This window comes from Engystomops pustulosus, chromosome 6 (assembly GCF_040894005.1).
Source record: "Engystomops pustulosus chromosome 6, aEngPut4.maternal, whole genome shotgun sequence".
Lineage (NCBI taxonomy): Eukaryota > Metazoa > Chordata > Amphibia > Anura > Leptodactylidae > Engystomops > Engystomops pustulosus.
This window is the reverse complement of record NC_092416.1, coordinates 46409564-46697921: the sequence shown is the minus strand read 5'-3', so window position 1 is coordinate 46697921 and position 288358 is coordinate 46409564. Positions and strand designations below refer to the sequence as shown.

At 43.1% G+C, this 288358-nt stretch overlaps 2 protein-coding genes across 9 annotated transcripts; both read left to right on the top strand.

Moving 5' to 3' along the window:
• The first annotated feature begins 7972 nt into the window (after positions 1-7972).
• ENO1 (enolase 1) lies at positions 7973-22798 on the top strand. 3 transcript variants are annotated; one of them, XM_072155932.1, is made up of 12 exons: positions 7973-8128; positions 11719-11807; positions 12429-12524; positions 14189-14247; positions 16481-16550; positions 17693-17826; positions 18787-19009; positions 20764-20961; positions 21063-21264; positions 21462-21570; positions 21650-21708; positions 22336-22798. In XM_072155932.1, the coding sequence occupies exons 2-12, from the start codon at positions 11723-11725 to the stop codon at positions 22403-22405; spliced, it is 1305 nt and encodes a 434-aa protein (XP_072012033.1). In that variant the 5' UTR covers positions 7973-8128; positions 11719-11722; the 3' UTR covers positions 22406-22798. The 3 variants fall into 3 exon arrangements, with proteins under 3 accessions (XP_072012033.1, XP_072012034.1, XP_072012032.1); XM_072155933.1 differs by having other exon boundaries at positions 7999-8128; positions 11716-11807; XM_072155931.1 differs by lacking the exons at positions 7973-8128; positions 14189-14247 and adding an exon at positions 13937-13995 and having other exon boundaries at positions 11716-11807.
• Positions 22799-46245: 23447 nt separating this feature from the next.
• On the top strand, positions 46246-249339 carry RERE (arginine-glutamic acid dipeptide repeats). 6 transcript variants are annotated; one of them, XM_072155926.1, is made up of 24 exons: positions 46246-46624; positions 99028-99083; positions 135745-136202; positions 157049-157119; positions 196154-196259; positions 198413-198509; positions 203744-203848; positions 217268-217316; positions 218255-218379; positions 218625-218724; positions 224986-225084; positions 225939-226019; positions 232098-232260; positions 233544-233636; positions 233725-233924; positions 234078-234239; positions 234404-234517; positions 234634-236003; positions 236698-236920; positions 237013-237730; positions 240427-240498; positions 246117-246263; positions 246701-246881; positions 247013-249339. In XM_072155926.1, the coding sequence occupies exons 3-24, from the start codon at positions 135890-135892 to the stop codon at positions 247044-247046; spliced, it is 4623 nt and encodes a 1540-aa protein (XP_072012027.1). In that variant the 5' UTR covers positions 46246-46624; positions 99028-99083; positions 135745-135889; the 3' UTR covers positions 247047-249339. The 6 variants fall into 6 exon arrangements, with proteins under 6 accessions (XP_072012027.1, XP_072012030.1, XP_072012025.1 ...); XM_072155924.1 differs by lacking the exon at positions 99028-99083 and having other exon boundaries at positions 46247-46624; XM_072155925.1 differs by lacking the exons at positions 46246-46624; positions 99028-99083 and adding an exon at positions 107519-107826.
• Positions 249340-288358: the final 39019 nt, after the last annotated feature.

The following is a 288358-nucleotide window of genomic DNA, read 5'->3' as shown; positions in this document are numbered from 1 at the left end:
TTACTCAAACTTTGCTCATGCTGTGCCTGTAAAAGGAATCAGTCAGCAGTTTTGACCCAGCAAATTTTACAAACAGTAATAGAGAGAAGCCCTGGAGAGCTATTTAACCCTTTCCCATCATAGCCCTTTTCCATTTTTCATTTTGGGTCTTCTAAATGCCATGACTTTTTTATTTTTCCCTTTACAGAACCAAATGACAGTTTGATTTCTGTAGGACAAATTGTATTTCCCACTGAAAGTATTCATATTTAGTGTAATATTCTATTATTACTATTCTAAATGGTGCAATCATAGTTGTGCCATTTTCTTATGGGCTTAGATTTTTTGAGGCACATTTACTTACCCGGTCCGGGGAGTTCACCGAAAGTACAATGTCTGACAATAATGCACTGTGCTGCGATTCACTATGATCGTGCACCCGATATCCTGCAGGTGTCCTTTCCCCGCTCAGGTCCGCCGGAGTTCATCTTCTTCTTCCTGGTGCATGTAAATGCGTTGTTTTACGACACAATTTGAAAGTTTAAAGGAAACCTACCACTTGTAGTGGCAGGTTTCCGATGGCAATACCGGGCACCAGCTCAGGGTGAGCTGGTGCCGGAGCTTATTTTAGTTAGTGTTTTAAACCGCGGTATCGCGGTTTAAAACACTTTTTAAACTTTATAGCCGGCGCAGGCAGGTACGCGCTCGGCGCTTACCGTGCGCGCGGCTACATAGGAAGTGAATGAGAGCCGCGTGCATGGTAAGCGCCGAGCGCGTACCTGCCTGCGCTGGCTATAAAGTTTAAAAAGTGTTTTAAACCGCGATACAGCGGTTTAAAACACTAACTAAAATAAGCTCTGGCACCAGCTCACCCTGAGCTGGTGCCCGGTATTGCCATCGGAAACCTGCCACTACAAGTGGTAGGTTTCCTTTAATCCCTCGCTCAGTCAGAATCAGTCGGATCTTCCGACGGTCCGCCCCACAATTTGTGTCGCATGAAAGGCAGAGCAGCTGCCACACACTCCCAGCGTAGACCCCTGTTAAATGCCTGTCCAAGCAACGCAGATCCCAAAAACGGTGCAAAGTCCGACGAAAGTGCAGCATGCGACCCTTAGTAAATAACTCCCTATGTCTTTCACTGAGTGGCCCATATTACACATTCATTTTATTTATTGGGCCAGTACCATCACACTGATACCAATTTTTCTACTTTTGTTAATACCTTTAAAAAAAAGCAAAATAACATTCTTCATATCGTCATTTATATTGTAAATGCAAATTTTCACTGTCCTGCTGCTACTAACAACACACACACACACAAAGGTATGGTTACACAGATATCCAGGACCAATACCTGGATTCACATCACGTTTTTTAGATACACTAAACGTATTAGTCGGAAAAGCACTCGATCTATACGCTTAGCATAAACATTGACAAATAGTAGCAGACGGAAGCAATACACGTTACCACTGTCTGCCACTATACATCCTGTCCGTCAAAAAATGCAGGATGGAAAGACCTAGCAAGCTACGTCTTTTCATCCTCTGCAGCCTCCAGCTGAGCGACATATGCGCATACATCGCTCGTCACAAGGGAGGACCCAGTTATGTCACTATCCTTATTAGGACAGTGACATTACTGGGGGAATACCCTGTTCATCGGTAGCAACCAATCGCTGGCGGCTGCCAATGTAAACTCCTCCCCCAGCATTCAGGGGGGTCCCCTGGCTACGTACCTCACTGTATAGGCATACAGTGGAATACGTCTGTGCCATACATTGTTAGAACACGTCGGAATAATCCTGATGTGTTCTGATGTGTTCTTTCAACGTAACATGGTCAAAACTGCAAAGACTCCCTTTGCCCTGCAAAATTTTGAAATTTAATAATGTATCTGTCAATAAGCCTGATATTAGCGTACAGCATACAAAGGCTTTCACTAAAGTCATTGCTTACACCTACATTACATACACCTATTTAGAATGTCTGGACATCTAATTAGGCCTCCTATGATGCAGAGAAACTATATTCTATTCCAGTTACACTTTTTAATAAATTCCGGTGAAAGTTCAATTTTATCTATTGAACTGCAGAAGATGCCTCCTATTATGCCCATCAAAACATATTGAATATGAGCAATAATAACTTTAAATATTACTGATGATTTACTGCCTTAAAACCTGTTTTTCCTGTGACTCTTTACTTTGTTACCTTGAAAGGGCCTTTGACTTGTCCTTGGCTTTTTTAAGTTGTCTCGAATTTTCTAAATTTAGCAGAAATTTAAAACAAATTCTTAAACTCCACTGACCTTGTCCTGCTTCTGGAGTCCCCTTCCCCTTCCATGGTACCCATGTATTAAAGGGCAGTCTGAGAAGGGCTTTCCAAAGTAAACATATAGGGGCTCATTTACTAAGGGTCCACGGACCGCACTATCGTCGGATATTCCAGCGATTTCCGATTTGCACTGGGGATTTTGGGGCACACGAATGGATTTTGGCGATTCGGCGCCGGGTTTCATGCAACACAAATCGGGGGGCTGGCCGTCGGACAATCCGACTGATTCGGGCTAAGCGCGGGATTTAACATTTAAATTGTGTCGTTGAAGAAGAAGATGAAGTCCGGCGGACCTGATCGGGGAAGCGACACATGCAGGATATCAGGCGCATGCTCGTAGTGAATGGCGACAGCTGTGCATTCTCGTCGGGGGACGCACCTTCAGGATCACGCAGGGATGGTTAAGTAAATCTGCCCCATAATGACCAAACTTTAAACCATAAATACAATTTTAACAAAAAAGCATAAATTAATAGTGTAGATTATGCTAAGTTATACCTTATTGAAAATCTACCATGAAAATCAGACATGATAAACCAGGGACAGTTGATCCAGTCTGTAAAGGGTGTTATCATTAAGGTACTTCATGGAGGATGGGAGGGAGTAGAAATCCATGGAGGCATCCTGTGATTTCATGTTATCAGATACATACAGAAGGTAGATGTTGCAAATAGAAAGGAGTAAAGAGACCTTAGATGACATCACTTGTCACATGACAAGTGCTGAATGCTGAGAAGAGGCATGGGGCATGGCGAGGAGTAGATGGGAAGGGCTGGCTGAGCAGGACACTCTCCCTCTGATGCCAGGTAATATAACATACTGTTGATTTATGGGTAAGAGAAATTATTTTTAGATAAAATAAGGTGACAGGTTCCCTTTAAAGAAAAATGTTCCTCACCCCGTTTTCCCCTGACTTTCTTCCTGTTTTTAGCAGTGTTGAAGAATCAGTTTTACTTCACAGATTTTTACAAAAAGCTCACGGATGAGAAGCTGAAAATGTTTATAAGAAATAAATCTTTACAGACAGTTTCCAGATAGACTTAGGCATCCCTGAATCATCAAAGGAAATGTTCCTTAGGTATGGAAAGAGTACACCATCCTCATCTATCTTCTGTGTACAAACTGTACAAGGCTTTCAGATACAATACACTCTACAGGAGAAGAAAGGAACAAAAAACTCACGTAGAAGCTGCTCCCCTCCGCAGCGGCGATGTATGCCTGCCGTACTACGGTACGGCGGGCATACATCGTGTGCATGTAGCTTGAGACATGACAACCGATATGATATGAGAATGTGACAAAGCAACACCTAAGATCTGCTAAAGAATGGACTGAGCTATAAGCAGAAAGCACCAGCCATTGTGTACAGACCATGCAGGCCTACTTCCATCTTACTCGAATTGTAGCTATTCTTGCAGTAAATCTACACAAGTAGATACACAACAGATGCTGACAGTCTCACTTCACTGTATAGTGGCTGTAAGGCTACTTTCATACAAACATATGCTTTTGCGCACTGGTCAGAGGAGTGGTGAGCGCACCTCACAACTCCCCTCTCCATAGTGAGAAGTGGCCGTATGTGGAGAGAAAGATAGAGAAAGCCCTATCTTTTACCCTGGTACAGTGGGCAGTATGTCCATTTAAATGGATGGACGTACTGGGGCAGATTTACTTACCCGGTCCATTCGCGATCCAGCGGCCCGTTCTCTGCGGTGGATTCGGGCCTCCCAGCGGTTCACTAAGGCAGTTCCTCCGACGTCCACCAGGTGTCGCTGCTGCGCTGAAGTCCGCCGAGGTCCGCCGGAGTTCACGGTCCTATTCCTGGTGAAGGTAAGTGCGTGCTAAGCAACCCTTTTTTTAAAAAAAAATGCGGCGGTTTCTCCGAATTTGTCGGGTTTTCGTTCGGCCACGCCCCCCGATTTCCGTCGCGTGTATGCCGCCGCCGATGCGCCACAATCCGATCGTGTGCGCAAAAAACCCGGGGCAATTCAGGAAAAATCGTCGCAAATCAGAAATATTCGGGTAAGATGTCGGGAAAACGTGAATCAGGCCCTTAGTAAATGACCCCCATTGCCTACTGAAATGTATGTGGTCGTATGTTACACGTACCGTACCATTTCGATACGGGTAGCATACAACTTACAATAAGCCCACAAGTAAATACATAATGTATATGGCACCTAAAAACCTGTTATTTTATGCAAATGAGCTTATTGTTGTACCAGGGGTGGAGCTGCCGCTGCTGGTGCACCTACGGGTGTTCCATCATTACGCTGTAACGCCATTTGCACAATGATTAAAGGGCTTTTTCACAGGATAGGACCTAACTTGATGTTCGGTGGGGGTTTCAGTGATGAGACCCTCACAGATCACGAAAACCCCTCGTCGCTCCATGAGAGTAATGGAGCAGATGGCCGCGCATGACGCTCCATATGCTTCAATGGCGCAGACGGCGATCTCGTCATCCCCATAGAGATTAATGGAGCAGAATGTCATGTGCGGCAGTCTGCTCCATTACTCTCATGAAGCGACGAGGGGTACGAAGGAGGTACATGGGACCTCTCATTTTCGTGATCTGTGGGGGTCTTATCACTGAGACCCCCACGATCATCAAGTTAGGCCCTTATCTGTGTGTCTCACGTTGACTGCAGCTGTATAGAGAAGGCTCACAGGCTAATGAGCCCTCTCAATACAAGGTGTTTGCTGCATATTGCACCGATCGCAGGTATTGACTCTTCAATGGCAGCCTGCAAAATGGCGCAGTGGCGCTGAAATATTGGCTTAGATCGTTCCTCCCCCATCACATCATCAGGGAGCGGCGATCTGTTACCATGAAAGCCTCAGGTTATACAAAGACCCGTGGTAGTCTCAATTTACCCTATCCATTCCAATGTGCATTTTTTTCCAAATTTTTAAAGCAATACTTTTTATTCAGGTGAATATGGAATGGCAACTGCTCTTTCTCCAGCGGATGTACCTGCCTTCTCGTTCTCCACTAGCGCCATAGTACCAAGTCTTCTACTTCCTTATACGATTGCAATCTGTGCCTGATGAAGGTCTGATGTATGTAGACTGAAATGTTGCATTTATTGCTTGGATTGCCATTCCATATTCACCTGAATAAATGTATTGCTTTGAGAATTTATCTGCTCTGACCTATCTGCCCTGACCTAAACCCACTGGTGCATCTCTGGAGAAACCTGAAAATGGCATCCACCAACCTTCACCATCCAACCTGAAGGAACCGGTGAGGATCTACAAGGAAGATGTCTCACTCTCCACAATTAAAGGGAACCTGTCATCAGAAATTGGCCTCATAAACCACTAGCAGTATGTTGTAACGCAGCTGAGCAGCTTTTAGATAATGTTTCTTTCATGGCCTATTGTGGTGGCATCATCCAAAAAAATCAACTTTGAAGTGAGATGTAAATTGGTTTTATGAAGTCAAGGAGACGGAGAGTTTAACACTGCCTGCCTTAAAGTGCTCCCTTCACTGTAATTATTGCATCCAGGGACATCATTGATCAGATCTCCTGAAGTCCAGCAAATGATGTTAATCACATGGGAGGAGATGTTCAGAGGCAGAGCTTGACTTCAATGTTAAACTCACCACCTCCCTGACATTATATATTTACTGTATATACTCGAGTATAAGCCGACCCGAGTATAAGCCGAGACCCCTAATTTTACCACCAAAACCTGGGAAAAACTATTGACTCGAGTATAAGCCGAGGGTGGGAAATGCATTGGTCACAGCCCCCCCCCCAGTATATAGCCAGCAAGCCCCCAGTAGTATATAGTCAGCCAGCCACCAGTAGTATATAGTCAGCCAGCCACCAGTAGTATACAGCCTGCCAGCTCCCAGCAGTATACAGCCTGCCAGCTCCCAGCAGTATACAGCCTGCCAGCCCCCAGTAGTCTACAGCCTGCTAGCCCCCAGCAGTATACAGCCTGCCAGCACCTAGTAGTATACAGCCAGCCAGCCCCTAGTAGTATACAGCCAGCCAGCCCCTAGTAGTATACAGTCAGCCTGCCCCCAGTAGTATACAGCCAGCCCCCAGCAGTATACAGCCTGACAGACCCCATGTAGTATACAGCCTGCCAGCCCCCATGTAGTATACAGCCTGCCAGCCCCCAGCAGTATAGAGCCTGCCAGCCCCTAGTAGTATACAGCCTGCCAGCCCCTAGTAGTATACAGCCAGCCTGCCTCTAGTAGTATACAGCCAGCCTGCCCCTAGTAGTATACAGCCTGCCAGCCCCCATGTAGTATACAGCCTGCCAGCCCCCAGTAGTATACAGCCAGCCCCTAGTAGCCGCGGGTAAGAAAGAAGACGGGACGCGCCGACATCTGGGACATCGGGAGCCGCACCAACATCTGAGGGTGAGTATATGAGTATATTTTTTTTAAGTGGGTTATTTTTTTAAGTGGGTTTTGTAATAGACTCGTGTGTGCTGAAAAACTCGGCTTATACACGAGTATATACAGTAACTTACATGTGACTTAAAAGTTGATTTTCTGGATGATGCCACCAAGCTGGGGCCATGAAAGAAACATGATCTAGAAGCTGTCCAACTTCTAGACAACCTCCTGGTAGTGGTTTATTAGGCCAATTTGTGACGACAGGTTCGCTTTAAAGGTCTGCCATGGGGTCTCAAGAATTCTAAGTCTGCTCTAGGGGTCTCCACTATTATACATCTACTCCAGGGGAGGGGGACTCCAGTATTATAGGTCTGCTCTGGTGGTCTCTACTATTATATGTCTCCTCTAGGGGTCTCCAGTGTTAGCCTCTACTTTAGGGTCTCCACAATTATAAATCTGTTTTAATGGGTCCCCACTATTATATGTCTGCCCTGGGGGTCCCCAGTATTATAGGTCTGCCCGGTAGGTCTCTTGTATTATACCTTTGCTCTAGGGTAGGGGGTATTATTATTGTCTGGTTTGAGCACTGTATTTGTAGTCTGCTCTGGGGTCTGTATTAGTTATTGTACAAATGCAGTATTAGTTTTCTTGGGGGCATTTGTGCTGTACTGTAGTTTTCGGTGCATTTAGGGTTCTGGTTAGTAGTGCAGCCCCTTGAAATTGAGCAGTATGACAATGCAGCCCTCAGAGCGATAAAGGTTGTGCCCTCCCTGCTTTCACGGCTCCATTTTGAAAAACTAATACCTTCTGTTTTTCATTATTTTATACCCATCCATTTTTTATTCCTACTATCCGGTCAATCAAGGTAAGATGTAAAAACGGATACTGCCGGACACCATTCAAATCAATTGAAACCAATGGGAAAAAAAAAATCCTTTATCTATCTGTTTTTAAATGGAAACCGCAAAACGGAAACCAAAGCGCAGATGGGAACTGGCACTATGACTTATGGCAGTAACTGTTTGCAGTGTTCTACAAGGATCAACGTGTAGAATTCTCTGTATTACTTTTCTATTTAAACCATTTTTCATCTTCATCAAATATTTAGACATAAAATGTATTTATTATACGTAACACTCAAGTAATGACTTCAGGGGCACGGCCCAGGTAGTATCCACCTATCGCGTACGTCACTATCCCCCCAGAGCAGCTGTGTCCCCCCGCACGTACAGCGCCGTCCACCTGTGAGTGACACCTTGCCGTCGTCTCCACTTCCTGTCTCTCTCTGCAAGGTCGCACGAGCGTCTCCTGGCCAATCACGTCCTGCTAGGGGAACCCTCAGGGGGGGCTGTGACGGCCGCGGAGGGGGTGTGGCTCTGCAGTATAAAGGCTGGAGCTCTGCCTTAGCTTCTTCTCCTTTCTCTTCTCCGGAAAGCAGAGTACAGCAGCTGAGGTGAGTGCAGGTGCTGCAGTGATACACCCCCAGTATGGGGGAGGATAGAATCCCCCTGATATTAGGATTTGTGGTCTCCTTCTGTCATTATCTGATCATATTCTATTAGCCAAGCTTGTTAGGCCACTAGCCATCTGCAATGGGCTTCATGCTTGCATTTTTGTTGTAAATTTGCATATGATGAAGTAATTAATGTTGCCACTTACAGTATCTTGCATCAATCTGCATAGATTATATAACCCCCATGCACCCTATGGTGATGTCCCCTGGTATCATAGCCTTCCTCTATACTCACAGCCCCTACAGTATATGTATATCCAGGGAATGTGACACTTGTGGATCCTGTACAGTAACCCCATGACAGATGCAGCTCTCAGCTGCCACTTGCTAGAAATAGAAACCTGCATGCATAGGGTGGGATTCAGGCATCTTAGCTTTTACTTAACCCTTCTTGTACTGGCTCCTTCACTGATCAGCTGTGTCTCATGGTAGAGGCCTGTTGCACCATTATATTGGGTGGCCATGACTGTGCGTTTCTATCCAACCCCAAAGGATTTCCTATTCTTATTCAGTTGTTTGAGATCTGTTCTTGCATTTCTTCCTTACAGTAATGGATTTGGCGTTTGTCATCAAAATGGATGCAGTTTTTTTCTTGTATCCTAAGCTTTGTCTGCATTAAAGGGTTAACAGACAGATCAATGGGATCTTTGGTGATAATGAGACTTGTTGCTTGGGTTGTGTGGGTGTGGTATCTGCAGGTTAGATGTGACTGCCATGTACTTAACTGCTTCATAACCTGAGGATATGTCTGGAGTGGATGCTGAACAGCCTTAAAGGGTGCCTATATACTGAACATATATTCATTGCTCAGTAAATGCTGCCCCCCCCCCCTACAATTCTCCCTGATGTCATTCCGTACAGTAAATCCGTCAGGGGGCTAGTCAGGCCTGGATGCCTTCTGCTTGTGAGTAACTGCACGTCTACAAAGAAGCCATTTTCTGTAAATGACTGTTTCTCCCTATTGAATCACCGTCGTTTCCACAGCTAAGACGCCAGGGCCTGCCCCTGCAAGAAAGGAAGTCAGTTTATGACTAATAATCCGTCCCACCTCTATGGAAATGAGAGCACTAGCGTTTCTACATGCTTGCATCAGGATGTGTATCTATGACTTGTACAGTAAAGATGGGGTTAAATGCAAAGCGGCGAACCCTTCATGGATTATCATGGCTGCAGACATCCAATGGTGTCCTGCTAGAAGTGGGTCATTGGTGATCTGACTGCAGAGCAGTGAATGTTGTTTTGCTAGAACCGTGCCCTTCCACCTTGAACCTTTGTACTGTCTGCAAAACAATATGTGACACTAACTGTAACTTGGCTTGCATTCTGCTCACATTGGTAACTTGTTACTTTGTATAGCACCGACATATTTGTCGTACTGTATGCAGCGCTAAATAACCCTGATTTAGCCAAGTTCTAGCAAAATGTTGCAAGTTTTGCCAACAAACGATGGACCCTTTCTCGGTGTCATTCAGGTGCTATGGACCAGTCACTGACATATTAATATATTATAATTTTCTGTCCTTATGAGCAGAACGTACATCTGAACTAATGTGAATTTGACTATAGTTCTAGAATTTACGCCTTTGTACAAAATACATCTTTGCTTCATTTGCACACCTTGTTATTGCACTTGCACTTAGAGCAAAAATCCTTAATTCTGTGTTAAAATCCAATAGAATATAAACTGCACTGTGAGGCTTGCAGCTCTCCTATAAGATGTAGCATTGTTTCGCTGAGCCTTATTAGAAATGAGAAGTGCATTATAATGGGTGACCTCTAGATCTATAGGATGTAGAATGCCCTTGAGAACGCTATGACCCGGCCTGGTTTCTGAGCATGCCCTGATGCTTGGAAGATGCTACGTGATGAGTAATGTGGTAATGAATGGAGGAGGCCGATGTACTTCATCCTCCTTGTGCTCTCATTATATTTCACTGTTCAGGCTTGGCAGCTCATCGAAAAGCCCTAAACTAACCCCCCCCCCTGCATCCACTTGTCAAAGAATCTCCTTTTTTGTGATGAGAACACTAGTCTCTGCTTGTCACAAAGGGTTAACCTGAATTGCAGCATTTCTGACGTTTCCGGAGGAGGCGGAGTGTAGGGACCAGGAAGGCTCATCAAGGACGTAGCTGTGTATGTATAGAAGCTATATGATGTGCGCTGCTTCATTACACAGCTATGAGCAGAGGCTGATGGCTCAGCAGTTGTGGCCCACTGTTCATACAACGGGGTTACATACATAATGGAAGAGAATGGGTTTTCATGACCTTGAGTAAGCATCATATCCTCTTGCGTTTGGGTGTTGCATAATAAATTAACCCTTTAGGTCCTAGTGAGAATGAAACTGGATACATTTGAGACTACAGAACAAGGTTGCACAATTGCTGGTTAATTGTCAAACTTTAATTGGTGCTTTTACATGTACAACAAGTGTGAAAGCCTTAAAGGTTGTCATTAACTTCACTCTCCTGTCTTAAAGGGGTTGGGCCAGCTATTTTAGTTATCCCCTTACACTGGATAACAAGATGATTGGGAAGAGCCCAACTGCTGGGACCTCGATTAATCTGGAGACTGGGAAACTTGTTACTAGTGGATAGTGGCATAATCAGCATACATCCTGATGCTCAATTCGGTTGTATGGTAGTATTGGGAATTCACTGTATGGGAGTGCCATGGATGGGTAAGTACTGTGCTTGGCAATATCCAACACTACCACACAAGTGAATGGAGTTGGAGATGTGTTGCTCCATCAGTTAAATTCTCTAGATCACTGGGGGCCCAGCAGCTAAATGATTACTGATAAAGTTGGATAGTAGATGACTTAAATGGCTATATAGGAGCTGGGTGAAGTTGTAGAAGAGAAACTGCCATTGCTCCTCACTATGGAGGTGCACACAGTGTCCCCCCTGTATAATTTGAGTATGTATCAATAAACAAAAGCTGAAGCTGTTGCCAGTATCCAGGTAAATGCCATGATTGTCTTCTACATGGGACACTAGCTGTCTCAAGCCCTTTAACTGGGGCAGATTAAAATGTTAATGTTTCAAAATCTGGACAGGTCACAGTTCTCCCCTTTGGCAACAAAGTTTCAAATGCCAAAAGGAGACCACCCAACTCAGACTTCCCAAAAAGTCCAATGTTAAACGGTATAGGAAGAATACTGTTTTGTAAAGGGGCAACGGTTTCCTCCGGCCTGTGGTAAGGATGAAGTTGGCTTTGTTGAAAGGGGTTATTTAGTACTGCCAAAAATGGGTGTTTACTAATAGAAACCTCACAAATTTGTATTGCATTCGCATTAACTTGAGGTCAATGATTAACATGCATCCTAAAAGTGCATTTATCTTATTTCATCAGGTTATAGTGCGGCATATATTTAGAAATGTCAGAATTCCTTGGTAATGTTTCCTTAGCAATCTAAAGTATATAAAAAAGAATTTCTTTTTTGTCTCAACCAGTGACAATGTCTTTGTTTATGACTTTGCACCATCAATGGTCTTTTATTCTAACAAATTTACTTTCTTCACAAGCAGCACAATGGCTGTCCTAAAGATCCATGCCAGAGAGATCTTTGACTCTCGTGGAAACCCCACTGTGGAAGTTGACCTGTTTACATCAAAAGGCAAGTTAACAGTTTCCCCTCCAAAAACCCATCCCCCCTCAAGATATAAATCACTTGGTGTACACCCAGACTACAGTGGCATGCATAATGGAGAGCTCAAGGATCAAATTTGTCAATTATTTGCAATTATTTCCAGGCTTCTATGCCTGTTTTCTGGCATTGATGCCCTTAAGTGTCCCCCTTGTTCCTCAGTTGGTGTTAATCACCTGTGAAATTGGCTATTTACCAGATGATCATGTGCTCTGTGGTGGCTGAAGAATGAATTTGCATCCATCTAGTTGGTATAATTGTTGAAATATAAGCAGCCATTGTAACTTGTACCAAAACTTCCAGTAATGTCTGGCTTGTATGTTGGGTACATGCCACCCTGCACTACTCGGGGAATCCATGTCCCTTAACTTACCAGAGTGCTTCAGTGGGTCATTGGCATACAATCTCTGCAGTCCTGCCAGGACAGCTGGATGCAGAATGACAAAGCAACAAAGATGTTCCTTGACAGCATATGACTGTTTACCTGATGTCAGATTTGATCTTGACTTTTCATTGTGAATATCAATTTTTCTTAAATGCTAAGGGCTTTATATGTAAATATTTTAAACATAATTTTATCTTGCTTTGCAGGTCTCTTCCGTGCTGCAGTGCCCAGTGGAGCATCCACCGGTATCTATGAAGCACTTGAGCTCCGTGACAATGACAAAACCCGTTACCTGGGAAAGGGTAGGTCTAGACACTGGCTTGACACTTGCGTTTCCTTCTCTGTAACTTTGACCATTATGGGGCAACTAACCTAAAGACTTTAACTTGTACCCAAGTAAGAAGTGTGCCTCATAAGGTATTCTTCTCCAGCACAAATCAAAACTTGTGCTTCATGTTTCCATGTGCAAGTACAGTACATCAGTGATTCACACATGGTGACTGGTCCCAACAAGACCATGGTACAGAGATTGTGGGTATGGAGACTACATTGGTACTAGGGGTATACTACTCTTATTTTGCCTTGTCAAAGTGGTATATGGCCATTGGTTTATTTTATAGCTTGGTCAATAAAGAAAATTGAGCATGATGAACCAGGGGCAATTGGGGTGCATTCATTTGTTCAGTTTTTCGGTTGCAGTTTTTGATTTCCAAACCAGGAGTGGAGTGAAAAATAGAGGAGCAGCTTCTCACTGATGTTATCACCCATTATGATCCACACCTGCTTTTGGCTTCAAACGGTATCTGAAAAACTGAACGTGTGAATGTTCCCTCAATCTTGGCTTTATATTATATATGGAGGGCTACCACAGTCGGTGTCTGGATCCATCTATATGAATGGCCTTCTCAAATAAACTTGCAAGATTGTCCTTGGAGGGTGTTACCAGGGCCCTTAAGTGCTGCAGATTCACAGGCTGTTACATTGTACAGGAGACTTGCTCCTGTAGTGTAATGCCCTGTGAAATCTGCAACCCTGAGGGGCTTTGGTAACGCCTTCCAGACTATATAATTGGCATAATATGAACATTGATTTTAGGAGACCATCGATAACAAATAAGTTTGGTTTATCATGCTTAATCTTGATGTAGAGTTTAAAGGGGTATTCTCATCTGGGCATTTACAACTAAATTAATCTGCCATATGTAAACATTTCTTCAATTGGATGTTAATTAAAAAAAATGTTCCTGTGTGAAGATAATTTCTCATGAATGTAGTAATGGCTTCCTCGGATACGACCACGTCACACTCTGGCAGCGGTGGCCAGACATGCGCTATGGAGTCCTGCCTGACCTCCTGGATTCAGCAATCATTACCACAGGACGGCTGTAGGATATGCAGTAACTCCGGGATATTTTATATACAAAAACCTTTTGTTTCTTTGTGCACTCAATCTATCAGATGTGGCCGTATCCGAGGAAGCTATCTCGTTTCTAAGGAACAACATAGTTACACTTTGAGAAATTATCTTCACACAGGAACATTTTTTTTAATAACATCCAATTAAAGAAATGTTTATATATGGCAGATAAATGAAACTGAATGTGAGTGCCCAGATGAGAATACCCCTTTAATGAACTTTAACATGTTTACATTTTTAGAAACTTTGCCTACTGTAAATGCACCTTTCATCACCCATCTTTGTCCCTTGCTCTCAGGTGTGGGCAGAGCGGTGAAATATGTAAATGAGTTTCTGGGACCTGCTTTATGCACCCAGGTAATGGGAGCATGTGCCCTGCACTCCTCCCAATGCATGGGGTTTGACTAACTACTTAGAGGGCATTTCTAGAAAGCATCTCCTGTGTTGCACTGGACAGAGCACTGCGTCCTCAGGAGATACTAGTCTAGTAATGTCTGCGGTGCATGCTTGTGTGATCCTTGCAGTGATTGAATGTGCTTGTCCCTTCTAGGTGTGTCTAAAGCCGTTGAGCACATCAATAAAACCATTGCACCAGAACTGGTTAGAAAGGTATGGGTTTTTGTTTAACACACTTCTAACCTCTTGCGCTCTTTAGGGTGCAGTCAAACATTGCATCTAACACATGTGTTTAAAAACTCATTGCACCAGCTGGGGAGAGATTTGCCTAATTAAATGGCTGTTTACAAAATGCAACTCTTAATGTAATGTGAATGCATATGTTAACACTTGTGTTTAACTAGGCAAATCTCTCCAGCTGTTGCAAACATTTGAAACTCGTGCATTAGAATTGACTTGTGACAGCACCCTTCAATTCTTCTACTTTTACAGTCCTTGGTCAGTTTCTCTTTTTTTTTTTTTTTTTTTTCTCTTCTGTGTTGAGTCTTTGTTACAACCAAAAAATATCAACTATATGGAACCCCCCCCCCCTTCCCCATCAAGACATGGAGGGGTAGCGATGGCCCAAAATAGTGGCTGGCTACTGCGGCCTAGGGCATGCTGTGGTCACACTGCTTAGTATTAGGACTGGCAGGTCTCCAGTACGTGGTGTGAGAAATCTAGAGGGAGCCTGATGCAGTGGTTTCTCCCCTGTGGTGTCTGTAGGATGGGTCCCTAGGTTATGTATGGGGAGCCCATGGTGGTAGACGGACATATCCAGGGATCAGACTGAGGCAACATTGTGCAAGTCAACTTGCAGTTCTTTACTAAACAGACAACGGCCAAACACGATAACAGATTCTTCTTTCTATAGTGGTCTGCAGGAAAGGTTCAGGCAGCCTGATAGTAGATGCATGCTGGGCTGGTTCAGGTGGAATGGAGTCCAAGTGGTGGAAGCTGCAATTCTGGGTTTAAGTCTACAGACTTGCCATGAGTGCCAGGCAGTTGGTCTGATGCACAAGAAGTTCCTGGCATGAATGCTGTGGCAGCACTGAAGGTATGCTGCTCACTGTCAGCTGACTAAACTATGAGGTCAGACTACCCCTGGTCAGGTGGTAGCACCTCTCCAATCACTTAACAGCTTGCATAAACAGGCACATCATTTGATAATTACATACACCAGTTAATTGTTTCCTTGCCAGGCAGTAGCTACAGCTGCACTTACACAATACCCAGGTTCTAGAACTTTCCAAGAGGTGATCAATCTCCCCAACAGCTCCTGACCTAGGGAGGCTGCTATTCAAACTACCAGCCTGCCTATGCATTGGCAGGGGTGTTGCATATATGTACTTCAGTCTTAACCAGTGACCATAGATCTGGTACAAAGATAAGGTTCATATAATGAGTTGTGACCTGGAGACAGGTTGGGGGACTCCATACTTGGGCGATCACTGTATATGACCACTAAATACACTGGTGATTGCGTTCTGTAGGTTTTTGATAGTGCCCTATGTCCATATACTTACAATCCCTGTTGCTGTAAGCATAACATGAAAAATTACAACAGGTGTTGGAGATGCTTGTTACTTGATCTTGTGGCTTATTTATTGAGCAGGCATATGCTTGTCTCAAAGTCTAGGACCGTCTAGCTGGCTCCTGAACATGAATACAGTGCAGCCTTGGCTTGGTCTGCAAGCCTTCTGCATTTTACAAAATTAACTTGGTTTAAAAGCAAAATTTCATAATGCAAGCATTACTCTACCTCCAGCTCTCAAAATTCAAGTTCAATAATTTCCTAAGGGAAAACTTGTTTTGATATACAAGCAATTTGGATTACAAGCATGGTCCTGGAACACTTTATCCTCCTAATCCAAGGATCCATTGTATAGAACTTGTATGGAACTGCACATACTCATATTTAAGGGACATTTTATCCATATAAAGCAGGGATAGAAAACAATAACTCTATAAAATGGTGTTACATGGGACTCTAATAGTTCTGTCACGTGTTGCATTCATAATGTACAGGGGACTGGCCTTGTCCCGATCACATATTTATTTCCATGGGAATGCATGTGATCAAGTTATTGATCACATGCATTTTCCTGGAAACGAATATGCGATTGAGCCAAGGCTCGTCCACTGTGCACAAGCTATGAACGCACCACTAGCAGAACATGTGACCACAACCTTTTAGCTTCAATTAAACTACAGTATGGTGTGTTTTTTTTTTTTTTTTTTTTTTTTTTTCTCCGTGTCCTAAAGCATACAAAGCTGACTAACAATAGATTGCAATCTAATAGATTGAGGTGGAAGATATTATGCAAATTTATTAATATATAACTGAATATTCAGGCCATGATCAATTCTATAAGATATTTTATACTAAACTAGTGTTTTCTTACAGAATTTAAGCGTTGTGGAGCAGGAGAAGATTGACAAACTAATGCTTGAGATGGATGGAACTGAGAACAAGTGTAAGTGTATTCTGTAGAAGACATAATTTATGTATCTATATACTTGTGTATAAGCAGAGTTTTTCAGCACAAAAAAGGTGCTGAAAAACTTCACACGACTCGAGAAAATTGAGCTTTTATACTCGCCCTTCTTCAGTCCGATGATCAGCGCTGCTCCTCTTTCTTCGGGCTTCTTAAACAGGCTGCACAGACGCGGCCACGTTATCTGCCAACCGGTGCATACTATGTCTTCAGCAGCCGCATCGTAGTATGTGACGGCCAAACGCATGGCCACTTCTCTGCCGGCTGTTACAGAACACCAAAGAAAGAGGAGCTGCAGGGAAGACAAAAGGGAGGCCATGCTGAGCATCGGGGCCGCCTGAGGGTGAGTATATAAGGTGTTTTTTTTTTTGTTTTTTTTTCTTTTTTTTTTTTTTTTTTTTCCATTTAAGGGTTGGCTGTATACTGAATGGGAGCTGTGACCAAAACATTTCCCACCCTTGGCTTCTACTCGAGTCAATGGATTTTCCCAGTTTTTGGTGGTAAAGTTTAGGGGCCTCGGCTTATACTCGGGTCTATAAAGTAATTTGGGACATGTACAAATAAAATTCATATGGAACAATAGGAGTGGGGGCCCTGCTTTCAAGAGCTTAGTCTAAGCTGTGCTGACTTCTTTCATAAAATATTTACTCATGCATTACTGGCGCTTCTAGCCTGTTATGGATACAGTAATACTATCTGGAAGGAGGGCAAATGTTTAGTTTCCTGTTAAAGGCTCAACAAAGGGCCATTGAAGCACTTGCTCAGTTTCTTGCTCCCTAATTAGAAGGGGGGGGGGTAGAATGTGCCATAATCATGAGAATGTACTTCAATTGAGTTTGTCCTGTCGGCTTTTGAAGTTGGTGGTAGTTCCTAAGCATATAATGAAATGGCACTTCTGAGTCATTTGCCAGCAATTGGATATTAAAGGTCACTGACAAGTGTGTTTGGACCATTGAAATGACAGAAGGTAAAGTTACTATGCAGACAGTCTTGTCAGTCACACTAAATTGAGAAACTCCTAGAAGAGGTCTGGGAAGCATTTACTATTTAGTCTTGTAGATCTTGTAGCCGTTGTGTAGGCTTGGCACATATTAACTGTGATATCAACTGTTCTCTTGTAGCAAAGTTTGGTGCCAATGCCATCCTGGGAGTGTCTCTGGCAGTGTGCAAGGCTGGCGCTGCTGAAAAGGGAGTGCCCCTGTACCGTCACATTGCTGATCTGGCTGGAAACGCTGAAGTCATTCTGCCAGTTCCTGTGAGTTCCAATACAATCCATTTTGGTAACTTGGGAAGCTAAAGAGTACCGTATTTTTCAGCCTATAAGGCGCACCATCAATAATTGCCTGCTAAAATGTCATGTATAAGGCACACCTGATTATAATGATGAATGACCAGTAGATGGCAGATCTGTGCACAGTTCAAGGCACCTGTTGTCTGTAAGTACGGTTCATATATAAGGTGCACTGGTCTAAAAGGCACACCTTTGAGAAAATCAAAGGGTTTGTTTTTTTTTGTGCACCTTATAGTCCGAAAAAATAGTGTGCTAAATATTGTAGTAACACCACTGCAGTCCCACACTGGCTGTGACTAATCTTTGGACATAACCTTTCATGGTCCATGGTGGACACTAATGAAACTGGTGGAGGAGGGGGGGGGGTGGCAAATGAATGGAAGGTTAGTCATTGTGCATACCCTGGACACCCATGCTTGGAGTCTACCTTCTGCTTTAAATGGGTATTCCTATTTCAGCAAATGTTTTGGTATAATGAAAAGTTTTATACAGAAATTATATTGGAAAACTGTATAATTTAGCAGTTTTCTAGATCTCTGCTTGCTGCCATTCTATAGAAAGGTTTGCTTCCAGTGGATAGAACTGACCATGGTTACACATACAAACACACTGCGCCTAGGAGTAGTCAGTAATAATGCACCTGTGACCATGGTCAGACTTCTATCCACTGGAAGCAAACTTTTCTATAAACCTGTCTATAGAATGACAGCAAGCAGTGATCTAGAAAACAGAGGAATTGATACAGAATGTATAATCGGGCAAACATTTGCTGAAATGAGTGCCCCTTTAAACATTGCATTCTGACCCAAAACCTGGGCCAAAATCCTGTGAGTAAATGGCAGAATTGTGCCCTTATTGCAAGTAATATAAAGCTGTTCTCTTGCATGCTTCATACTTGTGGTCTAACGACCTTTCTTTTTACAGGCATTCAATGTGATCAATGGCGGATCTCATGCTGGCAACAAGCTGGCTATGCAAGAGTTTATGATCTTGCCCATTGGTGCCTCTTCCTTTAAGGAGGCCATGCGCATTGGTGCAGAGGTTTACCACAACCTGAAGAATGTGATCAAGGAAAAATATGGAAAGGATGCCACCAATGTTGGAGATGAGGGTGGCTTTGCTCCCAACATTCTTGAGAACAAGGAAGGCAAGTGTCTAAATTTCTATATTAAATAATCCTAACTGGGGCTTAAGAGGCTTATGTTGAAACCATCTGTTTCCACTATTATTTAGAGTTGTCTAGGCTTGGCAAAATATAGATTACTGTCCTTGGGTGAAGGGCTGTAAAAAAAAAAAAATTGGAGGGGGCTGTTCACTGAGCAAATTGATATTTTGTGTATAAGGAAGTTGTACAATTTTTCCAATGGGTCATTATCAAATCTCAGTTTTAGATCTGTTTGCTGCCATTCTAAGTCTTTTGTTTACTTCCAGTGGATAGAAATCTGTCCATAGTTGCACAGCTCATGAACGGACTTCTATTCACTGGAAGCTTTCTATAGGACCACAAGCAGAAGTCTAGGTAACCATGAGGAATTAATTACACAAAATGTACATTAAACTTTTGGTATCAAGTTTCCAATAGTTTGCTGAAAGTGGACAACCCCTTTAAGCTTGTAACTTCTGCTTATTACCACCTGTTGGTGCCATGCCCCTGTCTGCTTAGAGGCAGGCATTCTGTCAAACTATTTCCAGTTGCCTGGTACAGCATTGGGCTATATTCACATGAACAGATGGGGATATATATATCTCCGATGAATGTCTCCCATACATCGCAATGGACTAATGGTGCAGCCCCGTACCCCGGCACTGCTGTGTGCCCGCCGTGCGGCGGGAAACGGCAGTGTGAATGTAGTCTAGGATTGAATCCTTTGCCACATGTGTGGCACAGGCAGGGTGCAGCACAAGACCATGGTAGTAATGCCTGAGCTTGGCATAACTATTCTGTTAGGAGTAAAACAAATAAAGTGGAGGCATCAGATTTTTTTTTTTTTAATGAGACTCCTCCCCAATATAGAAATGCCAAATGTAGGCACAATACTACATGGTTACAGCGTATGTTGAAACCATCTGTTTCTACCACTATTTGGGTTGTCAAGGCTTGGTAAACTCTAGATTAGGGGGTGGGTAGGTGGGGTCCTGAATGGAGGCTTTTTACTATGTAAAAAGAGAAGACCACTTCTGTAGCCATCAGGCCTGCTGAAATCTCCATCAAATGTGAAAACTCGGGCTGCAGTTAATATTTGGAAGAGATTAATTAACTAATGACTAGTTAATATATCTGCAGATGTAACTGTATACAGTGTTTAGACATGCTGTGGGAAGTCTGTAACCTTCTATAATTGGATCCACTCTGCTCTCCAGGCTAGGGGAGGTCATGGAATGTTAAGTGAATGAACAGCTCCCTTGCGGCAGAGCTGATGAGATCACTGGCACATTCATACTAACATTATGTGTAACTACTGACCTGTTTCGGGCCCCTCAATACTACTTCTACTTTACTTTGTTATATTGGGTGTTAAATGTTAATACTTGACTCCATAGGCTCAGGGTCAGCTCCAGGTTACAGTAGGCAACAACCTCAGTGGGCCCCTTTGGTTTCTAAATTTTGAATGAGATTACAGCAAATGTCTCCTGTTCCCTAAAATATTCCCTATATTTTAGGGAACAAGAGACTGTTTTGGCTTCGGAATTTTTGATCTTGCCAAACAGCCTCATGGTTATTTTTATATAAGCCTCCCTAACATCCTATGGATTCAATTGATGCAGCTTCCCCATGCCCCCATGGATTCCTTATGTGGGCCCAAGTATGCCCAGTGCTGGCATTAGCCCTGCATAGGCTTATCCTTTTCATGTGTAAATGTCCTGCTTTGACTTGAATCCAATTTATCTCCCCCCTAACAGCTCTGGAACTTCTGAAGACCGCCATTAATAAGGCTGGATACTCTGATAAGATTGTTATTGGAATGGACGTGGCTGCTTCTGAGTTCTACCGTGATGGAAAGTATGACTTGGACTTCAAGTCCCCAGATGACCCCAGCAGATACATCTCCCCTGACCAGCTAGCTGACCTCTACAAGGGCTTTGTTAAAGACTATCCAGGTGACTTGTAGTGGGCTACTAGTTTTATAAATGATAACAAAAATAGCAAATCAAATGAAGCACAAATTGCAACTCAATTACCAACTTTTTTTTTTTTCCAGTTGTTTCCATTGAAGATCCATTTGACCAGGATGACTGGGCTGCATGGGCAAAGTTCACCGGCAGTGTAGGAATCCAAGTCGTTGGTGATGACTTGACTGTGACCAACCCTAAAAGAATTGAGAAGGCCATTGCCGATAAGGCCTGCAACTGTCTTCTCCTGAAGGTCAACCAGATTGGATCAGTTACAGAATCTCTACAAGCGTAAGTTCTGTTTTTCAGGCTAATAATCTGTAAGAGTGGTCAGGTAGTTTGGGTTAACCACCAGATGTAAAAAAAAAAAAAAATTTTCAGCATGATGTGGTTGTTAGCCCTGCACACAAGTCATTTTTAACATGCATTTGCTGGTTGTTAACTGCATCTAGTCAAACCACATTTCCAAGCGTCTTTGCTTTTTACAGATGTAAACTGGCTCAGACTAATGGCTGGGGAGTAATGGTCAGCCATCGATCTGGAGAGACTGAGGACACCTTCATTGCGGATCTTGTGGTTGGCCTCTGTACTGGACAGGTATAAATTATTTTATCTAATTTTTATTTGTGGGGGTTTTTATTCTCAAAGCTAATACAGAAATGTTTTCTTCCATTAGATCAAAACTGGTGCTCCATGTAGGTCTGAGAGACTTGCAAAATATAACCAACTGCTCAGGTAAGTAGCTTAGTTTTTTCCTAAATCGATAGATGCCACAACTGAGGTGCATTTAACAGTTTGAGGAATTCCACTTGGTCTAAGAGCAACAAGTGCTGGTTGGTTTTACAGTGAACCTGGTAATCGTGGGTAGTGTAGGTCACTCATGGTTTAAGGGCAAAACTTGGAATTGTATAATCCAATAAACTTGGTCAGATCCCTTAGCATCACTTCTGTGATAAAGGCAATGTAGTAAGGTATTTAGAGATTTCAAGGGATTGTATTGACTCTTGAATATATGTAGCAGATGCATGTGGTACATACCTCGATGCTCCCACAAATCCAGGTAGTTTGTTAAATCAAAACTTTTGGTGCTATATATCACATGGGGACCTTTCATACTTAACAAAAGGAAAATTGTCTCCAAGCATTGATCACTAGGATGTCATCCCTTTGGCATTAGAAGCTGGACAGTACTTCACCACTGGCATCCTACTTGTGATCAGGTCTCACTAGCTTTAATTTAACACAGGGTTCACCATTGACAACTAGTTTTAATCAATGTTAGATTTTTATTAGCTGCACTGAGATCCATTTGTATTACTATGGAGTAAGGCATGTTTTTTTTTTTTTTTTTATCTCGTGCAGAATTGAAGAGGAGTTGGGATCCAAGGCTCGTTTTGCAGGCAAGAACTTCAGGAAGCCAGACTGCAACTAAGGAGAGCCTCACAGAGCACTTAACCATCTTTATGTAGTCACTGTACACCTAGGAGTCTGCAGGAGCTGGCTTACACCCTTCACTGCTGTAGAGGCCTGTCTCCCCACAAGCCCCTCTAGCAATGACTGTCTGGTATCCCCCAAGCCTCCTCACAATCCTGCAGTTTCTGACCTTCCAAACCCAGAAGCTTTGCTGCTTATTAGGATAATTCCTCGTCTGTCACTCTCGGTGCCTGCATGTTGTCCATGTTTTTCTATTGTGGCTGTGGTCCTGATCACTTCAACCCTGTTGAAATCGTATGTTGTGTGTTGCAGTCTATCGGGAGGCTAGTTCATGTGCAGAGTCAAGAGATGATGTAGTTTTATGAAGAGCTAATAAACTCTTTTGAAGGTGTCTTTGTCTGTCTTTAATGCATCTACAAATCTCTGTATGGCATCACACATCAAGAATTCACATGGATTCAGTCATATATGATGGGGGGGGGGGCGCTATTATAAGTGCCCAGGCATGGGGCTGAAATGCCCAGCACCAGCCCACTCTGCCACTAGTCCCAGGCTCCTGGTATGGAGGTGGCATCAAAGGGAAATCTACTTACTGGTGGTTCACAAATAATTGTAATTGTTTCTGGGCTTGTTTGCCCAACAAGGTGTAAGCCCCTTAAAAGGGGCTATCCTTGCGTCCATTTGAGGCACCTACCACCTGATCTACCTTAATAGGTAGATCCATGGTGGTAGATTTCCTTGAAGGTTGATGCCACACCACATATTTGGACCATTTAAAGCATGCATCCTTTGTTTACTATGTATTAGGCTGGTTTCACAGCTGCCTACACTTGTAGCGTTTACGAAACTGGTCCAAACCATTCGGACATATGCTTTAGGGTGATGGCACACGTGGCGTTTTGGGCAGTTTTTAAGCACTGCGTCTAACACATGCATTTTTGACCAGTGTCAATGAAGATAATTGGTCAAACCTGTCAAAAACGGATGCGTTTTTGGACGGGCTGCTTAAAAACGGCACAAAAAAAGTGGGCCGCAGCCCGATCGCATCGGCGTTTCAATGGAAACTCCTGCGATCTGGAACAAGCATTAAATTAACAGGTTTGGTTTGTGAATGCAGCCAAAACTGCATGTGTGCCAGCACCCTAAAGCCGGCGGCACATGTGGTGCTTTGAACGCGTTCTTATGCAGTCCGTTTAACACATGCATTTTAAAAACACATCAGGTTTTTCCCAATTATGCTAATTGAGGAAAAATGGACAAAAAAACTAATGTATTTTCAAATAATGCATGTGGTTTTAAAGGACCAATTAAAAAGGGTTCAAGATGCCAAGTGTGCCGCTGGCCTTGAAATGGTCCAAAAATGAGACCTGTGACCAGTGGCGTAACTACCACCGTAGCGGTTGCTACGGGGCCTGTGAGGTTCAGGGTCCCGGGGATGCACGCTCCCTGCAGTGCTTTGCCACGGTCTGGGGTAAGTGGTCTGGGGCTGCAGTGCCGGGTGCCTGCTGGATCGTGCCCATAGGCCCCTCCCTCTCTGCATCTACACATGTCTCCTGAGCCCACCCACCTCTTTCTGGGATCGCCTGCTCATCTCCTTGACCCGCCCAGCCACCTCTCTGACCCGCCCACTGATCTTCCTGACCTGCAGGGCGGGACAGTTGACTCTGCCCCCTTCCCCCGCTTGCGCCCCCCCCCCCCCCCTGCCGCATGAATGCATCTGGACACCCACCTGAACACCCATACGGCCCCCAAACTTCCTAAAACGTAAGTATATACAGATGTATTTATTTGCATGTATATACTGTGAATATGTATATATACTGTGTGTGTATATATATAGTGTGTGTATAGTTGTATGTATATGGGTGCGAGTATACGAGTGTGTATATCAGTGTATAAACATGTCTGTATAGGGGTACCTTCCCAAGAACATATGGGGGACGTATATCTGGCAGCAAATTTGCTGTCGGATATACTTCCCCCATAGGCTTCTATACGCATGGGCTCGGTACGGTGAGCACAAAGAGCACGCTCTCTTTTGCTCAAAACAGTGAGTACTCAATCTATGAACGGCCATGCAGCTCTATTCTCTATGGAGAGGGGAGGGGTGAGCTGCGCTCACTTCTCCTCCTCTCAGCGTGCCCGATGTGTGCCTGCCATATATATCATTTTTTTTTTTTTTTTTTAATGGGAAGGGGGGCCCCATGCAGAAATCTGCTATGGGGCCCAGCCTCACCTAGTTCCTTCCCTGCCTGTGACCTCACCCATATTGTCCTAATTCATAGTACAAGGGAAACCTATATACTGACCTGCAATCAGACACAAGATCTGTCATAAGCCAATGATTACAGATAGTTGCTCACCTTGTGCATAGGTTAAAAATCAGGAATTGTAATAAAAATCATAACATGACAAAATGCACTGACTTATTTAAATATAATCATCCAGATTCTGTTTCAAAATAAGACTGCATGGTGCATTGCAAATGACAAGCAACGCAGAGCAAACAGTGATTAAAGCTAGTGATTGGGAGTGAACACCTGTGTTTTGCATTGTTTACATGCAAAATGTGTCCATTCCCAATTTGGGGTAGTTTCCCTACTGTGGCATTTTAATTTCAAAACTGTCATTTGTGTTATACTTTACATATGACTTCCTTTCATTGGGGAAGAGGTAGCAGTGAACACATTTTGGGTTTGTCTTTAAGCAGTCCGATGTTTAAAAAAAAAAAAAAGATGCGTTAACTCATGTTTTGTTTTTTTTGTTTTTAACATCTGGTTTTGACCCATTTTAGTTAACATACCGGATAAGCCGAGGCCTTTAATTTTACCACAAACCTGGGAAAACCTATTGACTCGAGTATAAGCCGAGGGTGGGAAATGCATTGGTCACGGCCTCACCAGTATATAGCCAGCCAGACCCTGCCCCATAATATATAGCCAGCACCCGCCCCACCCCCACCCCCGTATATAGCCTGCCAGGCCATATCCGCCAGTATATAGCCAGCAGCGGGGGAAGCCGGAAAGGTGAGTTTTGATATATTTTTATTTTCTTTTTTACTCGGGTATAAGCAGAGTTTGGGTTTTCAGCACATTTTTTTTTTTTTTTGTGCTGAAAAACTAGGCTTATACTCGAGTATATATGGTAAGTGGTAAATGGGTCAAACGCATGCGTTTTTAAGGGTGTTTTGCGGTAATTTAATGCAAAACACCGGCGGCTTGTTCCCGGTCAAAGGCATTTCCATAGAAACGCCAATGCAATTGGCCCACCCCGGAGGGTGCGGCTTGGTCTGCGTTTACAAATGCAGCCAAGACGGCACGTCTGCCATCACCCTAAGAAATGTTCATGTTTTGTATGTATTGAGATTAATTTTGTCATATTTAGTCATATTTAGGCCCCTTTCACACAAATGTATGATTTCTCCAGTCCTGTATTTCTGTGCTGTACGAATCCTTATATATGTGACATTTTGCATCCGTATGTGCATGTATGTCACTGTATCCATACCATAGTTGTAGAAAATATGAAGGCTGATTGACAGATGAACGTCCCGTTGTTTCTGGTCTCCCTGGATACTGCACATATAGAGGGCAGCATGTATGTAACCAGTATTTTAAAGGTTCCCATAGACTTCTATGAGGCATAAAGAATGGAACGGGAGAAAATTGTACATGCTCTATATATATTTTTTTTTTTTACATCACTCATGGTACGGTATTATGTACAATACGGTCATGTAATAATGATGATAATCTTTAAATAGCGCCATAATATTCTGTAGCGCTTCAAATCATAGGGGACATATACAAATAAAATACTACATTAGAGTACAAAGTCATCTGATTCAATAGGAGTGAGGGCCCTGGTCGCAAGAGCTTACAGTCTATGAGGATGAGGGAGGACACAGAGGTATAAGAGCTTGTATAATGGTCCAGCCATGTTTTTTTTTTATATATATAAAAGGGAACAGAATAAAATAATTTAATAAGTAGAAATCATCAGCCACCATCTTATATACAGAGTCCAAGGTGAAAGTAACTACAGAGAAGCCTAGAGCTTGGTATGTAAATAGATGGCCATAGTATTGTACATTGAAATGAATGTGGCCATATGCTATTAGTATGCAAACAATACAGTACGGCTGACACGCACGCTTGCAAGAAATGTTACAACCATAGACAATTAAATCATGTTGACATCAATTTCATTCACGTATATACCAGTCCCAAATGATCAATCTATGCGAGTACTATAAACTTATGTTTATCAAATTTAATAGGATTTTTCTTTGCTTTCTATGAGTTTTACCAAGAACGGCGCACACGTGGTGTTTTGAACCCCTTTTTGGGCTGTTTTTAAGCAGTCTGTTAAAAACCGCATGCGTTTTTGAAAAACGCATCTCTTTTAGACCGGTTTTAGCAATTATCTTACTTAAAATGGGTCAAAAACCGATGCGTTTTTAACAGACTGCTTAAAAACCGCCCAAAAATGGGTTCAAAATGGCCTTAAAGTGGAACTAAATTAAGTGTTCCTGTCTGGCAGGTGATAGTCCGTTTCTGTGATCCCCCGTTTTGGGAGTCAAGCTGGTAAGAGCTGGATGAGCAGCCCCTTGATATTGTGAAACTGTCAATGTACAAAGCTGTGTTAATAATCGATAATGCAGCAGAAACACATTGTGGTATACAGTATATGGATACCTGATAGCATATATTGCAGCTTCTGGACCCAAATATCTTCTTTTCTGTCTAATTAACCTTAATTGACATTGCCATTGGTGTCTGTGGAAAGGAGTGTAGTCAGGGTTCCATAAAAACATAAATAAGGTCTCATTCACACAACAGTTTTTGGGGACCATGAGCAAGCTGCAAAAACAAAGCTAATTCACAGTCCCCTGCCTTCATGTGGGCTCCCAGCCCTCTATGCTGACAACCTCCTCCTCCTCTATACAACCCAACCTTGAATCTCCTTTCCAGATTTCTTGGAGAAGTTGAGGAAATTTGGCTTTCTTAGCAACTTTAAAGTCAATCTCTCTAAGTCCGAGGTATTAAATGTTTCCCTTCTTGGAACAGAGTCTTGCCACTTATCCTCCCAGTTCCCCTTTAAATGGAGGAACTCCCACACTCCTGCTATCTAGGCATCCATATCCTTGTGGACCTGTTACTTCTATATGCATTCAATTACAAGCTCCTTATAAAGCGTACTATAGAGACCTGATATCAGAACCATCACCTGTTCTGGTTTGGTCAAATAAATGTTCTCAAAATGGACATATTGCCTTGATTCTTGTGTCTGTACCAGTCTCTCTCCTAATTCGTCCTCCATGTTCTTTTCTCTCAAACCTTCGCTCAGTGTTCCGGCGGAGGTGTTCCAGCCGCATTAGTTTCTCAGTTTTATTCTGTGTTAAATCTAGGGGTGGAGTAGGACTTCTTGACTCCCGATTATTATACAGTGGCCATTCTACAGCGCTTCATTGACTGGACTCATAATGCAGGTTATAAACAATGGGTTCAGTTGGAATTCGACCTGACTCCCCCATTGCTCCGCACCCTACCCTGGGTTCCAGCTGCTTTGCAGCCTTCAGACTTTGTTCACTCACTTTTCTCTCCTTACTTTTTCTTTATATAGGACAGGCTGCCTGCCAAAAACAGTGTTATCAGGATAGGGGCCACATGACCCCGTTGTTCCTTAACCCTGCTTTTCCCCCCTAGGGTGGGCAGTTAGAGGTTTTTATTGGGAAGCCCCCTCAGATGTTAGATTAGGCCAGATTGTAGATTCTGTTCCAGCTCTAGAGACGCTGCGGGCCTCCCATACTGACATCCCTCTCTCCTCATTGCTGGAGTACAGACAGCTATCATCATACGTGTCAGGTGACCCAGTCCATAGCGCCTATGGATCCTAGAGGCTCCTCTCCTAATCTCCATTAAAAAAGGTCTACTCCACACCATTTCTTGACAGAGGCACAAACAATGTTGCTGAGGCATTGGAAAAGTCCCCAGCCGTCTACGGGGTTCAAGTGGATACAGGAACTGCGTTTTATTCACAGAATGGAGGAGATGGTGGCCGATGACTCAGCAGATCCTGGTAAGACCATTACAATTTGGACCCCATGTGAGATTTTTCTGGGATATCGAGGATTACAAGATCTGTTTCTTTAAACTTATTGCGCATGACCTCCTTATCCTGCTCGCCTACAATGTAACATCCATATATATCCCCTATTTACCTTCTGTGTACCCCCCCCCCTTACCCCTTTTTTCCCATTATGTCTCTTGTTCTCTCACCGAATGCATTATTATAATTTCATACTGGTCACCTACTGGTGACCAATCATTATTGCAAGTTGTTCTGTATGTCATTTTGAAGATCTCTTTAACCGTGCGATCATGGATGATCCAGTAACCCAGAGTAACACATTTTCATACTGCTGTTGTGTATACCGGCCATTCTCTTGTTTCTAATAAATGGTGATTGGACATAATTGACATTGAGGTCTATTGTGCACGTATATGACGCGGTGAGGCAAGCGCTTAGGTCTAACGGTGATGGCACACGTGGCGTTTGGAACCCGTTTTTGGGGCTGTTTTTAAGTAGTTCGTTAAACACATGCGTTAAAAAACACATACGTTTTTGAAAAACGCATGCGTTTTGTGAAAACTTATTCGTTTTTGACCAGTTTTAATTAAGATAATTGGTCAAACTTGTAAAAAACTGATGCGTTTTTTAACGGATGCATTTTTTTAACGGACTGCTTAAAAGCGGCCCAAAAACGGGTTCAAAACGCCACGCATGCCACCAGCCTAAATGCATCTGCGTTCAGGAGTAGATCCTCCTCAACCCAGGCTATGTGTGAATGCAGCCTTTATCAGTTTCAAACAAAAAACTTCACAAAAAATACTTGATGGTGTATCTGATGGACTTATAATTTACAGTACAGGCAGTCCCCGGGTTACATACAAGATAGGGTCTGTAGGTTTTTTCTTAAGTTGAATTTGTATGTAAGTCGGAACTGTATATTTTATCAATGTAATCCCAGCCACAACTTTTTTGGTCTCTGTGACAATTGGATTTTAAAAATGTTGGATTGTTTTAAGAACCAGGAATAACAATAAAGCTTCATTACAGACGCCTGTGATAACTGTTATAGCTGTTTATTGTAGCCTAAGGCTAAAGTACAGTAAATTACCAATATCCTGAGGTCCGTTTGTAACTAGGGGTCGTATGTAAGTCGAGTGTTCTTAAGTAGGGGACCGCCTGTACTTGTTCCAAGAATAAATTCAGTTCAGAGCATCTATGGTGGGGAAATAGGGCCAACATAGACAACGTTTTTCTTAATACAAAATGGCCGCCTGAATGATCCCAAAGTCAAGTTGTGACATTATACATGGCAATAATCATCAGGCAAATGATCAAATAAACCAAATAAAATAATATGTAGAGTATTTGCTATTAAGTGTACAAACAGATTGGTCTCCGTCATAAAATTATTATAATTTTCCACATTATGTCTCCTTTTCAAACTAACCTCCTTGCACAGGGATTCTGAATAAATAATCAAAGCCGCAGATGTGTAACTGTGTATTGCACTCCAGATGGAAGCTCCAAGGGTTTAATTGTTCAAATAATGGCTATAGCTGTTCTGATACAGGCATATAGCACAGAGATTCAGCGCCCTCTGGTGTATCATTTAAGTTTTACATTTGATCATGGAATTCTGCTTGTATTGGAAATCCCATGTAAGGATTTGATAAGCATTCAGATTCCACATCTAAATCATGATTTAAAAAAAGAAAACAATACAATTTAATATATCAGCGTTTTATGGCATAGCTAGGGTTAAGGGAACCTAACCAGGCATCTTCTATTTGATAGAAGTGGAAATGTCCATGTCCTTATTGTTATATATATATTCATCAACACTTAAAGAAAATCTTCCCTCAAACCCCATCATGATAAACCAGGGACACTCAGGGCTTTTTCACAGTGGCGTTGTTTTTCACATCTGTGGTTCAGTGATTTCCTCGGATGCCCCACAAAGCCATTGATTTCTATCGGGTGTTTTCGCATTGGCTTGTATTTTTACTGATCCGAAAAAATTATGAAACCAGGTGTGATGTTTTCAAAGCATTGTTAAACCTGTTTTTTTTTTTTTTGCGGACATGGAGACAAAATGGATGCAAAATGGAAGAACAGACGGAGCAGATGCACAACTAAAGCTGAACATTAAAGGGGTTGTCCGCGTTTTTGAAAAAAAGCTAAAAGTGGCCGGGACAGGGCTGCTTAAAAAAAATAAAGCTGTACTTACCTCCCGGTGCCCTCCCGTATCTAGCGCTGCTGTCACTCCGGTCCGGGCGCCATGTAAACAAACATGGCCGCCGGAGCAGCGCTGGATTCAGCTTCCGGCCATCCGTGGCCGGGCACGCCTATCCGTCCCTATACACAGCATTGTGTATGGGGGCCGGAAGGTTGTCGGGTCCGGCCGGAACTGAGTCCAGCGCTGCTCCGGCGGCCATGTTTGTTTACATGGCGCCCGGACCGGAGTGACAGCAGCGCTGGATACTGGAGGGCACCGGGAGGTAAGTACATCTTTATTTTTTTTAAGCAGCCCTGTCCCGGCCACTTTAAGCTTTTTTTTAAAAAAACTCGGACAACCCCTTTAACTCCAATGTGAAAGAGCCCTAACTCATAGATCAAGGCACCGTGACTCTGGTAATCTTCTTGTACTTGTTATCCATGGCCTCTTTCCTTCTAAAATAAATGTTTAAAATTAGACTTAGCATAAGGGGCTCTGCTGGGCGTTTCCAGGGCCTTCAGTGCTGCAGTGTCACAGGCTGTTACAATGAGCAGAAGATGTCTCCCTGCTCTCTCATTCTTCACTCTGCCTGTGTAAACTAGCAGCAGCAGGTAATGCAGGGGAGAGGAGACCTGCTCTGTTCATTGTAACAACCAGTGAGAAGACATCACTAAGGGGCTCTGGAAACACCCTCCAGAGCCCCTTAGACTGACTAGCATAATTTGTCAAGCTTATTTTAGAAGGAAGAAGGACATGGATAACAAGGAAGATTACAACAGTCACAGTACATGGTCCCTGGTTCATGTTGGATTTTGATAGTAGATTTTCTTTCATATGAATTATTTCACTGTAGAAAGAATATTTTATTTTGCATCAGACAAAATAATAAAAGCTAATCAATAAAGTATGTATAAACTACAATACACTACTGTACTCAAAAAGATGGTACTGAAAAATATAACAACCTAAAAAACAAGACCTCTTGAAAAAAACTTAAAAATGTGGTGGGTAGTTTAATAATGATTCTTTATTTATATAGCACACACAGATTACGCAGCGCTGCTCAAAGCTTGTCAAATTGGTCCCTGTCCCCATGGGCCACAATCTAGACAACCTAACAGTATGTTTTTGGAGTGTGGGAGGAAACCGGAGTACCCGGAGGAAACCCACGCAAACACGGAGAGAACATACAAACCCTTTGCAGATGTTGACCTGGGTGGGATTTGAACCCAGGACACCAGTGCTGCAAGGCAGAAGTGCTACCCACTCAACCACCATGCCACCCTATAGTAGTTTAAGCTCAAATAGGTCTCCCCAGGAGCCTTGGATTGGGGAAACCACCCAAACTGTCCATATTATAATCCAATACTGGCTCAAGCCACTTAATTGGCTGTGATAACCCCCAATAAATCCAGGATAGACCTTGGATAGGTTTTCAAGGACTAATATCTGAAAAGAGAATCCTGGTGTCAGTGTGACTCAGTCTGGATAGCTGGCCTGCGACTTCCCAGAGCTGTGATGCCGTGATCATCAATAAAATCATCTGTTTATATCTCATTCCCAATCAAGTCTATGAGGAAGAACGGCATCATATACAGGTGGTCCCCTATTTAAGAACACCCAACTTACAGACGCCTAGTTACAAATGGACCTCTGGATGTTGGTAATCTACTGTACTTTATCCCTAGGCTACAATAATCAGCTGTAACAGTTATCAAATGTGTCTGCATCTAAGCTTATTGGTAATCCTGGTTCTTATGACAAACAAACATTTTTAAAATCCAATTGTCACAGAGACAAAAAAAAATATGTCTGGAGTTACAATTATAAAATATACAGTTCCGACTTCCATACAAATTCAACTTAAGAACAAACCTACAGAACCTATCTTGTACATAACCCAGGGACTGCCTGTACTGTATGACTATGATGCTGTGGGTTCAGTTTCCAGCAGACAACAGTTTGTATACATCTGTCTGAAACTATATTAAGAATTTATACATTTATACAGTTCGGCAAGTGTGTACGGTATTTCATTCTGAACCCTGTATATATTTAAGTTACATTTTATTACAGTAAAATGCACAAATCTGCCACATATAGTTCTATTATAAAATAAGACCTGTAAACAACATCCCAATAAGGTAAAAAATATCAACCACATTTAAAATGGTACAAAAAATTGTTGCCCTCTAGTGGGAAAATTGAATATTGCAGTTGAAAAATAAAATGGCTAAAATGAAATGAAAATTATGAAATCAAAACTATTATTGATCTTTATGTAACACATTCAATGTAACAGTAGGATTTACTTTATATATATAGTTTAATTCTTTTATACAGTTTTATGTTTCATGCAGTGTTGGGTACCTAGGGCACACTTCTACATGGGAATAATGAATGTACATTTTTTTGGCCACAGTCACACAATGAGGCAGATTTACTTACCCGGTCCATTCGCGATCCAGCTGATCGCTGAAGTTTCCCGGAATTCACTGATCTACACCAAGCTGGACCAAGTAAAGGTAAACGCGAGTCCCGCAACACTTTTTTTTTTAAAATGCGGTGGTTTTTCCGAATCCGTCGGGTTTTCGTTTGGCCACGCCCCACGCGTGCATGCCAACGTCGATGCGCCACAATCCGATCGTGTGCGCCAAAATCACGGGGCAATTCATGGAAAATTGTCGCAAATTGGAAATATTCGGGTAACACGTCGGGAAAACGCGAATCGGGCCCTTAATAAATGACCCCCAATGAGTTTGCATTGTGTTTTGTAAGACATTCCAAACATCATTATTATTGATGGTAAAAATGCAGATGTGTTTTTAGTGACGTTTTTCTAAATCCTTGCAATTGGTAAGTAGCAATGTGTTTTGCCAGGGTGATACTCCAGATGTGCTTGAAATGCACTTCAAAATGCAACTCAAGTGTGTGAACAGAGCCTTATTAATAGTAAACTTTGCCCTCCCCTGCTCCCTGTCATATATCATTTACCAATCACATTGTGGTCCCCTTTCATTTCCCCTCAAATTGCTGCCATTCACATGTTGTTGCCCCTCATAATGTAGCCCCCTCATTTTGTGGGCCCTCCATCTTCCCATCATCTTTTGGGGCCCCTTCATTTGCCCCTCATATTGTGATATTCTCATCGTCTGGCTTCCTCTCATCTTCCAGTCCCCTCTCATTTTACCCTCATATTATGTGCCACTTCTCATCTCACCCTCATTTTGTAGGCCTCCCCTCATCTCATAGGCCTGCGCTCATCTCCCAGGACCCTCTCATCCCATCCCCCTCATATTGTGGGCCCCCTCATCTCATTCCCCCCTCATCTGGTGGCCCCCTCACATACCACCCTCATATTGTGGCCCCCTCTGATATTGGGAGCCCCCTCTCATCTTGTGCAGGGATAGTTTTAGACAAAGTGGCACCCGGGGAAAAAGTAAAAGTAGGCCCAAAAAAAAATATTTAATGAACCATCACATTCAGTAAGATTGCTCCTTTAAGCCCTGCACAATAATAGCACTTTGCAGTTCCCACACAGTATGCTGAGGTACTCTTGTAACATGGGGTTTAAGGAGAATTTGATTGGACATATAAGATAGATGATGACATGTGAGTTTACACTACCTTAGGGTAGGGCAAGCCAAGTCAGAAATATACGTAGAAAATATAACCGCACCCCAGTACAGGTATCAGGTGAAATAAGCTGCAACGTTTCAAGAATGAAAAAGGCTACAACCAAAACATCACAGCTTAGAATAAAGTTCACAACTTATTTCTCCTGATATCTGGACTGGAATGCTGCTATTTTTTTCTAGATCGAAAGATAGATATGAGATACCTTATTGGTAGGAGATGGGTAGATAGATAAGAGATAGGCACATAAATAGGGTGCCCCCACCCAGCACCCTACCCCTGATTCCCTGCTATATTCATCCCATTATATTCACAAAATAATTCTTAAAAAAGCGCCCACAATCTGATGAGAAAGAGCTGACAATATTTACTAATAGCTGACATTCTCATCTTCCCCTAATATTGTGTCTCCTCTCATTTACCCCTAATATTGTGGCACCCTCTCATCTACCCATCATATTGTGTCCCCCATTCTCAAATCAATTACTCATCTCTCTCTATTTCCCAGCATCAGTTCTCTACTCTCCTCTTCTTTCTTCTCTGCTATGTGTCGCTGTGATGCCAGCAGGTGTAATCTGAGTCTGGTTTGACTGAGCCGTGCCATGGCTCCTGTTTGACTGTTTAGCTGTTTGACAGGGCGAACATGCTATACTCACCTCTCTCCAGCACCCCAGTTCATCACAGCAACTCCTGTCACCCCTGCCTCTGTTTGTATCCACCAGCTCTGCAGTGACATTAAACCCACAGCCCCATACCCACTAGAGCCTGCAGCTGTAGCAGGAGAGCACTGGCATTGAAGAGAGGTGAGTATAGTGTGTTTAATGCCTGACCCCGAACAACCACTTTAATGTTATAGATCTTACACATTGTGGCAGATGTATTCATCTGAAAAATTTGTATTGATGCTGAAGCTGGGTTTTGGGACACTTCTACAATTAGTATGACAAAGGGGGTTTGGCCCCAGAAAGAAATACAGCTCAAAAGTCTTCCACCATACCTCCCAGCTAGAGAAAGAGGGACAAAAATTACTTCCCCCTTTTATATAAACCACACCCATTACCCCACCCACAAGCATAGTATAATATTGACCTTAATGGCCCCCACATAGTATTATACAACTTCCTTTGGCCAACGCTCCTATGGAACCATATACTACCCCCTAATGCAACTCAACATATTATGCCACCTCTTTAATTTTATCTTTATGTACTCCTGCTTCCTCCCCTGTCTTCTTCACAATGTAGTGCTTCTCTTCCCCTTGTGGCTCTGTCATACACTCCCTCATATTATGGCTTCCACTTCTATGTCCTCATATTGTGGCCTTGTCCTCCATCCTCCTCATAATGTAGCCTCCTGTCGCCCTACCCCCTCGTATTGTGGCCTCCTGTCCTCCAGTCTCCTCATATTGTGGCCTCTGTCCTACCACCTCCTCATACTGCGACACCCTGTCCTCCATCCTCCTCTTACTGTGGCCCCATGTCCTCCATCCTCCTCTTACTGTGGCCCCTCTTCTTATCCTGTAGCTGGTATTAAACAAAAAAAAACCCGTTTCTTACCTTCCTTCATTGCGCTCTTCCTCCCCTTTGCCAGGGCTCTGAATGTGACTTGGGAAAACGTCCTCCATCCCCTCATATTGTGTCTTCCATCCTCCTCATATTGTGGCCCTGTCCGCCTTCCTCCTCATATTGTAGCCTCCAGTCCTCCATCCACCTGATATTGTGGCCTCCTGTTCTCAAAAGCTGAAAGTTGGCAAGCATGATTCATTACCCATCTACAGTGCCAAATCTGTAAGTGCGATCTATGGGGACTCCTGGGAAAAGAGAATGAATACAGGGTAATATAGACATCAAGGGCTGCAGTATATGTCACACTAAAGGCAGGAAATGAGAATTCATATTTGTTCAGATCTGTCACTTCACACCTGGTAATTTTTCTTACCAAGCTGCCATTTCTTCTCTGCACCAGATGCCTCATATTTAGATTTTTCGAGCTATTTATTTGGGAATTGTGTTAGCCTATTGAGGTGTCTGCTGAACAAAGTATTTTTATGTATGTAGTAAGGCGTCAATGCACTTTAAACTGAAATGTCATCTGAATCATTAATGTCTTGGGGATATATCTCCTGCTGAAAAATGTCATTTAGCAATTCTATCAAAGCATCAGTCACATCAAAGGGCAAAGCAGAAAATTGTCTGACTAATATATGCTATAGCAGTATTGTGTGTTTATACAGGGAAACCAGATTCAGATAATAGCTTAATATCAGGATACAGTACACTCCTGAACTTACACCTTCCAAGGACAAAAGAAAGTAAAACAAATCACTGATCAAAATTCACAATGTCTTCTATGCAAAGTAACAAAGTTCTTCTTCCTAGATAGTAGCCTAAAGGGTTTTGACTAATAGACACACGATAAGTGTTTGCTCTCCAGAACCCCCAAAATTTACAAGCACGGTGACTTGCAAATCCCCTGAAGTGTTCCATACAAAAGGAGCACTGGTGTGTATGCTTGACCTGTGCTCTATTAATTTCTATAGGACTGTCCTCCAGAGCTTACCACCAGGCGCAGAGTCTGTTCTGCGTCGCTCTGCACATCAATGGCATCTGTAAGACACTGATACTTCTGACAGGTCCGCATTTGTGGTGGGTGATTGAGGCAGCTGCCCAATTCACCCACATTACAAAGGGCATTCTGCACCTCCCTCAGGGCTTGTTCATCCGCCGCCTGAGGTGGGATCTTCATCCGCCGCCTGAGGTGGGATCTTCATCTGCCGCCTGAGGTGGGATCTTCATCTGCCGCCTGAGGCGGGATCTTCATCCCACCTCATGGCAGGTGCAGCCCTGTTTACAATTGCATTAAAGAAGTTGTTTCATATGTTGGGTTGTTTCTGTATCATTTCCTCATTGTTTTCGGGATCTCTGCTTGCTGTTATTCTATAGAAAGCTTCATTGTTTACTAGCAGTGGACATAAATCGGTCCATGGTTACACCGACGCACGACTCGTTATAACACACAGCTCTGATTACTCTCTGCACTTGTGTGACCATGGACAGATTTCTGTCCACAGGAAGCAAGCAAAGAAGCTTTTTATACAATGACAGCAAGCAAATCCAGTATTAGGAATTGATACATCAAGTATATTGGGAAATTGTATGATTTTTCTTAATACAAACAATAACATTAATTTGCCAAAATGGGAATACCCCTTTAAAGGGACACACCAGATTTTGCCCGATTGAACTACCAGCCCCCTCAGTTGGGGTATGAAATGTCCTTTCAAGATTTCCCTTTCAAGATTTATTATGTAAATCTAGCCTATTTTTGCTATATAAAATATCCTCCAAAGTCATGTGAAAAAAGAGTCATGAGTTAAGTGTAGAGGTAGCAGGGGGTGTGTCAATTCCGATATCCCAATCTTCCGTTCTATAGTACCTAGAAACAATTAGTTAAGCACACAGTTGGAAATATAAGCTGCAAAAATTATCCAGTTCCTAACTATTTCTTGAACTGATTGTATCTTGGTTCTGTAGCTTACAAAACCACTAGCCCGATGTGATCTGAAAGTTGAGATTTTTTATCTTTGAGACCCCAAAACCAAGTTTGACACAAAAACTTGACTCATCTCAGGCAACATATAACATATAACCCATATAAATGGGTGAGATTTCACATAAAAAAGTTCTTTAAAGGACATTTTATACCCTACCTGAGAGGGCTAGTAGTTTATATGGTTAAAAACTGGTGACAGGTTCCCTTTTAAATGTTATCACTTTTTCTCATATGTTTTTATTTGTTCATTGCATATTAATTTTTTTTCTGTACATGGGAACTGCCAAATTGCCTAAGCTTCTCCTCTACTGTGTTAACATCATTTAGGTATATGCCGTACAGCAGCCTTATGCCCATAGGGAGCAACAGGCTGGAGATGGCTAATAGAAATCTATGGAGAGTTTCCTAGGCATGTATTAACATATTGGGGCAGATTTATCAAGCTGTCTAAAAGTCAGAATATTTCTAGTTGCCCATGGCAACCAATCACAGCTCCCCTTTAAATTTGCATGAGCACTGGTAAAATGAAAGCTGAGCTGTGATTGGTTACCATGGGCACCTAGAAATTTTCTGACTTTCAGACAGCTTGATAAATCTGCCCCATTGTGTTTACGCTGTGTTTACAGTGCACTGACAATATATGCTAACTAGTTGTAATTGCAAGGTAATTGCAAACACAAAAGGGGAGATTTATCAGAGCTCAGCTTTCATTTCCCCCACATCTGTTTATAAAATTACAGCTGAGCTCTGATGGGCAACTAGAACAGTTTTACTTAAGACACTTCTGATAAATCTCCCCCAAAGTTTGTATCATGTAAACAGAATTCAATTGCATTTACAATGTGTTAGAAAATGCAGCATGTCAACACAGCCTTTGCTTATGGTAGGTAATTGGGAGTTCCCCATCTGGATACCTCCTCTAGATTGATAAACCAAATAACTATACTAGTTCATGAATTACTTAAAAAATACAGTATATGTTTATAATGTTACATAAGTAAAAGGTGATTAAATCTACATGCCATGTAGTGAGAATCAGTGGGTAAAGCCTGTGGCCCACAAAAGTGGATTATAGTTTAGGCGGTTTGGACGGTAACCTCGGGCCCACCAAATTTTATACTGAGAGGAGTCTTCACCCATTAAATCCTCATATATCTGTTCATACTCTAAATACACATGTACACGAGAGCCATTTCCGTATCTTTGTAGGTCCTCCAGAACCTGCTTCATATGCTTTTGGTATTTCTTGGACTGAACCCTAAAATCACTGCACTAAGCCTAGCATGCCTCATCATTTCTGTGATTCAAGATTGAGTCCAGTAAATCCCACAAAGGCATGGAGTGAGTTTATCAGATCGAATTTGCTTGTGGACAATCGACATAAAGGACATCTACCATCATGTTGTTCCTCAGGACTTCTTTTATTCTAACTCTATACGCCACAATTGTGGCAAAATAGAGTTACAAAAATGATGCTAATCGGTATGGAGCACTCCGGTGACATTGAGCGCCTCGTCTTTTAATTAATTCACTCCCCCCATTTCGATTGCGGTCCAACCTGGACTTGTATCTGAAGTGTGGGGGGGGCAAATAAATTATTACATACGATGCTATATTAGAACTCTAAATTGCCTTGGGAAAAGGAGCTTAACATCTCACTCTCCCAAGAAGATTGTTCCAAAGCTCTATTTCGCACTCACAAATCACCTTCTGTCAAAGCTCAGGAAACCAATTTCAAAATCCTCTCTAGGTGGTACTGGGTCCCGTCCAAGCTCAATAAAATCTATCCCTCCAGTCCCAATGAGTGCTGGAGATGTAAGCTCACTGAAGGTACCATGTCCCATATTTGGTGGCAATGCAAAATTATACAACCTTTCTGGACTCAAGTCTGCGACACAATCTCAAAAATCTTGAACCACACGATTCCCAATGATCCCTCCATACTACTTCTCTCCATCTTCCCAGATCATCTAGACCACAATAAACATAAATTGCTTTCCTTCCTGCTTACAGCAGCACGATCAGTGATTCCAAGACTTTGGAAACTCACCAGAGCTCCATCAATCACGGAGTGGTTCCAAGAAATACTCCACATACAAAAAATGGAAGAGCTTTTGGCGGAAAGCAAAACAACTCACGAAAAATACTTAGAAACCTGGTCCCCGTGGATAGCTTTCCAAAAGACAACAGCATTTCTTTCTCTCCCAGACTAATTAAAATACACCAATAAAAATTGTACTGATAGGTAATATAGATCATCTGGATAACCTCCCCCCACCCGCATCCTTACCCCCCCTTTTCCTGACTCTAGTCCCCTATCCGTTCTTGTTATTATTAAAAAATGTTATAGATTTTATACCTTAAACATTGAAGCTTTGACACATTTCACTGGTACGAATTACCTTATGCGCTCTTCCCGAGCTTGTCATTGCCTACATACTAATGTTTGATAACTAAATTAATGTTACTACTGTTACGAATTCCTTATGTAATGCTATATAACTTTAATTGTTATAAAATGTATGTATATCAATTTTTTCTCTGAATCTTCCTGCAATAAAGAATGATAAACAGAACTCTAAATTGCTTCAATCGCAGCATATAGTTATAATTAAAGAAGTCCTGAGGAACATCTTAGTAGGACACATCTTCCATTAGTAGAACGGATGGTAGATGTCCTTTAAGTGTTGTGGGTTTAAGTAAATCTCAAAGGGTAGACAACAGGTCCGGCAGACCTCACGGCCAGACCAAAATAATTTTTTGTATACAAATAAAACTGAGAGTGTCTATGTTCCAGAAAGGCACTTAGTGTAAAAGTGAAATATTTACAGAATGCATATCTATATAAACAATATATACTGTATATATCTCTATATATACACATTACTATAGAAGTCCCATTTGTCCTCAGTCTATTGTGTATGTAACCTTGCCAAATGCATTATTTCATCTGACCTCAACAATTGCCTCGTATTCAGTAACCATAATCAGTAATGCATTCTTTAACAAGGAAACTATTAAAATCTGCTGTTTTGCGTTGTAAATACTTTCTTGTCCCTTGGTAGAGAACTCATCTTATTATCCATCCGTATCACTTGATACACGCTATAGTTTTACGCGTGGCTCGTGCTTTATTCTGCAGTGAGATTTTGCTCTATGTTCTCTACCTCATTACTGGCCTCTCGGCAGGAGATGCAGCCAAATGGCTTTCCTATTCCCACTTGTCCCATCTTTATTAACCAGCCAGTCAGTCTTAAAACAGCCAATGTAATCTCCAATCAAATGCCTGGCCATCTATAAAACACCTAATAACTTTCTCAAACAAGTGGAGACAGCCAAGAGAAACACCAAGATTACAGCGATGAAGGAAGTCAAGGGCAATACATGGCGCGCTTTATATATGTTTATATTTTCTTTTGAAGGAGCAGAGGAAGATGTGGGGAAATGTCACATGATTCTGGTATACATCTGAAATCTTGAAATTCACAAATATTTTTACTCTTATTCCCGTACCCCTAATATATATATATATATGGGTCCTTAGGTACGAAAGACAAACATTTACACGTAGAACCAATACAAATCTGTTATTGTTGATGTTTGCCCGAGAAAAATATGGTTTGTGACTCTCCCATACTATTGGGGAAATATATATATGAATGAACCTGGGGGTATCTAACATAACAAAACATTGGTTAAAGGTTTATTTCTGTACTCCAATACTAAGTATTGGCTTAGAAGGCACCTTAAAATATTTTGGTTGGAAGACACCCAAAAGTCGAGTGCAGAAGGAACCTGGGCAACATGTTTATCCATAATGCATACAATGCAACTTTGTGTGCCCCTGGATACCATGGGGGCTCCGACATACTGGTCTGATAACCAGCTGCCCCTTGGTGTGATGTGGCACTGCTTTGTCCCTTTCTCCTCCGTCTCCATTAGTGTTGGCTTTTGCCCCTCCAACTAAAGCTAAAATCTCAACTGCAAGCTGGTAGGGACATAAGTAGACCGATAGAGGAGAGGGAGAAAAACATCATACTATGAGGCTCCCTGCATCTCCATCGAGCCTCCGCTGCTGTGGCGAGAAGAGGACAGCAGCCACGATGTGATGATCTCATCACACCTGCCGGCTGCAGTCCTATACGGAGCAGCAACGACAGGAGTCATCACATTGTGCCAGCTGCGACCGCTGAAGGAGGATAGATAAATACCTACTTATAATACAACCTATAATACAACCACAAGGAGGGTGTGACATAATGTAAGGATTGGGCCAAGGAAAAAGAGAGGGACACATTTTGAGGAATAGGAGGGGTTCACATTATAAAAGACCACATTATTAGGAGGGGGGCACAATATAAGGAGAAGGTGTGATGTGGTGCTGTCCAAGCTCTCCTCCACCTCCCTTAATCTTGGTTCTTGTCCATCCATCCAGCTAGTTTAGTTTTGTTTATTTGGTTGAAAAAAGACACATGTCCATAAAGTTCAACCAAGGAAGGCTTCAGGCTCATTTGCATACAGTGCTTCATCCTGGTGGTAGATGTCCTTTAAATTTACCTCTAAATATTGTTTCCCTCCTGTATAGACATTCACCTGGATCTGCAAAAGGTACCATGAGGTAAGATACAATGCATATACAATGTACACGTCGCTCCTTAAATGAGTAGAAACTCCTTTTTTGTGCACAACTAGGGAACCACCCCTTTAAATAATATGTATCTACTTTGAATAAAGTGATATATTTTTTTTCATATATTTTTTATTGAATTTTAGAAAGACAAGAAATTATATACAAATAACGTAGGCTGGATAGTAATCCCAGACACAAGATACTTTTTATTAGATTTTTTTCTCCAAGTTTCAGACAATCTAATACAGTTTTGTGTGATGTTTCGGTCATAAAAGAACTCCAACAGACACAGATTGCCTGCGGACTGGGGTGAAATGGGATAAGGAGGGAGTAAAGAAGTCACGTTGCAGTATATAACTGCTGTAGATGGGACGCTCTCATCTTCCTAATAACACATTGTAGAGTTATATTTACTATAAGTAGTACCTAACAAATGCAACTCAAGGCAAGTTAGGGATATAAGGCTTTCAAGTGCAATTTTTGTAAAAAAAAAAAAAGTTCTCGCCACAATGATATTATATCATGGAAGTAGGGCATTTAAGTTGATTTCCTCATCTATTGAAACAAGCCAACACCCGCGGTAGGTATACTTCACAAATATGTTATGTTGCCTTAAGCATCACTTACAGCTGACAAAGATGTCTCAAGTTGTTAACAAGTCGAATAACTGTCATCAAAGGAATGGCATCTACGGTAAGTCTTCTCAAAGGGCGGCCTACAGTTAAAGTTCTGGGGTACAAAGTTTCGAGACTTTACAATGCTGACCAGATGGTCCCATAGGTTTTCAACGGGAGTCATGTCTGGAGAAAGTTCAAGCCACCTTATTTGAGGTCCCCAAGTTTCCAGCAGCCATTCCCTAATGATGCAACCATGAAGTACAGTCACGTTGTTGTTCATTAAGATGAAATAAGGCCAGTGTTGTTCATATAGACGCCAAATGACTGGATAAATGAGGTAATTCACTTAGTACGGACTTGTCACTGTACCATTCACTAAATGTAGGGCAGTTCTGTATATACTTGACACACCTGCCACCCAGGAACACCACCAGGTGACAACAGTGATTCATGCAAAGCACTCTCATTGGCCACAATAATTTTTGCTGATGTATACCTACTGTGCCACCAGATCACCATTGCAGTGGCAAAGACCTTGTGTACACTCGCAGCCAAAGCCGGAATGCTTGTGATGCCATCACATCTGTGGCCAATCTGCAACAGCAATGATGTACTGCTCTGGCAACATCATTGGACTGGAGATGTCTCAGACAAGTATTTTAAGTAACTTACAATAGTCCAAAAGTTATATACAGTGTCATATGTAGAGTCATATGCCAGAAAGCAGGCATAGAAGCCCTGAAATAAACACAAATGCTAGCGATCCGCCGGCACTTGTAATGCCATCCCCAAGGGTTGGGCATTCCTCCTATGTGCTGCAGCAAGCGAACTTTCAAAGGTGTAAGTTTGCATGCTGAAGAATATTTCTACCACAGGTAGGACCGGGCACAGAATTAAATGATGCACAGACAATCTCTGAATACTTAACAAGGCTGCACAAGTATCGTGGTATGATAGAAAAAAAAAAGTCTTATAATGTCTTATCTGTGAGTACATTGTTGCTGCAGTCCTTGCACAGAATGTGAGTAAGTCATAGACAGAACCAATATGCTAGTTTAGGGCCATTCACATGAACATAATGGGGACCGCTATGTGGCCGCACCATTTGCAACTGGATACCGGTACCCATTGACACCCATGGCGTCCAGTCACGGTGTTCACCCCTCCTCCTTTCCGAAACAGCTGTATGTCAACTTTGTCTTTCCTGATCAGTTACAGTGAATAACCACAAGTCTATCACACGTCTATGAGGGAGAGATGATTTCCTTTACAGCAAGGTTAGAATAATGGTAAGGTACAGATTACCAAACCACAAGTGAGACTCTCAGGAAACTCAGTGGAATCTACCAGGAAATTGCAAATGCATCTTAAAAAGATTGTCATTGTTTGAATCAAGTTTTTGTTTTACAAAATTAAAGTCAAAATTAGCGATTTTATCTGTGTGTTTATTACATTTTCATTTTCGCAAAATATAAACGTCAAATCCTGCATTTTTCTACATTCCTACCAACCATCCTGCACTCAGCGGGACAATCATGATTTTCTGGATCTGTCCCAGAGCATCAGCTCTCCAAGTATCCTTTGGAAGCTAACAGAGCTGATTACAGGGAGTCGGCAACTAACTGCAATATCAATGTTTCTCTGCCAAAATAAAAAACACACTCACCTTTCCACGTTCCTTTGCAGCAGCTCCTTTTTGCTTCTGCTGAATGTAGCACAGTTGGCAGGTGATGACATCATGTAACGATGTCACCTCTTCCTCCTGCCGGCTTCACTGCTACATGCAGCAAAAGCAGTGGAGAGAGGAGGTGCAGGAGGTGAACAGGAAACGGTGAATGTGTTTTTTATTTAAATGAGGCAAATAAGATGGGTAGCTTCTAGGGAGGGGGGCATTATAACAGGGGGAGCTGTTGGGGGAGTCATAATAACAAGGGGAGTTGCTCGATGGGGGCAGAGGCTTACAATACCCGAGGAAGCTGCTAGGTTGGCACAATAACAGGGGTAGCTGCTAGTGGGGGGCATAATAACAGGGGGAGATGTTGGTGTAGGCACAATAAGAGGGAGCCCCTGGTGCTGGAAGTTACAATTACAAGGGGAGCAAAAGAAGAGGGGGAGCTGCTGGGGGTGAGAGGGGGGGGGGGCACAATAAGAGGGGCTACAATGTGAGAGAGAGACGGAGGGTACTAAGGGTGAAATAATACTGTGTGGCAGAGCAAAAGGCGTGGCTCAGGCAATAAAAATTTCCATGTCGTGCATACCGTGCAACATCTTTTGTTCCTCTTTCTCTCTGAATAAAGGTGGGGGGTATGTAGTTCTATGCCAGGTCAATTCCTGGCCCAGGGTCTAGGTAGTATGCAGGCATGGGGCAGGAGCACCCCACTCTGTCGCTGGATACTCCCCCTTCATGTGGAGGTGGCTTATGGGGGGAAATAGGTGCAATTTCTGTCTGTTATTAAGCAATTCCCTCTATTTCAGGGCTTGTATGCCAGGGATTTTCTGATAAATCCTTCACATTACAGGGCTCATTCACCAATTTTTTTTTGGGTGGACCCATAGACTTCCCAAACGTGGGAAAATTATACACGCTTCATTTTTTTCCTGCATTGTTTTGATGGAAAACAGCGACTAGAGACAATAATGGGTCAGTATCTATGGATAGCACCTGGAAACAATACATGTGTGAATGAGGCCTAACAGAGGTATATAACACCTTCCCCTGAACTGGTGCTTCCCATGTAAGTGCATAGTATATTCATTGAAGAAACTTCAGTCCTAGGACGCTGTGAGCCCCATATTATCAGCAATGCTTTATTTATCTTTCTATATACTTTGGTTTTTTACAAATCTTATTTCCCTGACTTATATTTACACAACTAAATCTGATCTAATCTGGCGATGCGGGAAGAATACAGTAAATAAGTAACATACATAGTCCTCCCCACAAACAACGTGAGATAACAAAAACCTTCCTTGCATACAATGCACGTATAGAACTACATCTCCCGGCAGGCATGGCGCGGTGACGTCACAAAAGACCCGGATGCCAAGTTCGCTCGGTCTCTCGCCCTTGCTTTGCCTCTTTTTTTTTTTTTTTTTGTTATCACTTTATTTGACTCCGTCATTGGATAACGTCACATCCGACGCTGGGTTGGGCGGGGTCACGAGCGGCGCATCACCCAATGAGGCGGTGCTCTGCTCAGGGAGGGCGGGGTTAGAGGCGGTTGGTGTGAGAGGAGGAGTCAGTTGGTGGAGAGTCACACACAGAGTCAGTCCCAGGCACCGGGAGAAGCCGGCCCTCTCCATCCATCACAGCTCCACTACTACCCTGGCGGCTATGAGCACTGTGATACCGCTGTAGGCCGCAGGATACTAACCTGTTCCCTCCTAGAGCCGCAGCACTGTCCTGGCAGGCCGCTCCTCTCCTCCGCCTGCTCCCTTCTTCTCTGCGGGGTCCTCACCAATCTTTATTGATGGTGTAGAGCATCTGGGAAGGTAAGTGTCCGACCCCCCTTCAGGGTGAGGGAGTGAATGGGAGGGAAGGACCCCCCACCCCCTCCCTGGCAGACACCTAGAGGCCAGAGCTGGTATAGCAGCAGTGTGATCTCCTGTCTGCTGTGTGGATTGCCTCTAATTGCTCATTATTCCCTATTGTCCTCCTGGCACGCAGGCCTGGGGTGCCCCCCTGCCAGCAGGTTTATGTGGAATCATGGCCATCGGACAACTATATCGGAATCTAACCGGAAGATCTGGTGGGACTTTAATCCTGATGTCGATAAAACTTTACTGTTACTGTTGATCTGATTCATAATAAACACTTGTACTGTCAACGCTGACATCAGCATTGCTCTTAGCCAATCAGAGGAGTCGATTGGGTTCAAAATGGATTCCCTAATGTGCGTGGTCCTTACACTTTTATTAAGGAATCGATTATGGTGTTACTTTAATTCTGTTGTGTCCAGGCCTGCTGGGCACTGGGCTCTATGAAAGTCTTAGTTTTTTTTTAGTTGAATGGTTTGATATTTACTTCCTACTGTACTAGAACCAAGGAGGGAGGTGCCTTCCGTACACTTTAATGTCTGCTCTTTAAGGACCTTCTAAGGTCCCTTGTATATGTGTTGTAAGCCAGATTTGAGGATTGATGGTCCCCTCATTATCATCTCTACAGGACGTTATTGAACTTGGTGGGTGGCTCAGGGCTAATACTGCCCGTATTGTGATCCGCGACTGCAGTTGGGTTGTCACTGTTGCATGGGACTATCATAGATCATGGCTTTTGTGTGTGTGACTTGATATACAGGTTACCGTTTTTTCATATATTGATGTTATATGTACCTCTATAAGGTCCTTGTATCAAGAAACGGTGGCTGAGTGAGTAGCACTTCTGCCTTGCAGCACTGGAGTCCTGGGTTCGAATCCCACCCAGGTCAACATCTGCAAAGAGTTTGTATGTTCTCTCCGTGTTTGCGTGGGTTTCCTTCGGGTACTCCGGTTTCCTCCCACACTCCAAAACATACTGTTAGGATGTTTTAGATTGTGAGCCCCATTGGGGACAGGGACCAATTTGACATGCTTTGTGCAGTGCGGCGTAATCTATGTGCGCTATATAAATAAAAGAATTATTATTATTATTAAAAGACGTGGCTGCTGCTGTCAGATTTGCTTGTTACAAGCTTGTGTTATCTTGTGGTTAAAGGAACACTCTAGTCACAGCTGAATTATACTTGATGGGAGGAGCATGACTCTAGGAATACAATGAGTCACGCTCCTCCTCCCTTCAGACCCAGCAGGAACTGTCACCATTGCAGATTACTTTATTAACTCTACATTAACCTCTCCATTTGTGTGGGAGGTAACTTAGATATGCGGGTGACCTCGTGAATGAATGTTGTTGTGTTGTGGCACATGATATGACTGTCACCAAGCACCCAAAAAACCAAGCCAAATCTTCCGGATTTCTGCTTGCCAGTTTCTTACAACTTTGCCATTATGGAGTGTGATTTGTATGCGTCTGGTCCATTTGGGTCACACTGTGTTTAAAAGGAGAGTAGGAGAAATCCTGTAGTAATTTATTTATGAGGCATTGTGTTACCTGTCAAGAGTCTCACGTTTCAGCTTTCGGTTTGGCGGTTTGTGTTTTCACCAGGTTTAGGTGTCAGGATTTTTGTTCCAATGGAAGCTCAGGACTTTCCAGAACTGTGTTTATGGATTTGTACACAGGGATCTGGAGCTGAAGATGACCTTGTAGCTTACAGGAGCAGGGTACCACATGGTGGTCAGTGATGATTGTGCCAGATTCTACTGATTTATGTGAATCTCGTCATTGATGTGCCATACAAGATACAATTCTAGCCATTGGTGGATATTTTTAGGATAGTCTGTGTCCAGGATCTGATGGGTGAAACCTCTACTGAAAGTTAAAGTAGTGACGGGACACTTTGTCTTGTTAACTTTCTTCACAAGGTCCTTTGGTTGTCCCTCAGATTGAGTATAAGTTGTTCATTGCGGACTCTCTGGCTAAATTTACAGGATCGGGCCTATTCTAACCAACTTTGACTACATACAGAATGTTACTGACTTCATGGTGAATATTCCAGCAATTGTCTGTCATGTCATAAGATGTTGATTTCTGAGCTTCTTATACTTTTATGTTCAGCACATGTCTTGGTGCTTATTTGGGGACAGACGGTCTCTCCAGAACATCCTGTTAAGGTAAACTGTATGTTGGCTGGTAGAACTGTGGATAGGGGATAACATTTACACGTGAGACAACCCCTTTAAATCCATATACATTCAAGGGATGCGTCAATGTTCACAAAACAGACTAAAATAGAACCTGTTCCTTTGGATTTTTTTTCACCCGCATGAAACGCATGGAAGTCTTAATATACAGTTTTGCTGTCCATGATGAAGACAGACAGCCGATGTGTGTGTTATGTGAATAGGCGTAATAAAAACGATGCGTTAAACAACATAGTATTACTGGCATTTTCAGTGTTAAATGCTGTCAAAAGTATATGTAGGAGAACACAATGGTCATCCTGTGCCCTTATATTTGGGTGCACTTCATGCCCACTTCTCAATGGAGGGAAGTCGGACCAATGGTAATGTAAGTGTCCTGAGAATCCCTGTCTTTTTATCCCTGTCACGTCTCGTTACATAACACCATGTCATTATTTTCTTAGAATATGATTCTTGGCGTTGAGTCACTTACTAATATTTATAAATGCACATAAAAGGATTATGTACTCAGTGGTAAAATGGCAAAGACTTGTCCAGGAAATATCCTATATTTTGCAGTATTACGGTGCTGGCTGGTAGTCTATGGAGAGGGGTGAGAAGCATTTGCCCCTCCTGTCTCTTGCACCAAGCTGGATGCTCATCTGGGCTGCGGACCGGGGGAGCATCCGTTTGTGTGCATGGGCCGCAGCATGGGGGTACGGTCCCGTGCATGGTTATGCTGCAGAGGGCTAGGGCTACTCAGTACCTCGTGATACTTTATCAGTAAGGCTATATGCCCCCAAACTGGCTGTGGGGTAGCTGTTGTTACATTGGCCCTAAATATTTCAATGGGCTCATTAACATGGGGGATGGTTTCCAAGATCCATTGTGTATGAGTCTATGGACCGAACCACAGATTATGGAACAGGCCCTATTCCTGAGAGCAAACTTCATACGCAATGACGCACAGGGCCCATTGTTAGCAGTAATGTTCATATGCAGGTAACCCGAGATATAAAACTGGTGAGATTGCCTAGTCCATAAATCCCAGGCCGTGTGGTGGGTTGATTTCATGGACTGAACACAGTCGGGAACGAGACTCCTAGTTATACAAGTTGTATAACAAGTTATAGTTGTACAAATCTTTCTATTACACCTTTCTCTGTATGGTCCATATCTGGTTTTGGCTTCCAAGTACTGATGCAGAATATGTGTAAGGGTATATTCAGACATCCAGAAGTCCTGTGAGCTGCAAGATGGGAGAGGAGGGGTGAGCTGAGCGGCCATGCACAAATCAGGGCAGGTATAGGACCTACTCTATCTTTTGCGGTTTGGCAGTGTTCACCGTGCGATGTCGGTGCACAATGAATGTCTATGGCAGCCAAGAGCTCACAGCTGATAATTTCGAACGTCTCGGTGTACCCAAAAAGTGGCCTTATTATGGTTGCATTGTGCGCCTGTTATGACCGTCAGTAGAGATCCATACTGCCTTCTTCATGACCACAGTCACTGATACTAACTGGTATCGTGACATGAATGGTCGTAATGTTATACGGCCTGGAGTTGCTTTATAGTCCTAGCCTTTTGTTCCGTGTGAACTGAGTCTTAGTGATGTGAACCTCTGGTACCGTGCTGGGACACACATGACTTGCTTTACTTTTCTCCTAACAGCGAAAACCTGTAGTATACAGCAGAACGTTTCTCATAAGTGTGATGTATGGACACACTGTTATGTGACTCTCAGCTGTCTGTGTGTTTTCCAGGCCCCTGCAGACTATTTCACCTACCACATTATGTGTAAAACAATAGCTCGGGCCCAGAGGCTTCTTGGCTAATTACAAGTGTTTATTCAGGATGATGACAATACTTATTAGGAGCGAATGTGGAAATGTCAGCTGTGATGGTGACGCAGCCTGCAAGATGGGAGCGTATAGCAAGCAGGCCCTTTTATGAATGGGAGGGGCAGAGGTCACTTGCCGGCCATGGATTTCCTGTTTTCTATATGTAGGATGTTGTTATGGGGCGAGACCTCTGGGTCACGGTGATTTTCTTTGTGCCCATTTATACATTTCCTGGTGTGATTTTAGCTTTGATTTCTGTATATACATCTCATCCTAGAAGCATATAGGTTACCATATCTTTAGCTTATGTCCCTGTGTATTATTATTATTATTATTATTATTATTATTATGTGCATTTTTGTGCCTAATACTGTTAAGTCTGTAGGGAAATAGCTATGTAAACCTTCTATGTGCTGATATATACATATAAAGTTTTTAGCTTATTGCAGTCAGTGCCTTTAGTGATGGAGGGGTGGGAGTCTGACTCCTTGTAACCCCTCTGTAGCCTGTTAATAGTTTCCATAGCTTTGTACCCCACCACTCTTTACATTTTATTAGCTGCTCTGCTAGTACCAAGTGTACAGACCAATGGTATATGATGAAAAAGTGTCAGGGTTTTACAAAGGCCATTTAAATTGCTGATCAGTGGTAGCAGGAAATATTGCAACTTGTCTGATCTAATATTGAGCGTCGGCCTTCAGTATTGTAACACTGGAAAACCCCTTTTAAGTGAACCTGTCACCACATTTTTCACAAATACAGCTAGTGACAGGTTCCTATGGAGTCCTATTAACTAACTGATACCCCTCTTTTAGCTTAAAATTGTTTCCTTTTACATTCCCATAAACCCAAACTTAAAACCCTGCCTGATATCCAGGTATATCTATAGTAAGTTGGGCTGAATCCAGCAGGACCTCCCCATGCTTTCTCAGCACTCTGCAAGTAATGTCGTGTCACCAGGATGACATCTTCTCAGGTCCTTTTCCGTTACAATTTCCTTTTTTTTATCCCATGTATTATCTGATCACATGAAACCACAGCAGCTTCCATTGAGGCATGAACATGAAGAGGTATAGAAGTCATGGAGACATGCTATGATTTCATGTGATCAGTTATATGAATGAGGTACAGTTTGCTATTGTTAGGAAGCTAAAGGACCTTAGATGATGTCACCCTGGTCACATGACATTATTGCTGAATCCTGAGAAGGCACGGGGAGGAGCTCCTGGATTCAGCCCCTTGACTCGCTATAGATATCCTTGGATAGCAGGCAAGATTATAAATAACATCTTCTGGGGATGAGAGGGAAACATATTTTTTAGCTAGTTTTAGTTAATAGGACTCTAGGAACCTGTCACTAGGGGTATATGTGAAAAATATGGCAACAGGTTTTCTTTACAGGAAATCAACCACGTAGATAACTAAACTAATACCCCAGCTCCTCTGCACCTTCATCCTGTCACTATACGTCGTTAAGATTTACACGCCGGGATCACCTGAAAAACAAACTTATAATTAGTAACAATTAGCTGCTAATTATAGCTGGGAGCATGGGAGAGGGCAGTGATGTCACACAAGAGGTGTGAATTTATGCTTCTTGCTGACGTCATCTTTCTGTCACACCATGGGAGAGGGAGGTGCGGGGACGTGCATAATTAGTTGCCTGGAGCATCGGACATCTTGTCCCCGAGCTCCCTGCTGCTAATTATAAGTTTGTTTTTTAGGTGATCCCGGTGTGTGTCAAGCTTGGTGATGGACAGCGTCAGGATCAAAGCTAAATGCACACGAGCACTGTTCTAGCCGTCTGCTATCCTTTTTTTTTTTTTTTTAAATATAATTAGCTGGTGACGCATTCATTTAAATAGCCACATTGACATGGTTTTTACTTTGGAGGCAGCGGAAAGCTCAGAGCTGGTGCTTACCTTGCCAATGTTTGCAGCTCAGCCTTCCCATAGAAGTCTATAAGAACATGAGGGAGTCATCCATGTGCCGCCCATATTTGCTGATGGAACACAATCCTGTGGCCTTTCGAGAGAACGGTGAAGTAATTTGCCAGTTTTTTGGGGGGTTTTTTTGCAAATAGGCAAAACCTTGTGTAATGCCTGGATGACTCGGGGACCATTTTTGTGGACATATGTTCCTGTTTCCGATCACAAGTGTTCCAAAACGCAATTCAAGCGCCACATGTAAATTTGACCTTATTTTAGATGCCCGGACTCTGTGTGTTGGCTACATTTTCTGCAGTGTCTATGACTGTCTGAACTAAATGCTCCGCGTAATGGTGAGTGCATGAGTGTGAGTGTGACTGCACCTTGGCACTGACGTACGCTTGGTGTTTGCTAAAGGTGTGTCTGGTCTAGACATTAATATATGAGCTAGACAACCTGAGTTGTAGAATGATGTATCTTAAAAGGGCCACTTACACTAAGCTTTAACATAGTAAGTATAACACCCCATAGGGTATCCTATATTATACTTATCCTATTAGATTTTGCTGGAAAATACGGCTCCAATAACCCTTTGGCAGCAGGACTCCCTCCTATGACGTCCTGTGTCCTGCTGGCTACCGGTGAAAAGCACGGACTATGCGTTCATTACTGTCTGCGTGCCTCCTCTCTCATAGCTCCTCCCATATCAGTGATTGGAGGTGCGTGCGCAAAACCTCCTTCATCCACTGGAAGCCAGCAGGACACGGGACATCAAAGGAAGTTCTGTCCTGCAGTCATGTGACCTTTGGTTTCCTGTAAACTTTAACAGGATAAGTATAATATGGGTAATATGAGCAAAAGATATATAAATATATTAAGATATACAAATATTTACTTATTTTCTTTAGAAGAGACACAACAGAAGAGTATTTAGGACTGGGGTACTTTCCTCTGCTCCCCTACATGCTACAAGTAGTATTTATTGTAGCCATTTTCCAAGATGCATATTAGTTTTCTGTTTTCACCTCCAGATTTCTCCTTTCTTTCTTTATATGGTAGATATTTGCCATTGATTTTTCTCTCTTGCCTGGTTTGACTCGCTGACTATGTCGGGGGTAGGATTAGATCCACATGGGGGCCGGATGCGGCCTGCGGGCAATGAGTTGACGGCTATGCTTTATATCACCGCTGATGGATTTTAATATGTGGATTCAGATGAAGTATCTGCCGCATTCACATCTCCATGAAGGCTTAAACCGGCCAAGTAATAGGATCTCCTGCACTGATCACATTAACAAAGCCACCTTCATGTCTGCTGCAACCCGGCCATTTCCTAAGCTTGTAACCAACATGATGCGTTCCAGTGTGAGCAGATGCTCGTGTCTGGGTGACGGCTGTGTTTGCACTGCAAATAATATTTGGATTCATCATCTCCTACAGGTAATAGCAGGTTTTATTCATCGGACAGGAGACGTGCAGAATACACAAACAAGCCATGCCTGACAGGGATTCATTTACACCTTCATGTGCTGCCCTTGGCTGTTTTGTCAGGCTAATTGTTCTCATTTCTTTATGGGGTTTTGTTAATGTGTTACAGTCGGTGACATCACATTATAGCTTGACGGGGAAAGCTCCTAGTATATACATACTGCTTTATGACGTGTCCACCATAGGCTCCCATACTGTTGGGTTAAAGGGAACCCGGCAACCCCTCCTACCAATCCCCCCGCCCAAGGTGAACTTTTTATCTTACTTTGACATGCATCGGCCATGGACTCCCATATTGCATAGTGGCTAACGGAGGCCAAAAGAGTAACCCAAAAGAAACCAAAGGAGAATAAAGGTAATCGGTCAACCCCTTCTAGTCCTCCAAACTGATTGGGTTATCTGAAATACAGCTTTGCTGCCAACCAAATGTGTCTTGGGCTCCTGGCACTGTTACAAGCATCTCCTTCACTTTATGGAGTCGGCAGAGTGTTCCTTTTTGGACTCCCTGCTTAGTCAATCTACCCCTGTTTGCAAAGCCCCCTTTATCTTTGGCTGACAAGTTTTGACAGTGTGCCGAAACCCCAAATATTGTGCATGTGCAGTGATTAATTCTCTATGCGTCAATTTTAATCTTCACGTATGCATGCAGGTGTTTCCTTTGAGCATCACGGTACATTGCACTCCGGTTCTGGGCAAGGGCTCCACAGCACTGCACTTTTCTGGTAGAATGGAAAAGACGATTGCTACAATTTGGACCACCACTGCACTTGTACATGTTGAACAGATGGCTTAGCACATTTGTTAAATGAAGCCTCGGACAGTAAGTCTGTGAACATTGCGCATGCGCAGGGTTTAGTACAGAGTGAGTGGATTCCGAAGGAGCTGACAGGTTCCCTTTAAGAGAATGTTCTTGTGATTGGAATGTATCCCAGCTCACGGACCCCCAACGAACAGCGTGGTAATATAGTCTATCATGTTTTCTCATTGTTGTTTTGTAGTCTTTCACTTTTAGGTGTCATTTTTCCTCCTGGCGCATTGTTTTCCCTTGAGCTCCAGTATAGCGAAGTCTTGATAAATTACATTACATTCATTTGTCGCTCGACGGTCAACAACGGCGACTTCCGGAACAAGCTATAAGAAAGGTAGTGACGGAAAAGGAACACTTGTATCTGTTAACTGGTAAGACTGACTAAACAGCGACTGTCGGACTGGTCAGAATTCAGCAAAACATGGAAGAAGGGCGGTATTATATTATGATGTGACAGCAAAGTGTCGTAGCTGCTGATTCTGCAGTCTGCGGACAAATGTTTCCGAATATATATACGTCTGGCAGGAGGACAAGCAACAAGACATCAGCGCTTAGAACCTCGGACTTTTTGGAAATATACACGATTAAAGAAAAAGCGCATTAACAATCGGATGCAAATTTTCAGCCATTATTCACCGGACGGCAATGTGCTGTCTTTTTATTCTTGGATGACCATAATTTCATTGACGCTATTTCATCTCCGTGAATAGAAGGAACCTATGGACAGAGCCACACTGTCAATATAGCATCTGTTTTACATGAAGGGCGACCATACATGAGATTTCTGCAGTGCTCCACACTGCGGGGCTTGTTCTGTGCTCTACTAGATATCATTCCATCATAGGAGAACTGAACTATCGAGATGGGCCTGAATGAGCCTCTCATAGGGCACACGTTCTGAATCAAGCCCATCTATATTTACCTCGATCTATTCCGTCTGTCTTTGGAGTAGACAAATGGCTTGCATTAAAATTATTGCCTATTAGTTTGGCGCATGTGTGGTGTTACGGCTTTACGTGGTGCAGATACCGCTACGACTATGCTACTTTTCATCAAACTTCTATAGCTTTACCATCAGTTTGTACAGTAGTCAAAGCAGCATTAGTTGCTGGTGTTATATGGCCTTCTAGACATTGACTGCGAACACGTTGAGAATGGGGACGCACAGAACGCCACTGCGTCCCGCTGCCTAAAACGCCCCATACAGGATTCAAATCCTTTGCAGTTTTTTGAGCTGAACCCAAAAAGTGGATCCAGCGGGATGAACTATAAGCCCTAACTTTTTTGTTTTGTTTCACAGGATAAGGGCTCATTCCAACATTTTTTTCTGCTGGCTACCTGTAGCCTAAAGCATATTAACTCTTTAGTGTGTATGTGCCCATTCACATGTCTGTCTGTTTTTCCCCTTTTCCCCCCTTAAAATAAATTATCAGGGCTTGTAGGCCTTTTTTCTGGTGTACAAGCCCTGAAAAAAATTACTAGCAAATCACCTTCATGCTATTTCCACGGCAATTAGGTGTGGAGGGGCATGATGGGAGGCGCGGCCAGTGGCAGATTTACCCCACAAGCTATAGCCTGGGAACACTCAGACCTGAAAATGTACAGGCTATAGCACAATTCTATGCCAGGTCCTGCCTGTACACTGGCGCAGCCACCCGCTATATACATCAGTGATGATAAATGTGGTTCACAAAATAACAGCGTTACATGGATGACTTCTGTATCTCAGACTATGCGGAACCAGGTTTTTTTTTTTGCAAACCAGATGAAAACAAATGGCTGCAAGTACAATATTGATGCAAATCAGACTGAAAAGGGATTTCTTTTTCTGTAAACACATCTTTTGTAAATGAGCCCTTAAAATGCAGCAAAATTGCACCAGAAATTTTTATGATGCACAAAATTAGGCCTTAGTTTTATTTGGCTATCTAGCCCTTCTGTCAAAGACTTGCTACTGCGTAGGAGACCACTCTTGAAGGAAATCTACCACCAGGATGAAGGATTGTAAACCAAGCATACTTACATGCTCGTGTATGCTCCCTCTTTGGCAGGATCCGCTCTTCCAGCTACTTAAGCCCTTGTTTTTACAAAAAAAGCTTAAAATTATGACAAGGAACCTAAGGGGCTCTGGGCAGAATTAATAGCCATGGAGCCTGGAGCCACACACACTACTATGTCTGTGTGCTTGGTGTACAATCCTTCATCCTGGTGGTAGATTTCCTTTAAAGGTGACCTATTGCTATTGGAGATTGGAATTGTTTTGCAACAGATGGAGAGTCACAGATTGGAATGATAGATTATAGATATTAGATTAGATTATGGTGAGGTTTAGTCGACCTTTGCTTCCATATCATATCATTGCAAACATCGGTACAAGCTTTAAAGGCGTTGTCCTGTCATAGCAAGTGAGGCTTTATTCACAGGATAGGTGGGTGTCTCGGTGATGGGACCCCCACGGATCAAGAAAACGGGGTCTTATGTACTCCCTTCGCACCCTGAGATGACCGGAGCAGCCGAGGCTCTGGTTGTGATGGGGACACATTGGACCCCTGTTCTTGTGTTCTGTCGGGGTCCCGTCACTGACGCCCCCACCAATCAGCAAATTCCTTTGGGTAGGGCCTAACGTGGAATAACGGGACTAACCCTTTAGTGAAGTAAATGAAATGGTACGTAAATAGTTAACCCTTCTCCGATTTTTAAGAAAAGGACAGGGTTGGGCACTTTTATAAGCTGGTTAATGGATGCACATGATCCCAAACACTACGTTATTAGATCATGCGGGTGCCTGATGTAACCGGGCCTCTTCTGATGGCTACATTCATGTTCTGATAACACGTAACCTGATTAGTTATTATACCTATTAGTTCTATGACCTGATTTGCAGCGTCTGCAGCCCATGTATATGCATAGACTCCCTTTCATGTGTTATACAGTCTATTAGAATAATTTAGCAGTGTTCGGTGTTGATGTCTCTGCCCTCTGTACTAGTTATATGTAGACCCTGCTTTCCCAGTTATTGATTTTTCTGTATCGATGTCCTTTCTCTGACAGCCATGTTTATAGGTTAATGCTTCACTGTCATCCCCCGCATCATCATTATCTGTATATAATATCCTTGAAATGTGATTATATCTCCTGTCCCTGGCTCCCACACAACTAGATGGGTCAATGTCTTGTTAAGGACAAACGGGTGCTACTACTCCTTTTAAATGCCTTTTATTTATCAGTCCGTACATTGCGATGAGATGGAGGGAAGAGAAATTGGTTTTTACCTCTTTTTGCAAACACTTGTCACTTCTTCTAGTTAATGCTTGAGTATTTTGAAATGAGTGAAACGCCTCCCTGAATGTGTATGGATTCGAACCTTACACTTGCAAACAGTAAGTAGCAACAAGAGTTGGTACTTGCCGAATGCAAGGCTTTAGGTGTAAAAAAAAAAATGTGTTAAATGAAATCTACCATCAAAGCCTATCATGATAAACCAGGGACACTTACTCCTAGATCCAAGCACCGTGACTATGGTAATCTTCTCACATTTGTTATCCATGGCCTCCATGCTTCTAAAATCAAAATTTAAAATTGTGCTAATGCGTTTGAAGTGCTATGGGGGCTGTTAAAGAGCCCCTCTGTGCTGTAGCTGTTACACTGTGCATTAGAAGGTCTCATCCCCTCCCCTTTCCCGCTCCCTCTCTCGGCTGTAATATCAAAGGGGCTCACGTGTCTGTATCTATGAGTAAGTGTACCTGGTTTATCATGATGGATTTTAAAGGGAACCGTCACCACTATTTTCATAAATACAGGTAGTGATGGGTTCCTATAGAGCTCTAGTAGCTATCTGACACCCTGCTTTTAGATAAAAGTAGTTCCGCTCAGATCCCCATAAAATCAGAGTTATAATCTTGCCTGGTATCTATGCATCTTTGGTGCGAGTTGAGGGGCGTGGCATAATGTCATGTCACCAGGGTGACCTCATCAAAGGTCCTTAAGCTACTTAACCCCTTAACGCTCTGCGCCGTAGCTCTACGGCGCAGAGGTATAAGGGATGTATGAAGAGGGCTCACGGGCTGAGTCCTCTTCATACAGAGGTGGGGGTTTTTGCATTTTGCACAAAACCCCCACCGCTAATAACCGCGGTCGGTTGCTTGCACCGATCGCGGCTATTAACCCTGTAAACGCCGCCCGCAAAGTCGCGGGCGGCGTTTAAAAGACGGCGGCGCGCGGGCGCCGCCATCTTTTTTTTGATCGCCACGCCCCCGAACGTCATCGGGGGGCGGCGATCGGTTACCATGGTAGCCTCGGGTCTTCTTTTGACACGAGGCTACATGGTTTATGCAGGTTCGTTACAATGAGCCAGTGGCTCATTGTAATGTATGACCTGCAAAAATGCCATATATTGCAATACTGTAGTATTGCAGTATATGGTAGGAGCGATCTGACCATCTAGGGTTAATGTACCCTAGATGGTCTAAAAAATAGTGAAAAAAAAAAGTTTAAAAAATAAAAAAAATTTATAAAATATTAAAAGTTCAAATCACCCCCCTTTCCCTAGAACGGATATAAAACATAACAAACAGTAAAAATCACAGACATATTAGGTATCGCCGCGTCCCAAAATGCCCGATCTATCAAAATATAAAAACGGTTACGGCCGGCGGTGACCTCCGAGGCGGGAAATGGCGCCCAAATGTCCGAAATGCGACTTTTACACCTTTTTACATAACATAAAAAATTAAATAAAAAATTATCAAAATGTCGCACAGACCTCAAAATGGTAGCAATGAAAACGTCGCCTCATTTCGCAAAAAATGACCCCTCACACATTTCCGTGCGCCAAAGTATGAAAAAGTTATTAGCGTCAGAAGATGGCAAAAAATGTTTTTTCTTTTTTGTACACATTCGTTTAATTTTTGAAAATGTATTAAAACACAATAAAACCTATATAAATTTGGTATCACCGCGATCGCACCGAACCAAAGAATAAAGTAGGCATGTTATTTGGAGCGAAGAGTGAAAGTCGTAAAAACTGAGCCCACAAGAACGTGACGCATGTGCGTTTTTTTTTCAATTTTTCCACATTTGGAATTTTTTTTTCAGCTTCGCAGTACACGGCATGTTAAAATAAATAACATTACGGGAAAGTAAAATTTGTTACGCACAAAATAAGCCCTCACACAGGTCTGTACACGGAAAAATGAAAAAGTTATGGATTTTTGAAGTTGGAGAGCGAGAAATTAGCCGAAAACCCCTCCGTCCTTAAGGGGTTAATATTAGAAAACTGTACCCCATGTACACATCTGACCACATAAAACAATCACAGCAGCTTCCATGAACTCCTACTCCTCTTCATGCATTGTGTGGACGCAGCCTTTCATACTCCCCTACAAACTAAATTGAGGATAACTTGTGGTTTAGTATGGTCTATCTGCTGACCCTTCCACTGATAATTAGAGTGGGGGTCCCTTGTACCCACAGGGCTGTATTTGGTTAGTACCACAGAGAGAACAAAGCACAGACGTATGCACAACTTATATCTTTGTGTTTGGCTAGACCCCCACTGATTGGCAAGTCTTATCTTTTATCCTATAGATGGTGTTCCAGACATTTAGACCAATCAGAGGTTTTGTGATCAGAAATCTATCCATGTTTGCTGTATCTTGGGCCATTGTGCAATTCCTTGCATAATAGATAAAGATGTCTTTTTACCCGGTTATTAAAGGACATCTACCACCAGGATGAAGGAATGTAAACCAGGCGCACTGACATAATGGTGTGCGTCCACATTAGCATGATCCACTCTTATTTTAGTTTATTATAAGGCTTTCAAAATTATGCAAATGACCCTGGGGGGAGGGTCCAGACCATATTAACTTCTATAGAGCCTGGAGCCCCTTAGGCTATTTTGCATGATTTTAAAAACTTTTTTTGTAAAAATCAGGACATAATAAGCTAAAAGAAGAGCAGATCCTGTCTGAGGGGGCACATACCATGCATGTAAGTGGCTTGGTTTACAATCCATCATCCTGGTGGTAGATGTCCTTTAAAGGCTGAATGCTCCTTACCCTGCATATACCAATTCAAGCACATATGTGTTATGAGGTAGTAAGAAACATTGTGCTGGATACCTGTGCCATTGTGAGCAGGATCAGGCATGATGGAATTCACCATGTTGTGTCACGTGTTTTTAGCCCTTTTTGAATTCTGCTTATTAAAGGAAATCTACCATTTGATGTTCATGCATTGTGAACCCAGCATATCTGGGTATGCTGTAGCTACACTGATGCAGGAACATATCTTGTTTAATCCATGAATTGAGTGGTTTATTAAAAAAACAAGTATAAAATTATAATAATGAGGCTCTGTCGGTCCTGTGGATGTCCGGGCGCTTTCCTCTTACCCTAGTTATGCAATGCTTCACAGAATGATGTAATCCCTGTGTTGTGCCTGACAGGCAGAAGTAATCAATCGCTGCACCATCATTCAGCTCAGGTTGTCCTGTCTGGACAGTTCAGGAAGCTCCATGTAATGTGTTTATGAACTGCAGCCAGCATGTAACCCAGCTTTCCCAAGGTCCTGAATTTTATAATAGTTTTTTGAGGAAAACCACTCAAATTAGGGATTAAACAAGATATGTTTCTGCATCAGTGTCGCTACAGCATTGTTAAGATATGTTTGGTTCACAATACATAAAGACAAATGGTAGATTTCCTTTAAATAGACCTGTGGCGGATCCCAACCACCTTGTGACTTTGGGGTCACAGATGGTTTATGTATTTGCCTAGCTGTGCTTGGCAGAACAATGTTTATAGTACGGGGCTGCAGAACTGGTTTATTTTATAATCTCACGACAAGCAGGTTTCCTCCGAACTCCATGTTTATCTTTGGTTTTATGAACTTGTAAAAGTCTTAAAGTTGTCTTTGAGTATGATTTCATCAATGTTTAGTTCATGGTAATGTGCTGGTGTTGTGTGACGGGAGGGAGAGAAGTCTATGTAAATGCCAAGGTTATTTATTTAAAGTCACTCATAGATCGGAGAATAAGAAACGTTAGGACGGACCAGATACCTGTATGTCTTTAAAATCCACTTGCATGCTTGGCTTAAACTGCATGTGTGAACCCAGCTGTCAGTGTCGTACCGTGTCTAATCCCTTGTACATACAGTAGGTGCATGTTTTTGGTCTTGTGTGTATGGGGACCGATGATGTCACCTGAAAAATCGGATGCTATGTATCAGAAGCAGGGAATCGCTACTGTACAGTCGTATACAGCTGTGTGGGGTAATGCACAACCTGCTCTAAGTGCAATACTGTTTAAAGTATTTGAGGTTATTAAATGGGACCGTACAACATATGTTAAAAAGTAGAGTATGTCCTAGTCAGAAGCTTTTTCCAAGAAATGCCGGCATATGATGAAAGCCCGGTGTCACCGGATGCTTCACAAGTCCTTGACCTATTGTCGTATTTGGTGGAAGGCTGCACCACCGATTGTTCATGTCCACTTGGCCACTCCCCTTCTATTTGTATCCATGCCCGCTTGTGGAGGTGGCATAAACGGGAAATCATCGCAACGCCTGGTAGTTCGCTGTGCATTGTGATTATTTCGGGGCTTGTACGTCAGAAATTGGGGTACAATCCCTGATAATCGGCCTTCATAGACTTTAGATTATGAGGTTCTAAGAAAAACTCTGCGGCTGTGAAAAAACGAAGAAAGGTCTGTTTTTCACTGTTGAGATTTGTGCAGGTAGCCTAACTATTCCCACTGTCAAATCTGATTGCCTGGTTTGACGGTAGCAATTTCTGGTCTGATCACCCCCAGTGGACAGCATTTTGGTCTGGTCTCTGAAAAGACCCCCCTTCTCTATTTTCTCTCTACTACATCTACTGTGTGCTGTATAGTCCTTGTTAAATGCAACTGCTGTGACATACTGCCCCTTGTGGCAATAAGCACAAACAGCAGCTAAGCAATCACAACAAAGAAGTATAAAGCATGCAGTATATGGCCTTGTCTATTTTGACTGTAGGTTTGTGAATCCAGATTCTAGGTTTTGAACCCCCCCTGGTGTAAAGAATTTTACAGTAAAAGGAATTCTTTACCGACTCTCTGAGACGAAAGCTGAGAGTCTTTGTGTGGCATTCGTGAGTGTGCTGAATGAGATTCCAATTCAAGGTATGTCAGACACTAGAAGAAGACGGATGCTATTGGATCAAGATTCTGGATGCATATCTGTAGCACAAAGGATAACCTTGTAAACAGCCCCGGGGATTCCACCGATTATTCTTTGTAAGAATGTGAACACATTTCGGAATGTTGGATTTGGATTTCTTGTGTTTTTTTTAATGCACTTCCTGAGCTTTCTAAATAATATGTACTGGGCTCTGACAGTGCGGAGCAATCATTCCGCATTTTCCTGTTGGCTCTGGTCCTCTGGAAGGATGGAGGCTCATTAACCGTGTCAGGGCTTGTATGTGATTGAGATGGCAGAGCTCCTGTTCTACCTGATTCTTCTCCGCACACAAGAACACTTGAGCTTTGCCAGAAATGCTTATCTTCCATGGGACTTATTGAGCAGCGGCTAATTATGCTGCACGGAGACTATCTGGAATAAAGGGATGCATCCATATTAACATGCAGATTGCTTCTCCTAAGGAGCAAAAAAAAAAACTCTCAATATTTTTAAGGTGATAACCTTAAGATTAATTATATTTGTAAATGAAGATTCTAAACACAAGGAGTTAATTGTGTCGTCTCCCAAGGCCGGAAGATTTCCTGCTTTATAGCTTGCGGGCATATCACCGAGGGCAAATCTGTTTCCATTAAGGAGACAGACGCTCCTGTATAACTTCTGGATAATCCAAGCTTTGTGAATGAGGTGGATTTCATGGATTGAGTGAATAATTCATGTAAGGCAGAGGGTATACAGTATACAGTGAATGCTCATTATAGCATCAGTGTCATCAATGCCCTTTATAAGCCTATTACTCTCCCTACTATTCACACTCAACAGCTATACCTCCCAGTCTTCACACCCTCCTCACATGTCTTCAAAAGGTGTATGGTGATGTATGATAACAAAGGATCAGGGGTGTTGAATGCTGGCATGCCTGGTCCTGCTTTGTATGAAACCCCCATCCCGAATTAAATGTTCTGCTATTTCCTTCTAATAATGCAGACTTTGGTGGGTGTGTGTGTTTCTGGCCATTGTCTGGCTGGCCATGGGTTGCTGGGTCTCTGGCTGGCCATGGGTTGCTGGGTCTCTGGCTGGCCATGGGTTGCTGGGTTGGCAGTCTGGCCGTGGGTGGGGTGGGTTGGTAGTCTGGCTGGCCGTGGGTGGGGTGGGTTGGTAGTCTGGCTGGCCGTGGGTGGGGTGGGTTGGTAGTCTGGCTGGCCGTGGGTGGGGTGGGGTGGTAGTCTGGCTGTACACATTTGATCATGCATCAACCCACTGATTTTATTTGAGCAGGCTAAACATATGTATGCAGTCACCCTAACTTATCCCTGGAAGAAGGATGATAATTCAGCTCCCCCTTCATTTTAGCCTTTGGAGATGAGCATCTGCCATAGGTTCCTATGTGGTAGAGCCTGTCCCCTATTCTCTCATTCAGAACACATTCTTTCTAGTCTGAGCCAGGAGTGCATGTGTATGGTGGTAGCTGGAGGTTTAGCTGTTGAATGAGTAAGGACTTGGTCATCCGTGTTCTAATGTTTTTTTGCCAGCTTTGGTAATAAAGGCACTGTTTATATTGTTTGCTAGGAACATATGTCTAATGTTTACTCATTTGTAGGATTTGTTTGTAGTCTGTGGCCATGGAGACAGACTGGTCCCCATGAAAGCTGCAAACTTGAGCAGAAAATTGGACCGAAGCTGCAGCGCTATTTTTTTTCATCTCCAGAAACGGTAGTGGTGGAGACAGACACTGAAGCCGCTTTCCCACTAGTGTTTCATGTACGGAACTCGCACTACTCTCTGACCCATTGTCCCACATTTTATTAAAGCATTCACGCCTGTTTTCCGTCTGACATTCACTAGAGAGAACGTGCAAACTACTTGCACTTTACAAAGTGTCTGCGCCAGTTTTGTGTAGCGGCTGCACTGTGTCCGACAAAACAGAAAAAATGTGCGTGTTGGTTCTTAGTCTGAGTTTCAGCCACATTTATTACTGTCTGCACCACAGTTCTGCATGCACAAAATTCACAAAAAACGGTGCACACTTCCCGAGCAGATCAGGGGGGCGCCAGATTAAAGGGATTGGCCACTTGTCTATCAATCTGTTCCATAAGACATGTCTCTACATGTATATGTATAAGTGTCTTTGCCTCCTGTGAGAGTTCCAGCTTTGTTCTCCACACATTGCACTTTGCATCTCAACGCAACTTCCTTTTTCTCACGCCTTCAGTCCGTTCGTAATGGCGGCCTCCAGTGTGTCTTTTTTCTCTCCGTCCATCTCACTGACATACATAGGCAGCACGATGAATCCTCATCTTCTGCTAAAAGTCTTTTCTATTTACCAGTGTAGGATCTTTGTTTACATGTCTATGCAGAGTGTCTGCACACAGCAATAAAGGAAGCATCAGGGATGACAAATGAATTGGTGAGCATTCAGGGAATATTGTTAAGGCAGAAAAGGTACTTGGACAACTTATGTAAAAGAGTGGCCCACCCCTTTAAGGAAGACCCTGCACCAGGTTTGATGACAATTTAGTTAATAACGAATGTCCAAACGCAGGTGTGAACTGGGCCTATCCGGAATCTCTCCTTTTCAGTTTAGCACGGTGTATCCGCTTGTTACATTGGAGGAGGTATCACTGTACCTGGATGACAGACCAAAATTGTCATCACTTCTTCTATCCCTGTTTTAATATCTGCTACTAGTTACATGACTTGTCGCTTATGGCAAAGTTATAATGAACATTCAGAGCAATAACCTTGACCCTTTCACTCAGTGGTGGTCGCGTTTTTACTCTCTGTTAGGAATCCTTGCTTACAGCTACCGTCTATTGTGCCGATAGAAAATGGACGCAAATTGACAGCTAGAACAGTTTCCAAGAGTTCCCTCCAATTGACAACGGGCTGAAATCTACCCTAGGCGCTAATAAGCTGATATGTTAACACTTGCTGTTCCGCTGGAAAGACTGCGTTGTCATCTACGCGGCAGCCCGAAACTGTGAAGAATGAGTTAATAGCCGAGGCTCCCGATGCAGTGTACTCCTGGTCCTCTGTGGCGCTGTGCTAAATTGGGCCTGTTTAGGATTAACTGAAATATATTGCAGCAGGAATAATGAATGCAGTGGATGGTTTTCTGCTGTTATCAAAATCCATTAACACGTTTTTCTGTGCTTGAGCGCCTTTCATTGTTCATTTTTATGGTTCACGCTGTAGCAGTTTTAAGAAATAATATCCACTCTGCTGATGCAACGGTTTCGGAGCACTCAAAAAGAAAACAATGAAGATGCTCCACCAGAAGATTTTGGCTTTTTTCCACTTTGTTTTTATCACCGTTGGCATATGGACATGTAATTTGGTGTTCCTAGATGGAAAAGGGGGCGGTGTGACATCACAAAACATCTGCTTTTATCCAATGGCTGTGCCTGGGTTCAGATGCTGTGGATGGGTATTGCAGTGTAGCCCTATTACTGTAGCAAGTGCGGCCCATGGGCAAGTTGTTTCCATTTGATGCCTCCCACATTCCCAGAGTGATCTCTACTTCCCAGTTGCTTTTATCACAAGAAATTTTCTACTCGGCAAATCCACATCAGGTCACGAGAGACTGGAAAGTGTAGACAGGCAGTTGACCCTGATCTGTATCCACGCCACTCTGCAAATCGCACCACCAAGACGGGGAACTGGGAATCATCGGAGAGGGGGCTCAGCATTATGTATTCGTTGTCAGTAGGCCCCTGTGATAATATCCACTGTAACGAGGAAAAAATCAGTTGTGGTTGAGGCATTTAATGAGGTTATGGCACCGTGCGCTCCTCAATACTAAAGGGACTATATCAGTAAGGTTTATTGAAGAGCGCACAGGACGTGCTCCCCATCTGTAATCCGCAGCGTGTCGCACTCCTGCTCCCATGCTCTGATCTCAAGGATCTCTGCTTCAGGCTCTTGTAATTGTTGACACATGACGTGTCCGTTGAAGAGGAATGCTGACATGGAATACTTCCTTCTAGGGCCAGAGGTGCTACCAAAACTGAACTGCGACTACAGCACATGGGAGATTACTCATAGAAAATGCCAGGGACAAGTAGCCGACCTTGACACATATTGTCCCTGCTCTCCATTTCTAATGCATTCATTTAAAGGAAATTGATTTCATGCATTATGAACCAAACATACCTTGAGAATATATTATAACAATTATAACATTCAGGACCCTGGGAAAGCTCGGTGCTGCTGGATGCCATACAAAAGCCATACATTACATGTGGAGCTTACTGAACTGTCCAGACAGGACTAATCAACCTCAGCTGAATCACTCATACACATCAGCAGGCCGATGGTGCAGCGATTTATTACTTCTGCCTGTCAGACACGACAGTGAATACATCATTCTCTAGTGCAGTACATAACTAATGTAAGCACAGAGCCTCACTATCTTGAATGTTTTTTTTTTTTTCTGCAAAACCACTCAGCTCAGAGAATAAACAAGACATGTTTCTGCATCAGTGTAGCTACAGCATTCTCAAGGTATGTTGCATGAAATCAAATGGTAGGTTTCCTTTAAAGGATATCCATCAGCTATAGTGACCTCTCATTTTAGTAACCTTTTATGAGAGAACCTTTCTGGAACATTCTAGAGGGGTTCTTTGTTATTCCTCAGCAATTTATGAATACATCAACAACAGGGCTTTGCTATTCAATGTGTCAGGTAGGTGTGGCCCAGCACAATCTGATTTGGATAGCTAGTATCAACCAGATGAGCAATGTATTCCTTAGATTTTGTGTTGCCCTGTTTAAATCATTTAAAGGGTTTTTCTGGAGAGAGAAAAAAAAATGCAGCAGTATTTTCGTATAGGTTTTACTACCCTTCCTCCCTTGTTCTTAATTGCAATAAACCTACCGTGTTCCTGGGACTTTAAATTTTATTGTATTGTATTTTTATTTATTTTCTCATTACAACAAAATATATTTTATTGTACTGATGCACCAGTTGTCTTACCCTTCTAAGATTGGGGCTGGTTTCCCGCTTATGTACAAAGGAGATCCAGCCCCTGAGTCACAGCAGGCTGCCCTGCACGTTCATGTAGCCCGTGACTGAGGGGGTTGGATCCCCTCGGTACAGAAACACGAATCTACCCACCGCTCACTTAATGTAAGCTCTGTAAAGTCGAAGGACAGCCATTCCGGATTCTAGGAACAGGCTTTGTTTTTTACAATATGAAGCTTTTTTTATTTTAGTTTGAATTCTGGAAAACTAGTGACGTTTCACTGCTGCCTAAGCTGTGGGTCATAACCTTAGGGCTGTGTACAGTGCATGTATGTAGAGCTGACTACACTGACTACACCTCATACACACATCACATGGACATTAGGCAGGGGGATTCATTTTCACTCGAAAATCTGTGAAACAATGTAAGCATTTGGAAGTGTACATTCAATCTGCAACATCTGGTCCTTTGACCTCTTGTAATGAAGTGAGGAGAAACCTTAGATTTTTTTATTGATGTGTTTTTTTATATAGGAGGAAGTGTTCAGAACCTCAGGATCCAGATACTAGAAGTTAAACCATGATTTTTTTTTTTTTTTTTTTTTTACAATTTTTTTAAAAATAAAGAACATGTGTGTAATTTAGATTTAACCTGGATGAAGGGTGGCCGGGGACCTTTGTTACTTTCCCTATATTCAACCTGTTAGATCTCAATAGCCAAATATCTAAAAGGACTTTTATATGTCTGATGTCTATTTTGGTTAATACACTTTTTTCCCTAAAAATGCTACAGTTCTAGAGATGGGTGTGGCTCTCCCCTATTATGTATTTCTGACCTCTCCTGTGCATACATAGGAATAGTATTATTTGTGATGTCTTTGTATATAGCCCTGCCTTCTGGGTGGCACAGCGAGGCATTGTTTCTATGCGTCCATGTAATACGCATTGTTGCTGCGTCTGCTGCAGTGGTTTTGTATTCTTATAAATATGTAATAAATATATAATATATATTCTGTAAATTATTTAGTGTAGTGTAATTTTCTCTAAAAGATTGATTAAGGCTAATGGATGAGACATTGAAATGGGACTGAATGCAGCTAGGGGAAGGTTCTGGTAAGGAATTGTAATTGACTACTTTTACCTGTTAATCCAAGTCCTAGCGGAGTAAGGGTGTGGTCGCACGTCGCATTTACTGCATGCGTTTAAAAACGCATCGCTACAGCTGAAGGGAGATTTGCCTAATTAAACAGCTGTTAACGCATGCGTTTACAAAACACAAGTGTTAACACATTGTTAAGGCATGTGTTAACATCTCTGTTAACACATGTGATTGTTAACACATTGTTAACATAGATGTTAATGCATGTGTTAACACATGCGGTTGTTAACAATGTGTTAACACTTGTGTTTTGTAAACGCCTGCGTTAACAGCTGTTTAATTAGGCAAATCTCCCTTCAGCTGTAGCAATGCAGTTTTAAACGCATGCAGTAAACGCGACGTGTGACCGCACCCTAAGGCTACACTCACACGAATGTATGCGGCCCGTCTGGCATACGTCCGCCGCGATGGGCCATTGCAATGCATGGCACACGGCGCTGTAACGTGGAGAAAGGTAGGACATGTCCTATCTTTTCTCCGTGTACGGAGCAGTTTGGTGCCGCATGTGTGCTTCATTGCAATCAAACATAACTATTTCACCCTGTGATGCCTCAAGTAAGTGATGGTCAATATTTGGGACACTGATCAATACTTGACCGATGACCATAGAAAAGGGCTGCTGATGACCATAGAAAAGACTGCCTGAGCCCAAAACTCGGATTAGGTCCTATTCCTGCTTGTCTTTGCGAGTGGTTGGCTCACAAGGATGAGATATGGAAACCACAAATGAATTTGTTGAAACAAGGATAGGACGTCAGTGCATGTGCATGAGCATTCAGTCGCTCCTAGTTTTTGCAACACATCGGTTCTTGTTCACTAATTGGGAGTCAAAATGCTGCCATATCCTGGAAGTGGATCTGAGTATAATGAACCCTGACCCAGAAATGGATCAACCTTGAAGCACCATTCTAGGACAGTTGATTGGTCAAATTGTTTGTTTGCGTATTAGCAGATTTAGAGAAACTGATTTATATACATTAAAAAAAAATTTTTATTTTGAGTTTTCCGATGGTCTATGCACCATAAATTTCCGGTATTACTCCAGCAGCACCTCTGCGGGCACAAGCTGCCTGTTTCTTGAGCCATTCTCTGTATTTCAGGATTTAGTGCCACCCGGCGCGGCTGTCAGCTGTTTAGCGGTGCAGCGTATGTTCAAGTCATATGTGAAAGTTGTTGAGGGGTTGTAAAATGAAGGTTCGATTTGCAGTAGCGGCGCGGCGTATGAATGTTTCTCCTCTGAGACGGTGGGAAATCAGAGGGCAAGGAAATAGCAGGCAGGTAACAGAATCTGGCAGCTCTATCAAGCCTCTAACAGCACGAACAAGACTATTTCTGTAATATCAGCTCTGCGGCTTCCTGTGAACCGTCGTGGAGGATATTTACACTAAATGTTTTCCTGTGGTATCTGTAGCCTCGGCCCCCCTCCTCGATTCCATATCTCACGCTGGCGGTTTAAACGCTCGCATCTTTCTAGGTGGTGGGAATGTGTCACTCTCGTAAATAGACCGCTCATTGCCACATATTATCAAGACGCCTCGCTGATCTTTCAGCCATACAACATAGATCTAACCGTTTAGTAGCCAAAAACGTGATAATAACATTTGCTTTGTGGCCGAGGGGGGTAACATTTTGATTATTCCCACCTCCTATGTCAATCTGTATATCGCGGTAGGTAGATTTACAATTTTTAATTAATTTTTTAAAATTTGAGTGGCATTCCATGACTTGCGGCATCATCACCATGTGCTGATTATGGTAGAAATGAATGTCCGAGCCGCAAACATGGCCAGGTATAGGATCTTCTCTATAATTTGCAGTCCGGGTAGGGGGCTCATAGAAGGGGTTGTGGAAACCTTGGCCACGTAGGAGCCCATAAAATACACAGGACTGGTGCTGGCCATTGAAACAACTGATCTGCACGCAAACATTGCTTTGGATCCTTGTGCTGTTGGCTTCATAGCGATGAGAAAGGGATTGTAATTTTTTGCCCTTGGTCAATTAGAAAACCTCTTCAGTGTCCTTCCCATTTGTGCTAATGCAATGTTCTCCAGTAGATAAGGAGACGCGGGTCTCGATTCTCAAAGCCTACAATTCGCTGGGGTCACGGCTGTAATAATCAACCAGTCAAGTGACTATGATTCATTCAGCCTGACCCGCTGCACACAGCGGCTGTGTGCCATGCACTTTACCCTCACAAGTGTATTTTCCTTGGCACTTGTACGACTTTCTCGTGATGGAGATTTCTAATAACGGAGAAATGCTGATGATTTACATCAAGTTTTAATATAATTAAGTAGCAAGGACCAAGAAAGAAGGCATTTCCAATGCTCACATTTATCATATCCAGCAGTAGACCGTGCCAGGGCGGCTTTCTGATGAGACACAAGATGCCCGCTTACTCTTATGGTTCTCTGGAGAGTAGTACATTAACCAAAAAAAAATCTGCAGGTATCCAGAATATCCAGTATCTTCCATTATTCATCTGCACCTGCCTCCCTATGCAAGTGTTTGTTTTCGGGAGGTAGAAGGTTATTGATGGCGATGCTGTCTTAGTCCTTTTTTTTTAGGTTAAGTATTCATAAAGCAACATAATTGTCTTTCTTTATGCTCGCCGTTACATCAGTTTGATCTCTAGCGACGGCTCATTATTCCTCGGCACGGCCCATACTGCCGCCTTCATAATAATATTTGCCGTTAATGGCGTCATTGGGCAGTAATATGTTTAACCTCTTTGTTGCAAGTCGAAGCGGGAACATCTGTGTGATGGAGAGATATTCTGAGGTTGATACCATCTCTCATCTCTGCCCCGCCACAGGATACATCGCTTTCATATACACATTCTGATAGAATTTAGTGTTATGCTTTCCTCCGTCTCTATGGGATATGTTAATCTTATGAGAAGACAATTGTCGCCTTATTTATTTTTTTTGTTTTTACGAAAACTAATAACGCGTTGTATATTTCAGAGAAATGGCGCCCCTAGTGGATGTTTAAAATGAATCCATCTTTTTGAATGCAGTGTTTTGGGGGAAATTCTCTAGTTGTTAATATTATAGTCCATAATATAAAATCTTTACTGCTTCTGGATCTCTTAGGGCATGTGCACATTAACGTTGGGTTTGACCTATAAAACCATGGCGAGCATAGATCCCCCATATATTTCGTTAGGCGCATGCACACAGTGTACGTGTATGAGCCGGGCAGTCTTTTCTTTCATTTGGACCTCACACATCGATGAGAGATGGGGCAGGGGTCCAATGTTTGCACATGTTCTACAGACAATGCACTATGAGTGGGAATTACTGCTTGTCACTCCACATATACTTGTTATAGCACAATTCTACACAGAAACTGATCCGGGCTCAAGAACTGGCTTAGGTGATAGCAAATGTGACGGTCTGATGCGACCCACTTCACGCCCACTTGGAATTAAAACTTTTTCAATGCCTTTATAAGCCATGAACCCCCCCCCCCCCATGTTGCCTATAATAAATTTGCTAGTGTGAAAAGAGTTTTCAAGGGTTTATCTGGGACTGTATCTTTTTAGGTTTTTTTTAGTAGGCTATAATAACCATGGTGCTTATGCCTGCTGCTTCAGTCCGGTGGAGCACCTCATGACACTGCTGATGCCAGTGATTTGCTGCTGTGGTCATGTGACATCACATATAGCCTATGTGAACAGAGACTGGCAGTGATGGGAGGGGACAAGAGTTATAGGTATGAGCTCTTCTTGGTTAAAACGGCTCCATCTAAGAATCTAAAAATGAATAATCCCGGAGAACCTCAGAGGTCAGCCATGTTATATAATTATTTCTTGAATATAATTGAATGGTATTGTCCATGGACCATGTACTTGCTGGATAACATACCTGCCTGTGTTTGGATCTATCCCGCCCTATAGAGGGGAGATGGAACAGACGGACCAATGCTGGATCTTGGTCTCCTGGCTCTGGGTTTGCTTGTGATCTTATTGACAGATGGGCGTATATTTCTGCACCATCACTCATGGGTAGTATCTACACCTCACCCGCAGGAGCTCTGAGTGCCCTTTGTAATGGCGTAACCATCTTCAGAAGTGAGAGCTCTGCAGGCTGTAATTAAATCCAAGGGAATTAGAAAGGGGAGCAAATGTTTCAGCACGTTGCTGGCTTTTTATGGAGAAGAATGTTTCCAGCTCGCTCACCATCTGGACAGTATATGCCGTGTCGTCCTTGTTTGTTAGATTGTTACAGGGGGATAAATATTCTGTGTTTCCTGCTGCTTGGAGGAGACGCACACTTTTTTTTTTTTTTTTTTTTTTCCTCCTATGGTTCCAGCTTTTTATACTACAATAAGGTGTTCACGTACATCAACTACTGATCCGAACTCCAGTCCGAACCGTGCCAAACCATTGTGCTATGTTTACACTGAAGAGGTTATTTTTGGGTTTATTGCTCGCTTGAGATGAGTCACATGTTCCTCCTTTGTACTCAAGTTAGATTTTTGATTACTACCTTGACTACTCGTGCAGCTACTGACCACAGAGGCAGTAAGCCCAGAGGACATGCTCATTCTCTGTGAGACCACATATAAACAATGGCTTTTTATGTTTCCTCTCTTACAAATGTCTGCACTTCCTTCTGAATGTAATATTTTGCATGGTGACTTGACCATATTCGGTGAAGAGGAGTAGAAGAACAGTTTGCCATGGACCTGAATTGTTCCTTTTTGTAATTAAACATCATGTATTACATTTGATCATACAGTCCTATCTGCAGGAGGAGCTGAGTAGTTTTTATAACGTGTCACTATTGTAAGCAGCATGTTATAGAGCAGGAGGATCTGAGCCGATTATACATAGTGTCCTATCTTCAAGCAGCATGTGTAGAGTAGGAGGATTTGAGCAGAGATGTATATCATGTCTTTATCTCAAGCAGCATGTTATAGAGCAGGAGCAGCTCAGCGTATTATACATTGTGTCCTTACTGCAGGCTTTATGTTATGGAGAAGTAACTAAGCATTTTGTACATAGTGACCTATATGCACACAGAATGTTATAGAGCAGGAGGAGCTGAGCAGATGGAACACGATGTTGCAATCTGCTTTACTCCTCCTACTCCATAACATGCTGCTTGCAGATAGGACACTATGTGCAATCTGCAGGCAGCATGTTTCAGTAAGTGGTATGATACTGGTGAACAAAATGGTCATATAGGCCAAATTTGGAAACAAGGTTATTTACAAATGCAAATAATTTTTGTTCATTTCCTTTCCGGGTTCCTCTAGTTGGCACATTAATGTATTTCGCTGTTGAAGAACACGTCTGATATATTTCACAGCTAAAGAACATAATGACGTTTCTATAACTCTTCTGCATCCTGTGATTTCTTGCAACAAATTCCCGGCTCATTCAGATTGCAGTATAATCAATGATATCAATCTGAGAGAGGAAGGGATTTATTCTGCGTCTTCACATCGGATAAAGGAATTTATTCACGCTTCATCTTTACCTTCCAGCATCCAATAGTCTGTGCGGTTGGTGGAGATGATTGATGGGAGGAATTTCAGAGGATGACAACATTTCTTCTTAGACACATTGAATACAAAGAGGATAGGATTGCAGCTTATTTTTTTTTTCATATATATACATGTAGGCATTTCTTACATACTAGTAGGTCTTGGCCTTTACTTAAAGGGGTTGGCCTAATTTTTTTTGGTGTGTGTGTAAGTGTGTGTGTGTGTGTGTGTGTGTAAGTGTGAGGGGCTGGATGTTTACCACTATACATCTATTAAAGGTTATACACAACTTTCTTGATATGCAGTGAAGCCTCCGCCAGACATTCCTGTCCATATAATGGCCACGAATAGAGGGTCATGTGATCTCTGTCTGTCCATGAACCTTCTCCGTGCCAGGACCTTATGATAGTATTCATGAATCTCAAGGTCAGGACAGCCGTGCACCCGTTACAGCAGTAGTTGCGTGTACATGGATGCTGACGTTATGTCACCACTGAGCCCCTTGTAAGGCTTTAGGCAGCTATAATTGTGGTCATAATGGGAAATTGATGAGTATTGCTGCTGATGAACAACCTATACGCTCCAGAGCGACAATGTGTCTTAAGTTTTATGTCCATTGTTAATGCAGGTAAAACCGAAAATGTATGGCAAGGAAAGGGAGAAATTCCAGCAAATGGAGCTCATTAAACTCGGACATAAATTATATCTGTTTTTATTGCGGATTTAATTCAAAGATTACATTAAGACAATCTCCTACGGAACAAGCCGTATTTTTTCCGGAATGTTATTTAAGCGGTAAGAGCGGCTTTGATCATCTTATTCTTTTGAGTGCCACAATTATGAACTCGTCATCTCCCTCTTTCCCGCCTGCGTTGTATGGCGCAAGACATCTTGTGAAAGAGGGGGCTAACTCGCTTACGTCTCGCGTCACTTTACCAGAACAGCTAATTATTTGCTGACCTGTAGACACAAGGTAAATGGGAGATGACATGACCGTAGTCAGCACGAACATCAATCTGGCTGAGCTGATGTAATGAGGTCACTTACTGAGGAATTTGCCAAGATTTAGAGGTGACGGAATATATTTCACACTGTTTATTTGCAAATGCCTTAGTACATAGTATCAGTCCACTTAGGACACATAGGCACAGTGCTGCCAGGTACTGTTACCCTATTATTAACTGGATCAATATATGAATTGATATTCTAGATTACTATTGAAATAAATTGTTAGAAATGGTTTTAATAAATGAATAGACACAAAAAGTTGGCCTTTAAAGGGGTATTCTCATGTGGGCATTGACATTTAAATTAATTCATCTCCTATAAAGATACATTTTTTCAATTTCTATGTTATTAATAATAATGTACCCGTGTGAACATAATTTCCCACACATTTAGTCATATGGTACCTTATAAACAAGATTGTCCTCCTTGGATATGACCACCGCTGCTTTGGTGCTTGCACAAAAGTAGCAAATTGTTTTTGCACATGAAATGGCCAGGAGTTGCTTCATGTTCCACAGCCGTCTTGTGGTAACAAACGCTAAATCAAGGTGGTCGGGCTGAGCTTAAGAGCGCATATATCAACTCACTGTACAAATGCCATAGTATAAAACAGCATGTCCGGACTCTAGTGCCCATAAAATGATTACAGCTTATCCAGTCTTCTTGTTTTGTGGTTCATTGACTTCCAAATAAGTTACAGCCCCCTCCCCCACCCCTCAGCTGTGGCGCCCATACCTTGGTTGTATGTGCATGGAGTTTTGCGTTTTGGCTATGCTCTATATTTTTGCATGTCCTTTGTAAATCAAGTTGGCATCTGTGCTCCTCGTGTTCTTGTGTTGTAGAGTATTAAACAAATGACGGCACAGGCACCTATCCAGGCGAAATTAATTTTCTGATCTAAAGTCTTTTGGGAATTAACGGTTTATGCATGAAAAACGCTTTCTGCGAAACCTTTGTAAATCTTTCAGTGCAGTTTTTTTTTTTTTCCTGCTGTCAGACATTTGTAAATCCCCATCGTCCTCCTCCTGCTTCTCAATAATGGCTACTTCAACTGCATTAATCTACAAAGAGGGATCTGGGAAAAAATAAGATTTTATAGGGGTTATCCAGCAGAGAGAGATTATTTTTCAAACGTGTTCATATCGGGTTAAAACAGCGAATATTTACTACACTGATTTCCCAAGCATTTCTATTAACTGGGTCCATGCTGGTCTCTGCTCCTGTTTCTGTCCTGACACAGGAAATGGAGACTCACTGCCTGACTTGGATCATTGTGATGTTAAAACTTGATTAAAGGGTCTTAAAGGCGTTAAAACGACATCCACAGCATTGGGACTTTCTTGCTGATCAGTTGGGGTCTTGGTAATGGTCTCCACTGATCAAAAGAACTGGGAACCACCTGTTGCAACCCCCCCCCCCCCCCAAAAAAAAAAACCCGTCGGTCGCACATGATCGCTGTTACTTCATTTGCTGTCGATGGAGCTGACGGAGATTTCTCGGCTAACTCAGTCAACGACATAGAGATGAATAAAGCAGAGGGGTGCATACGCGTCTGGCTGCTGTACTCATCTGGCGTAGAACAGACCACTGTTTTGTCATCTGTGGGGGTCACATCACTGAGCCCCCCCACCATCAGTAAATAAGTCTTTATACTGTGGATACGGGTTAATGTGTTGTCACTGGGCAACACCTTTAAGGAGTAGAGACTAGTGGGGGGCGGGGCGGGGAGGGACAAAGTGGAATACACTTTGTAGTTTTATTTTAATTCTTTTAGTGTTACACTATGAACATTATCATCGTAAAATTGAGTTGCTGCACTTTAATATGTAATTTTACAACCCGTCATAAAGCAATATTTACCATGAGAAGGGGATGGGTCTACTTTATAGCCGCCTGATTTTTATTTTGGTTCCCGGGCAATGTCCGAGACGGATGACACTGGTCTTGTGCTACTGGCCTGTTGATTTATTTTTGGAGACGTTGACAATATTTGCACAGGCCCCTAGTCCGAAAATAGTCATAAAGCGAGACCTATCCACCTTACCTAGTCCTTATCGTCCTCTAAGACATCAAAAACTAAAATGGTGTCTTTTGTATCGGGCGTCTTTCATGTTCTGCTTCCAGACGACTGCAGTTGCCTGATTTGACTTTCTAATGTAACTGTAATGAATCTTCTGGGAAAGCAATAGCTAGAAAGCGCACAGTCTACAGCTCCATTGTAACTGCTTCCGTAAGACGTTGATGCCGCTGATTAATAAGGGAAGGAGTAACGGGAGGGGGGGATAGTACAAAACTGTCATGTGTTGATGGCAAATAATCTCTGGGGAATTATACAACCACTAAACACCAAAATGTACAGGAAGGTTCAGCTGAAAATATATTTGTAATATGTCTTCCTGGAGCGGAATGCCTTGTAATCCATACATTGTCACATATATATGCAGATACTGAACGCAGAATGTGTTACCTCTTCCCATATGTCAGTAGGATTTATCTGTATTATACCTTTATATTATATTCAAAATACGGAAACCTTTCGACCTTGCTTTTAATCTTTCTATAATAAACCATGTTCCCCCCTCCATTCTATACTATATACATCCTATATTCATCTCTCTGCTAATCGCTGACGTTTATCTGTCAAGTATAGGAGCAAAACGAGAAAAACGAAACCTGTCATATGATGGACCTGCTGTCGCTGCTCTATAGACATCATTATCCGGGATGGATTTTCCATTTATTTGGTGTAGTCCGTCATTTGTCTTGACAAAATGGTGCAATTAATTGTGATTTTGTGTCTGGTGTATTTCGGCAGATTTTGCTGAAATCTGTGTTGTCCTGTTTTTCTGTTGTTCCTACTGTATTAGACAATTTGTGGTTCCCATTTAACATGGGGAATGGTAATACCAAGGTACAGCCAGTCCCCCGGTTACTTACAAGATGGGTTCGCTAGGTTTGTTCTTAAGGTGAGTTTTTATGCAAGTCGGAACTGTATATTTTATAATTGTAACCCCAGAAATAATTTTTTTGCTATTTGGGACAAATGGATTTTGATGTTGGGTTGTGTTGTAGAGTATTATATATTAGTTTCTAAATGCAAGCTGCAGATAAAGATACAATTCCCGTCAATTTTTGTCCAGATCTGTAGCTCACAGAACCGTAAACTTGATGGAATATGAAGGGTGAGATTCTTTTTCTTATTATGACACAAAAACATGTTTCTTAGTGCTATAAAACAGAAGATGGGGGCTTATGAAGCGACACCCCCCTATAGACTCTAAACTTGACTCATCTCAAGTATAAATCTGGTAAAAGTTCTATTTGCCCGACTTTGAGGGAGATTGTGTGTAGGTGAACAGGTAAGATGTTACATTTCATGCCCTACCTTAGGTGACTAGTAGTTTAGTGGGTTGAAACCTAGTGACCTGTTCCCTTTAATGGAAATCTACCATCAATATACAGCATGATAAACCAGAAACAATTACTCATACAGTAATTATGGTAATTGTCTTACATTTGTTATCCATGACCTTCTTCCTTATAAACATCCTTCCTTATAAGCATATTTAAAAATATGCTAATGAGTCAGTAATGCTCAGGGGGTGTCACCAGAGCCCCCTAGTACTGCAGCTCCCTCTGCCTGCTGTAATCTCACACAGTAAGGGGGGGGGGGGGGGCGCTCGTACATTGGGATTTTAGAAGGAAGGAGGCCATGGATAACAAATATAAGAAGTTTGCCACAGTCACGGTGCTGGATCTATAAGTGAGTGTCCTTGTGGTTTACCATTCTTGATTTTGATAGCCGGTGTCTTCTTTCCGCTAATAGTAACAGAAGTATAAGGGATGGTAATGTTCTATACAATGCGATCATTGGTGAACAGAATACCCTCAGTTTTTAGTTTCTATTACACTAGCCTTAAAGAAAACCTGTCATCAGAAATTGACCTAATAAACACTACTAGTATGTTGTCCAGCTTCCAGATCCTGTTTCTATCATGGCCCAGCTTAGTGGCATTATCCAGAAAATCAACTTTAAAGTTAGATGTATGAAGTCAGGGAGGCGGAGAGTTAAACACTGAAGTCAAGCTGACGCTACCTCAGTAGGCCTCCTCCCATGTGATTCACATCATGCCCCTGACTGATCAATGATGTCCCTGGATGCAGGACCATCCTTTACAGTAAAGGGGGCTTTCTAAGGAATAAAAAGCCTGACATCAGTGTTAAACTCTCCTCCTCCATGACTTTATACAACCATTTTACATCTCACATTAAAGTTGATTTTCTTGATGATGCCACCGCACCAGGCCATGAAAGAACCATCATCTAGATGCTCGACTGCTTGACAACATACTGCTAGTGGTTTATTAGGCCAATTTCTGATGACAGGTTCCCTTTAAAGGGGGACTTCTGCCATCCCAACACAGGTGTGAAGGAAGACTTAACCTGTAATATGCTGTTGTGTGTCGTTTAACACGGAGTATAATTGTTTTCTAATGCTGGGGCTTTTGCCTCTTCCCCATGTCGATGTTCTCTTTGTTTGTCCATGTTCTTGGTCATGGAAACGAGTTTCTTGCATTTCCCCGCCATTGTTTTCTTCTCTTCTGCTCCAGCTAGTGTCTTGTGTCTTTTAATGATGTGTGGAACAATATGTCTTGTATGTTCTATTTGTCTCCAGTTGAGAAAAAAGAAATTCCAGTCTATATGAAAATCTTATTAACCTGAGCGCTCTCTATTCTGCTGATGAATAGTGGAGATTAATTTCCGAGTGAAACGGCAAGATGCAGATGTATCATGAATATAAAAGTATTGTTTCAGGAACGATGGAAAAAGCAATGAATTATACATTGTAATATGGAGAGTCTGCTCGTTTCCTGTCTGACCGACATATGAAAGAGGTGGCGCAGCGAGATCTCCTTGTTGCCGTTGAAGAGATGTCAATCAAGTCATCATCATTTCTCCAATGTCATGGAATGCTATGATGGCGGCGACGGCTGCTTTGTGGATTACTTTTCCTTTTGAATTCTGCCTATTGAGCTGATTAAAGAAGCGCTGAGCCTCCACTACAAAGCGTATGATCTGAAAAGAGCTGATAATATCGCCCACAATTAGATCTAACACATTAGCGGGACCAGAGAGATGACAGGTCCTCTTTAAAGACTCAGGACATGTGTCAGAAGTGACCCAAATTTCAGCATGGATCTCGACGCAGTGGAACATTTTTACCTGGATTTTTGACAATGCTCAGAATTTTTTTTTTTAAATCTGTTTTTCTGTAGGAGAGGCAGTAGGCTAATGAATGATAATTGGGCTCAGCCTTGCGAGAATATGATGGTTGTCTGAACGCGTTTTTGTTGCGGAAATGCACAACAGATTTTAATCCTATTAGTGAACACAACATTACGTTTCCCATGATGATCCCATATAATGGACAGTTTCTTAGCTCTGACATACTATGCGCTTTCGACTCTACCATATCTAGTATTATGATGCTCTACCACTGATACGAATGAGGTAGTAAGTGACTTGCTTGCTGGCAACAGTCTCCTCCTCCTTCTCCCTATCCTCTCCATAGACTTCCATGTAGAGCCTGGCTACAGGTACTGATGCTATGAGAGATGAGAGGCTGAGTAAAGTGCTGGAGGAGGGTGCAGCATGCATTTACTGAGATGTTACAAAGTTGTACTTAATTTTATAGATGGGGGTTTTAAATCCTCATGGTGGCGGCAACTCCTATTGATGTTACATAGAATTGTATGGATCACAATTGATCACAGTATAATTTAGAATGTAAATCAAGGGAGCATGGCCTTCTGTTACTTGGATAGTCCCATTCTCCCTTATACCCCTCTTTGTGCATTGCCTCATTGTGTCATTTTCATTAGTGGGTGATTTTGCACTGGCAATGGGCTCAGAAGCGGATAGTTAGTATAATGTCGGCCCCCAATGGATATGTGTCCCTACTTATCGGCAAATGGCTGTTACACGGATAGTGTTTCCTCCAGGGTTTGAAAGAAAAAAAAAAAAAGGGGAAGCCAAATCAGCTCTACAGGTATTCACCTGACTGCTGCTGTCACTTTGTAGCGGCACAGCTCTGTCGCTCTCGGCTCTGATCAGAAGCCTAATGATCTTCTCGGCGCCGCACACATCTCTAATTTAGCCTGGAAGCTTTATATCTGGATCTCTGTAAACAAAGCTGCTACAATAGTATATTATGTTTGATCAGAATACTGCCAAACAGCAGAGCTGGGCTGCAGGAGCGTCTCCCTCCTCCCCCCTCCCCAGTGGACAGCATTTGACAGTTACAGAAGGTGTCTATAAAGCCCCGTCCCCCCCATCTCCAGATTTTCCCAGGGGTAATTGGCTTTGACGGAGTGTGCTGGCTCCAATAATACAGCTCCGTGAGTTTGTGTGAGCTGCATAATGCTATCTAATGCCTGAAGGATTCTCTGCCCATCAATCTGTTCCCAGCTGGGAGCACATTTTTTCCTGCTCCTTCTGTGACAGTTTATTAAAAGAGATACTTGCTACATTTACTATGGTTTTGGTATGTATTCTGCCTCGGCTGTCACAGGTAAATAAAAATGCTCTCCGCTCGTAGGAAGCTTTGCATTAAGGAAACGAACAGCATTTATAATCCAGACAGGTTGCTTTTCATGCATTATGGGGGAGATGAAGCTCCCGTGGTGAAGCTGACAGAAGCTGCTATATGTGCCGCACACGTTTAAAATGGGAAGAGGGGTGGAAAAAAAATCGCCCCGAACGCAAATTGTTCTCACAGTTTATTTATACGGCACCAACAGGCTCTGCCGCCATGAATTATGTAGGTGCTTATTATCCTTAATCTCGTACAGAAAGAACCGTCTTTAAGGAATGATAATATGCGGTGTTCAGGTTGTTTGCACAATAGGACAAGCCCATGTCAATAGGAAAACCCAAGTATTTTTAAGAAGGGATTGTGATGGTAATATGAGACGTCCGACTGGGAACCGATAATGTGCTCCCAGCTTCCTTCCTGGCGTGCACATCCGTCTGTATACAAACACTCCTATCTATCTCTATCTATCTAGCCGTTTATATCGGCACTGCAGATTAGCTCTTATCCAGGAGATGCTTGTCTTTATGGACAGGTTTCTGCTATGGCTTGTATTTTAAGGCCCCATGCACACGACTGTGGCACACAATTGTGGCTTGGCTGTGCTGGCTTTCATGCGACAGAAATGGGGGGGGGGGGGTTTAACTTTCAAATATAGGACATGTTCTATACTTATCGATAATTTATGGCGCAGATGCTCCGCTTGCAGTGGAAAGTGGGGTGTTAGGAGCACTCGCTACCCCTCCATTCTTCAACCGGCCGTGTGTTACACCCAGTATCCAGTCGTGGCAAGCACATGGCTATGTGAATGAGGCCTAAGGCTTCAAGCATAGATATTGCACTAGTAATGTAGTATTGATCCTCGTGGGTGGGACCTAATTTGCATAAACGTTTTTTTTTATAGAGCATTGGATTTGTTGTTGTAATCTAAATCTCCACAAGTGAAAGATACATTGAGACCATACACAGGGATCGTAGTGTGTTTAAGTGAATTAAACCTATTGTCCTATTACAGGGAGACCACAACGTCAGTATCTTGATTGTTGCGCGTTCTCCGCCACCCAAATATCCTGTTGCCGAGTACTTGATACCACTTGGTGTACATATGTGAATATAGGAGCTTCTGATGTTTCTGTGAAATACCGTAAAGTGAGACGGTAAAAGAGGCTGTCAGCGATATGGAGAAATCTTCCCAACAGAAGCGTCATCTTCTACCTCTGAATGTTTTCTTGTGTAAGCTTTAAGGGTTAATTGTATCACTAACAAGTCGGCTTACTACAGGATTAGTGCGACTGCTGAAACAGAGCAAAGCAAACATGAACCGGTTTTCATCAGAAGCGTGGCTAAATGTGACTCGCCCCAAGCCTCAGATATCAGGACTGCTATTTGGACTTGGTCCTGCTTGTGGTAGTAACCATTGCTATGTGTACATCGTTAGTAATGGCTGATGATTTGTCCCATTTGCTCTTTTGACCTGACTAATGGGCTAATGTCTGGATTGCAGGTCAATTTGTTTAGCCATAATGCATCCCAATAGTTGGACAATCAATGGAAAGCTTTGATTCGTATCTGATGCAGTCCTTAAAGAAAGACACCCTACTTGATGTAGTCACAAATAAGGATGTGACCACCTTGAATAAGGACGGTGGCACGGAAGCCTGGTCTCTGTACAAAAGGACTGTTCGCTGGGTTCACAGACCGATCACGGTAGCTCATAGTATGTGCATCATAGTGATATATGATATAAAGGGCACTTACAAGCAGGATGAAGGACTGTATGCAACTGAGCCTGAGGGGCTCCAAGCTCCTTCAACACCTATGAAGCCTGGAGCCCCTCAGGCTCATTTGCATACAGTCCTTTGTCCTGGTGGTAGGTGCCCTTTAAGGAGTCCCTACTTCCTCGCTACAGATGTGCATGTGTCCTACATACAAGCCCTATAGCGGCCTTTCTTAATATAGAGAGCAGTGGTGAGTATGGGCAGGGAAATGCCCCCTCCAAAAGGGTGTGAGGCGTACCCAACTACTTTTTCAACCATATGGTGCTAATGGTCCCGTTCCTTCATTTGCATTTTCTAATTATCCTTAATAATTATGCAGCCCCAATTTTTCTTTAGCAGGATATCAATCGTACGTACGTTTCTCGTTGACACTGATCGCACAAACTCTCCCTTTCTTAAGAAGTAATTCTCTCCCTGCCCATTGATTTGATCCTGACTACTTGCTCCAAAATAACGTTCCCCCATTAATCTCGGAATGTAATCAAATTTCACAAAATCCTATTGTGCCGCCTCCTGTTTTGATTGATTGACCTCATTGTACCAGTTTCGCTGCCAGGAGAAGCAAGAAGGCATTGTCGGGATTGAAACGGCTGCTTAATCCAAGATTATCCACCTTCGTTTGCAAAAATGCAAATGATACGCTTCACACGTTGCCTTGTCATCGCCCCCGATCGATTAGGCAGCCACAACAAGCTTATTTTGTTTGCTTCTGAAATATTGGCAATGGAGGTGGAGGACGCTGAGGAACAAAGACGGAGCTGTGTGGGAGTGGTTCAAGAGAGATATTGATCAGCTTCTCTGGATGTCTTCATATTCTCAAGACCAAAGACTTTAAAAATCATTGCCGTGTCACATTAGCCGAGGCGGTGATTAGCACAAAGGTATCTGACCTTATTTTACAGAAGGTGTGACCTCCTCGAAGAGCGCCAACCACTGTATATTATACCACAACGATGGGTCCTTTGCATTGTAAGCGGCTCATTAGAGGAGCCAAGGAAGCGGGATGACTCAAGGATGGGCAGTAGAAGATGTGATTCTTTTAGATGTATCACTTTATTGCATGTCAACCACTCCTTGGTTAAATACAAGACGCCCAAGTGTATAAACATCTGGCTTCAAAGTGTGGCTTATAAAATCTCTAGTATTTAGAGGGAGCTTGTGAAGAAGTCACAAAGGGAAATTACACACAACCCTCAGTGATTCAGCATCGGCGTTCGGCAAGTGGTGACAGCGACTGTCGTAATACAAGAGTTGGTTGTGGGCCGGGATTTGGTCAAAGGAAAACTATTGGATGTTGCTTTTTAAAGGAGTTGTCTAGAAAATAATTACTTGTCTTACCGATTCCTCGGTCACCGCCACTAAGACTCTTCCTAGGTCTCTACTTCCCGCTCCCTCTTGACACACAACCAATCACTGATCACAACAGTAACATGCCACAGCCCCTGATTGGCTGAATGGTATTACCGTATGTACGTGTCAACCTAGACATGGCAGTAGCAAGCAGGGGATGTCATGTGAGATTGGTGAGAAACAGGATTTTTACATTTTCTTACCAATTTTGCTGTTTTATTTAAAAAGAAAGGAAAAATGTTAATGATTACGTATACATGACAAAAGAGGGAGCTTACCACTGTAAATTTCAGCTCGTAAGCAGGCATAATGGCAATAATAATAATCTTTATATAGCAACATCATTCTATAGCGCTTTACGAAACATAGGGGACATATACAAATGAAAAAGGACATAACAGAGTAGAAACAGTCATATAGAACAATAGGAGTGAGGGCGCTGCTCACAAGAGCTTACAGTCTAATGGGAGGAAGACAAAAGTTGTTTTTCTGTGTGCTTTCCTTTAAAATCTACGGGAATGAGTCCTCTTTGCGGGGTCCATATTCACGGATCAGTTGTAGGTAGTACAATCATGTCATCGTTTACCAACCATGCGGACCTCAAAACCCACGGATATGTGGTTTATAGCCTGAGGACAGCACACAGGAGCTGGTAGCCTATATGTGAGTGGTTGGCCTGTACAACTAATCGAAATCCATGCGTTGTAGAGGGATCCTCCTGGGGGATTAGGAATAGCTATCGACTCTCTCATATCCTCAAACCTATTAAATTATTTTACATTCTCTTAAACCCCTGAAACTTGCAGGTTTAAATTTGAATTTTCTTGGTTTATGATTGTCAAGATTTATTTCAATTATTTTTATTTTTTAATGGCTTAATAATCAATAACGAATAATAATTCCTTTATTTATATAGCTGATCTTGCTTTTCTACTACAGTAAAATTAAAAAAAAAATTCTTTATTTCCCAAGAAGGTTGGAATTTTAGAATAGATTACAATTTTTAGAATGTTAGAATAAAATTTTAGAATAGATTTCTAATTAAAAAATTTAATTTAATTAAAAGATTTAATTAAAAAAAAATAAAATTAACACAGGGATAAAGACTAGTATTAGAAGAAGCATCATTACAGCCCATGTGATTGCGAGCCCTTTGGTCTCTGCTATTGTCTAGATGCGTTGGCTTTGTACGACGCGCCTCTGTCCCTCCCGCCGGTTTCTCATTCCCTTTTATTTTTTCCTCCGTGATGTGAAGCTCCCTGGACCCGCTATCAGCCTGGTATTAATATTGGTTATTGTAGCTGTCTGTAGAGGTCACAGCACAGCTGATCCAATGTGAATGCTGTACAATCTTGTTAGCAAGCACTGCAGCACAGGAAAGAGGATTACATGGGTCCTGTACTCTATCATGTTTTTTTTTTTTTTTTTTCTCGGAGTGATTTATCCTCTGCAACATTTAGTAGCCCTAGAAGCCTTCATTAACCCTTTGCTCTCTCGGAGGCCACCTTAACACTTTGGTTGTGCTTGCATTTGTCTGCATTCGCTTTCCGGTTAATTGCATAAAATGTAGGCTTATTGGGCATCGGCGTGTGTTAATAGACATAGACATCCTTGCATGTGCTTAACAATGTAAGATGGCAGCCAGCTGTGCGGGGATGCAGCGGCGTATTGCACGGCCAGCTCTGTGCATATGTTGTCAGCGCTAATCACTCTCTTGCTGCCGTATTTACATCCAGTCTTGTCGCGGATGAGCACGAAATAGGCCGGATAGTTATTGTCTTCTCTCCGAGCTTGGTTAAACACCCAGGCATATCCATGGAGTCAATATGTGCAGTTGTCAGTATTGCTGTATCATTTCTGTAGACGGCCACTAAACAAAGAGCCCTCAGACGAAAGCCTCGAAATTGAGGCCGACATGTCCGCCACAGCCGATTATGTGCACTGAATATCCATTCTCGCTGTGTAGGTTTGTCAATATGAATTGGGTGATGCGGAGTCGAGCACCTATAGTAAGACTGGAGGTGTCTTCATGTGGTCACTGTCCAGTCTCTATTTTTAAGATAAATTAAATGAAATTGGGCAGGGAATATATAGATGTGTTTGTGTGTATGTATATACATTCATTTTACCGGGCAATATTGTCCACCGTATTGTGAGCGAGACATTAAAAGAAATAGAGCATGTCCTATTTTCTCCAGTATTTTCATTTTGTTTTCCCATAGAAGTCTATGGGAACATTTAAAATATGTGGCACATACGTTATCAATACTCTTGAAAACTCCTTTAATATAGTGTATGTGATCGGTTGGATTACATTTCCTGATCTACATCCTTGAGTATAGCCAAGAGCTTCCTTTACAGTTCTGTTGGTTGTGGTTGTAGTTCATGTACTAGCTACTCAGACACATCTAAAAGCTTAGCAGAGCTAAGGTCATGCTTGGTAGGATAGCCAGGACCTTAGGATTGACAGGTCCCTTAGTATTAGATCCGTGCATTGCTGAAACTCTAAATTTCTGCCAATTCATTTTCTTAAAGGGCTAAAGGGAATTGTCGACTGTAAACAATGAGGAGGCCGCAGCATCGGCCTCAGCCATGGCAATAATTGTGCAGAGAGTTTGACAAATCTAATATGGATGGCCGAAACTAAAGAGAAAAAGTTATAGCCCTGGATAAACCAATCTGGCATGGTTTTTAATGCCCCAAACAATCAACGATGACTGTCTTGAAGCTCTTACAGTACATAGTCCAGGCATAACTTTTGATCAAATCTTAGTTCTGTTTGCACCCAAAAAGTATTGGTATGTTATGTTGTATCTGAAATGCTTCCTCCCTTTCCAGAACTAAACTTAAGTAAATGTTGTGCATGTGCAGCATACGCCTGGAGAAAGCCGATCTCGGATCTTTTCCTAAGGGGTTTCTTCCAGGGGCAGGTTGTGCATGCGCATTGTCCCGAAAGTCATCGGACCGCTAAATCGACTGTGCAGGATCTTATAGTTGACCCTAGTATCTAAGTTATCCCTCATTAACACAATAGGGGATAAGTAGCTCCCAAGAGTTGGGTCCTTACCAATCATGAGAACAAGATTTCCAGCTCTACAGGGGGTCCCATTCTTCACTAGTGGGTGGAGCGGTAGGACTAACTTTATGCCCTCCAAAGCACACATGAGATATGATCGATGGGTAAACCTAGATTATGTATTGTAAGAGCTACAAGATTGGTGGGGGTGGAGATAAAAACACATGAGATTCCCTTTAACACAACGATGACATTATACATACTAATAGTGTCACATGTTTCTTATGTTCTGCTATAATGTATTGCCATCTGTCATGGCCACGAGTTCAGGCTGTAGATGTCTGGCCACCAGTGAGAAGAGCCAGGGCTTTGAAATGTCTTCTCTTCTCTCTGCCACATGTCTGAGAGTCTTGTGAATGGCTGGAGAAGCAGATGAATGTGTTATTTCCCCTCCCCGTATAAAAGGCATTATTTATTCTGTGCACCTCAGGCGCTTCTTGCCTTGACCAGATGAAGGGAGAGCTGACTGGCAAGAAGCTTAATAATGCATTGTGCCACTTTTCTCATAATTTGGGAAATTACAAATGACACCCATTTCTGGAGGACATGAAATATTTCATATGTCCCTCTTTAATTACACATCAGGCGGCATTGTAGCAGCGAGAGTCAGTCTCTGGTGCAGGGAGTCGCATGTATTTTACCACCGGAGAAACTGTTTCTAAATAAAAATTACCAGTATTAACGTGTCGTAAAGGCGTAAAATAAATTGAGGAAACGGCATAGAGATGTAGATCTCTGTACAGAAAACAGATTATTGATAGAAAGTCTATAATTTCCTTGGAAATGTATAATATCCTCTTTGCCCTGCTAACCTCCAAAGCCCCTGTAGCCACAAGACTGTGGTAAGGAGACCCCCTTTGTCATCAGGGATATAGATCATGGAGGTGTAATATCCCTTGAAGTAAATTGTTTATTATTTTTTAAAGCAATGCAGGCAGTCCCCGGGTTACATACAAGATAGGGTCTGTATGTTTGTTCTCAAGTTGAGTTTGTATGTAAGTCGGAACTGTATATTTTATTATTGTAACCCCAGTCCAACTATTTTTGGTCTCTGTGACAATTGGATTTTAAAAATGTTGGGTTGTCATAAGAACCAGGATAAACAATAAATCTTAATTACAGACACCTGTGATAACTGTTATAGATGATTATTGTAGCCTAGGACTAAAGTACAGCAAATTACCAATATCCAGAGGTGCGTTTGTAACTAGGGGTCGTATGTAAGTCAGGTGTTAAATAGGGGACCATCTGTAACGAGAAAAATAGGATAAATCAGAAGAGTGTTGGAATCTCAAAGGTTTGCCACCAGTGCCCCTGGGCCTTGAGTACAGGCAGTCCCTGAGTTACGTACAAGATAGGTTCCATAGCTTTGTTCTTAAGTTGAAAAGTAAAGCATCCGGAGAGCTTCACCAGAGGTCACAGGGTCCATCTTTAACTAGGGGTCGTCTGTAAGTCGGGTGTCCTTAAGCAGGGGAGCGCCTGTATTCAGTTCTTGCTATTTGCGTGCTCTTTAGATCTTTAGTGAGGCAGAGCTATAATCTGACTACAGTTTAGCCACACTGCCTACAGGAGGTATGAGGTAGTCTGAGACACGCCCACTGTCTCATTATTTTCTCAGGCTTCTGTTCTCTACCTCATCTTGCAGCTATGCCTCCTCTGATTGATTTGGCAATGGCTTATGAAGTAAACTAAGTAATATAAAAGTAAACATAAATTTCTGCACAAACTTTGCTGTAACAGAGACAACGGTTTTGGACCACTAGTATGAGTGGTGCCAGTATGGTAACATATCTGGTAAAGGCCTCACTTCACTGCTCAGTCACACGTTTTTGGGAGCATGCGGAGCCAGATGTACTGCCGTGTTACATGGAGCTTTGGGGAAGTATCTGAACAACATTCCACATATTCTGCATCTCTATCTCCCCGGCGCATGCACAGTGCATCTAGTGAAAGCATGAACAGTACACCCTACTTCACCGCACATGCTCTGGATCCTGGGCGACGGCGCTGCATATGTCCTGACCTGCACTGGACATTACTCTCCTATTAGACAAGTAAATTTAGCATTTTGATCTTAAGCCATTAATACCTGTATACAGTAAATGGTATATACGGTGTACCTGAACCAATGACAAAACACTAGGGATAGGTCTTCAGCTCAGATTACATGAATGAGCCCATAGTGGTTCTTTTTCTGTTTTGTAGATTTTTCCATCCTTCTCCAAGCCAAAGCCTTCTGCTTCGTTTGATAGATATACGGTCCAAAGCTTCAGCCTCTCCTTTCTGTTAATCCATGTTTAGAGGACATGAAGAAAAAAAAAGGGAAATATGGAAACGCATTCCAATTTTATTGCTTCGAAGTATGGTTTATGAAAAGATGTTGGGTTTCACATTACGGCTGAAGAACCAAGCATGGAAATAATTGAACGGAGCTGTATATTAATGAGGGTTACATGATGGTGGGTTAATAAGCGTGCCATAAGAGTCACATTCACTTTTATCATAAGCTCCCTTCGTTTTGGTTTTTATTTTATTTATTTTTTTTTTTTAGTAGAAATTAATTTTTTCACATTCAAGGCTATGTAAAGAAGTTGTAGTCTTACAACGAACATGGCGATATTGACCCAAACCCTTTGAGTGGAGCTGTTTTTGGGAAATACTGGAGCTTATTTACTAAGGGTCCCGTGGCTGCATTTTCGTTGGGTTTCCCGATCGCGCCGGTGATTGTGTCCCACGCCATCGTACAATCATATTGTGTCGCAATCGCATCAGCTTTCATGCGACATAAATTATGTTTTATGCTAAACGATGACTGGGCTTGTCCAAGGTTAGAATGTTTTCAGGCATAGCCCCCTTAAAATGGTTTTCCAGGAATTAATGCTGGCCATTGCTCAGAAGAGGGCATCAGTAGTTGATTTGTTGAACAGGTGGACTCTGTATCCCTTTAGTTGCCTGATGGTGTCACTGTGGACGAGGCTCACTTAAAAAGATGGATAATCAATATTAATTACTGGAAAATCCCTTTAAAGGGGTATTCCCACAAAGAACAGATTTTTAAAAATAGTTAGGATAACAAAATAACATTTCTCTAATTCATTTATTCTCATTATCTAATTCTCTAACAGTTACAATTGCAACAGTCTCCGAGTCCTGGTGTTTACACTTTGGGTTGCCCCTGGGTCTGACTGCAAATCTATGGTCGGTTTCTTCTCATGAATAGCTTCTCTTGTCTGCACAATGTAGTGCTCTACCTCCTTCCCCTCCCCCCTGCATTACAGTTCAGACATAGGCACTTCCTGGATCTCTTCTGTCTCCTCTCTTTTTCTATGTGTCAGATGCTAGTAGAATGTTCAGAAGCTAAAAAAAAACTGTAGATAAACCCTTTACCCTGATAATTTAAACACATTGTCAGCACTGAGGAATCATGAAGTGTCTGCTCAGTCGATGCCCACACTTTACATTGACCATTACAGAGTGATAGGAGCTAAAAGAGCAATAAAACGGAGAAAAATTGTCAAGTAAGGGGGTTAAAAAAAACCCCTATCTTTATTGTGTAAACATCACTAGCGGATTACAATTTGAGAACTTGTGTTTAAGCCCTGAAATAATCACAATGCCTAGCGATATTTATTTTTACGACAACTCAATAAAAGTGGGCGTGGCTGTCTGTGAAGTGGGCTGCTCCCTGCGCACTCTCTAGCCAGCGCAGCCTGTCGTCACCCTTACTAATGTATCAGGCGTAGGGATGGCGCTTCCATCATACCATGATACATGCCACCTATTTAGTTAAATGGCCACTTCTTTCTTTCTTTCTTTCTATTTCCACGCACGTCTTGGATCATAGTAGTGCACGGTGCGTTTTCCTGAATCAAATCAAATCAACCAACCGTGAAAAACTTGGGACATGCGCATATCGCCATAGACTATCAATGAGCCTGTCTGTGTGCTATCTAATTCGGACAGCAATCGTATGTGAAAATCGTTGTGGGCAATGGACCTAAGGCTTTAGTTTTTCTTGTTTGAAATTTTTGCTGCAGTTGTTTGAGCCAAATCCAGGAGTGGATAATAATGGATCGCAAAATGCACAGTCTACTGTCTAGTAGTCTGCGATTTTTTTTTTTTTTTCTTTTCCTTTCAGAAGTGGCACCACTCTCGCTCAGTGGCTGTGTTTGGCAGTGCATCTAGAGACTGCAATACAGTATACAGCCTGTGGGTAAGAGTGGCGCTATTTCTGGGGGCAAATTTGTGTTTTTTAAATCCTGGAGATCTTGTTTAGTATCAACAGAGGTTGGTAGCAGGAGGGGGGATAGTTATGCCTATCATGGCCATGTATGTGTGCGCTCATGGAGAGGTGGGTGGGAGCTGATTGATATATAAACACACACAAGGTGACGGTTGATGCATTATCCCTCTTGCTATCCGGAGCGGGTGTATGAAATGAGCGTCTGTATACTTTGCATATCTTCCAAGGTAAACAAAGGCTTGTGTGGGTGACTCTGGCAGCAACGGTTCCTTAACAATAACCATTAAAATGTCATTTCTGGCAGATGTGGTTTGACTCTATAATGGCACGCTTGTCATTCTCCGGAGATCACTCGGTGACAGCGTTTTACTGATGTAATGAAGGTGGCATCAGCCACGGGTTCTTCCTATATTCTTCCTATAACCTGTTCTCACAAGCGCATTTATCCCCTGTGTTTGAGCGGAGCCGATCCATTGACATAGTAAGACCCTCATTACTTACCACACTACAGGGGGAGGCTGGTGTCCGGGTGGATGCAGATATTTGTGTGTTGGTGTAAATGGAATAATTTGGTGTGTATATAATGTGTGAACATAGAAAGCTTACGGCCACAGTAGCAGTATAAGATGTGCATACTGTTTAAACTACTGTAATAAGGGTTAAGGAGTTGTCCGAGAACGTAAAAACCATTGGTGGCCAGAAGGGAGCTGCGATCTCTCCGTGCCCCATGTAAACAAACAGTGGTACATACGCCGCGCTGCCTTCAGCTTCCGGCTGGCCACCCCCTCCCACATTATACAGCGCTGGGAATAGGGACGGTTGGTCCTAGCCTGCCAGAAGCTAAACACTCTGCCATCTCTCAGGTCCATGCCCCCCTGTAAACAAACAGACTGGAGAGTTTGTAGTGTGGAATGCCAGGACGGCCCGCGGAGGTAAAAAAAAAAAAAAAAAAAAAAAAAATTTAACCAGACCGCTCCCGGTCACCAATGGGTTTTTTATGCTCTTGGACAACCCCTTTAAGTAGTGTTTGTTTGCCTATGTCCTGTCTGATAAGATGCCCATAACTTGTCATCTGGTGAATGATCTTTAAACTAAAGCTTCCATATTCAGATTTTAGTCTCTGTTGGCCATAAAAAGAATATTTCAGGAATATTTTGTCACAATGGGTAATCAATATGAGATACTTTAAAAGAGGTTGACCACTTTATCTACCGTTTTTGTAATGTGCGGGGGGGCAGGATATTAGGTAATTTTCCAATCTATATCTATTAATAGTTCTTCTCTGCTTTCTTGATATGTAAAGTGAAGTCTTCTTTCTTTCCCCTCATCGGCCAGACCTGTCCTGACCATAAAATGGCCGCAGATGGAGGGTCATGTGATGTTTAACTGGTGATTGTTCATGGGCAGTTAGAGATTGTTGTATGTGGTGATAGTAGCAACAGGACTATGGAAAGTGATGTTGTAATCCAGCTCTTTTAAAGGCTGGGGACAGGTCTTTGAACCTGAAGAGCTTTCTGCTCTCTGCGCTGTGCTGTCCCACAGCTCTGGTCCTCTGCTCTGCTATGAGTAGTTGTTGTATAAGTGTTTTGGGTGGTTGGTTATAGCTGTCACTCAGAGCAGAGGGGAGGGGCTGGGGGAACAGTTCATTGCAAAGAGCAGTAAGCTCTTCAGGTAGAACGAGCACTTGCAGGAGCTGGAAACCTGAACTGAAAGTCCATATTTCACAGTTTTGCTGCTACACAGGTATAGTTACACAGCTCTCCAGGCCTATACTTGGCACTGTCTGTATTTTATTATGGTCCAAACTGCTGACCGATTCCCTTTAACCATTATCTGTTCTCTCTGGTGGGGGTACTATACAGTTTAGAGAGCACAGACCCAGTAAAGATCCACCCAATGATCTGGAGAAGGGGAGTCTAGATTTTACCATGTGAATTGAGCACCAGCAGCAGCGCTTCTGTATTATGGCAAATCTTCTTTTTTTTTTTTTTTCTTTTATCACTATAGCGTTTAAATTATTTTGCACCGTAGTGTAGATATCCCTGATCCTGGGACCATCTCTGGAATCCGACCTGTGTCTAAGATGTTGGACTGATGAGATCTAGGGATGATGTTCCTTGCAGCGTGTTCCTGCATTGCTTAGTGTAATATAGCTGTAATATAAAATACATGTAGCAGGATATGGAAGTAATTGCACCTTTTTTTTTTTTTTTTTTTTAAAGGTTTTTTTATAATGATTTTTTAAACTGTGACCTGAGTTTCTCAAATAATTCATATCAGTTTTATTACTTTTTGAAAGTTTTTGGACGTTGTCCAAATCAAATGCATTGTTTCAGGTATATACATTACCCCTTATAATTCTTGGGCTGTATTTTTGTATTGCATAGAACTAAGAATATTTGTCCTATCACAGAAATGGGTCCCAGGGGTCAAGACAGGAAAAACATTTGTTTGCAGAGGTACATTTACTGTATTTGGCTAGAAACATAGAGACAATGACGAGATTTACAGCTTGTACAGTACATACAGGCGGCATATGGAGTCCCTGCATCTCCTGTATACAAAGCCTTAGGCACATTGAGCCAATGTTTAACATAACACTACATTGAGGATTTCTCCAAGAAGCAAATTCCTGGAGTCTAGACATCGAATCGCATCGGGAAGGTTATGGTTTGCCAATTTTGGATTTGTACATTAGCAGACACATCCAGGGCTAAAGTGAGTTACAAACAAATCTTTGTTTAACCCACCAATCTATGCATATAGGAAGGATCTGGACCCCTGTTCTTGTGATTCGTGGGAGAATCAATGGTCAGATCTCAATAAACTACGGCCCCCTCAGGTAGGGTAAGAAATGTCTAACATAAAAGGGAATTCTAGAAAGATCTCCTTCAAAGTCATGTAAATTTCAGACTAATTTCAGGTAATACATGACTCTTCTCTGCTATTTTAGAATTGTCACTTCAGCTGTCCCCTCTTTTCAGTTCTATAATACCTAGAGCACTGGTGTTGTTTTAAAGTTAAGATCCTCATTTTATGATTGTGTGATATTTGGGACTCTGTGAGCTACATAATCTTATATACAGGCATAATCTGCAGCTCTCATTTCCAACTATCCAAATATCTCAGTTTCTGTATATCACAGAACCATAAGCCTCATGTGATCTGACAGATGAAATTCTTCTCTTTAATATTACACCAGAACTATGGTTCTAGGCACTAAAGAAAAGAAGCTAGTGGCATCTGAAGTGATGCCACCCCACCACCACTAAAAGTGACTCATCTCAGGCAATAAATGACTCTAATCACCTAATTTGCATATGTATATTGGATGCGGTTTTTTTCTTGTTATAGGTAAATGGTTGAGATTTCACATAAGCGGAAATTCTGGTAAGGGCATTTCATACCCTGCCTGAGGGGGCTAGTTGTTTATTAGGGTAAAAGCTAATTGTAGATGAAAATGTAGCGCAGGATCTATTCTTCTTGACCCTTCGATGATTAGACATTTTGGGTAGGGGATAAATGTTCTTTAAAGACTGTGTGAGCAGCATGTTTACCATATGTTGGTTATACAGTGTAACCAGGAGATGGCGCTCTTTAGTTGCATTGTTCAAAAGCTTTAGCTCTGTAGTAGTAAAGGTTTTCCCTATTTTTGGACCGGCACCATACCGGTTAATAGAGGTTGAAGGCTTCCAGTATCCTGTATCACACACGGTACATCCAAACAAGTGAACGTGCAGCGACTGCTGCCGCCTGAATAATTGTATTGACTCCAGCCCTCCCCTCCCTTCCCTCCTTCTCTTTCCTGCTTTAGAAAATTGATTTTGGATAATGTTATCCCGGTGTGGACGGCATATATCAGTTCAAGGTTTATTTGTCCTGGTGGAAGCCCCGCTCCTGTCAGAGCGATTGTCCTGACCTTCATCACATGATAGGCCGCAGAAACCCTTCTCCCACTTACTCCATCAGCACCTAATAAAAACCCTGGAGTTTCTGGTAATTTAAGGAATCCAAGTTTCAGGACATTAACCCTGCGATGTACGCTGTGTTGACACCTTCTAAGCTTACACATTGGTTCGGGGGAGAGGGGAAAGAAAAAAAACAAAGATCTCCTTAAGGGATTAGTGTTTCACTGACCCTTCTTAATGGTTTATTAATGAACTTGTGGCGCGTACATGAGCATTCTTATTGACGGGCCTCGCTCATGAAAATTCAAGAACCAGTCAATTCCGCCATCTAATATGAGGCGTTTGTGGGTGACGGATTATATGCAAACAAAGGGTTTTATGGAGTCGCTCTGAGATTGGGCGAAAAGTGTATGGATTTTCTCTTAAATGTCTTGATTTTGGTGTAAAGTTCACGATTTTGTGACTGTATTGTGTGATATAAAGTGGCGCAATGCTGCAACGGAGAAGGAGAGAACTGGAAAATGAGCCACCTGTGTAGGGGGAAATACAATTAGGAGCACATTTTAGCTCGTTACATTTTTATATTGTAAGCCATACATGTATTTATACCTTGCTTTTTATAGATATCCATCAGTCTGTCCGGACATCTGACCATGCGTCCTTCGGTTTGTATATTTTACCAAAAAGACGCCTTGTGTTTGAGATGCTGCAGTTGTCTTGTATTTCACATGCCACTAGATGGCGTATTTGGGCAGTAAACTAAATGTGCTATTGCCTTGGCAATTACCCGGAGTGTAATCGCTTATAACAGGCATAAGACACATTATCAAATTAGGAAAGTTAAGAAAGGTAAATACCAGACAGTGATTGTCAAGCTCTTAGAGTTTCATTTGTTTCTAATATAATGAACTGCACATAATGCACTTGGGGTAATAATGCTGCTTATACACTTGACATTGCTTCTCTGAGTGCTTGTGTATGTGTATCTATGTATATTTAGAGAATTTTTGTGGCAGTGTTCTTGTGTATGTCTATATTTTTTTACAATTTGATATCTGTGCCTTCTCTTCTTTTGATACACTCCATTGTATTAAAATTGGTTATAATATCAATATAATATGCAGAAATGAGTAAATGAAAAAGTATTCAAAATGTAGAAGCAATGTATAAAAAAATAAATCCTAACCCTAGAACCGTGTTCACTTGTTCAGCAAGCCAAAAGCAGATGTGGCTCATAATGTTTGAGAACATATAATGGGGAGGTTCACGCATTTTCCATTCTTGGTTTGGGGCTGAAAAACTGCATCAGAAAACCTTTTGCAGGATTTGAAGCATTTCCAATGTTACATCCTTAAAAAATAAAACGTGTTTCACGCGGAGAGCTTAACCTTCGTCATGAAAAATGGTCGGCTCTCCACCGGAAATGTAACATGGGAAATGCACAAATCCTATAAATAGTTATAGGAGAAGATTTACCATGCAAAGGGGTACGACAAGATCCTCTGCCTCCCCCCGGCACCGCCAAATTCATCAAGTGGCTTATGCCTCCTTTTGTATTTGGTGGGGCCCACGGCTTAGCACATATGTCCTACTTTAGATATATGGCACATGCTGCAAACTTTCACTTGTCTGCAGTGAGTGCGCATGAACTCCCCATGCTGGCCCACTAAGCCACTTACCCTATTGCTCCCCCATGCCCTCTTGGCGTGGATCTGCCATAAAGGTGGTAATAATCCTTGTAGACTAGACTCCCTGGCTGGATGAGCTGGTCGTCTTTGCCCATTTCAGATAAATAATCAAATGCCCTTTAGATCTTCAGCAAGTGTGACCACCTCTTAAAAAGCAGAAGTTTGCTTGTCTGGATCATTTAGGCATGTGATAAAGCAACCCCATAGAGGAAAGACCTCAGCATTTATCTTCTAGAAGCAGTTATTGATGCCCATCGTTCTGAGAATGGTTATAAGGCCATTTCCCAAACATTTGAAGTCCATTATTCTTCAGTGAGAAATATTATATCCATGTGGAAAGCATTCGGTATATTTTACTGTGTGTGTGTATATAATTTCTATCCTCTACCAAATGAAGAGAAATCTTTATGTGAAACACATAGCCATGCTACATCCATTTCTAATTTACTGCAGACCTAAATTGTGTGTGAGGTTTTTAACTATTTAGGTTGCTGCCCATTTACTACAGCAGACAAATAACCGGTCACTAATATGGACCTGTGCAGTGGGCAGAGTTTTTCAGATCTCTGTACGTTTCTTCGTGTTGCGCCCTGCTTTTACATAGACATGTGTGATGTGACACAGTTTGAGTTCACTTCAAAAGATGTGGTTATTTTTGAAATCTGTTTCAGACTTCCTGCTTCCGAGGCCGCCCCTCCACTCCGAGAATGGCCATATGGTGTCATGGGTATGTGGATGTGTGCTTGCTTGCGTTGGCTCTTCCTTTCGCACCCTCTTAAGTGACTGACACATCGTGTGCTTTTAATCCCCCCGGACACCTCTGCTCTTTTGTTTTATGCTGCAAGTAAAAGCTTCTCGGCACAGCTATCGCTGGATGTCCTGCTTCCGCTAAGTCTGGAAAAAGAGGAGGGCTTTGGGACCATACCAGAGAGATTGTACAGGAAGCATTTGGCAATAATTTCCCCCGAATCGTAGAGGCTGAAGCCTGCTTTACATTATAATAGTTTAAACATGCCACAACTCGCTCCACCAGGGATCAAATTTTCCATTTGTTCTGTTATTGCCTATAAGTGGAGGAGTTTTAAGGGTCCAGTTGTTCTCATCAATGTTTTTAAGACCTGGACTAGCAGTCAATGACATTTATTCTAGGCCCCCGTGCTGCCATAATTGGTTGTGAGTATCAAATTCTTGAAAAACATGGAATGCAAGAAACAAGGAATTAGTGTCTAGTGTAAGAATAAAACCGCTAGGGATTGGCATTATTTCCCCCTTTACACCTACTCCATGCCAAGTGGGCATGAAGGGGAGTGTGCCTGGTGACAAAGTGAGCTGGGGTGCGGGGTGTTCCTGTCCTACGGCTACGTACTTATGATAGCGCCAGTCTGTTTGGGCCTGCGCAGGTAATAGCTGGCAGGACCTGGTCTAGAATTATATGACCACAAAGTGGCCGCCGGATACACCAAGAGGTTGGATCCCCCTGATTTATCTGGAGGGGGCATCTAGGGCCATAGCCTTTGTCCATACTTCTAATATGTGTTCTGAGATACCAGGTGAGGGCTGCACTAATGGATAGCTTTAGAGGACTCGTACATTTTTATATGGTGAGTTATTGTTTTTCTTGATCAAGTTAACACAGTGTAGGGCCATCCCAAGTATCCAGCGATTACCACATTTTTTCCCACGTGTTTCCTGTGTAGATGGGTCATACACATGCCAATAAAACTGATTTATTTTCTCAGTTTCCTGGCGGTAAATTAGCCGATCATGGCTTCTGGCTCTTAAGCAGTGGCTGACATAATGCTCACTTTGACATGGGAAGACAAAGCGGCCCTTCAGCGGCTATAGATGAAGCTTTTGTCTAGAGTTTATTACATTATCTTTATGGTACTGCGTGCCATATAAAGGCCTGGGACACTGCATGGGTTTTTGCATGGCGCTGCTGTCTGGACAATTACCCAAAGGCTTCACAATGTCTGATATTGTTGTATTGCACAACCCTGTGTGTAACCCGCACTGCAATGACTAAACCAGTGTTCACGTATTTACAACTTCTATTTACTCTAGGCAAAAAAGTGTCAACGCTAAAAGCAAATAACATTACAAGGGATCCGAGTCACCTAAGACTGCCATACAGATCTGTCACCAAGCTTTCCATAGATTGGCTTCAGTTACATTATAATGCAGTTTTATTGAACCAAATGCATCCTAAAAGGTTGTGGCTTAACATGAGTTAATATGTGCCAAAATTCTGTTGCAAAGTAAGCAAACTGAAAGGGAGTATAAACTTGGTATGCAAAATCTAAGGATGCATCAGTTGAACATGGAGTGATTGGTGTTGCACTCCCGATGAATATCTACTGACTTCCTATTCTAGTAGTTTAGGTGCCTAGAAAACCCCTTTATAGGATGAGTTAGGACATTAAACCAACTACAGGTCTTTGTGGACATGTGGATTAGTGTCCTAAATCACCCTGTTAGATCAGTGGCATGGTCCGGAGCTTCTTGTGCCTGTGGGTATGGGGATTGTTCATTTAATTACTGCACAGGCGCGGAGAGCACCAGAGATGGACCCATCTCTATGTAAGAATAAAGGTATGTTTTTGTTTTTTAAAAAGCAGGAATAGAGAAATTAACTAAAGAACAATTTGTGACACTAAACCACCAGTCCATAGAAACCTGTTGTTGGTTTAACGTCCCAAATTGCCCTGACAGGTTCACTTTAAATACAGTGAAACCTCTTTGAGGAGACTGCCCAATTTTGCACAGAACATGGGTTTTGTAAAGGGGGTCATATTCTAATAGGGTGCATTAGCCAAGGAACAAGGCAACCCTGGACCTGGGATCATATTTGTTTCCACGTGCGGGGCAATCTCTTCTTCTTAGCGTTAAAACCTAATACTGCATGAACTCAGCAAGAAGCCTATTATGGTTAATCGGGATGATCTGGAGCTTATGCATATACATAAAGGGGCTGTCTGCTGTGGACTATCTCTTTGTTAGACAGGTGATAAGTTGATCAAAGACGGTCCCACTGCTGGAGGACTTGGCGATATTAAGCATTAAACTCCCCCCTCCGAGCTTGGGATATCCCTCTATTATATTGGAATTCTATTGGTTTGGGGAATGACGCTCTCTCTGTACATTGTGGGTGATCTGATTTAACTTTTTATGTTGGGCAACCTTTTTAAAGGACATCTGTCACAAGATCAAGGATTGTAAACCAAGCACACAGACATACTCATGTGCGGCCCCTCTTGTAGGATCTGCTATTCTTTTAGCTTCTTATGCCCTAGTTTTTAAGAAAAAGGGCTTTTAAAAGTATGCAAATGAGCCACAGGGGCTTCAGGAGTTAATGGAGCCTGGAGCAACACAGGCTCATTTGGATAATTTTTAAAGCTCCTTAAAAACAATTGCATAAGAAGCTAAAAGAATAGCAGATCCTGCCAGAGGGGGCGCACATGAGTATGTCAGTGTGCTTGGTTTACAATCCCTGATCTGGTGATAGATGTCCTTTTAGAATGGAGTGCACAGAATAGATCTTTAGCAAAGCCCCGTACATAAGGCAGTATGGGTTTCAATTATGGGCACTCTAAGAAATGTGTTGAAACAGTCTATTTGTCTGCATGTCTCTGATTTTTCCATAGAGGATCATTGTGTGGGAGACCCACGTCAGTGATTCTAACCTCAACCTATCTTTCTTTATAGAGCATTTAATGTTTCCTTCAAGCAATAGGAATTTGAAATTCTAATCCATCTTCCGAGAACTCCATGTTAGAGAAACCATAAGAGCCTGATGGACGAATCCCTATTCTTTCAAGAAAGGGTGCAGGATAGGAGAACTACTCACCCTGGTTATATTGCTACAGATTATGATATACAGTGTATCCGGTCCCTGCAGACCTCGCTTAAATCAGGGCTGGCAGTGTGGGAAAGCTCAGCAGTAGTTATATGAAGGTCACCAGGGACAAGCTTCTATGAAACCGTCTACATTACAAACCATTATTGTACACTGCACAGGTTACATTATATCCTGAACACTAACCAGGGATGATTTGTAATGTATCTTGTAACATGAACAACTAGTGAGATGTGAATATAGAAAAGCACCTTATCCCTCTGGCATGGATGGATCTGATTCCATATGTTCAGCAGTATAAATCCATCATGACAGGGATCCTTACTCATAGATCCAGGCACCGTGACTGAGCTAATCTTTTTTTATTTGTTGTTCATGGCCTCCTTCTAAAATCAACTTTCAAAATGAGCAAATAAGCCCAAAGGGGTTATCCTAGCCCTTCTTGGATCTGGCTCTACAGAGGTCTCACCATCCCCTTGCTCCCTCTGTACTGAGGTTACAGAAGGAAGTGCTCACTACACACATGCTGAGGAAGCCCGAGGGGGGTTATTGATGTGTTACAGCCAGATCAGAGGGGCTAGGGTAGCCCTTTAGGCTTGTTAGCATAATTTTAAAAGTTGATTTTAGAAGGAAGCCATGTATAACAAATATAAGAAGATTACCACAGTCACGGTGCCTGGATCTATGCGTAAGTATCCCTGGTCTGTCGTGCTTGATATTGATGGGAGATTTCCTTTAAATGGTCACTGACTTTCCTTAGGTTGGTAGAGTACTCACAAGAAATGTATTACGGTATATGTTATCAGAGAAAAGTACTTCTCGCAACTATTACTTTGCTTCTTATCATCCCCCCTCCTTAATTTGTAATCTGCTTTTTATTCTGAATCTCTGCTGAATTCCTTCTTGCTTTTAAGATGGACAGAAAGCCCCTGAGGTATCTGATTAAGTAGGAGCTCTATGCAAGGGGAAAAGGGAGTCGTGTCAGCTTGATCTCTACTCCCAGCTTGAGGTAGATTGCATTATAGAGAGAGAAAAATATTCAGATTGTAAGTCACAAACTGTCCAGTCACAGTGCACTACATTAGATATTGACCAATGTTGCTCACATAGACCTTACAATGTCTTTAGGCTAGCAGGACACATGGACACATGAATCATGGACTGTGCGCTGGCTGGATTTTCTGGACTGACCGTTCTTTGTAGTGATACACGATGCAAGGATTTCATATTCTTGATCTGCATTCCATTAGCACATCCAGTACATTGTGCAGTACCAAGAGGCCCTCATTTCTTGGGTGCTCTGTTATTTTAATGAATTCTCGGACCCCTACAGACTAGTTATTAGTGGGCAAAGGACCCATAATATAAGATGAAGTTCTTTGATCCCGGCAGCCTGGTATACAAGATTCCTATCCTGGCTGACAACTGAAAGACTGTGGTTTATCCGTCTCCTTGATGTAGCGTGGAGCACATTTCCTCTTGTTATAGAGCACTATGATGTCTGCATTATGTATCGCTCATATTATGCTTAGCTGATAATGCAGCACAACTAGCGGCCTCCATTACTACTGCCTTCTGTAGGCTTTATTACACGCTATTAATATGCTTCCATACAGACAAACTCCAGATTACCCAAGTGATATAATTACTGCAATATGTCTGGAGCTGGAGTCACTTTTACAATAGCGGCGCACACAGGTAAGAAATGAATAGGAAGAAATTGATGTTTTATTTAGTGTATGTAACGTGCACCGCATGCTGTTGTCTTTCAGCGGTTTCTAGTATTCAGGACTCATATATACTGTAGTAGGTCTGTCTCCCTGGGATCCTTCAGATTTAAGACAGCTGTGTTTACCAGATGACGTTTAGTGATAAAGTTCAGCTTTTCTGTTGGATGCATCTTATCCTGGATGACGCTGAATTTGTCATTCGATCCTGAAATATATTTCCTCCGGCTACATTTACTTACCATAGGTTTAGGAGATGTGTAGTGCAGTTTTCTTTTTGTGACAGATGTCTTTGTGATTGGTGCATGAAACCTGGCCCTCTGTAGCTTCTTCATTTGGGCCCCAAATCAAGTAATTTCACAACAGGATCCTATGATGCACAGTGGTCCGCTTTGTAGTTCTTACTCCTTATTGTATTTCAGGCCTGTGTTTATGTTGGCAAATGTTCAGAAATTGTCTAGAAAGGAATATATCCTGTGTTGGTAGGTAGACCATTGAGGTTAGCATCTCTAGTGACTAAGGATTTGTAAAGTGCTATCGGATATAATGCTGTGCTATAAATAAAGATGGTTATTATTAAGGAATTGTTGGCTATGGCGATCCTTGCATGGATTTCAATGAGGATTAAATATTGGAGGTTACTGTTCACCTCTCCTGACATGTCTTACGTTTGGGAATAAATTGGCAACTGGGTGTTTACCATTTGGGATTGTGTCCATAAGTACTCTGACCATACCTGCACACAAATGGCTGCAGGCAATGACCCTCAGGGGACCTGCTTTTGAGTTTTGCTACAATTGGGGTGATCTGTTCATGAGTTTTGCGGCCCTCTGGGGACCTGCTCTAAGTTTTGCGGAAACTACACTTGTATGAGTCCATAGAAATTAATTTGTCTTTGTGCACTATCCATTAAATCAACAGATAGCACACAAAGAAATAGCCTGAGGGGGCATTCACACGATGCGTTGCGTCGCATTGTGCGTTGCCATTTTGACGCATTCCACGGGCTTCAGCCTTGGTTACATGCTAAGGTTACATTGCGTTTCCACTTCATCTGCTAAAACGCAATGTAACCTTAGCATGTGATCAAGGCTGAAGCCTGTGGAATGCGTCAAAAATGCATCACACAACGCATCGTGTGAATGCACCCTGATGTGGTACTATCGCTACTGACATAACTTTGTTAAGGGGGCCTGCCCGTGCAATGACTGGTAAAGGAAGACCCTCTTGTCATTGTATTCCTGAATAGTCTGTAGGAACAATAGAGGAAAGGCGTAGCAGAGTATGAGAAAAGACAATGGGGAATATTCATGGAAACAGATATGTCAGGAGAGCAGACAGATCCTCTGTAACACTTTGTGTGCAGCTAGATGAGCTGTGGATGCTTTTTAGCTGCTCTACCTTAGATATCGCCCCCCACTGTGGCTGCTGTGTGAATGACTTAATGTTGTCATGAAATGAGATGTTGTTTCACTTAGCAGCATGTAGCGGCCTGTACAGCACACAGGGCTCTATGTGTAACTGCATCCCTTGTCTCCTCTCATTATCTGTTAGCGGTACTCAACCTGACACGGTTATTTGATAAATGGAGGTCGCTCTGTAGTCTTGTGAGCTGGATCCAGGAAGGACTGGAATTAATAAAAAAAGAAAGCAGGAGCAATCCGTAATATACTCTGGAGTGTGGAGATATGGCCTTGTAAGGGTTCACCATGTCCGGGCTTGAAATACTTGCCATTTAGATCGGTAGCGAAACGTTATACATTATCATGTGAACTATGACTGCAAGGCAGTGGTGGCCCCCGCTTTGTTACCGGTGACATTGTGGATGTTGGCTCCCTGTTTGCTGTGATAAGAACACTTCGCCTGTGGCTTTTGATTTTGTTCTATTGTCACCTGGTGTGATCTGCCGCTCTCTTGTGGTATTTTTCCTGAACAATACAAAGCTGCTGTTTATTAGACTTGGCATCCAGAATCATCAGGGTGGTACTAATGCAAGTGGGAGAAAGGAGCAATGCTCCAGCCACCATTAGGGCATGCTGGGAGTTGTAGTTGCAGGCCGCTTAGGAGTATTTGCCTGGGAAGGCTCTTCAAACCCACACAATGCAGGGGAAGGCTCATGAAATGCTGTGGAAGCCATGAGGAGGCAGCTGGAGCATTTCTCTGTGGTTACACCTTGTCCGCATGGAGCAGTAAAAGATTTCCACTTGGCTGCATTTTCTATTGCCTCCTTGAGAGAGCAGGCGGGAGGAAAGTTTCATTGAGCAAGGATCATATTAAAAAGCTAATGCCATCCGCCTGCAAGGGTTGCACACATTGTACTAGGATGTTGCCATAGGATATGGAGTTTCAGGGGTTTGTGGAAGGCCTTTGTTTAATAAGTCTGGGAAGAACTGCACATTTTATATAAAGGATATGCAAAAAAAAATAATATGCAGTATGGGAAATGGTAAGTGGTGTTAGTTATCTCTGTATCAGGATTGTGGCGAGTTTTGACTCTTCTAGTGTGTCTTACATGTAGCTTTTATTATGTATTTGAGAAATATTTCCATGAATATACCGACCACTCGATCCGCCTTGTGCAGGGATATGATGCTGACACCGTGACCTTGATAAAGCAGAGAGCTGTGTGGTAATGAGATGTCACATCATGGCTGACATACTGAATGGGGTCACATTGTCTGTCTGCTGCGCTGGTCTTATGGCTGGTGTATAGCGTGCTAGGCTCTCCTATGACCCCAGATATGAAGGGAGGTGATGTGACATCCATGAGACAGAATCATAGAGTGACCAGAAATGACCAAGTTTATTTTTTTTAAATGACCTCAAAATGATTTTAAACAGTTTGGAAAAATGTATTATTATTGTGTGACTTTCCAATCCCATGTTCACACTAAGATACAAGAATGTGTGTTCTTGGGCTCCAAACAAGGGATCCGTGGTCCATTTTTGCAATCCAGATGCGAGAAGTGTGTAATCTGTTGACGACCCGTATGTTCGCAAAAACTGTGTCAATTGTTTTTTTTTTTTTTGTTGATCAGCAAAGAAACAGAAGTCTGGTAAATAATGTCACTTCTTGTCTCCTCTTGTAGGGTCTCATGATTGGCCTACCTAAAAACTTATCCTCAAATACGGACCGCACATGGATGGGACCCATGTGGTGCCCATGTTTTTCACGTTCCCATAGACTTCTATGGGGAGGTCCTATATATTTATTTATTTTTTAATAAGAGAGTGTTAACATTCTGTAGACTGGCCATCTTCTTTGAGACGACCACTTTGAACACCCTTTTAGGTGGTCCTGGGTTCACTTATATAGTAGGAGGCCGTTACTATAGAAGTGGATAAGCAGAACATGACAACCAATCCGATTCGGACTCTCATTTCTAATAAGACATTTGGAACATAAAAGCTGCGTCTTAATTGGTCGCCTCGGGCCATTACTGTGTATAGCATTGGGGTGACCCGCAGGGGGCGCAGCAGCAGGTACTGATCACAAGGCAGGAGCCTTCGTCACCCTGTGACCCGGCAGATGCCTCTTTGTATCTGGCAGCCATCAATCAGCAGCAGCAGCAGCAGCAGGAGGAGGGGGCGGGCGGGATCCAGTCCGGGTCTTGCATGTGGTTGGAAGGGGTTGATCTCCGTCCCCTCCCCCGGCTGCCGCCGCCGCTGCTGCTGATGTCTGCTGTACGGAGTCTGGATCAGGCATGTGGAAGTGTCTGCTGAACAGCTGAGGAGGAGGGAGGACGGCCAGCGCCGTGCATGTGGGGACAAGAGGCGGAAGCCCCGGAGCCCTCCGCCATCCCGGGATCTATCCGCCGTGTGCTAGCTCCATCCATGGGGAGCAGCCAGGCCGTGGCCGCAGCTCCAGGAAGACACTCTGATCACAGGCAAGTGGTGAGGAGCCCCCCTCCTGCCATGTCTTGTGCCCTGCACTTGTTGGGGTGAGGAGCCCCCCTCCTGCCATGTCTTGTGTAGTGCTGGAGGGGGGTCCTGTGCCCTGCACTTGTTGGGGTGAGGAGCCCCCCTCCTGCCATGTCTTGTGTAGTGCTGGAGGGGGGTTCTGTGCCCTGCACTTGTTGGGGTGAGGAGCCCCCCTCCTGCTTTGTCTTGTGTAGTGCTGGAGGGGGGGTCCTGTGCCCTGCACTTGTTGGGGTGAGGAGCCCCCTCCTGCCTTGTCTTGTGTAGTGCTGGGGGGGGGGGTCCTGTGCCCTGCACTTGTTGGGGTGAGGAGCCCCCCTCCTGCCATGTCTTGTGTAGTGCTGAAGGGGGGGTCCGGTGCCCTGCACTTGTTGGGGGGGGGGGGATGAGCCCCCCTCCTGCCATGTCTTGTGTAGTGCTGGAGGGGGGTCCTGTGCCCTGCACTTGTTGGGTTGATGAGCCCCCTCCTGCCATGTCTTGTGTAGTGCTGAAGGGGGGGTCCTGTGCCCTGCACTTGTTGGGGGGGGGGGGGGATGAGCCCCCCTCCTGCCATGTCTTGTGTAGTGCTGGAGGGGGGGGGGGTTCTGTGCCCTGCACTTGTTGGGGGATGAGCCCCCCTCCTGCCATGTCTTGTGTAGTGCTGAAGGGGGGGGGGGGGTTCCTGTGCCCTGCACTTGTTGGGGGGGGGGGATGAGCCCCCCTCCTGCCATGTCTTGTGTAGTGCTGGAGGAGGGTCCTGTGCCCTGCACTTGTTGGGGGGGGGGGGGGATGAGCCCCCCTCCTGCCATGTCTTGTGTAGTGCTGGAGGAGGGTCCTGTGCCCTGCACTTGTTGGGGGGGGGGGGATGAGCCCCCCTCCTGCCATGTCTTGTGTAGTGCTGGAGGAGGGTCCTGTGCCCTGCACTTGTTGGGGGGGGGGGTGAGCCCCCCTCCTGCCATGTCTTGTGTAGTGCTGGAGGGGGGATAAGTGCAGCACAGGAGGAGCTGATGCTCTATTGTGTTTAATGGGGGGGTTGGATCTTGAGGTCCTGGGATTTGTGGTTGTTGTCTTGAGGTGCTGGCTACAGACCCCAGATTTCGGTGTCCAAGACGGGTTGTCTAAGAGACTCTCAGGACGTGAGAAAATAAACGCATCAATCACAAGAAATAAAGTTGTCCATCAGATGTGACCCCAACCTGGAGTTAGATATGAGGTTTCTCACCAGTTAATACTAAGGACCTGTGTCTAATCTAAGGTATTTTTGCTTGGGTGACTTCCAGGAGGTACAACCAGCGCTGAGGACCTCCAGGGACTTTTTCATGGATGTAAAGCCCCACTTTGCTTTGTCCCTGTTACTGACGGAAGTCTCCATGATGCTGGAGCGAGGCTTGGAGCCATTAATCAGTGTTGCCTACCTGCTATAAACAGGCCGGCAGGACAGTTAGTAACAATGGGCTGCAGCCAGGAGTGGGGTTTGGAAGCTGTCTGTGCCAGGCCTTGTGGTTTGGACTTGGATCAGGGCTGCCCTGTCCTCTCTTCCCCTCTAGTAAGGGCTGAAGTGCAGGAGTGGATCTTGGAATGCCTTTCATGTATAATTGGAGCGGTCCTGGTGTAATGTTTACCCAAGCCATGTTCTCAGCTGCTGCCACAGACTGGCCTGACCACTTTCTATTTGCTGAGAAAACCAGCTCCGCTCCCCCCCCCTCCCCTCGCCCTGTGGAGCACATGTGGCTTCACTCATTCACAGCACAGTGTAATGTCTGCCTGGCGTTTCAGGCTGGGGGGGGGGGGGGTGTTATTAGAGATCCAGCCTGTCCATATGTATCACATCCGTCCTATCTAGAGAGAAAGAAGTGGGTGCTTGTCATATTATTCACGCTCTCCGCTGCCTGTAGCATAGTTTTTCACCCCTTTTGGTAATGTAACCTTTAACATGAATTAAGGCTGTAAAAAGCGGCAACTTTATCCTTATTCCGAGTGCACTGATGTATGCAGAGTGTTTCCAGATCTCGCACGCCCGCCGCGTTCGCCTATTTTTCAATAATATTTATACTAACCCTATAAAAAGTCAGCGCGTCCACATTCCTGAGGATTCTGTTCCCTGTGATCAGTCCGGCTAGTACAGTGTGTTTTCTACTCCAGTTAAATATTTGGTGGCATGGCCAATAACAATATCTGCCGCGCCAATGCGTATGTAGGATAGCGTGCTGATTTATATGCTCGGCCTATGGTAAAATGTATAAGCCTCTGTTCACATCTCCATTGTCATTACCGGTGTTGTTTTCCATCCATCAACAAAACAGTGGTAGGGATCCGGATCAGGTATATGTCCGAAATCATGGATGACCCCACAGACCCTATTGACCTACAAGAGGTCCTGTTGAGTTATGGTAGGGTCAAAATCTGATATAAAAACTTCAAAAGTACATCGCCGAGTTGCATAATATTCCGCTTTACCTTTGACTCTGAAGCAGAAGAGGTGATATATGTTAGTAGCCACGTGCCAATATTTGACATATTTTTTGCGTGTTATGTGAATATACTTGTCTTTAGACACAAAAGTGTCCGAATCAGGTATAAGACACTGATATTTTTGTTTTGTGCACTTGTACAGCGTAATCTTTTTGTATACAGTCTTGTAGTACAGTGTATTGTAATTGGGAAATACCCTCTTAAGTGGTTTTCCATCCATGTGTGGGTATGTGATCACTAAGATCCGCGAAAGAAAACTTTATTAGATTACCTTGGCCTACCATTTCAAGTTACGCAATCGGATTTGTTTTATGACCTGTGACCTTTATTGCTGCAGTGTATTTCCTTAGTAAACAGAAGCCTTTCCCTTACAGAAGACATTAATAGCACATATAAAGGAGGCATTTAACGTTGACTGTAATGAGAATGTGGACACTGTCCCTTTATTTTCCCCTCATTTTTTTATTATTTTGTCTTGGCCACAGCTTGGCTCCATACTGACCCCCTACTTGTTGGCACTGTCACTATTTCCTGTGCTTCTGATCTGCCCATTATAAGGTCAGAAACCAATGTATTTCATTGAAGTATTTATTACCCGTTATTAAGATGCTCAATATAATATTCAATTAGTAATGGAAGTTTCTCTGGAGCTTGGGAGGATATTTTGGTGAACTAGGTGCTTGAAGCGTCATTTGATTGCACGATTATTCAGACAAGTCTTACATTTTTTGTGTCTTGTGGCAGCTGAAAACGATGGAACAGCTGCTATAACATGTTAATATAATAAATAATTCTTTATATAGAGCACAGAGATTGCCAGATCAGTCCCTGTCCCCAACGGGGATCACAATCTAATCAACCTACCAGTATGTTTTTGGAGTGTGGGAGGAAACCAGAGGACCTGGAGGAAACCCACGCAAACACTAAGAGAATATACCAACTCTTTGCAGATGTTGACCCTGGGACTTGAACCCAGGTCCCCAGCACTTCAAGGCTGTAATGCTAACCACTAAGCCACTGTGCTGCCTTGTTTTTACTACAATTGAATATAAAACGTTGTGTCCTGCTGTGAATGTAATGTGTCTGGTGACTAAATTGCTACAACTAAATTGCCCACGTGTCTAATCATAGTATGGACTGTAAATGATGGTGTCCACATGTAAATATATTACAGCCTCTCGATGATGGCTGCCCTCTAATCCTCTTCTATTATAGCTGTAGCCAGTAGTGCACATACTATCCCAGGTTTCCTTACTTGCACGCTTGACATGTTCCACAGACTTTTACAGCGTGTAATAGTGTATGAATCAATATGTCCTCCACGAGTAAACGCTCTGGTCAATATCATATCCTAAATGATGCCATACAACATGGTAAGGGGCTTGTAGTGGAAAGGGTTTGTGTTCTCTGACGTTCTGAGTAATCCCAGTCGTGTAGATGAAAATAGACCTAGAATACAATGGACGCCTATCATATGCCCAGTACACACTGGGGTAGGGGTGTGAGCCAGCTGCACAGCCTGAATATTACAGACTATAATCCCGCAGCATAAGAAGTCATTCATTTCTGCCTCATTACTAATCTCTGCGGAATTCGCCATCATTCAAGATATTTGGCATGAAAATGGGTTTAAAAAGTTAAATAATTGTTTTCAGTTTTTACCAGATCCTAACCTTTTGGATGGGGGTGTGATGGCGGCCACTTTTCACTATGATTAATTTCATGTTGTGATGTGAGTTTCACCTTTTATTGTATTGAACGTCAAACTGTTTTTCTTTTCAATTCAACGGATAACAGATCTTTGGTTTCTTTTCCCCCGTGTATGAGAAGATTTTTAAAGCCCTAAAACGTATTGCTACACGAGGGGGACTTTTGTGGCCGAGTATGCAAGTAGGGTTATACAGTAGAAAGCGTGTCCTGAGTGGAGAACCTACTTCTTTGATACCTATCAAAGGACTTTTTGTAAGAGGTTGTCAAGATAAGACCTATTTTAATAAATTTTTATGTTTCCTCATAAATTTTTCTTCTCAGAAAGTCAGGTGACAATATGGCTACAGTTCCAGCCGCCGGTCTTATTGCCATTTGTTTTTTTGGTTTAAGGCTAAGGCCTCATGCACACAAATGTGCTCATTTTGCAATCTGCAGGAACGCTATTTGTCATCGGGGATGTTCCTAGGAAATGTAAAAAGACCCCTGTTCTATCTCTTGTGGCCCAGGCACCAGTAGAGAGTACTGTGCTGATGGTTTACAGCCAAAACACTTGGTCGTGTGCATGAGGCCTATATCTGCCTAGTGTTGCATTGGAGGCACACCACATGACTAGGATGGTGCACCTCACGAAGTTCTTTATCTTTTCAATAAACTTTTTTTTGAGGTTGAACAATAAACCGTGAAAATCCATACGAAGACACCCTAAGAAACCATAACTATTAAAAAAAAAAAAAAAAAACAGCTTTTTTTCTTATGTTTTAATTATTGCTTTTAGAGAAATCGCTACAAAAAACACAACAGCCTCCACCCCCTCCTTTTATTTAGCGTGTCCTCACGTCTTCTGTTGCAGATTTGACGGTTACACGGTGTTGACACACTCCGGGCACAAACTAACACACTAATGCTCGCAGTTGACTTTTGATCCGCTGTATCATTGTGTAAACATATTTGTTATGAGCGGCAGCAAATAGTCCTCCCCCTAAACTAATCCCCTCGTAATCCAGCGCTCCAGGATTACTACAGGGAAAATAGTCACCAAAATATTCTTTCTTCCTCCCAGTCTGATGTATTTGGACGGCCCTTTGGCCCGGTCTCTCTGCGCCCCCTTTATTACTTAGCTCATGTAGTGCTATGGGATGATTGGGGGCTTGTGCATTGTGTGAGACGGTCGTCCTCTATTTGACAGAGATGAGACATATGTACAGTGTGAGATGTAATGACAGCTCACTTCAGATGCCTGCCTGTTAGCACGGTGACTCTTGTATCTGAGGGGGAGGCTGCTTTTACTACCATTTCTCTAAAGCATCAGTGCTATTGCTTTTCTTTTCCTCGGAGAATTGCCGCTTTTGAAGTATCTACACATTGTAATGGAGTGTTTCTTGAAATAACCACCTTTGCCTGCCAATTCTTCAAAGACCTCCAATTTTTTTTCCCTATATTTGCTTTCTATACGAATACCTGAAGTAATTTTTTTATCCCCTCCAAACACCACGTCATTTATTTGTAAGCGGGGATGTGTTACATGCCCTGTCGGTAGACATTATCCTGAGGATACTGGGAGTCGTAGTTGAAAGGACCTTTTAAAGGGTATATGGAGAATAAGCAAGAAAAAACATGGTAGGCTTTTTCGACAGCGATCTGTGGTTTGTTTCTGCTGATGCAAATCGGACCCTTTAAAGCAATTGGGACTATGATGTTATGTCACACATGACTTCATTTTTATTTTTTTTATTTAAAGAGTTGTCCGGTCACTGTAAGTTTTCCCCGACCCACAATATAGGGGATAACTTGCTGATCTGTTTAGGTCTTAGTTCCACAGATTGCGAGAACAACGTTTTGTTGTACCCCCAAATGAATAGAGAAGCTAATGGCTAATGCGCTTCCTCTCTAGCCGCCTCAATGGCGCTTACGGAAATAGCAGAGCGCGGTACTCGCCCACACCCATCAGTACCATATAAAGTAAATAGAGCGGGACTGAACATCGGACCTGCTGTTCCATTCATTTGGGGTACATCCGCCGTCCTCGTGATCTGTGGGGGTCCCACTACTGTGGATGCCTTTGCCACAAATATTTTAAATGAGAACAGCCTGGAACACTTAGTAACTACCAATACGTCTGATGAGAACATCGCCAACACGAGGTTTTTTTATCATCTCTGTACAATTTCCTTCCCCCTCCCTTTAAACTGTTCCCAGCCTTGGTTTACTTGCATAATTTGGGGTCTTTCATCATGGAAGGAGCTGCAGGGACAGTAACTATAGACCCCGAGCCGCCAGCCCCGCAGTTTCAATGTATCATAACGGCTTTTAAAACCTAAACCGAAGTGTTTAAAACCTGTATCCTTAATTGGTTTTTCGTCTCGGTGTTCCTGCAAAGAAAATGGGCTTCTGTTACGAGAATATTATATTAACAAGCAGGACAGACGGGGTTATAGCTCTCGCTTCCACATTCAGCCCATCCTAAAAAGGCATGGAAACTTCCCGGGTCGCTCTGACATTGCAGTAATTACATAAACAGGGATATTCTGATTACACCTTAAATCCCATCCATTTTGTAAATGAAGTCTCAAGCGCTGGCTTTATACGCATTAATTACAGGCCTCGTGTTCAGAGCCGCTACGTCGAGGGGGAGACGCGCTTCTTATCGGTCACTGTTCACATGCCGCATCTTAGCAGCTATTTGGACATTTTGGGTATATTGATTTGGCGCTTGTTTTTACCTTTCACTTGACCTGAAGATGAATGTCAGCCATCCAAGTGGTCCTCATAGACAATGCCTGTACTAAACCACACTCTGGACAGAAGGGTATAAAATACAGTGCTGAGCATGTATGTGTATGGGGGGGAGTGAGTCGAGGAGGAATAACAAAACAAGTTCAATGTTATGGACCTTAAACCCCAACTAGGATCTCACCATTTGTACGCTGTGGAATAGCAACCTATGTCTCCTTGATCTGTAGGTTGGTTGGCTGGTATATAGGGCATGGCCAATGTGCCTTTAGTTTAGCTTTGGCACCTACTTTTTTTGTGTTATAGTGCCTCTGGTTTCCCTCTGAGCGGGTCATAGAGCCTTCTTAGCTATAAGTATATACTGCTGTAACAGAAGTCACAGTACAGGCTGGCGGTGTATATTGTGAATCGCTGAAAACGGCACTTTAAGTTGTTCCGGAAATGTCCGTTCATTTGATTTCCAGCAGAAGGAGTACATTGGATTTAGATTTATGATCCCGGATTGTGCACACTGTTCAACATCTTCCTCTCATTCATTATTTATGGTGATAATTTGCAGTGCGGAGAAGGTAGAAACGCTGAGGAGTTCTGTGGCTCTCTTAAAATGTCAGTCAGTGCAGCCTAGATGAACCCGTCATCCTTGACGGATAATGTTTTTTACATTTGCATATGTGCTTTCCTTCTCGGTTCTGTAGAAAGGCAGATCTTTTCTTAACCCGTGGCCATCTTCACTCATAATGATGTGCTGCTGTGAACTGAAGCTGTAGCGGAAATCAAATGACTCCAAACCTAGAGCAGTCAGTTCTTTAAATCGATATTTGGAGCAGAAAAAGTGGGCACGCCTAATAATCTAAAATGGCGTGACTTTCTTATGGGCAAAGTTGAGATGGATAGTTGGATGAACTGGGTAAGAGTTATCCTCACATGACAGGGGAATTGTTGATATGATGTGGTTTGGACTGAAAAGAAAAATGGATGCTCAAGGCCTACGGGATGAGACCTGTCTGGTCCGATCACACAGAATGGCTACTATTGCACACGTTGATAAATGCAGAATTGAATGGGTTAAGAATATGTCAGAACACATGGGACATCACAGATTGTAGTACCCATACAGACCATTGTCCTCCTTGGTTCTCCATTGTTCTTCATTGTCCTCCTTGGTTCTCCATTGTTCTTCATTGTCCTCCTTGGTTCTCCATTGTTCTTCATTGTCCTCCTTGGTTCTCCATTGTCCGCCTTGGTTCTCCATTGTCCGCCTTGGTTCTCCATTGTCCGCCTTGGTTCTCCATTGTCCGCCTTGGTTCTCCATTGTCCGCCACTGTGGGCACCATAACTGGACCATAAAGCAAATAAATGAAAGTGGTCTGATCAATAAAGTTTTCTTGTATCACATGGATGGTCTGGTATATGTGCATCACTTGCAACATTCTATTTCTACTCAAGGGGCGATATCCGCTTTCTCATGGAAAGCCCCTTAAAATGCGAGTGATATCCCCATGGGAGAGTTATACCAGTTGTTGTAAAATATCTGCACTTGAATGTGGTTAATAGACAAAGATCTGGCGGTGATTACAGTCAGATACTGTCTATGGCCACCTCTTGTCCTCTTGTTATGATGTCCTAGCTCTCAGAGCCTATTTCCCTGACAAAGCTCTAAGAAATCTCACTGTCTCCAGAGATCTGCCTTCATTATTACAAACAGTTCCCGCATTATCTTTTATTATCATGGTTCCGTCTTTTATCCCTTTGAGTTGTGCGTTGATGGATTGCGGGAATGTTTTGAAGCCTTTGCTCTGAGTTTTCTAGTCATTGTACAATGCTGCTAGTCAGTCTGTAACAACCACCAATTTTGTGATTAGCGTGCGGATGAAAACCACTCTGAGAAAGTGGTTATGTGACGACTTTCAGATGTCAAAACAGAGTCAGGCATTGACATGTGCATCCTGTCCACGGAGCAGCAACCTTTCACGTATGAATAGTGCTCAGAGCCCGTGGGTCTCGCTTTATGAAATGATACTGTCCTCAACTCCCCTTAAGATTTCTATTTTAATGCCAGCCTGGAGCTAAGATTCCTTCCCTCCCGCTTTGGTATCTTCGGAACGTCTTTTTTTTCCTCCCTCAATGACCTGTAAAACTTAACAAAGTGCCAGGAATAAAGCTTATGGTTAATTGTTATACGGTCATTGCTTTTGTGTGAAATTCATATTTGGTAAATTCACATGCATCTAAATTCTGGTAGTAAGCAAACTTAAAAGAGATCAGTTCCCCAAAATGATAAGTTTAGAGTGTCTAGTCTAGTTGTAAGTATTCATAACTATGTTTCTATTTAAAGGGGTTTTCCCATGAACTAAAGCTAGGCCCTATCCTCGGGGTAGGGCCTTACTTGCTGATCACGAAAACGAGGGGACTATCGTACCACTCATTGCCGTTAGACTAATGGAGCAGACGGCCGCACATGACTGTTCTGCTCCATTAATCTCTATGGCGCTGATGGCGATCGGTGAACGCGGCGCTCGGCAAATTCCATCAGCTCGGTAGAGATTCATGGAGCAGAACGGTCATGTGCGGCCACTCGCTCAATTAGTCTGACGGAGCGACAAGGGGAACGACGGAGGTACGTGGGACCCCATCGGACCCCTCATTTTCATGATCTCCGGGGGGTCTCCTCACTGAGATCCCCACTGATCAGCAAGTTAGGCCCTATTCCGTGGATAGGTCCTAACTTTTGTTTTATGGGAAACCTTCTTTAAAGGGGTTTGGTGGGCAGATCGTCCCCCACTCTTGAACTACAATCTCCATCAGATAGGGTATGAGATGTGTTTTTTTTTTTTTTTAAGAATTCTTATGTAAAATTACACATGTATTTACCTAATATGAAAAATGGTGCTCATATTTATACAATTGGAGAAGAGTCACTTTTTTCTTAAAATGAGTCACGTTTAGGGGCTGCATGGGGCGCATGAATATCCCTATCTTTGGTTTCTTTACCTAGAAACACGCTGGATTCCTATTGAACATAAGAATCACATCTTTCAGATCGCATCCGGTTTTTGTTTCTGTGACCTACAATACCAGCGATCAAGGCAGATAAAGAAATAAGCAGGAACTGGATCTGTACCTGAATGTTACATTTCTAATGTCTTTAACTTCCTGTATCTCCAGATACCCAACAGAAACAATCTGATGTGAACGATGCGGTCCTTATCTTTATTATGATAAATATGAAAAAGCCTGATACTAGATCCTATAGAAAAGAAGATGCGCAGCCTCCAATAGTGATTCTTCTCTGGGGACTTAAGTTGGTAATATTTTACCATGCCCAAGCAGTGATGAACTGGTTGTGCTGATATACTGTCCATAGAGATGCCTGCTCCATCATATGCTACCTACGAAGCGTCTGAGACACCACTTCTCTTTGGGTTGCATTCACAAATTTCCTTCCCTAAATTTCCTTAGTCTCTGGCTGGTTGGAAAAAATGATCCTGTAGTTTACTCTGGAATCTGTTTTACTTGTGGACAACTTCCGTAAGCAGAGAAGTCTTCCATACTACGGTCCTCTGTGGACGCTGGATAAATAGACAATTGATATAGTGAACGCACCCTGCTATTGGCATGCTTCCTATGGTTTAGGCGGAATGTTTGTAGAACGCTTCGACTCCGGTTTTATTCAAAAGCAAAATGTTGTTTTCTGTAGTGTGAACTTTGCCGTGTTCTCTCTTCTAGTTTGTGCCATATTAGGGCTATTTAAGCTGCCACTGGGCACAATACCCACATTGTGAAGTTGCGAGTACATCCTATAAATGTTTTCTTAGGACTTTTTGCTGGGATTTTCCTCCTGAAAAGAAATGAACAAATTGACAGCTGGGCGTTGCCATTTACTTTGTAAGGGGTGGTGTGACCTTGGTAAAAATGATGGGACTACATCAGACTTTGAGTTATTGCACAACCCAATTTTAAGAAAAGATGACTTAGAGTTGTTATATTATAGGAAACTCTATTATTTTAGTTAAAGGGGTATTCCGGGAATATGAACGTCTGCCACAAAAACCCTTGATGATATAAATAAATGAATACAACAATACTCAATGTCATTAGTCACAAAACGGAGCTAAAATAATATGATTTTATGATTTACAAAATTGATGGCCTCTCTAAAGTAGGTGGAGTTATCACTAAGATGGCCACCACTGGAAACTACAAGTTCCATGATCCTTTAGTTCTCAGTAACTCCTCCTCCGTCTTATGCTCTGCTACCAGTGATGATGTAACATGTTTTCTTGCTCTGTTACCATAGTAATGATGTGTAACTGCCATCACCACAACACTGCCCATACTGGATGCACTGCAACCAACCGACTACAGCCAAACATAGTGGTGATCACATGACCTGCCCAGGCAGGTGCAGGACATGTGATGTGGACATGTGACCAGCAGCCATCTTCTGTCCTGCAACGGACCGCGCAGAGGAAATTAACGGACTGATTAAAGGGCCAGTAGCATTTTAATTCTTCATTACAGTGTATGTCATCAGGTTTTTCATCTAAGGGGAGCAAAATTTTAAATAACAACTAATTACACATTAGCTTTTATTTTGAGTGCCCACTTGTATATGAATTATGCTGATTCCTGGAATACCCCTTTAAAGGTGAATGTCAGGAGAAGCAATTTTTGAGTTACATTGCATCTCCAATAACTGAAGTGAGGTAATCCATACCACCCAGGTACCGTCACTATGTAGTTAATCCATGCCACCCAAGCTGCCAGGGGTGATGTGCCATCCTTTTTTGCTTTTTGGTTTCTTTTGGCCCATGAGCTTTTCTCTAAGTGATTGGTTATGTAGCAAAGGCTGGATGTTTACCCAGCGCTGTGCCACTCCACAAAGCTTTGCCGCTCACTAAATCCAATCATTATTTACCAGGTTACGGAAACACAAAAGCCAAATAAAACTTTGCCCTTTGGTAACTGGAGCCTTAGCACCCTGGTGCCTGAAGGCATTTGCATGTGATCAGCAGATAGTAAAGCACTTAGTGGCTTTTCTCTCGCTGCTGGTAGTGTGGCCGTGTAGAAGACTAATTTATACAAATGACTTTCTTTGCAGCTTTGGATGTAACTAGAGCATTATGCTACCAGATTTATTACAGAGGTGCAGTATAGATTGTAAGCAAGGAAAATCAACTTAGTAGAGGGCTATGTACCCATAATACCTTTATCTTGATTGATGGCATAGCTGCCTGTCTTGCCTTTCCTTTGTATTGAAATTCCAGTGTTGCCGTGTACAAGATTAAAGGGAGCCCGTCGGTGAGTTTCTAGTCGTATAAACCACTTCCATCATGTCTGTGACCTGGAAAGATCTCTCGAGGTTTATAATCATCTGTCATTGGGCCGGCATACTCTGAATGACATAGATGTGTTATGAGAAAAATACTGAGATTCAACAATTGTGCGCCCTCTGCTGGTGACATTCACATATGTATTTTATCACTTGTTATAGGAAATAAGTAGTTTCCTGTCCATTCCTCATACTCTTGTCTGTCTTGCTTTTCTCCTTTCCCTGTGAATGCATTCAGCCTGAATGCCCCTATAGAGTGTGAAGAACATGATTGACTTCTCCTCCTCCTCTTCATACTGTTTTATTGTCTCACCCGCTGGAGATAATGGTGGTTACCACCGCATGCCTGTGGTCACATGCGCCTCCAGCTTTATTGGGCATCATTGACCTCTTTACTACGTTATATATAACAATTTCTAGCTGGTATCTGCACGTTAAAAGGGTTGCCCCAAATTGAAGTGTTATGTATTCCATATCCTTACAGCTCAGGCCCTCAGTGATCATAAAGTCCTGATCTTCATAATGAAGGGAACACCATGTCAAGCGTGCCCCTGCCACTCTGTGCCCGTCTATGGGGCTGCTGGAGGTAGCTGATTAGTGCCAGATAATAAATGAAGCTGGCCCAACCTGCTGCTCTATTCATTATAGGGAAGGGACCCCAGAGTCTGCACCTCTGTGGATGGAGAATGACATCTATACCTGTCATGCACAGGTTATGCGGCTAGGCATAACCAGGTTCCAGGCTGGAGTGATATGCCTGAAGAGTCCTGGTGTCCACCTTCTTCTTAAAGGGCCCCTGTCTGACCTGTAGTTAACAGACCTGCAACTAATGTGATAGAGGGTCAAACAGCGACAAGAGACAAACAGATTGGTAAAAAGCTAAAGAAAAAATCCTTATTGTTCTCATTATTAATCATTTAGGATTATGCTCATGCATGGGTTAGGAGTTCAATAGGTGGTCTTCTGGCTCTGTACTCTGGACCCTTCATTCAATTCAAAATTATCAATCTGCTCAATAGGGGCTATGCTCCTGCTCTATACACGTTGCCTTCAAAGACGACACTATGTACAATCTGCTCTGCTTCTCCTGCTCTATAACATGCTGCCTGCAAAGATAACACTATGGACAATCTGCTGCATGCAGATGGGACACTGTACAATGCTGCCTGCATATAGGAAAATGTATAATCTCCTCAGCTCCTCCTGCTCTAAAGCATGCTGCCTGCATATAAAACAATATGTACAATCCACTCAGCTCCTCCTGCTCTATAACATGCTGCCTGCAACGACTACACTATATACAATCTGCTCAGCTCCTCCTGCTTTATAACATTCTGCCTGTAGATAGGACACTGTATTATATGCTCATCTCCTCCTGCTATACAACATGCTGCTTGTATTATCTGCTGAGCTCCACCTGCTATATATTGTGCTGCCTGTAGACAGGACACTGTATTATCTGTTCAGCGCCTCCTGCTCTGTAACATTCTGATGAAAAATCCCATTTCCCTATTACATGATAGGTTTCCTTTCAGTGACCTGTCACCACTTTAATAGATGCAAACACATCCTTCATAATAATAGTTTCCGTGTAACGTCCTGACTCCAGCAGTTGTGTGGCTCTGGCGAGTGAACGCCCATCTTTTGTAAGTCGCCCTTGTCCCAGGCGGCTCCTGGTGGCGGCGAGAGCTGTAGGAATTGACGGATTACTAAACTGCTGTATCCGTTTACACTTTTGAGTGGCGTTTTTAATATCACATCAAAGCAGCGACGCTTGTAGTACAGCTCCAGAGCCAAGTTCATGGGGTCATTCCTTTCATTGGGCTGTGACTCTCAGCTGCCAAGTCCTCCTGGTGCCACACCATGGAAATGGCCGGAGGAGGAGGGGGGAAGGAGAGGAATAAGCAGCAGTCGCTGGGTATTAGGGAGAATATGTCGGCCCACTTTGCCTCATGTAGAGTATAAGGGAAAGATCAAGCCTTTTCTTTCACACGTGAATAAGCAGAGTTAATCTCCTGATTACAGATTTGCTACTGTACAAGGAGAGGAGATTTGGGATGGGGAGGCGCAGAGAGAATAGTTGTTGCAGGGGAAGAAATCTATGTCTGCTGTGTGATTAACTTCCATGAGAGGCGGGTGACTACTTTACCAGGGAGGAAATAGAATCTGGCTGTATAGATCTTATTAGTGTCAATCTGGCAGTGCCCGCATTTACATGGCGCTGACAATGGGCACTATCCTCAGAGTCTGCTCTGTAGCTGTCAGGACTGAGTAATGCCTCGTGTTTGGCCTGTTAATACTGCAGTATGCAGAGCATGTATTATCTTGCTGATTTATTTTTGTAGTCTCTCTTCCCACCCACCGTCATCTGCTCCTTTTTCCAGGATTTCTCAAGGGCTTCTTCAGTTTTATTTGCTGATTTAGAGGCAGCCCCCGTGGGGATTATCTAGTGAAAATATACAGCCGCACTCAGGATAAAATGATCTGAATTCCTACTGGAAGTCCAAAGCAGGGGTCCCTGAGGTTAACTTTTCTTAAAAACAAAAAAAAAGTCATGACATCATAATTTCCGATGTTTTCTCCTGGGGAGACTTTAATTTGCTGGAGCTGGCTTAGATTACTTTAATCTGTTATACAGGGATTTTGGGATGAGAAAGGTCCTGTCTGACCATGTGGTTGCTAATGGATGGACACTGTTTTATCTTTTGGAGTAATTTTTACTTGCATTGTTTTTTTTTCTGCTTTTTTAAGGGAGGGGGATAAAACTCCAGTCTCGTCTCTTGTGACAAAAATCAGGGGCATGGAGAAACCCAGTTTCTTCCAAACATGTTGATTTTTTTGCACAAATTACTCATACAATTTGCTGCTTGTGCATATATCCTTAAGAGAACCTGTCAAAAGGAACAATTCCCCTTTAATATGCTGACCGGTTTCAAGGTCAAGTTGTATAGGAGTGGTCCCCGGCTGGGTACGCACCTGTGTAGGGTGACCTGGGTGAGGTCACTGGTGCATCAATAATAATCCTTTATTTTTATAGCGCACACAGATTACGCAGCGCTGCACAGTGCTCGTCAAATCAGTCCCTGTCCCCAATGGGGCTCACAATCTAATCAACCTACCAATATGTTTTGGAGTGTGGGAGGAAACCAGAGGATCTGGAGGAAACCCACGCAAACATGGAGAGAACATGCAAACTCTTTTGCAGATGCTGCAAGGCTGTAGTGCTAAGCACTGAGCCACCGTGCTGCCATCAAGAGATTTGCATAGCGTTTCCCTATGTGGTTTTGTTGTGCAAGTGTTTATCCTGCTTCCTCCTTTATGACAAACGTTCCTCGATGACCCACGGCTCTGGATATCAGCACCACTTGACACCATCCATACTTTATTCAAGTGAGTTCAGATACATTTGGAAAATGTGATGGAAACCAGATGCCTAAATTGTAGTTGCGGTTCTGAACTTTTGACTTTCTGCGCAGAGATCCTGAAAGGGGTGTGGGGTAGGGTTTAATGTAAAGACTCCAGACCAGTTATTAGTCTTGCACAAATATTTAACCATTTTTGTGGTGTTTACCCAGAAATATTTGTAATGGGGAATGAATTGAGTCCAGCTGAGCACAAGACAAATGATCTCTCCATTAGGAAGTCTTGAGGAGATGCCGGAGTAGTCCCCCTGCCCCGCATTCTTCTCATTCTGGAGGTGGTTAGTGGTTGCGTTGGTCGTGTGGGGGTTTTCATGAAGAAACATCTGTTGAGAGGCAAAGAGAACAAAACGGCTGCTGAATTTCTTGTAAATAATTTAGTGCCAGAAACCTTGATCCGTGATGGCCTAATGACTCTGCTAGTAGCCTGTGAAATGGGGCTGGAGCTTCAGTAATGTGTGCGGCAATGCATGAAAAACATCCTGCCATGTAACAAGCCGACTGCAGGCTCTCTCCACCGCCGCCTTCCAAGTTGAGATTTTAATGCTGCCAGCTTTGTCGTCCTATTAAATGGCGTGTATTGTGTGCAGCGGGACATGCTGATAAAATCTAATTTCTTGTGACAGACACCTGCTTTCTGTGCTACAACCGCACTGTTCTTTTCAGGATGTGTCACATAGACGCCCGACAAGCCTCCTAGACCTCGTGCAGCCTCGGAGAAACTAGAATTTCTGGGATTGTGGATAGTACAACGAGATGTAGCGTTTGAGGTGTGATGTCATCAATTAAAGGGGCTCTCTGAGACTATGGCAGTGATGGCTAACCTATGGCACTGGTGCCAGAGGTGGCACTCAGAGCCCTTTCTGTGGGCACCCAGGCCGTCACCAGAGATGACTCCAGGTATCTTCCTGCAGTCCCAGACAGCCCAGGACTTGCTGTGCACAGAGCTATTTTAAAGTGACAGCTGTACCTGGGACTATTTTCTGCTTTATTGGTGTCCTCAGGTGCTGGTATCAGTGAAAACTGTGACCGAGAAGGGAGTATAAATCACAAATTACATTTCTGTGTTGGCAGTTTGCGATAAATAAGCGGGTCTATGTTGTAGTTTCGGCACTCGGTCTCTAAAAGGTTTGCCATCACTGGACTATGGCATTAGTAAAGCCTAGTAAGTCGCTATATGAAGGGAAACCACCCCACTCATTTGTGGAGGCTAAAGATACACGTTCTGGGTTTGTAAACTAAAACCAGGAGTGGATTGAAAATAGTGGAAAGCCGATCTTTTCTTCATAGGATCTTATTTTTTAAAGGTGGTGTCCAGAAGTTGAAAAACTTAGTTCCTTTCTTCCAAAAACAGCGCCACCTCTTACAATGGTTTATAGGTGGTATTGCAGCTCAGCTGAAATTGAGATGAATGAAGCTTAGTGACCAATGGTCAGTTTTTTGGTGTTTTTTTGATAGAAAGCATCCATGTTTTTCAACCTCTTTAATGTCCCACATCTGGTTTTGGCTTTAGTAACAATGTATATTTTGCAACTAAAAATCAACAAAATACATAAAAAATGCAAGTATACACTGGAATATACACAATAAGGGACATTTAAGGAACAATTTATTCACAACCCATTTTGATCAGTCTAGTTTTTATGGATTCTTCATAAACTATCACCGATCAGTGGTGTGTGAAAAAACGATCTTGTGAGAACACGCTCTACTTTTTAACACGATTGCGGGGTCCGTTCAGAAAGCCAAGAGCACAGATCCTTTAAACAAAAAAAATTGCCTTTCAAAAACGGAGAGCATACGGATGATTCTCATCTGCCCTGAGGGGCTGGGTCTGTGCCCCGGGGTGTTTTCTCTTGCTGATGTCTCGGGTCACTGCCCTTTGTGCATCGAGGATAATCAGGCAGGTTTTTCTTCACTTGTAAACAGGAGGGAGCGATTTCCATAACAATGGCGTATTTCCCGCTTTAATGACATGCGCTCCTATGGTGAGCGGTGTAATTGTACCTCGCTGTCCCTGTCTGACAGACAGCAGATTTTTCAGTGTATGCGGCGATGATCTCCAATGGCTTCCCGACTCCTCTCAATAGCAGCGTCCTCGTAAAACTGGTTTCCAGTGTATTTATTGTAACCTTCAGTTTATAGGGAAACTCATTACAGATTAGAATTGCAAAGGCACTGGAGGCATTCATACATGAAATGTCTCCAGCCTGTCATGTCAGCTCCATTACTTAACCCTTTCCCTCTAGGCCTGGGTGTACAAATGGAGCAGAGCTGAAGTGAGCCTTCCGCGGTTTGAGAATTTTATAAGAATTTTGCCAAATTCTAGCATCACCATCTGGTCTGCAGCTCAAGAAAAGCTCATACACCTAGAAGTATATACTTAAGGCTTTGTTCACACCACACACACTGGGGAAAAAAGAAACCGCTCCGCACGCAGCGCTATATTTCCTGGTACAATAGCTGAGAACATCAGAGATTTTGTTGATGTTCATCTTATAATGGCTTAAATTCCCTTTGATTTCCCTGTGATGGAAGAGGAGAATAGTGGAAATTCCTCACTGTTCGGTCCTGTTCACACATGGTGGAGTCGGTGTCTATGTCCAGGCTCAATGCATATTAATATGATTTTCACAAGCCCTGATTTTGCATTCAATGGAAAACTTGCAGGGGAAAACATGGAAATATCGTGGATTCATCCTTCATAACTGATAATCTGGCACCAGGCTGCCCCGCTACCTTGTTGCAGAAATACATGTGAAGACGGTCATACGTGGTGCATACATCCTTCATTACATGCCACATTACAAGGGCCGTATAGCACAGGAGGTACTTTGTGATGCTCTCATTAGTTTCCCATTTTCCAGAATGTTCCAGCCGAGCCTATAGTCAGCGGTGAGAATAGACTATGCCCGGCCATGAAGCCTTATTGCACATTGTTATTGTGCCCTGCAGGCATTAGGAACTGAGGTTGTCATTACCGGCCTATTATACGCTATATATACTAGTGTATGTACCATCTTCTCCCTCACTAACATTTAGGTGTCATATTTTGTAGAAGGACGCACCGAACCGGTTTAGTCGGTGGAGGCCGTTCTGTTGAACCAATAAAAATACCATCACTAAAGTCATCAATCAGCACAGAGTCTTGTAAGGAGGAATTGGTTTTCCCTGGTGTAGACTGGTAGTATTGTCCCCTATGTAGGGGATGTTTTTCTACTGTAATTGCCCTAAGTACCTGGCACGGAGCGATCGAGTATGTTTCATGCAATAGTGTAATGTATATTAATAGAGAATGGCGCCTGCTTTATTATAATACGTTAAGTACCATCAGGGCTCATTATCCGGAGTCCCTTCCCTGTGGGAGCAATTTGTGAAACGGGACATCAGCAGCAGGGAGATTACACTCTGTTCACACTATGTTATGGTTAGGGTCACTGCTATGATATATGTTATACGCAGGCAGAATACATTAACATCTAATGGGCGAGTGATTTTTTTATACATTTATTCAGTATAGCGGTATGCATTTTGTTTTTCGTTCCTGAGCATTATAGCATTTGAGTGTTATATATATCATCCTCCTTTATATTGCTCTAGTGCATGTAAAATAAAATATAAAGCGACTTTATATGTGGTTAAATACAGTCTAGCTTATTTTTCTGTCTGCAGCTCCGAGGCAGATTTACTCGTCTCCATGGTTACAGACTACAAGGAAGTTTTTTTTTGTAGTCTGGTTATGATATTTAGACAGCACGTGGATGACCTTCCGTTTGCGGTCCATTTTTTCTTCTCATATTATACTGGCCAACCCAGCTACCGCTCTCTATCCATTATTGAAGTTGAACAGTCTGATCTCTGAAAATTTGCAATGTTACTCTGGGACTCATTGGTGGACATGACAAGAGGACAGTATTTTAGTATAAAGGGGTTTGCTCTCAGATTTTAATCTTATGTCCTTAAAAGAAAATCCAGCATGAATAAACCAGTGGTAATCTTATATTTGTTATCCATGGCCTCCGTCCTTTTAAAACAATTTGTAAAATTATCCTAATGACCCAAAGTCGCGCTGGGATGTAGATTTACAGGCTGTTACACTGTTTTCCTCTCCCTCCTGCTCAGCACTTCCCACTCCCTCTGCCCAATGTAATCTCCGAGCAGAAGAGTGGAAGGGGGGGGGAAGTCTTCCTGCACAGTGTAACAGCCTGTGAAGCTAGCCCTTCAGGGTTAGCTAATTTTGATGATGAAACTCGTTTTTGGAAGACAGTCGGTCACGGATAACATGTATAATAAGATTACCACAGTTTTGGTGCCCGAAGCTATGAGTAAGTGTCCCTGGCTTATCATGCTGGATTGTGAAGGTAGATTTCCTGTAAAATTGAACTGGTTAGGGGAAGCTTTACAGATTCATACATTTGTAGCACATGGCTGCGGCTTCTTTCCTTCAACCATTTAGTATCGCTGCCACACTAGTCCCTGACCCCTGCTAAGACTTAATAGAGCGGCAGCTCCAGCAGGCGCACCTCAGACTGGCGTTTCTGGAGCACAGAGCTCCTTTCATCTGGTAGCGGGCGAGCAGAAGAACGCTCCTGTCTGTGTGTGTTTTTTTATGGAGAACTCAGAATACATGACCAGCACAGATCTTGTTAAAAGATTTATCTGTCCTGGCCAGCTGAAACAGAAAAATGAGCTTCTCCAGCACACACTGTGGTTTCCCTGTGACCATTAGGTAGATATTCGTGTGCCTCTGCCTCCCTGCGCCTCGTGCTTTCATGTTACCTGGGTGAGCGTATCGGGGAGGGCACGTACATACTGGGTATTAATGCACAGAGCGGATGTGTTGGGGGCACTAATGAGTTCCAGGTGTGCGGATCAAGTGACAGCAGAAGACGCGGAGGCAGGGTATTCCGCCCGCTTTGTCGCTTCCCCGCTGGCCGGCCTTTGGGCATGTGGAGTCTGCGCCAGGGTAGTAGATGCCATCCTGGAAGTGGAATCTATATAACAACCTGTCACAAGGAGTTAGAGGAAAAAAATGCAGGCCTTTTCCAGTCCATTAGATCTTTTGGCTCCCCCCTCTAAGCACGGTAATTTATGGATAATTTGGGACAGCTCCTGTTTACTGTTCTGAAGAAGCCAGGGGGTTGTGAGGTCCTCTGCAGCTTTTTAGAAAGTGCGCCTGTTTATATTAGCTTTACTGCGGTTTCTGGATCCAGGGGTAGACGCATGACGGCGAGGAGTAAGCATTCTGGAAGCTGTGAAAATTGACACTTAAGCAAGACTTCATAGTACTGCATTCACCTAGGGGCGGCCGTGGAACAAGCGGGCTGCAGCTGGATCTATAGTGTTCAATGGCAATACTGTAACGTTCTGCCCCCAGCGCTGGCTTTGCAGTTTCCAATTAGATTTTGCTAAATTTGGGGCGAGTTATCCAACTTGATTCAGAAGGAAAAGGGCAGCTCTTGCTTAAAGCAACCAGCACTCCTCCACATTTAAATGAATATCTTGCATCCTATATAGGTGACACGCCATTATTTTTGAGCAGGTGACACTTTGTTCCAGACCAGTTGGGACTGGAGAAAATCTGTGCTACTTAGAAGGTACCTTATGGTCGGATATGAGGTCCTGGGCTGCAGAAGACTGCCTGGACCGCCCAACTGACTGCTGAGGGACTCATTAGTATATTGGCTGTTGAAACCCATGGTGCTGATAGGTAGAGGCTTAATGACAATATTCGCGACACCTATGCAAGGTTCAAAGAGCTGGTGTTGTACAGGAGGTAAATGGTCTTCTTTAAAGGCTACCTATTGGCCCTCTCAGGTAGGGTATGACATAATGACTGTTTGAATTCTCTTTTATGTGACATGTTACTTGTTTACCTATTTAAAAAAAATCTCTAAAGTCATGGGAAAATGAGCAGGGAAGAGACACAATGGGACAAATTTACTTACCCGGTCCTGGCACGATCCCCGTTCCGGGCGGTTGAGCGAAGATTAAGTCCGGTGTGCTTCACGAAGCTCGTGCACCCGAGTTCCTGTATCAGTCGCTTCCCCGTCGAGGTTAAATCCCGCTTGTAGTCCCAATCCGTTGGGTTGTCCAACAGCCCCCCGCCCCCCCCCCCATTTGTGTCACGAGCAAGCCGTCGCCGAAAGATGAGATTTGTATCCTTAAAATGGCTCCAGAATTATGTTTCTCAATGTGACTCATTTCAAGTAAATATGAGTATTTCATCCCCTAGTTACGCCTTGTAGCTTCATGGTGTAGAATCTGGTGACAGGTTCTCTTTAAATATATTAAGGCTGATGTTTGTGAAGATCTTCTCCCTTTCATGCTTTTACCACCCAGGAAAGGCTATTTCTCTATATTTTGGCTCCTGGGTGCCTTCACCTCCCTATTCCTCTTTCGGCAGCCACTTTCTCCCATTCAGTCTTTCCTTATCGCCCCCGCCATGTTATATTGCAGCCCCGTCCTTTCTAGCTCCATCACCGCAGATGACAGGACGCCTTATCGCCTTTTGCTCCGAGTGACATTGTAGGTTAGACATGATATTTGAGGGATGTCAGTACAGACAGATATGCATGAAATGATGGCAGTGCCGTGGATGTTGGTTGCGGTATTAACCCCTGGAAGATTGTTCCAGATGAGGGTGGACTTGTGGGATTGTATGGCTTTAACATTCCCTCTGCCAGTCAGTCTTTTGGGTGCATGGAGAAGAGCCACAATTTTTCTTCTGCTCTGTCATGCAGGACATCACCCGAGGAAAGATTCCTGACCTACAAGCAATGTGAATGTGAGACAAGCCTCCATAGTGAATGCAGAGGGGTTCACAGGCCTTGTACAGGGAATCGCAAGCTATGTTCATCACCAATATCTGTATATGTCTCCTATGGAGTGTATATGGATCACACAACATCTCTGTGGACTGCATATTATCTTATCTTTAGCATAAGATGAAAGTGAGAGTCTCGTGGGGACTGGATGCTGTAAGCTAGGACATATTTTACTGCTTCTGTAAGGGTATCCTCACGTCTCGCATGAAATCCAATCCATTCCACGTATGAGACGGACGCACAAGTTTATGCTACAAAACTGCCACATGGGGAGGAAAAAAAAACCCCAAAGTGGGACCCAAGATTGGGGATCCAGCTCTTCTCACCTTCTCAAATGTAATTTATTGCTTGGCCAGGAGCCCATTTGCCATAGATGTGTTGGTACAGGTACATGGGCCACTAAATTTAAATGTGAGTGGGGAGTATGGGATGTATAAAATGCACACAAATTAGTGGCATTTCACTTACCGGAGTGGGATGTTGGGGCATATTTTCAATCTTACTTTGGGGTAATAGGGATACAGGTACGAATCATCTGTATATAGCACTGTCCTATTCAGCAGCGCAGTACAGATGCACACAGTAAACCTACGCAGTGTAATTCCATGGTCGGATGAAACCATAGTAATGGTGGCCTGGCCCAGCAGCCACATCTGTCCACAGGTTTTGCATGGTAGCTTTGTTGCATTAAAGGGTTTACACACAAATGTAGTTTGGGCCTTTATTTCAACGGACAGCGCACACACACCGATGACCCGGGGCCGCTAACGTGCCCCCCCCCCCCAAAATGAATAAATCAGCCATGTACCTTTAATCTTGTACAATACCATCAAAATATAAAAATAGTTATCCAATCTCCACTTATTTATATTCTTCTAAACCTGTAATTTTTCATTTTGTATTTTTATCATTTTGGATATACCGGTGGGTATATATATATATATATTTTTTTTTTACTCCGGAGTACCATATGGGGGTCACAGGATTTGCAGTGGTATCACAGATGCCAAGCAAACTCTGAATTTTCTTGAGTCAATTTAAGGCGTGCAGGCGCGTCCGGCACTTGTAATTATCCTGCTGCTGGGCAGATGCATTGGAAGGAGCCGGCAGGCGCGGTGAAGCAGCTCTATGTTAATCAGTTCCATTAGGCGCGGAGGGCAGGATGGCGGCGGGGACGCGGCACTGGATGGATTCCGGTTTGGTTGATTTGTTTATGTTCGGTGTCTGGCGTACAATGATACAGTGTCACGAGGTGCCAGGTAGTGCTGAGCGCACACAGCATGGCTCCTATGAAACAAGCCTCCGCACTATGTTCTCTAACCTCACATTTCCAATACACGCTGCTTTTCGTTTACCGCGTTTTTAAGGACAGCGCATATTTAAATGGCTGCGTCTCCTCTACTCAATGCTGTGTGGCATTATCATTAGTTCTCACAGCATGGCCGGCTTAGACAGGATATCCATCGTATGTTTTATATTCCACCTTGGTATTCTCTCTCCCGTCTCATAGTCTGATGTATTCTCTGCAGATCACTCCACAATCCAGCTGGTTTTAGTTTTACATATCTGTCTGTCTCTCCCTGTGGTGTCTGAATTGGAGGTGCGGGGAAAGGCTTAGCACTGGAAAATATCTTTTAATACCTTTGTGGCCATTGATTTAACCCACTGGTTCTGGATAGCTTTGCTGTCTGTCTTGTCAGTCGTTGACGTCCAAACACCCTGCTCGCCCCTATATCCTTGATAAAATGTTGGAGGCTGAGGAGGGAGGGGAAGAGTTCTTGATGTGCAGCCTGATCTGTATCTGGAACATTTTATACTGAGACGTTGTGCAGATGGAGAGGAGAGCAATGCTCAAATCCCTAAGCCAAGCGTTTCTTTTGGACATGTGCCTGACCGAAACAGCGGAGCTTCATACCAGGCTCATTCAGGATAACTTAGTGATTTACTCTGTATGATGGTACCTCCATGACCTGAGCGGTGGCTGGATCACTGCTATATCTTGGTCATACACGAATGCTGGTGACACTATCCCTCCCTATCACCCTTGTGTACGTGCATTCTGGGCTCAGCTGTCTGTGCTTGTGTTTTGGAAGAGGAAGGAAGCCATTGTTGGCCACTTCTAGTAGCTGCTAATCTTCCCTTTTAGGTCAGCTGCCTGAACCATCTGCCTTTGTTGTTGATGGTCGGGAGACAGATTAGATGAGACCTGGGCTCTCTGACCAGCCCACTTGAGATTGTTGAAAAAATAGAGCTCCCCATCATTAAATAATGATGCAATTCGGTTCTCCATAATTTTATTGGATAGGGGGCATCGCTACACCTAGTGGAGCGGGGGTTCTACCATCGACTTGGGGACGCCCTCTACAGCCAAAGGAGAGGAGGTTCTTCCATCGCTATAGATGGGGGCATCCTCTACGCCTAGAGCAGTGGGGCTTCTACCATCGACGGGGGGCATCCTCTACATCTAGAGGAGAGGAGGTTCTTCCATCGCTATAGATGGGGGCATCCTCTACGCCTAGAGCAGTGGGGCTTCTACCATCGACGGGGGGAATCCTCTACACCTAGAGGAGAGGAGGTTCTTCAATCGCCATACTCAGGGGGCATCCTCTACACCTACAAGTGAGGCGGTTCTACCATTACCATAGACAAGGGTCATCCTCTATGCCTAGAGAGTAGGTTCTTCAATCACCTTAGACAGGGGGATCTTTTGTGCCTATTTTATCCAGCCTCACATAGTATGGTACTACAAAAATTGTCTGTGTACCCCCTTTTCCATTGCTGTAATAAATGCTATACATTTCAGTGGATCCGTGCCCACGGCTGTTTGTTTAATGGACCCTGAGGCCAATCCGTTAAAACCTAGCGTATGTCCTATCCAGTACCGTCCCGGATCACTCATAGACTGTAATTTATGAGCATCCGTAAATAATAGATTCAATCCACTGTGAAAAACACACAGTAACATCTGACTTTGGTCACATTCTGGAGCGGATGGCTTGCACTTTATACCTTCGCATGTTGGTCCTGGTATATGATACCACAGGTAAAATTATGATTGTAACTCTTCCCTTTTTATTCATCAGGTACAGATTTGTGGAAGAGCTTGTTAGGGCATTATTCACGCTATACATTGCAATGGATGAATGCTGCAGAGAAAAACCTATTGACATACTGCAGTTATCGAACCTGCTCTAATACTGATACAATGTGGATTTTCCTGGATGGAAATCGGCACCCGTATATACATAGCATTTGCGTTTTGCTTCTACAATGACACGACTACTGTAGGTTACTTTATGAGCCACGTTCTCTATATTGGGAGCATCGCCTCCCTCTACCTTTCTCAGAATAGCTTCTAATTTGAAACGTCTTGAGGCTTTGTGAATTAATAAGCCTGGCCGCATGCACGAGCCAAGGACACCGGAGGTGGCATCTTGTTTACCTTCTCCTTTTTGTGGGTGATGATACATGGTCGGGCACAGGGTACAGATGACAGCCGTTAGCGATTTTTATCTCCCCTATGAGGACAATGGAAAGGAATATCAGGCGGAGGCGCAGCGCCGCGTTAGCTGACATTGTGCAAGAACAAAGTGTTCAGGGACTGGAGGAGATATGAATCTGTGAAAGCAATAAAGGATTTATTCACACTGCATTTCCTTTAGGATCACGGAGGTTTAATCCTAATAAGGTGCTTAATACCAGATCCTGTCTTTGCTCTCTTTCCCTTGTCAGGCCCTGCAGCTCCTGCCGTGGGCTCCAGCGTGTGGGGTATCACGCCATATAAATAGACGTATTGTTCAGGATGTCACTCTCTCTCTGATCCGCTCATCATTCCGAAAACATACTCCAAGATTGGAAAAAGAGGAGGGTGGAGGCAGAAATCTGATCTGCTTGAGGAAGTCCATGATCCGGTGGACACATTGCTGCATGTTGTCAGCCGGTACTTCATCTCCCCCTCCTCCTGTAAAGGGAAACGTCAGAAGACTTCTAAGATTCCCAGGGAAGATAAGTCAGGCCTGTGGGTCTGTTTAGCTTCATTGACTTTCAACAGGAAGGCCGGAGAGGAAGCTGGGTTATGTATTAGAAGTGAACAAATCAGTGCAAATGTTCGTGTTATGATTCATAGGCAGGAAAGAGCCGCTAGATGGCCGCCGGCTTGTGACCCGCTTAGTTTACATTGCAATAAAAATCCCATCACCTTGAAATTGTCTTCTCTTTCCAGTGGCCTTAGGTGGACACTTTATGGTCGGTCTCCGCCGCACTGACCTGGAAATTGACAGTCTCACTGTAAACATATTGTATTATGCTGCAGATCCTATGAATATGAGTAGCCCTAGGCGGGGAGATGAGCTGAAGCTACTGCGGTGCTTGTCACAGGACTCGTAGCTAAAGTGGCGCAACACCACTAGGAATGCTACAGTTTGATTTTGGGGATTTCCAATAACTCATGGGCAGGGAGTGGTGTTGAATTTTCTTTATTTCATGTATATATTCTATGATGACTTCTTTTAATCAGATGGACACAAACTAAACTACAGCCCCTTTGGGTAGGGTATGACATATACTTTCTAGAATTGATGTGAAATCTTGCCCTTTTACTCCAAGGCCATTGGCTGAGAAGAGTCACTTTTTGTTTGAGATGAGTCACTGTTAAACACTGGAAAAGGATTATCAATTCAGACAGCCTTGTATTGGACTCAGGCTTGTGATTCTGTGAGTTATACAACCAGAGACCTGCATCCCACATACTAGCTAATGTGATGTGAGATGTTATTCCGATCTTTAATATTATACCAGAACCTTGGTTCTAAGTACCAAAGAACTGAACATGGGGTGTCTGAAGTGACTCTCCCCATCCAGCCTCTAAAAGTGACTCCTCTCTAGCAAAATCTGACTCTTCTCAGCTAATTTGTTTCTGGATTTTTGACAAGATTTCTTATTAAAAAGGCAATACTGTAAAGGATAGAATATTTCATACTCTACCACAGGGGGCTTCTAGTTTAATGAGGTAATATATGGAGACAATGTCCCTTTTAAAGAAAGAAGTGAATTTGCTGAAAAATGTTAAACTGTAAAGGAGGGTATACAATGATATCATCTCGCGCCTTAAATTAGATGTCTGTGTTAAGGCTGATTGTGTATTTTGTACCCCATTATTCCCATTGAGGGATTCGGCAGTAAATGCTGTTATTCATGGTACAGTATAAGTGTAGTTCGCTTGTGTCTGTTCTATGTTGTCTGATATAATAGAGTCGTCTTTCTCTCGGTGCAGTCAAGGCTATTGACTCGAATATGAGCATTGATGTGATATTATGTAGCACTTGCATCCTTGGATGATTGTCCTTATAGCAGATAACTGTTTGTGAAGGGGTTGATAACAAAAGTATTTATTCTTCCTTTTCATCTTCCTTTGCACAGAGCTTTCTGAAGCGCTGGGGTTGTTGGAGTGGTCCAATTTTTCCTGGAATTGCGTGATAAATTCAGAAGACTGAAGCCCAGGCTCACTGTCTACCTTTCACGGAGGCCCAGCCGTGAGAGGACAGAAGAAGGCACGTGGCGAATCATGACGGCCGACAAAGAGAAAGATAAAGACAAGGATCGGGACCGGGATCGGGAGAGAGAAAAGCGGGATAAAACCCGCGATGGGGAAAACTCTCGACCACGTCGCAGCTGCACTCTGGAAGGCGGTGCCAAAAACTATGCCGAAAGTGACCACAGTGAGGACGAGGATAACGAAAATAGTGGGACAACGGCGGAGGAGGCTGCCAAGAAAAATAAGAAAAAGATGCCAAAGAAGAAGTCCCGATACGAAAGGGCCACCAATGGGGAGATTACGTCTTTCATCACAGAGGAAGATGTGGTGTACAAGCCGGGAGGTAAGAGACTTCTCCTGAAACGCCAGCAATAAACTTGTTTGTTTCATCCGCTTTTTGTAATGATTATTCTACCTTTAGGAATATGATGGCTTTAGCGGATCATTGTAACACATAATTGGAATGGCAGCTACAATAAGCGCTTTATGTAAATGTGCACGAGAATGATGAACATCTTGGGGAACATTTTGTTTTAGCAAGACCCTGTTCACATCACATGTGATATGATCACTCCGAAAAGCTTGTGTCACACAGTCATCTCCTACAGCAGGATAAGCGGTAGATTTGTCATCCATTGGCCTCCGCTGTAAAATAAATTTGTATAAAGTATAATATAAACTTATTTAGAATTCAAGTACACCTACACCTATTTAAATATCCCTGCTTGTTATACACGAGCACAGCAAACACAGCTCTACTACATCCATAGTCGCACACACACATTCCTGCTACATCCATCCATTCATGTCTGCTACGTATATTGGCTCACATGAACACACTCATCACTGCTATATACGCACACACACAAGACCCTCACCAATGCTATACACACATCACTTTTTCATACCCAGTCCCTTTTATGCTTCTGATATGACTCTAGGTCCTTCAGGTATTATTTATGTTGGGACGGACAGGAGAGGACAGTGCAGAGGTTCTTCTTTCTGAGATCGGATGAAAAGCTTTATCGGCGCTTCCCCCGATCCCTAGGACAACGGTCAGAAGGGTTATCAAAGCTGGATCCTCCAGACTGTAAGATCCCAAATGTACAGTATATTGCACATGTATTGTGACTGGGGCGCTATAGATTATTTTGGAAGCTTTCACCAGCATAAATGCCTAGTATACGGTAACATAGTGATGTGGTCGGAGCATAAGGGTCGTATAACGTTAAAGCTGAGCTTCACCCTATGCCTCTTCTTCCAGTCCTATTATCCCTGCTTTCCCTTATTATATTCCTTCCATACCCCATTGTTGGGCAGAAAATATTTCTGTATTCGTAGACAAAAATGTGTCTCGCCAGTGTTATTTTTGTGTAGTATGTAGACTAGAAAGCCAGGATATAAACCTGATGATGCTGAACAATGGTTATGACTGAGCTGCACATAGTGTGAAGGTGAAGCCTGCAGACTTCATACATACTCAGTAGGTCGTGCAGTCTGTTGTAGCACCCACATTAATGATCCATGTTGACATAAGCAGATTTCTGGTATTTGCACTGTGCTAATAGAAAGCTCAATGTTAGTAAATAATTCATTTGGTTGCTGTGATTTACTCGGCACTTTTCTGTATGAGACCATTTCTGTATGAGACCATTTCTGTAGTCCTTAGTCATCATTCTGGCCTCCTCCATCTACTGGCCGGAGCTTCCTGAGAACAATATTACGTGTCCAAGGAAGGTAGTGCCCATCTCCTATCCATACATCTGACTCCACAATATCTATATATACACACACTCTGTTGTAACTCATACTTGAGTTGATACAGCCCTTCAGTCCTGGGACTTCATAATACTTGGTTGGAGCTAGTTAAATAATGTAGCTGCATGTAACCTACTATCAGCATTATTTCACCTTTCAGAAACCACTGAGCGCATCCTTCTTATATCATTAGAAGTTGTTGGTGACTACTTTATAGTTGGCATTTTTGTTGGCCCTAGTACCATACAGCCCATTGAGCTATTGGCAGTACATGTAAAAGGAAGGTATGAAATAAAAATGTGTTCCCGCTTTGCTTCAAAACTCCTATACAGACCGATGTATCTCCATGGTAACAGACAACAATGTAACTGTAGTCTGATTGTGAAGACATAACCTCATCTCTGTCCTATATTTAATAATTCTTTATAAAGCACACACAGATTACGCAGCGCTACACAGAGCTGGCCAGATCAGTCCCTGTACCCAAATTGGGCTCATAATATAATCAACCAGTCTGTTTTGGAGTGTGGGAGGAAACCCATGCAAATGCGGAGAGAACATTCAAACTCTTTGCAGAAGTTGTCCCTGGGACTTGAACCCAGGTCCCCAGCGCTGCAAGACTGTAATGCTAACCACTAAGCCACCTTGTATGCCGTAGGAATGAGGCCTTGCAGTGCCCTTCCAGTCAGTTTTCCATATAAATGGGTGGCAATGTGGCTTAGTGGTTAGCATTACAGCCTTGCAGTGCTGGACCCCCTGCGTCAGACCTTCATTCCATATCCTGCAGATAGAATAGGTCTTGAAAGGGTTATCTGATTATATATATATATATATATATATATATATATATATATATATATATATATATATATAATTTTTTTTTTTTTTTTAAGGGACAAAAAAAATGAAGTTGCATTGTTGGAGAAATCTGACCTCTGTGCTGGTACTTGTGTAGGACTAGTAAGGTTATAGTTCACCTACGTGTTCTACTCATTTACTTTAGTGATTGATAAGGTTCCTTTTCTTCCCATTACTTGCAGAGGACCTTGGTACGGTCCTGTCACCTCCCCCTGTCTTATTACTTACATAACTCCGGATCCCAGATTGAGCCATTTTTACGAGGACCTCCAAGCAGATTAATGTTTTTTTTTTCCTCTTGGCAAAATAGACGAGTAACAATCCATTTCATGTGCAGTGTTTAGCTGCTCAGCACAAGTTCCCGGCATTGATATAAAAGATCTGTGCGAGTGCTGAAGCAGCTTGTACCATGGAGAAAATAAATGGCTGTGTGCGCCATCATGTGTCATTACCTACCCTGCACTTCCCGGCTTCACAGCCCTTCTCTCTGCATGAGGCAGAGCTTAATACAAATAACATATTTAGCCTACTGAGGTTAGAGCCCTGCCTGCGATTTTAAGCCCTCTGTTTTCAGTGGAAGACAGAAAGGTTACACACACTTACTCAGATGAGATTCTGCCTTTCCTCAAGCAGTCTCTGGAGGATTGTCAGCAGTAACGCCGGCTCGCCCAGCATTTGATAGCAAGCGATTTATGCCACCCGCGTCCGGCCTGGTACGGGGACAGCGTCTGCCTGCCAATCAGTAGCTGTACAGGAAACCAAGCCGCTCCTCATTTATTAGTAATAAATACTGCCTGGGGGTATTATGCAACCTTCGCCCCCCTCCACAGTAAATCAATACATCATTCTTATTTGGCTTGTTGCAATGGAAATGACTGCATTAGTCATCATTACCCCCAAGGACATGAACCTGAGGATCCATATCTGCTCTATTTGTGCTATTGTCTTACTAGATTGTGTATTACAGTGATGACCTACCTGTGCACTGACCACGCTATCATCCATGGCTGCCTTGCCCCCGTATAGTATACAATAGCGGACTGACCCATGGGCAGCCTGCGGAAATTTAACATTTGGCTTGAAGGGGTTGTCGGAATTAGGAAAACATGTTGTGGTTATTCAGAGCACAGTGCCATCCGTGTCAACTGGTTAAGTAGGGTATTGCAGCTCAGTTGTATTTACTTTATTTACTTCAATGGATGTGAAATGTGATACCACACACAGCAGTGGTGGTGCTATTTCTGCTAGGACGTAGTCATTGTAGTCATCTAGACAACCCCATATAATAAAGGGGATCTCTGCTCTCCTGATATGTCAGTTTTACTCTATACTATTCCTTATAAAATGACCCTTTCGGGAAAGGTTATTAAAATTTTACATGTGCATTCTGAACTGGATTTGACTATTCTGCTCGTTAGTCCGGCCAGCACTGATGGGTCAGTATCAAACACCCCCCCAACTTGTAACACCCAGTTGTCATTCATCACAAAGAGCTATTAGGGCCAGTTCCCATCTGCGTTTTGGCTTCCGTTTAAAACCAAATGAATAACGGATCAGTTGAAGAACGACTTCCATGGACTTGCATTGGCTTCCGTCAGTATCTGGTTTCACGTCTTTCTGTTGGACCTACTGTTATTTGAGCAAATAGTAGGAAAAAACTGAATACTGATGGCTATATAAAATAACGATGGACCAAAACTTTTTTTATTTAATGGATCCATTAAAGGTATCCTTTAAAACAAACTAACTAATGCTATGCTACAAATTTATCCGCCAAGACAATGGGGCTTATTTACTAAGGGCCCCGCGGCCGCATTTCTGTCAGGTTTTCCGACTTTTTGGGGATCGCTCCGCCTGGACAAAGATTTAGAAGGGCGTTGTGTCACACGCAATTGGATTTTGGCGCCGGCTATCATGCAACAGAAATTGGGGGGGGGGGGAGGCGTGCTGTTAAACAATCCCACAGATTCGGACTGAGCGCGGGATTTAACATTTAAATTTTGTCACAAGACAATGCACTTAGATGCACCAGGAAGATGAAGGTGAACTCCGGCGGACCTGAGCGGGGAAGCGACACATGCAGCATATCGGGCGCACAATCTTAGTGACTCGCACCGGAGTCCACGATCGTCGGACAACGCCCAGGAAGGATTGCGACAGGACCGGGTAAGTAAGTGTGCCCCAATATGGTTTTTAAAATAACTGAGAATTCTAAGCAGAAGCCAAAATGGGATGGGAACTCTTAGATGAAAAATGTTATTAAATGTATACCTATAAATTACATACAAGTAGATTTTCTTAAATGTAAATATTTGTGTATCTGGATATTAAGATGGATTAAGATCTTTAAATAGTGCCACCATATTCTGCAGCTTGTACAGATCATGGTGGACATATACAGATATTACATAGCAAGAACATAGATAAAACACTAGAAGTGCACATCCTGCTCACAAGAGCTGACAGTCCTCAACTGTATATGGATTTCTCGAATCACTGGTTACAATGGTAACAAATTCTCTGTATAATGTGATGGTGTGTAAGTAATTGGATGTGGTGTGAAATTGTATCATAAAGTTAATTTAAAAAAAGTTTCAGAACTTTACATTAGAAAATCACCCTCATATACTTTGGATTATTAGATATGCAGCTCCTCTGTATAACTGCAATAAATATTCATTTGTTATATTCAGTATCATTATATTTATATTTTGTTGTCTTTTTTTACCCCACTCATTCCCTCTGTTCTGCAAAATTCATGCTCACCATAGCAACAAATTGATTTATTGCAGGTTATGTACAGCGAGTACTGCTTCCACCCATCCCCACAAGGGGCTATTGATTTCCACAGTCAGCTGGAATCGCTGATAGCTTGGCGTGATATGGCAGCAGTATTTGTCCCTTTCTCCGCGAGCAAACAAAGCTCTTGATTAGTGCCGCAGCCTTAATATGTGCTGTACTAGCGCCTTAATGTGCGCGGGGCCCGGAAAAATCCATCCAGACATTACCCTGGGGTTTGTTAGGTCACGCTGTGGGCTGGATTATCATCATATTGCACTGATATAATGGGATGATGTTGTCTTCAGTAGCTACTAATATGGCAGAGCTGTTCTGTCTTCCTCTAGCATTTCTTTCCCCATGTAGATCCATAGGGGGCACTATTATGATTTATTGGTATACTGTTCCATTTAATAGGCCATCTGCTGCAATTCCTTGAAATGACACATAACTGCGTAGGACCCAGTTGACGCTTTGGACAGAAATGCTCTGTGTGAACCTGAGTGTAATCTTGGAAGTGTGGACTCAATGAAGGGTTTTGGTGGGTTCTGGTGTTGGAGAATTGCATTTGGAATTGCATTGAGGGGGGGGGGGGTCGTGATGTGAGACAACATCACTTCACTTAGCGGGAAGGTTAATTAAAATGTCGGAGCCAAATGTTTGTCCTCCTTTTCTGATCACCAACCAACCAAGGTCTGGCCCCGGCATCAGACGGGTTAACATTTCCCTTGCCGTATTGGGATGAAACGCTGGCGATTCGGTGAGTGCAATGCATCTGTCAGCTGACCCGGCCTGCTCTCTCCATAACTCATAGATATTCTATAAACATGTTCATTGGCCCTGAGGGTTAATGAGTAAGGAAGCGGCGCTAGCGAGGATGATTCTCTGCCAGCTGAGTTTATATCAATGCTTCCTTTGTGCTCATTGTCCTGAACTGAGGCTTGGTGTATCATCCTGCCTTCCTGGCAGATGAGGTTATAACCTCTATTTCTCACTTGTGTTGTGTGCTGCGATCAGCATTAACCCGTTCTCGGCCGCCCAGATACCGAGGCGGCGTTAGTTAGATTGAAATACAAGAATTTGGCTCCTGTCTTGACAGCTATTGGCTCTTCCCTGTCATTGACCCATGTGTTTGTCATCCTTCCAGATATTCCTTATGACAGTCACAGCCGCTGAGAAAGGCCAGGCGTGCCAGACTGGAGCAAGATTTCTAGGGATGGCCGGAGGGGGATTGGGGGAGAGCGTCGGGTTCCTTAGCCCAGTTGTGCCATTTTTGATCCAGTTCATCTGCTGAGCAAGCGGGAGGCGCTCATTAGGATTCGGCAGGGAAACCTTACCAGTACCGCAGGATCCGTTTAATAGAAGTCCTCGCTAAGGCCTGCATCCAGATTTTTGCCTGCAGCGCAGCTAACAAAGCCCGGCTTCATAGCCCCCTTTTTGTTTGAAGTGCCGGATAAGAATATTCGTTCCCTTCTGGTTTTTAATTTACTACCCGACTCTTCGTGTAAAGAGCTTCATCAAGGGCGCGGTCCCTTATTACACCCCGTGCATCCGCAACATGTGATAAGTTCACCCTCAGATGTGTTTCTAGAAAAGTGAAGGGCATAATGAATATGGCAGCCATTACATTGTGTTACCCAGCTTTGTCAGGTTCCTGAACGACTCCTAAAAGAAATCTACAATCAAAATAGAGCTTGATAGACCAGGGACTCGTATATCCAGATACTGTGTATGTGATGATCTTCTTTGTTAACTGTGCCCTCCTAAAATCAAATTTTAAAATTATGCTAATGAGCCTGAAGAGCTCTGGTGGAGTTGCCGCGACCCTTCGGTCCTGTAGCTTTACATACTGTTACGCTGTGCAGAAGCCCCCTTGACATTACCTCAGGCAGAGGTGTGGAGTCCTGAGGGAGCTGGAAGAGGTGGAAACAGTTTAGCAGCCTGTGAAGCTACAGCATATAGGAGCTCTGGTAACACCCACAGGAGCCCTTCTGGCTCATTGACATAGTTATAAAAGTTGATTTTATAAGAAATGGGGCCATGGAAACCTAATGCAAGAAGATAACATCCAGTACAGTGCCTGGAACTATGATACAGTAGAATCTAAGTTGATACAGTTTTGAAAAAGTTATAGTATTTTTTTTCAGGTGGGAAATGCTGTGTGAAGCAGGAACAAATGTAACAGTCTAGTCACTTTTCTCAAATGGCTTTGCAGGTTTTTTGTGTTTTTTTTTTTTTTAATACTTGAAAGTCTGTGAATGTGAAACCTTAGAAATCTGGAAATAAAGTGTAGTGATGAGGATTTAATGTGCCCCATAATGAATAAAATAAAAAAAGAAAACCTGCTTGACGGGCAGATCGGACATGTAATAAAGCTTTGATGTAGAGCAGTGCATTTGTTATGTTCTACACTGTTTGTCGGTGCATATATCAGATAATATTCATCTTGCGCATGGTCTGAGGTACATTCCAGCTCCTGTCCTTGTGAAGGCGCTATCCTCCACAGCCCATGCCCAGCAGCAGCCATTTTGTGGTTGGGAATCTTATTTCCCTCTGTGTTTGGGCCCTCCCTTGAGGCAGAGATTCCAGGAAAATGGAGTCTGAGTGACATCCATGTAATTGTGTTGTGTACATCCCTGTCTGAAGTGAACGGGTGGAATAAAACCCCCTGGCGGTGGGAGGCATCTCGCACTCGGTGCATGTGAAGGGCTTCTTGGCTCTTTATATAGGCCGGATCCTCGCCCCCTTCTCTGAGGCGCTACTAATCATGTGTACACAGCAAACATCATTGGCCGGTGCTAACAAGGGCACGCCGGCCTGCCCGGTCTCCTCACAACAAGGCCTGGGACAGAACAATGCCGCCTGTTACACTGCCGGATAATAGCTGAAATAAAATACTTCACAGCCCTCTTGTATAGGTGAAGATGTGCTGCTCCCGGCCGCTCCATGAATAGGCCTGTCTGCCAGGGATTGTGCAGCCGCCTTTGTCACACTGAAGCAGTTTAAAGCCTGACAGATGGAGAGCTCCTCTCTGATCAATAGTGGTGGATCCAGAAAATGGCTTTGTGTGTTTTTTTTCGTTTGCTTCCCCTAATTGTTCCTGAGGATGGGTAACCTGCTAAATTAAAGCCAGGACATTGATTTTTGGTTTACTCCACATTGATGTACCCTCACCCACGATGTTGGGGAAATGTGTATGATTTACAAATCCCATACTTCCATATTTTGCACTGTATCTGAGGTTATATTGGGAAGGTTGGATTACAACATGGCCAGTCTTTGTTCTCATGATAGGGAAGCTTATACAGGTGGTCCCCTACTTAAGAACACTCGACTTACATACAACCCCTAGTTACAAACGGACCTCTGCATATTGGTAATTTATTGTACTTTAGTCCTAGGCTACAATAATCAGCTGTAACAGTTATCAAATGTGTCTGTAATGAAGCTTTAGTGTTAATCCTGATTCTTATGACAACCCAACATTTTTAAAAATCCAATTGTCACAGAGACCAAAAAAGTTCTGGCTGGGATTACAATGATAAAATATACAGTTCCGACTTGCATACAAATTCAACTTAAGAACAAACTTACAGACCCTATCTTGTATGTAACCCGGGGACTGCCTGTACTATGTTAAATGGTTTGTATTGGGATAAGAGAAGACATGGACATTTTCACCTGGAAGCGGCACCGCACAAGTTTGTGGGTTATACTTTTCATTACAGTGCTGAGCAACACTATAAGACACAGGTAGTACACTGTAGTGCATTGCTATGCCACCACATATACAGGGATCTCACCCCATTTACAGGAATTCAACCCCATATACCCCCATATACAAGGATTGCACCTCATATGCATGGAACCTACCCCATCTCACAACATATAGAACCCATATTTATAGAACTTACCCTATATACAGGGTTCACACTCTTTTATACAGGCATCCCAACCCATAGACTCCCATTTACAGGGATTCCACCCCATAGAAACTCCATATAGAAGTTTTTCACCACATGTACTACCCATATGCAGGGATCTCACCCCATATAGATGGTTTTTGCCACATATGCATCCTATATGCATGGATAGCCCCCATATACAGGAATCTTGCCACATATACAACTCGTATACAGGGATTCCTGACCCATAGGTTCTATATATACAAGGATACCAGCCTATACACACCCGATATACAGGGATCCCACCCCTTTGCATTATGGGGTTGATAATGGGAGCACATGTTTTCTAATGCAGAGCAGATGTGTCATGATCTTTTCACCCAGCAGTCCTATTCCAAAGACTGCCGCTGGAGGACGAGTATAGTGATAGTAAGGCGCTGTGCCACAGTACATACAGTAACCTAGAGTAAAGTAGACAAAGTTCTCTTATCCCTGGACTCCTATGAAGAGGTTATATGGATTCTGCCCCCTCTACATTTTTGTAGGGGTGACTGGAAGGAACGCTTTATTAATGTGAGCTCTTTCCTACATGTCCTTCATTGTCCCTGGCTTGTAGTACGGTCAGTAGCCTGAGCATGGTAAATGGCTTGCTGCCTGGCCGCTCGGGTGTTTACATGCACATTGGGATTGCGGTGATGACATGTAAGCTTAAAATGAGTTTTTTTATGTGGTCTGCAGCTGAAGACATCTAGGAATAATATGGGCACGCACTTTGATGTGAAGGAACCGCTGTAAATCGTGGCTGGATCTCAACATTGCTGCGGGAGATCAAATTGGAAGCGGCTTTGCCTCAGTGCTTTCTGTGTGGATAACAGATGGAGATGAGCAGAGAAACGTGCATCAAGCTAATAATCACCTAGTGAATGATGCCCTTCAGTTCTACAGAGATGTACCGCAACATCTCCTGCCAGGCCGCTCTCAGGGATGGAGTCATTTTTATCTATTGTGCCATCTGGGACTAACCGCAACATAGAGATTGGGGAATATGGGTTTATTCTATGACAGCGAGTTCTAATTAATGTATTCTACTGTATTATTAGTGTCTGCGGAAGGTAATGATTGTACAGAAGCTTAGCCATAGGTGATCTGATTAGTCCATGCCGTGATCACTGCAGTCATTATGTAGGATAGAAGGACTTGTCACTGCTAGATCACTCGCAAATGATGGATAACAGTAGTGTCAGCGCGATCGCCATCCTGCCCTGAAGTGTGCGTTTAACCCTATGTTCTTAATCTTCTGCTGTCACGACTACATATGACAAGAACAGGGAGTCCTATGTCAACCATTGGAAGGGAGAGATGGTCACCTATGCTGGGGAATGACTAAGATGGGCAAGACACATCCCATGGTGATACTCTTATTTAAACGAAGGAGACATAGGACCCCTCTTCTAGTGATTGGTGGGATCCCCATTGATCAGACATTCTTCACTGTTATCAATGGTTCCATATCATCAATTATTAAATACTCTAAAACATAAAATCTATAAATCTGGGACCTTTAAAAATATTGAGGCATATACACTGCTACACTTAGTCATAATACAGTATTTTTCTAGTTGTTTTTAGCCCTTCTCGTTCGATAGTACACTTATGTTTGATTTGAGTTGGTGCTTTTATAGTTCTTTTGTAAAGTCGCTTTGTTAGTGATGGCAATAAGTTGGTTTAGTCAGTACATCATACCTGTCTTACAATGCCGCTTTACAAAGTTTTTTTTCTTTTCTTTTTTTCCCTCCCTCCTGATCCTCAGCGATGCTTCTAGGTCAGGGGCACAGGACTGTGGACAGTGCAGAGGATGAGATTTTATACATTGTAGCTACAAGGACTTCCTGCTTCCCGTGGACTTCATGTAATCATGTTGCCAGGGGCAGCAGGGACTCCTCATATCATATATGATTTATAAAGCGCTACACAATTTGATGGTGCTGTATAAATAAAGATTATATTATTATATATCACTGTGAAACTGAGTCCTTTCCTCTGCACTTAGCTTGGTCTGTGGTTCACAGAGAAATCACGGTAGTCTGAAACTAACCTTAAGCTATCTGCAGCGTAGCAGTAATGCCACAGCCATGCTGCAAGCAAATCAGCTGGGTGCAGATATGGTTTTAAGCTACAGGAACACTACATCTTTTTACGGATGTGTTTTAGTTGTATTTTTACGGCGCATATCTGACTATGTGGTCATTCACTGGCCCAGTGAAGGAGACGATTGTCCAGACCGCACAACGATAACCTTCACCCTAATCCTGCCCGTATTGTGCGCCCGGAAGTCACACGTTCAGTTTTTAAATGCAGTTTTTTTTTATGTCTAAACCAGGACTAGTTTTAAGCAGTCCGTTGAAAAAAAGCATGCGGTTTTTGAAAATGCATCTTTTTGACCGGTTTTCCCAATTATCTTAATTAAAACGGGTCAAAAACGCATGCATTTTTTAACAGACTGCTTAAAAACGGGTTCAAAACGCCACGTGTACCGCTGGCCTAATACTGTGATTTTGTTACAGCAAAGGTTGAATTCTGCACCAGGACCCGCAGCAAATAAATGACATACGGTACTTTTTATTTGTATGTATGTGATGTGGACAAATCCCATACACTACGTTGCTTGGAAAAGTTGTGCGTACGTCGTGTGACGGTGGCGTTAAGGGGCTGAGCACAAGTTGATGTATGTTGTGTTATTTGTGCAGTTTCTGAATAAAGCACCTGGAAGCCCCTAACATCATAACAATGGGATAGTAATTCTTAACCTCATTATGGTCATAATTGTTTCTCTATCCTTGTGCATATTTTTTTCCTCCGCTTCCCCAATTATACTCGGCTAACAAAAAGCTTCTGGAAAGGAGATGATTGAAGCCAACACAATATCCTTGCAGTGTTAGGAATGCCTATTAAAGAGATGACACCCCCTCCCCCCTGGCTGCGCCCCGGCTGATTGCAGCTCCATTTGTCATATTTTACAGTCGCCCGCAACGTCTAGAACACAGCGCTGCTTTCTATGGAGCTTCCTGATTTTATTACATTTATTCATCTGTCTTAATTTTAAAGACATTCCCATCTGCACCTTTTCACATTTATGTTTCGCATCAATTTATGTATTCCTCCTCGCTTATTTCTCAGCGCTCGCTGGATTTAGCACAGTACGTCTCCTGCCATCAGTTTCTTTTTATACTTTTTTTTTTTTTTCCTCTCTCCTCCTTCCCTCTTAAAGTGCATATGTAATGTACATCTGCGGAGCGTCTGCCTGCGCCAAGTTGCTCACTTCTTGTATTTTTACGTGTAATGTGTGTTTTCATACCTCCGCTTTATAGATTACCACTATTTTAAAGTTTGTGTCGTGCGAAAAAACTGTTTTGATTTTCACTTGTCATTTCTTGAGGAGGAGAGATACAAAAGGGAACTAAGCAACAAAAAAAGAAGCCATCTATATTTGTTACATCAGTAAAGGATTCACCACTTTTGCAGAATCTATAGTACAGGGATGTTTCTTGAGAACACAGATTGGCTGACCAATTATATTTTCTATGCGAAGGATGTAGTGATACTTTGTACTGAAATGGGTCCTTTTAATGGAAACTTGTCACTCTGAATAGGTAGGCGGAATGTTATAGAGCAGGAGGGAGCAGGAGCGCAGTTTGGTTATATGTGATGGTAAAAGACTCTTTATGATTTATATTTTTATTACTTTGGGACTTTGGTGTCTAGTGGGTGGTCCCTTGTAAATGTGTACCCACATATGAGTTAGCTGGACACGTTCACCGAAAAAGTGTGTTCTGCACTTGCTCTGATTTTGTTATGACATTTTAACAAAAATTCTGAGAGGCGCTTTATGAATACTGGTCTGTTGGAATAACGGTGCTCGACTGTTTTTGGAATTTCCACAAAAATTAGATATTTATGCATACTCATACATAGAGAATACATGGTAGAAATCACAGAATCTTTCCCTACACAAAAATACGAAACAATCTGCTCAGCTTCTGTTGATCTCTGATGTGTTACATACAGATAAGACACTATGTAGAGTCTGCTCAGCTCCTCCTGCTCTATAATATGCTGCCTGCAAATAGAACATGATGTAGAATCTACTCAGCTCTTCCTTATCTATAGCATGCTGCCTGCAGATAGAACACTGAACAATTTGTTCATCCGCTTCTGCTCTATAAGATTCTACATGCAGATAAGACACTATTTACAATCTGCCCAGCACCTCCTGCTCTATAACATATCAGTACTGCCTGCAGATATGAGACTTGGCTCTTCCTGGTCTATAATATGTTACCTACAGCTGGTCAGCTCCTGCTTTATAGCCTGCAGATAGGACACTATGTACAATCTGCTTCTCTTGCTCTGTAACATGCAGCTTGCAGTTAGTACAGCGTGTTTAACACGGTGGGTTTCCTTCAAGCATGTTACAACTGGCTGTAGAATAATAAGATAATTATATTGTTAGGGGTATAACCAATGTCATCTTGCTCTACAAGTCATGGTTTAAAAATCCCTCCAAATATGGAAGGTTTGATTTCACAGGAGTTTAAAAAAAAAAACAAAGCACATAAATCAATTCAAGATGTATTTTTTGTCCGCTGCTTATACACGAGCTGTGCAATGTGGTTCTTGGCAAATCTCCCAGATGGTCCATTTACCCATCATGGCTTATAGAGAGGCGCTGGCCCATTACAGGTGTAGCTGCATTACTCATGGCCTTTTCAAGGCCTTAGCCATATGGACCGATCTGTGCTGAGAACATCAAGAAAGGTTCTCCAAGATTCCTGAGCAAAGTCTAGAGTCACAGAAGTTGAGAAATAAGCCGGTACTTCATAATGCAAAATTGTTGACATTATATAAAGTTAGAAAATCTCATTATTTGTCTTCTCTTCAGTGTATTTTTAAAGTAGGTTGTTTGATGTCTAACATGTTGGAACATATTAAAGGGGTTTTCCCACAAATACAAGTTAGGCTCTATCCACAGGATAGGGCCTAACTTGCTGATCAGTGGGGGTCTCAGTGATGAGACCCCTACAGATCACAGAAACGAGGAGTTCGATGGGGCCTCGGGGCTTGGCAATTGAGATTAATGGAGCAGAATCTCATGTTCGGCCGTCTGCTCCATTAATCTCATGGAGCGTCGAGGGGTCCGACGGAGGTACAAGGGACTCAATTGGACCCCTCGTCTTCGTGGTCTGTAGGGGGTCTCATTACTGAGATCCCCACCGATCAAGTTTGTATTCGTGGGAAAACCCCATTAAGCATACATTTCCCACATGACTTGTTTACCGTGTTATCCATGGACGTTCTGGGTCTGCTGGAGTTGGAGTTTGTCTGTCTGAGAAATGAGATATAAGTGAAAAACCAACAAACACGAAGTATGGAATCTAATGAAGTGAGCGGCTTTATCAGAAGACAACAACTCGATAAGAAACTTTTATGAGCGAGTAGACATTCTGTAAGGAGATGCGGCTAGTTGAGTGGGCGTCGTGGCACTCGGCTTAGCGGCAGTTTTTATCAATTTGGGAGCCGCGGATTACAATTAGCAGTCATTAATTCTGTTCTGCAGAAATATGTTCCATTTAGTGTACAATGAGAAGGTAGGCATGAGCGAGCTTAAACAGATGACATCGAAATGATGCCGACAGTACATTAAACCTGAGCAGCAGTGGGAGAAGAACTACTAGTGGAAAATGGATGCCAGTGATACATACGTGTAATGATATAATCTGGTAAGTCAGAGGTGAGTGTGAGGGCTGGACCTGGCTCGGAATAACATAACACAATAAAAACTTGTACTACCTCTCTCCCCTGCTGTTCAGATACTTGCCTGATCGGTAAAGATTAAATTGCATTGGTATTTAGGTGGCTTAAAGGTTAGCATTAGAGCCTTGCAGCGCTGGGGACCTGGGTTCAAGTCCCAGGGTCATCTGCAAAGAGTTTGTATGTTCTGTGTTTGCGTGGGTTTTCTCCCACACTCCAAAACATACTGGTAGGATGATTAGATTGTGAGCCCCATTGTGGGCAGGAACTTATTTGGCATGCTCTGTGCAGCGCTCCGTAATCTGTGTGCGCTATATAAATAAAGGAATTATTTAATTATTGTAGTTGTAGCATTTCTGGAAAAAAGAAATTGTGTTTTTGTGGACTTAGTGGTCTCTAGTATGTTATAGGGTTAGTTTTAAGCTGAGGTTATCTGGATGAATTGGGTGTGGGGTCCGGGAGTGCTTCTATTATAGGGGCAGCAATCCCTGCAGGTCTTCATCAGTTACTCAGTATAGCCAGTGATCGTTCAGAGGGTTAAGTCAGTAGATTTCAGTAGGGACTTGTTGAGGATCGATCTGTTGCCTTAGAAACTATTTTAGGTCCATTCCGATCCTGGTTCACATTTTAAAACGATACTCCAACTGGTCAGAAGAACAACTGCGTCTTAGATGAGCTGTGCTTTCCCAGACAGCTAACTCTTGTCTGAACCAGGATCAGGGTGACGTAACAAAATAAAATTCTGACCCCACAGCTTTTGCTGGTCTACGAATGTGCAGTTGAGCTAAGCTGCAGTTCTACCTCCAACCACACCGAGTGCTGTTTTGTAGAGATTAGTGCCTGGTATTTATACCACCTGGCAGCTCCTACTAGTGGTAATATTCAGGCAGAGTATTTTTGCACACTTATTGTGTCATAAATAAACATTTCACTGAAGGAATCCTTGCTCCGGTGCCCAGTGATCCCATTTATCAGGGTTTTTTTTGCCTTCCTTTTGTTATCGCTTCATATTCTCCCCTCGACTCATGCTCTCCATTTTCATGGTGTCTGGGCATTCTGTGTCATCAATTTCCTCAGAACAATACTGTAGCCAGAGCTCATTTCTGTTTAGTTAGAGCCGAGATGAGACAGAAAAGAGCCATGGCTGCCGCTTTGTTCCCTGGAATTAACACAGTATAGAGTTCTCAAGCCGTGTGACAAGCGATCACAGGAGTCGGGGAGGAAAAGGGGCCCCCGAAAAGTCAGGGTGCATGTAATAGCCATACTAATTGCTGGATAACACAAGGTATTAGGGGTTTTTTCCCCCCTTTAAAGTTTTACAGTTTGTGTATTTTTCATGGCCTTCCCTGTCACCTTTTCAATGTATTCATTTAGCTCCGTGACCTCGTTTTTGAGGGGTTGTGCTTTGTGCAGCGCCCCAGGCGTTTGATTCAGGATGCCCTGCAGATAATGAGGCCACAGATGGAAGTGTTTGATGCTGACATTATCCTGGATCGATGCCTCTGCCATCCGTCACAAAGAAGCTTATGTGCCCTTGTAGAGTGGAGTCAGTACAAGGTTTACGTCAAGCGTTTTGCCAGCCTGGTTCTTAGATGATTGGCCTTGCTCACACCGCTATGGTTTATATGCTGAATTACTGTACCATAACTGTAGTAATTACAGTATATCCACTGTTTTGGGATAGGACCGATGCCTTACAATGTGGCCATTTTTAAAGATGTTCACTTATAGCAAATAATTTATATTGTTTCTGTAAACGTTTCAAAATTTTCCAGTATACTTTGTGTATCAATTCCTCACGGTTTTCTAGATCTCTGCTTGCTGTCATTCAATAGGAGCCTTCATTGCTTACTTCATGTGCATATACATTGGCCCCTGATCATGTGCTGTCACACAAACGGGTGAACGGATCATTAGTATCACAGAAAGTAACGAGAGCCGTGTGTTATAACAAACCACCTGTGTGACATCACATGACCAGGGATATATAACGAGCTGTGTACCGGTGTGACATCACATGACCAGGGGTACAACGAGCCATGTACCTGTGTGACATCGCATGACCAGGGGTATAACGAGCCATGCACCTGTGTGACATCGCATGACCAGGGGTATAACGAGCCATGCACCTGTGTGACATCGCATGACCAGGGGTATAACGAGCCATGCACCTGTGTGACATCACATGACCAGGGGTATAACGAGCCATGCACCTGTGTGACATCACATGACCAGGGGTACAACGAGCCATGCACCTGTGTGACATCACATGACCAGTGGTATAACGAGCCATGCACCTGTGTGACATCACATGACCAGGGGTATAACGAGCCATGCACCTGTGTGACATCACATGACCAGGGGTATAACGAGCCATGCACCTGTGTGACATCACATGACCGGGGGTATAACGAGCCATGCACCTGTGTGACATCACATGACCAGGGGTATAACGGGCCATGCACCTGTGTGACATCACATGACCAGGGGTATAACGAGCCATGCACCTGTGTGACATCACATGACCAGGGGTATAACGGGCCATGCACCTGTGTGACATCACATGACCAGGGGTATAACGAGCCATGCACCTGTGTGACATCACATGACCAGGGGTATAACGGGCCATGCACCTGTGTGACATCACATGACCAGGGGTATAACGAGCCATGCACCTGTGTGACATCACATGACCAGGGGTATAACGAGCCATGCACCTGTGTGACATCACATGACCGGGGGTATAACGAGCCATGCACCTGTGTGACATCACATGACCAGGGGTATAACGGGCCATGCACCTGTGTGACATCACATGACCAGGGGTATAACGAGCCGTGCACCTGTCGAATGGCAGTGACCTAGAAAACCACAAAGAATAGATACAGAAAGTATATTGGGAAATTGTGTAGCTTCTTGTTACACAAATTTTAGCAATTATTTGCTAAAAGTGGACAAACTGTTTAATGTATGCAATATTAGAAGTAACCAAGGACTTCAGTGACCTGCGTCCTTGGATGGACACTACACAAGTCATTGTGGAAGGAGATCTAGGGCAGATGCACACAACAGTGAAAATTATCCATGAATAACGGAGGAAAAGTAGACTTAGACCAGGAACCAAGAAAACCGGTGTACTAAAGGGTTAAAGGGGTTGCCCAGAGGTTAAAACACCTGGCTGCTGTCTTCCAAAAACAGCTCTTCTCCTGACTATGGGTAGTATGTGGTACAGCTGAGCTCCATACTGGCATAAACCATGCTCAGGTATGGTGCATTATCAACCTTTGAACAACCCCTTTAAGGATTTGCCCGATTTCCTTTCTAAATAAGGTGATGAGGTCAAGCTTAGTGTTGAAGGAAGTCACTCCCCAGCCAGTGCGGTGCCCTACTAATATCACTTTAACACTAGTAATAGACTGTAAGAATTGGTGGATTTATTTTTCACCCCATTTACTGGCTACTTCTATGACCAGATTTGAGTGTAGGTTTTTCTTATAATTTTGGAGTTCCTTCCAGTCCCCATTTCTAAGCGCCACACAGCGGGGCTCCCCCGGAGACGCTCTGTTACATGCCGCGCGCTCTCCTCCTCTGTTGTAAGGAGACTTGTCATTTGCAGAATGTGAGGTGCGCTGATGGATATTTTCACTTATTTTATCTTGTAAATGAATTACACAAAGCCAGGTCACGACGAGCCAGCCTTTCCATTTTACTTGTCAGCCGCAGACAAGTCTTTGATGGCTGGGAGATAAAATTATGAATTCAGACGCCTCCTGACTCCTCACCGTGATTTCAATCTCTGTTTGCTTTATGGCTCTTTTTTTATGAAATAAGCAGCCGTATTGGAAAACATTGTATTCTCCCCAAGACTTTATGAAGAGCTGTCACTACGTGAGTAACTGCCTCGCCCGTGACAAGGACATTGGCAGCCGTGCGGGACGTGGGAGATTTACTGTATGGCCGCACTAGCTCAGTATGGGGTGAGAAGCCAAACGCTTTACACTATCCCTTTCTCTGTTATGGTTATATATGAGCTGGAAGGGGGGCTCTAAAAAGATCTAATTTTAAGATTTCATTTGTTTTCTTTCTTCTGTTTTATCGGTTTATTCTGTTTTATGTTGCTACGGTTTTATGACGTAGTTCTTCCACATATTTGAACCTCTCTCCATTTTGGAGCTCCCCATTGCTTTTAGCAAAGGGGAACCGGCAACAACACTAAGATTTAAATGGGTTTGTAGGAAAGGAAGAAATTCTGTAACACACAGAAGCAACTTATAAAGTCATGGCAAGTGACTAGTATGTGGAATAACTTCATTTTTGTTGGGCCTGGTACTTGTAGGGTCCCTGGGGTTCCTGAAAAGTTACCTATAAGACTCTATACGCCAACTCTTGGGCTAAATCGAAGGCCTCTCATATAGTCAACCAATGCCTTGTACAACCCTCAAACAGTGAGCTGCAAATGGATGTCTTTCTTTCGGAGGGTAATGACTTGGATTAGATGCATAGACCTGGTTATAGTCATCTTAATGTTAAAATTCAATAATGTGGTTGCGGACAATGGCTGAATGTCACAGACCACACACTGTGCCAGTGACGGGACTCCTAACATCGTAGTGAGCAAAATCCGGGCACAACGAAGTGCAGGATTCACGGATCAACCAACATTTGTGTGGTTTTAGCCAAAAAGGTGGAACTAGGGTACCACTTCCTTCCTTCTGATATGGCCAGGAATAGAAAGAGCAGCTAACTTTGGAGAGAAAGATGGGACAAAAGAGAGACCTAAAACCGTGCAAAATCCTAGTGTAGCATTTTTGGATCAAATGGATGCACATCAAGTGAGGTAGCGATTGTGTTCTGTGGATATAACCCGATGAAGAGCTTGGAATGAGTGGGAATGGGATAGATGCCAGGGGGTTGTTTTGTGATGTATCTCCACAGGTAGTGCAAACTCTGAAAATCTGGTTCCAAGGGTTCAGACTGGTGGGTTCTGAACCCTTGGGTCCATTTCAAGATTTCTTTTCCAGCAGAACTCCTTTACATGCTTTTTCCATATGGAAATGTGTAGTCTGGTATCCTCTGGAGCTGTGTATCCTCCTGTGGTAGCATTTACCGCTCCACTATCTTGGTTGTAAGGCACAATACACATTAGTCATCTGATCCTCCTGAAATCAATGTTTAATGTGTACGGGCGCCTTAAATGATTTATTCTGTGGTGGAAGCCCCTCGCTCCCACCACCATTTATTACTTTAATGCCCTGTACAGATGATGTTTAGTGGCTGTTCCCTCCCCCATGACGGTGTACATGTAATCCCCCACCGATGTATTGTGTATACAGCTTAAATAAAAGGAGGGAGGTTGTCAGGCGTCTGACCTGTGATTCATAATGACATTCCATGTAATGGTGTGGTAGAGCGAGGCATTAGAGGAGCATTATCATAATGCGCTTATGGCAGGTCATGACAAGGGGCTTTATTCATACCACAAGCAATCATTATGGAGACATATCTGTAGGCCTGTGCTGATTGTGTTTTCCTTTGCTTTATCATGTACAGACACACAATGTAGATTTAAAGGGATGGTTAAGTCTTGTGTAACCAAAGCCTACAGTACATCAGAGTTTGCTTAAGTTTATCGGTTTATTATCCCTTTGGCTGCGGTTTCCACTGTATAGGAGACACATTTAGGGTTAGGGTTATTCCTTGATCTTGGCAGCGAATAGAAACTACACAATAGAAAATGCTTGCTCAGTGCACCCTGTTTTTGGGGTGTTCAGTGTCCAGCACTTACATCATATATATGGGTGTCAGCTGCTGAAGCTGTCTTTGGTTTGGCAGCACTTGCTGATAAAGTGAGAGATGTAATTTTGAAGAATTGAGAACAAGTATGATGTCAGCGGCTGTAAAATGTTCGCTATCCATAACTTCACATGACTGTTTGACCTCACTGAAAGTAATGTAAAACGGATGCGACTGAATCCGTGGACGGCGCCCTCTGTTGGATAATACAAGTGTCTGAATTGCTGCTTTGACTTGATTGTATAAGTGTTAGTAACTATCTGTCATGTGTTTTTCTTCCTCCTTGTAGATTGCGTGTATATTGAGAGCCGCAGACCCAACACTCCGTACTTCATATGTAGCATTCAAGATTTCAAGCTGGTGAGTTCACCCTCTACCATATATTATGTAAGAGATGCAGTATTTCTTTTATGACTGTGGCTTGTATCTGGAATTAATAGTCAACGCCGTCATGTCGCGACCTGCAAGTTGCTGTGACGTGATTATTTCAAGTCCATAGCGGCTGGATTTCTATACAGCCACATCCACTATTATTATATCTAACCTTTGTACTTCTAATCTTGCACACGTAGCTCTATTGACTTGTGTATTTTCCCGTGTCCATTAATCACCAGTAATTTCTTATGAGTCACTGACATTATTAGTGGTGTTATCACCATTAGACATCGTGCAGCCACTAAGCCATTGTGAGCGAGTCATTAGAGGCCGCCGCACGTGGACAAATCCTGTTTCTGGTTTATCACAGGAAATGTAGTCGTGGAGTTTTGTGAACAAGACCGAATACTTAAACTTGTCATAGACTGCAAGATAATGTGCCTGATACAACCTGAGATGAGAGATTTCCACAGTCTTTCCCCCATCTGCTGTAAACGTACCAGACTTGCATACGTTTTTTTAAAAGCACTTTATCATTATTACAATCTTATGTGTGTGTGTGTGTGTATATATATATATATATATATATATATATATATATATATATATATATATATATATATATATATATAATATATATATCATGTGTGTGTGCATGCATGCATGCATGTGTATATATATATATTATATTGTGCATTTATGTAAATAAGGGGAAATGTATTATTGCTACAGTCTAAAAAGAGTTTTGTTGGTTAAGGAGAGTATAAATTTGCAATCTATTGCTGGAGTCTAGTGCAATGAAAAAGATGACTTAGAGACTGTATTGATTTATATTCCTTTTGTAGTAGTATATACACTGGATGTATTGTGAATAGCTCCTTAAAGGAATTGTCCCTTGATAAGTATTATCTGCTGTGCGCATGCGGATCTGTGACGGTCTGATTATTGGAACCACAAGTCACAATCACAAGAACTCGGGTCCTCTTACTCTGAATGAATGAAGAGGCAGGTGGAGCATGTATCCTGTTGCTCTATTCCTTTTATGTGATACTGATGGAGACGGCACAGCTCTGTACTCTGGTAATCCCCTTCAGGTGAGACCACTAGAAAGGGCACCTTAAAGCACTCTCTCTTCACAAATCCCATATACAGTGAATATAACTGCAGGGCTTATTTATGACCACTTATCATTCAGTCAGGTTGCACCACCCAGATGAGTATCTTTTGGAAGAACATATAATATTTTAATGGAAACATCCATCATGATAATCCAGGGGCACTTACTCATAGATCTGGGCACCGTGTCTGGGGTAATCTTCTTATATTTGTTATCCATGGCCTCCTTCCTTCTATACTTACCTTTTGCAATTATGCTAATGAGTCAGATGGGCTCTGGGGAGTGTTACTAGATTCAAAGGCTGTTATACTGTGCAGGAGCGCTTCCCTCTGTCTGCTGAAACTTCCTCTGCTGCAGTGATGTTACAAAAGGCCGGGGGAGCAGGAGGACAGTGTTTAGAAAGGAGGCGGCCATGGTTAAAAAAATATAAGAAGATTACCACAGTCAAGGTGCCTGGATCTATGAGGAAGTGGTTTTTCATGCTTGTTTCTGATGGTAGATTTCCTTCAAAGGATGGTTCCTGGTCATGTCCCTAAGATGTTCCCTTGTGTACTTTGGTTGGGCTCCCCTGCTGGTAGTAGATGCTAGTTTCCATGTTATGTTCATGCCCAGAGTAATAATGCCTTCTCCTGAATTGTGCACATTAGCGGTTACATTGGGAGTTACTGGAGAAACCGTGAATTACAATGCGAAGGTTTCCATCCCGGGCAGAATTTCCTGCTGCGTTCCCATAATTGCTCAGGGATATTAGCAGCAATAAAGGCGGCCTCTTTTGTTGTCAGTATTGGTTTTGCTCCGTGCATTATGACTGTGTGCAAAACAACATGAATCAGTGCACACAGATACCTGTCGGCGGCACGAGTCTGCGGCTGGTGCGGTGCCTCTGATTTAGTGCCCTCCCAATGCTACCCCCCAGCTTAGCGGCATTATGTGATCCGGCTATAAAGGTGTGTGTCGGGGCATGTTTACGACATTACCTTCCACATCTGTAGGGCAGTAATTCTTTTATATGTGCCCAGTGGGGCTGGGGGGCAGGGTAATGAAGCAGCGGGAAATCATCTGATTAAGGTTATTATTTTGATCTAGAGATGGAAGAAGCGCATTCTCCGCTAGATTAATTTTTATGCATCTTCTTCTAGTGGTCACTGGTCACTTCTCATCTTACCAGAGATGAGATAGAAAGCTCATAAAATAGACGCTCAGATCCCTGCATATTCCACAACCTTTGTGAATGCTTCATCACTGCAGAGTTGGGCAAACAGTGTCCTTTAATACAACTAAAGAAGCCAAATGCAGGGCTAATGGATGAAGAAATGTTGGCAGCTCATTATTTACCCCCATTCTTATAGTATTTAGCTAAAAATTAAAAAAAAAAAAAAGGAATCAAATACGGCACTGCATTAGCAAACATACAGGCAGCACTGTCCTTGGTCGTAGACCTGATGAAGGGTTGTAAAAAATGTTATTCTAATCTCAATCTCATTGGTGGTACCCCCCCTGGTCCCAATAGTGGGCCCATACACTTCATAGAACCACTGTCCCCCAATATATGAAGTTGCAGGTCGAGCATGTGTTCTGTTGTTCCATTCAATGCTATGGGAGTGCCGAAAATTGGTGAGAACAGCTCTCTAATTACTGCAGCACTCTCATTTTCTGGATGGAGATACCCCTGCACTGCGCTCAGTAATTTCCAGTGTTGAATGGAGTGGCAGGATGCATTTGTGAGAATGAGCATCCTTGTTCTCACGAACTATGAAAGTCCATTCTTGGAATTGTGGGAGACCCAACACTCAGACCCCCACGGTTCAGATTGATAGGAGATAACAATCTAACTTGCTACAAGTGCTTTAAAGTTTCCATACACAATTAGACCTAGGTCTTAAAGGGAATTAATAGGGTGCCTTGTAGTGTGCCTTGCATCATAAGCATTTATTCCTTGAGCGTATTGGTACCAGAGTACAGAGAGACATTCGGGTAGAAAGGATTGGACATTTTTTTGTTTCTGGCAGCAGCTTAAAGGAAATTTACCATCAAAATCAATTTATAATAAACCATGGACATTTGCTCATACATCCTGGTAAACTCATATTTGTTGTCCGTGGCCTCCTTCCTTCTAAAATGGACTTTTAAAATTAAGCTATTGGAAGAGAGGGCTCTTGGGGTGTTACCAGAGTCACTCCATGCTGTAGCTTCACAGTCTGTTACAATGTGCAGAACATGTTTCACCCAAATTCCCCACCCCCTTTGCCCATTTAATAGCAGGAAGGGGAGGAGAGACTTGCTCTTCTCATTGTAACAGCATGTGAAGCTGACAGCATTCAGCGGCTCTGGAAACAACCCCCAGAGTCCTTCATGCCCATTAGAATAATTTTCAAAGTTGAAGGGGAAATGCCATGGATAACAAATATAAGAAGATCACCATAGTCCCAGTACCTGGATCTATCAGTAAGTGGCATACTGGATTGTGATGGTAGATTTCCCTTAATAAATATAATAATAATAAAACACATGCACGTTCAGCTGAATGAATGAACCTATAGCCACCAGCTTTTAAGACTCCTTTCTAGTGCAGCGGGTAGGAACTTCTCCCGATCACAATGCGTTCAGTCCTTATGATATCCCCTTTTATTGACCCCCCCTAGTATAATTGTCTCAGTATGAAATGACCCAGTTCAGAACAATAATGTTCATTGCCTTTAATAGTGGCGCTCGAGCTTCCTGTGCATCATGTGGATGTGTCCTGTGTCCCCCTTGGTGGGTGCAGCCCTTGTATTTGGGCCAGGGAGCTGTATATGAGATGCTCTGTATCTTGTGCAGCTGCTGCTACACTGCGTAAGCTGAAGTGATGTCACCATCTGCTCCCAGATCTTGTGCACTGATGCGGCACCACCAGAGACAGCGGCGGCTTCCAGGCGCTGACTACTCGGAGCTGTTAATTTGCCTTGTGCCTTCCATGCTCCAGCCAGCCCTGGTATCTGGGTCATAATGCCACTTCTCCTCCCATTATCAGCTCCTCTATACACAGAGTACCTGCTCAGCCTGCTTATTTCCCTGTAATATTTGTGAATATGTGGGATGACACCCGGCACGTGCGCTCCTATAATTATGGCCATGAGATTGGAGCTCCTACAGAGAACATGACGCACACAGGAGCCATAAATGTGCCATTGTTGTGCAGGTTGTGTCTATTACCGGCAGATGAAACCTCTAATATTTCTGTCACCGCGTCTTCCGTGTGCAGGAGCCGGCGGTTTTCTTATGGTAATATTGATTCTTTGTTCTCCTCTGGGTGGTAACAATAAAACATTAGCATGTAAAATATTATATTCTTCATCATTTATGATACAAACAAGAAATCATGATGTGTTTCCCACAATTCCTTTTGTTAATCATTGTGGATAACGCTGTTTTGTGTTGACACAGTAAAGTAGAATTTTTTTCCCCCCTATATTACCATGTTTTATCTCTATAATTATATATTTTTAGTGATTGAAGCTGCCTTTAGTATTACGTTGTTGTTACGGGTTCATTTGTTTTTGCTATTACTAGGGAAAGAGCGACTCCTATAATGATGCAGGGGCAACGGGACATGACTTTTTATGACCTGTTCGAATTCTAGGCTTTCCAGTATCAGATTGCAGGGGGTACATTATCCTTGACCCCCACCAGTCTGGGTAGCTGATAAGCAGAGAATGAAATGGAAAGCGGACAGCGCCGTTCTCAGTGTTGTGGCTAAACCAAGCTTCTGCAGCTTAACTAGCTTGTACTGAGAATTATTGTTATCCCTTATACACAGCATAGGGTATAACAATCTGGTGGGGGTCTAATAGTTGGGGTCCCATTCTTAACAGTTGAGCGTCCTACCACTACAGCGTCAGAAATTGCAGAGCAAAGTGTTTGTCTATGGGAGAGATGGGGCTAACCAGTCGGACCCCCACTGATCAAATTGGTATTCTGTAGATGTACAGCCCCTTAAAATCCATTGGCAAGAATGGGAGCTACCCTGCATTAAAGGACATCTACCACCAGGATGAAGGATTGTAAACCAAGTACACTGACATACTGGTGTGTGCCCCCACTGGCAGGATATTTTCTTCTTTTATCTTCTTATTCCCTCAAGGCTCATTTGTATAATTTTTAAAGCCTTTTTTTTCTTATATACCATAACAATGCTTAAGAAGGTAAAAGAAGAGCAGATCCTGCCAAGGTGGTCACAAATGTCAAGTTTGCAATCCTTCATCCTGGTGGTAATGTCCTTTAACCTGATATGACCACAGAGAATGCAAATTTAGTATTGGGGTCTACACACAAAAAGTTATGAGTTTAAAAGGACCTGTCAGGGCGGTTTGGGACACTAAAACCACCCATAGGTCCTTGTAAACCCTTGGTTTAGTGTCCCAAATTGACCTTAAGCAAGTCCATTTGTGGCACTTCCCTTGTACTGGAGCACCCTGCGCAGTCGCACCATGGCGTCACTGTGTATGTGCCGTGATGACAGCTCTTGCAGATTGAGCTTCATTGAAGAACTGCGCAGGCACGGCCGATGCTCCAGTGCTCCTTTTGTGTATACACATTCAGTATCCCAAATTCTAGGACATTACCATCTCTCTTTATAAAACACCACCAACCTCATGATAACGTATTACCAGTGCTATGAAATATATACGACATGTGCGTCAATGCTGGCAAACTGCTACCATCAGCAAGCAGCGTCGCCCGCCTGTCATGGATAATGTGATTTATCTCTATTATTGATGCTTGCCAGTCGCTGTACTAGATACAGATGCATTGTGCCGTCTTTCCGGAATGAATTAGTGCGATTAACTTTGCAGCACCGACTTCTCCTGCTTAAAAATGTAAATCGCAACAAGCACCACAACTCTGCGTACAGAAGATCGCCTAAATGTGTTTAGAGAAGGGATCTGTAGGAGGCTAATAAATCACAGATGGCGCCGTAATATAGGAGGGGGCTCTATTGATTTTTTTACCATATCAGGTGAGGGAGACATTGCTTCATCATGTAAATGGTTCTCTATTAAAATGCTAAATAGGCGCGAAGGGCTATTATAGGATTTCTTATAGGATTTCTTGTAGGTCTAGTGCTGATTATGCACTGACCTACATCAGGGCTGTACAAATCCCAGGAGCTGCATAGCTATTGCACCTACAACACATGCACTGAGCCCAAACATTTCCACTGTATTTTACCTTTCCATATCCATTTGTTCTCTTTGCTGCCAGAAGTATATTGTAGTGGCTTGAGACACACGCACTCTTCGCCAAGCTGAGCATGCATGTGTATGTTTGAAGGAAATGCTGCACCATTGTATGACCAGCATAATATACATGGCCAGAGATGTATCTCCTGCTTAGCACATATGTCGGGGACAGGACCTGCTTTAGGGGAACCTATGCCGTAATACACTATTAAGGAATTAAGAGTTAATAGTTGAGCTTACAATTTAAGATCATTTACGGAGCGGACAACCGCTACAAAGCGAGTCTCTCGAGGACCTTGCACGTTTATCACGTAATGAAAGATCCATTAATTTCAGCAGGATTTCTGTAATGCTTCACTTCCGCTGTTGTAGGGCTGTAGGGTAATTGAATAGTTGCTGCCATATTCACCTACAGATCACAGCCCGACTCTTAAGGTGCCACCAGTAAGGCACCTTCTATCTGATATCACCTGCAGAGACCCTTTTATCAGATGTCGTCCTACAAGACCTTTCTACTCTCAAAGAAGGATAGGGGGGTGATTGAGGAAGATAACCTGGTCTTAGATTTAGGAGTTTATATGATTTGTAGCATCAAATCCTTAGGCGATTCTTAGGGTGCGTTCCCATGTTGAGTTTTTCCAATGCGGTTTTTAATGCCCAAACTAGGAGGAGAGTGGGGAAAAAGAGGAGGAGCAGCAGCACCTTTTCAATAAGGTGTGCCTAACTGGTTTACACTGTAAATCACTGTGTGTGGGTCCTGATTACTGTATACATTGACTGATGCCTCTCCCTGTATAACTGTGTACACAGAAGACTGCCAATCACTGTGTGTGGGTGGGGCTATCAGGACTCTTACTATTAGCCCCACCCACACAGTGATTATCAGGACTCTTGCTGTCTCTACTAGGAGTCCTGCCTCAGATCTACATATCCTATAAACCTCTTCTCCTCTGTATATACTGCACACATTTTGATGTTACAGGTCATATATATTAATAATATTCACTAATATTTGGGGATAAAAACATCAGGGAGACGTTGATGTCGGACGTGACGCATCTGACTTGAGATAGATTTTTGAAAAGGTCTCTGGTTTCATGAGGATCGGGAAATAAATCCAATGTCAGTAGTTAACATCTGTAAAGGTGAATCCTCCATGGGCTTCTCCATGGAAATGCCATTCTTCTTTTTATGGATTTTCTTCAATTAACCCATTAGGAAATAATTAAATGTGTGAAAGAGAAGATTATACATCGCTGTCGTATCGGGACGTAAAGGGTTCTGTCTCCTCGTGGTGTCACTGTAATTTATGGTTTCTGTTCTTTTTCCAGTCTGTAAACACAGCTGTTTTTTTCCTTTTATTCCTTTTTTTCCCTCTTTTAAAGGTTTGTTAAAAAAAAAGATAATATATATAAAATATATAGAGTTATGTGCTGTGGAAACTGTTGGAGCCAGATCCAATTGGTGCAGGCTCCTCTGCATTGTGCGATTTAATAAATCCCCGCCGGCACACAGATCGAACACGGCATAATGATAGAGCTGCCGCGGAAAAGAAATTGATTACAGGTTTTCAGACAGTATCATTAACGTTCCTTTCTGGAATATGCCAGGGGTAATAGACCATTCTGTTTGGTTAATTCTGCTTATGTGGAATCGCATTGATTACATTACCATGTGCATTACACGGAGCAGGTGTAGTGGTGGCGAGGTAGTGGGCATGACCTGGCACGTTGGGGGCAGTGTTATTACCTTTTATAACCCTGCCGTCCTGCTTTATGGGGGGCGTGGAGGACGGGCAGGCGGCTGTCTCAGCGCTTCTTGGAAGCCGGGTAGGGAGGACGCATGCCGCCAGAGCTAAAGAAGCACAAACATCTGTGTGACATGCAAGCTGTAAGTAGAAATTACAGAGCGGCAGCGCACAAGCTGCTTCCAAGCACAATACGCAGGTCAGCCCGCCAGCACGACTTCTCCTCACAACCTACAGCGTTTCTGAAATTCGCCTTGTTGTCAGAGCCAAAGCTGTGGGATTTTATGGCTTCTTAAATGACATGTTGGTTCTAAACTGGCTTTTATTCCCTCGAAATTTGGGTTTGCATTTTGAAAAGCGCTTAGGCTTATAAGGCTGTTTAGAAACCAGCATGTTTTATCCAGATCCGTTACTTTTGTAGAATGTTTTTTCAAGAAAAATATAACTTGCAATAGGGTTTCTTGAGATTTGAAAACTGGAATCCAATTGCTTGAGGGTGCGTTCACACGTTGGGCTTCAATGGCGTTTATACTACGTAAGCATCATATTAACATTGGATTAACATCAAGAAATATAGGTCTATGGCACCTGGTCACAATAGAGTGAGCACTCTCTATGACCTGGCTATATGGAGGGGTGAGGAGCTCTCACCCCTCTACTCTCCTGCACACGGCCACGCGCTCGTCCAGGTTACAGCGCAACCCAGTATATGTTTGTGTGACCTTAACATTATGTAAATGCAACGTGTGAACGCACCCTGAAGTTTAAAAATGCTCCTCATTTTTTTTTTTCCCCCTTGCATTAAGGTGATGCCACACATGGGGTTTTGAACCCGTTTTTGGTCCGTTTTTAAGCAGTCCGTTAAAAACGCATTCGCTTTTGACAAGTTTTACCAATTGTCTTAATTAAAACTGGTCAAAAACGGATGTGGTTTACAAAAACGCATGCGTTTTTGGACAGACTACTTAAAAACAGACCAAAAACTGGTTCAAAACGCCATGTGTGGCATCATGGGATGTGCTTGTGTTTCTCCCCCTGTGGGTTGTTGGGGGTCTCTTCATCAGACCTCCTGTGGTCATATATTCATCCTATATGCTGGGGATGAATGTTAAACTTAATACATCACCAGAATATCTGTGCTCTTCTATTGTATGTGGACAGCCTGTATCATCCTACACTCATATATAGGCTCTGCCATCCCTTTGTATTATAGCCTCCCACAATCCACCTGGATGAACACTGACTCTACAGATTGAGGTCCTGGTGGCCTCTGACACATCACAATTGACCCCCTGGTTTCCCGGTTGCCTCCCGCTGTAAGGATGTGCCGGTACTTCCCACCTGTGCTGCTTTGAGACTCCCCGATGAGTTGTGCTCCGTAAAATTTTAGAGTGAGGGAATGAAACCATCTCCTTCTACCGAGCAACAAATGAGGAGGGAAGAGAATTAAACAGGAGGTTGAACATCATCTGGGTATACACCTCACATCACAGGAGATCTGCCGCATCTTATTAGCGCTAATTCATCTATTGACCACAGCTTTTACCTGCGGAAACTAGAATCATTGAAATTCTGAGGTCATGTTCACACGTAGAGTTTACGCTTACAATGTGTTAACATCAGTTAAGTTGTGTTTGTCAATGCGATTAGGAACCAACACTACATATTTTACTTTGCAAACGGCAAACGGCAAAATACGTGTTACGTGTTTAGTGATCAGAAGCGTTTTGGTCTGAATGCATCCGGTTCAGGAGAAGGCCCTTCCTGCTGCACTTGGGTTGCCTTTCTAATGTGAACAAGACCCAAAATCTCTAATCATTGTTCCATGCTTGGTGTTGTATGACCTAATGATATCTCTAGTTTCTGTTGAATGGAAGGCATACATTTCTAGTAACACTGGTTTGGACCACACATGAATTTATTATGAGCTTCTACAGGATTCTCAGAAGCAGCACAGGCGAGATCTTCACCCTGTAGACAAGTCTTTGTACAGAAGATGGTGACAGCTGCAAATCAATGTGGTGTCAAGTATGTCACATGTGCTGTCCTTATGTGTGTACATAGGACACGTCTCCTCTACTGTCAGCTAATGTGTTTGGGGAAATGTGGGAGTCAGTCAGTAAGGGTGATGCGACACGGAGCGTTTTTGGACCTTTTTAAAGCATGCATTTTCAGAACGTTTAAAAACAGTTTTTTACAGTTTACCATGCGTTTGGCTGCTTTGTATCTATTTACATTAATAGATAAACAGGTTCAAAGTAGACAAATGCATGGTAAACTTTAAAAAACGGATGCTTTAAAACAGTCTAAAAACACCCCGTGTGGCATCAGCCCTTGGCCACAGAAAAGTCCTGCCAGATCAGGATATCTCCTTACAGACCGCTCTTACCCTATGTGTGCTGAACCGTGAATGGTCTTCTGAAGGATGTCAACGATCATTACTACCCCTATGACTCTTTAAAAGTCCACAAACCATATATGATGAGTGCACTGTTACTACATTGGGGCACGTTTGCTTACCTGTCCGAGTCGTGATCCCCAAGGTGCGGTCCCCGACGATCAAGGACTGTGCAGCGATCCGCATAGATCCTGCGCCCGATATCCTGCATGTGTCGCTCCCTGCTCAGGTCCGCCAAAGTTCACCTTCTTCTTCCTGGTGCATGTAAGTGCTTGGCTTGCGACACAAATTTGTGTCGCGTGGAAGCCGGCGCGATTGCGGCACAATTCCATCGCATGCGACACAATCCCCGAAAAGTCGGGCAACCTGACCACAATGTGCGCGCGGGACCCAAAGTAAATAAGCCCCATTATGTTTAGCGACAGAATTTTCAATTGTCAACCTCCATGGCTGGTTGTTGACAGCTTAAAGGCCTACATCTCCCTTAAAGGGGTTTTGCCAAATTTTTATGTTAACTGCAATCCTTTGTAAAGGGGTTAGCAACAAATTTAACTCAACAAATTTAAGAGAAAGGAGGGATAGTCCACTTTGTTTTCCAGATCCCTGCTTGCTGTCATTTTATAGAAAGCTTCATTGTTTACTTCCTATGGGTGCATTACAGGGCCGGCTCCAGGTTTCAGTGGGCCCCTTAACAGTGAACTTATGTAGCGACATTAAAAAACAGACATTTAAAATAGCAACACACATACGCACAGATATACAGCATATATACACACGCATCCAGTATATACAACACATACACACAGCTATACAGCATATATACACACACATCCAGTATATACAGCACATACGCACAGATATACAGCATATATACACACACATCCAGTATATACAGCACATACGCACAGATATACAGCATATATACACACACATCCAGTATATACAGCACATACGCACAGATATACAGCATATATACACACACATCCAGTATATACAGCACATAGGCACAGATATACAGCATATATACACACACTTCCAGTATATACAGCACATACGCACAGATATACAGCATATATACACACACATCCAGTATATACAGCACATACGCACAGATATACAGCATATATACACACACATCCAGTATATACAGCACATACGCACAGATATACAGCATATATACACCATACACAGCATATATACACACCCATCCAGTATATGCATACATACACACGCATCCAGTATACACAGCACATACGCACAGATATACAGCATATATACACACGCATACAGTATATACAACACATATGCACAGACATACAGCATATATACACACATCCAGTATATACAGCACATACACACAGATATACAACATATATACAACACATACGCACAGATATACAGCATATATACACTATACACAGCATACATACACACACATATACATGCATTTACATATGTACAATCATACTCACCCCAGCTGGATGTCACTCGGTCAGGACAGGGTGGCAGGTGAAGAGGACCGCATAGGAGAGGGCGGCCGGGCTGGACATTCGGCGCGCAGGCGGGGGCGCAGACCGGGCTGAACATTCGGCGCCCAGGCCGGGCTGGACATCCGGCGCGCAGGCCGGACGCGAGACGCTCGGCCGGAAGACGCGCGGGCCGAGCCAGGGAGCGATGGGTGTCCCGGGGAGCGGAGGGCTGCGCAGCAACATGTGAGGTGGGTAGGGCAGGGCGGGGCTTCAGCAGCAGTGAGGGGAGGTAAAGGGACTACCTCTCCGCCCACCTCCTATGCGGCCTGCAATCAGCGGCGAACCTGGGCCCCGTAATACGGTGCCACATCGTCGTGGTGGGCCCCTCTGGAGCTGTGGGGCCCCGGCACTTGCCCGGGTCAGCCGGGTGCTGACGCCGGGCCTGGTGCATTCACATGTGGCATTTTGGTTGCAGCAAAACACATGCGTTTGGCTGCTTTGAAAGCGTTTTTTTTTCCCTTCATTTCTTCATAAGTGTAAGCAGCTTTGAAAATGCCTCGAAAGCAGCAGTCATAGGCGAAACCTGTGGGCAACATGTGTTTGGTGTGGAGAAGCGCAAGTTTTGAGCCTTTTTATATGTGCATAAAGTTTATGGAAATGTGAGTACAGGCAGTGCCCTACTTAAGAACACCCGACTTACAGACGACCCCTAGTTACAAATGGACCTCTAGATGTTGGTAATTGACTCTGCTTTAGCCTTAGGGTGAAGACACACGTGGCGTTTTTAGGCCGTTTTTAGTTAGTGCGTTTTCAGATCGTAAAAAACGCATGCGTTAAAAACCGCATGCGTTTTTGACCAGTTTGAATTAAGATAATTGGTCAAACCTGTCAAAAACGCATGCGTTTTTTACAATCTGAAAACGCACTAACTAAAAACGGCCCAAAAACTGCCTAAAAACGCCACGTGTGTCTTCAGCCTTAGACTACAATAAACGCCTATAACGGTTATCACAGGTGTCTGCAATGAGTGGACAACCCTTTTAAGAATGGACATGTGAGACCTGCCGCTCCACGCAGTGTGTATTGGAGTTCTGAAGGTTGCCAAGAACATTGTTCACACATCTAGTGTCAAAATAAACCGAGCGCTGTGCTCAGCCATTTCCCACACCCCCATAGTAGTGAATGGGACAGCTTGGACAGGAGCTGGACTCCATGCTATTGATAGTTAGGGGGCAGACTCCCATGATCACTTTGCTATCCCCTATCCTGTGGATCAGACCGTTGTATGAATCTAGATTTTCCAACGATGGATCCGACGCGGTAGAGGTGAGATGGTAGAAGTGGTGCAGTGTTTGCTTCAGGCCTTGGTTACTCAGTCTCGCTTACTCTTGAAAGCATTTTATTTCTTTCTTCAGAAAAGATTTAGTTAAAAGCCTGGTTCCGATGATCCAGAACCCAGAGGAAAGTCCGCTTAGCGGCGATCACTTATGTATTAGAACCGTGTCCTCCTTTGTCAGTCCAGGCAGAGCGGCTAAACCTGTGTCGTCTTGTGTGACGTACCTGATGGATTATACCCTCTTCCTAGTCATTCATAATGCAACTTTTAATCTTCCTTTTGAGAAGCCATAAGCCCGTGTCTAAACATCAATAAAGCGCTTAGAGGGCGGTTTGATTTTCCTGAAAGGTTTTACAACAGAATCTGCTCTCCTTTCCTGAATTAATTATTTAGTGGCGTCTTCCAAGCTTTGCCCTTCCTTTCCATGGCCAGTGCCAAAGCGGGGTGATTTTTATAAACACAGGTGCGCACGTAGCGCCGGGGGGAGGGGGACACACACACAGGGTCTGCTTTTATGGCGTTTGCGGTGGGGGCACAACATCTACATCATAGCCAGGGCTCTCGTATGTGGTGAGCAGCGTTCAGACCTGGGAATGTTCAGGCTTTTGCAAACAGCCATAAAGATATTGTACAGATGTAGCGGGGATCGTTTAATCTCCCCCGGGGGCTGAATGTTGGTGTTATTAAAATGTTTATAAGAAGAATGTGAAGCTGGCTGGAGAACAGCATGTAAATCTGTCACCAGCCTTCAACATGTCTACGGCTGATCTGCCCTTTTGTGGAGAGACGCGGCCGTCCTGCTCGGTTATCAGGGAGGCTTTAGCTGGGCTCAGCATTGCTAGGAAACCTTGCAGGATTTATTAGTTACTCAGAGCTCATGTTATTAATGTGGCTTCTTCTGCGTTGCGGGCCTAGGCTTTTTTTCCCCCTCCTTCTTCTTTTACTGCATCTCTGTTGTCTCTGGGATTAGGGGAGAGCAGCCTGAAGAAATTGTCAATTTCCTGCAATCAAGAATGTAATTTTCTAATTACTTTGTCATGGCCGTAACGCATTTCCAGCTTGCCATCCGGAATGTGCTATCAAAGGCACTTAGAGAGTACACCTGTCACTTAGACGCATTAGAGGCCTCCACTCTGTGGGCTGACAAGTGACACGTCTAGGTCCACGCACTGTATCTTATTACCAATTGTTGAAGGCAGATGGCTCATGCTTTTTCACATACACACATATATATGTGTGTGTTTTACAAATGTGTTCAGCAAGTAAAACAGAAATGGCTTTAAGCATGAATAAACTTTCTACACCAATAGGACGGATAAGAAATTTGTTCCCATGTCCTTCTTTATCTCCTGCCTTTCTTTTTCAATTACGCAATTTGTGTAAATCAGTTTTCTGCCCTGTATCCACTGACAGCTGAGTGATAAAGGAACCTGATAAAGTTCCTTGGCAGTCCCTTGATAGTCTAATCTCCTCAAAGAGATGCATCATGAAGGGAAATATGCTCTAGGTATGAAAAGAGTTAATAATTAGCCTTCATATCTGCTTGACCTATGTGGACATCTGTAAACTTTCAGATACACTGCTCACCACAGGAGAATGAGCAGGAAAAAATCAGGGAAATACTTGTAGTATGTTACAAAGTTGTCTATTATCATCTCTATTCATTTCTTAAATGAAAAAAATGGTGCCCATTTAAAGTCTTATAGGCAACTTATGTATTAACATGTATTAACCAGCCAATCTCTTGGTATAGTGAAGGATGATTTTAGCAGATTGAGATTGATTTATACACCAGTGCAAAAATTTATTGATGGAAATATCTGATTTTACTTGGCTTTGACTCGGTGGTCCTATAATAATTCCTTTATTTATATAGCACACAGATTACGCAGCGCTGCACAGAGCTTGCCAAATTGGTCCCTGCCCCCGATGGGGCTCACAATCTAATCCACCTACCAGTATGTTTCGGAGTGTGGGAGGAAAACGGAGGACCCGGAGGAAACCCACAAAAGAACATACAACCTTGGACTTGAACCCAGGTCCCCCCCAGGCTGTAATGCCACCGTGCTGCCCTTCCTATATGATTGTCCGTATGTATCTAATACATATATATATATATATATATATATATATATATATATATATATATATATATATATATATATATATCAGTTACTGAGTAGTACCGCCCACTGGACTCTTAAGATCCAAGTAAACTGTTATAAATGGATAAAAAAATTTCCTCAAAACTTTTTATTGATCCGTCCAGCTCATCAACCTGCCATCGGCAGATTAGAGGTTCACTCTGAGGTTCTGTAACCTGATTCACTATTGTAGTGTGGTCTATAATACCGGTACACAGGCAGATTTTAGGAGATGAGATGTTTACATATACTAACAATGTATTTACGATGTTAAAAATGGGTCTGCTGTTCTCTGTTCTGTTATTAAGAATCTAACTCTTACTATTGAGAAATCTATTGGACCGGTACCAAATAATACGTCCTTATGTAAATGGACGCGTAATAGCGTACCTGAACCATGGCGCTTTTATGTAGCGCTATCCTCTACGCCTTGTGATGCTGCTTATTCTTCCAATGTCTTTGTTGCAAATGGAGAAATAAATGGTGGTCTAGGATTACTGTGTTTCTACATTTCACACCTCTTTATCGATCAGGTTTTCCTCCTGAAAAGACTGAATATAATACACCCCTGTGACAGTGGGAGGGAAGGTAGACGTGTGCTGCGGGTGACGTCGCTGTACGGTTTTATTTCTATGCGTTGCAGGTAAAATATAGAAATGATGTTCCTGTGGCATCACTAGGAATGATTACCTGTAATGTGCTCTGTAGGCTTGTGAATGGATCGCCTGGTGCTATCTTATCAGAGCTGCCCTCCTCTGCCTGATTCATCTACTGATCCTCACCGCGCCATTATTTAGTGAGAGCTGCTCAGCGCTGCCGCTCCGGGCTCCAAGCGATTATTCAGCCGCTCATTTAAAATGCTAATGAGGCCTCGCTTTTAATTCTGCGCATTAGACAGAGACAACTGGCACTCACTAAACGGGTGCAGGAGGAGGCCTGCTTTGTACACAAAAGGAGCCTCATTGCCTGCCATTGGCTCATAATTCGCGGCCGCGTGTTTACTCAATTGAAGCGTCTTCCCTGTGATGTCGTCTCCTTGAAGCTTGGCTGGAGATGTCAGGATCGCCTAAGGGCCCGCTAACTGTTTCTGCATCAAAATGGCATGCCAGCAATGCAGCAAAGAGGTGACCTGCAGGAGGCATGCTGGGTATGATGACCTTGCTGAGAAGAGCCTGGAGGGGCCTTGTTGTGTGATCTGGAAGACGCAGCGAAAGAGCCGCTGAGGCGAATATTCATAAATCAGAATAAATGTTTGCTGCCTTCTCTTTTCTCCTTGTGGCATTTTCCATCAGAAGCCGAATTAAAGAGGTCTTATCCGTAGAAAAATCGCTCCCTGGTGATTCAGCGTTGTGGGGTCATGTGACAGATCTCATCAGATCCTCCAGCGCAGGGACGTATATACAGGAACATAACTCAGGGCCTGTTGTGTCTACAAGATCCCGCATATTGATAGTGGAGATAGAAGATGAAAATCCACTTCAGGTCTCAGTTGTTCCCACATTTTTATTAGTATTTTTAAATACTTGAAAATGATGCTGTGACTCTTTCATGGTGCCATATTTTATTATGACTGTAGTATTCCTGTCCCCTACAAGGCCCCCACTCTCCATGATTTAACACCTAGATCACGGCCCCTTGTGTTTCTGTGGGCTCATACACATGAGCAGACCACGCGTAGTCCTGGGGCCTCCTGCACATGAACCTTCTCAGCCTGTGTGCTAGTCAGATCCCACAGACTGAACACATTGCACAGGAAAGGAGTGCCTGCAAGAGAAATAGGATGCAAGGACTCCCTATCTGCTGGCTGAACTGCTGCTCCATCTCTCTCACCATGTCCATTAAAAAAAAAAAACTATGGGTAAAACGCTATTAAAAAAACCCTACACAAAGTGAACCTTAAAAACGGCACCAAAACTCAACAGATAAAAATACACTGAAATGTAGAATTCTCAATAAATTTTTTGTAGACTTGAGTTCTTGGCCTTGTTTTTTTTCAGTTTTTTTTTTTATGGTGGCTACTCAGAAGTGTTCACCATTAGTTCCACATGATGACGTATATGATTACATACGGAAGGTAAAGGACAATCCTGATACATTGTGCAGCGTCTCCGCAGATTAGATTATCTGCGAGCATCTGAGCTTGAGGGGAAATTCTGATAACATGATGCGCCTGTGAGAGGTGCGGAATCCTATTTGATATTCTTGTATAATCCCATTCTTCAAACACATGGTTGAAATTCCACATTTGAGACCTGCCGCAGAGGTTCATGCATAGTTAAAGCTCTGTGAAAATGGCGTCCATAAAATGAAGGAAAATGATGGGGGGGGTATTTGGAGATGCTAGCGATTGGGTCATAAAGTGGAGCCGCTTGTTATTAGCCAGCAGCACATTGGTTAATGCCACATAAATCACGGTGTAGCACTCAGGAGGTTAAGCCGCTAGCTGCTTGGTGATTAAAGGCTGCCGCGCTGTCACCGGGCTGTAAAGCAAGCGATAACATTCACTCCTTGTGCCGAAAACAGCGATCAATATAAAGCCTTCGCCGGGCTAAATTATTAAACAGGCCTCTCTCTTACAATGTTTCATTATCTGCAATTTAATGCGCCTGCCAATTTGTCAGTGGTGTGGGGAGATTTGTTGTGCCATTTAAATAATAAAAAAAAAATCCTCATGCTAATGATCCCCTCCCCCGCTGTCTCTCTCTTTTTGAAAAAAAAAATTCTGAACACCGCCATTACGATCATGATCCTTTAATAAATCAAGGATGGAGGGGAGGATGTTGTGTATCTGCCTTCAGCCGCACTAAGATGTGATTACATTGTTACAGATGCACAAAACACATCCCAGATTTTTCATTCCATCTACGTTCTGTGTTAATTTTGATATCGGAGAGAGAGACCCGCTATAGGTCATCAATATAAAATATATAAAATTATATTATTAAAGTATATAAAATTTGACATGAAATTTCCCACCTAAATTCACTGGTTCAGACGCCTTCAGTAGGTGACCGAAAGATACTTTAGGCTGTGTTCACACATGACTTTTACAGCCAAGGAGCTTAACATTACCTTTACAATATGCAATTGTTAACACAATGTAATTAGGTAAACACAAATGTTAACAGCAAGTAATTGGGCAAATCTTCTCTCCTTTTTCGTTTCAAAATGCAATGTGAACACCGCCTTAGGGATGCCGTGGGAAATCGACGCTTGGGTCCAGTCGTTTTTACGAAAAAATGATTGCAAACCTGCCGGCAGATGGAGGTTGCACCTGTGGGACCCGCATAGGAGTCATCTGAGCCCCTCTTCGCTGTGTCCGTAGTGACTTCTTTTGGAGCCTCCTCTCCATTAACAGTTAAGGGATTCAAAGATGCACTAATGTGTCCACTGTGTCCCATAAACAGCGCCACACCTGACCATGGACTGTGCTGGTATTGCAGCTCTGCTGTATAGAGGTGAAAGGAGCTTGGTTGCAATACCAGGTGCTGCCAGGAGAGGAGCCGTTTTCAGTCCCTTGAAACCCAGCCTTGTGCACACTAGTTGTGAGAGGTGGGGCCATGTGGGACAGATCTCACAGATATTGCACCCATTCTTATTCATTATTTTTAACCATCTAATGGTACTTCTGGCAACCGCTAATGATCAGGACTGTACACTCCATCTCTATGCCTCGCTCCAGTGCCAGGGTACTGCGGGGCATTACCAGTAGTGCATCCCCAGGTGCCGCCGCGCTACGTGTTTTGCTCCGCGGACCCCAGAGACTGTCTACCATGTACCAGTTACCTCTATGTTTTCCTCAGCAACTGTTTCCGAATCTGTAAAAAAGTGGCAGCTGTCAGAGTAGTAGCACAGCTTGAGTTCCTGCGATGTCTGCAGTCCTGGAATACCCTTTCATTGTGTGAGAGCGATCATTGTGCCTCTTATCACAGTCAAGCATATTTGTTGTTGTTCTGAAAAGTAGATGTGTTGCTTCTTGCTGCGTTTCATTTCCTCCCCCTCCTCCTTAAAGTGCATTGCTATCTCCCTGCAGCACCTGAGCTGTGATGCCTCCTAAATCCAGCAAACCGTAGCGTTTTCCACCATCACCGCTGCTCCGATATTACAGATGTTTCTTCCTGTCCATCCTCTCCTACGTCAGGGCACGACAACATGGACGCTTCCCCATGTGCTGGCGTCTAATTGCCTACGGTCACTTTATACCAGTGCCTTGTCTTTTGTGACCGAGCACTGAGGAGGGACGCAATACGAATTAATCTGCAAATTTTATTGATAAAATGTCCTACGTTTGCGTTGGTGGTATGTGAACGCTGCGGCCTATCCCCATGACTCAGGCTAACGGAGATGGCGGATCGTGGCTGTATCCCATAGGGCAGTGGTTGCAAACCTATGGCGTGGCTGCCAGATGTGGCTTTCAGAGCCCGTTTCTGTGGGCACCCAGGCCTTCACCCCAACACAGAGTTTGCCAGCTAGGACTCAAGGCTTTCTCCTGTGATCCAAGTGCCATGCTCAGAGCTATTTTAAAGCAATAGCCTTGGCTGCCAGGGCTACAGGAGGAGTGAGAAGGTGTGGATAGAGATGGATTATCATTGGAGCTCCTGCTCTGGGTCCCCTGATTCTCTCTCCTCAGGGGACCCTGGAGGGAAGCTACAATTTAAATTTCTCCATCATCTTTCTATTATATTGGTGAATTCAGGAGGCCAATACAATTAAAACCTGTGCTACAGTAAGAAGCAATAAGTTACTGCTTAAATTGTCATGTTGGCACTTTGCGACATATATGTGGGTTTTGGTTGTAGCTCAGGCAAAAGGCTTGCCATCATTGTCATAGGGGAGTAAACATGTGCTATGATTTCTCTCTTAAACAAGAAGATATTCACAGCTACAATCATACAACTTCCCTATATTGTACCTTGTAAGAAAAGAAAAAGGAACCATTCATTTGAACCCATGACCCCAAGAGGTCAGAGGGACTGTGACCTGTACTTAAGATTAGAAGATTAGAGAAAAGCCGCCCATATCATATACAGTGCTGGAAATACTGAACACGTATCTGACATTATAGGACTATTACAGGCATTTATCTCTTGATGGCAGTGGATGACGTACATTGCATTGTAACATATGACTAATAACACATAAAATAATGCCTCCCGCTATTTTACATTATTAAGAACCGCGTAGTTCAGATTTGTGATTTATGTATGGATATAATCCAGAATAATGTTGAAAGGGAGCACAATGGATTAGTCCTGTATTGTCTTGCAGCTCTGGGGGCGTCAACCACCATGTCTGTAATATCTGACAATGTGGTATGTCTTAGCTCTATATAAGAGATAAATATGTCTGATGCCGGCTCAAACAATGTGCTGTAAGAGCAGCCATGTGTGCATTGATATCAGTGTTCTATGTCATCATTATAATGTCCTATTTTACCTAAATGAGTTCTAATGCAAATGAGTCTCTCTGTATTGAGGTTGTAAGCTTGGTTCTGAAACTGTCCAGTAACTTTTGGTTCTGGTTCCCTATAGATGTAACAACATGGATTTGGTACATTATCTATGTAGTAATCTTGGTTCTGTTACTGTGTCTTTGTAGGAACAATGGTTCTGGTACCGTATGTAGTAACCTTGGTTATGGTACCATATGTATGTAGTAACCTTGGTTCTGGTTCCATACGTATGTAGTAACCTTGGTTCTGGTACTGTGTATTTGTAGAAAACATGGTTCTGGTACCTTTTATCTGTGCAGTAAATGTGGTTTTGGTACTGTATCTATGCAGTAACCTTGGTTCTGGTAATGTTTTTGTGAAGAAAAAATGGTTCTACTGCCTTATGTATGTAGTTACATTGTTTCCTGTATGTAGTTACATTGTTTCTCTTTTGTAAGCTTTGTTCTTGTGGATATTTATTAAAGTTAACCTATGACTGCCTTTTTTCACAAATTCAGCAACAGAAAGGTTCCCATAGAACCCTATAAGCACAATGGCACCTTTCTTTTACATAAAAAAAAATCTTTGCCTCACAACCCCATAAAATGAACTTTGTGCTCTCACCTGGCGGGATGATGTCTGAGCATAGGAGGGAGTGAGGACGGCACTTGGAGGAGGCCACGTCCCTTCCGACTCGCTGCTGGATATGGCTGAATGCCAGGTAAGAGAACAAGGTTCATTTTATGGGGTTGTGGGGCAAACTTGGGTGTCATTGTGTTAATAGGTCTCTATGGGAACCTGTCACTAGCTGAATTTGTGAAAAGGGTGGTGAATGGTTCCTTTTTAAGATGCAGTATTCATGCATCGAACTTGGTTCTGGTAAGCGTTAAATAATTTTAAACGTTTACACTGGGCACCGTCAAGCTTCATACAGCCCAGGGCCCATGGTAACCCTAATCTGCCCTTGCCTAAGAGTGACTATTTCATAAGCTGTAATGTAACTGCATTGTATTAAAAGCTGCACTTGTAGACCCCTGGTGACCAGAATACAGTACTGCAACTCTATATCCCAATGACTCCTTTTATATGATTGGATACCCTAGTGCCAAGCAGGAGAGATGCATTGCCTGCTGTAGTGATACCTCTATTATTATTATTATTATTATTATTATTATTATTATTATTATTATTATTATTATTATTATTATTATTATATAGTGATATTCACTGTTGCATTGTTGCACAACAAATCTGTAAAACAAGGATGTTAGTTTTGTGCATCTCTTTCTCTCTATAGATAGATGGAAATAGATAGATGGATATAGATAGATATAGATGGAGATTGATGGATATAGATGGAGAGAGATTCATAGATTTAGATATTTATACATATATACATTATTTTAGTTGGCAAAAGAGCATTAAAAACCAGGACATGCTGTTTCCACAAAATATTCAGATCTTGTTATTACAAGAAATCATCATCTAAAGAGACCAGAGGGAGAAATCTAGCCAAGGAGCTGGTATTTGGATGAGCACGTCTTATTGAGCTGCCTCCTTTGCAGGCAGATCAGTCATCAAAGCTGAGCAGAAATCTGTTCCCTCGCTATTAATGAGATTAACTCCCTGTGTGTTGTGTTGCTGGGTTATGGAGGAAACTGAGGCAGAGAACAAATTGGCTTCTGTTCCTGATAATGTAACAAATGACTTCCCTTATTCGGCCTGTTATATTGCAGGCATTACAGTAAGACTGCTGTGTGTGCAGGCAGCTCCCCAGCCACCACAAGTACAAGGGCTCATGAGGGTGCATATACGTCTGATCCCATCGCTGCCCCCCCTCCTGCCTGGCACAACAAAGCAATCACTGTAGTGTCTTGTAGCCCGGCCATGCGTGCCTCAATGCATAACACTCAAGGCTTTGTTCCACGGAGATACATATTTTTGATCAATTACCATGTTTACAATGAAATTACACAGCGGTGCGCGCTATGAAATAAGACAGATTTCCATGCCCAGGAACACCTTGCAGCTCATTTCTGTTCCCTGTATAAACAGACGTGCCACCGAGCCAGTCATCCGGATGCGAGAGGACTACATGTCAGCATAGCGCCAACCAATAACGGGCAACGTGACGTGCCTGCTGATTTACATACCTTGTGGCTGACTGATGGCGGCCGCGCCACAGGACCGTTGTACTGTTACCGCAAGGGATCACTTCATCTTTCACTAAACTCGCCCGTTATGTCTTTATTGACCTAGAAAGATTGGGAAAGGTTTCAAGCGCCTGTGTGTCTGTTATATATTATGTCTTACAATAAAAAATTCTTCTTCTATAATCTGCAATGGACGCCAGCGTTGTGCACCCTACTTTATGCTGCTTCAGGTGGACTCCATCACTGGGGCTTTGCTATATAAGACAAAGTTCACACCTACATTTCGACCTCCGATATTATCTTCCTTCACTAAAACAATAGTAACGGAAGACTAACGGCGGTGTTTTCAGTGGACTTTTAATGGCTTCCCTTTGCACCGTTTGGCTTCTTTTACGTAAAATGGAAAAATAGCGCTACAGGTTCCATCCAATTATCCACTTAAATAATAGAAGCACTAATGCAAGTGGGGGAAAAAAAAGGACAGTAATGGAAGCCATTAAACGTCTATTGAAATTGATGCACATTTTAACGGATCTGTTAAACTTTAGGAAATGCCAAAAGAGCAAAGAAAAAGAGGAAATGAAGAACAAGGTTTCAACAAAATTGCAAAAAATAGTAATCTTTATTACAATTGTAAATCGTATTAAAAAAAAGTGCATCTCAAGAAGAGAAACATAATGCACGCTGGGTAATAGGTCCTAAATGAATGAGGTGCATATGATCTTCCATCTGCCAAACAGAAAATAAGGACCAGCGTCACAGAAGCGCAAGCAATTGCAATGATACTAAAATGGATGCTGGTGTAGCAAAAATAAAGCTAATGTGACAAGCAGGAGGACAAACTACTACCTGGCGTGCAACCCCGACGTGCGTTTCAACCGCACCAGGTCTTTGACAAGGGATCATCATTGGTATCATCATTGGGGTGAAAGATAATAGCGGAGATCTGAACGCAGGTGTGAACAGGGCTACAGTTGCAAATTTTCTAACCTGATTTCCAGGACTTTACAGGCAAATGTCATTTCTTTCCCAGGGGACAAATCCAGCATGGACATTAATATGTATCGGGGATATAAATCCATAGCAGGTCGATTTTTGTTGGGCGGATTTTGGCAATGGATTCGTTTTTTTGGGGTTTTTTTTGCGGATCCATGGAGAATCTGCACTTAAAAATGCACATTTTAAAACCGTTTTTGAAAAAAATGCACATTTTACTTCAAATTTACAAAGAAAAAAAATGTCACTAATGCATTACTCTGTATTGATGTGCTCTATGTACAGTGCCTCGGAATATGTTGGCGCTACGGGCTATATGTCCATACATTTATCTGTAGCAGATGTTATTTGGTAAAACCTCACCCACATTTCTGATGCTACAATGCGCTGCAGTGTCGGCCCCCCCTGTGAGCATACCCTCCAGGGCTCCCTTATGACCCCCCGCTCGGTGCAGTGCACCCGCCTGTTCCCGGCTCTGCAGTTCCAAGTGTTAAGCGCTGAATTATTGCGGAATAAATGAAGGTTCTTTGCAGCCTGTCTTGCTATCCAATGCTTTTTCTTCACCTCCTGTGTGTATTTTATGCAAGTGATTTACATATAAATTCTTACTCCTCTGCCGTTAATACAAACTACTACTTCAGCCGCCGACACTAACTGCCCATCATTCCAATTCCCCACACGGTAATCTGCACATTTTCTATTGCCGCGGCGGCTCCAGCATAGCCCCTGCTTTACTGGCTCAGCCGCCACAGCCCTAAATCGTCTTCTGCTCATTTCCATCCGCTCTGTTTTTATTTTTGAAAATTAAAATCTGAGGGCGGTAAGGTCCGGGCGATCAGTCTAATCTCCCAACATCTGTTCCACATTCTTTGATGGAAAATGTGAAAAATGCTGGATATCTCGGAGACCTGGTCAATGCGAAGGCACAGCCAGGCTAATAATCCGGCTAATTGTCCGTGTTGCGTTCTGGTTTGTACAGAATTTATTTATTAGTCCCTTAGTCTTTTTATAGCACTTCTATGTATAATCGTGTGGTCACATTATATTAGAGGGGCAGGACATGACTCTTTAGTGTTGGCGCTCCCATAAAGGGGTTTTTACATAATTTATCAGCGTCAATAACATGAGTAATGTAAGGCTGTATTGTTGGGAATTGGACACTGGGATCCCATTGATGACCGGATGAGAAGGCCCCAGTTTTAGAGTAGAGGTGGTTACGCAGGTGCCATCTCCTGCCATGGTTAAAATTACATGGCCACCATAAAATATCATAAACGAGGATTAGAAATTCACATTTTTCAGAAATGGGGAAGCTCTTGTCTGTCTAAGGGTGTGGTCACACAGTATGTTCTAGGTACCACTTGGTGCGTTTTTTGCATGTTTATCATGAGTTTGTCTGGTTTGAATCTGTTTCTATCATTTCTGGAAGTGTAAGCATCTGTATCAATATTTTCACAGCTGCTTACACTTCCACAAATGAAGAAAATTTGATTCGCAGCAGCCAAATGCATGGTAAACTTGCAAAAATGTGTGCGCTTTTAGTGGTTTCGTCTAAGGGTTGGGTCTGGAGGTACTAAAGTGCAATACCAGACACAACCTCTAGATCTGTGTGGTGCAAGAAAGAGGACCGGCTTTATCTAATTCATAGCCTGCTACAATGTGAATTCAAGATGTCCGTCACATAGTGCCAATACCCTGCATTTGGACATGCTATAGGAACCCCATTTATGACTTTTAAAGCTCCATATATTATAACTTTTTACTAGGAGTCTGAGCTTTTTAAAAGTACTGGAACATGAATGTGGCCAAAAGGACATTACTTTTATGTTTCATATGGATTTGCTTCAGTTTGGCATCTGTTTTTTTATGGATCTTCAAGTTGTTCTGAGTGATCCTTAACAGTTCATGTATCAACCACCGGATTAGAATGAGATGACTACTTTCTTTGAACAGCGCCACACCTTTACACAGGCTGTGTGTGGTATTGCAGCTTACACTCAGTTGTGATAATCTGCTTCAGTATCAGTACCTTTGCCTAGTGCATTGTAGTTGATGTCATCTTTTCTTTACGTCGTCCTTTGGGGCACCGAACACTTGGCAATCCAGAAATGTGTGCAGTAGATATGTCACTTGTGAATTGTCCAGGAGCAGTTTATATGAAGCATGTGTATACATATCCATAGTGTGCAGTTGTAAGGTTTAATGCGTCCAGCTTCTGCTCTGCCTCTTTGGCGCGGTGCCCATCTTATAAATCCCCCTGATACGGTGGGCCCTTGCTGTGTGGTCTAGAGGTGCCCACATCCTCCCATGAAATAATTTTGGCGCTTGTGGTGCAGGTCACATGCCAAAAAACTGATTTCCCAATGTTTTCGATGGTTAAAAGGTGAGAATTCAGTACGGGGTTCTTGAGGACATGAGAAGACGTCTCCAGCAGCACCCGGCTCCTAGTAATTTTTTTTATTCTTATTTATTTTCTTCCTGCGGGCGAGAGGGAGATGCTTCCCTGCTTGTGCTCAGTAATTAGATGTGAACCATGTAGCACAACTGACATTTTATGCCAAATGTCAAGCGCCGTGAACAGCTCTCCCCCCTCTTTACAGATTGCCTTCTGTAGGTTTAAAGCGGCAAACCTTAATGGAAAGTAATTACCGCCGCACATACTCCATGATTAGTTAAATGCATCAGTAATGCCCTCACTTGTTGGGTAACTGCTGGAGCAGGGTGACGCCGAGCCGGGTGTGATTTACAACTTGTCTTTGTGGCAACCAGAGCAATAACAAAAATACATCATACGCCATAGTGCAAAACTGTCAGCCAAAACATGGCGAATCCGTGCACCCCTGAGAGCAGCAGGGGCAATAGTAGGGCTGGATTTTATGGTTGAATGCCCCAGATCCATATTGCAAACAAGTTGAGAATCCACTACACACTTTATTCATTCTTCTGGAATTAGCATTTTCCACATAGATTTTGAAAATGCAATGTTTTCCTTAAAGGGGTTGCTTGTTGTCCTATCCTTAGAATAGGTGATCAGTTGGAGATAGGTGGTGGTTCTACACCTTATCAGCTACGTGTCATGGTGCTCCAGATCACGGCCATCGATAACGCGTCTATCAGACATATGACTTGTTCACAGCCATTTCTCATTTGGTTACGATGCAATACCAAGCACAGCCACCGTGCTGTGTACAGCAATATGCTTATACTAAGTGAAGAGGCTTTAGCGCTCTTGAAGCCAATCTGGGCAACCCCTTTAAGGCTGTTAAGGTCACTTTCACACTTTGCATTTAAACAGCGGGAAGTGGCCGCTCCCCTGCACAGATGCGTTAAGAACTAAACACTTGAATTACGGAACGAGCGAGACTACGTTTGGCGGTACACAATGCAGTGCAACACATGTTGCTTGTTCCCAAACGCAAGCATTTAGATAACCACATCTCTGCGCTAAGGAGAGCTGCTTCTAATCGCAACATGTGAACATGGCCTAAGAATCTGCACCAAATGTCAAATTCCATGCAGATAAAATCTGCAGCGTATACAAAGGATTTTTAGAATCTTCTTTATTAATAGTGCGGTATTGTTCCGCACACAAATCCATGTGCATTTCCCCTTTCCTTACCTGGTGGTGGACACACAGTGATGGACGGGTTTGGTAACAGTGTTGCTACATTGTAGCTTCAGGCCCAGTTGCTGTTTGTTACTGATGTGGGATTATAGAAGCCCCAGGGCAAGGGATCCCTGCTTCTGATGCTTCATTTACATCCGCATGTGAAAACAACCTATTAGCTGTTATGAAGCACCTGGCTGTGCCAGCGCCACTGGGAATTCCTGGGACCGCGCTCAATCTTGGAAGTAATTAGTGGTGTTCATCTATGTGCGGGGAGAGGGATGCAGGGTAATGCTCACCAATTGGGGACGTCTGAAGCTGTACTTGAGCAGGGGGTAGTCAGAGGACTCCTAATTATTATGGACATGACTTTCGGAGACTATTGGCGATTTGTATTTGTGGGAAGGATCCCGCATCTATTTGGTTGATGCCATCACACACATTTGTATCCTCTAAGATTTGTCTTCATTTCCATGTCTCCTATTTTCTACTACTATGTCCATTTGTGTCAGTCTTCACTGTAATCCGTCATTATATTCATAACCTAAAAAGCTGTGTTGTGAACAATGGTGTAAATCACCATTAGCATTTGTATCACTGCTTTGAATTTGCATATTACCATAGATTTTCTGTACGTTGTTTTTGTTCATCGTAATGTAGTACTGTTCTAGTATAGGTACCCTGTTTCCCCGAAAATAAGACAGTGTCTTATATTAATTTTTGCCCATAGAGAGGCACTAGGTCTTATTTTCAGGGGATGTGTTATTTTCCATGAACAAGAATTTACATTTATTGTTGAAAAAAAAATCTACTTCTCTAACATCCTCATAACTCCAAAATTTGATTTTCCTGCTGTGTTTCTTATGACTCCATTACTATTAGAATCATTGGCCCCAGTCTCTCATGTTTAGTAAAAGCACTTTCCATAAGTGACCCTTCTTATCCTGGTTGTTGCTGGTATCACATTTGCAGCACAACAGTCAGTGATTTTATCCCATGAATTCTTCCCCATGTCACAACCTTCTGCAGCATCTAAAAGATTTACTAATGTTAATGTATGGCACAGGGGGAGCTGCAGCAATGGCGGCCGCTAGGTCTTATTTTCAGGGGAGGCCTTATATTTCTAAGTCTGAACAAAATTGTACTAGGTCTTATTTTCGGGGGATGTCTTAATTTAGGGGAAACAGGGTATTACAAAATCTCATGTAGATGGTGCATTTTTATTTCATCTGCAGCATGTAAATTATTTGCAGTGTAATGAAAACAGATTTCCTCACGCAAATTCCTGGAAAATCTTCCCCCAACTCTCCTCAGGGTATTGCGAATTGTCCTCAGCAAACTCTTCATGTAAATCTGCATCAAATACTTGCGGCTTTTATGTGGATTTTCCACAGTTTTTCCCCACCTGGCCGGTCTTTATTCATTTAAGCAAAAATTTTCATCAAATTCACACTCTGATAAGGATTTGATGCAGATTTTCACATGCTCATTGCCTTCTTTTTTTTTTTTTTTTTTTTTTTTTTTTTTTTTAACTTTTGTTCCACCTGAACGGACGTAATTTCAAGGATAAATCATAATCCGGATTTCATGCTGATTTTCAGAAGCCTACAAAGAGACCCAAAAAGACATAAAGCCACCACTGAAAAGCAATATAATCTTTCATTTATTTTTTTGCATCACACAAATTTCCCAGTGGAGAGAGAAAAAAATTCGGATACATTTTCCAAATGGCAGTCACTTTAATGGCAGCGTATTACAAAGTAGAATTTCTACCCGTGCATAATACACTTAGGGAGGAGATGTACCAGGGCTTGTCTGGTGTACAAGTCCAGAATTAATCAGTTTCTTGCAGACCAAAAGGTATTGCTATTATTCCTGCTTTATGCCACCATAACGCCAAGTGGGCATGGAAGGCACGTAGGGTGCGCAGCCGGCAGCGAAGTGGAGTGGTAATAGTAATGAATTGTATCCCAGCGCATGCGGTCTACCTATACATCAGGAGACTGGAGCATCCTGATGTATCCATAGGTGCTGTGCTCATATCATACACCTGCATGTGTTGGCATATGATAAAACGTTCCCCTACGACTGAAATTAGCTTAAGGCCTCATGCAAACAAACATAAGGCAAACACATTATCTCCTTTCCAAATGCATTTTGTTCTATACGCAGATGCGTTGAGGGAGGACTTTCTCCCAATTTAAGAGCATTATGTAAACGCCTCCAAATCCTGCACGTGTGAATACGTCCTCCCTTTCCTTTGATAACCCATGGATAAAGCTGAATGCACCCAGCTCTCGCCTGGGCTCACACAAGCCGTACCCATGCCTTCTCATTTCCTGCCTCCATTACTCTGCTCAATCGAGCTGGCGGCTCTATGTGGCCAGGCGTGTCCCGGGAGAGAAGCCATGGGGGCACGATTCTATTAGAGCCCCCTCTTGTAGACTGAACACTCATTACAAGGCGGCTTCCAGGTGTAAGCTTGGAGGATTTGATGTTCGCTCCTCTGAGAGTGACATGCTTGGCATGGCGGGTTAATGTGCCCGCTTGCATGTTCAGCATCATGATTTACCCTGATCTGCAGCACTTTGTCTTGTCAAACATTTACATTTCGGCAGGAAATATCCACTAGCAGCCCCGAAATCTGTTTGGTAAATCTGTCAGTGCGTTCACGTGTCACGGGCATTTATCATTGGCGCACGGCGTGTGTATATTCTTGCAGCATGAGGCTACTTGGTGGTCTGACATTGATCCCGAGGATGGAAACCCGTCTGGCATGTGCTTTTGCTAGCAGCAGGCATGTTGACGTAAGTTTGTGTAACACCATGACAGGCGCATCCTCCCCCTCCTTTCCCTTGTAGAGGTGGTTGTGTGATTTGGGTGCTAAATGCTGTCGATGTGCTAATAAGATGGAATTTCTGCAATGTGTCACTAATGGAGCCAGGAGAAGAGGATGCGCTTATAATTACACCGCATTAAGATTATAATCCCGGCATTGTCAATACAGGTGTTTAACTGGCGGTGGAAAATGATCCAGATGCTGCTCCTGCCGGACTCCTCATGTGGGGGGACAATTATGTATTCCGGACATCCTGGTGATTACACTATAAATGGGAGTAAATAGCAGAAAATACTATTACTCCTTTCCTTTAATCCCATTTTGCCCCCACCATGTCAAGCTAGGCATATTGACTTATTCCAAATCCTTGCCTTGTTTTTCACTGGAAGAAATGAATTTATGGGGATGCACTGAGAGCTGCTTGGGTTGAAGACCAAGTCATTGTTCATCCAGACAATGGGCAAGAGAGCAGAACACATCAGAGCTTGGTTTTTATTTTTCCACCCCAGTTTATGAAATGAAAGCTGGTCTCTGATTGGTTGCCATGAACAACTAGAACAGTTCTGCTCTCGGACTCTTCTGATGGACCTCGTCCCATTCTGTGTATCTATTCTTTATAGACCAAGTCCGTGTTCCTCCAGTGGATTGATGAAGCGTGTATGTACGGTAGCAGCAACGCTTGCATATGTAGATAGAGGGGAGACTTATCACTGCTTCTATGCCAGTTTTCTGGCGTAGAAGCTGTGAAATAATCACTAATTTTGTGCAGTTCAAGAATTTGCTATTAAAATAGTGAATACGCGTGGAGGGGCCCGGCGGCGGTCGCCCCTTGTGCTGGTGTTATTTTTGGAAACCAACAAACATTTGTTTCCTGCTTTTTACGCAAAACTAGACCAGGCCGGCCAAAGCCTTTTTATGTATCTAGTGTATGAAGGTTTGTGGTCACAATCATACACTGACGCAGGAGCGCAGTGGATGTACGGTAGAAGCAATGCGTATGTGTATATATATATAGATATACTGTGTATCTAGTCATTTATAGAGTCTATGTACTGTACAGGCAATGTGTGTGTGTACATATGTAAATACATACATATATATATTAGTAGAAATACTGTGTATGTGTTATTCCCCTCAGGACGCGGAGACCCCCGCCACTGCTCTGGTTCCATATAATGATGTTATACTGTGGCGGATGGAGGCCGGTGACGGCTGAGATTGTCACTTCTGCTCACATCTGAGCTGGTGCTTTCCAGGCTCCTCTGCACTGAGCCGAGCTCCTAAATAGGAAACGTAATGAGGCATTTTAAACCCCTCTTACAGAGGATCTGCTGGACAGCTGCGGCCCACACCGTATCGGCGGTTTTACCCTCTGAGGATTCGGTGACCACTGTTCAGTATTTAAATGAAATTTCAATAATTTGCCATAACCGCTACCTGATGTAGCGGCTCCTGATTATCCAGCGGGTTACAGGGCCTCATCTGCTCGCTGTCTGCAATGTGTGATTGCTCTGGATGGACTGGCGGCGAGCCTGGGGGAGATGTGGCTGCATTTGGAGTGTGTTGTGCAGATTACTTAAATGTTTTCATCTTCTAAATAAAACCAGTTCTCTTCTATGCCCCCGAGTGACTCCCAGAGATACATGTAGGTGGATGGCGTCCTGATCCCGAAAAATAGGAGCCGGCGTCATAATCTATCAGTATTACACCACCCATGACAGTATTGCTAGAGGGAAGCCGGAGGACATGATTGGCTCCACCATTCACCTATGCCCGGTCCCTAGGAGGGTACATTTATCCAATCAGTGATCACATTGTGTTAGAAACAGGACCCAGATGTGTCAAGCCGCATTCACACATTGCATTTTTATCTGCCATTGTTGAGATCGCATACGTGAGAGATGCATTTGCAATTATTATTTTTAATTATTGAAATAAAGCGTTAAATTATTTCTCCATTTTCTCATGACTTGTGTTGGCTTTGTGCTAAGATATTGTTAAGTAAACGGAATGTGTGAACACAGTCTTAAGACTTTGTCCAGGATTAGAAGAATTTGGCTTTGTTTAAAAAAATTGTGCCCCACTTTGGTTGTGCCCGGTTATGTAGCTCATCTTCTTTGAAGTAAATGTGTCTGATTTAAGAAAGCAGTCCTGTTTTCTCCTTATAAGGGGTCCTGAGACACTCCTGGCAGCTTGGTTGGGTAAGGGCATCACAACTGGTGCCCCCTTGTGGCCGCTGCCAGTAAGGTTACTATACAGAAAGGGAGGCTGAACTGTCTACAGGAGATTACAGAATGAGATTCCTTCCCCTTTAATATTGGGGGTGGGGGTGTAGCTGTACTAGAGGTGAGGTTATTTTCCAGCACAGACTGTAACATTAACCTGTAGTGTGTGAGATAGCCAGTCCCCAGCGAGGCGTATCATTAGCCGCCCTGTCATAATGCAGGATGGGGGTCGTGCACTTATGTCCAATAACAAGCCAGCGCCGGGCAGGTGAGGTGGGCGCACAGCCCGGGCATGGGGAGGGTGTCACTGCCTTCCAATGAGCGTTGGCCACCAGTCTCCCTGGAAGTGTTTTATTGCTCAGTAGCACATTATAGGAGCTATGGGAAACACACAGCAATGACTCCAATTCATTCTTGTCATGACACGTATCTCTGTTTGTTCTCTTCTCACTTGCACCCCGGTGGCTAGCACCTAATAAATCACATCCTTAACTCTTTCTGTGCCAAGCGCGTGACAGCTGTGCAGCTCAACACTAAGATCTGCGTGGCCAGCAGTGAACGGGTTAACCCCCGAGCAGGCGTCATCCTGATCTCTTCATCAGATAGGGTTTGTGGTTGATACCTAGGTTTATTTTTATAGCATGGGTAGAGATGCACGACGCTGGCAGTCTTTTATCGTATCATCTGTCAGCGTCGCGCTGTCGCTTTATAGCTCTTTTTATGTTTTTACCACCTGGATCTTCAGTGGTTAACTGAGATGAAGACGTCTGTGATCTTCTGTTCTCGCCCCGGGTTGTGATTTTTGTTATATATAGTTTTTAAGGCCACCTATGTTGGTCTCAGGCAATAAACCCGTGGTCCGTTTTTTGCGATCCATATATATCGTCTGGGTGTAATCCACCGCCAAGCCTTACATCCGCAAAAAAGGTCATGCATATTTTAAATTTTTTTTTTCTGCAAAACCAGAAAAAATAACTGAAATGATGAAAATGATGTCACTAGCTCGTCCCAACCTCCTTGATAGGGATCCCCAGATACTGAATGGTGTGGATGGCGTCCGTATTTTTAAGTTCCCGCAGACTTCAAGCCGCAAACATGGACAGGGATATAGGATCTGGTCTGATTTTTTTTGTAATTTTCCTACAGTCTTCACATGTATCCATGAAAGCACCTCCATGTGCATGGGGCCATTGAAGTTAATGTGGTGTTAATTAAAAAAAAAAAAGGATAGCACTTTAATGTGCATTAAAACTAAAATGGACCTTAAATGGATACTTGGAGACGACCTGTCCCCTCTCCCGACTTGTGTTTGTGTGTGCTTTGTACAGTAATTCTGGAGTATCAGATAACTCCATCTCCAGGAGGATTTACAGAGGAAAGTGTGTACGGTGTAGTGATAAGGAGGCAGTGGTGACTGTCCCTCCTGCTATATGGTGGTGACAGCTGCGTATCACTGCAAGACATAATTCTCCTCCCTTCTGAATTTACAAGACTCTTCACGTGAGAAAAATCCTATAACAGAAATGTATTATTCCTTTCCCAAATCTATTTTCTTTTTTTTTTTTTCGTGTTTTTTAATTTAAAAAAAATGTTTTTGAACCCCAGCGCACATGGACAATGGGAGCGTCCAAGTACACCTTCACCTTCAGTGCCTCAGTGTGATGGATTGGTGACCTATAAAGGGGACATCAGATTTTGGGCCTGAGAAAATTGAAGCCTGGTAGGGAATAGAGGAAGAATAATGAGGTTTTCTGGCGGGCGGTCCCCGCGCTGCTGTGTGCCTGGGTAGCGCACGTTCCCTGCTGGGCACTTCAGTCGTCTAATGTCTGCTTATGTCTTTTTTAATAAATGATCCTGTTTGTTGTTGGGCACATAGTGGTTTTCATAGATCACTTGCCTAGGCCGTGCTGGACTCAATTACTAGAGAGCGCTCATAAAGCAGGGTGGCTATGGGTGCCCCTGTGGCAGAGCGGCTGTATATCTGTCAGCACATCTCTGCGCCATGTCTCTTCTCTTGTCTGCCCTGCCAGCTCCTAATACTGTATACAGAGCTCAGTGCTGCCCCCCTGTGTCCATATACAAATTCACTGCCGCAGACTTGTGTGTAATAAGTAAATTATTATCTGTGGGTACACAATGCCTTATGTTACTGGCCACTGTTTTAGTACCTTCAACTCATTATGCAATTTCTTCATTTATTCTGTATATTTATCTGAGTATATTCCCTGCTATTTAGAAGATATACTAATTGAGTTATTTCTTGTGCAACCTTTTAATGCCAGATATGGTGAGGAAAAAATCACAATAGGCGCTGTAATAAATTATAACTCAAAAGCAGCTTCCTTTAAGGATCGGACATTGACTTTCCGCAAAGGCAGTTTTTTTGCATTCTTTTTGGAGAAGAACTACTTTGTACACATTTTCTAAGGAAAAGTTGCCAGACATATTAACTCCCGCTGCCAGGTTATTGGTCCTTACCTCAGAATCTGTATAATCACTTACAATAAGTATTGTGATTTCAAGATGAGTGAATTATCTGAGATTTGATTCATAAAAGCTTCAACAAATTTTTCAGAAGGTTCTGTTTTGGTCTAATCCGATATTGCCCCAATTGTCCTTAAAATTGGTTGTCCTGCAAAAAACTCATTATCCAATTTTGCTAATTTTTCTTCACCCCCACCCCCTCCCTAAGCTATGAAATGACAGCAGTATCTAATTTTGGAAGATTCATCCAACGCGGAGCAGGAATGATTCAGATTTGTTTCAGAGCCTGATAAATTGTACTGCATCCTCCATTGAATATATTCGCTCATCTCTCTGTGACTGCTTTGATGTAGCACGTTAGTGTGTGTATTAGGTAAGTGTGATATTCCTGGATTAGGTGTTGTATACAGTAACATGACATGATCTGAAGATGTGGCAGATCTGCTGTGTAGGTTTCCCCTCTCTTGAACTATTGATATTCCAGGACCCTACATTTCACCTTCCATACTGCAGTCTGCATCTCCCCAGACCCGGGAGGCGTCCGTCCTACCACCGAGGTCTACGCCATCAATACATTTAATTTGTGTGACAAATACTCCCCGACAGGAGGCTGGCTGTAACGCTGTACTTGCTGCTTCCCCGCCCTGCCTGTAGCTAATAACAGCTCACTACTCCATTTCCTGATATGTCATCATGTATGACAGCATTTGCCTAGAGGTATATCCATAAGATTCATTACTAGCGGATTTCGGAGGCTGGTGTCACAGATATTTCAAAGCCACCCTATTACATCTACTGGGATATATTTATTAGGGCGACGCTGCGCACAGATGCCCTACGGGGATTCTTGCCCTGTAAAACAAAAAGATGTATAAGCATGTTTTTCTATTTCGTTATCTTTTTATTCTTGTGTTGTGCAGAGATTTTTTCCTTAGAAGAGGGGATCTGAATATGGAAATGCAGCATAGACTAAGCTATGGGTACGGGGATGTAGTGTCTGTATGTGCTACATATTACATAGGCGATACAACATCGTGTTCTTGGAGCGTGACCCCATCCTCTTTCTCCTTCCGGAAATAGATTGTATTGAATAGATTGGAATGACAATTATCTTTCCTGAATGAAATGGGACTTGATGGCTTCCAGAGTGACAATGGGAGGGTGCACATTGCCTGTTCAGGCCTGTCTGGAGGTTATCAGGCATTGTTAGCCCTACACTGACCCCCTACTGACATGTCTCCTAGGGGTCATTGCACACAGTGGGCACATTTCAGGCTCCATCTATTGCAGTGTCTAGCCATTTCCTTGCTTATACATTATCACATCCAGAATATGGGAAGGGTCTGGTGATCCCTCCACAGCAAAGATGATTGATCTGTATGCAGAGGCACTAAAAATGTAGATGCCAGTAGCAATTACATTGGCACACTGGCTGCTGGGATTTGTCGGGTTTAATGATGCTATCTATTTCAGTAGTGTAATAATACTAAAAGACACATACAGGTGCTGATCCACCAGCAGAAGCCCCTATGGCTCATTCATGGCTTGTATCTGGCACAATGCTGCCACCTGCTGGACACTGTTATCATTGCACACTACTTACAAACCAGCACATATTTCCTACTCTCCTCTTTCCAAGCCCCTTCACCCTCTTTCACCTCTTGAAAGCCACAACTATGTAATATGGGGGATTAAGTGTTCGTGCAGGCTTACAACTTGTAAAAAAAAAAAAGAGGGAAAAAAAAGTCAGCTTTTTCATAGAAGAAATGAAAATAAACACGGCACGGTTTGCCTCACTCTGAAGGAATGTTAATTTCCCTTTAGGCCTTTCTAAACTTCCTGCAGGTTTTGGAATATGGGAGAAATACATTGGCTTTTCACCATGACTTTCTCCCGTCAGGCAGACAAAGACTGTGTGAACAAAAGGAGTTTGTGTAAGATCTCTGCGGGCAGCGCCAGGCTGTGCCCGTGTCACCACTTTATTACACTCATGGGAAAAAGTTTCTTTTAGCAAACTACAAATTATTCTTTTCCTCCTGAAAATTCCTGCCTCTTCTTCAGATACTTGGATGGAAGATGATTGCTAGTATTACTTGTCTTGACACTTTGATGTCTGGAAGTTGACAGACTGCTCACCCACATCTACTGTCTGGGGACACACAGGCTGGATATGTCTCCTTTCAACCCTGTTCAAAAATATTGTGCACTGGCCCAATGGCCTAATTCTATAAAGACTTTAGCAAATTTATGGGGCTAATTCTGATTAATTGTCAGAACCGTAACTCAAGTCTGCTGGGTCCAAATGCTAAATCTGTACTAGTAACCCAAATATGGCGATTTGTTGAATTGGTATCCTTACAAGGAGCAAAGTCACCTTGTGGGACCTCTTAACGCCCATAGGCTGGGTTGCAAAGCTCCCTCTCAAGCTGCGGCCATGCTAGTAGTTGCAAAGCTCTTTACTACAAAGATCTCATAATGCACTTCAGTCTTTGATCTCGTCAGAAGGTGGATCTTTATTGCCCCAATTTCAGCCATTGGAGTGTGGGTGACTGTGTTTATTTAGAGCCTGGTGGGATGATAACATAGTGGTGTAGGGTTTAACATTGCAAAATTGTGCACTCAAAATGAGCAGATTATGTGATGTAATGTTGGGCTAGACAGTCTGAACAGCCATTGGGATAATATGGGCAGCACTGTGGCTCAGTGGTTAGCACTACAGCCTTGCTGCGCTGGGGCTCAGGGTTCAAGTCTTATCCAGTTCAACATCTGGAAAAGTTTGTGAGTGTATGATCTCTCCTTATTTGTGTAGGTTTCCTCTGGGTCCTCTGGTTTCCTCTTGCACTCCAAAACATACTGGTAGGTTGATTAGATTGTAAGCCCCACAGGGACAGGGACTGATTTTGGCAAACTCTGTGTAGTGCTGGATTATTATAAATCTGATCCGTTCTGCTCCAAACATTACAGTATTAATAAGTCTGATCTGTAGTCATATCATTTTCACTGATAAAATCCATCTTGTATATGATTATCTGCTCGTCTAGACGGCACCTCTCTGTTTGACAGTAACTTGCTTTTCATGTTTTGCCTTTTTTTATGGACCATGTGAAGAGTTTTTAATTGCATTGAGCGGTACATGTTCTGCTTGTTGATGCTCTCATTGATCAGCACCGCCGAGACCTCTCTACAAAGAGTATCGCAGATCTTCTTTCATAGCGCAGCCTTCCGGAGCCATCAAGTGGGCACCTTATGCTAAACCAAAGGGTGATGAACAAATAAGTCCTGCTCTTCAGCAGCTACCTGACCTTATTTGACCTCCATTACACTCCTAGATCCATTTTGTATTCTGCTTAATCTCCCGTTCTGTGTTGGTGGATTTCGGTACTGTGGACTGCTAGGACTCCTAGGAGAGACTGTAAGAGTCCAGATTACCCCACCCACAGTGTTCCACTCTTCCGTACACACACTGATGTAGTGAAGGCTCTCAATCATTCACTATCATGCAGTCAATCATCATTGTGGGCGGGATAATAGGGACTCTTACTTCTTTCCTAGGAGTCCTGTCACTCTAAAGTATCCTGATATCTGATTGGTTTTCACATCTGGTCCATGGGGCATAAAACAACCTTGTCTTTTATTATGGGTCTTGGGTTGAATTATCTCCCCCCTCTGCTTTGTTAATAATGGTTCTTATTTTCTTAGCTTTTTACTGTAAAATCACTATCCTTGGGTGAAATTGATGGATGTAATTTGTAGACTTTTCTTTAGTTACTTTGACTCTTGTTTTACCTTAAAAACATACTTGTTTCTATACTGGTTGTATCTGACAAGTGTCTTTCTATTTCTGTCTATTGTAGAGTAAACGGGACCATCTTCTGATGAACGTTAAGTGGTACTACCGCCAGTCAGAGGTTCCTGACTCCGTCTACCAGCACCTGGTTCAAGATCGACATAATGAGAACGGTAAGTACCAAACTCCTATCTATTACTATGTATTTTTTAAAGTCAGCAAAGAACCCCTACAATCGGGAAAATGGGGCACCACAAGTCTGTATTGCCCTCTAGTACTTCCCTGGGCACATTCTCCAGCATAATGGATAAAATATTTTTTTTAAAGTTACCCCACAACCATAATATCCCATACATGGATAATATATAAGTAAACCCTGAGCCCACGACCGAGTTCAAACTGAGATACCTGCTCCGTGCACTTGCTGGATTTTACTGACCAATCCCAGTATATCCCACTATATCCCACAGTTCGTTCATTCCATGTACGGTCCGGGAAAACAATCAAGAACGCAACAATTTTTCTTGGACTGAACTTGTTTGTGGGCAAACTCTCTTGGTAGACACATTATGCTCCATCTAGTTCTGTGTGCTGACAATGTGGATATATTATCAGGTTACATATTTATATACACTCAGAAGCCAGAGATGGTTACACAGAGGATGACAGACTTTTACACTGTTACACAGTGAGCTCTGCTACATCTAGCAGATATGTGCCTGCCTGCAGCCTTATAGTCAGCAGCCTCTCTCTGCTCACCATGTGCTGACAGGAAGTGATCAGTTAGAGCTCCGGGCAGGGGGCGTGGCTACAGCCACACAGCAGAGAGAGACAGAAATTCAGCTCCGCGATCTCACACGGAAGTCCTAGATGGCTGCCCGACCCTAAGGGTGATGTCACACATGCCGTTTTTGGCCGTATTTAAACATCCTTTTTCAGTCCATTTTTGGCAGTTTACTATGCATTTGGCTGCTTAAAACCTGTTTTTCTATTAAGATAATTGGGCAAAACGGACCAAAAACGCCATGTGTGGCTTCACCCTAAGTCAGAAGTTACAAGGTCGTGTCTAGGGGCAACTGAAATTGTGTTCAGCAGAACTGTTAGACAGGTTGGACTTTTTTGTTAATAGTGAATTAGAGAATGTGTTATTTTGTTATCCTGAGTACATATAAGAAACTTGTCTTTGTGGGAATACCCCTTTAACAGAATTTAGGGCCAGTTAGCTGCCTTCAGAATAGGCAATGCAGCCGACTGGACAGCATCTCTCTCAGGTCCAGCACCAATTCGTTGTCCTTCCTGGAAACATGGGACATAGACGTATTTATCAAATTCTCCTCATCATTGCATGTAGCATCAATTGCAGTAGTTAATGGGATGTTTAGTGAATACATTTAGTAATTAATTCTTCAGTAAGGTAATGAGTGAACACTCACACTGGCTCACTAGACAGGTTTTTCTTTTTTTCAATATTTGGCTACCATGATCACAATGTACCTAAAAATTGGGGGGCAAGGCTAAGGGACGGAAAAACAATAATTTGGTTCAGATTCCCCAAAAACTATAACGAGGTATGGATACAATGCAGTGATTACTTCTCATTTTGTAAGGATGTTTACAGTCAGTTTTAGCTTTTGTTGATGATAGATTTTGTATTTTTCAGGCCATGATAGACACGGCCGTGCCCGTCTTATCATCTAGCTAGTAGATATAATATGACTTTGCAATATTGTATTATTTAAGTGTCAAAATTCTCTTTTGATTAATTTTCATGGTAGCCCAAGTCCCCTACATTTAAAGGGGTTCCAGTTAAAGCTGGAAAAAACATCCAAATACAAATTAATTTAAAAAAAAAATCGCACATTTTTCTTTTTTGTATTTTCTATTTATTTTTGTTAAATTAACCTTTTGGGTTGGCTTATTTACTACACGATAAATGCGATCAATAGTATTTGCAGTTTGTTGCGGAAACTGGAGACTCTTATCAGTCTTTGTTTAAAGTAATGATTCCTCTGTCACATCCATAGGTCTGGTCCAGCTCAGTTGCATTAAATTGTCTGCGTCTGAGCTGCAATACCAAGATTGGCCACTTCACAGGGCTGTGCTTAGATTTGAGACCATAATGCTCAAACCGATCAGCAGGACTACCAGATGTTGGGCAATTTCGATCACTTATAAACGGATAGGTGATCAATAAAACAAAATAATAATAATAACCCTTAATTCAATTATGGATTATAGATCCCACCTATGTTTATTATCATTATTATTAGATCATATTGTACTGTAGGTTTCTGACCTAGATTTTTATCACATTTTCCCCATCTAGATTCTGGCCGGGAGTTGGTGATCACAGACCCAGTAATCCGGAACAGAGAACTCTTCATTTCAGATTACGTGGACACCTACCATGCAGCTGCTATCAGGTAAGTGTCAGCTACTCACACGTGCTCTGCAAACATGGCAGTAATCTTCCGCACATGTGGTCCCTATAGACATTGGTTCGTGCAGTGTGTGTTCCTCCTCTATGGAAAGAATGCAGCATGTTGTAATAGAACAAATTATCTAGACGGATCACATATCTAAGATTGCCTTTGGAGCACGAGATAAAACCAAAACACCTGTAAGACACCAAGGAAAAGATCAGGAAGAACAGAGTAGACTGGGCATGATCATAAGCCAATGCGTATTTTCTCGTATTAACATGGGACATGGGAAGCTTAAGGTGTAAACATTACTCTTCATCAAAGCTCCTCCGTACTGTCTGTACTATAGATATAAATGTCATTTATGTAATTTATATAAAGCTCTTATGGGTGAACATGCAGCTACTAACATAACCTGAAGTAAGTGTCTGTGTAGGCCCCTAGACTCTAGGAGTAAAGCTAAATATAATGACTAAAATATAATGATCGTATTGTCACATCTAAAAACTCATATGAAGTATGTTCTGGTAACACTTCTAGGTTTGGTCTGGCATAGGAAAAACATGGCTGCTTTATTTTAGCAGCACAGCTTTGTCACATGATCACCTGCTACAAGCGGTCATCTCGCTTCTTGTTCACATTACGTGGCCTGTGTTTGGCTCTGTCCCATTCAAGTGAATGTTACTGAGCTGTAATACCAATCACAGCCACTGAGCTGTGCATGTAGGAAGAGAAGGGACTGGTGCTGGACAGCCCCTTTAAGCATCTCTTTGCTGTATGGGAATGTAATTGGACATAGAAGGGCTCGTGTCCTTCCATTTATTGGGGGATCAGTCATCCCTCGGTTGTGTAGAGACCAGAGTAGCTTACATAGAGAAATAACACGGGAGGATGATTAGAAGAAAATATCCATCACTTAGGGAAAGTGAAATTATTTGGTTACTTGTGCCTGGCCCCGTAGCACTACTAATGTGTATTCTGGCATTGTATGCCATAGTTCTTCTTTGATCCACCTAGAAACTATGCGCTGTTCGCTTCATATACGTTACAAGACGTACCTTCCACCACGTCCGTTGGCTTTATGGGGAAGTGGAAAGTTTATGAAAGGGACCTGGTCAATTTCAAAGTGGAGTGAAAAGAGGTGAAGCTGCAAGTCTTTTCCTGGCAGAGCTTTGCACTTGGCGGTCTGCGGTATGGATGCCAGCAGAACGTGGAACCAAGTAATCTGCTTGATAATAATGTTCAGATGGCGCTTAAATAAAACCATCTGGAGACATTTGCTTTGTTCAGAGCCACATAACCAGCGATGCTGATTTCAAGGCAAATTAGCTCCAACTTGTGCTGGGGGCGTCAGGAGCTTGGATACCAGCGAGTGGATAATCTTCTCCTTTCACTTAGAGCAGCGCGCTACCCAAATGCTGCACATTCTAGCAGCGCTGCTCATGTACCAAAGCCAGCTTTACTTGGCTGGCCAAAATACTTTTTCGGTTCTAGATGGTTTGCTTCTTGAAGACATGCGGCTCTGGTAATGTAATGCGCTATATTAAGGAAACTCGTTACATTTTCACAAATACACATTTTCCTATAGAGCCCTAGTAAAAAAAAAAAAATGGTTTCCTTCACATCCCCATAAATCAACTTTATTTTAAGTTACCTGGCATCAGAGGGTGTGTGTCCTACTTAGCCGGCCTCTCCCATCTACTCCCCTCGTTGCCTTATGCCTCCTTACTATTCAGCAGTTCATGTCATGTGACCAGAGTGATGTCATCGAAGGTCCTATGCCCTTTACATTTGCAAAATGTACCCCATGTATGTATCTGATCACATGAAAACACAGCATCCTACGTGGACGTCTACTCCTCTCCATGCCTCCATGAAGGCTGCTGTGATTTCAGATGATCAGATACATACATAGGGAGAGATTTATCAGAAGTGTCTGAGAGCCAATATGTCCTAGTTGCCAATGGCAACCAATCAGTGCGTAGCTTTTATTTTACCACAGCAGTTTACATAATGAATGGCTAAACTCTTATTGGAACAGTTCCACACTCAGACACTCATGATAAATTACCCCCATAGAATACAATTTTGCAAATGTAGAGAGTATAGGACCTTATATGACATGACCCTGGTCACATGAATGTAACACTAAGTAAAAAAAAAAAGTTGACAGAATATTTCCTACAAGTAAATAGAGCTTTATATGTCTGTAGTTGAATATTGACAGATGGTCCTTAAGTACAAGGAGTATACACTTACCGGCCACTTTATTAGGTACACCATGCTAGTAACGGGTTGGACCCCCTTTGGCCTTCAGAACTGGCTCAATTCTTCGTGGCATAGATTCAACAAGGTGCTGGAAGCATTCCTCAGAGATTTTGGTCCATATTGACATGATGGCATCACATAGTTGCCGCAGATTTGTCGGCTGCACATCCATGATGCGAATCTCCCGTTCCACCACATCCCAAAGATGCTCTATTGGATTGACATCTGGTGACTGTGGAGGCCATTTGAGTACAGTGAACTCATTGTCATGTTCAAGAAACCAGTCTGAGATGATTCCAGCTTTATGACATGGCGCATTATCCTGCTGAAAGTAGCCATCAGATGTTGGGTACATTGTGGTCATAAAGGGATGGACATGCTCAGCAACAATACTCAGGTAGGCTGTGGCGTTGCAATGATGCTCAATTGGTACCAAGGGGCCCAAAGAGTGCCAAGAAAATATTCCCCACACCGTGACACCATCACCACCAGCCTGAACCGTTGATACAAGGCAGGATGGATCCATGCTTTCATGTTGTTGACGCCAAATTCTGACCCTACCATCCGAATGTCGCAGCAGAAATCGAGACTCATCAGACCAGGCAACGTTTTTCCAATCTTCTACTGTCCAATTTCGATGAGCTTGTGCAAATTGTAGCCTCAGTTTCCTGTTCTTAGCTGAAAGGAATGGCACCCGGTGTGGTCTTCTGCTGCTGTAGCCCATCTGCCTCAAAGTTTGACGTACTGTGCGTTCAGAGAGGCTCTTCTGCCTACCTTGGTTGTAACGGGTGGCGATTTGAGTCACTGTTGCCTTTCTATCAGCTCGAACCAGTCTGCCCATTCTCCTCTGACCTCTGGCATCAACAAGGTATTTCTGCCCACAGAACTGCCGCTCACTGGATGTTTTTTCTTTTTCGGACCATTCTCTGTAAACCCTAGAGATGGTTGTGCGTGAAAATCCCAGTAGATCAGCAGTTTCTGAAATACTCAGACCAGCCCTTCTGGCACCAACAACCATGCCACGTTCAAAGGCACTCAAATCACCTTTCTTCCCCATACTGATGCTCGGTTTGAACTGCAGGAGATTGTCTTGACCATGTCTACATGCCTAAATGCACTGAGTTGCCGCCATGTGATTGGCTGATTAGAAATTAAGTGTTAACAAGCAGTTGGACAGGTGTACCTAATAAAGTGGCCGGTGAGTGTATATACACAGTTGTGCTCAAAAACTTACCTAACCTCTGCAGAGTTTTGACTTTAATGGCCTTTTTTTCTCAAAGTCCTTTAGATGTTATTGGGTGTCATAATGATTTAAAAATAGAAAACACAGGAGTTTGACTTGGCTTCACTCCACCTCTAACCATGAAAAAAGTTTTGGGTTATCATTCATCTTCTCTGAAAAAGGCCAAAATCCTGCAGGGGTGTGTAAACGTTTGAGCAAAGTTCTGGTGTATATATAACCTTTAGGACATGTGACCTGATATAGGTCCAAGACCTATTCTGCTGTATAGGGGAATTCATCAGACTTATTTTTACTTGTGAATAGAAGCAGTGAAATATTGTTACATTATAGACCATATAAAATGTGATATATCCCGTTGACTGTAATGGAGAACATTATCCTGCAGGATTTTACTTTGGGGTTTTTAATGGAGTCTGTTACTGACAGAACCTCCTTTGTGGATGTACAGAATTTTATAAAAGGAGGTTGACGTCAACTTTTCTTACCTGTGTAGTAGAGCAGACGCTATTCCAAGAGCTTTGATAGGTTACAGTGTTCATCATATACCTTGGCATTGCTTTACACTAGCAAGTACAACCTCTAGAACTTGTTACATGTTCATTATTAGTGTCTAGTTTCTAATGTTCAAGTTGGTTATCAAACATGGTTGTTGTGCTGACATGGACAGTATAGTATAGCATAGTATAGTTGGTGTGCCCGGATATATGGTACAGAAATATAAATTGAACATATCTTTGTGTGATGAGCCTCTTTGGACATGTTTGTCCTTGATAACAGACTACAAAGATTACTTGTGTAGTCTGACCCTTACTTATACTCTCCTCTATGTGTCCTCTATTTCTTGCTCCTCTAATGAAAAGATGAATGGGAGAGATGGGTGTGAAGTTGACTTTGGATTACACTGAATAGTTTGTAGTCTTGTAGATATAAATAGAGACATAGGAAAATATATTTTCCCGTTTTAAGTTTCTGCTCTCCTTTATTTGTCACTTTTTCTGTCCTTTCAGAGACCACGTTATAATGACTCCTAGCAGAGACTGTGCGAGTCCTGATTATCCCACCTATTCATATGATTGACAGCTTATTAGGACTCAGCCTGTACCTCTTAGTAGTCCTAATTACCAACGTCAGCGATTGCCAGGTCTCCCTATATAAATGTGTACACAGAAGGCTGTCAATCACTGTGTGTGGGCGGAGCAATGAGGACCTGCCTCTTCTAGGAGTCTTTCTGTTATCATAATAGTGTTTCATGGATCTGCTTTGTTTTGTATCAAAGTATTTTATGCATGAAAATGTGAAAATGTTATCAACATAAAGAAACGCTCTGGCCAGAACACATACACAGTATATTACTTAGCACATGGTGGGTGATGCGTACAACAAAAAAAAATCACTGTAGGAATCCCTGTCATGCTTTACCACCTTTTTAAAGGCCATCTACCCCCAGGATGAAAGACTGTATGCAAATGAGCCTGAAGGGCTCCAAGCTCCATTAACACCTATGGAGCCTGAAGCCCCTCAGGCTTGTTTGCATACAATCCTTCATCCTGATGGTAGATGACCTTGCAGTAGACAAAATCTAGGACTTGCCTTTTGCTTGGAGTGTTCCTTTATGATTGAATATGAAGAACTCTGATATATTATTAATATTTATATAGAGCCATCAAATTATGCAGCACTTTACAAATCTCATATTATAATTTAATATTTTGGTTTTCCACAGGGGCAAGTGCAACATCTCCCATTTCTCAGACATATTTGCTGCTCGGGAATTTAAAGCCAGGATAGACTCGTTCTTCTACATCCTGGGGTACAATCCAGAGACCAGGTAGGTTCTCCATTCTCATGCGGATGCTTATAATATGTGGTATGACCATTATGATTGCGGCTCATGTTCTGTCCACTTGGCTACAGAGCCGAGGAGGAGGGAAATGTCATTATGTGACATTATTCTGCTGTTCTTGGCTCGCAGGCTTCCTTATGTCGTTCACAGGAAGAACGAATGAAATGCCAGTGAATACACAAGTTTAACAAGACTATAATAACTTTACCAATTTAAAAAAAAAAAAATCACCTTTAGTCATATGCAAAAGAGCTTGAGTCACTTCTTCCCTGAGGAAAGTCTCATGGAGAGGCTGGAGGGGGGTGTCACTTCTATAGCACTCACAATCTTGATATCGTTTTACAGATTACAATCTTCTCTTACTAAACACAACAGACTTGTGGTTCTGGGGGCTATATAACTGAAATAAGGCAATTAAAGTCATGGTTTGAAGTTTTATGGTTTTACCTGCTGTTTACATTCCCAATGATATCTGAGTTTTAGTCTGATTGCTCACAAAACCACAAGCCTGATGTGATCTGAAAGATGAGATTCTTAAAATATGACACCATGGTTCTAGCTGGTAATGATCCAAAGATTATGGCATCTGTAGTGATGCTCCTTCTCCTGCCTCTTAGTGTGACTCATCGCGCATAAAAAGTGACTCTTCTCAGCTCATCTGCATATGATTGTCTTTGCTTTTTGGTTTCGTTAACTGATACACTTTAACAAAAACGGGAACGCTAAAAAGAATATTATGTCCCTAACCTGAGATGCTGGTAGATAAGTGATAGAAAAGCTGGTGATGGGTTTCTCTAGAAATGTTGCAATTCCCCTGTCACTACTCAAATTTGTATTCAGTCTTCAAGCCGCTGTTAGGGCTTATTCACATGGCCATCTGCTGGGACATATATGCGGCTATAAATTTGCAGCCGCATGTACGTCACCATAGACGGCAATAGCGGCACGGCTGGGATACGGTGCCACACATGTGTGGCACCAATCCGGGCCGCACACCGCAAAAAGATAGAGCCTGCTCTATCCTTCGGCGAGTGTGCGGCCATGCCGCTGTTTTCTATGGAGGGAGGAGGGGCCACCACCTCCTCTCCAGCACACGGCAGTATGCTCGCACGGCGGGCATACTGCGTGTGAATAAACCCTTATCCAGACAGAAGCCGTACAACTTGTCTGTGTGCAGGTAGTGTATGCAGATGTCTTCAGTAATTTTCCTTGGCTGTAATGATCCAGCTGTACAAGTGCTAGGTCTTTGCCCTGACTTGTTTTTGCATCTTGGCATCATCAAGCCTTTGGCATCTACAAGGCTTGGTCACTCCCTTGTGAAAAAAGTTTTTTCACCTTAAATTTGGCACCAGAACAGTTTAAAAATGTAGTGCGTATTTTTGGAGGGAAATGTAAGACATACCGTATATTGACTCGAGTATAAGCCTAAGACTACTCTCCAATAAAATGTCTGCAGAAACAAGTTGTATTTCATCCTTTTTTTTTTCTTTGAGGATCAAAAAAAGATGGCTTCAAGGGTCACATGGTTGTGTTGCTTATAAGATGATCCACAAATACAGACAGCGGATAATGCCTGAGTGACATCCGTATTTTCATGTTCGCATGTATTTCTATAAAAAGTCACTGGCCGGGCAGGAATAGGACCTGCACTGCATTTTCTCCACACGGATCCTTGAAAAAACACATTTATGTGCTGATGTCCATTGAAATTAATGTGTCAATATGACAATCGATAAAAATAATGGATAGAAGACCGATAATAACTCTCTGCATATACATCAGCTCCAATAGTGCACATGGTGATATTGGTAAGAATTCATTTAGGAGGTTATCCTCTGCATGGCAGCCATAGCATTGATGGATTACTAAAAGTGACTGGAGGATTGGGCTATAGCAGGGGTAGGGAACCTATGGCTCGGGAGCCAGATATGGCTCTTTTGTTGGCTGCATCTGGCTCTTAGACAGCTGTGGCTACATATCTACTTGGGGGCATGTGCTGTGGCTACCTATCTGGTAGCCGCCGGTCTTTATTGGAACCCGGGAAGTGGGCAACGCCAATCAGCAGGGCACTGGCCCTTTAAATCTGTGAGTGTCCGCGCGCTGGCCACCCAGGACGGGAGCCGGAAAGTGGTGGGTTGAGTGAGCTCTGAAAAGGGGCGCTGCCACGTAGAGGGGCACTGGTGTGCCTGCATTCCGAGACCTAGATCGCAGGGGCACCGGTGACATTGGGACTACCTATCTACTGGGGGGGGCATGTGCATAAGGTACGGCTCTTACGGAATAACATTTTAAAATATGTGGCGTTCATGGCTCTCTCGACCAAAAAGGTTCCTGACCCCTGGGCTATAGTGTAAATAACCTGGCTGCAAAAAAAACTTGTATTGAGGTTTTCTTCATGAAACTATACCAGAAGATCTATAAATTTCTTGTTAGCAGAAAAACACCAGTCTGTTACTGGTTCAATCCTGCATAATACACAGGAGATGGATAGACATGGTGGAATATTTACATTGTATATCTGCACTTCAAGTTGAAAGAAAAACCACATATTTAATATATACTGTGTATGTGTGTGTGTGTATGTATTATTTATATATATATAGTTGCCTATGACCAGTGTCTTGTATATACAACAGCATCTGTATTCTGCAGGACAATGGCAGTTTGCATGTAGTTGCTTGCTCTCACCCCTAGAGGGAGTGATTCTGATGCTATTAGGGCAGTGCTGCCTCTGATCTCATATCCAGTCCTTAAGATTTCTTAGACTTGTCTTATTTTAATTGTCCCATCTCTTATTATTATTATTCTTGCCTTACAATTATTGTGCATTCTCTCTTGGATCTTGTTGCTTTCTGATGATTTTGTGATTCGGTTCTAGTTGTTGGGACTGATGCTGTAGATAGTGGAGGCTTTTCATGATGGCTGAATGGATATGCAATCGGCCTAACAATTCTTGCATCCAAAAATGTCAGAAACCGTATATGTAGAGTCTTGTATGGTATACCCTATTGTTATTGTTGGAATAGGAAAATAAGTCACAGGTATCAATCACTTGCAACTTTTATTATTTCTTTGGTTTTTCACTGCAGCTGAGACAAATATTTACCCTCTATGTAACTTGTTACTTTTAGGCTTTGTCACATCATTTTTTTTCCACATCTGTGTTGGCTGTTTTGCTGATGGTTCTACATCTGTCCATGTAAAGTGCTTATAATATAACATGGCGGACCTTACTCATAGATGTTATATTTGTTACCCATGACCTCTTTTCTTCAAAAATCTACTTGTTATATTATGCTAATGCACCAGAAGGTCTCTAGGGGGCGTTACCAGAGCCCCTCAGACTGTTACAGTCTTTCCCTCACCCTTCTCCCTCAGCACTTTCCCCTACCTATGCCTGGCAGCTACAGATAGTTGGAGGGGGGAACGGCTCCAGCTCAGTGGGTGCACAACCTGGGAAACTGCAGCATGGAGAGACTCTGGTAACACCCCCCAGGGTCCTTCTCCCTCATTGGCTTAATTTTAAAAGTTGCTTTTAGAAGGAGGGAGGCCGTGGATAACAAGTATAGCAAAATTATCACAGTCACAGTGCTTGAATCTAGGAGTATGTGTCCCTGGTTTACCCATGCTTGATTTCGATGGTAGATTTCCTTTAACAGGGTTTTCCCATGAGGTGGGGGTCTCAGTGATGAGACCCCCACAGATCACAAGAACGAGGAGTCCAATGCAGTCCCACGTTCCTCCTTGGGACCCTTTGTCGCTCCCTGAGATTAATGGAGCAGGCGGCCGGACATGCTCCTTTCATCTCTATGGAGCAGATAGAGATAATTGGAACAGATGGGACCCCATCGGACCCCTTGGTCTTGTGATCTTTGGGGGTCTCATCACTGTGTATAGGGCCTAACTTGTTTCGTGGGAAAACCCCTTTAAGCTTCAATGGGTTGTCCTCTTTAAGCAAATAATTGATATTGTTTGTGTAAGGAAAAGTTATACAGTTTTTCAATATATTTTCTGTTTCAATGCCTCAGTTTTCTAGAGCTCTGCTTGCTGTCCTACTAGTGAAAGCTACGATATTAACTTCCAGTGGATATAAATCTGTCCCTGGTCATGTGATGTCACACAGGTGCACGAGCCGTTATCACAGAGTAATCAGAGCCGTGTGATGTGACGTGCACCTGGGATATAAGGACATCAAGCAGAGATCTAGAAAAACGTGAGGAATTGAAACAGAAATTATATTTCAAAACTGTATAACTTTTCCTTTCAGCAAATAATTGATATGATCTCTGTAAGTGGACAACCCCTTTAAGGCTACATGTTTGTGCATTGTGTTCCCCACTTGCAATATGTAACATTAGCTTTGGCTATCATGCTTTCTCTGTTATAGAGCTGCAGTACCATGACTGACCTGTGAACAGGTGTGGCGCTGTTGAAAACAAAATTGCCATTAAAAAAAAAAATCCAAGTCAACTTCTCAGATACAATACAAGGGTGCTGTTCCCTTAGACTAGAGGTCCTCCTTGTCTAATGGCTTTTGTTTGGAGCCTTTACCAACTCATTAAAAGGATGTAAAATATATGACTGATATTGCTCTGCATGTCATATGCCCGGGTCTTGATGCCCAGTGTTGGTAATATTATAATATCATTGTTGGTATGAGGCACACTGTCAGGCAGCCACATGTAGACCCCCAAGATGCTGGTCAGTAAAATATGTCCTAGTGTTTGCTTGTGTGCATTATTTGTTGCCTGTACAATTTCGATGGAGAATAAGAAATGGATATTTAAAGGGATTGACCAAATTTCTCCTGTATAGTAATGCCGAGCAAAAAGAGGGACCCCCTGTTCAGGAGCCTCATCTTTTGGATAAGTGTGTAATGCTCCACCTGCCCTGTGGTGGCGCTGTAGGGAAGTTGAACACTTCCTTCCTTGTTTCCCTTCCTGTCCTAATGTAAGATATGCTGTATGTAAATGCTTTGCTGTGTTCTGTTCTGAGTGGGGGGGTCTGGGGTCGGGTCTGTCTCCCCCGGTAGGTTCCCTGTGATTTGGGATGTGATCCCTGGAGGATGCTCGGTTTCTCCTCCTCCTCAGTTGTCACTCGGATGCAGGGGCCTGAGGCGTCGTTCCTCACAGAATCCCTCGGCGGGGCCCCTGCCTCTTCTCTGCACACAGGCTCAGTATGGCAGGGAGAGGTGCGAGCAGAGGCTGTGTACTCCGCTTTATTTACGGAAACAGCGGGGTTGGGATTGATTGCGTTGTAGGAAGGTCTGTGGCGAAGACGAGAAAGGAGTTAGAGGGGGGGCTGGAGGGGGGGAGTGGACCAGAAACAAGCAGGAGGGGGTCACAGCACATGCTCAGTGCCTGGAGTCTGAGGGGGGAAGTTTGCAGCGCTGTGCGTGGAGGCTGAGGTCATAGCACAAGCTCAGTGAAAGCTCTCTGAGGTCTCTGACTGCATGTGCCACCATTTTGAGTAGTTTAGAGTAAGGGAAAAGGGTAGAGTTTAGAGCAGGGACTGCAGGCTGAGGGATCCAGGCAGAGCCAGCAGCACCTGTGCTAGTGATGGATGACCTGTTCAGCCCCTGCAGGTAGGAACATGACATCTCTGGCCTCCCGCACTGCTGCTTCTCCAGGCTGCCCCTGTCTTATTAATATTGCATGTCACTGGCGCTCGCTGCAGCCGCTCCGCTTGTTTACCTGTCAGCAGCCCCACCATGTCAGGTACCGTGCTCCGTGCCGTATGTTCTCTCCGCTTTTTTATTTCTCTCCTCCTCCACCATCCTCGCTTCTCCGTCTGTTCCTGCAGAGCTGCGTTAACCTCTTCCAGCCCTGACTGGGGAATGCATTTCAGTCTCCTCGGCTTCCTAAGAGGGAGTATTTTGTCCTCCGCCGCTCTCTGTAGAGCCAGGAGATGCTACAGAGGCTGCACGGCCGGCTATGTGGCTCCTTTTGGTGTAATGTTTTGGGCCTGCAGTGAGTGTTTAGATAATGTTTTCGGGAGGGTTGGAGTTGGAGAGTCATTGGCTGCCTACAGCTGTGGGTGGAAACTTTTGTCTTGATTGAGAAGTCTACGTTCCCCCGGCTAATGATGGGAATTATTATGATAATGGGCTGGAAGTTAAAAAGCAAATAATCCACCTAATCTGCTACGTCCCGCTGCTTAATCACAGCTTGTTGTGCGCTGTCATTGTAACCGCTGCGTCCGGCTCCTCATCCCTGCCTCGGTTTTATTACTTTTCGGGATGTCAGTAATAAATACAACTTTGGTTTACCTGCTGTGGGATGTTGTTCTTTTTATTTTTTTTTATTTTTTTTCTCCACGCAATTTTTTAATAATACTAAATTATTTTTTAAAAAGTGTTTTTTTTTAAAATAATAATAATAATAATATGCATGACTTGACCTACATTTAAAGCCTGCAAATACTTTTTCTTAAAGCAAATAATAAATACTGAAATAATAGAAATAACTGAATAAAAGAAATAAAACTTGGCGTCAACAAAACTTTCCCCGGGATCCAATGAAGATCATTGACGTCAGTGGAAATGACTCCCAGAAGTTTGGCATTAGCTGTCACTTTTAAGTGCATCTCTCACCCCTCCCTTCTTTCTTTCTTTCTCTCTTTCTCGATGTTTACTTTGTCATGCCTTGTATTCTTTATCACTGCAGAAATTCAATAATTTACACTAATTTGTATAAATAAAACTGATCTGTCAGATTCCGCTGTTTTATCACTTTTCTTTTGGATAATCTAAAAGTGAATATTTTTTTTAAACTGGAAGGTTTTTACCCTTTTCAGCAAATAATTGTTTGTATAAAGAAAAGTTATATCTTTTCAATTTACTTTATGTATAAATTCCTCAGAGTTTTCTAGATCTCTGCTTGCTGTCTTTCTATAGAAATCTTCTCCGTATACTTTCAGTGGATACCAATGTGTCCCTGGTTATGTTATGGACACGCAGGTGCACACATGTTTGTATTCTGTATAGAGACTGTTTTGGGCAGAACTTTTGCAAACACTTTTATAAAGTTACATCCATGTGGTGGCTGTTATTGGTTTGTGTTGTTTTTATCTTCCTATGAATAGGTTAATGTCTACAATGTTCTGTATTTTAAGAGGACCCAAATATTGGCTTGGGGATCTGCTTCCTAAAGTCCGGCGTATTCGTGAGGGGGCAGGTCCCGGCATAAAGCCTGGCAGTCACCACCGACTTATGGTATGGGGGGAAGCTTGGTCCGGCGTTCTGAACGCTATGTAGTGTTCACTAGCTTTATCAGTATTTTCTGATAAAGCTAGCAGTTTAACACTGCTATTACTGGGGTAGGGCTAGTGAGCTGCTTACTTTTAGCGAAAATTATGCAAATGACCGAGGGAATCGGCTCTAACATTTATGGAGCCCGTAGCCCCTCAGACTCATTTGCATAATTTGTTATGCCATTTTTTTGTGTTAAATAAGAGCATAAGGAGCTAAAAGGGAGCAGATCTTGCCAGAGGGGGCACATGGCAGTATGTCATTGTGCTTGGTTTACAATCTTTGGTTGTAGATGTCCCTTAATTTTATTAAGCTAAAGTTTCAGATCTTTACACTATTTATTTTATTCCATTTTTTATTAAGAAAGTTAGTTGTTCTTGGATTTTTTAGTTTATCAATGAGATATTATTTTAGAGCACAATAAATACTTTATTTACACTATATTCAGGAACTGCTTGCTGTCATTCTATAGGAAACGTAATTGTTTACTTCCTGTAGATTGAAATCTGTCCCTGGTCATGTGATGATGGAAATATTTTGTTAGGGTTCATTCACACACTGTATGCCCGCCATGCGCTGGAGGTGAGGCGGAGGTGACCCCTCCTCCCTCCGTAGAGAATAGCGGCGCACGGCCGCACACACGCCAATAGATAGAGCATGCTCTATCTTTTTGCGGTGTGCGGGCCGGATCGGTGCCACACGTGTGGCACCGTATCTGCGCCGCGCCGCTATTGCCGTCTATGGGGACGTACATGCGGCCGCAAATTTGCAGCCACATGTACGTCCCCGCAGACGGCCATGTGAATGAGCCCTTAGGGTAACTGAATAGTATCGTTTAATAAGCAAAGTAAACAATTTAGGTTCCTATTGAAATAGAGGCAGTCCCCGGGTTACATACAAAGGTTTGTTCTTAAGTTGAATTTGTATGTAAGTCGAAACTGTATATTTTATAATTTTAGATCCAGGCAAATTATTATTTTTTTTTTTTTTTTTTTTTTTTTTTTTGCCCCAGTGACGATTGGAGTTTCAAAATTTTTTGCTGTAATGGGAACAAGGATTATCAATAAAACTTCTTTACAGAAACTTTACAGCTGATCATTGCAGTCTGGGGCTATAGTAAAGCATTCAGACAGCTTCACCAGAGGTCACAGTGGGCAGAGAGGTCCGTCTTTAACGAAGGGTCGTCTGTAAGTCGGGTGTCCTTAAGAAGGGGATTGCCTGTAACGGCAAACAGATCTATAAACCATGAGAAAGTTACAAAAGCATATTAGAAAGTTGTGTAATCTTTATTGTACAAAAAAGATCAATTATTTAAACTATTATTAAAACTGGGCAACCCTTTGATTTTAACTTTTTGCTGTCCTATTTTGTGGAGGTCATACACAGCCTTATTGCAGCGCCATTTGCAGTGCTATTATATGCCGTATTATGGAGGTGTTCTTCCATAGAGAGGAAACCTGTATGTTAGAACAGATGTGAAAGGAAATAATGTCTGTCTTATCTCCAGACCATAGGTTGTGCAGGGTATTGCTACTAAACTTTACTTCTACCCAGCTGAACTGTAATACTGGCACAAACCATAGTCAGGGATTGAGTTTTTCAGCTTTTCAAATTGTGCTGAAAAAACCTAACTCTTCTTATACATGAGTCAATAAAAAAAAAATTAACACTGTACCTTTCCAACGCCCCTCGCAGGTCCTCTTCTTGCTTCCGGTGCCTCTCCGAGTAGTTTGGCTCCTCTTGGGTCCCTTCGCGATGTTGGCAGCTCAAAAACAATGACGTCAGCAAGAGTCTGACATCATTGCGTGCGACGGCCATGCGCGAGGAGCAGAAGGACCCGAAGAGGCACTGGAACATCCGAAGCAAGAGGAAGACCTGCAGGGGGCGTCGGAAAGGTGAGTTCAGTATTAATTTTTTTGTTAATTAAAAGCTTGGCATAGTGGTGGGGCAGGGGCTGGCTGACTGTATACTGGGGGGGGGGGGGGGCAGGGGCTGGCCGGCTGTATACTGGGGGGGGGGGGGCAGGGGCTGGCCGGCTGTATACTGGGGGGGGGGCAGGGGCTGGCCGGCTGTATACTGGGGGGGGGGGGCAGGGGCTGGCCGGCTGTATACTGGGGGGGCAGGGGCTGGCCGGCTGTATACTGGGGGGGGGGCAGGGGCTGGCAGGCTGTATACTGGGGGGGGGGCAGGGGCTGGCCAGCTGTATACTGGGGGGCAGGGGCTGGCCGGCTGTATACTGGGGAGGCAGGGGCTGGCCGGCTATATATACTGAGGAATATGGGCTGCTTAATTTATGCTTGCTGGAGGCTGTGACCAAAGCATTTCCCGTCCTAGGCTTATACTTGAGTTGATAGGTTTTCCCTCTGCTCACACTTGGGTCGGCTTATTCTCCAGTATATACAGTGTGTATTTCAACCCCTTTACATTTCAGTGCATTGTTATCTCTTGCAGTCATTTTGGAGAATTTCTAAGTTTTTTTTACTTCCCTCAACCTTTGTTACAGGATTGCCTCCTAAGAACTTTTTTTTTTTAATTTAGAAAAATTGTCCCATTTTTATGTTCTCCCTGATAGGTGCAGACTTGGTTTTTCTGGGCGGTGAATATTGTTTAAGCTGCATGGTTGGTTGTACTATCAGGTGCCTTTATAAATTGAGTGTTTCTTTTGCATGCAACTTGTTAAGACCAGAAGCAGACCTGAATTGGTCGAATGGTTTCCGGTTTGTTGAAGCTTCAGAAGTTTGCTTGAGGAAACCTGAATGTGTCCTGGCATCCCAAGGCTTTGTTCACATTATTTATTTAGTTATCTTTTTTGATACATTACTGCAACATTCTGTCCATCAAAAGTTATTGACAACCGATACAAGTGTGAACAGAGCGTTAGATTTTGTTTCCAGCCATGGAGAATAATTGGTGATCAGAAGGTTGGGTTTTTTTTTCCTCCTTTGTACAGGTTTTTATTAACATTTTTGGGACATCCCCTTTAACTAGTGTCATATCACTCCTGAATGATCAGAATGGAGTATACTTTCTTTATATAAACCTTCAGGTATCTTTCAGAATTGTCAGTGGATATTCAACACTTACTATATATCGGAATTTTTTTTAAAACATTCTTTTTGGCATGGTAACACTTTTTCTGCGTGCAATGCAGTTTTTTTTTTCACAATGCAGCAAATAGAGGGTTTGTGGGAACGAGTAATAGATCGATCACTATGCTGTGGTTTCCTAGTATATGTTGATAGCCCAACTTTCCAATTTATTATAAAGAACTGAAAAGTGGCGAGTGCTCCGCCCCCATTAACTGCATTCGTGTCAATGAGAATTTTTAATCTTTTGCTGGAGATTTTATCCCAATTTACAAGTCAATAACTGACCTTGAAGATCCGGGTTGATAATCTGCAAGGATTCCGCACACAAATCTGCACCAGTTTTCCACATAATAATCCAAATCTGCTACACGCGGCTCTTCCTGAAGAAGTTGGCGTCTGCGGCTGTTCCAGGCATACATGCAGTTACGGATGAGATGGATTTGGAATGAGTAAGTTGAGCATCTTTATAATAGGCTACCTGTACCTGTGAGTGGCCAAAATCGGATTTGAAAAACGGACCTTAGCGACTATTTTTTCCCCCCCGTTTTTTGACTGATTTGCTTGTCATGCATTTGTCTTTAATGGATCCTCATAAACTATGGTCCATGAAAAACGGATCTGACCAGAACATGCGCTTAATGGATTAGTCACATTCCCCACTAAAGAAACGTATGCGGACAGTGATCCGTTAATATGTATTGAGTGCCGCCGTGTTCCGACCATAAAAAAATGGATGGTGCACATCCGATTATTGTCCTTAACATCTCCTCTTAATGCATCAGACAAACTTGGCTCTGCTACATCTATACAGTGAAATGCACATATGTAGTAGTACTAGTTCATGGTAAAATCCCATGCATATTTATAGGTCATGTCAGTGTCGTATTGTCGTGACAAAAATACGGAGGAGAATGTAAATTTCCTGTTTGGTGGGGGGAATTTCCTTTCCTACAGCCGCTAGAGACTGGGGAAGGCACGTGTGGTAGTGGGGGGCTGCAGGGTGGGATCATTACTATACGAGTGTCTGTGCCCCCGCTACACCTCCTCCTGCCATTTCACTCCCCCAGAGCCTCGCTGTCCAGCGCGTGTTTACCTCGGCGAGCACCGCGTTTCCATGGCAACCAACATTTTTTCAAAGGGAAGATCTTGTCATTTTATGTAATTCGCCGCAGCTGAAGAGGGCCGAAATATTAAGTTGTTGCCATGGCGACGGCTTTGATAGATCGGTTTCTTTTGTGTCTTTTTCTGCAATTTTTTTTTTTCCTCCCCCTTTCGAAATTATGTAGTCCAGGAGTCTAGGATTAACACCTTCCTCACAGGGTGCAAACCTCGGCCTCCAGATCACAACTATACAAATGGCAATGGCGGGGTTTGATGTCGATGCATTAAAGCCCTCACGCTGACATCAGATGACAGTGTGGTCTCAGGGACGGGGACGTTACTGGTCCCTGCAGGGAGCTGGAGTCCCACACTGTGACTGCTATTATCAGTACACTGCCTAGATATGAGATATGGACCCTGTCATATCACCAAGCCCTGCGCCTACCCCTGTTGTCTGCATTTCCAACAATTTTTTTTTTTGGTCTTGTTTCCTTAATGGACCGTTTATACTTTTTAAAGATTTAAAGATTCAGTTTTGTGTAAGGTGTAACTAAATGGTAGAAACTATTTTTTTTTAATTGCAGAAATGAATGGGAAAAGTTGAGTCATTACACACTTAATCAGGTTCCTTTAACTCTGAGCTGTCAGTGGATACGGGATAGAAAGCTGATTTACATAGTCTGCTTAAGTAAGAAGGACACAGGAACAGATTTATCTGACATGAAAATCCATCATGACAAACCAGGGGGCACTTACTTATAGATCCAGGCACCGTGACAGTCGTAATCTTCTTATATTTGTTATCCATGGCCTCCTACCTTTAAATATTATGGTAATGAGCCAGATGGGCTCTGGGGGTGTCATCAGAGCCCCTCAGTGCTGCATCTTCACAGGAGGTTACGCTGTCTCCCCCTCATTCTTCGTGGTGTAATCTCACTGCAGTAGAGGAAGCGGAAACACACAGTGGAGGGGAGCCCCTGCACAGTGTAACAGCCTGTGAATCTGCAGCACAGAGGGGCTCTGCTAATGCCCTCATTAGCGTTATTTTAAAAATTGATTTTACGAGAAAGGGGTCCATGGAGACAAATATAAGATCACTAACGTCACAGTGGCTGGATCTATGAGTATTTGTCCCTGGTTTATCATGATGGATTTTGATGGTAAATGCTCCAGTCAGGGTTAATTAATTGAATAATACTTGGTGCAGGGCCTGAAAGGAGGAGTATAACTTCATTGTATTCCTAGAACCTTGCTCCTGCATATTCCAGGAATCGGCTTTGACATGAATGTTTATTTAATAAAGTATATTGCAAAGTTTACCATTATCATCTGCACTAATAATTTATAATATTTTGTCAAAAGTTTAGTTTTTAGCGCAGCATTCTGATCCTTTTTTTGCGCAGCATGTAGAAGTCAATGTCATGTTGACAGATCTATTTTCTTTCCCTTTTTAATCAATTTTCTATTTTTTTTATCAAAATAAACCAACAAAAGGCAAAAAGCAGTGAATTTGCCCTTCCAATACTTTGCTGTATGCTTTACATATAGAGAATGTATTATTGTCTTGACAGGTTTATTGGTTATGTAAGAATATATTTGGATAGTTTGGCATAAGTTGCCATCAGAGCAGCTGACCTGATACTGGTGTATTATTGCGGCCTGGCCTTCGCTGGGTACAGCAGGTACAGACACAGAGTCTCCTGGGGGCATCCAGTCTTGGCATGAAAGACGATGGCGATCAGCCAGTGTTACACTCAATCACCTCTGTGCCCAACTTTCAGGTCCATTCTGCAACCTGCTGCACAGATTTGGAGGGCCACCTGCCTCCGTCCATTCACACTTTGTCACACTTTGTGTGTACTAGGAGGGTACAGATAGTTGTTTGTACCTTATTTCCTGCTCTTTATAATAATTATAATTGATATGATACTTTAATATAATCCTTTACTTGTGTTTGTGTTGCAGGAGGCTGAATAGCACCCAAGGAGAGATTCGCGTGGGGCCAAGTCACCAGGTACATTTTGTTTTATAGGCCGTAGATCAGCGATGTGGAGCTTGGTATAAATGTGTCGGCGTTTAATGTTTGATTGAATAAATGGCTTTTGTTGAACACTACACTGCAGCCCATCGTCCGTCTACATCTATTGCCAGGAGGATTATAAGGCTACATGTACGATGGTCAATGGGGGTTGACTTCTGGGGGCCTTATTTGTTCTAAAATTGAAGAGACTGCACCCCTGATCCCCACACATGATTTGGGATGAGCAGTAGTTTCCATTCACAGTGAGTAGGTTGGAGCACTGTTGTGCAGATTAAGGGTTTATTCACATGTGGTATGATTCCATGGACTGAACACTGCTCCAGGGACAGGACTCCTTGCATCATGGATAGTTTTATGCAAGGAGTCCCTGCTTCCCAGTGGAGCAACTAAGCCACACTTAAAACACGATAACAATACAGCACCATGATTTTTTTAGGGTGATGCCACACATGGCGGTTTGAACCGGTTTTTGGTCCATTTTTACGCAGTCCGTTAAAAACCGCATCCTTTTTTTAAAAACGCATGCATTTTTTGAAAATGCATCCGTTTTTTTTACCATTTTTTAATTAAGATAATGGTTAAAACCTATCAAAAACTGATGCGGTTTTTAACACATGCGGTGTTTAACGGACTGCTTAAAAACGGACCAAAGACGTGTTCAAAACGCCATGTGTGATATCACACTTAGGGATACTTTTGACTGAAGTTGCTATGGCGGTCTGTAAACCTTTCTTTGTGACAATTGGTATGCCGTACAATTATTATCTATGTCTTAGTGATAACTTGCCATGGTAGTTCAGTTGACTCATCCGCTGGCAGATATTCAGTATCACTTGTGTCCAGAGTTCTTCAGAGTGCGTGGTACTTGTGTCATGTATCAAGAGGGTCTAACATCTTACTCTGCTCCACAGGCCAAACTCCCTGATCTGCAACCCTTCCCATCTCCTGACCGGGATCCCATCACTCAGCATGAAGAGCTGGTGTGGATGCCCGGGGTCAATGACTGCGATCTGCTCATGTACCTCAGGGCGGCCAGGTGACACCCCTTTTTTTTTTAAACTAATTGTGTGTCTATAGAATATCCTGTAACATTATAATAATTAGAGGTCAGAACTCTTATAGTCCCAACGCAGAAGGGACTCTGGGCATGTGATATCTGCACATAGGAATACAAAATGTGTTTTTTAATCTAAAAACTTTGTGTTATGTGTTTGTCTGACATCATTACTTGCATGGGGCTGTAGCCAGCATTATACTCACCATATGCGTCTCTCTGGACAGGAGCATGGCTGCATTTGCAGGGATGTGCGATGGCGGATCTACAGAAGATGGCTGTGTTGCTGCTTCTCGTGATGATACCACACTCAATGCACTAAATACAGTAAGTATTAGTTGTGAACATATGAGTCTACAAAGAGGCAATTTCATACAATGCAATAATATGTTTTTTGGTGGCCAATAAAAAAGTGCAGCTCACAGTCATTTAGTCCACTGTAATCCTTCCCAGATCACTTGTCCAATTACATTTACATCCTTTCTCTTAACGGGATTGCCCATAACTTGTAGATTGGGGGGTGGGGCTCTGGTGGAGAGCCCCTCCCCCACAGATCACAAGACTCCAAGGGCTCCATTGGAATCCAATGAATAGAAATCTGGTTCCGCATGTGCCTGCCTCTCGGTTAGTGTTTATGGTGCTGCCAGAAATAGCCGAATGCAGGATTTTCATAATTGCAATAAACTGTGCATGGAGAGGCGGCGCGAATATCCAACCTGCTGCTTCATTCTTTTGGGGTACAACGGATCCCCACTATCTGCAAGTTATGCCCTATCCACAGGATAGTTCATGTTGGACTTGATGTGGCTGGACAACCCCTTTAAATCTCCATGTTGTGATGTGCTGTCCCTCTGTTACTGTTACTGTTAAATATTCTCTAAAATAGACATGTTTTACTTTGCGTAGCCCTTGCTTTCATTTGGACCACAATATTTATTAAAATTGCTTTTCGGTCCAAAAAAAAGTATGTGTGGACTCTCCAATGTGTGTAGTATTGTCTTAGCTCTGTAAAAACTTCTCAAATCAGGTAGGTTTGATAAGTTATATTCCGCTGCCCAATGGTTGCAGTAGATACATGACAATTTCTAGTCATGTAAATTGATGAAACTTACCTCTGAATGTACTCTTACTGGGAGGTGGCAGGCCAGGACTGGCGGATAAATGTGAGGAATGATCTGCCTTCTTAGGCCTGGATGTCATTGGTTTTATTTAATAATTTTCTTTTAAGTTATAATAGTCCTTGGCTGGATCTGTTTATGTTTAGCCACCAGTATGTGCAGAGACCTTACTCCAGAAAGGTACTTCGATAACCTGCAGCTTCTCAGCGAGGCAACTGCAGGTTGTACGTCTCAATAATAAGGTATTACAGCATGCGTTTATATTTGGGGGAAATCGCAGAAGTCAGGTCATGTGTGGACATACACAGGAAAGCAATCCCTTCCTGCTAAACTTCGCTTGCACCCATGGGCAGCACGTGAAGACTACACACACCTTACAGGATGCTCTGCTGTGGAGAAATTTCTGAGGTGTTTTGAGGAATAAATGTGGCAAATGCTACATTTAAAAAAGTGTAACTATATATATATATATTTTCATAAATGGATAGATAAATTCATAAGCAGCTTCCCTGGGACTTTTTTCTGCTCCTTCTTTCTCCTGTTGTGAGCAGTGTATCTAAAAGACTTCAGAGCTCTGTCTACATCAGACAGATAATGAGGCTAATGATTAACTCTTTCCATATCTAGAGAATATATCCCTTGATGGTTCAGCTCTCTAAAGAGATTAGATTATCCAGGTACTATCTGTAAAGTGTTAAGTCATAAGACACTCTATCAGCTGTCGGTGGATACAGGACAGAAAGTGGATTTGCGCAAACTGCTTAAATAAGGGAGAAAGGCAGAGGAAAAAGGACATGGGAACATATTTCTTTCATAAAGTATATTACAAATTTTACTGTTATCAGCATTATACCATCTTGCTACAAGTTTGGTTATGCTACGGGATATGTATCTACAGGACAGGATTATCTGCTACTTGTAGTCCTCATATCTTTCTATGAAACATTATAAGGGCAGTGTGGTGACTACATTTTAGCTTCCTGTAGTGAGTCTGTGGTAGTCTAAGACACACCCCGTGACTGCAGCTCCACCTCCTTTAGATTGATTGCTGGGTATAGATGGGCTCAAATGTATCAAAGACTCACCACAGCGTCATTGTATGGAGACATGATTTATGTTCCTTCAAGGGCAGAAGATCATAGAAGCAGATGGCTGAATTATTAGTGATAGGCACAAGTCTATCAGGCCAATAAGCCTTGTTAAAGGGAAGACCAGAGGGTCTCTTTAAAATATTTAGCAAAATATTCATTCCTTCCATTTCTGTTCATACTATTAAGATTTCTATAGATATTGAGCCATTGAATATGTTGCTTATGGCTCATGGTACCAGAATCGTGTGTGGATTTTGCATGGTTGTCCTATACATTGCAATTTTTTTGTTTGACTTTATTGGGTCATGAATTCCTACTCTATCTGTACAAGTTTTTCAGAATGACATTTTAAAGGGATGAGTTTGGTTTTAGGTTATATAGACCGCTATACATAGACCCACTCTATGTATTAGTGATGGATATGGGACAATGTAGATGATGCCCTTAGCTGCCATAGGGGGTAAAGCTTCTGTCATATTGCCTTGGTTCAGTTGCCTTTAGTTTGTGATAATGGGCCTTATATAAGGAAAATTGACTTGAGGCTGAGGTAGTAATATAAATCATACACTTCTGTACAGCATTGCTGAATATGTCAGCGCTATAAAGATGCACAGCACAAGTCATGTATATATGTCATGGAGCTCTTTGTACTGCCTTGCCTTTGTTGTTGCTCCTGTATTTTGCAGCCCTGGGAGATATAAAGGAGCACTGGATGAGCGGTATCATTTATTATTATGGAAATTCAATAAGGTTTCCATCCCGGCTATAAATCAGGCTTGACAATTCAGGGCTTTATTTCTGCAATAACAGCAGCACCTGCTATCTGCAGAGGTAGTGCAGTGATTTAATGTTCTTGCACAGACATGGCAGAGCGGAGGACAGAGAGCGGGCACGGAGCTGATAAGATGTACTGATCCATGGGAATGTAGCGCTTACTGGCTCGCTCAGGGCGTCCTTGTGTCTTGCTATTTGTAGTGTGCCATATCCCTTTACATGTCTGGATAAGAATGTGGGCGGCCGCTGTGTAAAATGAACTCTTCTAAATATAAGGCCGAGTAGCCGGTGGTGGAGAAGCAAGTTGTCCCCAGAGACCCCCCACCGCTGCTCTGTTCAGATTCTGTTCGGAAAACCAAAGAATCTTCAATGAGCAAAGCCTACTGTTGTCAGTTCCATCTTTCTTCTCCCATTAGGACGTAACAGATCCCAACACAAGAGCAAGAGATCCTATTGATTTTAATGGGATCTATTTGGTTCCAATATGGTTCTCCATTATTTTTGTCAATCAAACCGTTCTGCATGTAGGACTCTAATGGAGCTTAAAGGAAATCTACCATCAAAAACCATCATGATAAACCAGGGACACTTACTCATAGATCCAGAAGCTGTGACTAAATGTGTCAGAATTAGTCAGAAGAGCTCTACAGGGTGATACCAGGGCCTGTCTGTGCTGCAGCTTCACAGGCTGTTACACTGTGCAAAGAGTGCACTTCCCCCTCACCCCCACTTTATGCTGAAACTTCCTCTGCCGCCTTGAGATTACCAACAGGCATAAGGAGAGGGAGACTTGCTTCTGCACAGTGTAATTGCCTGTGTTGCTACACAAATGAGGGGCTCTGCTAACACCCTCAGAGCCCTCCGGGTTCATTAGCTTAAATTTTATGTTGTCGGGATTTATAAGTAAGTGACCCTGGTATTCCATTCTTGATTTTGATGGTAGATTTCATTTAACAGAGCCTCTTAGTCCTTAGCAGTGAACCAAAGAAGCCTGATTGAATCTGCTAATCATCGCAACTTCAATGCAGATGTGAACACAACCTTAGGCCCCTGCACACAATGGGGGAGATTTATTAATCTATGACTTCTCTCGTAATTTCTCTCTCTCGTAATTTGCACCACATTTATAAAGAGTTTTAGACAGTTTTTTGACCTCTTCTACAACTAGTTTGACAAAATGGTCTTGGCCTATGAAAAAGGGGGAAATACCATTGCGCCAAATACACTGTTCACCTGACAGAATTTGCCCTAGTTTTCTGGTATAAATTTAGCCAACTATTAGGAGGTGCAAAGTACAGCTAGACAGTCTTATTCTGCACCAGATTCATTGAAGGGTCTGATGCTGGATGATAAATCTGTCCTAGTAGAAGACTGTCTAGTCTAACTCTGCCCTGTCTAACTTTAGGACACTTTTCATAAATCTGCCTAATGTTTTTGGGCGTGACATTGGGGATGTCACGCCCAAAAACATTAGGGCAGATTTATGAACTACACACGCCTTTGTTTTTCATGGCCCCTATGTATGAGTGACACAACTCACAGCAGGTCCTATTCCTGCCTGCGTTTGGGATGTCTTTTCTGCTGTCATCAATAGATGCGCCAAGAACATGGTACCACGGGTCTATCTGCAGCCCATAAAAAGCTCATGTTCATGTGTGTGGGTAGCCATATTTATATATGCATATTTTTTATAAAATATAATATATACCGGTACCTTTATAGAACTTGTATCTAATATACAGAGCCGGGAGCTCCGGACAGTCGGTGTTATTCATAGCTCATCTATCATCCCACCATTGTTATATGATAAAAGATTATAAGCTTCTGAAGGCAGAGATGCAAAACTCTATTTTTTTCCCCCAAACTGTGGAATGTAATTTTCTAAGTCTTAACTGAATTTATTCCTATGGATTGACTAAATCTTGAAATATGGACTTTTCTCTCTGGTATCTGTGAGGCTCAGCAGATCCGAAGCCCCTTTTATATTGTGTAGCACTGGCGATGTAATGACTTATTATAGAAGCACAGGTTGCCGGAGCCGCCTTCTCCTACCCCCATTCAGCTTAGGAACAGGAAAGGTATCTACAGAATATTCCCTGTAATTGAAGATATAAATTAGAATGCAGCGCCGCGTTGAGATGCGAGAGAAGGGGAATGGAGTTCATTATGAAACCAAGGAACCTTCCAGCTGTGTCACTAAAATAGAAAAAGGTGAGATCACACCGGCTGCAGATGGCATTTTCTACATGAATCTACCTGCTCTGTGCTGAATGCGCACAGTGTTCTGTATAGCTTTGTATCAGCAGGTTGTGGTGTCTGACTCCTTTCCTTTTAAACGCTTAAAGATAACCTGTCATGCAAATTACCCCACCCAAAATAAAGATTTAATTAAAAACCTATGTGTAAAAAACATTACCCTTATCCATAAATGGTTCCTTTCCATAGCTGCAATGTTACAAAAATCTGTTTTTCTGCAACATCTACTTCATGTATGTACCTGATCACATGAATTCACAGCAGCCTCCAGGCTGGGTGGGGGTGGAGTAGAAATCTATGTAGGCTGCTGTGGTTTCATGTAATCCGATATATACATGGTGTACAGTTTTCTAATGTTAGGAGGCTAAAGGACCTGTGATGATGTCACCCTGGTCACATGACATGGGAGGACATGCATGGGACATGGGGAGGAGTAGATGGGAGGGGTTGGCCGAGCAGAACAAGCCTTCTCTGATTGAAAAGGAAAAGAACATAAAGTTGATTTAAGGTAAACAATTTTTAGGTAAAAGAAGGGTGTCAGTTAGTAAAGAGGGCTCTACAGGAACCTGTCACTGGCTGTATATGTGAAAATGTGGTGACAGGTTCTCTTTAAGGCAGTAGGGGTAAGCTTATATGCTTAAGTAATATATGCTTTTAACTGGATTGATCCGGAGGGGTACAACCTCAGTTTATGGATGCACTTAGCCCTGAAGCCATGGCAGTAGGGATTTAGGGGAGATCGGCCATTTGCAGTAGAGTAAAATTTTAAACAGGCTTGGAGATTGGTGTTTACTTTCCTTTCTGTGAGCTGTCATTCGACTCCAGGGATAGAGCAGGCATGTTCGTTGCTCTGTTTTTGGCCACTGGAGCTTGGCTGTGTGTCCAGTACAGGGGGAATAAGGGGGGTGCCTGATGGGGAAAAATGCCAGTCTGTAAGCTGCTGCTCTGAAGTGCTGGAAATGTCTCCTGTCTGGGTATTTAAAGCAGAAGTGGTGGCTTATAGCTCCTGGTCTGCAAGGCTTAGCTTCTCCAAACTACTTCCTCTAGCCTATGTGCCTTATGTGACCGGCTCAGATGTGTGACCCACAACGTGCACAAGGATGAAGATTCCTGCTGTGATTGAAGGAATATCCAAGCTGGATGCCGTGTCATAATTATGTCCAGCAGAGAAGAAGTGAAATCCTCTAAGGGTCTGTGCGGGTGGTCTTCTGCCGCTTCCAGGATTCCTCTAAATGTCCCAGTGAATAAACCACACTATTCACCTACAGCCATTTTTGACATTTGCCAAAAATGTATGTCCTCATTATGAGGTTCTGTTTAATTCAGCTTCCTCTTTCTGCTTTCTCTAGCTACATGAAAGCAACTACGATGCCGGGAAGGCGTTGCAACGCTTAGTGAAGAAGCCGGTCCCGAAACTGATCGAGAAGTGCTGGACAGAAGATGAAGTGGTAAGACGCTGCCCTAATCCATGATGGAAAAGCTGCCTCCTGTCATAGATATTAGAAGTGTTTAGATTACATTGCACAAAGCAGAGGTAATTCACTACATACCTATAAAAGGAGCGGTCCGAGACAGCTGCCTCCTGTTTATAAGGACGCTGGGATACACCTGGCAGAATAAATCTCAGCAGATGATAAGATGCCCCAGCCAATAAAACATGATAAGGCCCTCAGATGTCTTAGAAGGAGCTGAGGTGATGGCAGGTTTATGTCTTGCCCTCGAAAATAGAATCGGATCACGTTGCCTGTGTCAGATTTGGAAGCACTTATAGTAATACGTGGGATTCGCATCTTAACCAGAAATGGGGGATAAAAAGTATTGCCTTCGATTTTATTTTTATTGAAATGTAGTCTTTATCCCTGCTTAAAGGGGCTGATCAGGATTAGATAATTTTTTTTTTAATTGGCAGAAACACCCCTATCTATACACTGTAGATAAAGGTGGGACCTGCCAATGTTCCATAGTGATTGGTTGACATTCTCATTAGCATAGAAGTATCCGGACCCTGAGGTTGTGGGAGTAAGGACTAAGGCTGCCTTCACACGTTTTTTGTAACGCAGTACGACAGCTGTTTACCTAATTATGTTGCTGTTAACATTTGCGTTTATAAAACGTCATGATAACATTGCGTTTTGGAAATGCAAATCTTAATGGCAAATAAGCAACATGTGAACGCAGCCTTAAAGATTGGGCATGCTAGATTTTCAACATGTCTGATCATTTTGTTCCTACAGTAGATGATCCACTGATTGGCTCCATATTCCCTCACCAATAATTTCCTTTTTTTTTCGTTTTAATACAGAAACGGTTTATTAAAGGATTAAGACAGTATGGCAAGAACTTCTTCCGAATTAGAAAAGAATTGCTTCCCAACAAAGAGACGGTAAGTGCTTTGTCGTGTCTTATATTAGAAAGCACCCTCTTCCATAGGCTCCTAAATCTTCTGTTTGCTGCAGTCAGGGGTCAGTCATCAGTGACAAAATCTCTTGTATCCATATCATGTGACTGAAATCACAGGGAGCCTGAATCGATGGGAGGTATATCCTAATAATGAGTTGCTTAGTGATGTTAGGACTGACACACTAAGAATAGCCCTGTGTAAATGCTCTTGCAGTACTTTATATACACTCACCGGCCACTTTATTAGGTACACCATGCTAGTAACGGGTTGGACCCCTTTTTGCCTTCAGAACTGACTCAATTCTTCGTGGCATAGATTCAACAAGGTGCTGGAAGCATTCCTCAGAGATTTTGGTCCATATTGACATGATGGCATCACACAGTTGCCGCAGATTTGTCGGCTGCACATCCATGATGCGAATCTCCCGTTCCACCACATCCCAAAGATGCTCTATTGGATTGAGATCTGGTGACTGTGGAGGCCATTTGAGTACAGTGAACTCATTGTCATGTTCAAGAAACCAGTCTGAGATGATTCCAGCTTTATGACATGGCGCATTATCCTGCTGAAAGTAGCCATCAGATGTTGGGTACATTGTGGTCATAAAGGGATGGACATGGTCAGCACAATACTCAGGTAGGCTGTGGCGTTGCAACGATGCTCAATTGGTACCAAAGGGCCCAAAGAGTGCCAAGAAAATATTCCCCACACCATGACACAACCACCACCAGCCTGAACCGTTGATACAAGGCAGGATGGATCCATGCTTTCATGTTGTTGACGCCAAATTCTGACCCTACCATCCGAATGTCGCAGCAGAAATCGAGACTCATCAGACCAGGCAACGTTTTTCCAATCTTCTACTGTCCAATTTCGATGAGCTTGTGCAAATTGTAGCCTCAGTTTCCTGTTCTTAGCTGAAAGGTGTGGCACCCGGTGTGGTCTTCTGCTGCTGTAGCCCATCTGCCTCAAAGTTCGACGTACTGTGCATTCAGAGATCCTCTTCTGCCTACCTTGGTTGTAACGGGTGGTGATTTGAGTCACTGTTGCCTTTCTATCAGCTCGAACCAGTCTGCCCATTCTCCTCTGACCTCTGGCATCAACAAGGCATTTCCGCCCACAGAACTGCCGCTCACTGGATGTTTTTTCTTTTTCGGACCATTCTCTGTAAACCCTAGAGATGGTTGTGCGTGAAAATCCCAGAAGATCAGCAGTTTCTGAAATACTCAGACCAGCCCTTCTGGCACCAACAACCATGCCACGTTCAAAGGCACTGAAATCACCTTTCTTCCTCATACTGATGCTCGGTTTGAACTGCAGGAGATTGTCTTGACCATGTCTACATGCCTTAATGCACTGAGTTGCCGCCATGTGATTGGCTGATTAGAAATTAAGTGTTAACGAGCAGTTGGACAGGTGTACCTAATAAAGTGGCCGGTGAGTGTATAACTACCAATACTAGAGGCCCCCTCCCCGATTCCCACATCTGATCGGCAAGGTTTCTTCATTTGTGATCAGTAGTTACTTGTCTGCTTTCTCCTCCTGGAGGTGTCACGTACTGGCTGGCCCTGCAGTGGATGTATAGTTAGTAACCAGCGGTTTTTGTTGGAAACCATACAGGTAGATGTGTGAAGAACACAATGAGCTTCAGGCTTCCTGGTTCCATGTGTTATTCTGCAGACACACTTGTAGCATGTTCTTTTACAGAACCATTGGCACATGTATCTCGGATGGTTATTCTTTGTCCATGATCGCAGTAGCCTTTGTTCCAGTTGGCAGTGAAACCTTTCTCTACGTGCAGGTTGACATAAACAGCAGCACAGTCTTTGCTTCTTGTTCTTGCCCTTAGTTTTGTATTCTGCATTCTACTGATTTAGTATCTGCTGCTTTGTGTATTAGGTCCCAACCCTTTCATCTTTCTTTCTGTGCAGCAGAGACAATTACAACAGGGGAGAGTCTTAATGGAAACCCTAAATCCACTGGATTAAGACACAAATAGCCGTGCACAATAATTCATCTACGTCAGAGGTTAAATTGCAGGTGTAACGCCCCGTTTATAAAATCCTTGTATCATCACAGTATATAGCAATGGACTCCATGAACTGCAAAATGCAACTCAGAAGCCGAGATCCGTCCAGATTTTTAAAAATCCTATTCATGTGTTGTGTCTGAAACTCCAGGTCAGATGTATTGAAATCAATATCCTACTAAGCAGTAGTATCACCCACTTCCAGTGGGTAGACATGGCCTTGTTTTTGGAACAAAGCAGCCATGTTGTACTTATCATGTACAACCCCCACATGCAATTCTAAATTGTAAACTAGAGAGTCCAGTGGGCGGTCCTTATAGTTGATTGACCATAGTCAAAGGGGTTTTCCCACCAAGCAATATTGGGATAATAGGATAGGGCCTAACTTTCTGATTGGTGGGGGTATTAGTGATGAGATCCCCACAAATCAAGAGAACAAGAGACCCAATGTGGTCCGAGGTACCTCCGCTGGACCCCTCGTTGCTCCCGTAGATGAGTGGAGCAGGTAGGATCCGCCGGAGGTGCCTGGGACCCAATCGGACCCCTTGTTCTTGCGGTCTCTTCACTGAGACCCCCACCGATCAGCAAGTTAGGTCATATCCCAGGGGTTTAGTATTACTTATTAACTTACTTATTATGTCTTGTCATCACTGTAGAATTGACCATTGTATTTCCTCATGGTGCCTGGCAGTCGTATCATTGCCATGCATTACTGGATGATGCTGAATAATACTTGCCTATTATTTCCCACCCGCCACAGCTCGGTTCTCTTCTCTATGACATCCAGGCACTTGCGCTGTGCACATTGGGACGCGCACGGCCGTGTACTATGTACTTGTGCAGATTATTTTCTAATCTCATTAAGTGGATGAGGTCTGTAGCTCCAGTGGTATTGGCGTCTGGGGGAGGGCAGATGGTCTTGTAGAGCGAGGCTGATCCATCTTTGTGCAGTCTGAGCTACATGAACTCGCTGCTAGAATAAGCCTTTGGCTGACTATTGTAATGAATCTGTATCATGGGGACATCATAGCAGAGTATTAGCACATCCTGCTCGTACTGAAAGGGTTATGTGTGAGCGGTAGAAACCTTGGCTCCTACCACCCCCTGGAGACCTACATTTCTCTGCCTCATTTAAGGCTTTGGATTGAATCTGCCTCTGCAGATATTGTCATCCCGTTTTCCCGGACAGAGGGTGAATCAGATGAATGTAATGGCCGCCAAGAGCGCCTCTCTCGTGTGTGTTACATCCTTGCTACATCTGCTTTTATTAATACAATAGGCTACAAGTAAAATGCTAAAGTATCAGCTCTTTTTTGGCGTTAAATTAAGTTAAAAATAATATAAAAGCCTTGGCATCTCCGGGTGCCTCGTGGATTGCCTATGGCTGGCTGCGACTTTAATAGCAATCATCCCTTTAGGCTTTGTTATTTTCCAGACATGACCGTTCGGCGGATAAAAATGTTTTTCATATAGCCTTGTAGCAGATGTTGTGCCTCGGTATAACCGCACAAAATTATGATCTGTCTCACATCACTTACTGCTCCCTCCCCATTGTCTTGACAAAGCCAGATTTTACCCCATTAAACTCAGGGTATGAAATGTCCTTTCTAGAATTCCCTCTTTTATGTGAAATTTTGCCTCTTTACTAGTAAATAATCTCCTACAAAGAAAATGAGCAGAGAAGAGTCATTTTTTTCAAGAGATTAGTGAAGGCTGCCAGTGGAGTGGCACTTAGGAGAGATGCCCCTAACTTAGGTTCTCTACTACTTAGTGCCTTGGTGTCATATTAAAGAAAAGAATATCATCATGAGGATTGTGGCTCTATGGGCTACAGCATTGGAGATAAACGTTTAAAGCAATAGACAGGAACTAGATCTTTATCTGTAGCTCACTTTTCCAACAATGTCTTTAACTGCCTGTATACCATGGTTCATTAGCTCACAAAACCACAAACCTGATGTGTGCTAAAAGATGAGATTCTTATCTTTAAAATGACACCAGAAGCATGTTTTATACTAAAGGACTGAAGATGGGGAAGTCTTAAGTGACACCCCCCCTGCAGCCTCCAAACTTGACACCTCTATGGTAAAATATTTTACCAGCTCATTATCAAATGACCTTTGGATTAATTTTTTTTATATGGAAATGGGGAAGATTACATACAAATGAGGGAATTCTAAAAATGACATTTCATACTCTGAGGGTGCTGGTGGTGTAATGGGGAAATATGTGGTGTCCATTCCTTTAATATCAGAGAACAGATATGTACCGTTCCTAGTCAGTGCTGTGTACTAACCGTTCCTGTAGATCGCACTGCAGATTATTGTATATGCGACCTAGTAGGCAATGACACCTTCTCCAGATACTGGCCGTGACTTTCTGACATCTCCTGTTTATAGTAACTCTAGAAATATGGGAAAGGTGTCCTTTATGAGGTGAGGGCTGATATCCCTGCCCTGGCTCAGGAGAGATTAGTGTCGGGGATGCTTGGCTTGTGACAGCCGCAACTACTGACATCTCACCGCCATTATTTATTTTCTATGAAATCTGCTTGAAGGTAAATTGCAGCAGAAGGTGATCCTGTGAGCTGGGGATAAAGAAGGCCTTGAAGGGCTGAGGTTCTTGTCACTGCCAGGAGGTGATTTGTGCTTAATTACCAGAAGCTGCTGCGAGGATTGAGAGCGTGACGGCCCCGGATGAATATTTCATCAGAGGACTAAGCGGTAGGGTGACCGGGGCCCGGTGTGGATAAATCATGCAGGCTTGTACATCTATTACAGCTCTTTGTAGAAGCTTGTGTGACCGTCTTGTATCAAGGACAGCTTGTCTGACAAATAAAAAGTACGCAGCAGTGATCAGTCACATCTCATAGCAATGTTTATGCCTACAAACAGGACTAAATATACAATCCCCCCTCCTACAGACTTGTATGTTTTATCTTATTACTAATCTGCGGTCTGCATACAGGCCACTGTGTAATCTTCCCAGCTCCTCCTGCTCCTATAACTTCCTGCCTGCAGATAGGACACTATGTAATATCTGCTCAGCTCCTCCTACTCTATAACACGTTGCCTGCAGATAGGACACTATGTAATATCTGCTCAGCTCCTCCTGCTCTATAACATGTTGCCTGCAGATAGGACACTATGTGCAATCTTCCCAGCTCCTCCTGCTCTATAACTTCCTGCCTGCAGGTAGGACACTATGTAATATCTGCACAGCTCCTCCTACTCTATAACATGCTGCCTGCAGAAAGGGCACAATATACAATCTGTTTAGCACCTCCTGCTCTATAACATATTCTGTTCAGATAGAACCCTATCTATTGAGCAGCGCCACCTGCTCTATAAAACACTGGCTGCGCATAGGACACTGTGTAATTTCTGTTCAGCTCCTTGCTCTATAACACGCTGCCGCTTACAGGACTGAACTCCAGTTTCAGTTTGACAGGTCCTATAACCCTGATGAGTTGTATACCATGGACATGTTACGGGTGCTTTAAGGAAACCTGATACCTGGTGGCCAGCTTTCCTTCTCTGTTTGCTTTCGTGCTGGTAGAACAGTGGGAAGGTTGAACTCTGCTCTGTAGGTGTGATCCGTGTGATAAGCAGCCTGTGCCGGGCACCTCCCTGTACACACTGCTGCGCAGGTACAAGACATTGTTCTCTCTATAAGGAAATGAAAGGACTAGGGCTCGGAGCGCACGCAGATTGTCTTCAGGGAACCTCGTCTCACCTGTTTGGTGTGTGTCGGCAGGTAATCTTTATGGCTTTTTCCTGCTGCTGCTCTGTGGTTGGCTATTCCTTCATATGGTTGGCATTTGCTGTAGATGCCTTGTAGCTATCACGGCTCCTGATCAGTGTGGTGGGCATGAGAGTATGCCCCCTGTTATATGGGTTCTCAATACCAGGTGACCTAGAAATAACATCTTTACATAGTACTTTGAAACGGAAAACATAACCTACAATATCAACCTGGGTCATCCGCTCCTAATGTGACTACTAAGGGATCCTGTCTATTTCTTCACGCAGGGAGAACTCATCACCTTCTATTACTACTGGAAGAAAACTCCTGAGGCCGCCAGCTCCCGTGCCCACCGCAGACATCGCAGACAGGCTGTGTTCCGGCGGATCAAAACCCGAACCGCTACCACACCTGTAAACACGCCATCCCGGCCTCCTTCCAGCGAATTCTGTGAGTACCTCCAGCGACATGCAATGTTGTTTGAAGATCATGTTCAGCGGTGCTAATGTTTACTCAAAGAAACAGGACTGAACTTGAATTGTGATAAGGCACAGTCTGCTAGATCTTGACAATTACACTTGCAAATTTGTTAGAATTTTATTTATCTTGCTTTATTCACATAGGGAATTTGGTGACCCTCATAATCACTGGGTGAAGGCTAATAAGCTGCAAAACCATTCCTCGCTCACATGTTGCATTTGGTAATGCAATTCAAGCGGGCCAGGGAGGAGCTTCTCCAAATTGCAGATGTGTTTAGACGGAAACGCTTGCGCTCAGAAACGCGCAATGTGATTTGCTGGTTTACCCAAATGCAATTCTCTATTCACATGTTTGTTTTGGAGTATCTCCTCCATGTTCCACTTGAAATTAACTTCTAAACACAAATCAGACGCCTTAGGCCATGCAGAATCACTGCAGATAACACTTCATTTACGCAACTGGATAATTTGCGTGCAGCCGTACATACATCCCTCATAGATACCAATGAGCGCATGGAGCGATACGGTGCTGCACACGTGCGACACCGTACCGCTCCATACACAGGGAAAAGATAGGGCATGTTCTATGTGAATTTGCCTGTTGTGGCTGAAACACTGATGAGTGGCAATACAACAGCATTGTGTGTATATTAATCTCACCTATAGACAAATGTATCCATAGCATACATTGGGAACATAAGCGGGGGAGTCCGATCAGTACAGAACAGGATGCTCTGACAGCTTGATATCTGCAGACTAAGTTTATGAACAGTAACATTCTGCCAAAACAATGTTATTCACACTTAATTAAAATGTCAATTTGTACAATTAGATGTGGTGCTGCTGTTATTATTAGTTTTCGGATGGTTTGGCACTTGAGCAATTGAATGTTTTTTTTTCCATAAGTAATCTGATTAATAACAATTAGCAGTCAAACCCTCGGCTCCCAGGCATTGGGGGTGAGGAGCGATGGCAGATACAGGTGTGGCGAGCAGATGTTTCAGCTTCACACTTGTTTGTCAGAATTAACATGTATTCACACCGTATGGAATTATATGTCTCCTAAACGGATCTCATAAATTTGGATTAATCAATAGGGTCATCAAAATAGAGCACATGCAGTTACCAAGTGCCTTATTTATTGCGTACCATTGAATATTATGAAAAATTTGTGTTCTCATTTATGTAACTGTGCAAATTGCTACTGTAATGACATGAAATAATAATTATATTTACTTTATTTTCCCTATATAGTGGACCTGAGCTCAGCCAGCGAAGATGATTTTGACAGTGAAGACAGCGAGCAAGAGTTAAAGGGTTATGCTTGTCGCCACTGCTTCACCACCAGTATGTAATCTCTTTCATTCACTTTATTGATATCCAGACTCCATCTTTGGCAGCATAGTGTAATGTCATGTTCCCGTTCTCGCCACAGCTTCCAAGGACTGGCACCACGGGGGCAGGGAAAATATACTTCTGTGCACAGACTGCAGGATTCACTTCAAAAAATACGGGGAGCTACCACCTATTGAAAAGCCTGTGGACCCACCACCATTTATGTTCAAGCCAGTAAAGGAGGAAGAAGATGGTCTTAATGGAAAGCATAGTATGAGAACTCGCAGGACCAGGGGCACGGTATGCAAACGTTTTTAATGTCTTCATCAAAGGATTGTAATCTTCGGATTTAATATTTGTTCGGCACTGCCCTGAAATCTGCTCTGGGAAATGCTCTATTTACAATGCATTATGTTCCTTTCATATCACGTGATTATTTCTTCTGCCAAATAGATGTCTACATTACGCAGCGGACGCAAGAAACAGACTGCCAGTCCAGACGGCAGAGTCTCCCCAATAAATGAAGACATCCGTTCCAGCGGCCGAAACTCTCCAAGTGCTGCCAGCACATCCAGTAATGACAGCAAAGCGGAGTCCCTGAAGAAGCCATCAAAGGCAAGCGGCTATTAACCAGTCACATTGCGTTGTTAATTTGGTGTAATTTGTTTCCTGTAGACCAGGGTCTGTGGCTTCCATAGCCGGCAGATTACTAGCACATATGGTAACACATTTACCTTGGTTATGTATCACTCGGTTAACAAATTTCTCTTTGGCTGCAGAAGATTAAGGAAGAGCCCACATCCCCAATGAAGAGTGCCAAACGTCAGAGAGAGAAGCCAGCGTCTGACACTGAAGAGACAGATAGGGCCACCGTGAAGAAAACTAAAACACAAGTGAGTCACAGCAGCTATGTTACGCTGGGGGCCCCCAGGGATCACACGTCTGTTCTACGCCACAATGTTTTATCATTGTATCTAATCTAATCAATGCCATGTTTATGTTAATACAGGAGATAAGTCGGCCAAACTCTCCTTCAGAAGGAGAAGGGGAGGGTGAAGGCGAAGGAGAGGGTGAAGGAGAGAGCTCGGACAGTCGCAGTGTGAACGATGAGGGCAGCAGTGATCCTAAAGACATTGATCAGGATAATCGAAGCACATCTCCCAGCATTCCAAGCCCTCAAGATAATGAGAGCGACTCTGACTCTTCTGCACAGCAGCAGGTGTTACAGCCACCAAACGGTGTTCCAGCAATGGTCCCACCTGCTGTGTCGCCAGCACCCCTTCCTCCAGTTGCCCCTCCACCCCACAGCATTACTCCTGCTCAAGTATCACCGTCTCCATCACTACCTCCTTCCCAGCCTCCTCAGCCCCCATCACTTTCACTTGTTCAGGCTCCAGTTTTACATCCTCAAAGACTTCCTTCTCCACATCCAGCAATACAACCCCTTGCTGGGTCTCAAGGAGAGCCTCAGCCTCCAGTCCCTGCACAAATCCACCCACAGTCACCTCATCATGGTCCATTACCATCTCTCCCACACAACATACCACCCCAACCCATATTACAGTATCCAGGTTCCTCACCACCTCAGCCCTGCCCTGCTCAGGTCTCTCCAGTGCCACAGACCCCATCTCATAATTTCCCTCATACTACTCAGGGACCACCCGGAACTCAACCTACGCTGCAGACGCCACCTCAGCCCCCACGTGAGCAGCCTTTGCCCCCAGCGCCTATTACCATGCCTCATATAAAACCTCCTCCCACTACTCCTATTCCTCAGACTCCTACACAGTCCCATAAACATCCTCCTCATTTACAGGGACCTTCTCCATTTACTTTGAATTCCAACTTGCCGCCTCCTCCTGCCCTTAAGCCTCTTAGTTCACTTCCTGCCCATCATCCTCCTTCTGCTCATCCTCCTCCTTTGCAGCTTATGCCTCAGAGCCAGCAACTTCAGGCAACTGCAGCACAACCACCAGTTTTGACTCAAAGCCAAAGCCTTACCCAGACACCAGGGCATCCTCAATCAGGGCTTCATCCTATACCTCCTCAGCCATCCTTTTCACAGCACTCCTTCATACCAGGAGGTCCACCATCTATAACACCTCCAACCTGTGCTCCTGCACCAACCCCATCTTCCTTACCATCAGCATCTCCAAGTCTTCAGCCCTCATCATCTGCTGCAACCTCTACGGCAACGTCTGGTGTCTGCATTCCTGTGGTATCTCCATCGCCCAATCTACCACCTCTACCACCAATTCAGATTAAGGAAGAGGTACCTGATGAAATTGATGAACCTGAAAGTCCTCCGCTTCCTCCTCGGAGCCCATCACCAGAACCCACTGTCGTGGACACACCAAGTCATGCTAGCCAGTCTGCAAGGTTTGCCTTTAGTTGCCTTGACAATTTCTTCTTTTTGACTATCTTAGGAAAGCATTTAAGGCTGGTCATGCACGTCAGCTGCCGGTTGATAGATTGTACAACACTTGTTCATCTGAGCTTTCGTCTGAAGTCTTAGCTCCGGTCTATGTGTGCATGTGTTACCAATGGCAAGAGACAGATTAGCTGATGCAAGGAAGTCTGGGTTATTTATCTCCCTTGAATAGGTCTGACATTATAAAATCCATGAAAGCCCAGTACTTTTATGTCCGGAAAAAGTTGGAACTCCCACCATACACTCATTAGATGGTCAGATATCCTCCCTAAATTGTCAGGTTTGGTAGACATTCTAATGTTTATGAAGACAATAGTAATAACTCATATAAGATGTATTTGACCAGTTAATTGCTATGTTCAATAGTGACTATGACATCCAAGTGCTCCTTGGGGCCTTTAAAATTCTGTAAGTGGGAACACCAAACCCCTTATTGCAAAAACAATCCCTCACACAGCTCGTGTCTGTAAAATATAACATTTTATCAAATTAAAAAAAAAAGTTATGTATCTCAGATTATGGCAAACGTGTATTATTTTTATTTTGAGAAGTTAGTACAACATAAAAGACATGAAAAAATGAGAGATATATATTTTTGCTTGAGGGATTGACAATGTTGTGTTCTGGGGTATCTTCCTTTAGATTCTACAAGCACCTGGATCGTGGTTACAACTCCTGTGCAAGAACAGACCTCTACTTCATCCCTCTTAGTGGATCCAAACTGGCAAAGAAGAGAGAAGAAGCTATTGAAAAAGCCAAGAGAGAAGCAGAGCAAAAAGTCCGAGAGGAGCGGGAACGAGAGAAGGAAAAGGAGAAAGAGAAGGAGCGAGAACGGGAACGTGAGAGGGAAGTTGAGAGAGCTGCGGTATGTTTCATTTCAACCTTTCGCTTCACAATTTTTCTACTTTTCATAGCTTATTGCAGTCTTTTAACCGTTCTACTCTTTTCTTTGTACAGAAGGCTTGCAGTTCCCATGAAGGCCGCCTCGGAGACTCCCAGATGGGCGGCCCTGCTCATATTCGGCCATCGTTTGAACCCCCTCCAACAACTATAGCTGCTGTTCCGCCTTACATTGGGCCAGATACCCCTGCTTTACGTACCCTCAGTGAATATGCTCGACCGCACGTCATGTCCCCAACCAACCGTAACCATCCATTCTTTGTTCCTCTCAATCCCAATGACCCTCTCCTGGCATACCACATGCCAGGCTTGTATAATATGGACCCTACACTTCGCGAACGGGAACTGCGTGAGAGGGAACTACGGGAACGTGAAATCCGAGAGAGAGAGCTGCGGGAAAGGATGAAACCGGGCTTTGAGGTGAAACCGCCTGAGCTTGACCAACTTCACCCTGCTGCTAACCCCATGGAACATTTTGCCAGACATGGTGCACTCACTTTACCCCCAACAGCAGGACCACATCCGTTTGCTGCTTTTCATCCTGGCTTAAACCCACTTGAGAGAGAGAGACTGGCTCTGGCAGGACCACAACTACGGCCAGAAATGACTTACCCCGAAAGACTGGCAGCTGAACGGATACACGCAGAGCGCATGGCATCACTTACCAATGACCCATTAGCTCGACTGCAGATGTTCAACGTCACGCCTCATCACCACCAACACTCGCACATACATTCACACCTCCATCTCCATCAGCAGGACCCATTACATCAAGGTGAGTCACCAGGGTTACTGACCGAACGCTCCCTATTTTATGTAATACAGGCTTTATATTAATTTCAAGTCTTTTTGGGAACAATCTCACTTATGTATAGTTTAAATAAGTGTAGACACAATCATACACGAAAGGTGAACTAAAACACATAGAAATATCACATATGTTCTTTAAGGTTGAGTTGGGATATTTTTAGAAATCCAGTGAATAGTCTGTCATTGTCTAAAAAAGCTGAAGCGGTTGCTCTTTTGTGAAATTTTTGGATGAGAAGGATATGCTACTTGACCACACTGTATGACAAGCTTTGTATCTCTCTACTACCAGGCTATCTGCGCTGTCATCTACCATCTCTAATTCAGTGTCTTGCAGGAAATCATGTTCTAATCCTGCACTATTCACCATGAATATGCATAGAAACAATGCTCCAGGATGGGAAAGGGGTCTTTAGTGCCACCTATAGGGAGCGACCTAAGTGACACTAAAGGGACCACTTTCTTCTTTCTGGAGGAGAGCTTATTTGCATATTGCCTGTAGTATTTCATAACGCAGCTGGATCTACTCAATATGAATTGGCACCCTGAATAGTAGTTTTATGCACATGATTTGTAATGATGTTAAGTTCCCGTGACCAAACCAAATCAATTTATGAATTACTCCTTAATCTTCCTACAGATATTTTTAGTATTTGGACTTGCATCATAAAAATTTGCAGTGCTTTTGTCTTAAAGTTTAATTGAAGTTTTAGGCTAAATATGGCGGAGGAGTCTGTAGGAGTCATGAATGTAGGTATAATTAGTGCCATTCTATGTAATGTCCATATGCCCTTAAAGGTGGTTTCCCCACGAAACAAGTTGGAACAGGATACAGGATAGGGCCTAACTTGTTAAATGGTGAAACTCTGAGTGATGAGACCGCCACAGATCATGAGAACAGGGTCTCCGAGGTACCTCCGTTGTTCCCCGAGATGAGCGGAGCCGGTAGCTGCGCATGTCTGTTCTGCTCCATTCATCTCTACGGAGCTGACGGAGATTACCAAGCGATGAGGGATCCAACAGAGGTACCTTGGACCCCATCGGACACCCACTGTTCTTGTGATCAGTTTGGGTCTCATAATTGAGACCCCCACTGATCAGTGAGTTAGACCCGATCCTGTGAACAGGGCCTAACTTGTTTTGAGGAAAACTCCTTTAACTTTTGCCCTTTAAGAAACTGATAGGGGTTTCTCAATTCTTGGTAGAGCGTTAGAGGAAGGAAAGGCTTGTACTCATCTTGTTATCTTATGTCTGGCTTTGTTGATGCTGTGCTATTCCTTGGCCTTTGCTGGATTCTTGGCATTGTAGTGAAGGGTTAGACGTATGGATATAGTAACTATTTTTATTATGTTGTTAAGCTTAGCGCTATGGCTATATTGCCAATTCTTACCTTCACAAAATTGCTTGTTAACTAAAAAGGGATTGTACCAAATGTTTTCTTTATCTTCTATTCACAGCATAGGAGATTGCAATCTGATCCTGAGAATGGGGGTCCAGTTCTTGCTAATGGGTGGAGTGGTATGTGAAGAGTGCACCCTGCTGCCCCATTCATTCTTATGTGAGCATTGGAAATTGCTGAACACAGCGCTCCACTATCCTGGCAGTCTCATAGACCATAAATGGGAATGTCAAAGCACTTTGCTCTGCAATTTCTTACACTCCCATCGACTTCACTGGAGTAGCAGGACATATGCTTGACCTGCCACTTGATTCAATTGGTGAAACTGGACCATGTTCTTGTTAACGGTAGGAGTTCCAACATTCCTACACCAATCTAATTTGCTGTAGGAAAATAATACTTGGTTCAACCCCTTAAACATGTTAGAAATAATAAGAAGGGAACAAATATCTGACCACATAGGCTTTTGTTTGTTTTCTGTTAATTAAAGGGGTTTTCTGTTCTCGGGATCATTCATTTTCATTAGATCATTGGGGACCCACACCAACCAGTTGTTCCAGAACCCATAGAGGGCCGGAGAGATAGCAGAGGGCCTTGTCGGGAAACTTCAGATCTGTTTTCAGTTAAAAAAGAAAGAAAGAAGCGTCAAAACTTGAGAACTGACCATGTACAAGGGACCGGAGCCTTCTGCTTCCATCTCTGGAGGCAGCACAATACAGTTCATCATTGTAGGGTGCAGGTGTTGGATACGGATGGCCCATCCTATATATATCATTAATGACCTGAGGACCGTAGACCTCTTTAAGATTATTTGCAAGGTTCTTTAATTTTTAGTTTTGGGTTCTAAAAAGCTGTAACAAAAAGGTTGTGAAGGTGGATTTTGGCTTCTAAAGTTTTATTTGTTTTGTTGCCCTGTTGAGGAACATCACACAGTTTGCCATCTACATTTTTGGTTTCAAGTTAGTCATTGCTATGGGCAGCATTTGAGGGGTAGGTTTCTGGAGATGAGGGTCAGGGCTGTGATGGTTATTTAGTTGTTAGGGTCACACTAGTGTGATCTCCTCGGTAGTCATTATGGCATGTCTGTATTTAACCCTTCTTTCCCTATCAAAAACGTTGGACCCGTGAAGCCAAAGCGGCTTACTCCATAAGGTGGCTTAGTTCCCTTACTGGCTGAATCAATGTGGTATTGTGGTGGAATCAAAATCCATGTGTGTTTCTTATATGTGCTGGAGGGATCTTACGATGTTATGTGTTTTCAATAGACTGCTGCTGTAACTCTAAGTCTTGGCCGGGCGTGGCTGAAAACGGGACATGTGTTCCAGTCCACTTTCCTGGTAAATAAAAGCAACCATTTTAAAAAGGGGGGAGAAGAAGGACTTGGGAGACCGGGATTATCTTCCAAAATCTGAAGCGAGCCCGAGACCTTAAAAATCAGGAGAAAAAAAATTACTAAGAGGAAACTAATACACATAGATATCTAGATGTGTTTGGATTTGCTGTAGAAGCAGTGGTTCCGGTATCTCCAATCTTGGTACTAAGGCAAAGTAGTAAAATTCACCAAACCGAAGTCAAGGACAGACTTTTTGAAATTGGCAAAATCAACCATTTTGAGCGCTCTTAGAGGTAGGTTGTCCTTACCTACATCTTGGATAGCGGCTCACTCCTCGAGATTCTGCTGCTGGCTAATGTTTTATAATGCTGATGTGTCTATCGTAAGAGTACAGTGTATGGGACAACCCAGTAGAAGCCTGGTTCTGGTGGACATAACATAGATTGAAAGGCTGATAATATACCATCCAGTCCTACACGTCTAGCACCTTTGTGTTCTAAATATTGTATCTTAAGCCCCTTTCACATGATGTGTTCTGTGCGTGTTTCTGATGTGCCGGATTTGCTTTGAACACTGACTTACTGTATTCGGTGGGTTTTGTCAGACGTGTTTTTTGCTTGTTATTTTAACGCATGTGAAACTTGCTCCACATTTGCAAGTCACGTGCGTGAAAAATGCATTATCACCTTGCTCATGAAAAACTTAGGTCTTGAACAAACTGTCTGAAAACTGATTGAGCAAACCCTTGAACTAACATCAGACTCGTGATGCTCGTGTGAAAGGGGTCTTATGTGTAACCGGTAGAAGTCCATAAATGTGTTTGCCCGGTGGACCATTTTACTGACCAGTTTCAGTAGACATCGGCAGAGGGAGGCACCATTCCCCTCCCAATGTCCATTAAAAATGCTCTGCCCGTGCACAGTAGAAAGCTATGGGGCCATGAGCTAGCCACAGTTTGTGCAGCTAACTCATGGCCTCTGCACATGATTGTGTAAATGAGGCCTAATGCACACAAACGTATAATTTGCAGCCGGATCTGACCCTCCTTGACCGATGTAAGTTTCAATGGGGAGAGGAGGAGCCTGGTTGAACATGCGCTCAAGTGCATGGGGCTAAGGCCTACTTCAAGCCTTGGTGGGCACCTCTTCACCTCCTTGTAACTTAGTTTACAGAAACTTGATGGAAGGTTATCTCCTCTATACAAATCCCTATGGGGGACAGAGCTTGAACGGAAGAACTTCTGTTCACCTACTGTGTATAGTTTTGATTTAGGAGCATAAAGAAAAGCGGTGGTGTGAGCCCCCTTGCCTTTTCCAATAATTCATTCAATTCTGCTTCCCAGCTTTATGATATATCCTTATTGCTTTACCAGAAGATAGACTACTATTGTACTACCAATGCCCTGAGAGTTTGGTATCAGGAGAGACGAGAACACTTGGATAGGGAAAATACAGCTCAAAGAAATTAAAAAACAAAAACCGATTTTGGCTTCAGGAGTGGCCATATTTACATGCTTCAATCCAAGCATCTCGAGTTGTTTCATTTAGAGATGAATCTATAGCCCGGACCATAAACCTGATTGAGGTGGGTTACTACGTGTACATTACTACTTTATTACCCATCAATCCTGAGTTGGAGTTACCGGACCCTGGAGGATAGAATCGTTGGATCTGCCCTGGCTAATTAGGGGTAAAGCTTCCTTAGTGCTTGCATCGCTTGAAATGATAGTAGGCGCTTAAACATCTCATGTACCGCAGATTAGGGGTAATGATACCAGTAGCCCAATGTACCATATCCAATGAGATCTCAGTCATTAGTTTTATCCAAACTGTAAAGGATTGTATGTTCCACAATTTTATAGCTAACAAAAAAAAATCTTTTCGGCCTCAGTATTTGGACTTGCTTTGTCTTGCAATATGTGAATGATGCAGAAAACAACTAGAATTGAATGTATGTGTGTAATGGCTGCCGTCTTGTTTGTACTCATCCGCCGAATCAATCCGTATACATTATCTTAAATGTTTCAGAATTTGGTAAAATTCAAATGGTCCTCTTTTTATTCTTTAATGGTATAAGCAAAGAAAAAAACTTTGCAATGTTTCTTAGAGAAAGATGGCTGTTTGCTAAATCCAACTGAAGGGACATTGCAGCTTTTCAGGTGAGTGAGAGAGCAGGTTACTGTTACTTAGATATACAGTTGGCTACAAAGATTCTTCTGAAGACTTTAGTAAGTTTTCTATCACACCCCATTGGTGGATTCATGGCCAGATCGAAGCACCTTTTTTCTGTGTGTGCTATGGATGGGAGACATGATAGACTCCTCCTTTCAGTAAACTACTTTACTTCTGGTAGAAGCTGCAACCTGATCTCTCACTAAAGTCTTGTTCACATTTTCACAGATAGCATTTATTTTCCTGTAATATTGCTGTATAGAGGTACCGTTGTGTTTTTTTCATGTGTGTCATAATTGAAAATATGTTTTCTAGCAGGGTTATTATTCACCATCTTAAGAGATTAAGGCAACGTGTTTGTATTTTGCTTGGTTTTGCAGCGAAGTCCTATTCTATTTAGTGAGTTTGAGTTATATACGAACCTTGGTACAGAGCTCTGTTCTTTAGACCACATTTTTTTGATGTTGTATCATTAGAGCCGATGTAATATCAGATACAAATAGCAATTTCCCAATGTAATGTTATCATAGTTCTGGTTAATGCTTACGGTAACCTACAATTTCCCTGCGGCGGACCCGCAGGTCTATTGGCAGACATGGACCTTACACTACAGGTAGCGTCATATAACAGGTACAGACATGGTGGGAGAGGAGAATATCCTCATTTGTTTTATTGGAATGAAGTGTTATTGGATGCATCAGCATGGAGGATCCTACAGAGAAGACACAAGTGCACTCAATTCTCCGCTTCTTGTTGGAGTCCATTATTACACTTTGTGGAGAGTGAAGTTGAGCTTTTTCCTAGTTGTCGGTTGTTTTACATTACAGCGTCTCATAATTCTTAAAGGGATTGTTGATAGTGAAAGAGTACTTTCTTCTTCCTGGTTCCTCTCAACACTGCCATTACTGTCTCAGCCAATCGCTGTCCAGGGGTTCAGCCAGGGATTGGCTAAGCTTCTTTTCCTGTGGATAGAATGGTCAGCCAGGGATTGGCTAAGCTTCTTCTCTTGTGGACAGAGTGGTCAGCCAGGGATTGGCTAAGCTTCTTCTCCTGTGGATAGAGTGGTCTGCCAGGGATTGGCTAAGCTTCTTCTCCTGTGGATAGAGTGGTCAGCCAGGGATTGGCTAAGCTTCTTCTCCTGTGGATAGAGTGGTCAGCCAGGGATTGGCTAAGCTTCTTCTCCTGTGGATAGAGTGGTCAGCCAGGGATTGGCTAAGCTTCTTCTCCTGTGGATAGAGTGGTCAGCCAGGGATTGGCTAAGCTTCTTCTCCTGTGGATAGAGTGGTCAGCCAGGGATTGGCTAAGCTTCTTCTCCTGTGGATAGAGTGGTCAGCCAGGGATTGGCTAAGCTTCTTCTCCTGTGGATAGAGTGGTCAGCCAGGGATTGGCTAAGCTTCTCTTCCTGTGGATAGAGTGGTCAGCCAGGGAATGGCTAAGCTTCGTTTCCTGTGGATAGAGTGGTCAGCCAAGGATTGGCTAAGCTTCTCTTCCTGTGGATAGAGTGGTCAGCCAGAGATTGGCTAAGCTTCTTCTCCTGTGGATAGAGGGGTTAGCCAGGGAATGGCTAAGCTTCGTTTCCTTTGGACAGAGTGGTCAGCCAAGGATTGGCTAAGCTTCTCTTCCTGTGGACAGAGTGGTCAGCCAGAGATTGGCTAAGCTTCTTTACCTGTGAATATAGTTGTCAGCCAGGGATTGGCTAAGCTTCTTTACCTGTAGATAGTGGTCAGCCAGGGATTGGCTAAGCCTCTTTTCCTGTGGATAGAGTGGTCAGCCAGGTATTGGCTAAGCTTCGTTTCCTGTGGATAGAGTGGTCAGCCAGGTATTGGCTAAGCTTCGTTTCCTGTGGATAGAGTGGTCAGCCAGGGATTAGCTAAGCTTCGTTTTCTGTGAATAGAGTGGTCAGCCAGGGATTGGCTAGGCTTCTTTACCTGTGAATATAGTTATCAGCCAGGGATTGGCTAAGCTTCTCTTCCTGTGGATAGAGTGGTCAGCCAGGGATTGGCTAAGCTTCTCTTCCTGTAGATAGTGGTCAGCCAGGGATTGGCTAAGCTTCGTTTCCTGTGTATAGAGTGGTCAGCCAGAGATTGGCTAAGCCTCTTTTCCTGTGGATAGAGTGGTCAGCCAGGGATTGGCTAAGCTTTGTTTCCTGTGGCTAGAGTGGTCAGCCAGGGATTGGCTCAGCTTCCTTTCCTGTGAATAGAGTGGTCAGCCAGGGATTGGCTAGGCTTCTTTACCTGTGAATATAGTTGTCAGCCAGGGATTGGCTAAGCTTCTCTTCCTGTGGATAGAGTGGTCAGACAGTTCTGAGTCTGATACTTTTTATAGATGACATTTTAGACTAGATTTCGAGAACCAGGGGTTGTCCACACTCTGCTCATTTTTACATTGTACAACAATAGCACCTCTCTGCTGTAATATCTGACCAGAAACTTGCTACAACAGAGGGCAGGTACTATGCCGTGCTCATCAAAGAGATCTCACACACAAGTGCACCAAATCCAGCTACATACCTGCAATATAAAGGCATTGTTCACAGTCCTGCTGCTACTAACACCACACACAAAGGTATGGTTACACAGATCTCCAGAACCAATAGCAAAACTGCTGCTAGACTCCCTTTCACATTGTATTCATTCAGCAATACAGGTCCTTGTAATATTGTTTGTTTAGTTGTATCTGTAAGGTGTAGTAGATCACTTGGCTTTAGTGGAAGTGATTATTGCGTGCAGTCCCGTGCACAGATCTCGATTTAGTATTTAACATTCACCCCATTACTTGTGATTGTCTCTCAGAACATGTTTTGCATCTTAATTTATAAATAAGGAACCTCTGCCTCTTGGTTATAGTTTAGGACCCATTAAAGGGCCTGTGTCCTATATACCTGGTGAGTGCTATTAGCTGTGACTGGGTGTGAACATTACAGTGGAGCCCAGTATGTTCTGAGCATATATATAGAGCCCTTTCTTACTAGGTGCTTTATATACCCTCCTTAGCTGGTTTCTGGACACCCTATGGACATCTTGTATGACAGCCGGACACACAGCTTCCTTTTGTACAGATGTGTTAGTAGTGACTTGTGGTTGGTGTGATTGTTCTGGGACCCATGAAAGTATAAAAAAGTTCTCCATCAAATACGTGTAATACGGCTTGTGAATGTACAATGTTGTATCACTGATCGGGCAGGGGGAATGGTGACTCTTTACTAGGTCTGACTATAAGGTAAGTTTTGGATCGGGCTGAATGGCTCCGGCGGCTGTATGCAGCAATGTTTGCATGTTCTTGGCTTTGCAATTTTGTTGCTTGAAAAGTTAGTGAGGGCAGATCCTTTCCTGAGCTCGCAAAACCCCAATCTCCCAGTCCCGAACTCTCTGACGTATCATGTGCCGTGGCCCTGTGATAGTATAGATAAATGTCATAGTAGCAGAAATAATCTATTTTGGTTTTATTCCAGGTTCGGCAGGTCCTGTACATCCACTGGTTGATCCACTGGCAGCTGGACCTCACTTGGCACGCTTCCCATACCCTCCTGGTACCATCCCCAATCCTCTGCTGGCACAACCACCTCATGAACATGAAATGCTCCGACACCCTGTATTTGGTTAGTATTTCCCACAAAGTAACTGGTGGTTAATGGTTCCTTTTATAACCTTTTACATTTTTTTTATTACAATTGTGTCACATGTGGGATACATTTCTGCAGACATGACTGCAACTTCTTTACAGAGGGGGACAGTAGGTGAACCTTTGCGGAAAGAACTTTTGCAAAATGTAATTGGCAAAAGCTTTTTTCACTCTAAAGCAGATAAGATGTTTGCATTTTACCAGGTACACAAAGGCACAACGGCCTATTTTCTGACAGATCTTGACAAGTCTTCCGTAAAAGACTGGAGACTTGAAACTCTACGCTACATGTCATAGAGTTATATGGTGGCCAATATGGCCGCCCTTAAACTAAGTCACTTGATTTACTTTGTTTTACACAAATGGAGATGGTTTAGAGTATTTGATGTATCTAATGTGTACTATTTCTTGCAGGTGCCCATTACCCTCGTGATCTCCCCGCGGGTCTCCCACCTCCAATGTCTGCTGCTCACCAGCTCCAAGCAATGCATGCTCAGTCTGCAGAGCTGCAGAGGTTGGCAATGGAACAACAGTGGTTACATGGTCATCCCCACATGCATGGTGGGCACTTACCCAGCCAGGAAGATTACTACAGGTAAGCCTCTACCCCGTGTATGATATTCATCGATTCTCAGAGGACCTTCCATCTACTCGATGGCCGCCCCAGGCAGGACTTGGAACTCTGTACTGTCTCACATTGTAAAATCTTTACATTTTTCCTTTCAGTCGCCTGAAGAAAGAGGGGGACAAGCAGTTGTAACGAAGAGCGATGACTGTGGACCTCTCCCTCCCTCCCAGCTCCCTCCGGAGAGTTGGGCACCACGCGACGGGTCCCCGAGGCTACGAGACTCCTCCTGTATTTAAGACTTGTCATATACTATCCTTTTCATCTGTAAAGAAGACTCCTCAATGCCAGACTGGCAGCCCCCTTGCATGACGCATACTTTCCCCAGCCTCGGGAGGGAGCAGGTTCGGAGGAAGAGGCGGGGACAGTATTGGACATTCGGCAGCAGTACCGCCACCTCATGCTCTGGAGGTGCTACCCCCATCCATACACTCACTGTGCGCAAATGAAGCCAGAGACACAATAAGTGACATCCTCCGCCAGCACTCATCCGAGTCTCCTGTGCTGTGACTATATTATCCTTTATTTTACTACACCATCCGCAGGAGAACCCTCATCATTGTACAGAGGTCTATCCCCCAGCCTGTCTATACCCTGTAAATACATTACAAGCAAGGACTGGGGACAACGTCTCATCATCCTTTCTGTTCCTGTCCCGGCATTGCAGTTACTACCTGTGAATTTCCTTTAACCTCTTCACTGCCTCTTGGATCTGTGACATTAAGCCTCTGGCAGCAAAGTGGTTAAGAACCTGCGATGAGCCTTACCAAGGACACATCGGTAGAGCAGAAATCATGAACCCATCCTTCATTACGTCAGCATTTACCTCCTCCTGGCTTCCTGCTTCTGACTCGCCACCTTTCTATGAGCCTGAGTAGTAACGTCCTGCGTCGTCCGTTATAAAGGAATCATCTAGTTTTACTCTGTATAAACCTCGACCACTCCAGCCTCTTATAGAGAGTATGTGTGGGGGGGAGGGGGGATTTTCCTTCATTTTAATTCTTTTTTTTCCCTCCTAAGTTTACGTCACGTCTCACTTGTAGATAAGGGGCTACAGCGTTTTATGTTGTAGAGGCAAAAGCGCACACGGGCTTGTGCGTATCTTCACTTTATAGCATTAAAGTTTCTGCAGGGTTAGAACTTTTATTATTTAATTTATAAGGAAAGCCTCCTATATTTTAGTGTTCCGGCTCCTGCTATTCTTAATGCCAAGGGTTTTATTTGTACAGATTCTATTTAACCTGGGCTCTTATTTTTTTTATTTCATGTCATCCTATTTTTTTTGTTTTGTATGTTTTTAGCTACTTGTTACTCTCTGCTCACCCCCCAGCGGCGGGCCTAGACTCTAGATGTGCAGGAGAGAATACGGTATATGGTAACTGCTTCTCCACCATGTGATGTCGCAGAGGGCAAGCACTAGGCTGAGACCAATGTACGCTGTATGAGAAGTCTCCTGCGCACCACCCTCTGCTGTTACCGACTGTTATCGTTTTTGGCGACCAGCATCTCAGGGCTGCGCCAGATCACAAAGCTTCAAGTTTACCTTCATCCCCAGTCACATTCATCCTGGTGGCCAACATCTACTGTACATGTGTTTTGTTGCTTCATCTCATCCCAGAGAAGCCACTAATACGCATTGTAATATCTTTACTACACCCCTAGAGTTTGCATTGTACCATCGTTACTACGCCACCTAGAGTCCGCATTGTACCATCGTTACTACGCCACCTAGAGTCCGCATTGTACCATCGTTACTATGCCACCTAGAGTTCCTGTGGAAAGTTTGAGGGTAGTGTAGTCGGCTGTATTTGACATACTTCGCTGCTTCCATTCTCGCAATAGTATTTTACACTACAGATTGGTTCTGAGGTTCTGATCGGCGGTTCCACGGGTGTCGGGATACTTAACTACTTTGCCCTTGCTGGCTGTTTTGTGTACAGCTTGTTCGGCGTTGAGGAGCCCTGCAGTAAGTTGATGTGCACTAGGCCTCCCCAGCACTGAAGGGCTACAACTTTTACTGCCATAAGGCCTGGTGACACAAGGTCTCGCCATGCTGGCAGGAGAAAAAAAAAAAGGAAAAAAAAAAAAAAAAAGAGTTAAGAAGTCGACTGTTGTCTTTCATTTATTTTTGTTACTTTTTACCACTCCGCTTTGTTTCCTTCTTTCCTATTTTTGTAATTTCGGACGTACCTCGTTCAGTGTGTAAGAAACTGTAAAGCTACTTGTTTCATGGCGCCATTTAGCAGAATGTACATCAAGACTGCTCCATTTCTATATATATCTTGAAGATTTTAATGTATATAGGAGTAGTTTGCCATGGGGGTAGAAACCCAGAAATTCGTGACTTCTGTGTTTTCTCCATTTTGAGTATTTTGTAATTTTTTTGGAAATATTTGTGGACATAAACAATAAAGCAAGCTACACCACAGGCAACGTATGTTTTGGTTTCTGTGTAATCACCCGACTGTTGTGTGTTACTCAAAGAGACGCAGGTAGGTGATCAGGGTCATACAGGTTTGTACCACAAGCAAGGTAAGTCCTTATTATTATCATAATGGTGGATCGTAGCAATTGGAAGAGAATGAGCCACCAGAAAATAAATGATCAATGACCTCTTTTTAGATAATACTGACCCATCATTACATCACTACTGACAATAGATGATGTCACAGCTTATCTCCTCCCCCTCCCTGTACAATGACCTCTATATAGATGACACTGACCCATCATTACATCACTACTGACAATAGATGTCACAGCTTATCTCCTCCCCCTCCCTGTACAATGACCTCTATATAGATGACACTGACCCATCATTACATCACTACTGACAATAGATGATGTCACAGCTTATCTCCTCCCCTCCCTGTACAATGACCTCTATATAGATAACACTGACCCATCATTGCATAACTACTGACAATAAATAATGTCACAGCATATCTCCTCCCCCTCCCTGTACAATGACCTCTATATAGATAACACTGACCCATCACTACTGACAATAGATGATGTCACAGCTTATCTCCTCCCCCTCCCTGTACAATGACCTTTATATAGATAACACTGACCCATCATTACATCACTACTGACAATAGATGATGTCACAGCTTATCTCCTCCCCCTCCCTGTACAATGACCTCTATATAGATAACACTGACCCATCACTACTGACAATAGATGTCACAGCTTATCTCCTCCCCCTCCCTGTACAATGACCTCTATATAGATAACACTGACCCATCATTACATCACTACTGACAATAGATGTCACAGCTTATCTCCTCCCCCTCACTGTACAATGACCTCTATATAGATAAAACTGACCCATCATTACATCACTACTCACAATAGATGATGTCACAGCTTATCTCCTCCCCCTCCCTGTACAATGACCTCTATATAGATAACACTGACCCATCATTACATCACTACTGACAATAGATGTCACAGCTTATCTCCTTCCCCTCCCTGTACAATGACCTCTATATAGATAACACTGACCCATTACTACTGACAATAGATGTCACAGCTTATCTCCTCCCCCTCCCTGTACCATGACCTCTATATAGATATCACTGATCCATCATTAAATCACTACTGACAATAGATGTCACAGCTTATCTCCTCCCCCTCACTGTACAATGACCTCTATATAGATAAAACTGACCCATCACTACTGACAATAGATGATGTCACAGCTTATCTCCTCCCACTCCCTGTACAATGACCACTATATGAATGGCACTGACCCATCATTACATCACTACTGACAATAGATGTCACAGCTTATCTCCTCCCCCTCCCTGTACAATGACCTCTATATAGATAACACTGACCCATCATTACATCACTACTGACAATAGATGATGTCACAGCTTGTCTCCACCTCCCTGTACAATGACCTCTATATACAAAACACTGACTCATCATTACATCACTACTGACAATAGATGATGTCACTGCTTATCTTCCCTCCCACCCCCCTTCCCTGTAGAGAACATGCTAAGAATACTCTCCATACACCTCAATGAATCGGCTGCAGACCATTGCTAGCTATGGCCATGAAGCTGCTGTAAAGCATATCACTAAATGCTGCTTCTTAAGTCAAGATGGCAGCCCCCATAATCATATACAGGAAATAGAAGAAAAAAATAAACAACCAGAAAATAAATTCAGATTAGAAAACAGTGATCCATTTTGTCATTTGATGTTAATGTACGAATATAAATTTTGCCAAAATGTTTTCTTAAGAGTGAATATTTAATTACAGTTAAGATGGGAAAACCCCTTCAAACATTTGACATCTCTATTTATGAGATAACCTGTGGATGACAGATGGGCTTCCCACTTCTAGGAGCTGCAGCTATCTCAGGACCGGGGGTCTGCTGTCCTTCCCACAGCCGACCGCTTTCCGCTCAAATCTATGGGAGCACCGACAAGGGAGGAGACTATACGATTAGTGGTGGTATAGTGTTAAATTGAGAACAGCGCCCTCTGTAGTCAGCCCAGATGTGTGAAGGTCAGCAGACTTCCATTCCCATAAGGAAGACCTGCATGTATCATTTATTTATGACATATTCTGTGGATATGTCATAGTTAGATAAGATTGAAACACCCCTTTAAGGCCCAAATGTAATTACCAGCTTGCTATGCGCTTTTATATTTCTTCATTATCCTCCAGTACATTGGACATCATTGTGATCCTGTCACTGTCCTTGAGAACAGCTCGGTGGAGGATTGTGGGCCTAAATGCTTGTGAGACGTTCCTTTAAAAGAGAGAATCTAAAATCTGCTTGGAGTTTTTCCTTTTTCTATTTCTAAATTTAGTCTGTTCCACAGGGGTAATAAGCACCGCCTAAGGCACTGTTCACACTGCCGTGTGGCTTCTATTTATAATGCTAGCACAGTACATCAAATCTAATCGGTAACATATGGATCCCCCATTGTCTCCATAACATGGTTTAACAATCCTTAACCCCTTAAGGACGCAGCCTGTTTGCAGGTTAAGGCTCGCAACTTTTTTTTTAAATTTGACCAGTGTCTCTTCCTGTGGTAATAACTTTTGAACGCTGTTACTTATCAAAGCGATTCTGAGATTGTTTTTTCCCCACATGTTGTACTTCATTTTAGTGGTAAATTTTGGCTGATAAGTTTTGCGTTTATTTACAAAAAAAGGGAAAAAATGATGAATTTTTAGAAAAATTTGCCATTTTCGAAATTCAAAATCACCGCGTTTTCAGGCAGATAGATTTACCACCTAAATAACTTGCAGAATAACATTTCCCATTTGTCTACTTTACATTTTCATAATTTTTGAAATGTTTGGATAATTTATTTTGACGTCACGCGGCCTACAAATCGAATAGCGATTTTCCGTATTTTCGGAATTGACTATTTTGGGGATAAATACTGTTTGAAATCAAATTTTACATATTTAGCAACAAAACCCCCTATATAACCAACCCATTTTCAAATCTGCACCCCTCAAACTATCAGAAACAGCATTTACAAAGATTATTAACCCCTTGAGATCTTCATAGTAATTGAATCAAAATGGCGGTGAAATTTAGAAATTTCAAATTTATCAAATTTTGTCGTTTATACGTTCATTTAGCCCTAAAATTTACACATTTCCAAAAGAGAAAAAGAGAAAACTCACCATAAAATTTGTTCTACAATTTCTCCTGAGTGCAGCGACCCCCCACACGGGGCCGTTACTTGTGTTATGGGCGCACAGCGAGGCGCAGAAGGGAAGGAGCACCCTGCAGCTGCCAGGATTTTAGTTTTCTGGTTGCCCCCTTTTGAAGGCTATAAAATTTTCGCTTTTCCGTTATTTGGGCCATGTGACGGCATTTTTTTTGCGGGACGAGATGCTTTTTCCAGTGTTACCATTTTGGGGTTGGTATCACCTATTGTTGAAAATTTGGGAACTTTTTTTGAGGTCATGAGTAGAAAAGCATCAATTCTGTACTGGATTTTTTACTTTTTTTTTTTTCCGTGTTCACCATATATCCTAATAATCCTGTTATCTTTATTCTATGGGTCGATACGATTACGGGGATACCAGACATGAATATTTTTTCTTATGTTTTACTAAATTTGCCAAATAAAACCCTAATGTGGGGAAAAATCTATCATTTTTGCATCGCCGTCTTCCAAGTGGCATAACATTGTTACGTTTTTGGCTACAGAGCTGGTTGATGGCTTGTTTTTTGCGGGACATGTTGTTCTTTGCAACAATATCATTCTGGAGTACATATGTTTTGTTGATCACTTTTTACTGCATTTTTAGTGGGATATAATAGGTAAAAATCATAATTTTTGGCGGGTTTTTGACGTTTTTTTTTACGGCGTTCATCATATGGGTTCAATAGTTATTTAGTTTTATTCTATGGATTGTTACGGACGCGGTGATACTATATATGTGGGGTTTGTGTTATGATTTAGACTTTTTTGAGCGTTATATGTCTCTTTATATGTTTTGGGGCTTATGGGCATTTTTAGTGATTTATAAAGTAATTTTTTATTGAAAAACCTTATTTTTTACATTTTTTTACATGATCCACCATGGGATATGAACAAGCAATCATCTGATTGCTTGTTCTTGATAATACTCTGCAATACTAATGTATTGCAGGGTATTATCAGTGCCAGCCTATGCAGATGCATAGGCTGACACTTTGCCTTTAAGATGACGTCACAGACGCCATCTTAAAGGTAAACCCTCCAGGCTTCTCTGGGGTCCCGATCGGACCCCAGAGGAGCCAAAACAGCGATCGGCCCCCCCCGAAAACGGTGCGGGGGGGCCGATCGTGGGGTAAAGACCCCCAGAAGGCATGTTAAATGCCGCGGTCGCGTTGACCGCGGCATTTAACGGGTTAAACACCCGCGATCGGAGCCCACTCCGACCGCGGGTGATAGCCGGGGATGTCAACGGTAGATTACCGTTGAAATCCCGCGGCTAACGATGCCGGTTCGGCTGCTATACAGCGCTGAACCGGCATCGTCTCTGCGCAGTAGCTGTACTGCGCTGAGCGCTATTCGCGGGACTCAGCGCAGTACAGCTATGGCGCAGAGCGCTAAGGGGTTAAAGGGGTATTCCAGGAATAAGCATAATTAATAGTTAATTGGGTCATTAAACCCTTAAGGGCACAGTCCTTTTTCTTTCTTTCATTTCCGTTTTTCACTACCCACTTTCATAATTCCACAACTTTTTTTTTCCCACATACTGAGCTGTTTATAGGCCTGTTTTCTGTGTAACAAGTTGTATTTCCTAGTGACAGTTATTTAATATTCCATACCGTGTACTGGGAAGCTGGAAAAAATTCCAAATGCAGTGAAATTGGCAAAAATACTGATTTGCGCCATTTTCTTTTGGGCCCTGTGCGTTCCAAATGAAACCTCCCCTTTACCAAATTTATGCAGATTTTATTATGATTTGGTAGATTTAAAATGTGAAAATCTTTTGTACCAAACTAATTTCTTCATTTTGCCATATTCTGACACCAATAACCGATTTTTTTTAATTCTTCTGTGTACCTAGATGTGTAAGGCGTAATTTTTTTGCAGGATGAGATGAAGTATTCATTGCTACCGTTATGGGGACTGTACAACCGTTTGTTTTTTTATTAAGAAATTTAGTGTGTTACAAAATTGAAAGAAAATGGCACTATTGGGCACTATTTTCTATTACGGGGTTCACACGAACAGAATAACTATTTTTTCAAATATTGATAGATTTTGGATGTGACGATACCTGTTTATTTTTTATTTTTATGTCAGTTCTAGGAAAAGGGGGGGGTGATTTGAACTTTTTATTTTATTTTTTAAGTTTTTGTTTTATACTAATTTTTAGACCCCCAAGTTACTTTAACCTTAGAATGTCTAATTGATCCTATCATATACTGCTATACTACAGTATAGTAGTATATGGAAACTGATTGTCGCTCCCTGATGACGTCATGGGAAGCTATAGTAAACCAAGATGGAGGCTCCCATGCACCGCCATCTATTACATACCGACGCCAGCTTTGCCGGCTGTATGTAAGGGGTTTACACCCAACATTGGGTGCCAGTACTGATCGTGGTTGTTTGCTGCATTACACAGCAAACACCTGCTGCCGCACTATGACGTTTGTTAGTGATATATTCCTCTGCAGCGGCCATCTTGGACCAAGAGAACCAAACAGTGGCTATTTTGGTATTAGCCGGAGGTCATGCCGGGGGCCCAGCACTGTCCAGCTAATGTAATAATACAAACTACATTTTTATGTAACCTGCTTGCTCGCCTGCCAGCTACTTCCCCTTGACATTTAATGAGAAGCCAGTCTGTCCTTCACTCTAGTTCTATATTTTTCTTTTAGCACCTGCATATCTCCTGTTTTGACTTGCCCGAGTCATCCATCTTCTCAGGGAAATTAGTATAAACAAGGCCTCTGAGAAGAAATAGTTAACCTTTTCGGAGAATGTCCTGGTAAATTCATTATGGCCAATAGCATTACAGTATTCTATTTTCTGTTCACGCCCCTTTGCTGATGATGTTGTGTTTGATATATGCAACTGGACACTATTAAACTGGGGGGGAGATTCTACATTCATTAAGAGACTGATGTGTCTTGGGTTTTGTCCTCTTGCCCTGGTACCGGGAGCCATGAAAGAGTTAATTTGAAAATCACCTTACAACTGAAGTAAGGACTGTTTTGAGTTCTAGATAAAAATCTCTAACAACTTTCCCCAATGGGGAAAAGGGGTAAAGGGTTCAAATAAATATACACTAATAAATAACTAGTTGTTTTGCTTCCCTTAGCAGAAAAATTACAGTGGGCATACGCGGTAATGAAGAATTAAAACGCTGGACCTTTAATCAGACCGTTGATTTTTTCTGCCTGGAGCAGACACAGGACAGAAGATGGCCTCTGATCACTTGTCCTGCACCTGGGCAGGTCATGTGATCACCGCTACATTTGGCTGTAGTAGGTTGATTGCAATATATCCAGTATGGCCAGTGTTCTGGTAAAATGTCATTGGAGTGAGGTAATGTGCTGTGATGGCAGTTACACATCATTACTATGGAAACGGAGCAGGACAGTCTGTTACACCATCACTTGGAGCAGAGTATGGAAGGGAGGTGCTGTTACTGAGAACAGAGGGCTCATGGGAGTTGTAGTATCCTGTGGTGGCCATCTTTGTCTTTCATATGTGTCTTTCATATGTGTCTTTCATATGTCTTGCACTAAGGAGAGGCTTCCGTCAGCAGACTCTACCATAAAGCCCCTACTGGTGGAGGCTGCAGTGATAGGTGACTTTGTGGTTTCTTCCATCTCCCTGCTGCATCTCTGGAGCTCAGCCACAGTGATTGTGGGGTTCTTCTTTACTTCTCTCGCCAAGGCTCTTCTTCCACGACTGCTTAGTTTAGCTGAACGGCCAGATTCATTTCAGGACTATGGAGGCTACTGTGCTCTAAGGAACCTTGAGCTCTTAATTTTTTTATAACCTTGGCCAGTTCTGTGCCTTGCCACAATTCTGTCTCTGAGCCCCTAGGCCAGTTCCTTAGACATCACAACTCTCATGTGCTCCGACATGCACTGTGAGCTATGAAGGTCTTATGTAGGCAGGTGTGTGCCTTTCCTAATAAAGTCCAATCAGTTTAATTAAACACAGCTGGACCAATGAAGGAATAGAACCATCTCACAGAGGATCAAAAGGAAATGGACAGCATGTGAGTAAAACATGAGTGTCACAGCAAAGGGTCTGAATTCTGAAAACCATGTGATATTTCAGTTTTTCTTTTTTAATAAATTAGCAAAAAATTCTACATATGTTTTTTTCGGACAAGATGGTGTTAAAGCTTGCATTTTGTAAACGCAATGTTGACAACAATGTAATTGGGCATATCTCCTCTTCAGCTTTTTTAAAACGCAAACAAAACGAAACGTGTGACTGCAGCCAGTGTACCGTAATAAGCAACAAATTAATCGATTGTATACCAGAAATCTGACTTGCACGTCATAGTAAATTCTCTCCTTTGTGTTTGAAACGTGACAACATTGATTCAGTACAAGTATAAAAGAAAGCACAAATCTAAGACTGGAAGCAATTTAAGGAGCAATTTAATAGTCGACTAATGGAATAAGACAATACTGGGGGTTTCAGGTGCATAGACAGAAGGAACAATTACTTCAAAAATGGAAGTGGGTTATCATAAATACAAAAGTTAGGGTACCACATTAACAGAGAGGGGTTGTGCCATAATAACTTTGAAAGTGGGCGGGTTCAAATTTGAGAACTTCTGAGTCGGATGGAAGGGGACATAAAAGTTTTAATGGGGCAATAAGGTTATGAAAGAGAGTGGGGGCGGGGGGGGGGGGTAAAAAAAAATGGTAGGGGGTAAATGGTCAAATGTTGGCCACAATAAGTCCATGAGCTGGAAGCTGAAATTAAAAAGTGAACATACAGGTATGGAGGGGGTAAGGGGACCAAAAATATGAAGAGAGGGTGGGACTATGAAATGGGGTACTCAGATTATAAGGGTGTGGGAGGAAATAAAGTTTTAAATGGAGCGGGGATGCTAAAGTCATGAGGGGACAGAAGGCTCCTAAAATATGTTATTAAAGGACTACACTAGAACTCATGGGGCAGCAGTAGGCCTTGTATGATATGACTATTATCTAGGAATGGCATACAATTATAGGGTTAACATATTGCTCCCTGCTCCGTCACTGCTTTCAATTTCACCAGCATCCTGAGGACACCTATACAGTAGAAAGGAGAAATTCATGAAGAATCCAATGTAAGTTCCGCTTTGTCCACACCTTCTTGCTCCTCCTGCAGTCCCGGGCAGCCAAGGATGTGTCACTTTCAGACAGGGCAGCAGGATGATCCTGCGAGGTCTGAGTGCCACCGCTTGTACCCATGCCATATGTTCACCGACACTGGTCTAGGCAACAAAGTATAATTCTGCTATTACCTATTCACTGTTACCTATCAAATGGGCATTTTATAATGTGCTTAGGAAACAGAATTCCCTAATTTAAATGGGTATTCCCACAAAGACAAGTTTCTTATATTTGCTCAGGATAACGAAATAACACATTCTCTAATTCACTGTTATGAACAAAAAATACAGTATTTCACAGATATAAGTCCAACCTGTCACTATCAGTCCTGCTGTACACAATTTCAGTTGCCCCTAGACACGACCCTGCAACTTCTGACTTGGGGTGGGGTGGCCGGCATCTTGCATTTCTCAGTAAGATTGTTGAGATGAGATTTCTGACTGTGTCTCTCTGCTCTGAGCCTGTAGCCACGCCCCCTGCAAGGAGCTCAGAAACTCTCACTGATCACATTGTGCCAGGAGATTGTGAGCAGAGACAGAGGCTGCAAACTACAAGCTACAAGGAGATAAGTGAACCAGGGAAAGGGGGAGGCAGGCACATATCTATGAGATGCAGCAGAGCTCACAGTGTAACGGTCTATCAGCCTCTTTGTAATCTGATGCATCTCTGATCTGTCTCAGCTCTTCCTATGTGTCAGTGTGTTAGTACAAAGTCAAAAGCCAGATGAAAGTGTATATACACCTGTACCCTGATAATGTAACCACATTGTCACCCCACAAAACTAGATGGATAATACAGTAATGTGTCTGCTTAGAGAGGCCCAGCCCACACCCTGGGATTTTACACTGAGCAGCATAGAGAGTGATAGAAACTAAAACAGAGTAAAATTTTAAAGTAAATGGTTAAAATGATCTTTATTGTGTTAACATCACTAAGAGAGTGAAATGTGAGAAACCCCCCTTAAATATGCTCAGAATAACAAAATAACTAGAGATGAGCGAGCACTAAAATGCTCGAGTGCTCGTTATTCGAGACAAACTTTTCTCGATGCTCGAGTGCTCGTCTCGAATAACAAACCCCATTGAAGTCAATGGGAGGCTCGAGCATTTTTCAAGGGGACCAAGGGTCTGCACAGAGAAGCTTCGCCAAACACCTGGAAACCTCAGAAAATGATGAAAACACCACGGAAATGGACAGGAAACAGCAGGGGCAGCATGCATGGATGCCTCTGAGGCTGCTTAATCGCACCATTATGCCAAAATTATGGGCAACAGCATGGCCATGACAGAGTGACCGAATGAGGCTAGATAGCATCTAAAACATCCAATAATTGACCCTGACACTATAGGGGACCGCATGCAGAGGCAGCAGCAGCAGCGGCAGGCTAGAGAGTGTCATGGCGACATACCCTAAATGGACTCAGGCTTCAAACCAATGGGTGGCAGAGAGGAACCAAAGGAGGTGAGCAAGAAGCGCTGAAATGATTTCCTATGTCAACAAAAGGTTGACGGTATATTTAGTCGATAACACAGCATGGTGGCGACATAGTGACCAAGTTCCATAACGTATCTGGTGAGGCAGCCATGGAGACGACTTCCATGATTAAGAGTGACAGTATGGGGCATCCATATTGCGCTGCTATGATTGCAACTTCAGGTCTCCAGCATGGCGGCGACAGATGGGCCGAGTACCACTATGTATCTGGGGAAACACCTGAAAATTCTGCCTGACAGCTCGTTTGATAAGGGGATGATGTGCTGTATATCCTCTCCAGTGTCTGGGGTATAGAGAGTTGAAAGTTGCTCATGGAGACATTGGTGGACGCTGTGGAGGATCGTGGAGGCAAAATGGACAGGAAACAGCAGGGGCAGTATGCATGGATGCCTCTGAGGCTGCCTAATCTTGGGATGGAGCTGGCGGTCCGCTGCCAGGCGAGCTTTCGCCTGTCCAAGCCCCTGTCTCTCGGCTCCTCCCCACCCAAAATGGGCCTGGGGGCCAGAAGCGTTTACTTTAAAAAAATTATAATTTTCAAAGCAGGCCGGGTCGTTTGAATATTTCACCTAGGAATAATGGAATAGCATAGCGGTTCTATTTTTAATAGTTTTTCGTAAATGGTTCCATGATTAAGAGCGACAGTATGGGGCATCCATATTGCGCTGCTATGATTGCAACTTCAGGTCTCCAGCATGGCGGCGACAGATGGGCCGAGTTCCACTATGTATCTGGTGAAACATCCGAAAATTCTGCCTGACACAGCTCGTTTGATAAGGGGACGATGTATGGAGGCAGTAAGGTAGTAGTAGTAGATTAAAGGTGCTGCAGTTAAAACTATGTTAGTTGGATCTTGGCATGGAGCTGGCGCTCCGCTGCCAGGCGAGCTTTCTCCTGTCCAAGCCCCTGTCTCTCGGCTCCTCCCCAAACAGCACTTCTAAGAACCTTTTGTATAAGATCAAGTGTAGTAGTGTTCTTATAAGTTTGGGTTATGGCGGGTGAGGGGAATGTAAACAGATGCACAAAAAGCGCTGAAATAACATCGGTAAATGATAAAAGTTTGCCAGTATATTTTGTGGATAACACAGCAGGGTGGCGACAAAGTTAACAAGTTTGATGTGGAAGCCATGAAAACAACCCAAAATTCTGCCTGACACAGCTCGTTTGATAAGGGGACGATGTATGGAGGCAGCTATATGGACAACTTTTGGAGGCAGCTATGGAGATGACGTGTGGAGGTAGCAATGGAGACAATTTAATTTGGATAGTGCCTGTATGTGGCAGTCCAAAAAAGTTTTCAAACCAGAGGAGCAGGTAGGTGGCCCTCCAGAAAAATGAAATAGATTGAGTGCCTGTATGTGGCATTCCCAAAAATTTTTATAACAGAGGACCGGGTAGGTGGCCCTCCAGATAAATTTAATATATAGAGTACTATAGCTAGAGCCAGTTGGCCCTGGCAAAAAATAGCCAGTTTCCTCTGCTTTAGTGTACAAAGAGGAGGAGAAGGAGGACAATGAGGAGGAGGAGTGCATAAATTATTCAGGTTGAGCTTCCTTCACCTGGTGGAGAATGGAAATCCTGAGAAATCCAGGCTTTATTAATCTTGATAAGCGTCAGGCTGTCAGCGCTGTCAGTCGACAGGCGTGTACGCTTATTGGTGATGATGCCACCAGCTGCACTGAAAACCCGCTCGGACAACACGCTAGCGGCAGGGCAGGCAAGAACTTCCAAGGCGTACAGCGCCAGTTCGTGCCACATGTCCAGCTTTGAAACCCAATAGTTGTAGGGAGCTGTGTGATCATTTAGGACGATGGTATGGTCAGCTACGTACTCCCTCACCATCTTTCTGTAAAGATCAGCCCTACTCTGCCGAGACTGGGGACAGGTGACAGTGTCTTGCTGGGGTGACATAAAACTGGCAAAGGCCTTGTAAAGTGTACCCCTGCCAGTGCTGGACAAGCTGCCTGCTCGCCTACTCTCCCTCGCTACTTGTCCCGCACAAATACGCCCTCTGCCGCTAGCGCTGTCAGAAGGGAAATACTGTTTCAGCTTGTGCACCAGGGCCTCCTGGTATTCATGCATTCTCACACTCCTTTCCTCTCCAAGGATGAGAGTAATCGGTGCAGGAATAAATTCTTTGAACGCGAGGGTCACGGGATAGGCAGCCTAGCATGAAATCTGCCATATGCGCCAGAGTACCAACATGCAAGAATTCACTCCCCTCACTGGCCTGACTCTCCATTTCCTCCAACTCCTCTTCTTCTGCCCATACACGCTGAACAGTGAAGGACTGAACAATGCTCCCCTCTTCTGTCTCGCCAACATTCTCCTCCTCTTCCTCCTCCTCCTCATCCTCTTCCACCTCCTCCGATATGCGCTAAGAAACAGACCTGAGGGTGCTTTGGCTATCAACAAGGGAATCTTCTTCCCCCGTCTCTTGTGACGAGCGCAAAGCTTCCGACTTCATGCTGACCAGAGAGTTTTTCAACAGGCCAAGCAGCGGGATGGTGAGGCTGATGATGGCGGCATCGCCACTGACCATCTGTGTTGACTCCTCAAAGTTACTCAGCACCTGACAGATATCAGACATCCACGTCCACTCCTCATTGTAGACTTGAGGAAGCTGACTGACCTGACTACCAGTTCTGGTGGAAGTTGACATCTGGCAGTCTACAATGCGCTGCTGGTAAACTCTGGATAACATGGTTAATGTTGAATTCCACCTCGTGGGCACGTCGCACAACAGTCAGTGAGCGGGTAGTTGGAGGCGGCGCTGCGCTGCCCTGAGAGTGGCAGCATCTGTGCTGGACTTCCTGAAATGCGCACAGATGCGGCGCACCTTCGTGAGCAAATCAGACAAATTGGGGTATGTCTTGAGGAAATGCTGAACTATGAGATTTAACACATGGGCCAGGCATGGCACATGTGTCAGTCTGCCGAGTTGCAGAGCCGCCACCAGGTTACGGCCGTTGTCACACACAACCATGCCTGGCTTCAGATTCAGCGGTGCCAGCCACAGATTAGTCTGCGCCGTGATGCCCTGTAATAGCTCTTGGGCGGTGTGCCTTTTATTGCCTAGGCTCAGCAGTTTGAGCACCGCTTGCTGTCGCTTAGCGACGGCACTGCTGCTGTGCCTAGAGCTACCGACTGATGGCACCATGCCCACGGATGGTAATTCGGAGGAGGGGTGGGAGGAGGAGGAGGCATAGTAGGCCTGAGAGACCTGGACCGAGGTAGGCCCCACAATCCTCGGCGTCGGCAGTATATGACCAGCCCCAGGGTCAGACTCGGTCCCAGCCTCCACCAAGTTAACCCAATGTGCCGTCAGCGATATATAGTGGCCCTACCCGGCACACCCGGCCTTTCCCGACGGCACATCGGGGAAAGTAGTGGTGGCTGGGGACCGAATACCGAGGGGCGGGTTGCACTATACTTCCTTTTGCGCTCCAGCGTCTGAGGTATGGAGAGCTGAACGCTGCACATGGAGACATTGGTGGATGCTGTGGAGGATCGTGGAGGCGAAGATGTGGTTTTCGCACGGGAGGTGTTTGGGCCGGGGTCCTGGGCAGGGGGCTGACTAGCAGATGACACAGGGGAAGGAGCAGTGGTGTGCCCGGCCGGAGGTGAACGGGCCTGGTGCCATTGAGTGGGGTGTTTAGCATTCATATGCCTACGCAATACTGGTGGTAGTTAAGCTAGTAGTGGTGGAACCCCTGCTGATCTTGGTGTGGCACAGGTTGCACACCACAGTCCGTCGGTCATCCGGTGTTTCTTTAAAGAACCTCCAGACTTCCGAAAATCTAGCCCTCGCCACGGGAGCTTGACTACGTGAAACATTTGGCGCTGATGTACCAGCTCTGGCCCTGCCTCTCTGTCTGGCCCCACGACTGCCTCTTCCAACCTGTTCTCGTCGAGGACTCCCCTCCGTCTCAGAAGCACTGTGTTCACCCGGCCTATCAACCCAGCTTGGGTCTGTCACCTCATCATCCTCCGATCCCTCAGTCTACTCCCCCCTCGGACTTCCTGCCCTGACAACAACTTCACCACTGTCTGACAACCGTGTCTCCTCATCGTCCGACACCTCTTTACACACTTCTTCCACTACGTCAACAATGTCATCATCACCCACAGACTGCGACCGGTGGAAAACCTGGGCATCGGGAAAAAAACTGAGCAGCAACCATACAAGTGGTTTGTGACACTGGGAAGGTTCCAGAAAACAGTTCCTCAGAGTACGCCGGTTCAAATACCAAATTTTCCTGGGAGGGGGCAGACTGGAGGGAAGGAGGCTGAGGTGGAGGAGTGCTGATTTCGGTGACATGGGTGGACTGCGTGGAAGACTGACTGGTGGACAAATGGCTAGAAGCATTGTCTGCAATCCACGACCTCACCTGTTCGCATTGTTCTGGCCTCAACAGGAATATAACTACTATAATACTGCCCCCTATGTACAAGAATATAACTACTATAATACTGCCCCCTATGTACAAGAATATAACTACTATAATACTGACACCTATGTACAAGAATATAACTACTATAATACTGCCCCCTATGTACAGGAATATAATAATATAATACTGCTCCTATGTACAAGAATATAACTACTATAATACTGCCCATATGTACAAGAATATAACTACTATAATACTGCCCCATGTACAAGAATATAACTACTATAATTCTGCCCCCCTATGTACAAGACTATAACTACTATAATACCGCCCCCTATGTACAAGAATATAACTACTATAATACCACCCCCTATGTACAAGAATATAACTACTATAATACTGCCCCCTATGTACAGGAATATAATAATATAATACTGCTCCTATGTACAAGAATATAACTACTATAATACTGCCCCATATGTACAAGAATATAACTACTATAATACTACCCACTATGTACAAGAATATAACTACTATAATACTGCATCCTATGTACAAGAATATAACTACTATAATACTGCCCCCTGTGTACAAGAATATAACTGCTATAAATACAGTCCCCTATGTACAAAAATATAACTACTATAATACTGCCCCCTAAGTACAAGAATATAACTACTATAATACTGCCCCATATGTACAAGTATATAACTACTATAATACTGCTCCCTCTGTACAAGAATATAACTACTATAATAATGACCCCTATGTACAAGAATATAACTACTATAATACTGCCCCCTATGTACAAGAATATAACTACTATAATACTGTCCCATATGTACAAGAATATAACTACTATACTACTGTTCCATATGTACAAGAATATAACTACTATACTACTGCCCCCTATGTACAAGAATACAACTACAATACTACTGCCCCCTATGTACAAGAATACAACTACTATAGTACTGCCCCCTATGTACAAGAATATAACTTTTATAATACTACCTTCTATGTACAAAAATATAACTACTATAATACTGCCTATATGTACAAGAATATAACTACTATAATACTGACCCCTATGTACAAGAGTATAACTACTATAATACTGCCCCCTATGTACAAGAATATAACTACTATAATACTGTCCCATATGTACAAGAATATAACTACTATACTACTGTCCCATATGTACAAGAATATAACTACTATACTACTGCCCCCTATGTACAAGAATACAACTACTATAGTACTGCCCCCTATGTACAAGAATATAACTTTTATAATACTACCTTCTATGTACAAAAATATAACTACTATAATACTGCCCATATGTACAAGAATATAACTACTATAATACTGCCCCATGTACAAGAATATAACTACTATAATACTGCCCCCTATGTACAAGAATATAACTACTATAATACTGCCCATATGTACAAGAATATAACTACTATAATACCGCCCCCTATGTACAAGAATACAACTACTATACTACTGCCCCCTATGTACAAGAATACAACTACTATAGTACTGCCCCCTATGTACAAGAATATAACTTTTATAATACTACCTTCTATGTACAAAAATATAACTACTATAATACTGCCCATATGTACAAGAATATAACTACTATAATACTTCCCCATGTACAAGGATATAACTACTATAATACTGCCCCCTATGTACAAGAATATAACTACTATAATACTGTCCCATATGTACAAGAATATAACTGCTATACTACTGTCCCATATGTACAAGAATATAACTACTATACTATTGCCCCGTATGTACAAGAATACAACTACTATAGTACTGCCCCCTATGTACAAGAATATAACTTTTATAATACTACCTTCTATGTACAAAAATATAACTACTATAATACTGCCTATATGTACAAGAATATAACTACTATAATACTGCCCCATGTACAAGAATATAACTACTATAATACTGCCCCCTATGTACAAAAATATAACTACTATAATACTGCCCATATGTACAAGAATATAACTACTATAATACCGCCCCTATGTACAAGAATATAACTACTATAATACTGCCCCATATGTACAAGTATATAACTACTATAATACTGCTCCCTCTGTACAAGAATATAACTACTATAATACTGACCCCTATGTACAAGAGTATAACTACTATAATACTGCCCCCTATGTACAAGAATATAATTACTATAGTACTGCCCCCTATGTACAAGAATATAACTTTTATAATACTACCTTCTATGTACAAAAATATAACTACTATAATACTGCCCATATGTACAAGAATATAACTACTATAATACTTCCCCATGTACAAGAATATAACTACTATAATACTGCCCCCTATGTACAAGAATATAACTACTATAATACCGCCCCTATGTGCAAAAATATAACTACTATAATACTGCCCATATGTACAAGAATATAACTACTATAATACCGCCCCTATGTACAAGAATATAACTACTATAATACTGCCCCATATGTACAAGTATATAACTACTATAATACTGCTCCCTCTGTACAATAATATAACTACTATAATACTGACCCCTATGTACAAGAGTATAACTACTATAATACTGCCCCCTATGTACAAGAATATAACTACTGTAATACTGTCCCATATGTACAAGAATATAACTACTATACTACTGTCCCATATGTACAAGAATATAACTACTATACTACTGCCCCCTATGTACAAGAATACAACTACTATAGTACTGCCCCCTATGTACAAGAATATAACTTTTATAATACTACCTTCTATGTACCAAAATATAACTACTATAATACTACCCATATGTACAAGAATATAACTACTATAATACTGCCCCATGTACAAGAATATAACTACTATAATACTGCTTCTATGTACAAGAATATAACTACTATAGTACTGCCCCCTATGTACAAGAATATAACTTTTGTAATACTACCTTCTATGTGTAAAAATATAACTACTATAATACTGACCCCTATGTACAAGAATATAACTACTATACTACTGCCCCATGTACAAGAATATAACTACTATAATACTGCCCCCTATGTACAAGAATATAACTACTATAATACTGCCCATATGTACAAGAATATAACTACTATAATACCGCCCCCTATGTACAAGAATACAACTACTATACTACTGCCCCCTATGTACAAGAATACAACTACTATAGTACTGCCCCCTATGTACAAGAATATAACTTTTATAATACTACCTTCTATGTACAAAAATATAACTACTATAATACTGCCCATATGTACAAGAATATAACTACTATAATACTTCCCCATGTACAAGAATATAACTACTATAATACTGCCCCCTATGTACAAGAATATAACTACTATAATACTGTCCCATATGTACAAGAATATAACTGCTATACTACTGTCCCATATGTACAAGAATATAACTACTATACTATTGCCCCGTATGTACAAGAATACAACTACTATAGTACTGCCCCCTATGTACAAGAATATAACTTTTATAATACTACCTTCTATGTACAAAAATATAACTACTATAATACTGCCTATATGTACAAGAATATAACTACTATAATACTGCCCCATGTACAAGAATATAACTACTATAATACTGCCCCCTATGTACAAAAATATAACTACTATAATACTGCCCATATGTACAAGAATATAACTACTATAATACCGCCCCTATGTACAAGAATATAACTACTATAATACTGCCCCATATGTACAAGTATATAACTACTATAATACTGCTCCCTCTGTACAAGAATATAACTACTATAATACTGCCCCCTATGTACAAGAGTATAACTACTATAATACTGCCCCCTATGTACAAGAATATAATTACTATAGTACTGCCCCCTATGTACAAGAATATAACTTTTATAATACTACCTTCTATGTACAAAAATATAACTACTATAATACTGCCCATATGTACAAGAATATAACTACTATAATACTTCCCCATGTACAAGAATATAACTACTAGAATACTGCCCCCTATGTACAAGAATATAACTACTATAATACCGCCCCCTATGTACAAAAATATAACTACTATAATACTGCCCATATGTACAAGAATATAACTACTATAATACCGCCCCTATGTACAATAATATAACTACTATAATACTGCCCCATATGTACAAGTATATAACTACTATAATACTGCTCCCTCTGTACAAGAATATAACTACTATAATACTGACCCCTATGTACAAAAATATAACTACTATAATACTGCCCATATGTACAAGAATATAACTACTATAATACTGCCCCATATGTACAAGAATATAACTACTATAATACTGCCCCATATGTACAAGAATATAACTACTATAATACTGCCCCCTATGTACAAGAATATATATGCTCTAATACTGCCTCCTATGTACAAGAATATAACTACTATAATACTGCCCCCTATGTATAAGAATATAACTACTATAATACTGCCCCCTATGTACAAGAATATAACTACTATAATACTGCCCCCTATGTACAAGAATATAACTACTATAATACTGCCCACTATGTACAGGAATATAACTACTATAATACTGCCCCCTATGTACAAGAATATAACTACTATAATACCGCCCCCTATATACAGGAATATATCTACTATAATACTGCACCCTATGTACAAGAATACAACTACTATAGTACTGCCCTCCTATGTACAAGAATATAACTACTGTAATACTGCCCCCTATGTACAAGAATATAACTACTATAATACCGCCCCCTATTTTCAAGAATATAACTACTATTATACCGCCCCTATGTACAAGAATATAACCACTATAATACTGTTCCCTATATACAAGAATATAACCACTATAATACTTCCCCCTATGTACAAGAATATAACTAATATAATACTGCCCCTATGTAAACAATATAATTACTATAAAACTGCACCCCCAGTTCTTATCTTCCTCCTCACCTCACTCAGGTACCCCCCACCCCCAATGTCTTGTACCCCCTCCTCACACAGAACTCCCCCCACATATTGCCTCCCTCCTCAAACAGAATCCCACCCTCTGATCTTGTCAACCTCCCCCCTCTTTCCCCCCAACTACACAAAATTCCCTCCAAGATCTTCCCCCTCTTTACAGAACAAACCCCTACAAAATCTGAACTCCTCCCCTCCACAACAAAGAATCCCCTCCCCAGATCTTACCCAGGATCCCCACAGGTCCTCCATCCTTGTCCCCTTTCTCACTGTCAGCAGCCCTGGTGTATGTGATTGAGAAGCTGGAGGGTCATGTGATGATTACATCATTACAGGTCCTTTAGCCAGTAGGCTGTAGGAGCTGTATTTCTAAATAGAAATACAGTTGCTATAGCGACCACTGCAGCGAGACCTTGAATGATGTCATTCAAGGTCCCGCAGCAAATAGTGTGTGCATAATGTACACTTGTTTTATTGGGTTTTGTGATTAGATCGTGGCTCCGATGGCTTGAGGCGACCCCTGTGATTTGGGCGTTCGACCCCCGCCGGGGTCATGACCCACACGTTGAGAACTGCTGGCTTAGAGCAGTGATTTTCAACCAGTGTGCCGTGGCACACTAGTGTGCCGCGACACATGGTCGGGTGTGCCGCGGGGAAAGTTCCCCAAACTATGGTGCCCCCTGTGTTATGTTTCCCAGCAATGCGCAGCGATGTAAAATGAGAAATACTATAGTCATGAGGTTGGAGTACTACAAGTACCATCTCATATGAGTATATGAGCATGGCCATAGTACTTCTCATTGTACCCCTTTATTTTGCAGTATATGAGCCACATAATAATCAGCAGCATATACTAAAAACAGGGAGAAACGGAGAACTGTTGAGGAAGAGGTTTCACACTCACTCACTGAGTGAGTAAAATAAATTTAGAATCCATATTATTAACTATATGTATAATATGACTGTTTTAGTGTCATTTTGTGCTATTTTGGTTGGTGGTGTGCCCCAGGATTTTCTAAGTATAAAAACTGTGCCGCGGCTCAAAAAAGGTTGAAAACCACTGGCTTAGAGAGTCCCCACTCACACCCTGTAATCTTCCACTGACCATTACTGAGTGATAGGAGCTAAAATAGCATTAAAACTGAGTAACATTGTAAAGTAAGGGATTATAAATTATGTTTATGTAAACATCACTAGGGGATTGAAATTTGAGAATTTTCATTCTTGGGCCAACCCGTTTAAGTTTCCCCAAAACATTAAACACTTTCTGTGGACAGTGGACACAGGAGAGAAGCTACAATGATAATCCAACCCCCTCCTATTTTGATAGTATTTAAAGTTGTGGCATAGCAGGGAGCAATAAGTTACTTCCTAAATTTCTGTTTTTACACTTTGTGAAATATGAATAGGTTTTGGTTGTGTTCGTATACACTGAAGAACGATATATGATCACTTTCATTTTTCAGAAATAATCTCCCTTGATCAACATTAAAAAGTTTTTTTGTAACGGGTACATCATTCTACTAGAACGTATATCAACATAAAACCTGTATTTTGCAAAAAATAAACTTGATGATCATAATTAGAGAATAGAAATGACTGTAGCAAAGAGAAAAATTACAACTAAAGTTATCTGAAGGTTACACCAGTCACCGATCAGTAGGAAGTGCACAGGTTTTTGGTTTAGCACATCTGCGGCCACAGGACATAATTAGTCTCGCACACGCCTCTGGTGGGATTTTAGTCGAGTCTGCTTCACGTGTCTTCCACAGTGACTGTGACTGTTGTGGGTTTCATGGCCATAACATTGTCATTTTACAGAGGTTTCCTATTGGGTTTAGACAGGGGTGAACCTAGCCTTTCTGCTGCCTAAGGCGAGATATAGAAAGACGCCCCCCCCCCACTCCATATATGTAATATATGAAGGAATGCCAGGACCAGAATACAGCAAGCCGCCATATACCATATAATACATACAACGTGTCGCCATATACCATATAATACATACAACGTGCTGCCATATACCATATAATACATACAGCGTGCCGCCATATACCATATAATACATACAGCGTGCCGCCATATAATACATACAGCTTGCCACCATATAATACAAACAGCGTGCCGCCATATACCATACAACACACACAGGCGGGTCCCGGACGGGTGAGGCGGGCGGCCGGGAGAGACGGCTGCGGCCGAGAGAGGCGGGCCGCGGATTGAAGACGTGGGCCACGGCCGGGAGAAGCAGGCCGGGCACGGACTGGAGAGGCGGACCAAGCATGGACGGGAAAGAGATGGGCCGCGGATGGGAGAGGCGGGCCGGGCGCGGACGGTAGAGAGGCCGGCCGATGGTCCGGGAGAGGCGGATCGGGAGGCGGCCGCAGACAGAAGGGGCGTCCCAGGTGGCCGTGGATGGAGCAATCTTGGCAGTCACAGTAGTGAGAGACTGGTGAGTGACCTGCCTGATGCCGTCCCCACGGCCCACCAGGAGGCGCTGCCGCCTGAGGCGAGTTGAGAAATGGTAGGTGCGCCCCTGGGTTTAGATCAGGACTCTGGGCTGTGGCCTTTTTATTGTTTCAATATTTTCTGTTTCAAGGAATTGCTTTACCCGTTTTGCTGTGTGACAGGGGGCATTTTCCTGCATGACAATTGCTGAATGACTGAGTAAGGAAGCGAACCCTAGTTGTTGAAGAAGGTTCTTGTCACCGCCGTACCCATGATCCTCGGTACGGATCGCGGGTACACCCATGCCCTTTGATGTGGCGCCTATGACCCCCGGACCGTACTCACCTCTCCAGGCTCCTGGCTCTGCGTCGGTCCCGAGTAGGCCGCATGTCTACTTCTGGACTCTCCTAGCCTTAAAAGGCTAGCACCTTCCTGATTGGCGCTGGCAAATGCGGCTTGCCTTTATAATCCGGCACCTCCCTTCACTCACTGCCTGATCTTCAAGTTTGTATTCTTGAAGTGAAAGCCCTCATGTGTTTCCTAGCGTTCCTCCGTGTTCCAGCGTTTCCAGGATTCCTCTGTGTGTCTGTACTCCAGTGTACTCCGTGTTCCTGGGTTTCCTGTGTTTCCCTGTGGCGTTCCTCTGGCGTTTCTGTGTTCCGTGGCGTTCCTGTATTCCTGTGGCGGTCCTGTATTCCTCTGGCAGCCCTGTACTCCTGGGGCGGTTCTGTATTCCTTTGGCAGTCCAGTATCCCTGTGGTGGTCCGGAATCTCAGTGGTCGTCCTGAGGTCCTGCCATCCAGCCGAGATCCTGCCGGGGTCCTGCCTTCCCAAGGTCCGTTCCTGTGTCCAGCTCCTACTCTGGTGATCTGGTCCTGTGGTTCCTGTGCCATCCTGTAGTTCCTATTTCCTGCTTCCCTACCTTGGCTGCCACCGCGGGTCTAGTCGCACCCGTGGAATGACCTGGTGGCACTCTGCCACAGCAAGACCATCCCGCTTTGCAGCGGGTTCTGGCGAAGACCAGGTGCCACTTAGACTCCAGTCCCGGGTTGTGGATAGTACCATCATCCCCCACAGTGGTCCATAGGGTCCTCAGACTCTTCCCATAGAGACTGTTCCCTAGACTTGTCCCCACAAGTGTGACAGTTCTGTTCCACACTTTCATTCATTCTGCCATGTAGCTGTGTGAGAGGTCCAACTCCTGCAGCAGAAAACATTCCCCAAACCATGACACTTCCTCCACCACCTTTCACTTACTTCTTTGGGTTCACTATTTCCAAAGTTTATCAGCAAACATAATGTTTCACATCAGATCCAAATAAGTTTAACTTGCTTTCATTACTAAAAAGAACTGGGGACTCCTCTGTCCATACAACTGTCCTCAGCAATAGTGAGTCTAGCGATTTGATTCTTTCTGATAATTAGAGGTTTGGTCACTGCAGAGTGGGCTTTCAGTCCAAATGCTCTTGAACGTTGTTACACTGTATGATAAGACAGATCCTTACCCTGTTCAGTGCTAAACTGATGAGCAATTCCAGCTGCCACGTTGAAACAATCACCCATGGAGATTCTCCCCATTAGCCTGACCTCTCTTGCATTGCATCTCTTTCAAGGGCATCCAACCATCTTGGGGGACTTTAATGAGTTTGTTGAGATGCAATATTATAGAAATCACCATCTTCTCTTGCTATGGCTGATAGGGTCACACCTTTGGCCTGAATCTGGACAACCTGCTTCCCAGAGGGTTTCAGTCACTGACTATGGCACAGCAAAGCATATTTGGAAAGTTGGTGCAAACTGGAAAGTTAGGTGCCAGTTATTTGGGGTATGTCAGACACTTAAGGAAATTGGCACCAGGTGCCATATGAACACCAATAACTTGCAGGTATCTGAAAGTTCCCAAATTTTGAACAGTGATTTTTTTATAATCTTTTTTTGTGCTTTAGAATACAAACAATTTATGAAATAAGCCTAAATACTGCTATTTTACTCATGTTGGGATATATTCACATAGGACTACACAATGACCCTGACACAGTGTATTAATTTCTAATTTTGATATCCAGTGTATTTGTCTCCATATGACACCAGACATATAGTAAAGTTTGGCTTCATCATCAGATGCAATGAATAGGATCTATAAACAGAAAATAAAACAGAAAAAAATTATTTTTAATTTTTTATAATACTGTATCAGGAAATAGTAGTAATTGTAAAGGGGAAACAATTTTTGCATAATGATCAGTGGTTTCATGTGCAACAACTGATGTGACCACTTGGTGGCAGCAAATGCTTACAATTGAGCTAGTACCTAAGAAGGATGATACAGTAGCTCTCTAAATGTTAGGGTATAACCAGCACTGGTGGTCAGCGGAACAATATCCACATTTTATAACTGTATCACACATTATTTGGGCATTTACAACATTGCTTATATATATAAAAAAAACCTTTAATATAGTTTTATTAATATATTCATGGGTGGCAATGAAAACCTAATGATCACCATCTCCAGGGGCAAACTCCAGCTCCATAAATTCTTTTATATTAGATTATTTGGACGATGTAAATTAGAAGAATATGAAGGGAGGATACGTACACTGGTAGATCCACCTCTCAATCTACTAAGGTAAGTAGATTCCAAATGGTAGATTTCTTTTAAAGGAAAGGAAAATTTGTTTTCATGCATTATGAACCAAACATGCTTTGAGAATGCTGCACTGATGCAGAAATATATCTTGTTTAATCCCTGATCCAAGTGGTTTTGCTAAAATAAAAAAAAATTATAAAATTCAGGACCTTGGGAAAATTGGGTGCATACTGGCTAGCACATTACATGGTGCTTCCTGAACTGTCCAGACGGGACTAATCAACCTGATCCGGATGACTCCTACACAGCAGCTGGGAGATGGTTCAGTGACTGACTACTTCTGCCTGTCAGGGACAACACATTGATGAAATATTCTCGGCTTATGCTGGGCAGGGCAAGGCTGGAGCAGTGTATAATTGGGGTGAGGAGAAGCGACAGAGCAGCCACAGGAGCAACAGAGCTTAATTATCATAATTTTAGAATTGTTTTTTCAGCAAAACCACTCAGTTCAGGGATCAAGCAAGATATGTTTCTGCATCAGCATTCTCAAGGTATGTTTGGTTAATAATGCATGAAATCAAATGGTAGATTTCCTTTTAAAGCTACACAAGTTCATCTGTGCTGAGGCATGATGGGATTGATTATTTATATAGAGAAATATATAGGACAATATGGTATTTGGACGGTAGATGAGGAGAAGCTGCACTGAATGGATAGAAGTACAGTATACACAGAAGAAGTTAGTGCTAAGTGATATGTCCAGTGCCTCTAGTCAACAACTTGTGTGACACTTTTCTGTGTCAGTGGCATATACGTAATATATATATATATATATATATATATATATATATATATATATTACATATGTGTCTTATAGGAGAGATATTCAAAATAGTTTTTTTAAATTTCTGTTTTTGTGGCATCCATCCTTTTGGAATCACGGCAGGTCTCCCGCTCCCGACAAAATTGGTATTTTGCATCCTGAAATTTTTCAGGAAAAACTTGCATCATAAAATTTCCTGGTGATATTTATTGCTGCGTCTGGGTTAAATCTGGTGAAATCTCTCCCGTTATGCTGATATTGAGAGGGGGAAGTCGTTGGCTAAAGTTTTCAACTTTGGCGTCATGTGGGGGGCTTCAACTGTGTTCCCCATCTGCTTGGGACTGAGTTTTTTTATGATAAGAGTTTGTTTCCCCCATTGTTAGACACTAGGGGGCAGTAAAAGCCTGTGCAGTCATTTCTATAGCTCCCTGCACACAGAGTCCCAGGGATTAGGCTTCCAGGAACTAAACCTTTGAATTTTTGCAGCTGGGGTTAAATGCTTGTCTGAAGTCAATCTTGGGGTCATCTTGAATGCATAGATATATATCCCTGTCTTCCTTGTGGTATTAACCATCATTTATGGGGCTTGTACTTGTGCTTTAAGTTCAAAACTTGTCCATCATTATTTCTTGTTTGTAATCTTACAGACGCTGGGGCAACATGACACTGATACCCGATTAAATATTATTAGAAAATTACATCTTCAACAGAATTAACCCCTTGCCCTCATTTTGAACACATTTATATTTGTGGAGTCAGTGTAGTGATTTGAAGTTTTTTCTTTAATGACAACTTTCTGTTTACAACTTACTGTCCAGATTTTATCTATTTCTGAGAAGGATAATGAAACCTATGATGACATGTTTTCTGCTTTGTTTTTGATTTTTTTACATGCACCTCTCACAATTCCTTATTGTCAATGAAATGACATGGAGGCCAAACATATAAAGTTTTGGGTGGTGTTTTACTCATTTAAAATAATTCTCACCATATATCACTGTGACGGTGATGTATGTATTTGGTCATAAAATATAGCATGTCTCCATAGAGGCATGGGGAGATGTAAAAGTGCATGGACACTGCTGTGATTTCATGTGATCAGATACATACATCAGGTACATTTTGCAAATGTTTGTATGTAAAGATGACATCTCCCTGGTCACATGACATGCAGTGCTAAATGGTAAGAAGGCGGCATTTACTAAGCAGACCAGGTCCCTTTCTATGTGGCTGTATGCCACGTTAAATAACAAAGTTCATTTTATGGGGGATGTGATGGAAACAATTTTGAGCTGAAACTAGGGAGTCATTTAGTGTCACTCACTGTATTTGTGAATAAAGGGGTGAAAGCTTTGATTTAAAGGGAGTCTACAGCAGCATTTTGTCCATGAAAACCTGAAGACACTGTTGGGAAGAAGCCCTGGAGAGCTGTGTAATAATAACTTTGTGTGTGTTAGTAGTGACAGGACTATGATGTTATAATCCAGCTCTGGTGCTTTTGTAATTGCTCTGTGCGTGTCTTTCATCCTGAAGAGCTTTCTACTGCACTGCTGCACAGCCCCTCCCCTCTGCTAAAGTAGGAGCTGTATCAGGATAGTAGTTGGATACTTATAGCAGTCATTCAATGTATAGGGGAGGGGATGTGGAGCAGTTCTTTTCAAAGAGGAGAAAGCTCTGCACACTCAAAATCTCATGCAGGAGCTGCAAACCTAAATTACAAGTTCACTTTTCACAGTCCTGTAGTTACTTACTCCATGCAAAGGGATATTTACACATATCTCCCTGGCCTATACCTTGTACTGTCTACTGTTTATCTTACCTCCAAACAATCCCCGATCTATCAAGACAGACCCATACTTTAAGCTCTGTCCCACCCGGCGGGAGCTATGTCCCGGGACATCAACTCTATTGGTGTCCTTTGGATGCCAATGAGATGAGAAACAAGTCTAAAAGGAGATGTTTTATCATGGTGCCTTGGCTACTGTGTGTAGCAGAGGTCGGCAGGCACACTGATATGATATCTTCCTGCCTGCTGGCTTTAGTGCTGCACACAGAAGGTGAGGAGGAGAGCTTCTGTCGGGGAACAGGGAGAGGTAAGTACCTGGTATTTATTATAATTTCTTGCTAAGCAGTAACAAGGAGGAAAGCGGGCAACTACAGGTGGGGGGGGGGGGCGGTTTGGCACAGTATGAAGGGGAGCTGCTGCTGGGGTGGGGGACACAGTATGAAGGGGAGCTGCTGGTGGGGGGACACAGTATGAAGGGGAGCTGCTGGAGTGGAAAACAGTATGAAGGGAAGCTGCTGGGGTGGGGGACACAGTATGCAGGGGAGCTGCTGGGGTGGGGGACACAGTATGAAGGGGAGCTGCTGGTGGGGGGACACAGTATGAAGGGGAGCTGCTGAGGGGAGACACAGGATGAAAGGGAGCTGCTGGTGGGGGGCCACAGTATGAAGGGGAGCTGTTGGGTTAAGAGATACAATATGAAGGGGAGCTGCTGGGGGGGGGGGGGACACAATATGAAGGGGAGCTGCTGGGTTGGGAGACACGGTATGAAGGGGAGCTGCTGGGTTGGGAGACACAGTATGAAGGGGAGCTGCTGGGTTGGGAGACACAGTATGAAGGGTAGCTGCTGGGTTGGGAGACACAGGATGAAAGGGAGCTGCTGGTGGGGGGCCACAGTATGAAGGTGAGATGCTGGGGGGAAGACACAGTATGAAGGTGAGCTGCTGGGGGGAAGACACAGTATGAAGGGGAGCTGCTGGGTTGGGAGACACAGTATGAAGGGGAGCTGCTGGGTTGGGAGACACACTATGAAGGGGAGCAGCTGGGTTGGGAGACACAGTATGAAGGGGAGCTGATGGGTTGGGAGACACGGGATGAAAGGGAGCTGCTGGTGGGGGGCCACAGTATGAAGGGGAGCTGCTGGGGGGAAGACACAGTATGAAGGGGAGCTGCTGGGGGAAGACACAATATGAAGGGGAGCTGCTGGGGGGAAGACACAGTATGAAGGGGAGTAGCTGGGGGGGGGGAAGACACAGTATGAAGGGGAGTAGCTGGGGGGGGGAAGACACAGTATGAAGGGGAGCAGCTGGGGGGGAAGACACAGTATGAACGGGAGCTGCTGGGGGAAGACACAGTATCAAGGGGAGCTGCTGGGGGGAAGACAAAGTATGTAGGGGAGCTGCTAGGGGTGCACAGCATAAAGGAAGCTGCTAGGGGGGAAAAGTATCAAGGGGAGTAACCAGAGGGGGCAACATTCTGAAGGGAACATCTGGGGATCCGCAAGATGAGGGGGGCTGCTGGGGGGGGCCACAACCTAAGGGGGAGCTGTTGGGGGAAAATTATCAGGGGGGCCCAAATATGAGGAGGATACAATGTGATATGCTGGGTATTCTGGGTAAAGGAATATGCAAATACATTTTCAAGAGTGGGTAAAGGAAAACTATGACCCTATTTGTTTAAATAAGGCAACTCCCTCTACATCTTTGGGTACATTCACACGCGGTGTGCCCGCCGTGCGGGCATACCGCCGTGTGCTGGAGGTGAGGCTCTATCTTTTTGCGGTGTGCGGCCCGGATCCCCGCCGTGCCACTATTGCCGTCTATGGGGACGTACATGCGGCCGCAAATTTGCGGCCGCATGTACGGCCCCGCAGACGGCAGTGTGAATGAGCCCTTTGTCTGAATTTCCAGAAAGCTAGTGACAAGATGTAGGATAAGGAAACTCTTGCAGGCATAGTTTTTTCTGACCATTTTATTGCTCTGTTAAAGGGATTGTCCACTTTCAGCAAATAATTGCCATGGTTTGTGTACGAAAAAGTTATACAATTTCTCAATATCCTTTCTGTATCAATTCCTCTTGGTTTTCTAGAAGCTTTTTTGTTTACTTCCAGTGGATAGAAATCTCACCATGGTCACACAGCTATGATAACTTTCTGTGATATAATGAGCCGTGCACGTGTGTGACCATGGTCAGATTTATATCCAATTGAAGTAATCATAGAAGCTTTCTATAGCAGGAAAGCAAGAGAGATCTAGAAAACCGTGAAGAATTGATACAGCAAATATATTGGAAAATTGTATAACTTTAACCACATCAATAATTTGCTGAAAGTGGACAACCCCTTTAAGTCCTATTTTCTCTGTAGTTCACACTGTTTCAGTGTTAATACATCTTTTCAGTATGGTATAGGGAACGGTTTGGGACGTCCTGCTTTGTCTGCGTTTGCCATCACATTTTGGGTTTGTGAGATGCCATTGACCCGAGTCAGAAATTAATTAGTTCTTCTGTTTTAGTGGCACAAGGGGAAGGGGTTTTTTTTGGGTAAGGCTGATTGTTATGCATGTCCATCGAAGAGAAGTAGGACGTCCTATCTTTTCCCCGCAGTACCATATCGCTCCGTGCACCCGTTGCCGGCCTTTGGGGGAGCTTTCAAGCTTGCGGGCGTACATACGTCCCCCTACGGTCGTGTGAATGTACCCTTACTGTGATAAGATGTCTTTTTTTATCAGGAGAAACAAACCGTGACAGCAAATGGGTTAAAACCCCAGAGCCATGCCTGTATGGACGCGTCTGTTTTCATTTGACGCGCATACAAGTATTTTTATCCATTCCGTGCAGTGATGTCACCGTCCCCCCCTCCCCGCCATGTGTGTGTAAGACGCCTCCAGCCTGCGGCTCCACGGGGGCCCACTGACACCTCCTGTTTCTCCCCTCCTGGTTCTTCGCAGCCTGCAGCCTCTGTTTGTCATTAATATGGCTGCTCATTACAAATTAAATGCACCTGTGAGCGGCGGCAGAAGATTTACAACTTTATTTTTCTCATTCAGAGTTCAGGGTCAGAAGTTTAAATCTCAGCCACCACCTTCCACGCTGCTTCCCCTCATCATCCTGGACGGTCCCTGATAAATACCGGCTCTATACCTTCCTTGTTCAGCAAAACTATGGAACAGGAAGTTTATATCTTCGGATTAACCCCAAGCCAATTAATCTACCGCTATGGCCTCAACCACAGCAAGAGCAATCCCACCAGTCAAGTACTGTGCACAAAGAGAGGATCTAGCACATAAAATACATTTCTGGCTGCTCATCTGACAACCCAACATCAGGACCTATTGACACTTCTCTGCAGGAGCTGCATATTTAGTGCCAGGAAGCAGAATCTGATCCCATTAGGACTAGAAGATCTACAGAATTATAAAAACATGTCCGCCTTCTTCCATAAACTGCATTACAAATCCATGGGTTTGTGATGTGAACGTGAACTACCAAACACAACCTGTGGGCATGTGTGGTGCTGTTTTGTGCCATGTATAATGCATAGCCACATTAACCCTTGCCCATTGTTTTGTATGAGAGGAAATCCATACCTGATACAATCCTATGGGGGGGGATTTACTAATTCTGGCGCAAGCATGAGTGTCGGCATTGGAGATCAGTCTCCGGAAAGCACAGCATGATGTATTAAAGTGGGGCACGGCTGTAAGAAATTAATGGGGAGACGGTAATAATCAGTTGTGCGCCGAAAAAAATGAGATGTGCGCACAAATCTTACATGGACTTGCACCTCAATTTTGCTCTCTGACTAATTTTTTCCTGGTCTATCGTGCGCCAAAAATATAACTACTATAATACTGCCCCCTATGTACAGGAATATATATGCTATAATATTGCCTCCTATGTACAAGAATATAACTACTATAATACTGCCCCCTATGTACAAGAATATAACTACTATAATACTGTCCCCTATGTACAAGACTATAACTACTATAATACTGCCCCATATGTACAAGAATATAACTACTATAATACTGCCCCATATGTACAAGAATATAACTACTATAATACTGCCCCATATGTACAAGAATATAACTACTATAATACTGCCCCCTATGTACAAGAATATATATGCTCTAATACTGCCTCCTATGTACAAGAATATAACTACTATAATACTGCCCACTATGTACAAGAATATAACTACTATAATACTGCCCCTATGTACAAGAATATAACTACTATAATACTGCCCATATGTACAAGAATATAACTACTGCAATACTGCCCCCTATGTGCAAGAATATAGCTACTATAATACTGCCCCTTATGTACAAGAATATAACTACTATAATACTACCTCCTATGTACAAGAATATAACTACTATAATACTGCCCCCTATGTACAAGAATATATATGTTATAATACTGCCTCCTATGTACAAGAATATAACTACTACAATACTACCTCCTATGTACAAGAATATAACTACTATAATACTGCCCCCTATGTACAAGAATATAACTACTATAATACTGCCCCTATGTACAAGAATATAACTACTATAATACTACCTCCTATGTACAAGAATATAACTACTGTAATACTGTCCCCTATGTACAAGACTATAACTACTATAATACTGCCCCCTATGTACAAGAATATAACTACTATAATACTGCCCCTATGTACAAGAATATAACTACTATAATACTACCTCCTATGTACAAGAATATAACTACTATAATATTGTTCCCTATGTACAAGAATATAACTACTATAATATTGTTCCCTATGTACAAGAATATAACTGCTATAATATTGCTCCCTATGTACAAGTATATAACTACTATAATACTGCTCCCTATGTACAAGAATATAACTACTATAATACTGCCATAATGTACAAAAATATAACTGCTATAATACTGCCCCTCTGTACAGGAGTATAATTTTTTGTGGTTAGCATTACAGCCTTGCAGCGCTGGTCAACATCTGCAAAGAGTTTGTATGTTCTCTCCGTGTTTGCGTGAGTTTCCTCTGGGTCCTCTGGTTTCCTCCCACACTCTGACTGATTTGGCAAGCTCTGTGCAGCGCTGCGTAATCTGTGCGCTATATAAATAAAGGATTATTATTATGTACAAGAATATAACTTCTATAATACTCTCCCCTTTGCATGGAAAAAAAATAGAATAATACTACCCCCTATAAGGCTGTGTTCATTTGAATTGTGTTTTGTGCAATGCTAACGCAACAGGAAGATACTCCCTTTTACATATGACTTTAGCCCTACAGGCCTGCAATTGGGAATGAGCAGCACATGTTATGCATGGTTTCCATACAAAACATTTTGTGCTAATTTCCGATTGGGTGTAGCTCCTCCCTGCATGTGAATGCGGCCTAATAATGCCAGAATAGATAACTAGAAAATCTGCTGCAGTCCTTTGTTAGTTACTGACAGTAACTAACATGTAAAGCCAACAGTCCTGTCTAACAATCCACAATGCTATACTTTTTATAGGACTGGGGTAAGGAGATTCTGGGAAATATGAAAATATTATTTCCAAGGTGGGAAATGGAAAACAATGCCTCCTTTTGCTACCTTGAAAGGTAGCCCCCTTTACACCAAGTATGACCTACAAGACGTATAAGGGTGATGCCACACATGGAGGCAGTTTTACTTACCCGGTCCGTTCGCGATCCAGCGGCGCGTTCTCTGCGGTGGATTCGGGTTCGACCGGGATTCATTAAGGTAGTTCCTCCGACGTCCACCAGGTGGCGCTGCTGCGCTGAAGAGCATCGGAACGCACTCAAATACACCGGCCTATCCTGGATGAAGGTAAGTGCAAGCTCCGCGATACTTTCGTTTTTTTAAATGCGGCGGTTTTTCCGAATCCGTCGGGTTTTCGTTCGGCCAGGCTTCCCCCCCGATTTCCGCCGCGTGCATGTCAGCGCCGATACTCCAAAAAACCGGGGCAATACAGGGAAAATCAGCCCAAATCGGAAATATTCGGGTAACTTGTCGGGAAAACGCGAATCGAACCCTTAGTAAATGACCCCCATGGTGTTTTGAACCCGTTTTTGGCCTGTTTTTAAGCAGTCCGTTAAAAACACATGCAGTTTTTGAAAACGCATCGGTTTATGACAGGTTTTACCAATTATCTTAATTAAAACTGGTCAAAAACTGATGTGATTTTGGACTGACTGCTTAAAAACGGACCAAAAACTGGTTAAAAACGCCATGTGTGGCATCACCCTAACTCTCCTTAAGGAAAACTTTTACTTCCTGATGGAGGGGGAGGCAGCAGTCCAATGTCGGAAATACATTGCCGGTCCGCCCACAGCATTGGTTAGGGCAGTGGTGGCGAACCTATGGCACGGTGCCAGAGGTGGCACTCAGAGCCCTTTCTTTGGGCACCCAGGCCTTCACCCCAACACAGAGTTTTACAGTTAGGACTCAAGGCTTTTCTCCTGTGATCCAATACAGCCCAGGACATGCCAAGCTCAGCACTATTTTAAAGCAACGTCCTTGGCTGCCAGGACTATAGGAGGAGCGGGAAGTGCTGGATAGAGATGGATTTTCATTTGAGCTCCTGCTCTGGGTGCCCTGATTTTTCCTCTTCAGGGGACCCTGGAGGGAAGCTACAATTTACATTTCTCCATCTTTCTATTGTATTGGTGAACTCAGGACACCAATACGATTAAAACCTGTGGTACAGCAGGGATCAATAAGTTACTGCTTAAATTGTCATGTTGGCACTTTGCTACTTACAAGTAGATTTTGGTTGTAGCTTGGGCACTCTGTCTCCAAAAGGTTCGCCATCACTCGGGTAATGGCACGTGTGTCATAGTCTCTTCCAGTCTGGATAGACAGAAAAGCCTTCACTTCCCATGAGTACCCATGATTCCGACAACACTTCACTGGTTGACCTTTCTCGGACCACTTTTGGTTGGGACTAGCTACTTTACACCAGAGGCTCCCCCAATGTTAAATCTGTTAAATCCGTTTTTCACGTTTTTGTGTATTCTTGACCTAATAATGGGTTATCGCTGCTAACTATATCTCATAACATATTGCTCTTTGTATGTAGGAGATAATGTATTATCTTAAACCTTGCAAATAAAGTTCTGATGAGACGCCAACAATGTCCCAGCCAATTATGAACTGTTCCAGGAATCTAAGAAAAACATATGTGAATTTCTGGTCTTTTCTAGATCTCCTGATTTACTAACCACATTGAAAAAGGGAGTCACCTATTGATCCCCTAAAAGCTACAGCAATTTCCAATGGATCTCTGCCGTAGTGGGATCAATACGACTACTACACCCATAATCTATAGCTACACAAGCCTTCCATCCTTTCATGTGAAATGAATGCTGTAATTACTGGCGTATCCGTGCTTGGGGAGCGGGATCAGGAGTGAGTTAATTGTAATGGGGAGCTGAGGATCAGCAGAAGCGCTCTGCTGAGCCTGTCTTCCCATCTGACAGTGAAGGGATTAATTAACCATTTCTCTTTCTCAGCATTTACGTGTCCTCCTCCCGGAATGGAGAGGCGCACAGGAACATTGTGTCGCAGGGGGGGCCGCGATGTGATGCTGCGCTTCTCCTGTGTCATTGTCCCATGGAAATGTATTGGAATAGGACATGGGGTCTCATTTATGCGTTAATAAGGAGCGTCTGGTGGTGGTGCACACCTCCCCCGCTTGTCCCCTGCGGTAGGCCTCATTAGAGCGAGGTGCCGTGCCGGGGATTAATCACAGGATGCTGCCGCTGTCTGGGAAGAAAAGGTCCTCAGTGATTTTGCTTTAATTACCAGGCAAGCCCTGTCATTAGCGCAGGCGGCACACGGCATTCCCAGAGGCTATATACTCAGTAAGAGTCATGCTACAGCCCCAGATCACACACACATATACACTGCTCTTGCCCCTGCCCTGCAGCACCTCCTGCCCCCGCACACTGACCCCCAGCCGTCACCTCTGCTACATCCTAATCCCATCTCGCTCCATAATATGAAGTCGCCTTTTATCTCCTATACCTCCTCACATATAAATGTAGACTTTTGCATGTAGAATCTAAATATATTTCGGTAAACTGGTCGCTCAGCTGTATCTGGCATTAAGTTGGTATAGAAACTGTTTATGTCAGTGGAGTTTAGAGTCTTTGCAATATACAGACAATGCAAAGGTTAAAAATATTCAATAAAGCCTACAGCTAACCAGTCACTTGCGTTATGTCAAGAAAGTCGATGAGACATTTGCGTGATTGAAGTTCCCGGGCAATTTCCATTGCCTTGTCGGGGAGGGGGGGTTGACCGCAAAAACACCAAATCATATAACATTTGCTTGTATCTACAACTTTGGTTGCTGCCAGTTTTGAGGCACAATAAAAAAAAATGTATACTGTAACTCAATCATGGAAGAATCATGAACATCTATGTAGAACATCTGCATTCTGTGTGTTTTATGTGTAGTATCAAAGTTGCAAAGCTAATGAGATGCAATACCACAAACAACCTTCACACAGGAGTGGCGCTTTTTTTTTTACCAGATTTTAGACAACCCCTTTAAGAAATTTTTTTGTGGATTTGTATTCATCACCCCTTTCCTACACCCTGGTGTGTAGAAGAGGGTATCAACCCTAATTGACTTATCACACAACAAGAAAGGTCAAGGAGGAGTCATTGCACATTTTCCACGTCTAAGCTTTGTGGCGGACGGTACTGATAGATAGAACTTTTATATTGCCCTGTCAGGTATTATAATACCACTATAAATGAGGGGTATTATTACATAGACAACATGTCAGAGGATGGGTCTTCTAAGACAGGCGAAAAGGCCTGAATATTCATCATTATATATTGGTATTTTCTATTTCGTGTCGCCTTTTGTGGAGATGATTGGTAGCGCGGCTCATAAAGCCCCGGCCCTTGCTTTGTTGAGCTGTCTGTTAGAAACAGTGACCCCTTCCACCCTGGGTATTCAGAGGCTCCTGTTTTCGCAGTCAGTCTTAGTTTTATCTTGTCCGTCTTTTTCCTCTCATCAAGCCCTGTAGTCTCCCTCCCCGCCTGGTAGTCCCTCTTGGCTGCTTTCCCTCCCTCCCCTATTTCCCTCAGAAGAATTTCACAGCGGTGTCTCCCGCCTCACACAGCTCCTTGTCAGTATCAAAGCGGGAGACCGACTTTGAAATCGGCGAGGTGCGGCCCACAGCTTCAGCCAAAGCTTTGAAACCCACAAAGAAAGGGGAAAAAAAAAACCTAAAGAAATAAACCAAATAAAACAACTCGCACAGCCGCCTCGCCATCATTTCCGCTCCCATGTTACAGTAACGCAGGAGGCGCCGCTATCTACTGATTGCCAGATTTAATGTTAATACGATAAGTGTCATTCAAGAGGAAAAGGCTTTCATCAGATACGACAGCAATCTCCGCTGTCAGAGGGGTCAGACCGTTCCTGCTGCTCTAATCTAGAAAAACCAAGTATTTTTCCTCTCTATCTGATCAACTATGTAGGGCAAAGCTGTGCAGGTATTAAATCAGGACTCTTATACTTAAGCTACTTTCACATTGCAGTATTCTGGTCAGTATTTTGTATCAGTATTAAACCCAAACCGGTTGTGAATCCTATACATAAAAGGATAAAGATAATGGAAAATGTCTTCCTCCTGTGGCCTGTATTAGATGTGCATGTTGTCAATGCTGAGTCTATGTATACCACACATTGATGGGAGACTCTGAACTGTATGGGTGACACAGACCACGGTTAATTATTTCTTCTTTATTATTTTTAGACCTCCTGGGGCCTATTAAAGCTAATGGAGGCATGTGGAGAATGTCCCTTAAAGGAAGTCTAAAAGCAATATTGAACCATACAAAGCTGCAGAAAGTGATAGGTAGCAGCCCTAGAGATCTGTTTAACCATACCTTAATGTGTGGTGTTAGTAGCAGCTGGACTGTGAAAGCTGGATTTATGTTACAGGATTGTAGCTGAACTTGGAGTACTGGTGACTTCTCCTCACAATGCTGTGTTCTTAAAGCTTTAAACTGCAAACTGCTACGCTGTAATATATGACCAGAAGCCTGTTAGTCCTCTGCTGGTCAGAGTAGAGGGTATTGGCTGTGAGAAGTGTACCCCCCAATCTACAAGTCCAGCTATTATCCTGAAATATAAATCCAATTTTTCACAGTACAGTTACATAGCTTCCCAGGACCAATACTTAGGAAAGCTCTGCCATCATTCTGGATGTCTAATTGAGTAAATTCTTGTATTTCAAATAAAATTGTAGATCAACAACATTTTTGCCTCATAATACTTATGTTTTTTATTCCTGTGCACTTTCTCTTGGAAGTGTAAAAATGAGGGTAGCTTTAGTCCAGATACTCAGCCTGTAAAATATGGACCATACGTTTTGTTGCAGCCTTGAGTTAAGGTCTCACTGACTCACTCTGATGCTATGAGTCCAGGTTCCTGCATAGTGTTCAGTCTTGGAACAGACAGTTGACACATGGTCCCCTTTTTATGGGTAAAATACACTCATCTGATACCAGCCTAAATGACAACATTGGAGTTTTCATATAATCCTTCTAAAAGGGGTAGGTCCTTACACACTGACACTTACAGTTCTACTCACAGGGACCAGGGCCGCCACTACACTACTGGGACTGACTGACAAGATTTTTGCCCAACTCTCATCTACGTGCGCTCACTGCATCCTATTCCCCCTGGCTCCCGGTGTCCACTCCTCACTATGACCCCGGTAACAGTGATCATTACTCTGTATATCTTAGCACTGATTGATATTGAGGGTCGGGAGTCAGACCATTGCCCAGCAGCTTGGGCCCCATCTAGTGGTCAGGCCCAGGACTATAGTCTGACAACTCCCCCCATAATGGCGGCACTGACAGGGACATACACCCAAATGCCAACACCCTGTTGTCAAATTATTTTAAAGAGGAATAACAGAGGACCAGCATAACATCTAGTTCTAAAAAAAGATACTCCAGCATCATAAAGATTACAAGTATTTACCAGAATAGACATGTCGGGAGAGCTGATAGATCCTCTTAATCCGTTCTCTTTGCACATAAGCTGTGCCAAGTGTGTCCGTGCTGTCAGTCATACATTTTCATTAAAAGATTACTACTGGTCAGAGATGTTTGTTTCTACATTTACTATACAAAGATAAGGCATTCATATTTTTTGGCTAAATAATTGGCATGTGTATAAATGCAATGTAATAGGGTCACAACCAACTGGCTAACATAGGAATAGAAGGAGGGTAGGTGCTGGTTGGTTTAAATATCCTGAGCATGCACCATAGCCACCCCTCAGATGCCATGGTCAGATAAGACCACAGCATTTGAGAAGTTAATTTCACTTTTACTTTTAGCTTTTGTAATGGATCAACTCTCCCAAGTGAGGACTGTAGTCCAGAGCCTTCTGATGCTTCCATGCCTGCCAGTGCTGACCCACAGATTAATGATAATGGACAAGATTTATTAATAGTGAGGCACACTAAATGCAGTTTTTCCTCATTAATGTGCAGAGTGCGCCAAATTGTTGAATACTGACACATGGGGGGTCATTTACTAAGGGCCCGATTCGAGTTTTCCCGACGTGTTACCCGAATATTTCCGATTTGCACCGATTTTCCCTGTATTGCCCCAGGCTTTTGGCGGCCGCGATCGGATTGTGGCGCATTGGCCTTGGCATGTACGCGACGGACATCGGGGGGCGTGGCCGAACGATAACCCGACGGATTCGGAGAAACCGCTGCATTTAAAAAGAAAAGTGTCGCTGGACTTGCACTTACCTTCACCAAGTATAGGATGGTGCACTCCGGCGGGCCTCGGGGAACTTCAGCGCAGCAGCGACATCTGGTGAATCGCCGGAATACCCGGATCGACCGCACTGCTGAATCACGAATGGGCCGGGTAAGTAAATCTGCCCCACGGTCTTCAAATATCTGGCGGATCCCGCACTGCTCGGGAAGTATGCACCAACTTTTTTTTAGGTGCATCTTTAACCTACAGTGTATATTTGCTGTACTAAATGTGTTGCAAATGCCGACTAAGCAGTA

What these genes read in the sequence shown, in the direction of transcription:
- RERE (XM_072155926.1), top strand. Translation starts at nt 135,890, where the DNA reads ATGACGGCCGACAAAGAGAAAGATAAAGACAAGGATCGGGACCGGGAT. An exon ending in TGTGGTGTACAAGCCGGGAG is followed by an intron (nt 136,203 to 157,048) that starts GTAAGAGACTTC and finishes TCCTCCTTGTAG; the next exon opens with ATTGCGTGTATATTGAGAGC. An exon ending in GGGTACAATCCAGAGACCAG is followed by an intron (nt 203,849 to 217,267) that starts GTAGGTTCTCCA and finishes TTTGTGTTGCAG; the next exon opens with GAGGCTGAATAGCACCCAAG.
- ENO1 (XM_072155932.1), top strand. Translation starts at nt 11,723, where the DNA reads ATGGCTGTCCTAAAGATCCATGCCAGAGAGATCTTTGACTCTCGTGGA. An exon ending in GGATGGAACTGAGAACAAGT is followed by an intron (nt 16,551 to 17,692) that starts GTAAGTGTATTC and finishes GTTCTCTTGTAG; the next exon opens with CAAAGTTTGGTGCCAATGCC. An exon ending in GTTACAGAATCTCTACAAGC is followed by an intron (nt 21,265 to 21,461) that starts GTAAGTTCTGTT and finishes TGCTTTTTACAG; the next exon opens with ATGTAAACTGGCTCAGACTA.